The following is a 288,358-nucleotide window of genomic DNA, read 5'->3' on the forward strand; positions in this document are numbered from 1 at the left end:
TGTACTTAGTTTGTTTTTTAATTCTAACATAATGATCCACAGGTGTCACAGATTATAACTATATAGCAGATAAAAGCACCATAGGTCAGCTTTAATGCGTTGCCCTAGAATGTTCCACTATAAGGCATTAAACTTACAGAAAAATGCATGTTGTTCAAGGTATTTTACAGCAATAAAAACACAAGTTATTATTGCTACAGAGACAAATTCATTATCATATTCCAGGTAAAAAACAATAACATCTCCATAGAGACAAGCAGCTAACAAACCCTTTAGCAGAAAAGTTACGCAGTGCACCTGTAGCTAATTCAAAATACCTGCTAACACAATCAAATCAGGACAAATGTTTTTTTATTCGAGTTAATTACACTTGTATTAATAACTCATTTATTTCCAAACAAATCAACCGCTCTATCTTTGCAAAACCACCGACCCGTCTCCAAACCGCAAACGTGTTCATGTCTGTTAGCACGTTTAGCTAGCTCACATTCCCTCTTTCAGTCGACATGATTAAATCCATTTGTTCAAACTAGGTCGTGTTTAGAAGTGCGGGTTGGTGGTGCCATGTCCGCGGGTGCCCGTGTAACCCGATCCAAACCAAATGCACAAATAAAAGGCCGTTATTAGAAGGCCGTGACTCAATTAGGCCTTTAAAGCCCAGAACCGCAAATAAATCAGGCGCTGATCAATGTCCTGGATAATTAAAAGCCGAGCGATGGCCTTCTGTGTTTGGCCCGTGTCAATAGAACGATCATTTATGCCCAGCGCAGACGTACAGCTCCAGTCGATGTTTACAACCGCTTCGATTTTCCACAGCAAATAGTTTGAGAGCGGGCTAAAGCGCTCAGTGGTGAGATGGACGTGCGTCTGGATGTGCTGGGGCTATGGCAATAATTAAAGGTACAGTATGGAACTTTCTGGAGGTGGCACTACATCCCAGAACCCAACCCGTGCATCGGAACAGTCTCCATGGAGATATGTGTGATAATAATAATGCATTGGGTTTATATAGTGCCTTTAAAGTGCTGTACGGTGCATTCAGTGATGGTAAGATACTATTGTAGTCACAGCTGCCCTGGGACAGGCTGACAGAGGTGAGGCTGCCAGTCTGCACCACCAACACACGATGCATTTTTAACATTTCCAAAGAAACAACGCCCTCCTCCAGGTCAAATAAGAGTCAGGTTTGTGGAGATGCAAGCACGCTCACAGTAAATATGTTTTTCCATGTTATTTTAGTGCAATAAACACAACCAAAATTACATACAAAAAAAAGTATATATATATATTTCCTAAAAAAGTGACATACTATGGTTTTAATTGTCTTTATTTCATTTATGTTTTTGTTTTTTTGTTGTTGTTGTTTTTTGATCAGACAGAAAATAACAAGACCACAGTATGTTAATAGCTCGAAACAAAAGATACAGAAAGTTAAACTGACTAAAGACACATTATGTAACTTTTCTGGTGTAAGGTCCACCACCTGCTCATCTCCATAGACATGTTATCGCTTTGTCTATAATTTTTCGCATTATGACATTATTTGAACTTACCTATCTCCATGGAGACAAGCAGCTGACTCCACCGGGACAAGTTACAGGTCGGGTCTGTGAAGAGGTGATTACATTCACAGTAAGTAATTTTCTTTTTTTTTTGTTTGGTTAAATGTATTTTTGCACAATAAAAACATCTGAAATTAGTAAAGCTGAGATACAGTAGCGAACAGAAGCTTTAATGCTATACTGTGAGACATTCAAGGCAAAGTCATAACGTTACCATGGAGACCGCCAGAATTTAGCCATGTTGCCTGAAGCGTGTGCTACTATTGTGTCTCTGGGCAAGGCACTTTACCAACACTACCCATTTCAGTCACTCTAATTGCACAGGGAAGAGCATCTGGTTTAAAATGAATTAATCGTCATTTTTTTATTCTTTGTAATTTGAGTATTTTATGTTTTATGTGTTAAACGATATCTTTATTAGCTAGTTTTGTAACTGCAATATTAACCAATCTCTACATTTACACAAGTTTTCAACACATCCCAGCACGCAACAAAAAGTACTCCCACTACATCTGAATATGAAGTACACAGTAGTACTATCCACCATGATGAAATACTTCCATTCCATCAAAAGTACATTTCGCAGCAGCATCCCCCGGACACTATCGGATATCATTATTTTCTCCTCACCTCGGGCTGTTTACGCCATTTTACGCTGATGAAATAAGTTAGCTTACATTGGCAAGCCCGGGTCTCTTTGTAAAGCCATTTCCCCAGCTGAGGACGGAGGCCGAGAAGGGACAAATTTCAGACAGGTACAAAGGCCCAAAGCTCAAAAGTACAGATCTGAAGAGGTGAAGAGGGACAATTCGAGTCTCAAGGCTGCGGCGTACAAGAGAATGCAACATGTAATTTGAGATTGTGTAATGTAATAATTGTGAATTGAAATGGCAGAGTGGTTAACGCGGGAGAGATAGCAGAATTTTTTGCGTATGACGTATCACGTCGTATCATCGTTTGGGGGTTTTTTGGTAGTTTTTAAATTTGAGTCGTTGTTTTATGCACCAGATGTCCTTCCCGTGTCAACTTTTCTTGGTATTAGTGTTGTCACGATACTTAAACTTCAAACTCCATTTCGATACTAAGGAATAGACTTGATACTCAATACCGATTCTAATACCACAATGATAATACAACGTCATTTTCAACATAAAAGGTCCTATATTAGCTTTAAGCCATGTTAAAATGTTGTTACCTCCTCAAAAACACACCTGGAGTTCTGTTTTATGTCATTCACACACGTTTGAGTAAAGCTTTATAAGCCGTCTGTTACATCTTTAAAGCTCAAAATGCTCTGTTCCACCTTGTGATGTCATGAAGTGGTAGTTTTCAAGTTAACATCTACATTTTACCTTTAGTTCAGTAGAGATTGGCAATTCCAGGGCTGAAATCATCCAAATGTATCTAGTGAAGGTGTATGGAGTTTAAAAACACACCAGAAAAGTTACATAGTGCACCTTTAAGCTTTGATTACATTTCTATAGCGACGTGTTTTGTCATGAAATACACTTAAACTGCCATTCAGGGTTTTTTTTTCTACATTTTATAAACATACAGAACACATCAAATATATGAAGCAAGATATATGGAATTAAGTAGCAAAGAAAAAAGTGAAATAGCTCAACTAAATATTTATTATAATTTATTTTCTAATCCTCAAAGTATCCACCCTTTGCTTTGTTGACGGCTGCAAACTCTTGGTCTTCTCTCATGTAAATAATCATGAAAATAAAGAAGAAACCTAAATGAAAAAGTGTGTCCAAACTGTTGCCTGGCAGTGTATATATTTAAAGTGTTAAAAGTCTGCAACAAAACTTAAACCTGTAATAATGACAAGCCACAGACATAAGTAATGACGCTGACGTGGACTTAAAGGGGGGCCATAAATCACACAGGTATCACAATGTAGCACCTCCTTTGGCCTCTGTCCCGCGGGATGCCCAGGTCAGACGGAGACTCTGGACTCTCTCACTGCCATGTAAATCATACGAGCCCCCATCCCGACACAGAGCCCCCCTCTCCTTCACCCCCCCGGTCCAGAGCCCAGAGCAGCAGCCCCTCCAGCCCCCTCCAGAGTGCTCCTCCTCAGAAGTGTTAATGCACACCAGACATGACAGCAGCAGCAGACAGCCTCACAGGAAGAGCCTTAAGACCACTCACCCCACACAGTACTTCCCAGGGTCTTCCCAAGTACTGTATTTAATATGTGTGAGTTTAGGTAGACTGCTACAAGTATCACATCAATATCTCCTTTATATTAAAGGACAAATACAATGCACTGGTTAAATTTTTAATGGGCTTTGCTTTGCCATTTCATGTTGTTTGAGAACTTAAAATAATGGACCATTTTCCTACAGACACACTCACACCTACTTTCAGCAGAAGGAATTATTGAAAAAAGACAAAAAACTAGGGTTAGCAACCTTTTACCAGTGATGAACATGTTTACAACATCAGAAATGCTCAGATTTTGATTTATGGACTTAAAAACTGCACAGGAGACCACCTGACATAACAATCCATATTCAAAATGTTTTTGAGTTCTCAGAGGGAGGAGACTTACTGAACAGGATTCATGAAATATTCATGAATGAAGCTAAATACAACTATAGGTGTGTTTTAACCTGGCACTCACCAGATTGATGTCCCATGTTTAGGGCTGGAGATAGGAACCAATGATCAGTGCATTCAAACAAATATTTCATGTTGATCAAAGCGTCACAAAAGTGGATCAATCCCAAAAATGTACATTCAGTTAAATCACCCACAAAGTGCTTCCCTCTGCATGTTTTTTCTTTTCTTTTTTTTTTTAGTATTTCTACTAAACAGGGTGAAGTAGGTCTGTCTGCATCGCCATGTTTGTTTTGGTTCATTTGGTGCTAGTTTCCGCTGCCCTGTGATTGGTCAGTCTTCGCACCACTAATGTTGTGGGACCTATCACATGCAAACATTTCAGCTGGACAGATTCTCAAAAGTTTGTGAACTCACAAAAATCACAAGAATTTGTCTTGCTGGCAACATTAGGTATGTTTTGGATGAGGGAGCAAAGTTATAACATGGTAAAAGCTACTTTTACATAATATGTGTCCTTTAAACAGACGTGTGGGGCGTCCAGCCTGTGTCTTCCTATGCACAGACTATTTCACAGTCCTGACCATGGTCCTACATCATGGATCTGGAGAAGGGCCCCTAGGTGCTGCGGTGTGATTTCCCATTGCTACTGGAAGGTTTTCTAAGTGGCATTGAACGATGAGTCAAATGTCGAGGTTATTGCATGCAATATATTTAGAAAAATATCAAGCCATTTGTCGCCATGAGCCGCCATCGGACTTACTCTGCGCTCAAATTGTGTGCACTACACATGGGTCTATTAGCATAGCATTCTTTTAGCAAAGAATTTCCCCTTGAGGATCAATAAAAGTAATTCTGATTCCAATTCATGTATCCCAAGGCGTGCAATATTTAGTTTTCTCATTGTTCATTGCTATTGTGATCAGCAGAGGGAGTTCAAACGCCTCAGCACCTCACAGGAAACAGAGGTGAATTTTATAAAGTACATTTTTCACACGTAAACATTATTTTAAGTTACAAAATGTGAAATGTTTATCCCAAGGTGACCAAAAGCATCATGTGAAATTCCCACTATAACCCGTTCCCAAACTCACGGACAGACACAACTTGCAGTCTGGCCTTGAGAGGACCCTCGCGGACACTTCCCAGGATCCCAGGAGCTGCTGATGGAATGCTGCCATTCGCCTGACCCCGCGGTCCGACTCGGGAAGGGGGAAGTCCGGAGACAGGTAGATATATGACCACGCTGTTATTGTGCATTGGAGATCCTGCCATTATCTCCGCACTCTCAACCTCCTCCCGCGCCGTTTTAATCTGGGGGATTTTTTTTCTGGGAGTGTGAGCTAGCTGACGACGCACTTAGCTAACCTCTCCCTGACCCATCTCTGCCATTTAATTGTTTTATTTTTTTGTTTTTTTTGTTTATTGGACTTAGACGACATATACAAGCTGCAGGATTCCCCCATTTGGAAGAGGAAAAAGAAAGTCCTGTACAGATTCCAGGGCTGGGGTCAGGTTACGTTTTAATGTCTGTCGGTCTGGTTTGGGGGAAGAGGGGGGATGATGGAGAAAGGGGGAGTACGGGGTGGGAGGAAGTATTTGGGTGAGTACATGAGAGGAGGAGGGGTAAGGGTAAGTAGGAGGCTCCTTATGTCTAGAGTCTATTCAGCGTATCATGTAAACTGCAAAAGAGGAGAGACTGGAAGGAGTTGTACGGGATTAATTTAGCTGAAAACTTATAAAACTTAATTGGAAAACCGGGAGTATTCATTATAAAAAGCTGTTGTGTTGTTTATTTGATTCTAACAGAGTGGTTTTGTGTATCTTCAAGACCGATTCGCCGATTTCGACCGATTCAAAACACAACTCCAGGTCTGTTTTTAAGGTGGTACATGAACTATAACATGTCTTAAAGCTCATAAAAGTACATTTTGTGTAATACAGGCTCTTTAAATCCATACATCTTGGCTGAACTATACGCTTTCAGTTCTGTAATCCACTCCATTCTCCGCGCACCTGCAACCCAACCAGAATTAGCATACGAAAACTGCCAACTGCACTTGTAACTCAAACCCTGATCTTTTAACTTTGTCTTATCTCTGCTGTCCTCACGGTTATTGCAAATACTTCTGGACACAAGGTTGATAGACAGGATAAACAGTGCAATGTCTGATAGGGGCGGCTTTCGGACAAAAAGACTCAAATTTCTAGATTGCTGCAGATTGGATCCAGATTAGGCTGCGACGGAGCGCTGAGGTGAGGGATAATGAGATTCCCGGGAGTATGTTTGGATTAGGTGATTACAGGGCCCGCCTCCCCCCTGGCGCTGGTTCACACATGCTTCGGTAGAGTCCGCACACATATACAAGGAGCAGAGGGCCATCGCAAAGGAAGTCAAAGGAAATGGGGAGAGCGGGAGAAAGGAAAAGTTGCTCTTCCTGACTGTGGTAATCCAGAGAAGTTGAATTCTGTGTTGATGTAGTGTAGAACAGTTTGGAGACATATACAAAATAGACTTTTAAGGTGACGTATTACAGGCAAAACTTTTTTGGGGGGGGACTTTTAATAGCTCGTACAGACGGATTTGTTTATATATAATTCTTAGCCTGATTTATTTACTTTTGACAGCAACATTGAAGGATGGGTCAAATGCAGAGGGCGAATTTCACTATGGGGACAATAAAGGCTAACTCTAAAGGTCCTATATTACACAAAACTGCCTCTTGTGAGCTTTAAGTCATGTTATAATATTGTTACCTCCTCAAAAACAGACCTGGAGTTGTGTTTTGTTTCATTCACATATGTCTGAGTATTCTTTTATTATTAGTCTGTTTACGTCTCCAAAGCTCAAAATGCTCTGTTCCACCTTGTGATGTCATGAAGTGGTAGCGGTCAAGTTAACAGCTCCTTTTGACCTTTAGTGCAGTAGAAGCTGGCAATTCCCAGGCTGAAATCATCCAATTGATTCTAGTGAAGGTGCATGTAGTTTAAAAACACAGTGGAGCACTTCCTGTATTACCACATGATGACATCAACAAAGTCCAAAACATCATGGAGTGGAGTGTGACTTCACTTTGCCAATACAAGATCTTTGTTGCCAATACAGTACACTGATCACATTCAGCAAGCAAACAGCACAGAAATAACCATATACTCTGTGGTATCGTTAGTTTACCTGCAAATATTTTTAGGTATAAGTACATTTTCAATTGATACTTTTACTTTACTATTTCAAGTATAGTCTACTCCTACCGTATTTGAATTATTGTGTAGAAATTTAGGGTAATACCTATAAATCTAACATAAATTTTTTTTTTTTTCTTCTTCTCCAAAAGAAGGTCATTAGAATAGTTAACCAAGCAGACCATCTCACACCAACAAATCCTATTTTTATTAAGTTAAAATTATTTGATCTTGTTGATTTGAGCACAGCTGTAAAGATGTATGAGGCAAATAATCATAAGCACAAGCACCCCCCGTGTTTACAGATGTTATCCGAACAGAGAGAGTCAATAACATCTCAGACAAACAGGTATATTCAAAAAAATGAAGACTAGAACCAATAAAAAATGTCATTGTATTTCTGTTCGAGGGGTTAATGTGTGGAATAATCTTGATGGTAAATTAAAAGGCTCCTGGACAATAGAAGCATTTAAAAAAGAGAGGTATAAAACATTACTTTTTGAAAATTACACGACTCAGGAATGATTCATGTGAACTGTCGTGGTTTGTAGTTTTTCTTTTGTTGACATGTTGAGTTATATGTTGCTGAACTGATGCTGCTTTTCTTGGAATTTTTGTGCGTTGTTATTAAATAGGGTTAGGCATTATAAGTCATTTTTACTTCGGACTAAACCCTTTCAGTCACGATAGAGATGTTATGTACAACCTTATACAAATTGAAAAATGTTTGATTTTGACCAAATAAAATACTTACATACAAGTACTGTAAGGCCTGGTTTAGATCTTATTTAAACCAGTCCTGGTATAATCCTGAGTTATAATACTAGTTTATATATTCAGCACAATTCTTAAAAATAGATTTAACTTTCATTTGGACCTTATTTAGGCCTGGTTCAGATCCGGTTTAGATCAGTTTTAGTCTTGGTTTATATTGCCGGCACAATTCTTCAAGACAGTATAGATTTCACTTTTTCATTAGTTCTCCGAAATCTTTTACTTTCTTTAAATTTCAAGCTCCATTTTGATACTAAAGAATAGACTCGATGCTCAATACCGATTCTGATACCATGATTATAATATAAAACACTATTTAGACAATACAACGTGATTTCCAACATTAAATAGTAGTACTTTCTTTTCTATTCCCATGTGGCCTTATGTGTAATCCCTCAGTCATCCAGTAGGTTCCATAGTGGTCCATGGGCGTATACTAGTCTATGTGTCTTATACTTGTACTGATACAGCTCAAGATCATTCTAAAACTATTCAAGAAAGGTGTATTTTCTGACTTTTTTACTATCGATACCTGCTCAAATGAGTTTCTAGTTTCAGTTACTAGTTTTAGTATCGATTAGTGTCTGGTTTTCAATACTTCTGACAACCCTACTTTCTTACAATTTACTTTTAATGAAGTCAAATGATCATGTTACATAAATTTGCTTGACTAGCCTACATATATTTGCTCTTGTATTCGTACTTCTTCCTCCACAACTGCCTCCAACCCGCCTCGCGATCTCAAACTCCCTCCTTGACACATCACAGCAATATTTAGGCCAACATTTGACGCCTTAGAAATGCAAATACCTGAAAGACAATACCGCACGCCTTTACCCGTCCTCCAGAATCCCTTTCCCTCCTTCTCTCCCATTCACCCCCTCGACGAAGACTCTTTGAATTTACATAAAACATTAAGCCGAAACAAAATGATTCCACCTGACAAGTCGCAGTCAACGCATCGCCGGTGGTAAGCTAAGTCTTCCAATCTTCCGTAGACTCTTTCACGGATTTCTTTGTCTCAACTGACACCAATAATCCCTTTTTGTTCCGCGATTTTCCATTCTCCCCGTTTTTTTTTTCCCACCCACAAATTCACTAACTCGCCCTTAATACGAGCTTGCTCCCCTGCACCTTGAAGATAGCGCTGGTGTGACAGTCGCTAGCTAGGCGGTAGGTTGAGGTTTTTTTCTTTTTGTTTCGTTTGAATTTGCAACGCTGTGATTTCGCATTACGGAAGCTAAGTGTTTGCCTTGTAATGCAATTAAACGCGCGTGTAAGCCGCCCCCGCGCTGCCCCCGTGCCATTGTGCAACGCGTTTAATTCGCTTCAACGCGCCTCTTTTGTGCGATCTAACCCGAGGTGCAAACGGAGAATTCAAGTGCGAGGACTTAAAACAATATGGCTTCCAAAGGTTGTAGACGTTGTAGCTGAAGGAGATTTGCGCGTATCTTTTATGAGCGACCCCCCTGGTAGGTATGGTAATTTTTGTGAATATTTTGCGAGACGATAAGGAGTGACAGCGACGTAGGAAAACCAAAGATCTCGTATGTGACAGGAGGTGTCAAGAGCAACGCGGGTGATGGCTTCTGAAAGGGCTATGTACATAAACGCAGAGGATGGCAGAGGAGAAGCTGACAGCACATCCAAAAAAAAACTAAAGTTAATTATGCATGTGCAGTGAATGACTAAACCGACAAAAAGTTTCAACGTATGTCAATATATAGGCCGTGTAAATGCCCAGGGTGAGAAAAACTGTAACACGTGATGATGGGTCTAAGGAAGGAAACTTAAGTGCGTTAGTAAGTTATTTTTTTATTTGCCTTTACTATACTATTTATGCCAAACCAACTTTTTAGAGCTTTTTACCATTTTATAACATTGTTCCATCATCCAAACTCGCCTGAAGAGATTTTTAGATGTCATCCATGCATGTTTGGGTAATTTAGTGATCTCTTCCGGCCCTATTCAAGCCCTCCTTTTGGCCTACGTCACCCATGCAACAATTCTCCATAAATATACAAAAGCATGATACAAAACAATACACTATAACGTCACAAACCTGATGCGATGTGCAGTGGTTTCATCAGCGGGATGCAATGAAACCAGTGATAGTGTTCTGAAGGGGGAATGACTTAGCACAGGGAGCAAATGGGAGGGGGGACTCAGAGCATCAAAAACTAAACTGAAACTTATAAAACTTGTTACTAGGTTGTCTTCGGCGAATATATAGCATTTTCAAAACGTAATGTAAAACGTAGTGTTTACTGTTAATACCACATAGAAGTGTATAACTGTAACACTGTCTCTTTAAATTCAGAAAATATATAGGATTTGCATCATTTTCATTAGTTTAAAAGTGGGCCAAGACTTTTTTTTTTTTTTAATTTAACCTCTGCTTATCCAGGTAAAATTGATTGATAAATACATATACAACGGCAACCTGGTTTGTCTCTATGTTTAGGAAATACCTTGTTCATTGCACTCACTGTATCTCATAGCTGTTGTTTCTCTTGACAAGCTTCATGATTCCACTACAAAAGGTAAGGCTAAGCGTGGGGAAGTTGGCTCAATGTGGACAAAGTAGGAGGCAGACGTACATAAAAAGGTGCTTTTTACCAGACAGAAATGTATTTAAAAGACGACATGGATGGTTGGACGCCACAGTAATTTAAGAAAATGGTATAAACTGTTCACACGAAAACAGACCATGAATAACTTAAATTAAATCTGCCAAACTACCACACGCACACAACTACACTGAAGTCCCTGCGGAAAGCCTGACTTGTCCTGCTTATCCCACCTCCTCCAGGTAAACACCATTTACTTCACAGGTGCTGCAGGTACAACTTCAGCAGGATCTCATACTACACTGTGGAGTTATGAGGGCCTGAATCTCCCTAACTCAAAAAGTGATTAAAATAAAACTATAAACACTTAACACTTTAAAGACTGAGCACACTATGGACCAGTATAGCTCGCCTAGAGTTTTATAATTTTTTCCCCCGTAAAAGTCATGTTAAAGGAAGTATCAGAATGTACTGCATTTTTTCACACGACTACCTCTATTTTACACATCCATCCGTATTTTTTCTTTGACTCATCGAATAAATCCCCGTGGCATCTGCGCTCTCATTCGCCACCTTCAAGGGACAACGACAACGGAGCAGATTACCTTAATGACGGTAAAATATTTAAATAGCCCCATGCCTCTGCTTTGAGACGCCGTTTGAATTTACAGGAGAGCGCAATTGGTTTTGGAGTTACGCTAATGGAAAGTCCGCAACCGCAGTCTACCGGCGTCGATAGCATCCACCTCTGTAGGGTTAAACATTGAAACAAATACATAAAATATTGAAATTAAAAAAAAGAAACCCAGTTCTCCCCTGGTGCAGCCCACGACCACGCTCAAGGCTTTAAAAATGGCTGACATAGGACTTAGGACACGCCCCCTCCGTGTCTGAACCATGTGGAGAGTCAGATAAGAATGGCTGCATATGTGTTGTATCTGAATAGATTACATGTAACCAAATAAAATCTCTTTAAAGTGACAGGCGTAAGTGTGGTGTTTAAATTAAAGGTAGAGTAAAAGACTAAACTAAACAAACCTGAGATAGTTATGTTTAGTGTTCAATTGAAGAAAAATGATTGAAAATGAAGAAATGTGTCAATACAAACAAAATTAAGGTGATATTGACTGGACAAAGGCCCACTTTGTCACACTAAGGTACACTTTATTGTCTCCGTAGGGAAATTCGTCCTCTGCATTTGACCCATCCTTCAATACCCATCAGGAGCAGTGAGTCCCCATCTCCAGATCTTGAGTTAGTCTTGGTCAGGACTATCTTAGCTGGAGGATTTGACATATTGCGCATGTTTTGGGTTGATGGGGGAAACCGGAGTGCCTGGAGGAAACCCGCCCAGACACGGGGAGAACATGCAAACTCTGCACAAAAGGGCACAGGCGAACAGAGAGTCAAACCCAGAAGAGAGCGCTCTATGACCTTGCCAACGTAAGAATGCATTAGAGTGATTATGGCGACAAATTTGATGTTTGTCGCGCGTTGGAAAAGCTGTTGGCAAAGAATGAATGCCACGTCTCCATCAGAGTGCCCCCTGCAGCCGCGGAGGAATGAATAATGGATTCCTCTAAAGGGCTTGGAGGTTTGTCGTAACTGATTAATTATGATTCTGAACTACATTTAAACTAAAGCTATGGTAGACTTTGTTGCGCCTGTTGGAGAATATGTCCTCTACGTTTAACCCACCTTTCAAGAATACCTACAGGGAGAACTTTCGAAGTCTGGGAACCCTTTTGCAGTTTGAGACCACCACCAACATTGTACTTTAATCTAAAACTCCTCAAGGTGCATCAGAATTGTTCAAAGGAAGACTTTTCACATTTTTAAGAAGAGATTTTGGCATTCTTCAAATTATTTCTTTAAGCGTCTATACAAGATTTCTGTCTGCGTGGCAAGATTACAAAAGCACGACACACGGTTTTAAAGTGTTTTATCATCCGAGAGTTAGGAAGTGCGCTGTTAGCTTGCTAGTCGTTGCCAGCAAAACTCCACTCTGGCCTCTGAAAGTTGTGAAAAGCGCTTATAAACCCGCAATGCATAAGGTAAGTGAGGAATAACTTTGGACTACTGCAAATTGTTTCTTGTTTTTAAGATGGAACAAATCACGTGCAACACTTTTTAAAGAACTAAAAAAAAACACTCTAGTTATATTCTTTGTGGTTATTATTTAAATCAAGTGTAAGTCATTGAAACGCACTAAACCAGGTGTCCACTCCATTCTTCTGAGCGTTAGTCCGAGTAAATCAGGCAGGTTTGTCGGATCGACTCAAGCCTCGAGAAAAGCTCTAAAACTTTCTCAAAGAGCCAGCTGGCCCATTGTTTAGGCTCCACCAGCTGTGTCTATTTTCATAACCCGTTCTCCCTTTGTCCCGCTACACCTCCCATAAACGTACACAGGCAGGAAGGCAAGTCTGTATATGAACTCAGCCAGTGAACTTTTAGCCTCCACTGGGCTGTTCACGAGAGAGTGTTAATGTGGTACGGGTGGTTTTATTGTAACCCCCCAGAAAGTAAATGAACAACGATAGTAAGTAATAAGAGTTTTGGCTTGTAAAGTTTAAGTTTATTCCAGGATTTTTTCCGTGCTGTGACGAGTAGGTGAGTTTCCAGGAGTGTCAACAGAATATTAGGGGCCCCGGGCAAGATATGTCAAATGGGCCCCCTAAAAAAAACCCAAAAAAACAACAAACCCTTTTAGGCAGAATGTTGTTTTGTGTCATTATGTGAAATGTCAAAATCTGTATACTTGTATATCTGTGTGTATATATGTGGATTTTGCGCGTTTTGCTAAAGGTATAATGTTTGTAGGATTTGTTGAAATATAATCTTATGGACTAATGCGGACTCTACTCTTGACAGTAGCTCAATTGGTAGAGCGTTCGTTCATTGAGCCGACATAAAAAATGACTGGTTCTGTAAAAATGTATTCCTGTAAATCGAGGATATATAAAAACTAGCTACTACTTGGAGCTAAAGGTCTACGTTGTTCCCTTTTTGTTAGCAACCCGCACAAACATTTCCAAACATAGGTTAGATTTTTTTTTTTTTCTCTCTCAACCCCTTTTTGGTTCTGAAAGTAAATTTAGACTAGACTTTTTTTTTTTTTTTCTTTTAATTACTATATTCAAAGTTTAAAGGCACAGTGGAGGCTGACCATGTGGTAACTAATATCCCCAATGTGATTATTTTCAGTCCAAAAATTAAAATACTCTGAAATGTTTTATAACTTTGCAATTTATGACAACTCCGTAATAATTTAAAATACAATTATAGGTCTTACGGTCATTAGTTGCCACGTTTCTAATTAGCCCCAAGCTAGCTTTCAGACTCGTAATATTCCATCTTTTCAAACTTCATATGGAAGAAATGAATAGGAATTTTTCTTGAACATATCCTCGCTACGGCCCTGGAGTCCGTCAGGGAATCGAAGAACGAATTTGGACTGCGGCTAACGTTTTTAACTCAAATCGCTTTGTCTGTCACGATTTGAAGCTGCAGAGTCTTTGGGTACTTTCAAAAACGGCAGAAAACCCTCCACGGACTTGACTACACCGGCGTACTAAATCAGCATTTTGTTCTGATAATCATGTTTTAAAAGATATCAGAATGAGAATAACCAAACCCATCTTTGCCTGCGGTCCTTCGTATGAACTGTAGACGGGTTTTTGTGTAATTTTATTGAGTTGTAGCGTTTTTTTACACTCATCAAACTGGCTTGTCTGTACCGAGGGAGCTGGATGCACTTGTAGCCCGAGGTTTCAGATTTTCTATGGGGTTTTTTCTCCTTAATTCTCTGCCAGATGTAATAAAGCCGATGTATCTTATCGCGGATTCTATCACTGATGGATGTAGCTGCGTGTGCGGAGCAGCAAAAAGTACGTCTCCAAGGAGTTTTCATGATAATCTTTGGGCGATGATGGGATAGAACAGTGGGAGCAAGGAGGGTTTCACACAAGTTCAAAGGTTGACAGTTTGATGCCTGTTTTTGCTAACATACATACTGCCATTGTGTCCTTCGGCAAGACACTCCACACCATGCTTTGCCCTCGAAACAATTTTGGTTTTGATAATAATGAGAATGTTTTTAGAATAGTTGAAGCTAAAATGGCAAGGAGGTTTTTACACAAGTTTTAAGTGGTCTTGGTTTAAGTTTATATTGGTGTAAATAGCTAAAATACCCTTTATGTATAGCACTTTAAAGGTTCACTACTTAACTTTTAATAAGTCTGGATTCTTATATTTTGGCAATAATTTTGAATGTTGTTGTTATTATTTTTGATGATTGAAGGAGTGTTTTTAGATTTCTTTTTTTTAAACTAAGATGGAAAAGAGGTTTTTTACCTGTTAAAAAGTCGCCAGTTTGACGCCTATTAGCATACATGCTGACTTTGTGTCCTTGAGCAAGATTAAATACTAAAATAAACTAAAAACAATGGATTACATATAGTGATTTAACAGTAATTACTTCTAATAATAGTCAAGTACACCTTCATTTTTTCTTGGGTGACAGTAGTTCAGTTTGTCGAGTGTTTGTCCACTCATCTGAAGGTTGGTGGTTCAAATCCCGCTCCAAAGATTGATGTCCATGAGCAAGACACTTAACCCATCTCGCCCCCGGTGTCTGTGTACAAAGGTGTATGAATGTGTATGTAAAAGGGTGAGTGGTTCCTTGATGTAAAGAGCTTGAAGGTGGAAAAGCTCTATATAAAAATGATACCATACATCATTTACGTATAGTACTTTAAAAGGTGTACTACGGAACTTTTCAGGAGTTTTAATGTTAATATTTTGACAGTTATTTCGAGTATCATGGCTCGTATTTTCGTTGATAGAAGATTGTTTTAGAGTAACTGAAGATAACACACTGCCATTGTGTCTTTAAACAAGATACTTCACACTATGCCTCTTCTCCAAAATGTGCTATGCGTGTATTATTGCTAATATTTTGACAATTATTTTGAAGGCCGTGGCTTGTATTTTTGATGATTTTTTTTTTTAGATGAGGTTTTCGTGCCAGTTCAAAGGTTGACAGTTTGACACCTGTTGTTGTTAACATACTGCCATTGTGTCCTTGGGAGAAATACTTCACACCATGCCTTGCCTCCAAAATATGTGTACAATGATGATGAAAGCATGTAAGTGTATACTGGTGTAAATGGATAAATACATCCTTTATTTATAGCACTTTAAATGTTCACACATGTAACTTTTTCTATTTTTGATGATTGGAGGAGTGTTTTTGTTTGGTCTTTAGGCAAAATACTTCATACCGTGTCTTGCGTCCAAAATCTGTGGATAAATATCTGTTACGTATAGTATATTAAAGGTGCACTGCGTAACTTTTCTGCTGATAGATCTACCGCAATGAACAGTTCCACAATACGGCATCAATCATCATTTTTTATCGCTCCAACTGTGTGAGCGGGGTCGCGTCTCCGCAGACATGACCTGTTTCTTCGTGCTATCATCGCCGTGTCTCTATGGAGTTAGTTTAAAGTTGTACTGTGGAATATTTCAAGCTAAGTAATAACATTTCCCTGGAGACAAGCAGTTTACTTGGTAGAGCTTTAAATGACAACGGAAGTGTATGAATATTTTACAAACCTTGGATGTGGTGGTAGACTGATTGTCTTCTCATCAGAGGGAAACTTAGGTGTACAGTTGTTGTGTCCTTGGGCAAGACTCTTCAAAGACATTGCCTGTGTGTAAGTAGAGGGAGATTGTGCTCTTGGTCATTTGGGTTGCCAATTTCAGTGTCTAAATCCAGTTGGTTTAAGACTGAAAGGGCTCTCTCTGATCAATGGTCACTATCTAATCATGAATCAGTGCTAGTGCAGCCTCTGCAGCTCAGTGAGTAAATTCTAGAGGTTCTGAGCTTTAACATGAGGCCTGTCCATAAACTGGGAATGAGAAAAACTTGGATGTGTTCTCTATTTGCAGGTTAAGGATCTGGCAACACAGGTTCAGTTATAATTTTAATACCGTTTTTAAACCAGTAAAAGTGGAGACTACATACCCTCCCTTTAAAATCCCTAAATTCAACAAATGCTAACTTTTAAATTGCAACTAAATAGAGACATTTGAAGTCATAGATGGAAGAAATTGACATAGGCATATGGAGCGTTTTGTCTTTCACTCCAACTTAGCGCAGACACACTTTAAATCGTCGGCACACTCCAGCTCCGTGAATCACTTTTGACAAATAGCTCATTGTAATTCCCTGAGGAACATGCCCCTCAGCTCCACTCTGTGCGTTTAGCTAACGTCTTCTTTACCTCCGACTGTTTGAGACACAGAGTTTAACGTTGATGATTCGTGACTTTGAAATTTATTTTTGTCTCTGGGAAAAGGGAAGAAAACTTAGGGAACTTTCACCTCGGCGCCTCCCAAGTGCACACAAGTCAGGCTGCAGAAATTCCAAGGTCTGAGGAGATGACATGACCTACAAACACAAGAGTGGAGAAGGGAGGGATGTATAGGCTTTTAACTGTTGGATTGTGCTACAAAAGAACCATGAACTACATAATTGCTTTGTTGCAAATGAGTATCTGTTTATTAAATAGGGTTGGATATAGCAACATGCGTTTTCCCTGAGATACAGAATATACACTTCTCCAATACTTTACAAAGATGTGAGTCCGGTCACCAGTCAATCTCAACCAAGTACAGATGGGCGTGACTGACAGGTAAACAAATATGGCTGCTTAGGGGAAAAAAACATAGAAAACTTCTGCTGAATCTATGAGCAAAGTTTTAAACTAAGAGAAGTTCGATTTTATTCACAATGATGGATGACCAATGACTTGTTTCATTTCACATGTCACTGAAATAAAGAATACAATACCTGTTAGGCAAAGAACCCAAGAGCAGATGCAGTCAATGGTGCTAAAAGATCTTGCAGGTAGAGTTTGTCAGGAAGCAGGACCTGGATCACAACAAGAAGATCTGGAGCAAAAGGGAAAACTCAGGTAAGTCTTAACAAAAGATCATCAAGTTCCAGGTAAGTATCAGAGTGAACTGACTGTACTAAGTGTAGCTAGGTTTACGATGGAGATGTTTGGAGAGCCTTTAGAAGCCATTTGATTGCCGAGATGACACAGCTGGGCCGGGTCTGATGAGGCTCCCACACACCTGTCCTCACTCTGAGAACAGGTAGAGGAGGAGTAGCAGGAGGAGAGGCTTGAGCTGCTGGAGGAGCTGCTATGACTGAATCTGATTGGATGGCTGATATCCATTTATATAAAAGTCTCTGGAAATATGGACAGCAGTGACTCAGTTGATGTTTTTTCGAATCGAACTGTATCTAGTAAAGCGCTATATACAGTGACCATGTGACCATTTACTTTCACTGCCCTCGAATAGACGGACAGTTAGTGCATCATTCACAGATGGAGTAACTCTAAGCAATAAAATAAAATTCCATATAGAACATAATGTCAATATTGCATTGATTTGCACTTGCACTAAGCTACTTCACTGCCTGTATGCACACACTTAATAACACTCATAGAAGCATGGACTGTATAAGGAAGTGGACTGAGTGAGTGTGATGTCACCTACAGAGTTCGGCTCCAGTCAAATGAAGCTCATCGAGGCTAGAGCCGTTATATGGGCGAATTTGGAGGTGAGTTCCAAATTTGGAATTCCGACTGCGAGTATCATAGCAACCAAAGAGCCAATCTGAAGCGAGGCAGTTGAGGGTAGGCAAGGCAAGGCAAGGCCGCTATAGGGTTTATGTTCATATCTTTAGTTACGGACACAGTAGTGAACTAGAAGTACCAGGATCATGTAGAGTGTGTTAATATGAACATTTTAAGACCAAAATGATGAGTCTGACAGCAGCAGTTACAGAAAGAAGGACGACAGTTTTGTAATGTAAAGTGAATTGGAGCCAGAGTCGATGGAGCCTGAAGAGCAGCCCATGATCACTTTCTATTTGGAACACAGCGGCTAGCAGGTTAGCTATGTCCATTTATATATACAGCCTATGAATAGTAGAAATCATAATGTGGAGGCACTCATGCAAGTTCTCAATTGTCACATTTTTGGACAAACCACGCCAACACGTTCACATTTTACACACATGAGTCCATGCGTTCTTGCCCTGCCACATATTTTTTTACACAGGCTAACACTCAGTTCTTTCGCCCGCTGGCTCTGATGCCCTACCACGCAGAAGTAATCACCAACTGTAGCTTCTAATAATCACAGTCTGTGCTTGGATTGGCTCTGAAATATGGAAATGAAACTGTCCCCACCCCGATGCCGCACCAATGACAACAACCGCTCCAACAACAAGACACCGTGAACACCAAATGTAATTACCAGATCGGTGGTTTCAGATGGCATCACAACATTGTAGAGTATAGTTTAAAAAGAGCTGGAGACAGGTTAGAATTCTATAGTGGATTTTCCTGTTTAACTGTCAGATTGCAGAGTTGTTGACCTGGTTTATGGTTAATGTCTCTGTAATTACTGGGCCTATCCACATGAAACAGAGTGGAGCCAATCTCAACCCCATAATAATGAGGTTCAACATTTGTGAATCATAATTATAATCGTGGCCAAACCTCATTGTCAAAGCCTGATCTCGTCAGATCTCAGAAACTAAGCTGGGCCGGGTCTGGTTAATACTTGGATGAGAGACCACTGAGAATACCAGATGCCACAGTGGGGCAGCAGTGGCTAAATCTGTTATTGTGTCCTTAGGCAAGACACTTCACCCACATAGCCAAGTATGAATGTGTGCGCGAATGTTAATGTTGGTGAAAGGGGTTGACGGTGGCTTACAACCACCGAGTGTAGAGTGACTGAAAAATGCATGAATGTGACTTTGAGCGTCTGGAAACATGCTATATAAGAATAATGCATTACTTGGATATTTCTTTCATAAACAGTTAATTTCTCATAGAGTTATGTAGGCCTCTGCCCTCCATCTGAAATAATGGCATCATCACATTCTAGATACTGATGATGTCTTCAACAGTCCCTGGGGATGTGATGCTAACTGTAGGCACTCCTCTGTCTGAAGCTGTGTCTTTAGTCAGAGCTTTGTTTTAACACAGTCTGACCAAATAGAGCTGGAACTGGTGAGCTGATTTGTCCTGTTAAAGTCTCATTTTTCATTTAGTCACTCATAGATTCCTGAAAATGTGTTGTTTAAATCCATTTTGTAATATTTCTTCAGTTCTCATCTTAAAATGTATCTTACTGGATCAGAATCTCATTTTTTCTCTCTAAATTGTATATATTTTTACACTAATTAACGCTGAATTGACACAAGAATCAACACTGAAGCAGAGCAGGCGACGCAAAAAACATATTTGGCAGTTAATTTTTTCATAATTTGAAAGGGGAAACATATTCACACTCTCAGTTTGAACCATTTTAAACACATTTGAGCCTTGCTTGTTTCTCTCTGTGATTAGTTTGTGGATAAAATGAGTTCTCACATCGGTTTCTGTTATATAAATATATAGTAAAAGAGCTGGTCTTTTGAACGGCTCTTTGAAATAAACAAATCCAAATGATCCAGTTTCCATAAAAGAGCCAAAAGTCCACTATAGAATATGTGCATAGACTGTGTAAAGAAGTGGACTAAGTGAGTGTGACGTCACCCATAGCGTTTGGCTCCAGTCAAACGAAGCTCATCAAGGCTAGAGCAGTTATAGGGGCAAATTTGGAGCTGAGTTGTCTGTTATTAATGTCCATATCTTGAGTTACAGACACAACAGCGAAATAAAAATACCAGAATCACGTATAGCGGGTTAATATGGACATTTTAAAACCAAAATGACAAGCCAGACAGCAGCAGTTACAGAGAGAAAGGGCAACAGTTTTCCAATGGAAAGTGAAGTGGAGCCAGAGTGGATGGAGCCGGAAGCACGCCGATGCTAACTCCCTATTTGGAACGAGGCGGCTACCAGGTTAGCTATGTCCATTTATATATACAGTCTATGAATATGTTGTAATGATTCCCCTCTACAGAACAGCATGCAGTTTCCTTGAGCTAGGGGTTTAAAATATCTAATAACACTCTTCCTACAGTGCTCCCTAAAGGAAAGGAAAGCACAATTGTAACAAGACTTATTTCAAATTTGAGGGAACCCGCATATACGCACACGTTTTGGTTAACTCCACTGTACTATAACGCTGAAATGGCGTTGTGGTCATGATGGCGCCCTCGTAGACTAAGTTAATATCAAACATGGAGCTGGATCTCAATAGCCCTCGAGATTATATGAGGTTGCATTGTGTCGGTAATACTTTGATATTGCAAGCCATTCATCTTCCAGTCCTGACAGATTCATAACATAAAACATACAGTAATTAATTTTGTTGGATGCGCCGGAGAAGGAAGTAAAGATGGAAGGAAGGAGGGAGGAGATGGAGTGATGGGGAAAGGGGGGTGGTTGGAGAAAGATTGAATTGATTAGAAGAAAGTGCAGAATCTGGGAGAGGAGTGGAGAGGGTGGGACTGGTGTTGATACGAGGGAGATGAAGAGGAATGGGGACGGGAACAAGTGATTTTTGCTGGTTTTTTTATGTGGAGGTTGGGTTGTCGTGATGTCCGTGGGTTTCGGAATGATGGAAAAGTAGCAAAAGCGGGGCCGTTGCCATAGTGACGAACAATTTAAACCAAAACATGATATCGTAAGAATGGGGAAAGATCTCAAAATATCACATGTAACAGGAAGCTGGAACCCAAGGAAAATTTGTTCAGTATATGGTGAAATATTACAGATAATTGCAATATACTATGTCATTCATAAAATGTAGTAAAAATAGGAAGTAGTCCGGATTGACCAGAGAAAATAAAATATATACAGTATTTAAAACCAAAAAAGGGAAACCTATAAGACAGTTGCTCAGTTGGTAGAGTGTTTGTCCACTGATCTGAAGGTTGGTGGTTCGAATCCCACTCTCGACATAAACATCATCGGTAGATCGGTCAAATCCACTGACCCACAGGTTGGCGGTGCGATTCCAGCTCCCACAGATGAATGCTGACGTGTTCTCAGGCAAGATGCTTAACTCACCTTGCCTTGAAAGTGGAAAAGCGCTATATAAAAATCTAAGGATTGACCATATATATTAATAAATAATTTTTAAAAATCAAAATTTCTAAAATAAATAAACAAAGATAAATAAATTCTACATTATTACCTTACGACATTTATTACATTACTCCTACATTTTAATATTGAGTGCTTATTTTTATTTTCTCATGCGCCGCAATTATAGAGTGTATAAAGAAGTGGATGAAGTAAATGTGACGTCACCCAAAAAAAAGTGTTCAGTTGCAGTCAAATGAAGCTCATCAAGGTTAGTTATAGCGGCAGTTCCCACCACGAGTATCATAGCAACCATAGAGCCAATCCAGAGCCAGGCTGTTGAAGTTAACGCCCCATTTCGCCCGTACCGCCGGTTTATTTGGAACACAGCGGCTAGCAGGTTAGCTGTGTCCACTTATATATACAGTCTATGGTCGCAGTTGACTTCTACAGATTTTAAATTTTACATAGATAACTCTTTCTTCCGGTGGTCAGTGATGTGTTTCTTTAATACAAATAATTCTCCTTTTGGCTAAATCGTATTACATCTGATTCCTCAAAACCATATTATTTAACACCACCCATCTAACTCCAATGTCCACGGTACATTCCTGGACTCCTCTCTCAGGCCAAAACCAGGGGACCGATACTGTAACTAATTCCCTCCAAGCTCCAGCTCTCTCTATATGGCTAATGTCTCGGATGCACCGCTCCCCCTCCCCCCACGCACAGGTGTTTCCCATTGGCCATACCGTCCGTCTCACCCCCCGAACGCCGACATTGTTTTAAGGTCCAGACCAGCGGGCCGGCCTGGCTGTTTGTGTGCGGCACTGCGGTGGTACAGAGGAGGACCGTGACTGACGATCCTCTGCGTCTCCGGGGAACACATGTGCTTTTCACATCAGCACCGGCGACCAGAGGAGGCCAGGGGAAGTCCGACTGGGTTACTATGTGAAAGCCCCATTCAGAGCGGCACCAGAAAGTACATGCTCCATTGTGATGGCAAGTTATTCAAGTTTATTTTGTTTATTTTAAGTCGCGTGAGTGAATACATAGAAAAAACATGCACAATGTAACTTTTCTGCTTGTGTCCATGGAGATGTTATTGTCGCGCCTGGAATGTCCCACAGCATTAAATGTATCTATCCTGCATTTATTCAATTGTATTTTTCTTTGTTTTTTAAGAATACCTTGAAAAACATTCTTACCATCTACAGATAAAACCAAGAACTTGACTTGGTGGCATCACTGTCTGTCTCCATTGAGAAAGACAAGCATAATGCCATACTGTGAAACATTTCAGGTATATCAATTACATCTCCATGGAGACATAGACATGGCAAGATATCTACCAGAAAAGTCACATAGTGCACCTGTAACACATCTGCATGTAAAAGTGTATGGTTTACGTCAGAGCATGCAGTTAAATTCAACTGGTGATAATATTATAATTATCAAAACCTTAGTAAGTACATATTGGACAAGCCCCTATTTATTACGCATCATGACATAATTAGAAATGACCGCATTATATTACTCAGTAGAGATATTTTTGATTATATCAGCTTTTATAAATCTCTTGCACAATATACTTTGATAACAAACACAGAAGTACCAAATAATATCCAAAATTAAGTTTCCTGTCTAAACAAACTACAGTCATATATATACATATACATTTAAAGGTGCTTTTACACTGACAACCTTTGGTTAGGACATTCAGACTTACCTGTTTAGTCCAAAGTCCAGGTGTGAATGCTCCCGTGGACCGTGGGCTGCACCATCGGTCGGTTTGGGAAAAAGTGGCAGTCTCGGTCCAGACCAAGGTGTGAACACAAAGCACTTTTGGACCAAATCCAGGAAGTGACACATTCGTTCACACATAGATGAGCAAATGTGAGTAAGACAGAGCCCAAATGTGAAGAGAAAAGGAACGAGGAGACGAGCTTACATAAACTACAGTAAAGCTGCGTATTGTGCTGCTTTGACACAGCGGAGAGCTGCACTGACCTGTCTTGGTTTCATCAAGTGTCAAATTAGCAAAGTTAGGTTTCCAGACAAAACAACTACAAAGCACTCTGCCAAAAATACAGCCTGCTGCTTTTTTGAGTAAAAGATAAGCCTTATTTGGCCTTAAATCATCAAATGCGCCCACACCTGCATATTATAAGGCCATTAAAGGAGTGTCTTCAAAATGTGAAAAACACAACTCACCGTCTGAAGTCATCCTCAGTTAATCCTCACTTACCTTATGCATTCTGAACAGCCTAATTATTCACCACAATGAGTTTATAAGCACTTTTCACAACTCTCAGAGACCAGGGCTGCGTTTGGCCGTCACAATAATGCTAAAAACAACCTGCTGCTAACAGTGGACGATAAAACGCTTCATAATTAGACGCAGCCAGCACACAGAAGTCTCATTTTCACCCTGTGCTGCTTATACAATGTATCTGTACTGGGGCAAGACAAATTTTCTCAAATACATGGGAAAAAAATCGACTACAACACCTTTATTATCATCTTTAGCCCTTGATTCTCATTTTGTTCATACATCTGTAGAGAAAATTGAGTTGAACACCTTTGCACTACGACGGCACCAAATTGTCCAAATGACGAAACAATAGTCGCTTTCCAAACCCCACACCGCGCACCGCTTGTATCTGTAGCTGGTAGCGTTAGCCGCGCGCTCTCATCTCGATAATTGAATGTAAGTGTACCCCGCGGTGGAGCAATCTTCATTTCATCCGCTTTACGTCCTTTATTTCATTAAACTGTCTCCTTGTCCGTCAGCTCCGGTCCTGTTCTGGCTCAGATAAGCGCTGCGGTTCATCATAATTGCAAATGTTTGGTCACCTCGTACAGAGCTGCGAGCGTCTTGTATTTCGCAGATGAAATAGCTTGTCAAGCGTACGAATAGGGCCCGGTGACAGTAATTTCGCTAACGTTCTTACATTAGCGGCGAATCTACGCTGAAGGGGTGTTTCAAAGCTGTTGTGACTTGACCTGCTTTGTTCCAGGTGTGGTAAGGTCAGGTAGAGTACCCAACTGTTGGACTGAAGTTAGAGTAACGCTACTTCAAAATAATATTAATAGAGTGGAAGTGCAAAGTAAAGTATTTGGGGAAAGTACTACTCAAGGAAAAATAACTGTCTGGACGTAACATCTGGTTTAGAATTTAAACTTAATGTATTTGAAGGACACATTATACAAAATACTAGTAGTTATCAGGGTCAGCTCCAGCTTTCAAGGGGCCCTAAGCTGAATTTGTCTCTTGGGCCCTTGGTGATTCACATTTTACAACATTATGACTCTGCTCTCATCACCTTGACCAACTGTATTTGTATTTATATGACCAACATCAGACTGAAAACATCCAAAATGTCACATCTATTAAAGTCAACAGAACATTACTCAAACATATAAGGGGGTCAACAATTTTAGACAAGTTTTAATGTGTTCAAATTGGCTAAAGTATAAAGCAGGCATGTCCAAACTATGGCCCAGGATCCAAAAGCAGCCCTCAGATCAATGTTTCTTGGCCCCCAGACTTCTGCGTGAATTGGCCCATATTACCTTAACAGTACTTTTTACTGCAAGTTTTTGCCCATATCAAATATTTAGTGTGTTCTATTGAGAATCTAAGCCAGATTAACAGTTTGGTGGCTCAATGTTATTAAAATTTGTACATTTATAACAGGTTTTTCACTGTACTGACCACCAGTCTATGGCGCTCAATTGCCCCTCTGCTTTGTCTATTTTTATATGTCGCTCTTGATGTGAAAAAGTTTGGGCACCTCTGATATAAAGGGTCCTTGCAGCGGAGTAAACACATAGTTGCCCTCACCTATTCCTGGCTCAAAAATACAGATTTTATGTGTTAAATAATACTGGTATTTTCAAACGATAGACACAAAAAAACAAGACAAACTAAATCATATCTGAAGGAGCGGTACAAGAAACACAAATGTTCAAATCATTTCATATTGTCGACATAAAGCTTTTGTCACTTGTCGACACAGTGGGAAGAGGAGCCAAAACTTGACCAGTACTGTAACTACAAGAAAAAATGTACTCAAGTAGGAGTAAACGTTTGCTGCTAGAAAAGTACAACTTCTTTAAAAATTTTCTAGTAAATGTAACTGAATACTACCCACCTCTGTATATAATTCTGTTTTTTATAGCAGAATCATTTTGTAGATGTTATGATGATGTAGAATGAATTAAGGAAGTCGTTATCATCTCCCTATAGAGAAATTCATGTTTGACACCAAAACAGGCAATAGATAAATTAGCCTACTAATCAATACTAAAACTGGTATCGAAACTAGATACTCATTTGAACAAGTATCGACACTAAAACAGTCACATTCACAGGACAGAAATGAACCTTTTCTGAATAGCTTTAGAACAATCTTGCGCTGTATCAGAACAAATATAAAACCACACAGATTAGTATATCGACTGTTCCTTAGTATCCAAATCGAGTTTGACATTTTTGCATCATGACACCGCAGTAGATGGTCCATTTGAACCAGCCACCCTCTAGTTCATGGGGCAAATATGCAACCTATTTCCACAGCGTTGCCTTTTTGCCCTACTATTTTATACTTCCTTGTCTCCGCAGACATCTCAACTTCACTCCTTCCAAATTTCTTGTGAAGTGTCTTGCTCAGAGACAATTTGACAATCTGAAAGGTTTAAACCAGCTACCTTCCAGTTCATCGGCATCAGCTGAGTGACGTCACCCATAGCGTCCGGATCAGTTAGCAGTTATGGAGCGAATTTGGAGCATTATTATAGTAACCAAAGAGCCAATGAGGAGCAAGATTGTTGAAGATAACGCCTTTTCCTGCCTACATAGCTGACTAGGCAAAGGGTAGGCTCTTGGAAATGAGTCTATCAATCAACTTGTTGCTAACACGAGCGGGAACGACCTCGGGGAAAGCAGGCATCGGATTGGTCTGTTATTAACGTTCATATCTTGACTTACAGATGAAATAGCAAAATAAAAACACCAGGATCACGAACAGCGGATTAAAACGTACATTTTAATACCAAAATGGCAAGTCTGACAGTTGCAGAGTTTCAATAGAAAGTGGTGAATTGGAGCCCATGGTCACTTCCCCTTTGGAACGCGGAGGGTAGCGGGTTAACTATGTCCACCTGTATACACCGTACACAGTCTACGCCGAACACGCAACCTATTTCCACCCTTTCTTGCTCTACCGTTTTACTCTTGAGTTTCTTTGTCTCCGCAGGCTTTCCAACTTCTACCCAACACTTTTAAAGAGGCCCACACATTTGAGTGACAAGCCTGCTCTTACCAACTTTTAATTACGTTTTTAATCCCCATTCACTACTCTTAAGTTTCAATTTTCCCTCCCACGCCGGCTTGTATTTACTGTAAGCACGTTAATGTATGCACAAAATCTGACAACAAAAGTGCCCTCCCCTCTCCCACTCACCACGTCGGACCTGACAACCCTAATTCCAGCCAACGTGATTGACTTATGACGGCTCTAGCGCTCCCAACCGGTCTTTAAGCTTTCAACAAATGCCAAAAGTTAGCTGTGACAAAAGTGGCTAGGGATCAAGGCGTGAAAGAACAAGAAGCCAGGAAACTCAACCTCCCACTACACGGCACTACTTTTTTCTTTTATTCCCCCCCCTTTGGCACTTTTAATGGCATAAAATTACGGTTCTACAAAGGTTTAAAACACAATAGGTTGACAGGCGTGATATGGCCACCTACCCTGTTCGTAGGGGACTGAACTTGGATGGTGGGCCGCGCTTGTCAAATGTAACTTTCTATGGCGTTATCAGCTGACAACTGTGGCGTTCAAACTGACAGAGGAGGAAAAAATATAAAATAAGTATGGTTGGAGCGGTGCCGATATTTATGAAGTAATGGATGTTATAGAGTAGGTGTACTTGGAGCGATGGGGTATGTTGGAGACTGGTGTTGGAAAATGTTGTTGTATTGTATGGATAAAGTCGTGGTGGTTTGGGGTTAGGCCAGTGTCAAAACTTAAAGAGGCAGTATGTAAGTTTTCTGGTGGAGGGTCTTTCACCAAATCTAACCTTGCTAGCATATGCCTCCGTCCTGAGGGGCCAGAGAACCCACGTGAACTTCTCCTGATGCCATATTGACTATTTATCTCCCCTCATCTCCACTGTCTGTTATTTCAGTCACTGCGGGTCTGATTTGAGGAGTGGGGCGACTGTGTTTTCCCTCGTGTGCTAACGGTAAAATGCTATTCACCAAAATGCAAACAAAAAACATTTATTTGGGATGTTAAGAGCAAGGAGCGGTTAAGGTGAGACAAGGATGTGAGGAAGTCTGAACGGAGAACGCAACGGCAAATTTTAAACTGTAAAAAGTTCGTAAACTGGGCCCAGACCAGTGGTGACTCAGACCAATCATAGAGCAGCATAGAGGGTTAGGTAGAGGTCAAAGGTGAAGCGCCGAAACCAAAGTAAAACAAAGATGGCAAAGCTGACAGACGTACATTTGTATATTTATGCGGAAATTCAGACTATTAATTATTTTTATATATATTTGCATTTGTACTTTTTATTATTACCTTTTTTTTTTCTTTTTGTGTATTTAATATTTCAAGACAATATGTCAAGACTTTAGCCACGATCTGCTTTTGCTTCCTGACAGTGTCCCACAGACAAAATGAAGACTTTACCAAACCCACCAAATGTATATACTTGGGCATATTTGTTTGTATTTATTATTGTTTTTGATTACATTAAAGAGGAGGTATTTTACTTCTATGGGGCATTAACGGCTAACGCTTAACATATTTAGCTCATCATGTTACCTATTATTGTTTTGAAAATGTTATATTTGCAGAAAACAACATATTCACTTTTGTTTTGTAAGTCTCCTCTCCTTTTGCTCTCTGTGCTAAGTCACTCCATCTTCAGAGCACTATCACAACACAGTCAGCGTGCATCCTGCTAATGAAACTACTCCACATCACATCAGGTTTGTGAAGTTGCTGTGTAGTTTGCTAAATTACTGAAACATGGATGACATCTAAAACCTCCTCAGGCATGGTTTTAATCAGGAAACAATGTTATAACATGGTAGAAAGCTTTTTTTTCTTTTCTTTGCATAATACTCTCTTTTAAATGTATTTAGATCACCACTTGATGCTAACAGAACCCCGACCAGAACCGTTCCCATAACACCTGCACACTAACGTTCTCTGCGTTTCTATATCTGGCCTGTTATAATGTTGCTATACTTTCGAGAGCTATCACAGTGAATAATAAGAGTGAAAGTAGCCGCGGAGCTGTCTGTACGGTGGCTCATTAGGGACAGTGATGGATGGGCTATGCTAGCTCCGTCCTGGCCGCTAAAGCTCCTGCTAGCATTATTAGTGTTTGTGTGTTTATCAAGTGACACTTAATTACAGGTGCAAGCTAGCCCAACACATACATTAACGAGGCATGGCCCATAGAGGAGAATGGTCCGTGCCCAAACATCCTTCATGGTAATTATTATGGGATGGCGGAAACCCTGAGCTCATTATAAGTGAAAGGTGCCATGGAAAATGTTTGGAGATTTGGAAATAAATGCTGTTTATTAGCGATAAGTGCGGATGGAAATTTGAGCACTCAACTTTCTTGGTTGTCTAGTTATGTAGCATGTGTGTTGTTGATATTATTCTACCTATTCTTTTATTAAATTGGAGTTAGAGCTGCAAAACAGACACATTGCAATTTCACAATCAGGTGTACTCTGATTGGAGCGTTCGCTTAAGTTTTGTGGAAAATTTTTGTTCAGTTTTTAGGGCTGCATAACATAAGAAAAAGATGTAGTATTTGATAATTATGTTTTGCATTGTGACAACGACATTGCAATATTTTTAATGCACATGACTTCGTATACTAGTCAAACTGGGTCAAAAACTTAATTATTATTATTATTAATAATTATTGTTTTTTGTGGAGTTCCCCAGGGGTCAATCCTGGGAGCCCTTTTGTTCAATCTCTACATGCTGCTGTTAGGCCAGGTAATACGCAGCGATAATGTGTCCTACCGAAACTATACAAATGACACTCAGATCTATGTCTCACTGCAGCAGGTGAATATGGACCAGTGGATTCACTCTACCACTGCATCAACAGATCAGTGTGTGGATGCAAAACAACTTTCTCCAGCTAAACTCAGACAAGACTGCAGTCATAGTCTTTGGCCCATAGAAACAAAGAGAACACATCACCAGTCACCTCCAGTTTTTCACTCAAAAACCTTCAAATGAAGCTAGATGTCAATAGATAATAATGGGCTTAAACTTTAGCAGCCACATCAAATCAATAGCATCTACAGCTTTTTATCATCTAAAAACATCAAAACCTTGAAGAGACTTATCCATGCGTTTGTCTCCAGTAGGTTACACTACTGTAACGGCCTGCTCACTGGCCTCTCCAAACGAGCGCTAAAACAGCTGCAGAACGTCCAGAACACTGCTGCTCGGGTCCTGACTAGAGCCAGGAAGTACGAGCACATAAGTCCTGTGCTCAGGTCTCTGCACTGGCTCCTGTGGCTCAGAGAATAGACTTTAAAGCAGCTCTGGTTGTGAGCAAGTCTCTCCATGGCCTAGCACCAAAGTACATCTCCCACATGTTTTATGCAGCTACAATCTGAAACAGTCTTCCTGAAGATGTAGACAACGTACTGTGGCAATGTTTAAATCCAGGCTTGAAACAGTTCTGTTTAGCTGTAAATATGACTGAAAGGTTTTTACATCCCGCACTCTTCTTTTTAAATGTGTTTGTATTGTGATTTTAATGTCTTTCTTATTCTGTACAATACTTTGAATTACTTTGCGTACCAATTGTGCTATACAAATAAACTTGTCTTGCCTTGCCATTTTCTACACACCCAACAAAAAGTTGCACTCTGTAGCTTTTTTTCTGTCTGTACAGTATGTTGCCCCTCCCTTGACTTCTGGTGTTAAAACAATAACTCACTGTCACCACTTTGAGAAATCTGTTGTGAGTGAGGGTGTGTGTGTGTGTTTTGATCCGTAATGCAAAGTCAACACAGCCACCAGGTGACACTACCCAGACCTTGGACTACGGCTGAGGCTCTGAACCAACCCAGGTCTCCATGGTGACAAGCTTTCAAGATGGTGGAAATGGGTTGGATCTATTCATAACACAGTTGCTTGGAAAAACATTGACCATTCTTCATCACCAAAAGTGTGTGTCTGGTTAAATTCACACCAGTTATATTCTTGCTACCTTTTTTGTAGCTATGTCGTGGGAGATTGGGTTAAGGTGAGACACTACAGACAAATAATTTTTAAGGTTCTGGATCACTTTACTCAAAATGTATATATTCTTTCACTTGGAAATTGCCAAATATACACCTTAAGATATCCCAGACACTCTACATGGCTATGATATTTCCTGCATTATTCATTCACTCCACGCTCAGCTCAAAACTGAAGAAGCGGCTTGGATGACCAGCAAAACGTCTTCACTCCTACAACTTTATGTCCAGTTGACAGATTTTATATTTTTCGTTTGCAACACGGTACAATGTTATTGAGGTGATAGAAATGCTTGGATTTGCAGTGTGAAAAGTACTGCCTATGATCATTTGAGCCCAATTGGTTCTGTGTACAGCAACAGCGCCCGGCAACCTCACTGTTAGCGTCACTACTTCCTGTCCAGTTGTATCGTTATGAGATTTTTGCAGCGTCACGTCAAAATGAATAAATATTTAAAGATAAGGCAGTTAACAGGGAGCTGTAAGTGGATAAAATGAATAATACTTCACCGGAGGACACAAGATGCATGTTTGTGTCTCAATGCTAATGCTAATGCTAATGCAAATTTTGAGGCATAATAAATGTTAAAACAAAGTCACAAATTGAAGTATTCTACATAATCAAATACCTGTGTAGTCTTTATTTTAATTAATTTGAATTTTAATAGGTTGTTTATGTTATGTTTTCTGATTTTAATAAAAAGCGACTGTTAGCTTTAAGACACAGTGAGCTAGCTAGCGGACGGCGGCCAGAGGGTCAACAAAAACTCACCTCAGGGCCATAGTTTGGACTCCCCTGCTCTAGCACAAACACAAGCTTTGTTATAAGGCGAGCTATGTGAAATGACAGGGGTCGAAGTTCAACGTGTCACTTACCAGCTCATATCTTCGCTAATAGATTGAAAGTATATATTTTTATGATCGATTATATGTGTGTTTTCAGCGTTTTTTGTCATACCTGAACTTCTGTTATGACCTATTAAAACACGAGATCGGAAGTAAAGCGCGTACTTTCGATTCCTGCGTTTGTTGAACGGCTCAGTTGACTTTACTTTACGCGAAGAATAGACTTAACCCTCGCACTGCCTCACCTTAGTTTGACCCGCAGGAGCAGCCTTTGTGAGCAGAGAGCTTGGAGCTAACCCACATTTGAATGTTATTTCACTTCTGAACTGACGTGGTTGGGTTGACAGACGAAAATGGTTCAAGACTGTACTTCAAATTCAGGTGACACGCAGCACCGGTATGAAGTAGGAAGTGTCTTGCCCAAAAGCACAATGGCAGAATATTATCTCTGTATGTAGCTTTCACTTACCTTTGAGTGGCTTAGATTGGCTTACAGGAATATATGTGTGTACACCATATAGACTGTATATATAAATGGACATAGCTAACCCGCTACGTTCCAAACAGGAAGTGATCATGGGCAAGCTTCCGGCTCCACTGACTCTGACTCCAATTCACTTTACATTGGAAAACTGTGGCACCTCTCTGTGTAACTGTTGCTGTCAGACTCCTCATTTTGGTCTTAAAATGTTCGTCTCAACCCGCTCTACATGCTCCTGGTGTTTTTTATTTCGCTATTGTGTCTGTAAGTCAAGATGTGAACATTAATAACAGACAAATCAAGCGCTTTCTTAGTCCACTTCTTTATACAGTACTCATTTAAACTTTTTTTTCTGTAATATTATGATTACTTAACACAATCTATTCTTACCTACATTTTTGACATTTTTCATTTTTGCCAGTGACCCACCTCTACATGAATAACAGTTTGATGTGTCTGTCCAAGTGTGTCCAAGTGTGTCCAAGTGTGTCCAAGTGTCCCTGCCCTTCGGCCGTTTGTTTACCCGGGCCGGCCCAAGTTATCACTCCAATTAGGTCCATGATAACACACAAGACAACGTGGTAAATGAGACTGAAGCAAGCGTAATCAGAGAAGAAGGCAAACGCATATACAGGCTTTTCAATGGATGTCCAACAGGGTATTCATTGTTAACACGTTTAGACCATGTTTCCTTTTATTGTTTTGAAAATGCTATATTTACCAAAAACAACATATCAACATGTTTTTAAGCTTCATTTTTGTTTTCCCCCTCCCTTTGCTCTCCACACTAAGTCACTCCCCCTTCAGAGCATTGTCACACCACAATCAGTGTGCATCCCGCTAATGAAACAACTGCACATTGCATCGGGTTTGTGAAGTTGTAGTGTATTTTTTGTGTCATATTTTTGTATATTTATGCAGAATTGTTGTGTGGGAGTAAAAGTGATGTAGGGAGTGTTAAAATATGGCCTGGGAGAGATCACAAGATTACTCAAACATGCATGGATGACATCTAAAAACTCTTCAGGTCTTTTTTTGATGAGAGAACAACATTATAAATAGAAAGCTCCAAAAAGTCTATTTTGCAGGACTAAAATATTTCTTGCCTTTTCTTCATTTTGGTTTCAGCCAGTACAAATAGAAAATGCATTGTTTTTTGTTGAATGTGAATAATCAAAATAAAAAATTGTTAATGTTGAAATGTTGTTCCTTTAGCTATATTTTTCCATATTATGGCATTAAACGTGTCTATCTCCACTTTGTGTTTCCATGGAATCATGCAGGTGACGTGCCAAATCCAGAAAGTGACATACTGCATCTTTAGGGAATAAATAAATAAAAAATAGAAAAAAAAAAAATTAAATTAAAAAAATAAATAATAATAATAATAATAATAATAATAATAATAATAATAATAATAATAATAATAATAATAATAATAATAATAATAATACACATGCTGCCCATGTCCAACCAGGAAGTAAAATTGTAAACTTCACCAAAATTGTCAAACTACCAAAAATTAGGTAAAATTCCTGATTAAATCTTAAATATAATAAGATTAACTATATTTTAATTACATTTTTCACTTTAAGTAAATGTTTTAGGCACTACTTTTTACTTTTGTACTATTATTGTAAATCACTTCTCTTACCTGCCCACAACATCCACCTTCCCTCCCTCATCCCCCCGACCCTGCTCACGACTAACGCTATGCTAACACGCTACACGCTAACACCTCCTCCCCGCTAGCACCCACCTCTCCTCTGCATATCGACCCTCCTGCCGTCTGAGCTGTTTGCTCGGGGCCTGTCCAAATAATCACACTTACATTTGACCACTATTATGCACCCGGGGGCCCGTCTTCAAACCCTCAGATAACATTCTCCCCTCCGCGCGGTCGGCCCCTGGCCCCCCTCCCCAAACAATGGCGTATTGACACGAGGGCCCTTGCCTTTACAATGACCACAGAACATGAGCGTTCCTATTTTTGTTGACTCGCCCTGGCCCTCCATTGAAAAGCCCGATGTGGACACAGTCATGCACTATTGCAGCTCTATGTGGTGTGATACAGCCAGGTGGGAAGTACTCAGTTACTTTTACTCAATTAACTCAAGTCATGTTTTAAATATAATTGTACTTTGCAGCGGAGTTTTTCAATATCGTATTTGTGGTTTTATTTTCTAATGCAACTCATAATTGTTTTATTAGTAGTAATAGTAGTAGTAGTAGTATATTTTACATGGACTTATATATTTGTTTTTTGTTTCTTTGTTTGCTTTTTTGTGTTTGTATTATCTTTTAAACAGGCCATCCATGAAAAAGAGAGTCTAAAAAGTACTCAAACTATCATTATTACAATTATTTGCATTATACGTTGAGATTTTGACATGTTATTGACATGTGTCAAACTCAAGGCCCGTGGGCCAAATGTGGACCTCCACATCATTTTATGTGGCCCTCGACAGGGTAAATTAAAAGGTATGATGGTCTTAAAATGTCATTTTATCAGTAGATACGCACTTACACAGCCATATTTTTATAAAAGCTATAAAAGTAGTTCAGTTTATTTTATATCTGGACCTTTGAGGCCAGCCATTTTGCTGTGGCCCTCAGTGAAAATGTGTTTGACATCCCTGGAATAAAGGTTGAATTTATTTATTTTTTCATTTTGATTTAAAGTTACAGTATGCAACTTTCTGGAGGTGGCACGTCACCTGCATGATTCCATGGAAATAGAAAGTTAAACCGTCTCCATGGAGGTAGTTTTATGTTCAGGAAGTTGCCGTGAGCGCCGGCATCGTCATTGGGGTTGTGTTATTTTGCATGAGGCTGCGGAGCTTGAGAGTAAATAAGTTCTATTGTCATTACAGCACAACAAAACTAACCCTTTTCTTAAACTGACAATTTAAACGAAGTTAAGTTTAAAGTGCAGTTTAATCGCATTTACAGCAAAAGTGGGCGGAGCTGAATATGGTCAATACTGTGACAGATTATAGCCAAAGGAACGACATTTCCATGGAAACAAGCAGGAGGAGGCCCTTTTCCAGGTCAAGTAAGAGCCAGGTTTGTGGAGATGCAAGCACGCTCACAGTAAGGACACACATTTTTCAGTGTAATTAAAAAAAACCAACAACAAAAACATGCTTTTATTTTGGTCTATGTTTTTGGCTAATGAGTTACGTACTGTTCGATAACAAATATGATGCTAAAAGGTCACTCTTTACAATAACTGCACCTTAATTATCCTTAATAAAACATGAACAACATTTAATTAATGTTGAACACATAATTTTTCTTTTTATTTGAGTCACCTCTTGTTACAATTTTACTTCTTGAAGTAGTTTCCAGACACGATGCTTTTACTCCTACTTGAGTAATATATTTGACATTGGAGCACTACTCTTATTCAAGTAATATATAGTACAGTGTAACAGTACTCTTACTTGAGTTTTATGTCGACAAAATGAAATGATTTGAACATTTGTGTTTCTTGCAGCTCCTTCAGATATGATTTAGTTTGTCTCATTTTTATGTGTGTTTGAAAATACCAGATTTTGTGCACTACTTTGTACTTCTACTTGAGTAATATACTTTCAGGTGACACTAGAGTACTCTTATCCAAGTACAATTTTTAGCCACGCCTGAATAAAACTGACTTCTGTATTTGTTGATGCGAACACAAGAGAGGCGGACCAGAGAGGAGAGGGGGGATTCAGGTACAGTTTATAGATTTCCAGTATCAACCACTAGGGGACAGTAGTAAGTCACAAACCACTTTGCTTTGAATGTGCATGCTGAATTTATATAGTATGTGTGCAAGTTGCAATGTGCTGGAACAATAGACTTTCTTTGTTGCATTCTGGGATAATAAAAGAAATCAAAAAATACATACTATATATATTTATTTTTTTTTTAAGATCTCGACAAGGCCCCTCCGATGCATAAGAACAGCGTGGCATTTCTATAATATATAATGTAAAGCAATGGAACAAAATGGAGGAGATAAGATGTGCGTGTGTGTATTCCCCTATGGAGTTTTTTGTTTGTTTTGTTTACTAAAGGTAAATTCTGCTTACTCAAAATAATAGTTTGCAAATTATGTGTTTTGTTCATTTCGCAAAACATAGGTATATAAAGTAAAGATGAAGAGGTCGACATTACAGGCTCCAAAAATAATGTGTTGCTGTTACTTATGTTTAAAATGTATTTTCTGGTCTCCTTTGGGATTAACTCAAACCAGGTCCATAAAACAGTTTTTGTGGACTTGGATTTTTATATGAAAAAAATGTGGTAATTTTCACTTGATTCACAAAATTGAGAAGATAGAATGTGTACTTTTTTATTTATTTATTTATTTATTTATTGGTAAATCCTGCTTACTCAAAATATGTGTTTTTACATTAAGGTTCTTTTGTTTTGTTTTGTAAATCCTGCTTATTTAAAAAATGTGTTTTAAATTCTTATTATAATTTTTTTATTTATTTATTTTTATTTTTTTGTAAATCCTGCTTACTCAAAAAAATGTGTTTTTAAATTAAGTTTGTTTTTTTTTGTTTTTTACGAAATAGGTGTTTTAAGTAAAGATGAAGAGGTACACTTTCCAAGTTTTTAAAATGATTTAAGGGTTTGAGTCATTTTATAGAATTACAAGTCAGGCTACAATGTAATATGATGCTATGACATATATTAAAAATGATAACACGTGTACATACTTCTTAATAAGAAACAAAAGTGATGTAAAAAAAAACATATGAAGATTGATAATATGGCTAACGGCGCTTGGCTCATATGTTAAAAAGAGGTCATTTGTTTCATAAGTGACATTACATACTGCTATAAGGAAACAACTGGATGTTTGTTTCTCGCCATGGCAACCAAGTATGTGCATAAATAAAAAACATTACCCTCCCTCCTTCACTACCACACACCCATCCTTCCATTTTTGTTTCATTTTTCTCGATCGAGCAATTAAACACAAAACAAAAACAATATTGCGTGGCGGCACAGGCGTCTGTACAGTAGTTATGGTCTTCGTTAGCCTCGGCGTGCTAGCTCATGAATTAGTTAGCGCTGTTAATTGCACGTTTATTACTTGTGAGGCCATAGAGAGACGCACTAAACGGTAAAAGAAGAAGGGATGAGATGGAGGGAAAAGCAATAGGCTGCGGTAGAGTTGTGTATTAAAAATCAGCCTAGTGTAACCGGGGTTTTTTTTTTGTTTTTGTTTTGTTTGGATAGGCTAGTTGTTTATCGAAGGCTAGTGCAAGGATATATAAACACATTTAAACTCAGTCAAAGGAGAAAATGTTTAGTAAATATCTCTGAGAACAAAAGAAAGAAAGTGTTTTGAAAAATAAACTGGAGAATTTGGAGGGAAAATTGATACACAAACAAGAGAATTAAAACAGAGTAACCAATGTCAACAAAACAAAGGTGTTACGATTTATAAAACAATGTAAATAAATAAATACAAGTTTACATTTATAAACAAGCTAAGTAACATTTAAAACAAACAAACAAAAAACATAAACAAGAAAAGTGTTACAATGTACAAACAAGCTGGAATAAGTAACATTATATAACAACATAGTAATCAAAAGATGCAAATAAATTAATATAAGTTTACATTTATAAACAAGCTCAGTAACATTAAAATAAATAAATAAACAAACAAAAAAGTGTTACAATTTATAAACAAGCTAAGTAACATAAAAAATAAATGAATAAATAATAATAATAATAATAATAAATACATACATAAATAAACAAACAAAAGTGTTACAATTTATAAACAAGCTGGAACAAGTAACATTTTAAAACAACAAAGTAACCAAAAGTGTAAAATAAATAAAAGTTTAAATGTATAAACAAGCTAAGTAACATTTTAAAACAAAGTAAACCAAAAAAATGTAAACAAAAAAGTGTTACAATTTACAAACAAGCCGAAACAAGTAACATTTTAAAACAAAACAAAAAAACAGGATTAAATAAATAAACAAAAATGAACAATATTCCTATTTATAACATAAAACAAATCAATGTTGCCTTTATTCAGTAACCGGTTCAAATGTACAATTTTAAACACCCTTCTTGTTTAGTAAAATATACACAAACAAATAAAAAAATAACAACGTAAACATTTTAATTTTGAAAATACAATGTCTGAATTGCTGCAGCCTTTTTTTTTTTTTTGTGCATAATTTGAGAGTGCATGTTCGAGCCGTTTTTCTGGCTGACGTACTGCCAAAACAAAATGAATATATAAATGCACCAAAAATAAATATATAAATAAAATAAGCCTAGTGCTGTGTCTTGTATATGTTTCATTATGTAGTTACATTTGATTGACAGTTTGCTGGGCCTGTCACCGCCGTGCTCCTCTCCTCCCTCCCTCTCTCCGTCTCTCCCTCCCTCTCTCCCTCTCTCCTCCCTCCTAATAACAATAATAGCAATAATAACCGCGACTGCAATATTGTTTATGTTTTTGTATCTCCGTGTCTCGCTCGCCCATTTTCCTTTCTTCGCCGTTAGCCGCCTAGCGCATCCTAGCTTGAATTATTGACCTTTATCTCGCCACTTTTCCTCGACAGCCCTCCGCGGTTATTGACAATACAAACACATGGGACGACGCATAACCTTTCATTTAGCCTCTCCCTCTCTTCCCTCTCTTCTCTCCTCTCTCTCTCCTTTCTATCTCTCTCTCGTTTTGTCCTCTCCACCCCTTCGCAGCTCGGTGCCATTTATTTAAATCAAAACTGGGGCAGGGCCAGACAATACCGCCGCTCAGTTCTGCCATTTTTCTTTCAGTCACACACACACACACACACACAAAAAGAAAAAATAAATAAATAAATAAAAAAAAAATCACAAGATAATATTATTACAAATGATACAAACGATACAATGGTGCTGTTCTGCCCCGGATACGGAGATATTTCAAGTATTCAATATGGTTTTGACACGCTGACATTAGCCGAGAGTGTTGTTTCGCTATTTGTTTGCGCGTAACGCCGATTCGACCGTAAATCTTGTAATTCTAAGATGATTGCTTTGTTTTTCATGCCGTTTAGAATCACGTGCGAAGAGATGTGCAAATAAAAGCTCATTCTGAAGGCGCAGAACTAGCTTGTTTTACATGGTATGCAATGGTCCAAAGTTAATCCTCACTTATGCATTCTGAGTGTTCTAATTACTCACGCTGATGAGTTTTGAAGTCTATATTTTGCGTGTTGTCTTTGACTTTAAAAGCGTTATTTGACTGGCAGATTTTAGGTAAAACGAACTGTTTTATCAAAGCAAATTTTTCATGATTAAATTTTAAAAATGCAAATATTTGGGTGTACAAGTCACTATGGAACTTTTCTGGTGTTGAAGACGGTTGTTTCCTTGCTTAAAATGTTCCACTGTATGGCATTTCACTTATCAATCTCTATCTCCAAGAAGGCGATGCCACTAGCCCAAGGTAGAAGTCAGGTCTGTGGAGAGGTGACCCCGCTCATAGTATGATAGAATGATATTTCGTACTTAAACCGTCAGGCTAGGCTATATAACGTTGCTTGTTGCCGTGGTGACGTTATGCCTGCAAATTTTAACATAGCTCACAAGAAGTTGATTTCAGCAGGGCAAGTCACAAGTCAGCTCTGTGAAGAGACGAAACACGGGCGAATAAAAGCTACATTTTAAGATGCTGTACCTGAATTTTACCGTCTTTAAAAATGTGAAAAACAGAACAGTTAATCCTCACTTACACATTCCGACCATCCTAGTTACTCACGGCGATGAGTTTTGAAGCGCTTTTCACTCTAACAACAGCTAATGAGCTAATGACAACTAGCATGCAAACGCTAGTGCAATCGCACTTCCTGATTATCGGGCAAGAGGAGGTTTTATAATTAGATGCAGAGTGTACACAGTGGACTTATTTTGACCTCAAGAGCTGCTTATACAATATACAATGGAAAAGTTATATAACATTTTCTCGTATATAAAAATAGCGGACATAAAATACAGTTTAGCGTCCGAGCTAGCTTACCAAGCCAGCTAGCTAATACATTTCCCCTGTTTCTAAACTCAATGCAAATGTATATTATTGTGACTATGAATAATAATTGTATGAGTGGCTGAGTTTATGTTATATACTGTACCTATACTCATTTTTATTCAGGTATTTTGTTTGAGAAATGTTCAAAATATTTAATTTTTACTACTAATACTACTAGTACTTTTTGTAATTTTCCAAAAAGTTTAAAAACAAAACAAAAACTGCTGCTTCACTCAAGTCAAACTACTATAAACAGTATCTGGGGCGACAGTCGCTCAGTTGGTAGAAGGTCGTTGGTTCGAATCCCGTTCTCGACGTAAACATCATTGGCTGAGCGTTCAGATCCACTGACCCTCGGGTTGGCGGTGCGATTCCAGCTCCCACAGATAAACGCTGTCGTTGTGTCCTTGGGCAAGACACTTAACTCACCCATCTTGCCCCCTGGTGTCTGCGTGCACCGGTGTATGAATGTGCGTGTGGTTCCTCGATGGAAAAACACGACAATCTCACGAGAACCTGTCATTTGTAGCTCGATAGGCCCGGGTTTTGAATCGCCCAAAGTCCTCAAAATGGCGTCTATAACAGGAAACCGAAACACATGACTTTAGACCAGGGGTGTCAAACTCAATTTAATCGGGGGCCACATCAGCAAAATGGGCCAGATGTGACTGTAAAACTGTATAAATGTAACTGAATTTAATGTAAAATAAATGTAACAGTTTTGTTTACTTATTACTTGACTACAAACATTGCACATGCGTTTAGATGTAAAAAATATGACTGTAACTGTGAATCTCCTGATAAACTGACATTTTAAGACAGTCATACATTTTAATTTACCTTGTCGCGGGCCACATAAAATGGCATGGTGGGCCGCATTTGGCCCCTGGGCCTTGAGTTTGACACATGTGCTTTAGACGATCCATCCATTTTCTTCCACTTATCTGGGACCAGCAGTCTAAGCAGGGATTCCCAGACTTCCCTCAGCCCAGACACTTCCGCCAGCTCCTCCGATGGGACCCCAAGGCACGATTCTGCATTGTTAGGCGTATAATTATGTATTTGGTGTCCAGAATTGTGCACGCAAAAGTAGTAAAAAACAGAAGGAAAGAAGGAAAAAGTCAATTTGAAGCGAGCACTATTCATTTTAAACACACTTATAGCCTATTAAATACATTACAGTAGCATTACAAACGAATATATGTAGAACAAAACCAGTCTCGCAGATGGACCACCCCTGCTTCTACGTTACCGTTAAACCAACGCTATGGAGCCATATTCGGCATTAATCATCACGAAACAAAGACATCAAGCTATATTTGATAATGAGAAAAATGCCTCCAGGATATGACAGGCAGGAGGGGCGGGAGAGCGCAAAGCTAGCTCCCGAATTCTACCAGCTAGTGTTTTTTTTTCCCATTTTTTCCCCTAACCCTCTTCTTTTCACACTCCTGCACCACCGGCCGAGTTAAAAACCCATTAAAAATCGTCTCTTTTTTTTTTTTTTTTTTCAAATTTCATGACAAGATAATTAGAATTCGGCGGAGAGAGCCAGGGCTTTGGTAAAATTGTGTTTCATTTCAAACTTGACTGCCTACCGCCTCCAGACAATTATTAATGTGAAGAGGGTCCACTCCAAATGACCAAAATTTCAGATGCAAAATATGAAGAAAATTACAAATCTGTCATGTGTAATTTGCGTGTTGTCTTTGACTTTAAAAGCATCATTTGACTTTATCGCATAAAAGTATAAGTACTGTTTTATCCAAGCAAATATCAGAAGTAAATCGCACTTTTGAAAAAATATTATTTCAGATATTTGGGCATACAAGTCAGAATTATATTTTTGTACTTACCAATGGTTAGGCTAGGCTATATAACTTTGCTTGTTGCCGTGGTGATGTTATGGCGTTGCGTAGAATATTTGGCAAAATTGGTTAAATTGAACACGAGCGGCAAGTTACGCGTCAGCTCTGTGGAGAGGCGAGCCTGTTTACAGTAAGAATGCAGTGTTTGCAAGGTGTTTATTATAAAAATGCAAGCTAATGCTGTAATGCGGGACATTCCAGATGAAACTGTAACAAATCTATGGAGGTAAATAGGTTAAGGAAAAGTTACGTAGTGGGTTTTTAACAATTACAAAGCAAATCAGTAAATATAACAATATTGTATTTATCTATCTGATACTTTTTGCTTTTACTTCAATACATTTTTGAACCAGACGGAAAAGTAAAAATACTTTTCATATGATTTGAGGGGTTATTTTTATATTTTTTGACTAAAGTTTCAAGTTCAAGTTTCGGCTTTGAGCAAACAAAAATAAATACACAAAATTCATAAGAAAATGTTATAAATTGTAATGTATCTTTTTTTTAATCAATATTGTCTGTACTTGTCTGTATGTATTTGTGTGAAATAATTTTACTTTTTATTCTTAAAGTACATTTTCAAACAGGTAAAATACTTTTACTTAAGTAGATTGTTTCATGTGATATTTCTACTTTCACTTGAGTAACTTTTTTACCTCTGTATCTGTATTTTTACTTTTACTTGAGTAACATTTTGCCTCTGTATCTGTACTTTTACTTTTACTTGAGTAACTTTTTGTCTTCGTATCTGTACTGTACTACATCCAGCACTGGTAACATAAAATATTGATTTTGAAGAATACAAATCAAAATTAGGTCGTCCAGTGATGTTTATTAATCAAATAAATCCATCATTCAATAGAATTTATTTAAAACATCTCCAACACAAAACACTTTCAGGTGCTGTATTTGGCCTGACTAAAATGGCGTTCCCAGTGTGTCCGGAAAACACGTCCACATCCTTCCACCGTTCCAGACCGTGCCGAACTGTACCGAATTGTGCCGAAGCGTGCCGAGTGGAGCAGCAGAGCGGGGAGCACCGGGGGCCTGCCTATAGCGCTCCTGACGATGATTAATGACCCTGCTGCAGTCTTTGTCTCCACACACACCCGCGGAGCCTTCAAAAGAACAGAGCATAATGTTATCAGACACACACACACACACATACACACACACGAGCGGGGCGAGCGTGCACGTGTTTGTGAATGAAACGTGCACACATGTTTCGTACACATTTGATTTGAATTATACTGGTGTTATGGTATTTCCTCTTTGAAAAACACTTCCTGTATGATGCAGCTTGGGTCGATTAGCAAATGGAGAGCACATTATCACACATTAGATTATAGGCTCAGGGTAACTACTTCCATTTTTGTATGCTACTTTTTATCAATGTCCTTTTGTCTATACTTCATCAATAGTTTACCATAATACAATATAAATAAGAGAAGCAAAAATTCTAATTGTAGGTCAAACTAGTTAAAGGGGCAGTATTTAACTTTTCTTTGCTTAAAATGTTCTAGTAATAGCATTTAACTTCAAGAAGGTTACGCTACTAGGCTAAGTTACAGGTCAAGTCTGTGGAGAGGTGATCCCGCTCAATTGTTGTTCAAGTTTTGCTTTATTTTTGTGTGTGTGTGGGGGTTTTTTTAGCAATAAAACACCTCTAAATGAATAAATGCAATGTAGTTGGTAAGTTGTCACATTTTTATACAGCGCTTTTCCACTTTCAAGGCACTCAAAGCGCTTTACACCAAGGAACCACTCACGCATTCATACGCCAGTGTACACAGACACTGGGGAGGCGAGGTAGGTTGAGTGTCTCGCCCAATGACACAACAACAGCATTTATCGGTGGGAGCTGGAATCGCACCACCAACCTGTGGGTCAGTCGATCTGACCGCTCTAACAATAATGTTTATGTCAAGAGCAGGATTTGAACCACCAACCTTTGGCTCAGAGAACAAGAACTCTTCCCACTCTTTCCACTCTTCCCCAACATTCCAGACAAAGCATTAACATCTCCATGAAAACAGGTGTTGGACCCATACATAGCACCCTAAAATAATTTCTCATAGTTCAAATATAATGTTTTTTTTTGTTTATTTATTTATTTTGAATATGTATATAGATATAATTGCAATATTTTTTTTGTTCCAGTGCCTGTTACAAAATGGCGTCAATAATTTGAAACTTTAAATCATCAAATATTCCCACAAATACATTTTTGACACCAACACTTTAATTTCATTTTAAAGGTGTTGTACACAAATTTTTTCCATGTATTTGAGCAAAATGTGTCCTAGTCCTGAGTACAGATATACTGTATCAGCAGCTCTCGAGGTCAACATAAGCCCACTTTGTACTAAACTTATAACGTTTTTTGTTGTTAGCGCTACTGTGATGGTAAAGCTGAAAAGTGCTTATAAACTCATCATGGTGAATAATTAGGATGTTCCGAATGCATAAGGTAAGTGAGGAATAACTGTCTACCACTGCAAACCATTTAAAATGAACTAATCCTGTTTTTTCCCAGTTTAAGACAGTAAAAATATACATGTACTGCACCTTTAATAGATGCAACAAATGGTTTGAAAGAATTTTACTGGGATTTTTATCTTTTTTTGTCAGTTATTCAAATTTGGGAGGAAAAAATGAAAGTATATTCCCATAGACCTCACTGAGCTGTGTGCCGGTGCCAAGACCACCACTGTCTAATTAAATTCATTAAGGCTAATAAAAGTGGCGGTGGGAGCAGCTTTGGAGCAGACTCTGAACACATGCGTCCTGTCTCACATGTGAAAATATGGACACGGGCTGAGCAGGCTGGCCAGTCCTGCTGTTAGGAGCGCTACACTGCACAACATGCTAGCACTAGACAATATGCAAACACTAAACAATACAGTAGCCCTACACAACGCGCCGACACAACACGGTAACGTTCCACAACATGCTAACATTCCACATGCTTAGATTGCACAACACGATAACAAAACGCACTTACACAGCATGCTGATACTCAACAATATGCTAACACAGTAAAACATGCCAACACTACACAACACATTAACACTATACATGCTAAGGAATCACAACACGCTAACACAAAATGCTAACACAACATGCTAATACTCAACAACACACTATCATTACACGACACACTAACACTCCGCAACACACTACTACTTCACAACACGCTAACACTGTACATGCTAACACTCCACAACACACTAATACTACCCAACATGTATTCACAACACATGCTAACATTCCAAAACAAGTCAACATTTTACAACATGCTAACACTGCACAACACGCTACTTCTACCGAACATGCTGACACAACACGCTAACACTCCAAAACATGCTAACACAACACATCATGCTAACACTCCAAAACATGCTAACACCCAAAAAACATCCAACACTGCACAACATGCTAACACTCCAAAACATGCTAACACAACACAACATGCTAACACTCCAAAACAAGCTAAAATTCCACAGCATGCTAACAATGTAAAATACGGTAACACTGCAACATGTCAACACAAAACACTAACACACTACAACATGCTACCAGTTAACAACTTGCTAACACTCAGTTGCGATAAATTTGTAGAAATACCTAATTTTATAAAAGTCTCATCTTTTTGCATAGCCCTGGTTCCTCTGGGTGAGGAGCAGCATCTCTACTCCAAGCTCGACTCATAACTCTATGGAAGCAACCAGCACTCTTCTCGCTTCACTTCATAACTTCTTTCTTTCCATCTCTTCCCCATTTCTCTCACTCTTTCCAGCTCTCTCTCTCATCTCTGTCATTCTTTCCATCTCTCCCTATCTCTCTCACTCTATCCATCTGTCACTATTTCCATCGCTTCCCATCTGCCCCCGTCTTTCTCACTCTTTTCATCTCACTCACGCTTTCCATCTCTCCCATTCTTTCTCTCTCACATTTTCCATCTCTCATCTCCCTCACTCTTTGCATCTCTCCCCATTTCTCTCACTCTTTCCATCTCTTCCCATTTCTCTCTCACTCTTTCCATCCCTCCCATCGCTCTCACTCTTTCCATCTCCCCCATCTCACTCACTCTTTCTCTCTCTCACTATTTCCATTGCTCCCCATGTCTCACTCTTTCCATCTCCCCCATCGCTCTCACTCTTTCCATCTCTCCCCTATCTTTCTCACTCTTTCCATCTCTCCCCATCTCTCTCACTCTTTCCATCTCTCTGACTCTTTCCATCTCTCCCCATCTCTCTCACTCTTTCCATCTCTCTAACTCTTTCCATCTCTCTGACTCTTTCCATCTCTCCCCATCTCTCTCACTCTTTCCATCTCTCTGACCCTTTTTATCTCTCTGCTATCTTTCTCACTCTTTCCATCTTTCACCATCTCACTCACTCTTTCCATCTCTCCCCATCTCTATCACTCTTTCCATCTCTCACTCTTCCCATCTCTCCCCTATCTTTCTCACTCTTTCCATCTCTCCCCATCTCTCTCACTCACCCCAATCTCTCACTCTTTCCATCTCCTCATCTTTCTCTTACTCTTTCCATCTCTCCCCCTTTCTCCTTTTCCTCCTCTTTCTCTATCTCTATCTCCCTCTCCTCCTTCATGTCCTCTCTTTGTCTCTCCTCTCTCTCCTCTCTTTCGTCTCCCTCTGTGTTCTCTCTTTCTTCCTCTCTCCATCCCTCTCTCCTCCCCTCTCTCCATGGCTCTGATCTCATACACCATCACGTTACATTGATCCTTTTATAACCTTCCGCCCCCTCCTCTTCCTCCTCTTCCTCCTCTCTGAGTAAACCGCCCCTCCCTGACCTCACGCTAGCTCCCCTTTTTGTAGCAATCAGACCTCGGACTTCCTCGCCGCTCCGATCTTATCTGAACCACACCCCTCCTCCTCCAGACCTCCTCCATCCCCCTCTCCGCCTCGCGCCTTTGTAGACCCCCAGCCATGCACGACCCTCGCGAGTTCATCTCCCATCATCATCATCGCCATCCTCCGCTGGCCCCACACAAAGTGCCGTGTGCAGGGAGGTGACCGGGGTCAGTCTGGACAACGCACGGGCTCGAGTTGGGGGCCCGGGGGTGGGGGGGGTGGGGGCGAGGGGGTCAGAGGTCAAAGGTGAGAGAGAGCATCAGATGAAAGTGCAACGAAAGCAAGGCCAAGGTCCCCGGTGTAGAATGAGTGTTTAACCTTAACTTGTATGTCCTGTATAGAAAAGGTGAGTTATTTTTGAATTTTCTGACAAGTTTGAGCAATTGCAGTTAAATTACCTTAAAAAAAAAAAAAAACTCTGAACCTGTGTTGAAAGTTTCTTAACCTGCAGATAGAGACATTCAAGTTTTTATCATTTCATTCAACTATAGACTGCATATATAAATGGACATAGCTAACCTGCTAGCCGCCGCGGTTCCAATAGGACGTGATCATGGACGCGCTTCCGGCTCCGTCGACTCTGGCTTCTACTCAGTTTCTATTGAAAAACTGTGGCCCCTCTCTCTGTATCTTCTGCTGCCAGGCTTGTCATTTAGGTCTTAAATTGACCCTTGCTCTCTCTGGATTGGCTCTTTGGTTGCTATGATACTCACAGTCAGAATTCCAAATATGGACCTCGACTTCAAATTCGCCCCAATAACCGCTCTAGCCTCGATGAGCTTCATTTGACTGGAGCCAAACGCTATGGTTGACGTCACACTTCGTAAGTCCACCTCTTTATACAGTTTATGGTTTAAACTAATTGGATTTGAGCATTGAAACTGGCAAATGAGAGACGAATGATAGGCTCATTTTGCTTTCTGATTGGATAAATGTCTTGAGGACCAAAACACCAGATTATAACTTGGAGCGTGATTTCCGGTGTTTTGTAATCAAGAATTATTTTCAGTAGAAGCAATATTTGATTAGAACATGTTTTGTAAATCATATGTGTGGATGTTTTTTGGAATTTAAAATCAAAACACTACAAACAGTTCTTTAAACATTTGAGAAAACAGAAATATTTGCTAAAAAAGGCAAGGTAAGGTACACTTTATCGTCCCCTGAGAGAAATTGGTCCTCCGCGTTTGACCCATTCTTCGTTCTTCTGCTGCTGAGACAATCTTTCAAGAGCAGTGGCATCTCCAGGCTCGATCAGCTGGAGGTCGCTGAGAGTCCAAACTGGGACCTTCAAGAATACAGGAGCAGTTACTAACGGGGACTGACCAACGACCAACCTTATTTGCAATATTAAAACTTAAAGTAGACCTTTTCTGCCATCTTAAATTCGTTTCCTTTATAATAACCCTCTGAAGTTGTATTTAGAGTGATTCATGCATGTTTGAATCATCTTTATTCTTCTGTATTCAAGACGCCATTGCTCCAATCATCTCCCGTTTTCACCTAGACTGGTACACGCCCACTGGGACGTACTTACTTTATCTATTTTTTTTTTTTTTTTTTTAAATCAATGATACACCAACAAATGAACCACTCGCCCCCTCATAAACCAGTGTACCCAAGGACACAACATTCATCTGTGGGAGCTGGAATCGCACCGCCAACCTTTAGGTCAATGGATCTGACCGCTCAACTGATGATGTTTATGTCGAGTGCGGGATTTGAACTGCCAACCTTCGGATCAGCGGATAAACGTTCCACTAACTGAGCTACTGTCGCCCCTCAAGTTCATGCGACATTAAGTGCAATAAATTCAAAATCCAGAAAGAAGTAAAAACAGAACTAGAAATCGGATTTTCCAGTCTATACGTGGAACAATAAAACGTAAAATACATGTTTGATCTAAAGCTTCTCATTTAGTCGCACCACGGCCTGTCCTTTCATTCAACATCACACTGTTCCTGTTCCTCCCACATCTCTGCTCTCATTACACAGACCTGTCCTGGGGGCCATTTAAACAGGCTCCATCAGGGGCTCCAGGGGCCCGAGGTGTTGATGAGAGAGAGAGGGATGGAGAGAGGGAGGGAGAGAGACAGAGAAGGAGAGAGAGAGGGAGCAGGTGGGAGAGAGACAGTTAGGGAGACAGAGAGACAGAGTAGGGAGCAGGAGGGAGAGGGGGAGGGAGGGAGGGAGAGAGGGGGCAGAAGAAGCAGGAGGGAGAGGGAGAAAGAGAGAGAGCGGGGGAGCAGAAGGAGCAGGAGGGAGAGAGAGAGAAAGAGAGAGAGAGCGGAGGGGCAGAAGGAGCAGGAGGGCAAGGGGGGGGGTGGGAATGAGAGAGGGGGAGAAAGGGGGGAGGGAGACAGAAGGAGGGAAGAGGGATGGAGAGAGCGAGAGAGAAAGAGAGAAGGGGGAGGTGGGGGTGAGCGAGAGAAAGAGAGAGACGGAGGGGGGGAGAGAGAGAGAGGGTGGGTGGGTGAGGGGGGTGAGGGAGAGAGCAAGGGAGGGAGAGAGACAAGCAGGGGAGAGAGACGGAGAGAGAGGGGGGACAGTGAGAGAGAGAGAAAGAGAGGGAGAGGGAGAGAGTGAAGGGGGAGAGGTGGGGAGGGGGGTGAGGGACAGAAGAAGTGAGAGAGAGAGAGAGAGAGAGAGAGAGAGAGAGAGAGAAAGAGAGGAGCTGGGAAGTAGATTCCTTCAGGTTGTGAGAATTAATTAAGGAGAGCCCAGACCAGAGCAGTCCCGGGGCGTAAGAGAAGAGAGAGGAGAGAGATAGAGCAGACAATATGGATGACTTTATTATGAATATAGAGACTGGAGTAAAAGTCTGGCCTCTAGTATTGGGTTACGTTTTGGTCAATGTAAGTTATGTGAATGAATGTATTACTAATAGGCTTAAATGATTTTATGTTAATAAAAACTGGCAGATAACAAACTCACAGATGTCACATTTCTGCAGAGCTTAATAAAGAAAGTGTGAGACCTTCAACAGAACAGGTCCATCTGGGCAATGGCAGTGACTAATAATAGTAAAATAATAATAAAGTCCAGAAAAGGAACAAAACACACACACACACACAACACAAAACATAAATAAACATATAAAATAATAATAATAATAATAATAATACATACATACATACATACATACGTACATACATACATACATGCATACAATTAAATACAAACAACTGTACGAAATATTGTGCCATTTTCAGTAAAAGAAGAAGAAATACATGTTGTGCTTTGTCTATTGTGCCCCATGAGATATTAGAAACAAATTCCCGCCTGCTCCTTTCCTATGGACATGTTCACACCATTTAAAAAAAAAAAAAGTGTGCCAAAATGGCCATGCATGCTTTTATCTGGATCATACTTTACTAAATTCTTATAAAGACAATACATCTTTTTCTGATTCTTATTAGTGCATACACGTAAACAGGCTAATGTTTACTCTTGTTCCATTTTTTTTCTCCTTTTGGCACAGTTTTTGAAAGTTGAACAAGGGCATAACTGGTCACATCGTTTGGTAAATTTCATATCAGTTCACACACTTGTGAACACATGGTCATATACCAGTAATTCACTTTGTTTTTTCAATACAACAGGTCTGTTCTCATATGGTAAACTGGTCCAACCTAAAGCAAAGGATTTCACACGTGTCAAACAGGAAGAAGGACCCCGGCAGAGAGACTGTATAGACTACATACAGATATACACACTGTGGGGTGTGTAAATGTCTTCTTTGATTTTCAAGAACACATATCATACTGCAAAAGTAGAGTTGATGTATTTGCTATTCCAATATCTTTCAATTTTCTTAAGCATAAATATTTTGAACAAATACTGCAGCTTTCCAGCCCCAAATTAATCCATGTAAAGTTTGAACCAGTGCCTCTGTGTGGCCCCTGAGAGCAGGACTAAGGTCTCTGAGCTGCTCTGTCACATGAATGAAAGAGGACAGACAAACATATGACCAAAGTCTGACCGTTTTTAAATTTGGTACAATTTGCTTTTGGGAGATGATTCATCAGTTTTCAATGCAAAACTTTTGTTTAGGAAAATAAAAATTCTGTGTAGGGTTTTTGTTTGAGCTGTTCTGTAAATATCAATTTTCAATAGATAAATGTGAAAAAGCGATTTAACACAACATATGTGATGTCACTGAGAATGATTTATAGGCTATATATATATATATATATATATATATATATATATATATATATATATATATATATATATATATATATATATATATATATATATATATATATATATATATATATATATATATATATATATATATATATATATATATATATTCTGTGTTATATCATATACATGTATAGCTCGTAGGCCACTTTTGCCTCTAAATGTGACTAAACTGCACTTTCTTCATGGTGGCACCCATTCATTTTTAATGGAGAATTTGAGAAAAGTTTTGTCGTTAAAATATGATGTAAATGAGGTTAATTTCTATTAAACATGTGCACCAACAAGTCAACACTGCACCAACTGGAATAAGGTGAATATTTATATTCTAACTTTATCAACACTAATCATAGATTATCTAACCTATTTCTTTATGGCTTTTATTGACAGTAGAAAGATTAAGAATAAATTGTTTAGCAGTATAAATGCCAGTTTTGATTTGTGCCATTATCTTACCTCTCTCATAAAATTCCCTGGTTTGTAAAATAAACACTGCAAATTACAGTTTTTACAAACTATGTTTCTATTGTATTTATGCTCATGTATTTATTTTTGATATAGTTAATCAGATATATTGGTCTTTCTTTTGCAGAATAATTTGATAATCCAGTGTTTATAGATCGTTTTGGTATCATTATATCATCTTTTGAAGTTAATTTTAGTCTGGCTTCCTTCTTCTAGTCCTACGTCACTCTCCCCTTCCCCTGTCAGCCAATCAGTGTTGCGTATATTCACCTCTTCCGGGTTATCACCCAATCAGCGCGCTCATATTACCTAAGCCAGCCTTTCTTCAACTTCCTAGCGGGAAGAGCAGAGCAGTCCACTCCGGAGGTAAACAAACGCTATATTTCAGTTATTTTCACCCTCATTGCATTTTAACTGACTCCACCATACGTTTGTCATATGCCAGATATTATAGATCGCAATTTTGACCGCGGGTTTGTTTTAATTCCGAGTAAAAATCGCTAAATGCTAACGGAAACTAGCTAAACTGTGTTGTTGTTGACAGCTGTTGCTAGTGTTATGCACGTGTAGTGATGATCATATGGCACATGTGAAATGGTTGTGTCTGTGCAGATCCGGATACAGCAGATCTATGCAAAATGAAGCTATCCAGAGCGGAATATAATGAAATAGCGAAGTTCACAGAGAAGCTGAGACCCACACGTCAATGTCTGAGGATGCTCAAAGAGAGATTCCCCAGGTAAGGCTTTGACTGTACTGTTAAAGGAGCACTGTGGAACTTTTCATAAATGTAGTCTGTGGGTTGTTTGTAGTTATTCCTGTTAGTAAAATACAGTGCAATGCAGTAAGATGCAAGGGGAGCTAGTATTCATGTATAAATAATATAGTTTTATTAATACATTCTGAAAGGAAAATTTACTAATGTTCACTATTTGTATGTGCAGCCAACTTTATAAAAACTCATAAACAAACATAGTGCAACTAAATCTTGACATTTTAATTTTTACAGTAGGCCTACTATATCTGTAACATGTTTTGACATGAGCAAAGATGGGTAATTCTCAGTTGCACTTAGTATTATTATTATTGAAGTAACAGTACTCTTACTTGAGACTTGAGTAAAAGCTTTTCATTCCTCTTCCCACTGTGAGTAAGTCTACAAGTGACAAAAGCTTTATGTTGACAATATGAAATGATTTGAACTTTTGTGTTTCTTGCACCACTCTTTCAAATATGATTTAGTTTTGGTCTATTTTTATAGTATCCTTCAGGTAAAATACCAGATTTTGTGACTTATGCAATATTAATATAAAGTAACTGTATTATTAATTGAGTACTATTAGTGTAAATACTTTAAAATGCATAATATTTATACTATTAGTTGGTTGTTTTTTTTTTATTATACACTGTGACTAGCACAAAATATTAACAGAAATAAAAAAACAGAGATAAACACATCTGTTAGTCTCTTTAATGTTTAGGGTCAAAATCTCACTAAGTACCTACAGCTACACACCAGTATGAATTTTTTTTCCCCCTGTCCATCATCTCTTTTAAAGGAGACCTTCTGCAAAATTGACTTTTTACAGTGTTTAACTATGTTATAATTGCTTCCCCTCCTCGAAGTTCAGTTCTTTACCCTTTCAAAGTTGAATTTAGTGTGATTCATGAAAAAAAAATCTGCTGCTTGCTTGTGAGATGCGCTGTTGTCCAGTGTAAGGGCTGATGGCATATGGCACTATATTGTAATGATGTTTACGTCGATGTAGACTTGTTTCTTGTATTAAGTTGTTGTGATTTAAAATGACCAAAATATAACATAATGGTCTATGGGTGTTATAGATTTGAACTATACAGTAGACAAAAACACAGTAGGTCTTCTTTAAGCATTGTGAGTAGCTGTGATGTCATTTGAAATTCAGCAATAACAGATTTTTCACCTCATGTTGTTGTGAATCTTGTAATCATATCCACTTTAATCTCTTTTTTCATCCTCTTCTAACCAGTGGTGGAAGGTAACAAAGTACAAGAAGTAAAGTACTGTGCTTTAATTAAGTACAGATACCTAAAATTTTTAGTAGTACATTTTACCGTGGACATGTTTTACTTTTACTTCACAACATTTGAGAGCAGTATCTGTACTTTCTACTCCACTACATTTTTGAACTGGACTGAATAGTAAAATTACTTTCAGATGATTTTAGGGGTTATTTTTACCATGTTTGTGGTAAAATTCTGACTAAAGTTTTTGAGTTTGTTTGAGCAAACAAAAATAACACATAAAATTTATAAGAAAAATTAAGAAATAAGTTCTTATTGCTGCTGTTGACCAAAATAGGCATTTTGTAATCAATATCACTGCACTTTATTAAATTCACAACGCTTGTACGAAATACTTAACTTTTTGCTCTTAAAGTACATTTTTAAACGGTACTTAAATACTTTTATTTGCATTGCTTTTTTCATGTGATATTTTACTTTTACTTGAGTAACTTCTTATTTCTGTATCTGTACTTTTACTTAAGTAATACAATTGAGTACTGTCCTTCTGTCAGTACGAGTAGTAACTGGAGTATTGATGATGTTTAACAAGAAATCTACAAAATGGAAACCCACAAATGTTCGTTCTGATCATTCTTAGTGACAGCCTCTACTTTCCTGCTGCTGTATTTATTTATCAAATCCACCGTATTAATAATATAGATTTAGTTAGCCTCTCAACCCTCCCAAGTGCCGACCTTTATAATCTTAAACTGTCATTTGAACTATAGTAATGGTTCACTATGTAACTTTGCCTAGAATGTTCCACAGCATGGGATTAGACTTCTCTATCAAGCAGGTGGCTCGATCAGGCCAAGTTGCAGGTCAGATCTGTTGGGAGGCGAGTAATAATGCATGTATTTCGAGGTATGTCTTTAGCCTTTAACTCATCTGTAATTGAATAAATGTAAGATGGATAGATTTATCTTCTTATTTTTGTATTTTATAGGGACTAATATACGGATTAATTAAGATCTGTAATTGCAATGTACATAAAATAAATGGGACATATTATTGCAAATATGCTAATTTCAATCTGTAGATAAGTAACATATTCTTATTTTTTTTAAATACATAACACAGTACAATAAGAAGCTTGAGTTAAAAAAGTTTAATGCCATATTATATATATATATTTATAAATCGCATTTCAGAACGTGTTTTTACAGATCTAAACTACAGGGTTAGCAGTTTAAAAAAAACCCAACATAATAACAATGTTGTTTTTGGAGGAAATTATAGTACTTCAAAAACTGCAGCCTTTGCGATATGTTAATTGCAATTTCAATTTGATATAGATTAATCTCACAGCCCTACTGGTGGCGTACCCTTCCCCAGTAAAGTTACATAGTTGACCTTTAATTAACTCTGCAGAAGTTAATTGTATCAATACTACAGTCGATGCACTTTCTGACCACACATTCTGAACTGAAAGGTTAAAGCAGACCTATTCTGCAAAATTGACTTTTCAGAGCTTTTAACCACGTTATAGCTTCCCCTCAGCATTTACTCACCTGAAGTTGTATTCGGAGTGATTCGTGTATGTTTGAGCGATCTTTAATCTAAGCCTGTCATGACAATCACTATATCGACTTATCTTTCAATATATGAAAGTTGGAACAATATTTTTTGGGGGTCAATATTTTTATTTTTATTGAGCAGTAACTTTGAATTAATAACTTCTATGACTCATTACACGTGCAAACTAAAGTACTAAAGTGCTCATGATTTTTTAACAATACTGTAGATTTAGAACAGTTTTGGTTCAAATCTGCTGTTGGCTTTTTGTGTCAGTGGCGTAAATTAGTTTCAGTATTATCATTTATGGTCTATATTGACTTCAGCGATATATCGAACTTCAAAATCTGTTATTGTGACAGGCCTACTTTAAGCGGTAAACGCCCACTGCTCTGTACTTTGTTCTCCAGTTTTATTTTCTTAATCGGTGACTCACGTAAAATTCGGCAGCGCTGCGTAGTCATTTTGGTACAAATGGAAAAAAAAAATCCGTGGTACACAATACAAGCTACAAGATATACACCAGAGGAGCCGAAAGCTACACGGCTCTTTGTTGTAATGACATTTACGCTAGCTACAACTGGGTATGACTTGTTTCTTTTTATTAAGTAATCTTAGATGAACATTGCGATTTAAAATGTGCAAATTATAACATTATGATCCACAGGTGTCCTAGATTAGAACTATACAGTTGTCCCTCACTATATCGTGGTTCACCTTTCACGGTCTCGCTGTTTGACAGATTTTTTTTTGTGCAATTTTGCATGCTTTTTTTCAGATTGGCTAAGGGACTATAGACCATTGTCCATCAATCTCCTCATTGCCGTGTCTCCTGTACAGTACAGAATGTGTTCAGACAAATGTACATAAATGTTGCATCACAGTGTGACTCTGAAGTGCTGTATGTTTGCAAGTTTTCTCCCAGCCAAAACCCACAATGTCGATGAAACGTTCTGCACCGACAAAGGCACCGACGAAGGTTTGAACTTTGAGAGAATTTGAACAAGAGAGAAATGTGAGAAAAGTGTGTAAAGTGTGTGGTGAGGGGTTTTACAGCTGCAAGACATATTTAATAATAATAAAAAATAAAGTTGATTACTTCGCGGATTTTGCCTATTGCAGGATATTTTTAGAACTTAACCCCCGTGATAAACGAGCACTGTATTGCACACAAGCACAATAGGTCTTCTGTCTCCTTGACACCGCAGGCTCTGACTATATTGACTGTAACATGTGTAGTCCCCCGTGGCCCTGGACATAGGCAGGTCCTGCAGAGAGAGAGGTCACTCACAAAGTCGCATGTATTTGGGGTTTCCTCTCTCCATTGTGCCCTAATCACCCATCTACAAGAGGCTGCAGGTCCCAGGGGCCAGAGTCACGGCCTGGGGTAAAGGCTTTGGATGACGTGAAAGGTTTGAACTGGTGTTGTCACGATACTGAAATTTCAAACTTCAGTATTTCGATACCATGATGATGATGATAAACTTTTTATTATCATTTCAATATTAAATGGTAGTGTGTTCTTTTATTTTCCCATGTGGCCTTATATCTGTGTAATCCCTCACTCGTCCAGTAGGTTCCATACTGGTCCATGGGTGTGTACTAGTCTATGTGTCTTATACTTGTTCTGATACAGCTCAAAATCATTCCAAAGCTTTTCAGGAAAGGCTAATTTCTGTCCTACGAATTTCACTTTTCAGTATTGATACCTGCTGAAGGGAGTATCGAGTTTTTTTATGTTTTGTTTTTGTAGTGCTTGGTATTTGAATTTTGATATTTTGACAACCGTAGTTTGAACAGTCACTACATTTACCGGATAACTGGCCTAAACCAATTTAACTAGTATACGCACATGGACCACTATGGAATCTACCTTGACGACTGAGGGATTACACAGATATAAGGCCACATGGGAATATGAAAGAAAGAACTGCCATTTAATGTGGAAAATCACATTCTATTGTCTAAATAAAGAGTGCTTTTAGTATCACAGTGGTATCGGTATTGAGTATCGAGTGTGTTCCTTAGACTTGAAATCGAGTTTGAAATTTTTGTATCGTGACAGCACTACATGTGACAAACTGAAAAAAGCCAACTTACTACCAAAAACCACATATTTGCAGAATGAAGGCGTATCGCAGTACAAAACCAACACAAATGAACAAACTCTGAGATTTCAGACAGTGCACATGGCTCTGAGACGTGCCTCTGGTGAGTTCATAATGAAACACAAACATGGCCGGGTTACGCGCTCTCCCTTCCTCTCTCCTGGACTCCTGTTTAGTCTCGCTGCTTATTGTTATGATTTCCCTCCTTCATAACGGACCCACTCCCTCCCTCTCTCTATTATTCTGTCTTTCTTTCTGTCTCTTCCCAATTTTTTTTTAATTTTTAATCTCTTTTCTTTCTCACTGTTCTGTCTCTCTTTTTACCTCTTTTTTTCTCTTTTCTCCCTTTCTCTCTCACCTGTCTCTTCCACTCTTTCTCTTGTTCTGTCTCCAACCTTCTCTTTTTACCTCTTTTTTTCTCTTTTCTCCCCCTCTCTCTCACCTGTCTCTTCCACTCTTTCTCTCTATCCCCCACTTTTTGTCCCCCCACTTTGTCTCCCTCTCTCCCCCATTCTGTGTCTCTCTCTCCCCACTCTTTGTCTCCCTCTCTCGCTCTCTCTCTGTCTCTCTCCCCACTCTGTCTCTGTCTCTCTTCCCCACTCTGTCTCTGTCTCTCTTCCCCACTCTGTGTTTCTCTCTCTCCCCCACTCTGTGACTCTCTCTGTCCCCCACTCTGTGACTCTCTCTGTCCCCCACTCTGTGACTCTCTCTGTCCCCCACTCTCTGTCTCTCTCTTTCTCCCCCACTCTCTGTCTCTCTCCTACCCCCCCTCGCTCCCTCCCCCACTCTCTGTCTCCTTCTTTCTCCCCTCACTCTGTATCTCCCCCCCCACACTTTGTCTCCCTCTCTCTCCCCCACTCTGTCTCTCTCCCCCACACTTTCTCTCTCTCTCTCTCTATCTGCCTACTCTTTCTTTCTCTCCCCCTGTCACTCTCTGTCTCTCTCTTTCTCTCGTACTCCGTCTGTCTCCATCTCACTCCCTCTCTCTCTGCCTCCCTTCCCTCCTCCCTCTGCCTCCCCATCCCTCTCTCTACACTCCTGCCTCTCGTCACCCCCCTCCTCCCTCCCCCCTCCAGCTCTGACAGGCCGTGTTTGCACAGCCAGCCAAATGATTGGGCCTGTCCAATCAGCTGAGCCGGGCCACGGGAGCCCTGGCCATTGGACTGGCAGGAAATCAGGCTCTTAAGACATAACACATCGACCAGGCCATCCATCATCTGTTAGCACGCCGCCGCTGCACTGGGACACCCCCCTGCACTAGAGGTCCAGCCCTCCTCAGGTCCCCCCGGCTCGGAGCGCGTGGGAGTGCCGCCACTGTACGTAAATATAGGCACGGGGCTGGGTGGTTGGTGGGGGGGGGGGTGAGGAGTGGGAGAGAAGAAGGGAGGAGAGTGTGGGAGAGTGTGGGAGAGTGTGGGAGAGTGTGGGAGAGTGTGGGAGAGTGTGGGAGAGTGTGGAAGAGTGTGGAAGAGTGTGGAAGAGTGTGGGAGAGTGTGGGAGAGTGTGGGAGAGTGTGGGAGAGTGTGGGAGAGTGTGGGAGAGTGTGGAAGAGTGTGGGAGAGTGTGGAAGAGTGTGGAAGAGTGTGGAAGAGTGTGGAAGAGTGTGGAAGAGTGTGGAAGAGTGTGGAAGAGTGTGGAAGAGTGTGGAAGAGTGTGGAAGAGTGTGGAAGAGTGTGGAAGAGTGTGGAAGAGTGTGGAAGAGTGTGGAAGAGTGTGGAAGAGTGTGGAAGAGTGTGGAAGAGTGTGGAAGAGTGTGGAAGAGTGTGGAAGAGTGTGGAAGAGTGTGGAAGAGTGTGGAAGAGTGTGGAAGAGTGTGGGAGAGTGTGGAAGAGTGTGGAAGAGTGTGGAAGAGTGTGGAAGAGTGTGGGAGAGTGTGGGAGAGTGTGGGAGAGTGTGGGAGAGTGTGGGAGAGTGTGGGAGAGTGTGGGAGAGTAAGATGCGGGCTGAAGAGAGGGAAGGAGGTGGGAGGAGAGGGAAGGGGAGGAGAGGAGAGGGAAGGGGAGGAGAGGAGATGGGAGGAGATGGGAGAAGATGGAAGACTAGTTTAGTTTACTACAAAAAGACAAAATATACAGTAAAAACATTTGGCAAATACATTGTGTAAATGGGACGCTCCTGAAGCATTCTTAGTATTTTAAATGCTATGTGCTCCATTTCCAGACACATGGGATTTGGAAAATTGAAGAGTTTATAACATTTAGAAGTCATGAGCTGAACAGGGGTTTGATTCATTGTATTTTTCTAGAAACTCTCTCATCACTACAAGATGGTTCCGGGTTCAATCCCCTGTTTGCCCGAGCCTTTCTGTGTAGAATTTGCATGTTCTCTCTGTGTCTGTGTGTTTTCTTAGGGCACTCCAGTTTCCTCCATCAACCCAACACATGCACAATATGTCCAGTCCTCCAGCTAAGGCAGTTCTCTAGACCTGCTCTGGAGATGGGTCTCCTAAAAAAGTAAAAGGCCACATAATATAATTGCAACTAGTGAAGAGCACTGATTTTTATTGTCTGGAAAAATAAAATCAAATGTATCCCCCACTTTCTTAACATGTCCGAGCATCCTAAGTATACCACTGCCAACAAGAACTAGCATGCTAACGGCACACCCACAGGGGACTTTGAATTTTGTTATCGTGACTGGCTGCTGCTTTTACAGTATACAGTTGAAACCCGAAGTTTACATGCACTATATAAAAAGACGCATACTAATGAAATGTATGTAAACCTCTGACTTTGAAGATAAGTAATGAAAAATTGTCAAAAAAAAAAATCCTTCTCTAATTATTCTGGCATTTAGCAAATAGAAAGAATTTTGGTAATCCTATTTAACCTAAAACAGGAAAAGTGTAGTCTGATTTCATGTCACACAATGAGAAAAAAAAGCATATGTGTCTTTTTTATATAATGTATGTAAATGTCTGGTTTCAGCTGTATCAGTGTTGGGGCAAAACAAATGTAACTTTACTTTTTAAGAGAAACTTGCTTACAGCCACTTTTAGTTTCAATATTATCTTTTATCGTCTATATTTGCTTCAAATTTTGTTATTGTGACTATGTCTATGTGGAATTTAATGACCTATTTTTAATGTATTTATTTAGCAAATTTTAAATCCTTTCATTTCTCAATAATACCACTCTGAAATTATTTTAATAAAACGGATTAAATTGGCACGCTCAAGCCACTTATCACACACTACCCATTTACTTCCCAATGAATACATGAGCTGTGTAATGGCCCCCAAATGGAGCCTCATGATTGGCTCATTCACAGTCATTGCTTTTGATTGGTGCTTAAATGGGTGTAAAATGTAAACTTTGACCAAAATGAAAGCCGGGGGTCCATATCGAGACCGATTTCCATGGTCGGTCTGTTTAGGTCTTTTTGTGTCTGTGGAAGTGTGGCATTTTGGGCAGGGCTAAGGGGGTGAAGGGGCGGGGCTAGGGGGATGGTCCCGTACAGGCAGCAGACAGGGACCACGGGACGGCCATGCGGAGCCCCTCATCTGGAACGGCTGGCTGCATAACACAGATGTTGGGAGTCATCTGTCAGTCCGGGCCCCTCCCTCCTCCAGCGGGACAGGCCTGCTCCTCTCCGGAGGGGGAGAATTGGACATGGTGCTGTCAGTTTTCCCCATTACCCACTCAAAAAAAGTCACAATAGAGAAACATTCAAATATCAGCTCTCCATCTTATAGTGTCCTGTCTTGAGGTAGGGTTTGAACTTCCTTTACCAACAACAAATGCTTGAGGTACTGTTGCCAAAAGTATCGCAAATTAGATACTAATCGAAAAACTAAATGTTGTATCGAAAATAGATACTCATTTGGGCAAGTATCGGTACTAAAAACGTCACATTCTCAGGACAGAAATGAACTTTTCCTGAAGAGCTGCAACAGAAATATAAGCTCATTCTAAAGCTAAAGACCACATAGACTTTTATACGCCCATGGACCACTGTGGAACCTACTTGAATGACTGAGGAATTACACAGATAAAAGGCCACATGGGAATATAAAATAAAGTATAACCATTTAATGCTGAAAATCACATTCTCCTCTCTGATGAAAGGGTGTCTTTAGTATTGAAATTAAGTTTGAAATTTTTCTATTGTGCCAAGCCTACTTTGAAGTTGAAATGGAGGCGGTGGATCTTGGTACACTTTGAGTTTCTTTTAATCTAAGTAAACTATATCAAGTTTAAAACAGGACAAAAGTGTAGATTTTAGTTTTGATGGAGTTCGAGGTTTAGTCCTTTGTTAGACTTTCGTCATCCGAAGTTCTGTTGGACAAAAATGCCTGATTACTACGCACCAGGCATATTTGGATAACTTTGTTTTAACGTGTCATAGTGTTGTCAAACTCAATTTCAATACTAAGGAACAGCCTCAATACTCAATACTGATTCTGATACCACAGTGATAATAAAAACACTCTTTATTTAGACAATGCAATGTGATTTCAACATTAAATGGTAATACTTTCTTTTATATTACCATGTGGCCTTCATTTCTGTCCTCTGAATGGGACCTTTTTCAATTTCGATACTTTGTTGAAATGAGTATCTAGTTTCGATGCTCATTTTAACAAGTATCAAAGGTAGACACTCATTTGAACGAGTATCTAGTTTTAGTATCAATTAGTATGTGATTTGGACAACCCTATCCATCCCTAATAACTAATAATTGTATCGTTATAGCTATTGTGCCCAAATCCTCCATCTCTGTTTCTCTGTTTTGTTGTTTGTTGGAGGGCACCAGGGTGACTCTAGTGCCATCAGGTCCTCCTCTCTGCACTTATTAGAATTGGAAATGATAGCTGCCCCTCTCTCCCTCTTTTTTTTTTCTAAGACCTTGAATCCTCCATGGGACCCCCGGTACCCTCCACCCTCTGTCCCTGGAGGGGTCTTTGGGGAGGGGAGGGTGGCAGCGTGCGGTGTCCTGCTGCCGTCCCATGAATGAATTTGGTTGTAATGACTGGAAAATGGCACAAAGCAGCCCACTCGACGTATGGCCCGGGCAGGGGTGGGAGGGGTGCGCGAGAGGGGCAGATGCCACTGTTTGGGGAATGGGGTCGTAAAGTGCGGAAAGACCCTCCTCTCCAAAAATAATGAGCCAACTGAATCAAAAACTGGCTTGTTTAAGTTTGGATTAGGCATGGGACGATATTTAAATTCAGTGTCACAGTTGTCATGGCCAAAATAATTGCAATTCACGATTATATAATTAGTTGCTGACGGTTTAAAATGTTATAAATATGAATAATTATAATTTTAATCTCTTGAATAATTTCAATGTTGAAAGAACTGTTATGGAATTTTACTTTGTCATCAGTGAAAACAACTACGATCTAGCAGAGAATATTCTGGATGAGCAGGGCCGTCAACTGAAATTTGGGGGCCCAGGGCAAGAAGTCTCACATGGGCCCCACTCTAATACAAATTAATAGAAGGAGAGTCCAGTTCTGGGCCCCTAAACCCCGTAACAACAGACCCTTGTGTCCCCCCCGTCAACTCCCCTGTGGATAAGTTTTTTTTTTTTTTTTCCCTGCACATTCTGGTTGTACAACGGTGATTATCTTTGTTGCCGATTATATAAAATGTCCCATGAACGATTATTGTCGACCCTTTTTATCACGATAAACAATATTATTTATTGTTCCATCCTTAGTTTGGATGATGATCGGAGGGAGTTCGCCAACTGATGGATAGGTTGGAAAAATAAAGACAGAGGTACTGAGAAAATATGCAATCAAATTATCAAGATTTGCAGTTTGAAAGTACTACAGGATCCAGGATACCACAGGCGTCCAGGAGGCATCCTGAGCAGATGCTCAGGATGCCTCCTGGACGCCTCCCTAGGGAGGTGTTCTGGGCATGTCCCACCGGGAGGAGGCCCCGGGGAAGACCCAGGACACGCTGGAGGGACTATGTCTCTCAGCTGGCCTGGGAACGCCTTGGGATTCCACCGGAGGAGCTGGAGGACGTGTCTAGGGTGAGAGAAGTTTGGGAGTCCCTGCTTAGACTGCTGCCCCCGCGACCCGGCCCCGGATAAGCGGAAGAAAATGGATGGATGGATGGATGTACTACAGGATATAAAGCCCTGTACCTGTTTTTTTCCCCCTATGCATTTGATCAAAATGTCTCACACCAGTACAGATTTAGTTTATAAGCATCAAATAATGTCAAAATTCGTTCACTAAGTTCTGTCTGCGTCAAACTATAAAACCGTTTATTGTTTGATAATCTGGAAGTGCACATTTGCATGCTAGTCTCTGAAACTTGTGAAAAGCGCTTATAAACTCATCATGGTGAGTAAGTTGTTGCATTCACGTGACATCATAGTATTCGAGACAGCCTGTAGTTTGACATTGGATTGGATGACGAATTTTCTAGCTTAATTTGCTCTTTAAGTGACGACAGCGATTTCTTTTGGGTTGAATAATGGCACTACTTTCTGAAGTCACAAAGGACTTCAAACTGAAAGATTAATATGACAAGTTTGTGGAGTCAATCCCAAACAAATAAGACTCAAAATGTGTTGATGATAAGTAAGTCTCTTGAGTTGCATGGGTCCCACCCGCGATATTAAATAACCTCATCAGTTTCTAGAACTTGAACGTGAAGCCTGTAGTCAACAAAAGACATGTCCTGATCAGTTGGGTAAAAAGAGGGCGTGGTAAAAGCTCTCCACACTATTACGTATCTCAGTGTATCTGACCCAAACTGCACTCACAAGACCTGCACCTACACCTGCGCGGGAGCAACTCAGGCCTGTCGACAGAAATTTGAAGGCCTGGGGTGAGAAACGTCACATAGGCCCCCATGTAATATAACTTAATAGGATGAAGGTCCAATTCTGGGGCCCAGGACAACAAATCCTCTATCCTCTATCTAACTATTTATGCAGAAAAAAATCCTAGGAATCAGTATATTTATATGAGTTTAATCTGACTTTTTACATCAAAATACCAAATCTTCAGCTTACTCACTCACGTCTCCTTTCTGCTGTTGTCCTGTATAAATCCTTATCTAAATAAAATCACTCTTTGACTAATACAAATTTTGATAAACTAAAATGCCATCGACCGATTAATCAATTCAGCAACTACTACAGCCCTAATGAACACAGCCTATTCTAATCCTACTATCGGAAATTATGAACACAGATATTGTTTAAAGCATTTATTTCCTCTCCTGCGCAAAATCATGCTGTAGTTGTTTCCTCTTCTCATTCACCCCCTCGACGTTGTTTTTTGCCGTGATTCGTGCATGTTTGTGCAGTCCTTTTTTCACCGGTACACGCCCCTTGCTCTGTACTTACTCATCAAGAAAATAAAATTGGAGAACGAAGTGGTACGCGCAGGATTCGGCAGTGTCACATACTACGGCTCTTTGTTGTGATGACGTTTAAGGCGACGTCAGCTCCGATTATTTTGTTAAGTTTTCGATGAATACTGCAATTTTAAACGTGCAAATTGTAACATAATGATCCATGGGTGTCAGAGATTATAACTATAGACCAGACGCAAGCACAGTATTAAACAAAATAGATTCTTGTGTTTTCTTTCATTCACACATGGCTTGAAGCTCACAAGTCCAGGTATGTTTTGTGATGAGGAAACATTATAACATAGATCAGAAAATAGTGTAATAGGGCCCGTGTCATAGATTATAACCATAAAGCAGACACAAACACAATAGGCCTTCTTGAAACCTCAGCTTACCCCCAGACACCCACATCTCCACACACCTACTCCCCGAACGCTTTTCCGGCCTCATCAGCGGCACAAGGGCGGGCCGCAATCTGGCTCCTCTCCTCCTCCGCTCCCCTGCTCCTCCTCCTCTCTGCTCTGGGAATATGAATGTTGATTAAGCATGCGTTCAGCCCTTTGAAACCAGGAACAAGTGTCAGAATAATAGATGTTGAGCAAATGTCAAGCAGTTGTTAATTTCTCTGTTATCGCGGGTTTATCTAGCGTGATCCCGGGCGGCCATTGATATGCTGATTTCTTGGCTCCTGACACCGGGGTTGTGACGGCGGCGCTGCGGAGGAGGGCAAGGCCGCGCTGGGGAATGGGCTCATTGATTATTTATTGTGCCTCTGCTGTTTGGGTGCATGTGTGTTTTTTAACAAGCTGGTTTAAGCGGAGGATTTGGTGGCTCCTAGGGTGTGCGACATGGCTAATCTCTGTGTGAAATGTGTCCGTCCATAAAGAACTCATTACAGGCTTGAGTGAGCTTCCCTGAGTGGCGATTTGGCTAATACGTAAGGTGGGATTTGGGCTGAAGAGTTGCGCTTGTTTTGGCAATGGCGTGCAGTTGAAAGCCGTTTTTGTTGGGGGTTTTTTGCTTTAGAGAACAAAGATGGTCATTTTTTCTTTAAGTCTGACTGCTGTGATATCGAGCTATGCAAGCAAATTTTACCTTTTTAATATCTCAGCATGTATGCAGAGTAAAGATGTATGTTTATACAGTGTTTAAAGCTCCCAATATGCAGAGCTACAAATGAAATCCCAAATGTTACTATATTTTTGTGTAGAAATCATAGGCTGTATAAAGAAGTGGACTAAGTGAATGTGAGCCAATCCGGAGCGAAGCTGTTGATGGTAACGCCTCTTCCTGGCCACACCACTGGTTTAGCATGGGATGCGCACTTAGCAACGCTCTCAATCACACCTGTTGCTAATGCTAGCGGGAGTGACCTCGGAGAAAGAAGACACCTCTTTTGTCCGTTATTAATGTTCATATCTTGATTTACAGGCACAGTAGCAAAATAACAATACCAGGATCACGTAGAGCGAGTTAATAACAACATTTTAAGACCAAAATGATGAGTCTGATAGCAGCATGTTAGCTATGTCTGTGGTAGCAAGGAACATTATAACATGGATAAAAGCTTTTTTTTGACCGCCCTGTTGAAGCTGATTAAATTTTGAATAAAGCAAATATTATTTTGTATTTTCTACTATCTATTATGCCTAAATTTAGTCTAGCATAACAATGTGCAGTATGTTGTACCCGCTTAACAGTGAGTGGGTTAGTTACTCTGTGTGAACAATAGACTGTATATATAAATGGACATACTGTAGCTAATCTGATAGCCGCTGAGTTCCAAATAGGTGGAGTTCCAAATAGGCGCACTTCCAGCTCCATAGACTCTGGCTCCACTTCACTTTCTATTGAAAAACTCTTTGTAATTGCTGCTGTCAGACTCTTCATTTTGGTCTTAAATGTTTGTGTTAACCTGCTCTACATTATCCTGTTTTTTGTTTTGATATTTTGTTCATAAATCAAGACATGAGCAGATAAATCAGGTGCCGTCTTTTCCCAAGGTCACTCCTGCTAGTGTTGGCAATAGGTTTGATTGACAGCATTGCAAACCGTCCAGTGGTGCGGGAAAGGGTGTTACTTTCAACAGTCCCACTCCAAATACGGAACTCCATATTGGCCCATATACCTGCTACCCTCGATGAGCTTCATGTGACTGGAGCCAAACACTATGGGTGACATCACACTCACTTAGTCCACTTCTTTATACAGTCTATGGTGTGGACTAGAAGGTCATTTGAGGTCAAATATGAAACGTGGTTTCCTTGTCTCCTAAATGTTTGGAATCACTCATACATTTTTTAGATTTATTTTGATTCTCATTGCACTACCAAACACACTGGGATTTGGGAACTGCAATGAAAACTATATTAACAGCATCTGTCTTGAGGCAAACGCACTGCGCATTACGTTTCTTCTTGACAAACCATAACGATCGATGATCATATTACTTCTGAAGTGTGTCCACGTGCCTTAATGTGAGTCGCTTCTCAGCAAAACCGCCAGTCTGCTGAAAATGCTACAATCCTGGAAGTGGCAATAGTGTTAGCCTGAGTCCAGTCTCTGTCTGTGTACACCTCCTCTCTCCTCAGGGCTGCTCGGAGAACAACTAACACAAAGTGGCAGCTCGGGGAGGCTACAGTGGAAGACCTGACCTGCTCCTCCTCCTCTGGTGAGAAGGTGCAGAGCTGAATGAAGACTTGGCAGATGCATAGGGCTGGCCAATTAATCGAAAGGTCGAGAGATTTACAATTAGACATGATTGATTCACAATGATATAGTTGGGATTTTTGAATGGGGAGGTCTATAGCCAATCGTTTCAGTAAAAGCATGTGGTTTAGAGCAGAAGGAAGACTTTGGAGGAAGAAATGGAACTTTTTTTTGTCTTAAATAGCACCGATGAGAAAAGTATGTACTGTTCAGTTCATGAACTCAATATTTCAGTTAAATCTTTATTAAGAACACAGAATATCTGGTTCATAGTAAAACAAACCCCACAAACACCAATGTCTCCACAAATCTTTTTTTGCAATCATAATGTGACTTTTCAGAGCATTTTACTTCTTGTCATGTTCAAAGCCATACTGGGAGCTGATATTCAGAAGCTGCTATAGGCCTGGACTGTAAGGGCATAGATGGACCAGATCATCTGCACACATTAGACTTCTAAACAGATAATCTCCAACAAAACATCCAGTTTTACATTCATGAAGCTGCAGAGATGGGCCATTAACATAGATATTAAGCAAAAGTGGAGACAAGACTCCACCCTGAGAAACTCCATTGCTGAAATTGCCCCATTTCACCTGGATGGACTGACAGGAGCACCAGAACATAAGTATTCTAGTAAGGCACCCTGGAACACCTTGGTTTTTGAATTGGTTGTTGAACAGTTTTCAATGGTTAATGATCAAACTGTTCAGAATGTAGTGAGCCCTTGGGAATTATATGTATCCAATATCTACTTTGATGCAAAGATTCAATACACATGGCACTTTTAATTTTGTTTTTAAAGGATGAAGTAAAAATTAAATTGAAAATCTAGAGTAAATACCATCATTTCCTCCACAAAAAACAAAATCTCCTATCTCAAACTACCAACCCTATAGTTTAGACCTTCACAAACATCTGAAATGCGATTATTGTGTTAGTTTGTCATTTCAGTCTTTTTGTCAATTCTTCGGGCCGTGTTTAAAAAGTGAACTTTGAAGAGAATCTTATTATTAAAACATAAATCGCAATCACTATTAGCTATTTTTCCCAAATGGTTCAGCCCTATTAGCAGAGAGGAGGTGCTGATTTCATGCTGACTTCACAAGCTAATGTCGGCCTATAAGAAGAACATGAATAATAGATGCAATCAATGAGATGATTAGGAAGCTCAGGGATGACTACTTCCTCCTGATATCTCTGATGTTCTCCAGGCAGGTACTATAGATTGTGTGAGCTCTTCAGGAAGCAGCATATTACGTTTGTTGCATATAGAGGTCAGAAGTGCACATCCACTGCGTTAAAAAGTTTAAGTTGATGCTTTGGATTAGGGCTGCATGTATCTGCAAGCAATTGTCTTTCTCAAGGCCTGCAGTTTTTAACAATCGCTTTCATTATCACCAAGGAATTAATTCATAGCAACGTACCGTAAACTATAAGCAGTGAACACACTCCAAAATAGAGGTTAAAATTTTGACAGAAAAGAGTTATGTACAAAGTCTTATTACACCGATGTAGGCTAATAATACTAGTCAAAGATTTCACACATTAGTAAAGTAGGCTACTGTACTCTCTTTATTTATAGGCTTGCTCTGAACTACATAGGAATAAACAGTGTGGGAATCCCAGTATTGTGATTCTCTAGTGAAGAGTCCTTTTACTGTTATAACAGTTTTCATTTTTATTTCCTGGGAAGTAAAAACATAACCATATTTGCACTACAGGGTATTAATTTATCTTATGAAATGCTCTAGAATCCAGTGAATTGCATAGGTTGTGTTCAAAATGTCCCCCCAGACCCCTTTTTGTCCCATATTGACACTTGTGTGTTAATATCAACTATAGTGTAAATACAGACTTATTCTCGAGGCGTGTTTTTATAAAATTAGCACTTTTCAGTCAAAAATCTAATCGCAGTAAAGTGCAATAATAACCACATCAGTTTGAGCACAGAGGGCATTTGGTTAGGTGCTGTGGGTGGGTGGTTAGACTGTCAACTTTTTCACTATGTCCCTGTTTGCAGTCCTGCTAAACTGTGTTTAAAAAAAAAAAAAAAAAGAGAAGTTCGGTATCAGGATGAGATTGGTATCACAAATTGCAAATAGTAAAAAATCGGGATATGATTGGGAGCCAAAAAAACTGGACATCCCTAGTCATGCAACAAATGGTTGTATATCCCAGGTATCATTTAGTTCTTTTGTTTATCTGTGAACTTAAGTTTATCTGTAACTTTAAATAAATAAATTTGTGGCTCTTTTTAAAAAAATGTAATAATGGTCTCGGCAAATGTTGGTTATTGCTCAGTATGTCAAAACATTTTAATCTTCTCAAAAAAATCATTGTACCATCTCTAGAGGGAACAGTCCTTTCTGACAGTCAAACAGTGTTTGAGTTGGAGCTGGAAGTGCACTCATGTTTACTTCCTATTTTGAACCCGGTGGCTAGCAGGTTACCCATGTCCATTTTTATACATAGTTTATCGTTTGTACGCCCACTTTGAAACTTTTGACCTAAAGGCTATTAGACAGGACAGGAGGGAAAACACCGAAGGACGGAATTTCAGAAAAAAAACTCAGCTTATTTTCTACACAAATGTAAAATGGTCAAACGTATCTATTTTGACAGTATTTCCTCAATGCCGCTGTACACTTTGCATTCCACTGTCTATGCATGAATGGAATGAATTACCCAGAAACGCCTTGTACCTTTTAAATAGCGCTGGACGTTCGGTCAGTGTAATGGCATTTCTGTCCCTGACCAGTGGACCCTCTAGTTTACGCACACATCATTTTGAATACTCGCTGAGACTACACAGGGACATTCACGACTGCCATGGCACAAAAACACAGGCCTGTCATGTAATGGGACTAACCTGTTCTGTCATCCTCCCAGTGACACACAGACTTGGCCTTCACAGGGAATCACAATTAGACGGTTGAATACTGGCTCTCTCGGCTCCTCTGCTTGCATTGGGGGTGGCTACAGGCAACCCAGAAGAAGACGGCAAATATGAAGATTGTAATGGTGAAAAAAAAGCATAGGAAGGTTGGTTAATGGTATGATTCTTGTCTAAGGGGAGAGCAGTTCTATACCGTGATGTGGATTTTTAGTATCCATGCAGGCAATAGGTTCATAGTGGTAGGGTTCTCAAAAGATGAAAAATCAGATGCTAAATGATACCAAAACTAGTATCGAAACTGGATACTCTTTTGAGCAGGTATCAGTATTAAAAAAACACATTCACCTGACAGAAATGAACCTTTCCTGAACAGCTTTAGAACAATATTGAGCTGACCACATAGACTAGTGATATACAAAAGAAAGTACTACAGTTTAATATTGAAAATGACCATATGAGTGTATTTTTTTTATTTTTTATTTTATTTACATCATGGTATCAGAATCTGTTGAGTGCTTTATTGAGTCTATTCCTTCATTATCGAATTATAGTTTGAAATTTTAGCATAGTGACAACACAACATAGTAGAGAATAGGTTTGAATGGACTATAATAATCAGTTTATGTTGTTATTATGTTGCCTACCTTTGACGTCACAATCTGGGGAAGATTGAAACACAGTGATTTCTGAGGCTCAGAGCAAAAGGACCTCGTGAACAGGATTAATGAATCAAGACTCCAGGTATGTTTTTGATGAGGGAACTATTATCAGATTTGTATTTTTATAAAGTACATGTAGTAACAGTTGTGCAGAATAATCGCACAAAAGGCTTGCCAGGGCCAGAAAACTGCATTTCTTCTCATCATGGAAAAAAAGATTTGACATATAACACTATAACACAGCAGCTAGCAGGTTAGCTATGTCCATTTATGTACAAATAGGAAGTGAGCATGTACGCTCTTCCAGCTCGAATTTACTTTGGACTGTAAAACTGTCACCCCTCATTCTGACCATAACCCGCTCTACATGATCCTGATGTTTTTATTTCACTATTTTGTTAGGGAAGCAAGATATGAACAATAATAACAGACCAATCAGGTACGTTTCTTCCCTGAGGCTGCTCCTGCTAGCGTTAGCAACCGATAACTGATTGATTGACAGCGCTCCTTGCCAAACCAGAGGTGCAGGTGGGAATGGAAGTTACCTTCAACAGTCTCGCTCCAGGTTAGCTCTTTGGTTGCTATGATACTTGTTGGAATTCCAAATATGAAACTCCAAATTCGCCCCTGTAACCGATCCTCGATTGGCTTCATTTGACTGGGGCCGAATGCTATGGCTGACGTCATACTCCCTTAGTCCACTTCTTTAGCAAAACAGAAACGTACATCTCCTTACTGCATGAGCTTAACGTACGTTTCTAAAGCATACTGACTAAAGTGTGCTATTTTCAAAACATACTGACTAAAATGTGCTATCATTACCGTAATCGCACATCATTAAATACTCCAGATAATTTCTCGGCAATGGAAAAATTACCGTAAAGTCAAACTCATTTCTTTCGTAGTGCGCCGATTGAGCAAGTATTTGTCTGAATCTGCGTGACAATGTTTGTTTCTTATCACTTGTCAAAATACATCACGGCTCCGCATTAACCCAGTCATTTTTTTCCCATTTGTTTTGCCGCTGCCGACGCTAGGCTAAGCTGTGCGAAACAGATGTTAGCATTTAGCGTATCAGCATGCGTAATTAGCTGGATTTGCATATCCAGCAAGTCTAATTGTTTTGTTTTTAATGCTGAAAATTATCGATCTGCGCAAGTCGACGCTCTAGCCGAATACTTCCGCAGATAAATGCCCTTTTATCAATTAAAAATGACACCAAGTAAATTGATAGCTGAGCGACAACTAAAAGACTAAATGGAATGCCGCGTACAATTAAGAAATATGTCCCGTATCTATATTATTCATGACTTCATTCTTTTGAAAATAGCATTAGCATTAGTATGAAATCTGCGCTAGCGTCAATTAGCCAGCCGCATGCCCTGAAGAGACGCGTGCTTTGCAACACGGCGGCGCACGCGGATCCACCAAATGCTAAAGGCGGCGTAGCATCTGATACCAGGACCATTAGCCAGGTGGCATTCATTAGCCAAATTACAGCCATTGCTCATAATTAATTATTTGTAAATAGGAAGATTCTGAATCTAATTGATAGCTTGATTTCCCTCATCTCCCGTTAATTAGGCTGATGGGAATATTTTGCTCAACTGTTTTTTTCCTTTGAGATGATTCTGTAGCCACATAGACAAGGTGAGAAGGTGAATTATTTAAGTTTGAGATTGAGTTTTTAATATGCAAATTACTTTTCAGTCTAGGTGAGTTACAGCAAGAAGTTACTTTGTTGTAAATGTTGGTAACTGTTAATAATATGCATTCAGAGGAAATATGTTCTATTCTATCAACTGGACAAAAAGATGAGTGAGTGAATATTTTTCTTTTACTACGGTGCATATGTGGATGACAGAGGGATTACACCGATGTGATACTAGAACTAGTATCAGAAACAGATACCAATGTGCAAATACCAGTACTGACAAAATCACATAAAAAGGACATTTGGATTTTTCCTACATAGTTTTAGATTGACCATGATCTATATTAGAACTAGTCTAGGGTTCTAGGGTTGTCAGAAGAAAAATCAGATACATTCTAAAACTAGTATTGAAGTATAAGACCACACAGACTAGTATACACCCATGGACCACAACAGAACCTACCTGGACGACTAAGTGATTACACAGATATAAGGCCATATGGGAATATAAAAATCATTGTGGTATCAGAATCAGTATTGAGTATCTAGCCTATTCTTTAGGATCAAAATGTTAGTATTGTGATAACACTAGAGCTAGTACAAGAGAAAGTCCTGCAGTGTTTAAACTGTGGAATCTGAATCGGTTTTAACTATCAATCCTGTTCCTCAGTACTGAAATCAAGTTAGAAATGTCATTATGTGGGATTTTGCTTTTGTGGTAATAGATGTTTATGTTGATCTCAACAAGCTGAAAGAAATACCGGCACTGTATACACACAGTTTTTTTAACTGTTATCTGTCCAATATTATATCAGTATTGGCACTGATGGTGTTTATCCCAAAGCAACATATTTAGCTTCCACTGCTTATATCAGAATCATCATAAATATCAGATCAAATGCTGTGTGTTTAGTAGACTACAAAGAGCCTGACCTGACCTGAACCTGACCCACTGAAGCTTCAAGCTGTAGCACATCATGATGAGTGGAGTTTGAATTTGAACTCAGTCTGCTGCACTATTTTAGGCAAATGGAGACGTGACTGCTGTGCTCTGTGCTAAAGGCGCTAATTAGCCCGAGAGTGAATGATCCCTAAACCATTCTAGTGTCTCCCAACCTTCTGTTTGCCCATGCTCCAAATGAGATCCAACAGGGCGAGACACTGCAGGTGAATAGGAAAACATCTTTAATTTAGAGATATCGAAACTTTTTCTGTAGTTTACTTGCATAAATGTAAGAACAAAATGTATTACAAGTTGTGTAGTATGTGATGTTTTCATATAATAAAAATAAGGCATTTTATGTGTAAAAACAGCCAAACTTGACAATTTTTGGGACTTTGGGTCAAAACAAGGTTTAAGCCAGGTTTAAACTTCTTGCTTCTTTTTGTTGTCATGTTAGAAACTAAAAAATATACAGAGGGGATTTTGGATATCTTTAGTATTTCAGTAAACGGATTTGATGGAAAATGTGCCTAAAATTTCAAATTTTGCCTAATATTTTTGGAGTTAAAACGTTAATAAATCAAACTTGCAATTAGATATCAAAATCCTTTCTACGTTTCGTAAAACTATGGTTAAGCATGTTCTCAAAATGCATGTTGATTAAATTAAATATGAAAACATCTTTCAGTGCAGAGTGGAGCATTTTGTTTCCACATGAAAGCTGACATGCTACAAGGTCAAACTGACCAAAAAACAAAACATTGAAAAAAATGACCTTTCTTACTGCTTAAGGGAAGACATTACAGACAAAACTGTAAGAAGTGAGGGTCGTTAAACTACTAACTAACCAGCTTTCAAAAGAATATTAAAGGGCCCATATTACGCTATATTCTGACCTATGTTAAAATATTGTTTCCTCATCACAGACATACCTGGAGTTTGTTTTTATTTTTTCATCACAAGGTGGAACAGAGCATTTTGAGGTTTGTAGATAGACTAATAATAAACGTTTGCTCAAACATGTGTGAATGAAACAAAACACAACTCTGGTTATGTTTTTGAGGAGGTAACGACATAATAACGTGGCCTTTTTAAAATGTCATCGTATTGGACTTAAATCTGAAATCATCTCCAGAGTACTAGTCTTACTTTCTGCTGTTAAACATTTTGAACTGTAGTGAACACAGCTGGAATTATACTGGACCCAGAAGTAGACAATACATCACCACTTAATTGTCCCACTGAAATTCTAGCTAACATTCCCTACCCCATAACTGTTCACCCATGTTTTCTGTTGTGTTTGCAAGCCGATCTTTATTGGTGAAAAAATTATGTTGCACTTAAAAAACGCTCTACAAGTCTGTTTGTTACTGTCTTAAAAAACTTAAAGAAAGAGAATTAGTTCATTTTAAACGATTTGCAGTGGTCTAAAGTTATTCCTCACTTACCTTATGCATTATGACCATCCTAATTATTCACGAAGATGAGTTTATAAGCACTTTTCACAAATGTCAGAGACCAGAGCGGAGTTTTGCTATCACGATCCAGCTAATACTAGTAGGCTAATGTGCACTCCCTGATGATCAGAGAATAGACACAGTACACAGCGGACATATTTTGACCTCAGAAGCTGATTATACATATATCTGTACTGGGGCAAGACACATTTTGCTCAAATACATCAAAAAAACTCAAGTACAAGGTCTTTTAATATAATGTTCCCTAAATCATGCTAAATATTGAAACGCTAGCTAACATTCCCTTTCCACTCAATCACCGCACATATTTCTAAATTTGCCTTTTTCTCCTTTTAAAATATGTAGCGGCCCTCTCCTTAAACCTCTCCTCCTCCCCCTCTCCCCTCGGGTTATTCTTGTAATTGTTTCTACCTCTTCTTTTGCCAAAACCAATAGCGTTAATGCAGCGAATGGAGTGCTAACATGACTTACTGTTAGCTTACGGAGCAGACACTATGTAATGGCCATTGTAGGGCTGGCCTTTGCTTCATGTGGAGTGGGAAGTGATGGTACGGGGCCCCGGAGAGTACAGTCGGGATGTGCATTAATGTAAAGACTGCAATAACTTACCGCTAATGTCTGTTCAATGGAAAATGGAACATGCAGTGTTAGCCTAGCATCGCGCTCTGGAGTCAGACGCTGGTTTAGTTGGCATAGACTTTTTGGTGCTTTTCAATTTTTTTTCTTGAAAGAGAGAATGTGAAGTTAAATTTCAACACATTTGGCAAATTGTGAGAGTTGATATTATTTAGCGAGTTATGATAGAGGAAATAAATAGAATAGTAAGTGCAGTTAACTTGTGTTAGCAAAATGATTAAACCACGTTTCACTTAATTGTAATGGTGGTAGGCGAATGCAATAGTGACAAAAAAACCCAACAACAAACCAAATAAATACATATAAAGATTTTTTTTTTCTTTGTTCTAAACCTAGAGTTCAAGAGTTCTCCCAAAAAACATAGGTAATTGACTAAAATCACAGTATGTAACATTTTAGTCAAAGATAGACAAAAGATAAAATAAAAGCAAGCTGTTCTCCAATTTGGTTACACTGAAAAACATGTGTCTTTACTGTGGGTGGGCTTGCATCTCCACAAACCTGACTCTTATTTGGCCTGGAGGAGGGCTTCTTCTTCTTGGGTCCATGGAAATGTTGTTCCTTTGGTTATAATCTTCCACATTATGGCATAAAACGTATCTATCTCCAGTATGTTAACTTTCTATTACCATGAAATCATACAGGGGACGTGTACATTACCTGCCAGCTCCAGAAAGTTCCATACTGTTAGGCCTGTCATGATAATTACTATATCGACTTATCATTCAATATGTGAAAGCTGGAACAATATTGTGTACTTTTTCTTTGCACTACTGGGAAATTTTGGGTGTTTTTTTTGGCTAATGATAAGATTCAAACCTGTAAATAGTTTGCATCTGTCATGAGTCATGGACGTTTTTAGTTCAACCAAGTACTAAAGTGTTTTCACTCCACTATTTATTTATCACAGTGTGTGGTAGGTTTCACTTTCGTTTTTGATGCTCCGAGGCCCCCTCCCCCTGTTTGCTCTCCGTGCTGAGGCACTCCCCCTTCAAAGCATTCCGCTAATGAAAGTACTGCACATCAGATCAGAAGTTGCTGTGTACAGTTTTATATCATGTTGTATATTTATGGAGAATTGTCAAGATGGAGCGGGGGCAACGTAGGCTTGTGGGCGGAGCATTTGACAGAATCTTACAGGTAACCATAAGGAGGGTTTGAATAGGGCCCAGGAGAGATCGCTAAACTAGTGAAACATGTATGAATGATATCTAAAACCAGGCATTTTTGCGTTTTTGATGAGGGAACAAAGTTATAACATGGTAGAAAGCTAAAAAAAAAATAAAAAAAAAATCGTTTAACCATGAAAATCCCTTGCACTTCCTCTGACTCGATGACAGCCGCGAGTGTTTCTGTTCGAACAAGTGCACACCGAGTCCTTATTGTTTCTGAAACCGATATGTTTTGCTTGATATTAGGAGCAGTTTGGGCGCCTTTAAAGTTAACAGGCTTTCGATTTAGCAATTAAGCAGTAATCATGCTCATTATAGTGAGTAATCCATTTAAAACCTAACAGATGTGTCTTCCAGCGGGGAGCGAGTTGGTCCCAGGGCGTTCAGGGATGTTCAGGTGCAGAGCTGGGTTCGGTTTCCGCGGTAACTGTCCACATGTTGACAGTTGAGGGTTTAATGGTCCACCTAATTGCGGTGGTCCCTGTTTCATCCCGAGTGGAGACTGGAGTTGTTGCTAAGAGGGGCAGGCGAAGTACATGTTGTCGGTCACATTAAAGTGTGTGAGACAGGTTAGACTACTCATTTACTACTAAAACATAAAGTGGTTTTAATGTTGTTTTTTATAGTTTTGACTTGGTTTGGTGGGATAGAACCTGTGGTCAATATTTATCGTAGTTTTACATCAGTTAAGTGGCAGTTTGTGGGAAAAAAAAGTTGAGAAGGAAAGTGCAAAAATACAGGAAGTAATTCTGAGGTCTAAAATGGAATACCTCAACCTGGGTCAACATGCAAAATGCAGGAACGTTTTATATGCAGTTTAAACCTTCATTTTTGGGTTTAAAAAAGAAGAAGGAAAAATGGTGTCTTAGTCCATAAGTTCCCACACTTTTGAGGCCGGGACCCCCAAAATACAATTGTGGCTAGTATCAATTTTAACCTGAAAAACGTGTATATTGCTCTTTTAATAGTTCATTATGCTAGTAGACTGAATTTCCCCAAATTATACTGTACTGCCAGTTTTTAAAGTTGTCACAATACTAAAATTTCAAACTCGACACTAAGGAATTGACTTGGTAATTTTAAAAAAATAAAATCATAATACTTTCTTTTACATTTCCATGTGGCCTTATATCTGTGTAATCCCTCAGACTAGTATACGCCCATGGACCACTATGACTTGTATCAGATTTTTGGATGCTTTTGATACTTTTGACTATTTAAAATACAGCATTAAAAGTATATCTGGAAATCATCTAGCCCAGAGGCGTCAAACATGTTTTCACCAGGGGCCAGCAAAATGGCTGACCTCAAAGGGCCAGTTGTAAAATAAATCTAACTACTTTTTTAACTTGTTCATTAACAGTTTTTGTATTTATTACGTATTCAAGTTTCAAATATTACATATCCATTTGCCTAGATGTAAAAATATATCTGTGTAACTGTGTATCTCCTGATAAAATGACATTTTAAGACCATCAAACCTTTTAATTTATCCTGTCGAGGGCCACATAAGATGATGTGGAGGGCCACATTTGACCTGGGGGTCTTGAGTTTGACACATGTGATCTAGCCCATACTTCTGGAACAAGTATTTTATTTGACCAACATTGCTGTACTGAGATTGTGAAGGATTTATGTAGACTACAGCAGAACGTAGAGAGGATAGAGTGAGGGGAATGCCTTAGTAGGCCTGTCACGATAACAAGTTTTGATGGTCGATATATTGATGAAGTAAATATACGATAAATCATAATATTGAAACAAATTTATGCTGCTGACCCAAGAACCTAAGAGCAGATTTAAACCACAAAAAGTATTGTTAAAAAATCATGAGCTGCAATAAATAAACAGCAGAATGAAACACTTTAGTACTTAGTTTGCATCTGTCATAGAAGTTATAAAACTTATTGCACTGCCAAAAAATAACCAGAAAATTTTGCGGTAGTGCAAAGAAAATATCCACACGATAAATATTGACACAAATAAATACTGTTCCAGCTTTCATATATTGAACGATAAGTACATCAGTGGAGCTGGAGGAAGCGTCTGGGGTGAGTCCTTTCTTAGATTACTGCCAAGTCCTATCATACACACGAAATACTCTCGAACTTTAGTCAACCAATCGATGCAGAGAATGTCTTTAATCGATCATGAATTTCTTCGCCAATTTTCTCTCAATATTACACAGTCGCTTTTCAGCCTAGTAGTAAAAAAACAAACAAAAAACTAAAATTGAATGAAATTGCATGAGCCTCCAATACAACGCTAGAGTATACACTGCCACACGTGTTCACCGCTGGCATATTGTTTATATTATTTGCAGCCCCATGTACAGTATCGCCCAATTAGCGCCATATCTGTCACCGCTTTAAATATCTCCCAGTTCGGATCATACCTTGGGGGCCTCTCGTCTCTTCCCCCTCTTCTACCCTCCTCTCCTCCCCCCTCTGCTCTCCGCCAGGTGTTTGACATTGACTGGGCCGGCAGATGAATGCGTCTCTGGACAGCCCGTGGAATCGAGCGCTTCGGTTGCTAGCTTGGGGAGTTGCTAGCTTCCCTCCGCGGGTGAAGTTTTCCCATTTTCAAAGCCCTGTCCGTCAGTTGCGGTGGGAGGGCTCGGGAGTATAGGTCCATATGCCCGCGCTGACAGTTAGGCAGGAAAAACGCGATGTCGGACGTGCACGGCTACACCGCTCGCCACAATGCTATGCGAGCTAGCTAGCAGGCTTCACCTCAGCAACATGTCAACAGCGATAGTTTGGAAAAGAATGCTGTTTTTTTTCATAACGGTGATTGGGAAGGATCAGTTGTTGTTTTGTAGAAGTTTCTAAGTTTCAGATGACGTCGCAACATTCTAAAGGCCAGTTTCATTGAAGTTGGGCTGGAAAAATAGTGTTAATATGAGTATTTGGAAGTTTAGGTGTACAGTGGTCCCTCGTTTATCGCAGTTATTACATTCTAAAAATAAAAATAAGTAGATTAAGTAGTCCGCTTTATTTTTTGCAATTATTATATGTTTTGCAGCTGTAAAACCCCTCACCACACAGTTTATACACTTTTCTCAGACAGGCATTAACATTTTCTCACATTTCTCTTTTGTTTAATTAATCAATAGTGACACACATGTATTTCACAGTTCCTCTGACCGTGCCTCTTTGAGATTGATTGACAATGGTCTACAGTCACTTAGCCAATCGGGACGCAGAACACAATGCATGTTCAAACGCTGTAAAAAAGCATGTTTGCACCAAAAAAAAAAAATCCACAAAACAGTGAGACCACGAAAGGTGAACGAGGGACCACTGTAGTTAGGATACTGTACGTGGTCCATAATTCAAATCTGGTTAAACATTTATGCAACCTAATTTCACAGTTGCTGCTTTGGAGATATTGGAATCGAGTCTTTTGGAATATCGATAATATTCCAAAGGTTGTTTTGAAGATATGAAAAAAATGAATATCACATACATAGTTTATAATAGAAAAAAAAATTACAAAAAGAGCTGATTTAACTAACTAGATGTATCCTGCACTCACAGTTTTAAAAAAGGTATTACAATCCCAACTGAACCTGTGTGTCCAGAGCCTTAACCTGCAGATAGAGACACATACAAGTTTTCTCATTCTCAGTTTATGGACAGGCCTTATGTGAAAAATCAGAACCTCCAGAATTCACTCACTGAGCTGTAGAGGCTGCACTAGCACTGATTCATGATTGGCTGCAGGTGCTGGGGTTTAGGTAGTGGCCATTCAGATCAGAGAGAGGCATTTTAAGTTTAAACCAACTGGATTTCAGCTTTGAAACTGGCAACACAAATGAGAGACTCGCCTGATTGATTGTTTTCAGTAAAAGCTGTATTTGATTTGAACACATTTCCTTGCATCTGGGGACACGGGTCAAGTTTATGAAATGTGTATACACTTTTTTCATATAAGTGGAGATGGTTTAATGTGGATTTTTTGAGCCAATAGCAAAATATCTTATCAGCCACAACAGCACGCCAGATATCAAATATTGGTTGAGAGACTGTAGCTTCAAAAAGACATACCTGATGCAAAATGTCAGCCATTTTTTTCAATATCGGTCGATACTGATATATCGCCCATCCCTACACATCTACTGTAATCTTTCAAACTCTCAAACTATAATTTGAAAGCAGAATGGTGTAATCACTTTCAAATAAAAGCCATTACTTTAATTACATCAGTTAATACATGTCACTTGTACTTCTCTACCTTGCACTGCTTGTCTAAAACTACCAACTCTGACACTTCATCTCCTTTTAAACAGACAGGGGGCTTTACAGGTGAACGCAAACACGCACGAGACATCGGCTTATATTTTCCTCATTTCTCATCCATCACAGTCTCTCCATCACCACCCCCCTCCTCCCTCTCTCCTCCCACCCCCACTTTCCCCCCACTCCCACCCAGACCGCCGCGGTACCCTTCGCCGGAGCCATTCATCTGGAACAACTTTGCCACACTTGTTCGCCGTGTTCTTTTCGATTACAGGGCATCTGGCTACCTCGCTTTGAAGCCCTCCCCGCTCTCCTCTCTCCTCTCCTCCCTCTATCCTCTCCTCCCTATTGTCTGCGCGTACACCGCTCTTTTGGTAATTAACTTTGTCCTCCTTTTATTTGTTCCAGTCACTCGCAGTCCACTCTCCTGAGCGTCTTCTCCCTCCAGTACCAGGTTTGGAACTTTGCTGTCCTTTTGTGCGGCTTTGACAGCTGCCTAATTGAATGATGAATGTCCCTTTATTTCTTTGTAATTGAACTGCCAGCGCTCCGATTGGTTGTGAGGAGTAGGACCCCACCCCTCCTCCCTCCCCCGCCCACCTACCCACCACCTCTCCTCGGTGTAGATATATATATATATATATATAAGCCCCTCCCTCCCAGAGTCTCACGCAAAAGGCCATACACTATAAAAAAAAAAGGCGTGTTGCTGATGAGTTAAATTGATGCGATAATTGGTCAGACTAATCAAAAATTCAAAGTATCAAAAATCAGGTACTAATCGATGCTAAAAGTAGTATCGAAACTAAATACTTGTTCGACTTTTTGAGTACTGATACCTACTCACATTCATAGGACAGAAATGAACGTTTTCTCAATAGCTTTAGAATGATCTTGAGCTGTGTCAGAACAAATGTACCTGGACGACTGAGGTATTACATAGATATATAAAAGAAAGTACTATAAGTAAATTATTTTGTTGAGTTTTTTTGGATTGTCATCGTGGTATCAGAATCGGTATTGAGAATCGACTCTCTTGCTTAGTACCTGCTTGTCTTCATGGAGATGCTCCTTGTTCTACCAGAAACGATCCACAGTTTGGCATTAAACTTATCAATCTCCATGGAGACGAGCAGCTGATGCCACCCAGCAAAGTTGCAATTAAGATCTGCGGAGAGGTCGACCCCACTTATTATTTATGGACAATAAAAACACCTGTAATTGAATAAATGGAAGATGGATAGAGTTTAAGGCCGGACTGTGGAACATTCCAAGTAGGTAAATACTGCACTGCTACTACTATTAATGTACAGGTGCACATTTTATTTTTAATTTGGGATGTTTTGGCAAGTAAAATGACAATCCAGTCAACTTTATAATAATGTTTTGGTCTTGAAACTAGTTGAAAATATAAAAATAAATATTATGACAAAATAAGATGGCTGGTTCTTGCTTTTTATAGAATGTGCCACAATATAACATTAAACTTTTAACTATCTCAAGCAGGTGACGCCATTAGACAGACAAAAATTTCAACTATAGAAACAACCATATTTGACTTGGGACGCGTAGGCAGGTAGATTGACGTGAATTATAATGGGCAGTGCGGCGGCGCAACGGTTAGCACTCTCACCTCAGAGCAAGAACGTCATAGGTTTGACTCCCGGGTGGTGTGTGGCCTGTCTGTCCGGAGTTTGCATGCTCTGCCCATGTCTGTGTAGGTTTCTATGTTTTTAAAGGTCCTATACTACGCAAAATTGACTCTTGTGAGCTTTAAGCCAATTTATAATGCTGTTACGTCCTCAAAAACATACCTAGAATTGTGCTTTGTTTCATTCGCACATATTTGAGTAATCCTTTTTTATTAGTCTGTCTACATCTCCAAAGCTCAAAATGCTCTGTTCCACCTTGTGATGTCATGAAGTGGTAGTTTTCAAAATAACAGCTACCTTTTACCTTTAGTCCAGCAGACATTGGCAATCTCATCCAAATGATGCTAATGAAAGTGTATGGAGTTTAAAACCACAGTGGAGCATTTCCTGTATCACCACATGACATCACAAAGTGGAACTGAAGAACAACTAAACAATCTAATTATGCAGGATTTGTGTGTTAAACATGTGTGAATGAAACAAAACAAAACTCCAGGTGTGCTTTTTTTGATAAGGAAACAACATTATAACACAGATCAGAAGATGGCGTAATATGGGCCCTTAAAAAAAAAAAGTTGTCTTTAACTCAGAACTACTCAAATGAATCATATTTAACTCCCGCGCATGCCCCTGGTTTTACAGTGCAGCCTCTTGCCCGGGCGCGGGTGGATGTGTGCCAAATCCTCCCCACCCATCTGTCTTGTAACATCTCGGCCCTGCTTATTTGGTGGACCTGTAATAAATTATGCTAAACCATTATTATTCTGACAATAATAATTTCCCCGTGTAGCGCGCCGCCGTGTGCTAAATGTTTGCTGACTCTTACTGTCACTGCCTCTCCTCTGTCTGACAGCGGACGATGATGAATGGGCGAGCCGAGCCACTGGCAGAAGGAGAGTGAGGCAAAATGGAGCCATTCATCATCGGGCCGACAGCTGCCACTCACGCGCCCCCTCTCCCCGGAATTACATTTTTTTTTTTTTTTTGTCGCGTGTAGTAGGTTTTAAATAAGTCATGTTTTTTTAAAAGTCCAACAATCTTATCCCCTTTCCCGGTAGCTTTCGGCGAAGATGGTAATTGAATGAATGGAAATGTCAGAGCAAAGGAGGAATGCGGGATAGGGTCAAGGCGAGATGGAGAAGGGGGGAAATGGGTACACGGTTTGAAGGGAGGGTGGAGGGAGGAGTGGGGGGGGTGGAGGTGTTGAACATGGATGCCTCAACGCACTTTGACCCTCACAGAAGTTACTGAAATTAAATGAGTTTGACCCAAGATCTCTGCTGCGCTGGTGGTTCAAATACAATATATAATAGAGAGCCGGTTCCCAAACTGGGGTACGGGTACGCTCTCAGGTACGCCGAATGACCTTGTATGCAAAGGAGTAAAAAAAAAAAAAAACGTGACCTGATTTACATTTTTTAACAAGAATATAGAATAAAAAATAGCTGTTGCCATTTGAAAATATTTGGGTAACATAGAAGCAGACAAGGAGAGGCGTTCAACTGCATGAGGTAAGAAAAGGCCAGGAAAATATTACATGTTTGTTTGGATTCGCTCATTTTAGATCAGCTGCGACAACAAACTGGAAGCTGTCCACTGCAGACTAGCACGTGTTTTATTGTTTAACCTGTCTGAAAATCAAATACTCCACATAAATGAGTTGTCGCTTATCTTTTATTTGCGAAAGCGTGGTTATATATAGTATATCATAAAACATTTTTAGAAGCTACAGTTTTGATCAGCTACAATGTTTCAGTTCAAATGCTAAATTACTAGACTCGCCTGAACATCTCTTCGCCCTTTTTTCCCTCAAGAGTGACAAAACGTGTATTAAACATGTACTCTGAGTTCATATTTTACTCTTCAGTTTGGGAACCACTAATGTGTATGTGCAGTACCTACTACTGTAAATGATAAGGAAGCACTTCAAAAGGCTAAATTAAATTCACATACTGTTTTACAATGTCTGATTTTTTTTGTTGCTGTCATATTTTATCAGAAGCGAATCAAAAGGACGATCTTCAGACACCACACACCAGAAGCTATTGAAACGTACTACAAAAGGTACAGTTTTGTGATGCGTGTTTTATTGACAAAGTATTCACTAATGCAGTCCATATTTAGTGTTAATATACAAGGTTGTTTTGGTTTTTCACAGTTACTATCCACCAACTTTCACTACCAATGCAACTTCACACAATATTTCATGCCATCGCCACTTATGATTACATTTTTTTAACATTTACCATATTGCAACTTAAAGACGCAGTATGTCACTTTTTAGCACAAACTTTATAAAGAAGTGGACTAAGTGTGTGTGACATCACCTGTAGCGTTCGTCTCCAGTCAAATGAAGCTCATCGAGGCTAGCAGTTATAGCGGTGAATTTTGGAGCTCCATATTTGGAATTTTGACCATGAGTATAATGGCAACCAAAGCGCCAATCCGGAGTGAGACTGTTGAAGGTATTGGCCCTTCACACTGCCACCGCTGGTTTAGCAGGAGCGGGCGCTTAGCAATGCTGTCAATCAAACCTGTTTCTAATGCTAGCGGGTGTGACCTCGGGAGAAAGAAAGCACCTGATTTGTTTGCGCCCATGAGCACTTCCTATTTGCCCCCCCCCTCCTCCACTTCCTGCTTGTTTTCCATTTTCATTGGCTATAATTTTGCACAGTATGGCATAAAATGTATCACCTCCAGAAAGTTACATACTGTACCTTTAATTATATTCTACAACAGTAAACTAACATCAAAGCTTCAAAGATGATTTCATAGCCCTGTGTAACTGCATTTTATTTATTCTTGTCTTAGGCAGGCTTCAAACACGCCTGTCAACCTAAAGACTGGTCTCTATAGACTAGTACAATGCTAAAGATAATATTGAAACTAATTTGAAGAAGTCCTGACTTTGAAGAAATTCTTGGAGAAAAAAAAACACTCTTTTTAGAAAATGTATATTGATTATTAGTGTAATTGTCAACATCATTGCAATATCAAAATTGGTATCAAGCCTTTTCCTTATATCAAAATCAAGTTTAAACTTCTTGTATGCTGACATTACAGGGTATGATTGCGCTTAATCCAATGAAACGGAATGAAACCATGCTTTAGGGAACATTATCTTCGTTTTCATATCATAACTATCCTTTATCTCTTTATTACCACATGGCTATGAAAAACATAAGGCTTTTTAATCCACTTAGAACCACAAACCTCATCTGATCTGGCAACCATCTGAACCAGGGGGTTGCACTTGGACTTGACACAAAGGGGGGAGAGCCGTTTTGGGGTTAATTTAACTCTCACGTACTTGTCTGGCCCGGAGGAAATTCGAGTCCCTCCAAGCAGTGCCGTGTTAACCGCAGCCGGCCCCATGCAGCCGACCCCACGCAGCCGGCCTCATGCAGCCGGCCCCACGCAGCCTGCCATATGCCACCGGGGGCCAAGTCACCAGGGACATGACAAGTCTGTGCCTGCCCGCTCCACTCCTCTGCTTTTGTTCATGTTTGTTCATTAGGGCTGAACAGTTTTTGGGAAAATGTCTGATTGCGATTCTGATTGGGTTCGCAATTTAGATTCAATGGACCCATATTACTCTATGTTCTGATCTATGTTATAATGTTTCCTCATCATAAACAGACCTGGAGTTGTGTTTTGTTTCATTCACATATTTAACACTGTGTATTCAGGCTGAGTTCTTCTCTCAAACAGAAAACACTCTGTTCCACCTTGTGATGTCATGTGGTAATACAGGAAGTGCTCCACTGTGTTTATAAACTCCATACACCTTCACTAGAATCAGCCCTGGAGTTGCCCATCTCAGGCAGCTGCTAATTTAAAAACTACTACTACATGACATCACAAAGTGGAACAGAGCATTTTGAGCTTTGGAGATGTAGACAGACTGGTAATAAAGGGGTTACTCAAAATGTGCAAATGAAACAAAACACCACTCCAGATATGTTTTTGAAGAGATAGTAACATTATAAAATAGCTTTAATGAAGAATTGTGTTCAAGTTTGCATTTTAACACTTAAATAGAAGACTTAAGTACGAACCTTTAAATGTACACTATGCAACTTTCTGGAGGTCACATACTTAGGAACATTCCCTGTGGAGATGGATAAGTTTTATGCCATACTGTGGAAAATTATAACCCTTTCCATGCAAACAAGCAGGAAAAGGACTTCTCGGAAAATAAAGAGTCTTGTGAGTTTGTGGAAATTAAGTTTTCTCAGTGCAATAAACACAACCCAAGTGAAAGAAAAACATGCTTTTACTGTAGTGTATTTTTTTGGCTAAAAAGTTGCATACAGTGGCTTTAAACTAACACAGGAATCCCATGTATTTCAAAACCCGTTTGTACAGATCTAAACTACAGAGTTAAGGGTTTGTACAGAATAAACAACAATATATTCTGTTACTTTAAGGTTCTATATTATGCAAAATTGACTCTTTTGAGCATTAAGTCATGTTTAATGTTGCTACCTCAAAAACATACCTGGAGCTGTGTTGTTTCACTCACACATGCCTTCCATATTAGTCTGTCTACATCTCCAAAGCTCAAAATGCTCTGTTCCACCTTGTGATGTCATGATTGTGCATTGTTGCAGGTATCAGACTGAAGCCCAGACTCACCCCGCTGACCCTGTGCTGCTGGACATGGCCAACGAGGTAAATATAGATGATGAGGTTTACTTGAGACTTTAAAATAGTTCAAGACATGAAGTTAAAACATTTTATTCTAAATTTAAGTTAAAATAATTGTGAAGAAAAAGTAATCACAACAGATAGATATTTGTATGTTTTTGCTCTAGCCCAAAAGCTTAAAATGTAATTAGAAAAAAAAATTGATAGTCAAAAAAAAATCCAAAAGGAAAAAAGTAATATGGGAGGAATTCTGTAACAGTTTCATGCACTTTATGCCCTTTAAGCGCTGAAAAGAGCTTTTATTAACTCTACTACTGTGTATTATATGTGGAGCATTTGGCATGATTCTTCATTTAAATATAAAATGGAAAATCCCACTTTTACACTAAATACATTCTCAGCTCTCCAAATAGAGCAGCACAATTTATCAAGGTTCAGTCGTTTCCAAAGGTCAATGATCAGGTTGGGTCTTTTTATTGGAGAGGTCTGCAGCCAATACTCAAAAAAACAAAACAAAAAAAAACAGGTGGTTTAGAGATCAGACTTTGGAGAAAGGAATGATACTTTTTTAATGGAAGTTTGCGTTAAACCTCTTCTGCAAAATGTACTTTTCAGAGCTTTTAACCATGTTCTAGTTGTTTTCCCTGACCATTTGCTCACCTGAAGTTGTTTTTGGAGTGATTTGTGCATGTTTGAGCAATCTTTAATCGCTTATTTTTAACACACTATTTTGCCGATCTACCCTTGTTTTCACCACCACCGGTACACGCCTACTGTGACGTACTTCATTCTCCAATTACATTTTGTTAATTGGTGATACACGTAGGAAGTTAGCAAACTTGTTTCTTTTGTTAAGTCGTTTTACATCAATATTACGATTCAAAATGTGCAAATTCTAACACGATCCACGGGTGTCATAGATCATAGCTGTATAGCAGATGCAAGCACAATAGGTCTTCTTAATAATAGTTGTTTTTAATGAGAAAAATAAAAATTGAAAATAATGATTGAACAACACAAGATTTTAGATTTTTTTTTTTTTTTTTTTTTTTTCATATCATTTGTCATATCGCCCATCCTACCCTAAAATATAAGTTGCTAAAAATACACCCTCGCCAGCTTAGAAGCCTCTTGACTTGTCTGTTAGCGATTATCACAATTGGTCAAATGGTCAAATGGGCCGGCCCATTATCAATTATAGAACGTAATTGTGGCCCGCCTCCCTTAGCAGATGTGAAAACAGTTTTGCCGTTTGACTGTGGCACTTTGGCCGAATTGTAGCTTGAGCTGAGGGGACCCGATTGGTGGACAGGTGACCACGGGTTAAGTCCTCTTTCATCAAACTCACCACCTGTTGACATTCAGAGGTTAATGGAGGAATTCTATACTCGGGCAATAACTATTTCTATTTTAAACATGATATTTATTATAATTAAGCAAATAGAAATGTGTTTTTTTAGCTGACATTTAAAGGCACGCTATGGAACTTTATAAGGGAGAGTCCGCCACCTGTCTACCTCCTTGGATATGTTATAGCTTTGCCTGGGATGTTTCACAGTATGGCATTAACATATATTACATTTATTCAATTACAGGTGTGTTTATCGCTCCGTACTGTGGGCCAGGTTGTCTCGCCACAGATCTGACCTGTAACTTGGTCTGTTGCTTGTCTCCATGGAGATCGATGAGTACAATCTAGTCAAATCAATGGAGACGAGCAGGTGATGGACTCTCTCTATCACTATTCTTGTTGAAAGGTGTAATATGTAACTTTTCTGATAAAGAAGATAAAGAAGATTCTATACCTCCATTGCGTCACAACCATTTTCATCGGCTCTTTAAACAAGTTTTTGAATTGGTTGGTCTTAAAGAGAGGATATTCTGCTTTCTACCATGCTATAACGTTGTTCCCTCATCAAAAACATGCCCGAAGAGGTTTTATATATCATCCATGCATGTTTGATTAAATTAGCGATCTCTCCCGGACCCTATTCAAACCCTCCTTATGGTTAGCTGTAAGATTTTGCTCATAAAACTGCATCACCCATTCTACCCATTCTACAACAAATCTACATAAATATATGAAAATATGATACAAAACTGTCCACAACAACTTGACAAACCTGATGTGATGTGCCGCAGTTTCATTAGCGGGATGCAGCTGATTGTGTTGTCATAGTGCTCTGAAGGGGGAGTGACTTTGCACAGGGAGCAAAGGGAGGGGAGACTCAGAGTGTCAAAAATGAAAGAGAAACCTATTAAACACGTCAACATATTGTTTTGGCAAATATAGCATTTTCAAACATGGCGATCTAAATATGTTATGCATTTGCAGTTAATATTTCATAGAAGTAAAAGTCAGGAATGCCATTAAATACAATATAAAAATAAGTTAAAAGTTTAAAGAAGACATATTGTGCTTGTGTGTTTAAAATCGATGACACCCGAGGATCATTATGTTAGAATTTGGAAAATTTAAAATCACAAAATTGATCTAAAACTCCTTAATAAAAGAAACAAGTACACTGACTTCGAGGTTGGACAATTGCAGAGCCCAATGGAAGTCGATTCCCGCCTGCCCCTTCCTGGTGAGTTGCCGTAAGCGTAAGCACAACGAAGCGCCGCTGTTAGCCCTCATATGACTAGCTACAGATCATGCTAGCAACGACATCTTGAATACAGGTGAATAAAGATTACTCAAACATGCACGAATCACTCTAAATACAACTTCAGAGCGTCAATGAGCTCTAAAAAGTTGATTTCATATAATAGATCTCCTTTTAACAACTGCTCATTTGAATGCCCAGGATCTATGGAACATCTGACACGTCACAAAATTATTATTGATTGAACAAAGCAAAAACAAAACACAAAAACAGTTAGTACAAGTATAATTAGCTTTTTAGTTGCGCTAATGTTATAGTGGCATGTCCAAAAGGCGTTAGATATAGCGTTGGTAGAAGGTTTTTTTTTTTTTTGATAATTAGGTTTCAGCCATTAAGTTGCGGCGACCCCATTTTACCGCTTTAAAATATTCTTTTTAATTTGAATAATCTATAACATAACCTTTTGAAGACCTTTCCCTGTGTGAGCCCAGACCAGTCCCTGTGCCCTAGCCTCGCCTCACCTCACCGCTAACTGCCACTCTACGCTCATTTTAATTGACACATGATTTTTCCAGTGTGGGGATTATATTGGGCTGTGCGATAACTGTCTATGGAGCGTTTAACAGTGTTTTAATACGCTACTTAACATTTAAACCGCGCGCTCGCCGTCTCTCTGTGTCTAATTGATGTAGTTTCGTCCCTTTATGAGACACTATATCTGCAGCTGAAGGAACGATTAGGTATGATGGAGACCGCTTCACCTCCACGCGTTTCCGAGCCTGGCATTTGGGTGTTATAGTATGAAAAACTATTTGTGATTTTAAAGAAGGGTGTTATGCAAAATCGGTTTATTATTTATTTTTAAAGCTTTCTTCCATGTTATAACGTTGTTCCCTCATTAACAACAGGCCTGAAGAGGTTTTAAATGTCATCCATTCATGTTTCAGTAATTTAGCGATCACTCCAGCGCCCTATTCCAACGATTCTGTACAAAGCTCCACCCACAAACCTACATCAACGACGCGCCCACTTGGGATGGAACGATAAACAATAATATCGTGATAAAAATGGATGGATAATAATCATTCGTGGGCCATTTTACATAATCGTGATAATTGCCAGCAAAGTTAATCACCCTTATATTTCCAGAATGTGCAGACAAAAACAAATTCTCCTTGATGATTTCTTCTGGATTGTATTGTCTGTATTGTTGTTTTCACAGTTCTATAACAATTTAAATATGGAACCTATTCTATAATATTGAAATTATAATTATTCATTTCCATATCAAATTAAAACCCTCAGCAACTTTAGTAATTGTCGTGATACTATTATCATTTATCGTAATTATTTTGGTCATGATAATCGTGACACCAAATTTCAATATCGTCCCATGCCTAGCCCCCACACGATAAATAAATCCGCTCACTTGTTGTAGTTCTAGCTAAGATAGTTTTTATTCAAATGAAGCTCATCGAGGCTAGCAGTTGCTTATTACCAATGCAGACCGCGAGTATCATAGCAACCAAAGAGCCAATCTGGAGCGAGTTTGTTGACGGTAATGCCCCTTCCCAAGGCGCTTAGCAAACCTGTTACTAATGCTAGCGGGTGTGACCTTGGGGAAAGAAGGTGCCTGATTTGTCTGCGAAATAGAAATACCAGGATCATGTAGAGCGGGTTAATATGAACATTTTAAGACCTCCTTGTGTCTCCTGATCTTCCTTTGCCTCATGGTGAAAGCACAGTCACGTTCAAGCACACTGACAGCTACGAAAGACGAAGCAGAATCTAATGCCTCTGGTCTCTTTGGTCTCACCCCGGTTCTTCAGTTTTCGTGTCAATTGTGAAACTCCACAGCAGGCACGAGCAAGTTCCTGCTTCAAGTTTACAGTCTCCCTCACTGATGTATTGTAGAGCTAACGGATCTCCATGTAAGCAATGAGGTGACGTTGTAGCTTACGTTCTGTATCTTGGAGAGTCTGTGTAGCCTCTTAGAGTTTGGCCTGGTGGTTCAGTTTTTCTCTCAGCTCTGACACTTGACAGTTGGCACATGCGAGTTCCTGCTTCAGGTCGAGTTTGTCCCTCACAGATGCATTGTAGAGGGATCTCTTTGTAAGCAATGATCTGATGTAGCAACTTGTCTTCTGTATTTTGGAGAGTCCTTTGAGCTTTTTCGAGGTCAGTGTTTTTGGTTGATCAGTCTCTTCTGGGTCTTCAGTCTCTCCTGGTCCTGGGTTTTCAGTCTCAGTTGTTGGGACTTATTGGGTCCTGCTCATCAACTTGAGCTTTCACTGTGGCCAACTGTGTCTAACCTGAACCTTTAGGCTCTCCTCGGGGTGAGAAGGTGGCTCCTGAACCTCTAGGCTGTTGTGGAATTTGGAATTTTAGCATGTTAGCGATGCTTTTTCTCATGAAAGAGCTCAAAACACATCTAAAATAGTGAGTTAAAAGCAAGAACAAATATGAGCCCAGAGTCCTGATCTCACTGTGAACAAATATTGAATACATTAAGTGCTGTACTGTCATGTCTCCTAAAGGCCCTTCGGTCTGTGTGTGGTTATAATTATACACTATGTCTCTATTAGGTGAGCCGTCTGTGCACCTCACAGCAGACAGGTCCAGATGAGGCTGTTACATAGAAAACAAATCCTCCCAGTGAGATGCTTGGGAAAGGTCACTCTGATCATTGTGTGAGTAATTTTTCTTCAGCCTTTCAAATGCTCCCAGGCTGAGATGTGTCCAGCCCCATCGTTGCTGCAAAACTGGCAATGTGTGTCAATATACGTTGTTTTCCTAAGTATGAACTAGTGTGAACAAGGAATGCAATGCCAAGGTTCTCCAACTGACCAAAATGTATGTATTTTTTTGTTCATATTTATGTATAGGTATGCACATTCAGCTGTATTTTAGTTTCAATACAACTGAAAAAGGTGAGAGTGACTAATTGAAAAACTGTTTTCTAATGCTAGCTAACTTGTGATTGTAATTTTATGTGTGAGAACTTGTTTAACAGCACAAATCAGCTCACCTGTTGTAGTTCCAACTAACTAGATTCTTTATGATTGTGTCAGATTAAAGTAAATCTAACTTGAGTAACAGCTTCAGACGGAGCAGTGTGTATAGTTAGCATCACACCCCCAGGGAATGTTGATGACATCAGCTGCAAAGTATCAATATACACACTACTGTATAATGCACTGTATAATTCTAACCACAGAGCGTCCCACTGGGCTCATAACAAAAGAATCTAGGCAATAATTATTTGAGTGCTTCCCTTGTTTCCGCCTCCGTGAGCTTTAGCCACACGTTAGCTAGCGAGACGCGCGGATATGTGACTGCGGATGGACTCGTGATTAATATGAAAATTAGGATGATGCAAGTACCTTAACTAATCAGGTGGTCCTTATTCAGGCCGGCCCCGCGCTGGTAATGTCGCCATTTTTCATGTGTCAACCCAACGCGCTTCCTGGATCCTACTCCAGAGCTCATTATCCCGAGGTGCTAATGAAGTGTGCGGGCCCCATGTGTACGGGAAAACCTGGACTGTTGTGTTCAATGTCTGGGTCTTATATTATGCAAAATTGACTCTTGTGAGCTTTAATTCATGTTATTATGTTGTTGACAGTCAAAAACATAGCTGGAGTCATGTTTTGTTTCACCCATGTTTGCATAACCCTTTATTAATAGTCTGTCTACATCTCCAAAGCTCAAAATGCTCTGTTCCAACTTATGATGTCATGAAGTGGTAGTTTTCAAGTGAACAGCTACCTTTTATCTTGGTTCAGTACAGATTGGAGATTCCAGGGTTGGAATCATCTACATGATTCTAGTGAAGGTGTATAGAGTTTAAAAACACAGTGGAGGACTTCCTGTATCACCACATGACATCACAAGGTGGAACAGAGTGTTTTCTGAGAGAAGAACTCAGCCTAAATATGGAGGGTTTTTGTGTTAAACATGCGTGAATGAAACAAAACACAACTCCAGGTCTGTTTGTGATGAACATAGATTAGAAAGTAGCGTAATATTATTTATTATTTATTATTTGTCTTATTTCACATCTTTATAGCATGGCTGTGGGAGTGGCTTAATGACAGTTGGCAGTTAAATGGCAGTCAGCATATTATTTTGTACTCTTGGGCAATTAACTTCAGATTCATGCATGTTTGCTTAATCATGTTTTGTCCCATTTGAGGCTTGAGTCCTCTGAAAATTTCAGTTTTTACCTCTCCCGTGTCCCCGCCCATTGTTCCCTACACAGCCATTTTTCAACAATAATAAAAAAAAAAATAAGGCAAAACAAGTTTATTTGTCTAGCACAATTTGTACACACAAGTGCTTTACAGAATAAGAAGGATTAAAATCACAATACAACAAATCCAAACATAAATAATCATCAGAAAATTAACATTAAAAGAGAAGAGTGCAGAATAAAAACCTTTCAGTCGTATGCACAGCTTAATAGAACCGTCAAAGTAGAGGCCTGTCTCACATCTTCAGGAAGACTGTTCCAGGTTTTAGCTGCATTACAAATGTAATAATAATAATAAACAAATAAACAAATACAAATTAAATCTGCTTGCTATAATGACATGGAACTTTGTGAACTGCAATAATAAAAACTGAGAGGCTCTACAATGTAAAAATGATCTATACATGGTATGGCTTAATACTAAAAACCTGAAAAAAAGCATAGTGCACCTTTAAGAAGCACAGCATCAACTAAATGAACAAAACATATCAATATTGTTTTGTGCCTTAAACATCAGGGCGGAAATCAGGAAGTGCTGCTGTGTTTTTAAATTTAAAGGGCCCATATTACACAATTTTTAAATCTATGTTATAATGTTGTTTCCTCATCACAAACAGACCTGGAGTTGTGTTTTGTTTCATGTTTAACACACAAACCCTGCAACAGAAACACTTTTTCACCTTCTGATGACATGTGGTGATACAGGAACTGTGTTTTTAAACTTTAAACACCTTCACTAAAATCATTTGGATGATTTCAGCCCTGGAATTACCAATCTCTACTGACCTAAATTTAAAAGGAAGCTGTTAACATGAAAACTACCACTTGATGACATCACAAAGTGGAACACAGCATTTTAAGGTTTGGCGATGTGGACAGAGTAAAAATATAGGGTTACTCAAACGTGTGAATGAAACAAAAACACAACTCTAGGTATGTTTCTGACGAGGTAACAACGTCACTTAAACCTCACGAGAGTCACTTTTGCGTAATATAGGACCTTTTAAGCTAATATAAGTAACCCGGCACAAAATGTTCTTATCCATACGGCTTTAGGCAGGATAGAACCATAAATGTTATATTCATAATTCATAATTTTCAAAGACCCAGTTTTACCTTTAGCCAGTGTCTCACATACACCTGTAATTACCCAATACATCAGAACACACAGAGCCATGATCCGCTCTAAACTCTACAGCTGTCTGCATAAAGAGCAGATTAAAACAGGGCTAGCAGACACCAGCTCCTCCCGGCCGCTCATTATCAAACCTCACACTCCTGCTGCCCGGATCATTTCTCCTCTTGTTAGCATAATTGGGGAGCGGGAGCGAGTTTGCCGTTAGCCTATAGTGTGGAGAGCGCTTTTCATCTCTATGTCATTCGCCATTCCTCTGTCTAAACAACGGCTCTGTCCCCGAAGCGGAATAATATTGCATTAGGAGCAGCCGGTAAAAAAAAAAAGGCCAAACGTGTCTATAATCATTAAGGCAGCGCCGAGTTTATGTCTTCATTAGCGGGAGATAGCGTTTTGCGTTAGCGTGCAGCTCCGGGCTTTTCTTCATGTCGTAGTGCCGCCTCCTCACACTTCGTCTTCTTTATAAATAGGAATTTTCACTTGTTTTAATAAATCTGTTCCCAAATGTAGGAAGTGGAAATGGGAAAACGTGTGCTGTCACTCAGAGGGTTAAAGATTAGCATTAGTATTAGCATTATGTTGTTATTCGAGATCATTTTTGGTTTGAGAAATGTGTAGTGAAACGTTTTCTCAATTTTTGCAATTTTCAGTTATAATGTAAAATGCAAATAGGCTAAGTATGTATGATATGTAAGTGCGCACATATAAACCAAACTGTTTATGGAAACGGCTTATGAAAAAATATATATTACACAAAATGGAGTATGTGAGCTTTAAGCCATGTTATAATGTTGTTATCTCCTCAAAAACATACCTGGATTTGTTTTATTTCATTCACACATGTTTGAGTAACCCTTTTATTATTAGTCTGTTGACATATCCAAAGCTCAAAATGCTCTGTTCCACCTTGTGATGTCATTAAGTGGTAGTTTTCAAGTTGACAGCTACTTTTTACGTACTACTTTAGTTCAGTAGATCTTTACATTTATAAATCTGAAATCATCCAAATGATTCTAGTGAAGATGTATACATTTTAAAAAACAAGGTAGGGCACTTCCTGTATTACCACATGACATCACAAGGTGGAACAGAGTGTTTTCCGTTTGAGAGAAGAACAAAATATGCAGGGTTTGTGCGTTTTAAAATATCTGCGAATGAAAGAAAACTCCAGGTATGTTTTTGATGAGGAAACGACATTAAAATCTTAGTATTTCTTTCAATTGTAAGTTAATAATTATTTCAAGTTTGGCTGAAAATGTGAATAAATTATATATTTTTAAAGTTGTAGTAAAAACATCAACATATTTTTGCATTGAGACTTGTAAGAACTGAATGGAGAGTTAACTAATTCAACTACCACCCTACTATACATGTTTTATACTAAGACTTGCCACTTCAGCCTCTTATTTGATCCAACTCTCTCCCTCTCTATGTCCAGGTGGATCTGTCTCCTGCTCTGATGGCTCGTCTCATCCTGGACAGGTTCCTCCAGGACTCGAACAGCGGGACACGTCAGTAACACCGCTCACTCGTCTGTCACTCCTCACCCTCTCCTCACCCTCTCTATGCCTCTTCACAAAAGTCTAGAATCCTTATACTTCGTCAATGGCTTCTCTGTCAGCACAAATGAACTAAGGTCAGCTCATTTTTTTCACAATAGCTTGAGAAAGTGGTGCCCGTATTTACAGATGCACCGATCCAGCGATTTAATTTCCGATACTGATTCCGATACTATAGATTTAAGTATATGCCGATACCCGATATCAACCAATACCAGCAGAGAGACTGAAAATATTTCCTTTTATATTAAATTAAATGAGACAAAACCGATGCAAATGTGTTACGTGGCTGTTGTGGATCCCTACAGACACTCACAAAACTGTTCTGAAGCCCTGATCCAAAGGTTAGCGGTTCGAATCCGGCTCTCAGCATGTACATCGTTGGTTTAGTGGTCAGATCCACTGACCAAACGACTGAAATATGAACTGATAAACTAATACAAGAATCACATTTCAGTATGTTTCTACAGATCTAAACAGCCAATCAGCTTGAAGTATTTGTTTAAGCATCCCGTTTGCTTTCAGCGGGAGCCGTTACACATGATCAATCTACCGTTAGCCAGGTTAGTCACTGATACCATGTTCTAGTTGTTTCCCTTCTCATTTACCCTCTCGAAGTTGTATTTAGCGTGTTGCGTGTTTGAGTAATCCTTATTCTCCTGTATTCAAGATGTCATTGCGCCGATCTATCCCTGTTTTCACTGTCACCGGTGCACACCTGCTGCTCTGCACTTACTTCGTTTTCCAATTTTATTTTCTTAAACGGTGATATGCGTAGGATTTGGCAGTGTCACGTACTCATTTTGGTATAAATGAAAAAGAATCGCTAGTTGTTCGCTACTGGGATGTGTAGCTATCCATCGTAGGAGGAGCCGACAGCTGCATGACTTTTTTTTTTACGTCAGCTCCCATTGGGCACCGCTGTTTTCCAACGTGGAAGTCATTTTACTCTTTAGTCGTTTTAGATGGATTGCGGTTTAAAATGTTCAAATTCTAACATAATGATCCACGGGTGTCATAAATTATAATAGCAGACACAAGCATAATAGATCTGTTTTTAATAAAAGTTCACTTCAAACTTCAATATTTTTGGGTTATTGTTTGGTTATTTCAAATTCCAGAAAGCGAACACAACCTACTGTTTCTGTTTGAACTCCATTTTCACTATTTGCTGGGACCAGCTTTGCATATTCCCCAAGCCTGACACGAGACACATTTTAGTCGTTACCTCGTCCCAAAGCACAGGACTGGCAATTAAGCCCACGGAGGAGCAGCCACCTCTCTGTTTCCCTCTCTCTCTCATTCCCTCTCTCCCTCTTTCCCTCTCAGCTGCAGCCTGGATCAATGCGAGCTCACCTCATCAGGGTTATTTATACCAGGACCTGATTTCTCCTTCATCCCCCAGTGCATCTGAGCAACCCTCTATCTCCTCCTCTTCCTCTTCCCATTTCTACAGCTTCACCGGTCCACTGAGATAGATAAGAGTCTGCAAAGAAAGTAAACAGTTATTGGGAGTAGACTTTACAAATTCCTATAAATGTGTTTTAAAGAGGGGGTATTACTTTTCTTTGGGGTATTCATTGCTAACACATAACATCATGAGATCGCCATGTTGCCTTTGTTCGTTTTGAAAGTGCTATATTGGTAGAAAACAATGTATCAAGATGTTTTATAAGTTTCACTTTTGTTTTTGACACTCCTCCCACCCTCTCTGCGCTAAGTCACTCCCCCTTCAGAGTGACCTGCTTAAACTATTGTACATTGCATCAGGTTTGAGAAGTGTGATGCGAGCTTGCAGGCTGAGCAGTGGACAGGATCGTACTGCTAACCGTAAGGAGGGTTCGAATTGGGCCCGGGAGAGATCGCTAGATTGTTCAAACATGTAAATAACATATAAAACCTCTTCAGACATGTTTTTGATGAGGGAACAACTTTATAACATGGCAGAAAGCTCTAAAAAAGTCGAAGTATCTGCATCAGTTAATCTAAAAAAAAATTGAGCGGTGGTTCTATTTGTGTCCTTGGGCAAAGCACTTCACCCACCTTGTACGAAAGTGTCTGTATGACTTGGATGGTTATCTGTAACAGTGTTGGCAAAGATTAGTAGCCACGTTTTTGCCAGGAAGCCCCAGATAGTGCTTTTTCAAGAAATTCCACACACATTAAAATATCTATCTTGCTTGAAAATACTTTGAACAACATGCATTCTACTTGTGCAGTCTCTCCTATCCAGAGATCTCCCTTGTAACTTGGCCCTGCAGCGTCACCTGCTCGTCTCCATGGCGGTAGATGAGTTTAATGTCATACTGTGGAAAATTTCGGACAAAGCTATAACATCTCCATGGAGACAAGAATGTGTGGGACCCTCCACAGTTGCTCTAAAAAGCCGCTTTTCTGATTTGTTAGGGTTGTCAAAAGTATCAAAAAGATAAGATACTAATCAATATTAAAACTAATATCAAAACTAGATACTAATTTGAGCTGATTTTATGATACCGATAAATGATTTTTAGATTTCAAAATCCATAGCGACGTCCAAAATTCTGCTTAAGTTGAAGTAACAATTACAAATGAACTTTTAATAACAAAATGTACTTATCTGAGATGTAAAATCATGTGTAAATGTTTGGTTATTTTTTGGCGATATGATAAAATTTAAGCCGTAAAAGTTTAAATTTATTACTTCTATTACAGATGCAAACTAAGTACTAAAGTGTTTCATTCTGCTGTTTATTTATTTCAGCTCATGATAGATTTAAAATAGTTTTTGTGGTATAAATCTGCTCTTGGGTTATTGTGTCAGTGGCATAAATTAGTTTCAATATTATCATTTATTGTCTATATTTACTTGAATATATCACATTTCGAAATTTGTGCATTAGCCTGTTCTTTAAGAGTACACAGACAATGGTATAGAGTATCGATACTGAGCGCTATAGAAGAACCGGCATCAATATCGTATTATGGAGTCTATTCCGAAATATCGAAATCGAGTTTAAAACTGCATCACGACAACACTGTTCTTCATAATGAAATGTAATAACTCAATGCGGGTTATTAGTATGTGATCTGATTTCTCCCCAGTGATAGACCCAACGATGCATCCATATGTAGTCCACACTCTCCGAAGAACCCGCTCTACACCAGACGGACGTGCTCGCAATTTAATCACAAAGCCTTAAAGTGGATGTGTGTTATTTTCAACTTGAGCACAGCACAGTCATTTGTCAAAGTCAGGGATGTGATTGCATTGGACCTGCCGTTATCCAGCGCCTGTCAAAACACTCGCCTGCCGCCCGTGTACAACAGACAATCCATCCCCCCGCGCCGGCACTCGCTCGCAGATAATCGTACGCCGCGTTCCCCCATCTCCATAGCGCGCCCGTGTTTTATTATGGCGCACAATGGGAGCCGGGATGATAACATTTTCGCTATTGTCTCGTCTCAAAACACTGTTGTCAGTATTCAAAGCTTACTGTCTGGAAGAGATGAGAGAGAGTGGTTTTAGTGTTGGAATATTGATGAGGTACAGAGAGGATTTTGGGGTGCTTTTAATTGCATTAGCCTGTGTATTTGGGGCTTGGTGTGTGTATTTGTACAAGTAGGCCCGTCACGATCATTACTATATCGACAATATTTAACGTGTGTACTTTTTCTTTGCACTACTGGAACATTTGTGTTTTTCGTGGTGGAAAATTGTATTAATAACTTAATTAATAACTCATGACAGATGCAAACTAAAGTACTTTCTGCTGTTTATTTATTGCACATGTGTCAAACTCAAGGCCCAGGGGTGAAATCTGGCCCGCCATGTCATTTTATGTGGCCGCGACGAGGTAAATTAAAATGTATGACTGTCTTAAAACGTCAGTCTATCGGTAAATAGGCAGTTACACAGTCTTTTTTTTTTTTTAATCTATGCAAATTGGCCCTTGGTGAAATTAAGTTTGACACCCCTAATTTATTGAAGCTCATGTTTTTTAATAATACTATACATTTAGAATCGTTTTTGTGGTTTAAATCTGCTCTTGGTTTATTGTGTCAGTGGCATAAATAAATCCCAATATTATCGTTTATCACGTATCTTGACTTCAGCGATATATCAAACTTCAGACATATGTACAAGTACGGTAACTATGATTAGTGATAGCTGCTGTTTGTAAGTATCTTATCCTCAACCTCAACCTTTTAACCATAATTTTTGCCAAGTTGGAACATAAAAACATGCCATGAATATTTCAATTAACTGATCGTCTATTTCTCAACCTGATGACTTCAACTCTCTACGTAAGAAACTGAAAAACTTTGAAGGTGAATACGCCCTCACCAGACTCTTTCTAATTATTTCAGCAACACTTCACTTTAACGCATCTATCTGTAGTCCTGTCCTGATAATCACTATATTGACTACACTGACTTATCGTTCAGTATATGAAACATGGAACTATAATGTTTGGGGGTCAATATTTATCGTGCTACATTTTCTTTGCTCTACTGTGGAATTTGTGGTTATTTTTTTTGCAAAATGATAAGATTTAAGCTGTAAAATGTTGAAACACTAGTACTTTGCTTGTATCCATAATGAGTCATAGAAGTTATTTATTATTCCACTGTTTATTCATTGCAGCTCATGTTTGTTTTTTTTAACAATATTGCATTTTTAGAATAGTTTTTGGGGGTTATTCTGCTTCAGGGTGATTGTTTCATTGTCATAAATTAGTTTCAATATGATCGTTTATCATCTATATGTGTTATCGTGACAGTGTCATCTGTGTGTTAGCATCATGTTGACGATACCTTTGCTGCAGTGTTTTTTCATTGAAGTTTATTTTGTACCGCCGCATCTGATCCGTCCTGCATTGCTGTTTGTTGACAACCTTTCAGGAGCATAGAGGAGAGGTGGGCGATATGAGAAAATAAATTCTAAAAAGCCAGATCGTGATTAGAGATGAACCGATATGGGTTTTTTCATGGCTGATGCCGATACCAATTGTTTAATACAAAGAGATAGTTTATCATCCATCAGTTGCTCTGTATTCTAACATGTTTATATATATAGTTTTATGTGTATTTTGTAGGCAGCAGATTGACCAAAACAAAATATCGACATCTGCTGGAGATTTAAGGCCGATAGCCGATATGCTAAAAAGTCCAAATACCGGTCCAGTGTGTCTGCCAACCAATATGTATCAGTCTATCTCTAATCATGATTGCATGTTATCATTCATGTAAGCCTTGTATCTTATAATGCCTTGGAACAGGTAACTAAGATCATCTGTTCTTCTGAGCGTTCCGACTTCACTGCAATTGGTTAAAATCCACCTGTCACTCACCCAGCAACAGGAGGAGTGAGTGGGAAATGTGTATTTATTTGAACTGTACTCAAGATTTTACCAGAAAGCCATATAGTCGCGGGAATGAGATCACGATTAGATTTTTCTCACCGTATCGTCCACCGTGTCAGCCTCTACAGAATGTTTTAGGCCCGACTGTTGTTAGTAGAGAGAGGAAGAGTGTCCACCGAGTCCACATTAACTGGCACTGCAGTGTTGTCCAAAAGTACTGATTAAAGGGCCCATATTACGCTATTTTATGATCTGTTATAATGTTCTTTCCTCATCAAAAACATATCTGGAGTTGTGTTTTGTTTCATTCTTACATGTTTAACACACAAACCCTGCATATTTAGACTGAGTTCTTCTCTCAAACAGAAAACACTGTTCCACCATGTGATGTCATGAAGCGGTAGTTATCAAGTTAACAGCTACCATTTGAGTTTAAAAACAGACTAATAATGCAGTGTTACTCAAGCATGTGTGAATAAAACTAAACACAACTTTCCGGTAGGTTTTTGATACGTTAACAACATTATAACGCGACTTAAAACTCAAAACAATTGAGTAAGAAGAATCCAACAACTTGTACTTAGGGGCATAGTTTACATAGCACACCAGTTCCTCCATTGCATCTGGCTTTATGTGCGACCAGTGTTTGTCTTCTCCCTTGCATCTTCCCGTGACCTCCTTGGCCTTCTCCGGATAAATTGCTACCCACACGATGCGCGCGGTCAAATCCTGCACTCTCCCTCGGCGTATATTAGACCAGAGTAATGCCTTTCCATTATGAAACAATGCAAGGATAATTGTCTTTGCCGGCAATTAGCTAACAGGTTGGTTCAGCGCTATTGGCAGCCGTATCCGTCATGGCCGCCCCCCCCCACAACCGCCCACAGCCGCCGCCGCCGCCCCACCACACCACACCACACCACTGCGCTCCCGTGTATGTGTGGGTGTGTGTATTTGTGTTGCATTGTCGTACTCGAGAGAGAAGGGCAAAGCTAAGATCAATAGGCTTCTATATAAGGGACATTACCCCCAACTGGCTGAGTGGATCGCCTTAGCCTAGCGTGTTTTTTTTTGTTTTTTTTTTCTTTCTTCCACCTTCCCTCCGCATTTAAGAGACATCGAAATGGGCCCATTGGGATGCCGGAATATATGTACAATCGCTAGCGCTGGATCAATAGGCGGTTTTAAATTGTTTTTCCTGTGCCTTACCTTGTTTTGTTTTCGTCGCGCAAGCTAGCACTGCTAACGCCAAAGCAGCCATTCCGAGTGACCTCCGGCTGGGGCGAGGTGGTATTGGAGAGCGCATCAGTCAAGTCTATCTGATGGGAGGTGTAAATAAATCAATGGAGTCAAAGCGCGTTTATCATGTATTGAATATGAAATCAGCGGCCATAATGGGTTTTGTCTAGTGCGTTCGGGCAAGGTCATACCGGCAGTAGGGGGCGTCGTGATGTAAAATTTGAGTGTTATGATCGTTGAGAATAAGCAATTTCACAACCATTTACGATTATTAACTTCATGACCAAGCATATGGAAGGTTTTCATGTTTTTCTAATAGTTTGGTGGGTCAATATTTATTATAGTTTCACATCAGATAAGATGGCAGTTTGTGGAAAAAAAAGATGTCAGTTTGTGGAAAAAAGTTTAAGAAAAGTACAATACAATATAAAAAAGTAGCTTTGAGTTCTAAAACAGAATCCCTCTACCTAGTGTTGTCCCCTGATCTGAAGGTTGGCGGTTCGAATCTCACCCTCGACATGGACATCATTGGTAGATTGTGCGATTCCTGCTCCCACAGATCAATGCTGAATGCTGTTGTTGTGTCATTGGGCAAGACACGTAACCCACCTCGCTCCAGTGTGTGCGTACAGTGATGTATGAATGTGTGTGTGTTGATCGGTGAGTGGTTCCTTGATGTAAAGTGCTTTGTGTACCTTGAAGGTGGAAAAGCGCTATATAAAAATCTGACCATTTACCAATTTACACAAAGAATACATTTTATGAGTTATTTAAATTCAAACTATGCTCCAAAAGTACTCATATTTGTTTCATTTACGCATATTTGAGGAGGTTCGGAACAAATAAACGCTCCTCCGTGTTTTTAAAGTCCATACACATTAACTGGACCTGTTCGCATCGTTTCCGCACATTCATTTCCTTAAATATGTTCTTATATTTATCGTATTTAAGCGCCTTTGCACGTGTGTCGTATTTGTACTCTCGTTTTAATGTTTTGTTTCTAATGTGGTTTTAGTTCTTTTAGCCTGCACTGTGCACTGTTGTCACTTTTCCAGATGAAGATGTGTATGTGTCAATGAGCTGACTGGCTGCCAAACAAAATTGACTTAGTAACCTTGACCTTTGAACCTAAATATGTAGCAAGGTCATCTAACTGTTTTTATTCAGATTGTTGTCTCTGTAGGATATTTGACCACAATAACCACCCCTCAGAACAACCTTTCAAGAAACGATGAGTGACCAGAGCCGGGTATTTAGTTGAGTAGGAGTATGTAGCTTGAGGATTAGCATATAGCATCATTTGGGTTTATGCGGAAAAGAGTAAACCCCTGCAGACGTGGAGACTCCAGAAACACCTGACACAACCTGGGATTCAAACCTTAGACCTTTTGGCTATGTGGCGAGAATGCTATTCTTTCAATCCTAATGCTTCTACATTTTTTTTTACAATAACTTTTCTCTTAGCTGATGCACGACCTTAATAGGGCTTTCCGAGCATCCTAATTATTCACAGCTCAGAGTTTATAAACGCTTTTCTCAACTTTCCGACATCAGAGCAGAGTTTTGCCGTAATGGTAAAGCTAACACCAACTAAAATGCTAACTACTCGCTTCCTAATTACTTGACAATGAAACGCTTTATAATTCGATCCAGACAGCACGCAGAGGACTTATTTTGACCTTTAGAGTTGCTTATACGATATGTCTGTACTGGGACATATATAGAGATATTTTGTATACAGGGGGAAAAATATAAAGTACAAAGTCAAGTCAAACTAATATAGGTTGGCGTCTTCTAAACCTGAAATGGTTACAGCTTTTCTAAAATCCCTCCTTGTGTCCCTGTCATGCTAGCATTTGTCCATCTTTCTCCCTATAGCCTCCCCTGACAGCACCTGATGCGCCTCTAGATTTAGACATACTTTTTTGTGTAGGCAATTTTGTTGCTATTTGACCTTTTCCATTTTCCCAAGGCCCGGCCCCGGATTGGATTGCCGCTCTGTGTTTTGTAACTATGCGGATCCTCGAGATTTATTGTCACATTCTTTTACTTTCCGCGCCATGTATGCTAGCTGCCGTTTTGATGTTAACACCCGGAGAATGGTCTACCTTTGACAGAATTCATAATGCTTTGGCCGTACCTCAGATCACGTTTGTTGATAAACGAAGATAGTTTTATAGAATCTCGGCTTCCACTTGCTATGCTATTGCTGTGCTCTCCGTCTGTCAGTATGCTAGCCCCACTTAGCTTTAGTGCTAGCTTGGGCAAGTGTTTATGGGTTATTCAAAAGTTAGCGCCACTGACTTAAAAAGTACAATTTGTGACTTTGATGAAAAATATTTACTTTTATTATCTAGCCCTAGCCACCAGAAAAGTTACATAGCGGATTTTTATGACTAATCACAACTAGTTCTTTGGTCAATCTCCATAGCCGCTTTTTGCAACTAGGCAACCGGTGTGCCAAAATTACTATGATGGCCACATATAGTAGCTTTTAATATAAATAAAAAATGAAATATTACAATAAAAACAAAAAAAAAATTATTAATTAAATAAAAATACAAAAAATAAAATAAAAACAAAATAAATTAAATAAAAATACAAAATAAATAAAATAAAAACAAAATAAATAAATAAAAATACTAAATAAATAAATAATAGTTAATAAAAAAATAAAAAAAATTCTGTTGACCACACACCTACCCAACCCATTCTGTTATTTTGTCATCACTTAGCTTTTATTACGAGTGTACTTGAACCTCTCTTTGTACTTCAACAGCCTCGCGATCTGAAGTGGAAATTCCGCCTTTGTTCATCGCTCCCGAACGCATCGCCCCTTCCCCTCGCCTCCCAAGTGCTCCTCCAGTCTAGTGTGTATACAAAGGCTCCTTCACGTAATGAGCACTATAGGGCACTTTATTAGCTAGGGTTTAGGGGAAGGGCAGGTCTAAAGCAACAGCGCGAACGGCACTTCACTTGACAAGTATACTAATTACTCCTCTCCACCAGTCAGCCTCTGCCACAGTCTAATGGCCTGACCCGGGGTTTAAAGCGCTCTGGATGGTAGCGTCTTCTCCACAGAGCTGGTATTACCGGCACACACACACACCAAGGCTCATCTCGCCGGCTATCAGGGAGAATCAGGTAGACGGGCCATCAGTTCTGCCCCAGTAACCTCCTCCTCCGCTGGGACTGCAACCAACCGCGAGCCACCCCTCCTCCTTCTACCACGCACGGAGATAGGACTTCATATAATCAAATAGCACCTACACAGCAGTATGGAGAGGTTATATGGTGGAATCAGCCCTTTTTGCAGCTGCTAGTGTGGCTTGTATGGTTAATGCCTTGTAACCTTAGCCTAGAGACTTTTGGTGTTTCAGTTTCTTATACAGGTGCCATTTTGAGGACTTTTAACTGTCCAAAAAAAAAAAAAAAGATTTATGTTTTGCTTGGAATTGTTAATTAGTATGGTAACGGTGCTAATTTTTATCATTGTGAAACCCATCGTAAGGGTCTCCATTTCATCATCATTTCATTAGCTGCAACTATTAGATACAACAACTGCAAAAATATAGTTAACTATTATTTTTAACTCTACTAGTTTAAATTACTCGAAGTGTGTTTTATGAGCTTTTTTGTAATTTTTGTCAATGAAAAACTCAGCGATTGCTATTTCTTTTTTTTTTTTTCTTCTATAGTAGCCTTACTTCTGGGGACATATTGACGTAAACGTAATGCATGCGTACGGAAAATATGTTTTATGCCTTTGAATGCTTGGTTAAGATGTCTGACTCCCTCTACTGGCAGAAGTGAGAAGTGAAGCATTTTCAACTATCGAATTAGCAACATGGCTGATACAATACATATGACCAAGATTCAACAATTTAACCATGTCTTTGTTATAATATATTAAATAGGAGTAATATACATATTTATATATATAGTACAAATTAAACAAAAAAAATGTTCTTTCGCTATTTTTTTGACTATAGCATGTCAACTTCTATCACTATGACACTTTTTGAACATCATGATGATAGAATTTTACCGTGACGATCTAAATCTGGTAATTTTGATTTGGAATATTTCATGACATTAACAAAATCAGTTCGTACCCTGACAACAACATCAGGGTTAAAAATAGCCTATACACCACTTGTCTATTCCTCACCCATCTCCCCACACGTTTCTCTCTTCCCAGTACAGGAGGATAAATTTAAACCGAGTAAATTGGAAAATCAAATGAGAAGAGGAGCTGGAGGCAGCCGGCGAGATTTGCGGAGCCGTCGACCTGCGTCAGAGGGCCCCATCCATCATGTCCCACAAGTAGTCAATTCCTGTAGTATCTGTAAATGTTTTCAGATATTAGCCAATTTATATGCTCCGAGATTCATCATGGAAAATCAGCTTTAGCGCCGCACATTATCAGGGCTCGTGTCTCCCCTTGGTCCATGAAGTTTGATGAACGAGCTCTCCTCCCTGGACCACTGCCTCGCGAGTAAGGGGGGGGGAGAGAGGGAGAGAGATAGGGGGCGCTGAGGGGTAAGGAAAAAGACAGTCCTACCCTCCCTCCCTCTCCATCTCCCGCTACACACACACACACACGCAATGGATTTTTTGGTGTTTTTAATTAATAAACAAACTTGCACGGGAGCTCATCAGCGTCTGGAGCAATATCGGGCGTCATCAGTTATTCTTTATTACGTTCCTCCCTCTACAAAATGTTACGCTATAATGATTTTTTTTTTTTTTTTTCTCTGCATTTTTCTGTTTTGGAGATAATGGCTTTTTCACCCTCTTGGAGATAGCACAGCAAATGAGACAAGTGAAAAACAAAAATTCAAAGGGGGATGTTGCTGTCTTGTTTAGTTCTTTGTGTGGAAAAAAGGACCTGTTGTTCTGATTCCGGGCTGCGAGATTAATCGAAATCAATCAAAACTGCAATTTGAACAGACGCAATTGGCTAATCGCTAAAGCTGTACCAAAGTACCATCATTTCCTCTACAAACTACAACATATCATGCATAATTCTACGTAAAAACTGCTAGGCCTGTTGTCTAAGTCTGTTCTGAAATGTTATTCTTGTATTAGTTTGTCAGTTCATATTTCAGCCTTTTTCAATTCTCCTGGATGTGTTTTAAAATGTGAAATTTTAACCAAATTCTTTTATTAAAACACAATATTAATCGCAAAGCTTGTCAGAAAAATTACAATTGCATATTTTTCCCAAATCGTTCGCCCCTTCTGTTTTGTTTTTTTAGAGGAGTCATAATCTGCTCAGTTTAGTCTGTAGTTTTAGTCCTGGTTTAGTTTGGATGTTTACACATTTTTATTTATTTTTTTCACTAATAACCGCTTAAGTTTCTAAATTTTTAAACCAATAAAATCAGTAATATTGATATTGCTTTTGGGGACATGTTGATGTATTGTATGGAAAAAAATATATATCTTAATGCTTTTGAATGCTTGATTAAGATGTGTGACTCCCTCTACTGGCAGAAGTGAGGAATTAAGCATTTTCAACTATCAAACTATTAGCAGCATGGCTATTACAATACATATGACCAATATTCAACAATTCAACAATTTCTTTGTTCTAATTTATTAAGTATGAGCAAAATATATACATGTATTTTTTGCAAGAAAGACTGTAGTGTGTCAACTCCTATGACACTATTTGAACATCATAACATAATTTTATTAAGTCTGGAAATTTAGATTTTGAATATTCAACATTCAACAGTTATGAAATATTGCATTTTATTCAGTTTCTATACCAAACTAAAAACATCACATAACTGAATTTCAAAATCACTATGTAGCAAGTGAAAAGACAAATCCTTTTCTGTGTTTATAAAGTTTACACGACATTGTTCAACCTAACTTTAAATGTTAGCCTTTTAGCATAAATGTCCAAGTCATTTTTCAAGGTTTTTGAGAAAATACAAAAATATAAGTTTTGCCTTTACAGTAAAGCTAACAACAACTAGCATGCTTACATGCACTTCCTTATTATCAGACAATATAAAGCTTTTTAATGGGCTCTGCACACAATAGCACTCAGCGACCTCACTGTTGGCATCACTACTACTTGTCCAGTTTTGTCTCTGAGGTTTGAATAAATAAATATTTAAAGATCAAACAGTGACGGGGAGCTGCGGGTGGATGACACAACACAAATAAAATTAAGACTTCACCGGAGAACTATTCTGTGTTTAGAAAGAGAGATGTTTGTGTCTCAATGCTAATGCTAATGCTAATTTTGAGGCATAATAAATATAAAAACAATACCACCAAATGAGGTATTCTGCATTATAGAAATATTTGGGTAATCTTTATTTTAATTAATTTGAATTGGCTTTGACACAGTGAGCTAGCAAGCGTGCTACCGTACACAGTCTATTACACAGTACACAGTGGACTTGTTTGACCTCAAGAGCTGCTTTTTTCTTTTTTACCCATTACTTTGCTTATTTACCTTATTTATATTGCCTGATATAGATAAAACAACTAAATAATTTTAACATGAAGATGGATATTCCTAATTTTATCTGGAACATGAGCAACAATTCACTTCTGGTAGCAATTTAAGGGCCATGTACCTGATTTTCTTACTTAAAAACTTGAAAAACAGAACTTGTTAATTTTAAACATTTGCAGCATTTGTCTTTCGAACATCCCAATTATTCGTTCAAATTTCAAAGGAATTCATTTATAAGCTCTTTTTGCAACTTTCAGATACCAGTGCGGAGTTTTGCAGTGATGTAAAGCTAACAACAACTAGCATGCACAGTCACACTTCCTGATTAGTGTGACAATTAAATGCTTGCTACATCTAAATAAGAAAGCGACGTCTGCTAGCAAAAACCATATCGCTTAAACATGCTAATACATCTAAATAAGAAAGCGATGTCTGCTAGCAAAAAACGTATCGCATAAACACGCTAACTCTCATGTTGTCTCCCGTTAGCCGCGCTAGCTTGCCCTCCCCGTGAGCCCGCCTTGCATCGAAGCTCATCAGTGTCAAGCCCAATAACATTTGTCATCCATTACTCTTTATTAAGGCCCTCCCACTCCCGGCGTCTCTACATAACGAGCCGTGTATGTTTTCCTCACCCACTCCGAATATAGCGCTTACAAATGAGACAATAAAAAAAAATCAAGGCCGCGACGACGCTACCTCGCTAGCTTTGTTTTTGAAATGCGGCTTGTTTACACTTGCGTCTTTCCCGGGCGAATCCCCAGCGGAGGCGTCGTACGTTTATTATTCTTCCTTCCTTCTATCTCTCTCTTTTTGTGTGTGTGTGCGCGTCTCCTCTGTTCTTTCCGCCCTGTGATAGTCTGGATTTACACCAAGCCGGGACAATTATAGTAAATTTGGCAAATGTTTACAAGGTGCAAAGTCGCGACGCTGCCTGGGGCTTTGTTCTTACTGCAACATTAATGCCGTGCTCGTTTTTTTATGAGGGCTTGCTTTAAGAAGACAATAGTGCGGTGTGCATTCACTGAGGAAAGGAGGAAGGAGAGGGGAAAGGAGAGAGGAGGTGTCATGGAGGAAGCGAGGATGAACACTGCAAAAACGGGACCGTCTGTCATCGCTAAATTACTCGAATCCACTGATCAATCCCAATTTGTTGTTGTTGTCGAGTAGGGTGGGCCGATACGGACAACTGATATTTGGTCTGCTGATGTGGCCGATAACCGATATTTGCAGATATCGATATTTAGCTTTTAAAATTGATACCAAACCCCACAAATCTTACCTTAAAGCAATCATATAATGCGAAATTGACTTTTAGAGCTTTTAGCCATGTTATAGTTGTTTCCCCATCTGATTGACCTTCTCAAAGTTGTTGTTTTTTTTTGTTTTTTTTTTATTCGTGCATGTTTGAGCAATCTTTAATGGCTTATTTTCAAGACGCCATATTGCCGATAAATCCCCCTTTTCACCGCCACTGGTACACGCCCCCTGCTCTGTATGTTGTTCTCCAATTTAATTTTTTTAATCAATGATACGTGTAGGATTTAGTAGCGTCATGTAAACATTTTGGTACAAATGAGTTATTTGCTGGTGTGATCTGGAGCTACCCATTGGGCTCTTTGGTGCCCAATGGGAGCTGATGTCGCCGTAAACATCACAACAAAGTTTTCTAACGTGAACTTGTTTTTTGTTCAATAGTGCAATTTAAAAAGTGCGAATTATAACATGACGATCCACGGGTGTCAGATTATAACTATACAGCAGACACAAGCACAATATGTCTTCTTTAAGTTGAAGTCAAGATCACAAATGAACTTTTCACTATTTATCTGTGATATAATTTGTGACATGATTTTGTAAACATATGGACATAACACTCTTCGATTTCCATTTTCATGCAATAGTCTGTTCAAAAAGGGCAAACAGAAAATGAGGCAGCGGGAAAAATATCGGCACTGAATATCGATATTGGCCAATACAGGTCTGCCGACACTTATATTGGAACCGGTATATCGCCCATTCCTATATTGTCAAGTAATGATTATTTTAGCAGTAGAGTAGTCAGTTACTTCTGTTGTACATTGACACAGTTTTAGTTGCATTACAAACCTAATACAGGTTTAAATGTGGTGACTGAAGGCTTCTAAATAGATAATATTGACAACACGGGTCTCATTTATGAAATGTCTGAACTACACAGATGCTAAAACACAGTTATGATTATAAAAGTACGACTACTACAATTATCACGATTAGTTAATAAAAAAGCCATTGTAGCCCTATTCACTAAGATTAATTTACTTGATGAACCTTGATAGTTTGACCTATTTTAAAGGCTGATATTATTCTATTTTCTGATCTATGTTTTAATGTTGTGTCCTCATCATAAACAGACCTGGAGTTGTTTTGTTTCATTCACACATGTTCTTACCTCATTGGCAAATTACATTATTCACAAAGTTTAAGGTGCACTTTGTAGCTTTTTTGATGAAAGATTTGCCACCTGTTTGTCTAAAATAATTATCTATAATGTTTCGATTTTTTTTTTCCAGCTGTTTGTGCTCAAAAGAATGCATAGGAAGAGTGGGCTTGCCTCCCCACAGATATGACTTGTAACCTGACCTCGTGGCATCACCTTCTCACTTCTGTGTAAATAGATTATTGTTCAATGCTATACCGTGGAACATTCAAGGCAAAGGAATAACCTCTCCAAGAACACGAGCAGAGTGTTGACCCACTACCTGAAGTGGATCTTATTCTATCCTGTGTCAAACAATTCAATCTAGATTAAAGGGCTTATATTATGGCCACATTTTTATATAGCGATTTTCCAGCGTCTTGCTAAAGGACACAATGACGGCATTCATCTGTGCGAGCCAGAATTGCACCGCCAACTGAACAAAGCTCAGCTGAACAAACGATGGAACAAACATTTTCAGAAAGAGTGATAACTTATGCTTATTCTAGTGTCTTACGATCTACAACAGTTCAACTTAGGTTACAAATAGCTATTAACTACCACTGCATGACATCACAAGGTGGAACAGAGCATTTTGAGCTTTGGAGATGTAGACAGACCAATAATACAGGACTACTCAAACATGTGTGACTGTAACAGAACACAACTCCAGGTTTGTTTTTGAGGAGGTAACTGCATTATCACATGGCTAAAAGCTTACAAGAGTTCATTTTTTTGCAGTGCATGGAAAAAAGCAGGAAGGCGGGGGCGTAGTTAATAAATGTATGCTGATGTAGAAGGCTGGATGGGTGCGGTGGAGGAGAGGAAGAGGAGGAGGAGGAGGAAGAGGGGGGGAGAGGGAGAGGAGAAGACGCTTGTTGTTATTTACTGCTCTGTTTGTGGATCCCGCGGCCTGGCAAATGGCATTATACGGCTCCTGTGATGAATGAGCATTAGGCTAAACTCATTTTAAAAGCATCCTGATTTATTAGCGCGCCGGCCTTCCATTTTCATCAGGTCAGTGCGTTGGGCTTGGGAGACTCCACAATGTCATGCTCCAAGGTCACCCACGGAGGTCACGGCCAGTTTTAACCCCATCGCTCAAAATGGAACCCAAAGGAAGAGGGGAGGAAGGGGAGTTTCCACGGGTCTTCCAAAACCGTAGACTTGGATTGGTGCGGAAAACTCGATATATATATTTTGGATAAGTGCGCTTGAAGTTTTGAGGTTCATCAACAGAAATTGGCAGCAAGAAATTTCACACGGGACCCTCTCTAATATAAATTAATAGGAAGAAGGTGCATTTCTGGGCCCCTTAGAGCCTCGAGTCCGGGACAACAGACGCCTTTGTCCATCCCTTGACGACTCCGCTGTTCGCAAGAATCGATACTAAAAAAAGTCACATTCACAGGACGTAAATGAACCTTTCCTGAATAACTTTAGATTGATTTTGAACTGTATCAGAGCAAGTATAAGACACATAAACTAGTATACACCCAGGGACCACTATGGAACCTACTGGACGACTGAGGGATTACACAGATATAAGGCCACATGGGGATATAAAAGAAAGTACTACCGTTTAATGTTGAAAATCACATTCTAATGTCTAAAGAAAGAGTATTTTTTTAGAGCGTTCGATAATAAACTAAGGAATCATAACACAAACCCTTACGCTGTATTTACAATATTCATATTTTTGGCGTCTGTAGAGCGTCCAAGCTAGCATTTGTCACGGCGTGGTGAACTTCGTCGGTTTCATTCATGGGTCCAATTTTAAAAGAATGCAGTTTACTGGTACGATGAATCGGTTTCAGTGTTCACCATTGTGGTCCATGGGCGTATACCAGTCTGTGTGTCTTATACTTGTTCTGATACAGCTCAAGATCATTCCAAAGTTATTCAGGAAAGGTTCATTTCTTCGATACTAGTTTTAATATCGACTAGTATCTGATTTTCGATTCTTTTGACAACCCAAGACTTACTACGACATACAATAATGACCCCAGCACGACCAAACATCTTAAGATAACCAGCTTGAGAATCCAAAACGCAGTGGTCAGCCTGCAATTACGAATGCCAGAGAGACAAGAGCCTTAATGTCCTACTCTTGCCTTGGGGTTAGCTTTATTACACGCCGCTGTTTGCAGGAGCAGCGTCAAATCTATAAAGGCACCATTAGGAGGGGGGCGAAAAAATCTATCAAAACGCCATTACAGTGGAATAAGTTGCCAATACTGCTGATGTGGTTGCGGCCGCTTTGATTTTCCTTCAGATTATTAGGCACGGGAGCCCGGTAGTGACTTTGTTAAGCCAACGCGCCGTCGTACGTCTCGCGGCTTCATAAAGTTTGCTGCCTCATATTTCCCTGCGTATCGATTACCCATTATCATTTGTCACGGGGTGTCCTAACTCAAGGGGAAAATATAAGCGTCTTTCTTCGGAGAGCTTCGGAGAGTATGGATCTGCGTGTTGGAGGTAGCAATCTGTGAGAAAAATGAGCGGAGGGATGGAGGTAAAAAGGACCGGGGAGTCGGAGCGCTCGGCACGGGGGGTGAGGGGTGGTGAGGAGACAAGGTAATATACGGAAAGTGCTGGGGAATGGTATGAGTAGAATATATGTTTTGGTGGAAAAATGGTTGAAGAAATAAAATGGGAAGCGAAATGGAAAGTAAAAAGATAAATCTGTTACCTGTATGTTTTTGGACATGCCTTTTGGTTCACATTTTAAAGATTTACTGTGTAACTTTTCTGGTTGCAGGTATGCCGCCTGCTTGTCTCCATGGAGATGTCGTCGCTTTGCCTGTAATGTTTCAACAGTATTCCATTAAACCGCTCGCAGTGAGAATACACGTCTTTCAGCTAGTTTTTTTGCAGTTAAAAACACAATTGTGGGGGAAAAAATGCCTGAGATATAGTTTAATGCCATACTGTGGAACATTCCTCGGCGACAAGCTGGCATACCCTCCACCAGAAAAGTTACATAGTGCACCTTTACAAAACACAACTCCAGGTATTCGGACATTTTAAATCGCAATATTCATCTAAAACGACTTGATAAATGAATCGAATCCACAGACTTTTGCGTTAGAAAAGTGAGGTGTCCAATGGGAGCTGACGTCGCCGTAAACGACTACGCAACGCTGCCGAATCCTACACATATCACTGATTTAAGAAAATAAAATTGGAGAACAAAGTGGGTACAGAGCAGTGAGCGTGTACTGATGGAGGCGAAAACGGGAATTGTTTGGCAAAATGGCGAAAATAAGCGATTAAAGATGGCGCAAACATGCACAAATCACTCCAAATACAACTCCGGGTGAGCAAATGATGAGGTCTGCTTTAAAAATAAATAAGTAAATCAAAAATATATGTCTGTCTGACTTAGGGACGGCAAAACATGTGCAATTAAAACCATTTACAACTATTTTATACTAGGGAGGCAAATTGGTCAATGCTCATTCACGTTGTACCACATAAACATACAAGACACATATTGATTCAAAATGGCCGCCAACAGTTAGATTGTTAGTTTATGCAATCTTACTCAAACATATTCTTTACCAGTGTTTTCACAGTAACCAAAGCACATCTGCCACTCCACACAACACACATGAGAGCTTACCTTATCTTGAACATTGTAAAAATAGGTGAAGGAAGGGCATATTGATAAACTGTTCTTGGCTCATATCCTTCCTTAAAATCTAAAAAAAACAAACAAAAAAAAAACAAAATGTCTGCCACAATTCACAAATGAGATTACGTAGATTTGAGATGTCTATTTTGATTATTTTATCAGTAGCAGACTTCCTGGGAAAGTACCTGACTACACTGGTGACTTCTGTACTCACAAATCACACATGTTTTTAGAATGTCAAAAATCTTGCTTTAAACGTCTGAGCAACTACAACTTACTTTAATTCTACAACTACTATAACAAATACTACTTTTGCTATTACTATTACTACTACTACTACTACAACAATTACTACATCTACTAATATAGCTAATTTTGCTAGTACTTTTGCTTCTACTACTTTTATGTATGTACTACTAAAACTACTGCATCAAATACTACTCCAATTACTACTACTACTATTTTTTTTAATTTTTTTTTTGTGAAGCACTTTGGTCAGCTGAAGTTGTTTCAAATATCCTATATAAATTATCTTGAATTAAATTACTACTACTAGTACTACTAATACTACTACTACTATCTCTATTACTACTGCTACTACTACTACTATCTCTATTATTACTACTACTACTATCTCTATTACTACTATTACTATCTCTATTACTACTATTACTATCTCTATTACTACTACTACTACTACTACTACTACTACTACTACTACTACTACTACTACTACTACTATCTCTCTATTACTACTACTACTACTATCTCTATTACTACTGCTACTATCTCTATTACTACTGCTACTATCTCTATTACTACTGCTACTATCTCTATTACTACTACTACTATCTCTATTACTACTACTACTATCTCTATTACTACTACTACTATCTCTATTACTACTACTACTATCTCTATTACTACTACTACTATCTCTCTATTAATACTACTACTACTACTACTACTACTATCTCTATTACTACTGCTACTATCTCTATTACTACTGCTACTATCTCTATTACTACTACTACTATCTCTATTACTACTACTACTACTACTATCTCTATTACTACTACTACTATCTCTATTACTACTACTACTACTATCTCTCTATTAATACTACTACTACTACTACTACTACTACTACTACTACTACTACTACTACTACTATCTCTATTACTACTACTACTACTACTACTACTACTACTACTACTATCTCTATTACTACTACTACTACTTTCACTATTGCAATTACTTCTACCTCTTCTATTTCTACTAATCCTGCTCTACTAGACCCTTATTACTACTTCACTAAAGTACCAGTACAACTACAACCACTGTTTCTGCTTCTACTAGAGGTTTAAATATTTGCAGTGAGACAAATCCATATTTGTCTCAATACACTTATGGTACTATTCATTATTTTTGTCCTATGGAATATTTCAGCTGGTACTTCCATTATTATTACGTATATTTGCCTAGAAGTGCAAATATTCATAACATATATCCTCAACTTACAATAAACCTATAAACGACAAAACACTTGACACATTTAGCTATTTTCGAGTTTAGCATTACAACATGCTTAGCTAATCACACAGCGTTAGCATAGAGGCTCGTCCGGGCTTGAAATGTGAATAGAAACATTCCATTGTACGAGATGCCGTGGACTGTCAGAAACACGCCTGTATATATCACAAAAATGACTCATCGCGGCCATTTCGTCACACAATGATACAATCCATTTAATCCCAACCTTTTTAACAGATGATTTAAGGATTTTAGTCAGCGCGTTCGTACATAGAAATCCATCTGTGTGATTTATAATGTTAGTGGAGCTGGGATGGAGATGAGAGATGCAGAGTGGTACACTTTGCTAACACAGATAAACTACATGGAGGGAATGGACTGAAACATGAGTGTATAGAGATTGTGTAGAGATGCCACTGTATTCAATGAGGGGTAGAAATACAGCGCGAGTTCCGTAGGGATTGGGTTCCATCATAGACTTTATAAGCTTTTCGTCCATAGTTATAGATTCTACGCTAAGGGTTTTTACAATGATCTACGCGTGTACACATAGTAGAGTGATTAATAAATGAACTGTATGTAACCTGCACTCCTGCTCCTTTCAAAAGGTACTGCAATCCCAATTTAACCTGGTTGTCCAGAGCCTTAATCTGCAGATAGCGAAGACATACACGTTTTTCTTATTTTCTTTACATAGACAGGTCATGCTTTGTATCTAGGGACACGGATAGGTCACGATTTACGGAAATTAAACTCACGCATAGGCCTGTCGTAATAACAATAACACATTTTGAAGTTCAGTGTATCGCTGAAGTAAATATCGACGATACTATGATAATATTGAATCTAATTTATGCCATTGACACAGTAACCCAACAGCAGATTTAAACCACAAAAGCGACTCTAAATGTACAGTATTATTAAAAAATCATGAGCTGGAATAAATAAACAGTAGAATGAAATACTTAAGTAGTTAGTTTGCATCTGGAATGAGACATAGAAGTTATTTATTCAAATTTTTATGGCTCAAATCTTATCATATAGCCACGAAAGTAACAAATAATAACACGAAATTACAGGAAATACACTTTCTAAATATTGACCGCAAAAAATAGTGTCCAATATGTGAAACCTGGAACAGTAAGTCGATATAGTGATAATCGTGACAAGACTAATTATACATACTGTCCGTTTAAACATCTTGAGTTAATATTTTGTTGTTGTTTGTTTTGTTTTGTTTTTTTCTGCAGCCTCCAAATCGGTTCTGAACAGCATGCTGAAGGAGCCATCTTTGATTCCAGACCAAACGTTGGCCAAGAATATTTACCAAGTAAGTCAGCTATCATTATCCAGTTAATTATTTAAAAACAATGTGAAGATATGTGGAGTTTTACACCAGAAATACTAGAAATTTAATAACCTCTGTGCACAGGGGCATGCTGGTTAGCTCACAGCGTCTCAATGCTAATGCTAACTTTTATTCAAACATAAAAGAAAGAAACAATTACAATTTAAAGTAAAGATAAGTAAAGACTATCTGATTTGTTTTTGTATCTAGATTACTTCAGTTTCTGCCTCAAAAAAGCCACAAAATTAGCATTAGCGTTAGCATTAATACAGCTTTCACCTCATTTGCAAAGTATTTAACATGTTTTCCGTGAATTCCACCCACATCTCGCTGTTCACTGCCTGATCTGTGAGTACTTATTGATTTTAGCGCGACTCTGCAAAAACACCATATATACCAGATATAATTGAACGGGAAGCAATCGTGACGCTAACGTTGAGCTAGCCATTCGCCGTTTTGCACTGAAAGTTTCCATTATATTATTCCCCGCAAACACTGAACGCATTTTATACATTTTGCATTCTTTCTTACAATTCCCACATGCCCAGCCAGTGTTTTGAGATGTGTTTTGTTTGACAGTAGGCAAGACCACCACACCCCAAACACTCCCCCCTTTCCAATGTGCGATTCTATGGTCATGCCTGCCAATCTACCCATGTCTCCTGTGTCCTCCCTCCCTCTTTCTCTGCCCCCTTCCTTCACCCACCATCATACTCCCCCCCCCGCTCTTTCTCTTTTCCAGTGCACAATAAACGACTGCTGTTATGGGCCGCTGGTAGACTGCATCAAACAGTATCCTTCCACCATAAAAAGTAACGCCTGGAAATTGACGAGGAGCTATACCGAAAGGGGCGTGCGTGTCTGGATGCACCTGACATAAAAGTTCTGCTCCACGGAGGATCCCGGGCTCGTCGGGGGTACGGGGGAGCGATGGAGGTGACAGAGGGGAGAGGGTAAACGCATGGGCAGGCAGTGGAGCGGATGCAATGTTATACAAGTGATACAAGGAAAGATTTGCATATATTTTGCTCAATTTTATTTTTAAAAAGGAGATATGTAACTTTTCTATTCGTGGAAGTGTTCCCGTGGTGATGGTATCGGTGTTTAACTGACTCTGTAGCTCAGTGAGTGAATTCTGGAGGCTCTGAGCTTTCACATGAGGCCTGTCCATAAACCGAGAATGAGAAAAATGTGTTCCATGTGTCCTTTAGGGTTGTCAAAAGTATTAAAAATCAGATACTAACCGATACTAAAACTAGTATCAGAATTACTACTCATTTCAGCAAGCATCAATACTAAAAAGTACACATTCACAAGACAGAAATTAACCTTTCCTGAATAGCTTTAGAATGACCTTGAGCTGTAGCCATAAACTGTATGTATAAATGGACATAGCTAACCTGCTAGCATTCCGAATAGGAAGTGAACATGGGCAAACTTCCGGCTCCATCGACTCCGACTCCAGTTCACTTTAGAGTAAAATATTGTCATCCCTCTCTCTGTAAACTGCTGCAGTGAGCCTCATCATTTTGCTCTTAAAATGTTCGTATCGAAACGCTCTACATGATCCCGGTATTTTTATTTCGCTATTGTCGCTAAGATATGAACATTAATAACAGACAAATCATGCGCCTTCTTTCCCCGAGGTCACTCCCGCTAGCGTTAGCAACAGGTTTGATTGACAGCGTTGCTAAGCTCCCGCTCTCTGCTAAGAAAAATACGGAACTTGATCCAAAACTCGCCACTATAACTGCTCTAGCCTCGATGAAAAAACCTTTTAACTAAGATTCCAGGCTGCCCTTAACGCCCGGCGACTTCCACGCTGAACTGTAGTCCTTCATTGACTTTTCCGCTGAGATCACATGACTTCTGCGTCTGCTCCGACAGCTGTGATGTGAGGGGCTGCGATCGGGAGGCTGACCCTTATTTAAGCCCCCGTGCGTCATAACACTGCGCACTCCCATTGTCCACCTCTCATCTGCATGTATGGGGCTGAGGGCTCTGTGTTCGGGCCCAGTCAAGCCTGTCCTCTCCTGCCCTCCCTCCCTCCCTCCTTCCCTCTTCCACCCATCCCTCCATCCTCCTCCTCAACCCCACCCCCCTGAGTCCACCACAGACTTCATTAAACCCTCCCCATTACTTACATGCTCCTGCCAACTAAGCAACACATTAATTACAAGCCTTTTTAGCCGTACGGCATAACATAATGGTATGATGCAAATGACAACGTATTACGGCAGCGTTTTTCTTCTGTACCGTTCCGTGCATTTACCCAAGTTGGCATTTACTCAATTGGTCTAATTTATTTAATGGACTTCATGTTTAGTTTTTTCTACACTACAAAAAGTACTGACTTAGAATGTAGGTTGTATCAAAGTAAATAGTGTAAAATCCAATCAATTTAAAATGGTTAGAATGACTTAAAAAACAATCAGTGTTAAAGTATTTCCTGGAAAATGAGCCAGATAACATAAGATTTCATTCATTTCTTCCACGTTTAACTTTGATTTTTTTTAAATATTTTATCAATGAAATAAATTAATACAAATAAAAAATACTCAAATATTATTAAATGGGATTTTACATTTTCTATGGGGTACTAATTGCTAACACGTTACATATATGGATCAAAATGTTTCCTTTTATTGTTTTGAAAATTCTATATTTGCTAAAAAAACAACATTAAAGGTCCTATATTACACAAAAATTGACTCTTGTGAGGTTTAAAATGTTGTTACCTCATCAAAAACATACCTGGAGTTGTGTTTTGTTTTATTCACACATGTCTGAGTAATCCTTTATTATCAGTCTGTCTACATCTCCAAAGCTCAAAACCCTCTGTTCCACCTTGTGATGTCATGAAGTAGTAGTTTTCAAGTCAACAGCTATCATTTACCTTAAGCTCGGTAGAGTTTGGCAATTCCAAGTCTGAAACAATCCAAATTATTCTAGTGAAGGTGTATGGAGTTTAAAAACACTGTGGAGCACTTCCTGTATTACCACATGACATCACAAGGTGGAACAGAGTGTTTCTTTCTTTGTGTGTTAAACATGTGAAAATAAAACATGAAGGAAATGGCGTAATATGGGCCCTTTCAAATATTTATTAAGTTTCAGTTTAGGTTTGGTCTTCCCCTCCCTTTTCTCTCCTCGCTAAGTCACTCCTTCTTCAGAGCGCTATAATGACGCAACCAGCGCTTATCCCACTAATGAAACTACTGCACATCGCGTCAGGTTTGTGAAGTTGTAGTGTATTGCAGTGATTTTGCATCTTGCTCCTGTTTCATGGACAAACACTACAACAATAAGAGTTAAAAGGCAACAGGCCACGACCTCCGATGCACAGATCAGTAATGAAAATATCGCAAATTTTCTACGCAAAAAAACGCCGTGCCCCAGTGGTCAGGCGTGGTACTGCACCTTGTTGTATTAATGCTAGATTACAGCCCTGCCTTCATAACCAGGATCTTAACACGCATGTCTCGCTAATGCTCATCACTCCTATATATTCTAGATAAATTGTGTCTCATTCTGAACTACTATTCTTTATAAATGGACCACGACTACTTTGTATACTTCCTTGACTCCCACGTCTCAGTGCGATTGGCCAGGAGCACGAAGTTCTGCTGAGGGACAAGCTGAAGGAGAGGAACATGTCTTTTTTAGGTAAGACCCACTGCATCTACACTGTTAGTTTTTATGTTCTAAAAGACACAAGATTGCTTAGAATTTAGATTAAAATTCTAATCGAAAGAAGAGGAGGAACGACAATGGAATTTACAATACAAGTGTACCCTAGCCTTACTACATGGGCACAGTGTCAGTGTTGCTAACTGGTAATGTTCTTTCAATATCTTTAATTATTTTTGCTGGTGGACAAAAAAAATAGAACTGGGTGAATTTAACTTGACCAAATTCCCAGATATTTTCATCAACAACTAAAAAATAAAACAGAAACAAAGTGATTAGTGTTCGATGCAAACAAAAATCTTTATACTTGATAACAATGCCAACAAAAAAACAACATTAATAGAATCTTCAACACATCATACTGCTGGATTTCAGAACATTCTATAGGCCAATCATATTTAATACAGATGGGGACAGTTAAAATTAATATTCCCAAAATACAGATTCTGCATTTCTTCTTCTGCACAGATGTAATGCAGATTTATTACAAAAACATTAGACATTGTGGCAGAGTTCTTTGTTATAATTTGGTGTTTTGGTTCCCAAGATAAAGCAGAATGAGCCTCATGCGAGTTTCTCATTTGGGTTGCCAGTTTCAATGTGGAAATCCAGTTAGTTTAAACCTAAAAGGACTTTGATCTGAATCATCATTATCTAAACCCCAGCACATACAGCCAATCATGAATCAGTGCTAGTGTTGCACTGTCCATAAACTGAGAAGGAGAAAAACTTGTATGTGTCCTCTATCTGTAGGTTAAGGCTCTGGCAACACGGGTTCAGTTGTGATTTTAGTACCTTTTTAAACCAGTAATAGCGCAGGTTACACACAGTTCCTTTAAACATATCTTCATTCCCCCAAAGCAAAAGTTATATCCACCATTTAGCAGTTTGTTCATCGTTTTGTCTTAGTTTTCAGTAAATCAAGGTGGGCTGTCCAGGTGTGAAATTGCACCCCCTCCCATCTTCTTCCATCTCACCCCATCCCCTCGCAGTGTCCCGGGCCGGTGAGCGATGAGGGATAAAAGTCATTCCCCCTGTCATTAGGCCAGTATTCTTTATATGGGTTCTATATGGGCTGTGCTGCTGACCTTTTGTTGGGGGCCAGTTCTCAAACAGCCAGAGTTCGGGGGGCACGGGGACCACTGGGGCGGGCTCACCACACCTGATAAATGGATTGGAAATAAGCTAGCCAACAGCGGTGACGGGCCATTAATTTTAATCAAAAGTGGTGTAAAAAAAAGGCGATCAAGGCCACCTGACAACGTGGACAGGCCAGTAGGCAGGGACAGAGACGGCTCAGGGGGCACAGGGGGATGTCCAGATGTCATTGGAGCTGGAATATATGGTTTAGCTGTCAAAAACAAACACAAAATAAACATTAAAAGTAAATTTGTTTTGGAGCATAGACGTGAATTAAATGGAGAAATACTTAAAAATAGACTTTAAAATATACTTTAAAAATATACTTTAAAAATATACTTAAAAATATACTTAAAAATATACTTTAAAAATATACTTAAAATTATACTTAAAAATATACTTAAACTTATACTTAAAAATATACTTTAAAAATATACTTAAAAATATATATACTTAAAATTCTACTTTAAAAATATGCTTTAAAAATATACTTTAAAATATACTTAAAAATATACTTTAAAAATATACTTAAACTTATACTTAAAAATATACTTTAAAAATATACTTAAAATTATATATACTTAAAATTCTACTTTAAAAATATACTTTAAAAATATACTTAAAATTATACTTAAAAATATACTTTAAAAATATACTTAAACTTATACTTAAAAATATACTTTAAAAATATACTTTAAGATATATATACACCTAAAATTCTACTTTAAAAATATGCTTTAAAAATATACTTAAAAATTACTTGAAAAATTTTACTTTAAAAATATAATCAGGGTTAAGCATGATTATTAACAGTTTACATCGGTCCAAAGTTCCTTATTATGCTGATACATTCCTAGCATCCTAATTATTCACTGTGATGAGTTTATAAGAGCTTTTTGCATCTTTCAGAGGCCAAAGCGGAGTGTGCTAACTGCATCTTTTATTACTTACTGGGTGTCGAACAATAAAAATACATAAACTTAGATGGAGAGGTTATACTGAGATCTCATTTTGATGCCAGCAGCTGTTTTTAGAATATATATGTACTAGGGCAAGACAAATTTTACTTTACTTGATTAGATTTTTATTTTTTTTAATAGTCCCTTTTCATCTCTCAATATCAATTCATTTGCATAATGTTCAGCCCTGTTTGGAGGGATAGTTTTCAATTCAAGATTATATGGATTAAAATTAAAATATATATTATCCAAACCCCATGTCCATGTTATTTTTTTTTTTAATTTTGTTTTAATATATTGAAATCAGTCACATGGGAGGAGCTCGGAGTAGAGCCGCTCCTGCTACACGTCCAGAGGAGTTGGAGGACATGTCTGGGGAGGGGGAAATCTGGGAGTCCCTGCTTAGACTGCTGCCCCCACGGCCCTGCCTCGGATAAGCAGAAGAAATTGGATGGATGAAATCAAATAAAAATTGCAATATGAATAGATGCAATTGTTAAATCAAAGATTGCAATTATTTAGGTATAGATTCCCACCGTATACAACAAAGTAGCATGTCTTTTTATTTTAAAACCTGCTAACCCTTTAGTTTTTGGACCTCTACAAGACTCCCGTTCATTTGAGAACATTAGTTTATCAGTTCATATTTCAATCTCCTCACCAATGTTAATGCTCCTGTTTACACTTTTTAAACATCATTCTATCGCAATTACAAGACTTTTCCCCCCATTTTTTAAATGGCCTGTGCCACATTTTTTCATGTATTTGAGCAAAATTTATCAGATATATTGCTGTTCTCGAGGTCAAAATAAATCAACTGTAAGGAAGTGCGCTACTAGCATGCTAGTTATTGTTCGCATTACCTCTGTGCCCTTTGAAATTTGTACTTATAAACTCACCATTGTGGATAATTAGGATCCCCAGAATGCATAATATAATTGTGAATTAACTTTGGACCACTGCAAACATCTTAAAATGAACTAGTTCTGTTTTTCACATTTTTAAGACTGTAAAAACCAGGTACAGCTCCTTTTAATATACTTTTTATAGCTCCCTGTGTGCCTAACCCGTCCTAATCACCCCAAAGTGGATGAACACGACATTGAATCCACGTTAAACGACCCCCATTTCACTTATACGCATTTAATAGAAATATACTGCCTGTAAAACTCTGCGATACCATTACTACCAACATTTCCGGAAGCATTGCCAGCAGCTACATTAAATTTCATAGATAGGATTCCCTCTCTCCCCTCTCTCCCTCCTGACCTCTCCTGCCTCCCCTCCATCCTCTCCTCCGATTCCCTTCTTCCACGCTCCATTAGCCGAGCTTGGCTGAAGACAAAGAGGCCGGGCCCCTGCTAGCCGAACGACCTGGTCAGCCTGCCGATGTAATGGAGAAATCGGGATCGCTGGCGGGGATAATGGCCGCCTCGGAGTCAAGGACAACGACGGCCAATGGATCGCTCGCCGGGGTCAGGCTAGCATAGGCGCTAACACCCACCCCGCGCTAGCCCCCTTGTTAGATGTTTTATAAAGCCGGGGTAAATGGTGAGAGGGCTCTGTAAGCACCTCTTTACGGGCGTAGTGCAGTGGCAGCAGATCTGAGCTGGGGTAGTTAATGGTTTTTACGGTGTGTTTTCTGGCCTGACTCGGTGGAAGGTTGAGTGTTAAAAGTTAGTGCCCTGTAAGGAGGTATATGGGGGCGTTAATGGGGTTTTTGTAGGAGAATGCAATCACAGTTTGAACCTGCGGCCAGAGGGGAGATTGGGAAGTTTATAATCTTAACGCTTACGACAAATGAACCAATTCTTTTTTTTTCCTAAAGGATCGGATGAGGTTTAAGTGTGCATTTAAGTCTGGACTACACTACCAGTCAAAAGTTTGGACACACTTTTTCATTTTGTGTTAAAGTGCTTTTCACAAATTTAAGAGTCCAAAGCGGTAATGCTAACGACAGCTAGCAGGCTAACCGCGAACTTCTTCACAACTGACTTACCGTATATTGATCTCGAGAGCAACAAAGCAAACGATGGATACTTAAAATATAAAAACATGTCTTTGCTACATAATTCCATACATCTTGCTTCTAATATTTGATGTCGTTTGATGGCATAAAGAAAAAAAAGCATTGAACGAGATGTTTCCAAACTTTATGACCGGTAGTTTAGACCAGGACTAAACCAGGACTAGCACAGGACCAAACCAAGTCTACATCAGGACTAAACTGAGCTCAAACAAGGACCAAACAAGGGCAAGTGTGAACGTATCCTAAGATCCAGATTTACCAAATAAATCTCATTTTACAAAGGTGCAATGAACTACTATGTTGGCTATTAGAAAGTTGGTGCTGGATTATCTTAACTTGTTACTAAACATAAACAAATACTGACCTTTACCATAACCGCTTCCCTAATCCAAAACTTTCTACTATTTATACCGTCTAGTATCAACCCTTGGAGAAACCTTAGGCTGTATAACTGTAGCTAATGAGAACCCTAATGCCACTTTTGTCAATTTCAAAATAATTTCCCGAGGTACTGAATTAACACTGTTATACTGCAACTGGTAAACTGTGAGCTGTAGTTTGTATAATTTCTTAATGCAAAATGTCGGTATTTTTTGCTCATTGGTGTAATCAGCGTCTGTAAGTTCACAATTACTAAATGAGTGTACACATACAAGTCAGTACTATAAATGTTGTCAGTGAATGTGTATATGCTGTATATGTATTTCTTTCACAATATTGTTTTTTTTCCAATAGATGAAACGCAGCTGAGGACCATGGGCTATGACAAAACACCAGACATTATCCTGGAAGTTCCTGTTGGTCAGTAATTTACAACTTATTTTAGTGTTAAGCTACGTTTTTGAATTGTATTTTATAATCAAAAACATAGACTGTGATGTGATAGTATTGTCCATTTAAAGGGCCCTTATTACGCTATGTTATAATTTTGTTTCCTCATCACAAACATACCTGGAGTTGTGTTTTGTTTCATTCACACATGTTTAACTTACAAACCATGAATATTTAGGCTGAGTTCTCAAACAGAAAACACTCTGTTCCACCTTGTGATGTCATGTGGTGATACAGGAAGTGCTCCACTGTGTTTTTAAACTCCTTACACCTTCACTAGAATCATTTGGATCATGTCAGCCCTGGAATTGCTTGAAAACTACCACTACATGACATCACAAGGTGGAACAGAGCATTTTGAGCTTTGGAGATGTAGAAAAACTAATAATCAAGGGTGACTCAAACATTTGTGAATGAAAGAAAACACAACTCGGGGCATGTGTTTCAGGAGGTGACAGCATTATAACATGGCTTAAAGCTTACAAGAGTCAATTTTGTGTAATATAGGACCTTTTAAGCCAAACCTAGATATGCTTCTGTTATAGGGCCAATGCCAATGGTACAACACATAAATGCTATTTCTTTATCAATAGCTTACTGTTAACTTATTGTGTATTCATGTAAATGACCATGAGTGCATGTGAAATGGTTGAAGTCATGTTAAAGTCATGATGACATCATGGATAAATCATGAGGAACTAACATTTACTTATATACATAACTGTATGATGAAGTGGACTAAGGGAGTGTGACGTCACCCATAGCGTTCTGCTCCAGTCAAATAAAGCACATCGAAGGTAGGGGCGAATTTGGAGCCGAGCTCCATATCTGGAATTCTGACTGCGAGTTACTTTCCATTTCTGTCTATGTTGTGATGAAGGCCACCTTCCTCGTTAGTATAGTGGTGAGTATCCCCGCCTGTCACGCGGGAGACCGGGGTTCAATTCCCCGACGGGGAGGAAACATGTTTTTGATCTTCTGATATAGTATTTCAATAGTTGTTCAAATGAATTCATAGTGATATTTTTTTGTGACTCAAATCAAGGGTTAGAATGATGGTTCGTAGGTTTTGTTGACAACAGTGGCGAGTTAGCTACGTCCATTTATGTATACAGTCTATGGTTTGTCATCATGTTTTGTATTTGTATGTTCTTACAGCTGTCGATGGCCATATTGTGCACTGGATTGAAAGCAAGGCGTCATTTGGAGATGACTACAGCCACCGGACCTACCTCAACGAGCAGTTCTGGAGCTACTGGAACAGGTGGGTCTGCCTCAGCCCTGCTCCTGACCGCGGTACACTGGATTGTTTTTGCATGGAAACAGATCAGATATGGTTACATGGACATTTCCTCCTGCATAGTTTCACAGCCCTCACATGCTTGGATCACACTCTTGTGGCTCACACTGAATGGCCTATAGTGCTATATTGTTTTTGCAAAGTCCACACATTGTTTTGGGGGAAGTTGGGAAAATAACTGAGCCAGGGAATTTGTGCTCATGAGAATAGTGTAGAATGAGAAGCTGGCATCAGACCGTACACTAAAGTTTTGTAATGAGCTGATGTTTTGTGTTTAGTTCAGAGTTGACACCTTTTGTTGTTCTTATAACTGTTTATGTGTTGTTGTTAATGTAGCTGCTTTTACATGTGACACTTGGTTGCAATGCCGACAAGTTGATGTGAAGGCTCTATTGGTCAGCTACCTTTTACATTTTAAATAATTTCAGACCTGGAATTCCTAAATCTCTACTAAACAAATGATTCCAGTGGAGGTACAGAAGATTAAATCACAGTGAAGCACTTCCTGTATTGCCACATGACATCACAAGGTGGAACAGAGTGTTTTCTGTTTGAGAAAAGAACACATCTTAAATATACAGGGTTTGTGTGTTAAACATGTGTGAATGAAACAAAACACAACTCCAGTTATGTTTGTTATGAGGAAACAACATTATAACAGAGATCAGAAAACACCATAAAATGGACCCTTTAAATTATTCCTCACTTTCCAAACACAATCTGAGCATCATAATTATTCAAGTGCTTTTAACAACTTGCATAGACCACAGCGGCGTTTTACCATCACAGCAATGCTAACAACAACTACCATGTTAACAGTGCACTTCCTGGCTGTTAGACGACAAAACACGTAATAATTAGATGGTAGAGTGTACACAGCAGTCTCTTTTTACAATATAGCTGCGTTGGGGTAATTCCAGTTTTTCTCGTCAGGTACAGGCCCTTTAAAATAATTATAACGCTGTATTTTAAAATGAGGTTTGTACCAGTTAACCCTATGGTTGGTGATAAGATGCCTGACCCACTAGACCACTGTTGTGTATTATAACATTTGCGCAATTCTTGCCTTTTCTCCATTTCATTCATCCCTCTTGTCTCACACATACTCCTGTCTCTTACATTGCACATCCGCATATCAGATTTCACCCGCTCTGATTGGACAGCGGGGGTGTGTGTGTCTGGCTTTCGCGTCGGGCCCTCGGGTGCTCTTGTTGGGTGGGTGGTATTGGGTGCAGCGGCCTGTCGCACTGCGTTAGGGTGTAGTCCCACTTTGGGTCTAGACCGTGTCAAGCTGTGGATAAACCCAACCAAAGCTGTCAGGCCCTCCCCTCGCGCCACTCCATAGACTTTAATTGACATTTACAGCTGACATTTTCATATGACCCATCTGCCTCTTATTGTTTGTCATCCGAGATAGGAGAGATAATTTGTGAATGCTAATGGAGGTTTGATGGATGAAGAGCGGCGGTGAAAATACATACAATAAAATAAATGGAATATTGAATTTTCCTTTGCATCCTGTTAAAAAAAATAAGTAAATAAAAATAATAATTTGAGCCCTGGAATTGCCAATCTCTACTAAACTGCAGGTAAAAGGTTGTGTTCTCCAGGTATGTGTTTGAGGAGGTAACAGTCATAACATGATTTAAAGCCCCAAATAATCCATTTTGTGTAACATAGCACCTTTAAACAGTTCAGATTTCCATTAAAGCTCTTGAACAGTTTTAAGATATGAACTTGAAAAATGAAACTGAAAAATCTCAGTTGTATATTTTTATATTTTCAGGCTTGACCTTGGGGCAGTGACTTTCTCCATTAGCCCAAAGACTAGTTATTCAGATTGTCCTGGTTTGATTCCTGTTTAGTCTTATACAGTTGGTATATCATAATTTGCTGTACGATCTGTACTGTAATGGAGTAATCAGAGAGTAACGTTGTTGCGTAACGCTTGTCCTGCAAGGTGAGCAAAGGCACCTTCCTCGTTAGTATAGTGGTGAGTATCCCCGCCTGTCACGCGGGAGACCGGGGTTCAATTCCCCGACGGGGAGGAGATATGTTTTTTATCTTCTGATGTGTTATTTCAATAGTTGTTCAGATAAGTTCTTTGTGATGTTTTTGTGATTATTAATTCTATTTAGTGTACTTTTTGTTTTTCATAAGTGGCACCATGCAGTATATGATTCATTTCCTCTTTGTAGGCAGTGTACTTTCAGTTTCTGTCTGCGTCGCTGTTTATAGCACCTTCCTCGTTAGTATAGTGGTGAGTATCCCCGCCTGTCACGCGGGAGACCGGGGTTCAATTCCCCGACGGGGAGGAAATTTGTTTTGTCCTCCTGGTGTAGAGTTACAGTGGTCAACAGATAGTGTCTTAAAAAGACCTTGTAAGTGTGTAAGGCTTCACCCAATCACAGCTAGTATCCATAGCATTTTTTCAGGTCAGAGGTGGAATCAGAGAAAAGTCTGTATATAATAGTAATAATTGTTTCAAGGCAAGTTTATTTGAACAGCACGAATCATACACAAAGTAATTCAAAGTGCTTTACAGAATAAGAAAGACTTTAAAATGACAATACAAAAAAAAATAAAAATCATAAAAACAGTGCACTTTGGATATGTTTTCTCTAGCGATAGGCCAATACATCAGACCGATATTTGACCTTTTTTAGCGAATCGGTCTCAAATTTCCAGCACAGGCCGATATTTTGCTTTTGCCCTCCTGCTACATAAAGAGTCCACATAAAGCTGTACTTGAACACTTCAGTGCATAGAGATAACTGTACAAAACGTGACTACACAGCTCTGAAATGTGTATGGTAAAAAACAGCAATGGGTGAGTTTGTAGTAAATTTAGGGAATCGCGGGAAAATTATCAAAAGCAGCCATCATTTCCTAGAGATTCTAAATAATCGGTATCGGCATCATCCATGGAAAAACACGCCGATCTCTGCTTCACTCTACAACACTTGTTAATCTCGTATAACAGTGATTGGGTGACATCATGGCTCTCTCACTCCTCATTAGCGACTATGGACTCATACTCTCAGTTTATAGTTTTAGACAGACTGCTGTTTAGGCTGTTTGTCCGTTCTCTCGTTCTTCATCCTCCCTTTCACCCCACCACTCCATCCCTCCATCTCGGTGTAACCCAAGCATGCTGCAGTGTTTGGACGTATTTCATTGGTCCTGATTGACGTTCTCACTGATTTGCTTATTTTTCATGGAGCTCCTTCGCTACAGCTTGTGTTAATTTGCCTTTATGCTCTAATGATGTATGGAAAGTGCTATGGGACATTTTTTATTTGTGATTTGGAAAAGCTGAACGAATATGTACACAAATATAACCACTTTGCCTTAAAGTTATTTGTAAAAAAAAAAAAAAAAAAAAAAAAAAAAAAAATGATCAGGATTTAAACTAAAGTACAGATTTATATGGGACAACAGCAGAAAGGAAAAGTGAGTGAGTTAGTTACTATTTTGGGGTATTTTAGGTAGAACTCATGATTCACAAGTTTAATCTGTGTTTATAAATACATTGTTTGCTAGTGCTTTTTTCTGTATAAATAGTTGTTTTTGTAGGTGTAGCCTTGTGAGTGCAGTTTGGGTCAGATACATAGAGATAGGTAATAGTTTTGAGAGCTTTTGCCACGCCCCCTTTTTAGTCGCCTAATTGATCTGCAGGACATCTCCTATTTGTATGTCCATCCTCAGACTTAAATCAAAACAAGGAAAACAACAGTGATAGACAGTATGCTAATAGACAGTATGCTAATAGGTGAGAGAGCACTCATTAGGGGCCTGAACGATTATGCAAAATATGAAGCAGGTACAGTTCACACTTGATGTAGTTCAGTAGACCTATCCAACAAACAGAAACTGTAAACAATAGGTGTGGTAGTTTCAGTGTAGTTCATAGATATAAGGCAGTGTCCACCAGCAATCTGACCCGACCTGAAGAAGCGACTTGTCCAGTTACAGAATTCCATTTTTCTTTTTCCATCAAAAGGTGGGGTTAGGCGGTGGTTGCCATGCTTAAGGTTTTTAGGCACCTTCCTCGTTAGTATAGTGGTGAGTATCCCCGCCTGTCACGCGGGAGACCGGGGTTCAATTCCCCGACGGGGAGGAAATGTTTATTTTTAACCTCCCTGCGTACTCTTACTGTGGTCAACTTGTACGATCATGTTAAGAAAAAAAAACATGTGTAGATTGATCAAATTGGCATTAATCGGTATTACTGAAAAATCCTGTACAGTCTGATTTTTTTTTCACCTCCCCATCACTGTCTACCCACATGTCATTACCAATTTGTCCTCAGTATCACATGTCTTTTTCACCAGTGTATTTGACTCTTTTACCTTGATGTCATTATCTTTGCCCCACCCCAGCTTGAACTATTCTAAAACATTTATAAATCTATAGATAAACTAAAATGTAAACAATGTATTTCTAAATATAATAAAAAAAATTTGGGGGTTGTTTTGCTGCAGGAGGAACTGGTGCACTTCACAAATAGATGGCATCATGAGGAAAGATTATGTGGAAATACTTGAAGCAACATCTCAACACATCAGCCAGGAAGTAAAAGCTTGGGCACGAATGGGTCTTCCAAATGGACAATGACCCGAAGTGTACTGCCAAAATGGTTACAAAGAGGCTTAAAGATAACAAAGTAAATTTTTTGAAATGCCATCAGAAAGCCCTGATCTCAGTTCTATCGAAAATTTATGGGCAGCCTCCAAACCTGGCTCGGTTACACTGTCAGGAGGAATGGGCTGAAATTCCTGCTTTCATTATCCTAGCATGTGGGAAATAGGTCAATAAGGATTACCAAAAATATTTCTAATACAGGAAAAGTTTAGTCTAATTTCATGATAGACAGTGAGAAAAAAATGGGATAAAGAGAAATCACTTTTTTTTTCAAAGAAACCATTGCCTTGCTTTGAGGCTCTATTGCCATTTTTATTTGGAAAAGCTCCCTAGTGGATCTATTTTCCCCTTCCATTCTTCTACGCACCACTTGTCTCGTCACTGTATTAAAACCATACTGTTAACGCATGACCCCGGCGTTGTGTCATCTCCCATTTTCTCATTAAAATTCCTGCCGAGACAATGGACACCAGAACTCCCTCCACCCCTCACCCCCCTCTGGAGTAGGCCTACATCAGCTGTGGGCTTCGCAAACCGCACGACGTGTCAGAGTTGAAAATGTTAGCGCTCTTAATGGGAGCCCGAAAAGGTTAGATCTGATAAAAAGCTGTCAGACGTCCACCAAAAAATGATTTATGACCACATAATAGGACAGTACGGCTCATTTCTCCGCACTGTGAAATGGGGGTTAGGACTTTTGGGTTGCCCGTTATACATCATCTGGCTTGACCACTCGCAAATTCACTGAAGACGCACACATTGTTTCCTATTGCGTGTGGCGCTGTTGTTTTTGTAGCATCGGGATGGCCTCCAGATATTATTTTCTATCTAATATGTGGCGCTTTGTTGTAGGAGAGATGCTATGCTATTTCAAGTGTTAATAGCTTGCAGTTGTAATGATGGCGCCTTCCATGTCTGGAGTCATTTTGCTGTTATAAGTTTGTTAAAATGAAGCTAGCCCCTGTCACAGTGACACATTTTAGACTGTGATTTTTTTCTATAGAGAGAGATTGCTGTATGCTACGGACATAATAACAATAAACCAGCATAATCCCACTAAACTATTCTGTATAGTATAATTACTTTTATAGTATAATTAATTTCCACTTTCAGTTGTAACTGTATCTGAATCAGTTTCATACTGCGTACATTTACTAGTTAACCGCTTTACATGTAATTTGGTGTTCTTCTTTGAACTGAGGTAGGCTAAAAAATGATGACTTTTAAATGATGATCATCAAATATTTAATATTTAGTGACTGTTATTGGTCTGCTAGTACATGTACAGCCTTAAAGCTTTCTGGTTTGCAATTGGGGGTATTTGGCTGGTCACATCAGACTTTTGAAGTCATAAAGAAGAACCTGCTTCTCCACTTTTCCTGTGTCTGAGAGCTGCTCCCTGCTGTGAGCTTTAAAAGAGTGGGGATGGGCGGACATTCTCATGTTAATGAAAGGCCAGTCCGTGTGGACTTGTGAAAACATGTTGTTATGCAAACAGACTTTAAGTAAACACAACTTTTAGATGTGTGGGAAATAAACAGTAAAGCCTAGCAGCTAGCATACACCGTACAGTTTCAAACAGCTAGCATACACTGTAGGCTACAGTCAATCAGCTAGCTCTAGTCTGTGCTCTGATGGTGTGTAGCCACTGCTACGAACTGCTTTCAAAGTCCAAAGTGTAAACCTCATGTAATGTTTGCCCTGCTTCCTTATCTCGTGTCTATGTAGCGCTTTAAGGCACCTTCCTCGTTAGTATAGTGGTGAGTATCCCCGCCTGTCACGCGGGAGACCGGGGTTCAATTCCCCGACGGGGAGGAAATCTTTATGATACAGTGCATGTTCCAAAAAATGGACAAAAGTCTGATAGACTGGATTACTATGGGTCTGTGTGACTGCCACATTAAAGTTGTCTTTATACACCGGATATGATGTTAGGAAGACAAAAATAGAATAGTGACGATGTGTTCCCTGATATATATATGCTGTTTTGCACAGTCTCCTCCTATCATTTACTGCTTGTGTGTTTATGCTATTGTGCCACAATCACATGGCACCTTCCTCGTTAGTATAGTGGTGAGTATCCCCGCCTGTCACGCGGGAGACCGGGGTTCAATTCCCCGACGGGGAGATGATGTGTTTTTGACCCCTGGTATAGTAGTTTAACCAACCGCCCTTAACCAATGCTCACAAGTAGAAATGACTCCAGTGGGCCCAGAAATACATGAAGACTAATTAGGCCCGAGCCCCTACAGGGCGTAGGGCCTATTGCTTCCGCAACGATGAGTGCGAAGCACTCATCGTTGCAGACTGTCTTCACGAAGTTGCGCGCGAAGCGCGCAACTTCGTGGCAGCACCGCGACCTTGCACAGACTCCTGTGTCCTAGCAACCCATGCCGTAGGCATGGGACATGCATATTTGTTCTTGCTAGCATGTCAGCGTCAACATTGAGTCAATGGGCGAAGCCCATTGACTCAATGTTGACGCTGACGCAGCGCGAAGCGCTCATGTTCCCAAACACACTCCTGACATCGAGCCCTATCCAAGCCCCCATGCCGCAGGCATGGGCCATACTTATAACTGCTAAAATGAATGGAAGTCAATGGGAGGTCAATGGCGGACCCCGACGTCATGGCGAATGACGAGCGCGTTAGCGCTCGTCATTCGCCATTGACCCCACGGTGACGTGGGGAAGGTCGAGAGCTTTCAAAAAACGTATAATATGTGTTTCTAATGTTATCGGATATATTGTTTTTGCTAAAAATATTATTATTTTTTTTATTCTTCTTCTGCTCTTTGAGCAGTAATTTCACCCCCTGAACATATTCAAAAACTCACCAAATTTTGCCCAAAATTCAGGTCTGCTGAAAAATTTATTTTTTTATGTGGTGCATCATTGGGCATAAAAAAATGGCGCGACAGCGCCCCCTGCAAAAGTCAAAATACATTGCGTCAATGGGAGACGTCCCGACGTCAACTTTGCCATAGAGCCACGAAATTCGGTACACGCATTCCTCAAGTGATGCCAAAAAAAAAAGATTATTATGGCCACGCCCTCTGACGCACCGGAAGTCGGCCATCTTGGATTGAAAATTCCAAAATGCAAAGTCAGCGTTTTTGCTGACGTCGCATTTTCGTCAACTCCTCTGAAGGCACTTCACCTGCAGGGCTGAAATTCACTGTACATCATCTAGACAAGTGGGGCATCAAAAGTTATCCAATTTATGATGAACCCTTTTACGGTTTCCGTGCGGCGAAGCCGCAAAATTCCATCGGAATTTTTGCGATTTTCAAAAGTCAAAATTTGCTCCCGTTTGCGCATGCAAAGTCCGATTTCGCTCAAATTCGAATCAGTTGTAAAACTTTCGGACCTAAAGCTACTCATTATCACAGAAAGTAAATTGGCGCGATAGCGCCTCCTACAGAACATCTAATACATTTCTATGGAGGGCCGAAAATTTAGTTTTCCCAAATGTTACCAAATTTGACACAAAATTCCATTGGGTCATCCCAATCAATAAAGTCAATCAGACCTATGCCGTCTTTTGCACCGTGTTGCCATGGCGATGCGCCAAACTGCCAATGTTATCCTAATGGGAATCCTCCCAATTTTTCCCATTCATGGGAAAAATATTACTTTCATGGAATAATGTGAAATTTGGCACCATGACTCTTCATGTCATCCTGATCAAAAAAGTCAATCAGACCCAAGTCATATTTTTCACTGTGTTACCATGGCGATGCGCGAAAGCGCCCATGTTATCCTAATGGGAAAATTTCCAAATTTTCGTACATTTCAAAGTCTTATAACGACTTATTACCGTCAACGACGAACATACAATTTTCCACAGTGATTCTTCAGGTCATCCCCGTCAAAAAAGTCCGGGGGGCCAAGTTTGTATTTTGCACGGTGTTGCCATGGCGATGCCTGGAAACCACATGTTTTTGCATTTTGTGCATCAGCACTTCCAATGTGTTTTGACTTGTTTGGTGACAAGTGCAGCCCAAAGCCGCAATAAAAAAGGGACAAGTGGCGCGTTAGCGCCACCCACAGGGAGTGCGGGGCCGGCCTAGTGTGAAGCACGGCCCGCGAGGGCCGTTCGATGCCGCTTGCGGCTTTAATTTTATTTTCAGTCTTCTTCACTGATGAGTGCCATGCAACCCTGGATGGTCCAGATGGATGAAGTGGTGGATGGTTGGTGGACGGCCACCATGTCCCAACAAGGCTGCTACGTCAGCAAGGACGTGGCGGAGTCATGTTTTGTGCTGGAATCATGAGGAGAGAGCTGGTCAGCCCTTTAACGTGTGAAAATGTAACTTGACCTGTTCAAGATGTTTTGATTGAAATAGTTTTTGATTTCAGTAATATGCTAATGCTTCTATTTGAAAAATAAACAAATGACCATTTTCACTTTTTTTTACAACAATAACATGGTTTGTACAACAATAACTCTGTTGTGCATAATAATTTGGAACAGTGTATTTAAAGTTTTTATTTTTGAAAAAATACTGTTATCATTGGGAGGTTTGTTCAATAGCATTCAAATTGTGCTCTCAAGGTTGATGACTTGAAAATTATGATGACTGTCATTTATATTAAGAATTTGCCTAAATCAGAGAAAAAATATCATTTGCATAATAATTTTGAAGGGAGTGTAGAATGTTATGTCATCTGAAACACAGCATCCCTACACTTTCTCCAGTATAACCCAGTCCAGCCCAGCTCAGCTTGTGTTTATACTTTAGCAGAGCCCATGTGGAGCAGGAGCATGGCCTATTGTTTCCTGTGTTTGACGTCCTCCCAGTGAATATTCCACAGCAGAGGGATCACTGCAAACACAATGGAGGCTCCTTTAGGGCCCTTACTGTTTATTTTAGGGGCTCTGCTCTGATTCTTTAATAATTCTATGATTTTAAAGGTGCACTTTTGCAGTCTAATCTGCTCTCTGCACGTGATTTAGACATTGGATCAAAAATTGACTTTTTGGACCTTTCTACCATGTTATAACAGTGTTCTCTCATCAAAAACAGGATGAGAGAAACATGACATCAAATATACAAAATTATATACTAAAACTTCACAAACCTGATGCAATGTGCAGTAGTGTCACTGAAGGGGGGATCAAAGATACGGGAAGCAAAGAAACTTTTTTCTGATACAGCTCAAGATCATTCTAAAGCTATTCATATATTTGTATATTTGTACTGTGAATGAGACATTTTTAGTATGTTGCTCAAATGGATTTATTTGATTGGGACAGTGCATGTAATGGATAGGCATGATACAACATGAATGTAAACACACTGGATTATAGTAAAAAAAAAAAAAAAAAGTATCACTACTTGGGTTATTTTAAAACTCCTTGAGCCAGACACTTAACCCGCCTCGCCCCCAGTGTCTGCGTACATTGGTGTGAATGTAGGCAGTTTACTTTCACTTTCTGTCTACTATTACTGTTGGGCACCTTCCTCGTTAGTATAGTGGTGAGTATCCCCGCCTGTCACGCGGGAGACCGGGGTTCAATTCCCCGACGGGGAGGAGTTGTTTTTTGACCCCTCCCCTTTCACCACTTGTATTGGCTAGCATTCTATTTAGACAATAGAATGTAATTTAGAATGTAATTTTCAACATTAAATGGTAGTACTTTCTTTTATATTTAACATTTTATATCACACATTCATATTTCTTTTCCTTATTTATTTATTTTTTTGGTTTTAATCAGGAAACAGCAACATTACCAGAAATAAGGTTTAGTGAGAAAAAACATACTCCTACTGGACTCATGTTAAAACTCTTACAGTTACAGCAAGTTCTACTCCGCTTCATATTGTACCTCTGCTTAAACCTCTGTCTTCCCATCTCTTCACGTCACCTCATCCGTGTGCATTATCTCCATGTGTCATTTAGCATCTAACCGCTGTATGCTTAAATGAGGCTGGGGAGGGAAGCTAACCTAAGCCACGCTACACCCCAAATGCTAAACTCCCAACTATGTGCGGCCTTACCCTGACACCGCGACGCAGAGAAGACAGCCCCAGTCAAATGAGGTGCTAGCATGTCATCTTGAGGAATTCCTGTTTTGCCATGGAACTTGTTTTAAAAGAGGAGAGGATTTTTTTTTTTGCCAGTGTTCGTCCCCTATGTCATGAGCTATACGGGTTTTTCTCCCTCATTTTCTCAGCCTGGATGCTAAGTGACCTAAGGCAGCGTTTTGTAAAGATATGGGTGATAAGACATGTGCAGACCTCAAATGTTAAAGTATAGGTTTAAAGTTTTTATGTGAAGTAAAAAAAAATTGATCAGTGTTCAGCAGTGAGGTGAACAATGACCCAAACAAACCCTTTTTCGTTTTGGTAGATCTGTCATGTTGTTTTTGCAGATTTTTACGCCAGATGCCCTTTCTGTCATAATAACGGCACAATGCGTGTGATTTATTGCTTACCCTGTGGTGTAATGTCTAGGGATGGGAATCGAGAACCATCAGAATTGTATGTCTCCTCCCCTTAATTTTATTTTTTACCATTTTTGCATTTTTGTCTCTCCATATTTTCATTAGGCTATGTATTTCATGTCACCGAAAAAGAATGAAAGCCACTGTATACAATAACTACCTATATATACATTTATACATTTAATCTGAGCTTTATTTCAATACAATCTGACCAGAAAGAACACATTTTTCAGATGCTCTTAAAACTTTTTCGGCTGTCTTTGTTATTACGTACATTTCGTTTATAATGTTATATTCATCCTTTACCTCGGTCTAAGTTCGTGAACTTGAATGAGTTTTAAAAGACTTCTCTGCTCGTCCTCACTGTCACTATGATTTACGCTCTTCGCCTTATATAAATAGCAGCTTTCCTTACTCTATGGACAGGCTCGAAACTGCGCCCCCATTTTTACACTGGTGGCCAAAAATATATTGCATCCGTCCTGTTCAGGCTACTGTTCAAATAAATGGGAAAAGTGTTGGGATTTAAGTTTAACTATTCGTGGCTGCTGTGCGGGAGACCAGGGTTCAATTCCCTGACGGTGACGAAACATAGCTTTATGACCTTCTTATCTATCATTTCAACAGCTGCAGTTCTCCGGTAACACAGATTTCATGAAAAATAGTGCATGATACTTTTGGGCTACAGTATTTATGGAAAATTAATGCTTTGTGAATGTTTTATGTAACTACTATGCAACCTGTCCTGGTAAGTCTCAAAAGAAAATCTAATTCAGTCAACTGGACAAACATTTTTATGAGTGAATACATTTGGTCACTCACCCAAAAGGCTTTAGTTCTGCCTTATATCTGTGAGAAGGGAGAAGGTAACTACACTGAAACTACCACAGCCTAGTTGTTTACAGTAACGAGTATCTGTTATAAGATATGGTGAACTGAGGTGTGAATTGCTGTTTAATAAACCACACCGTTCAGTATAGTCAGTTCCTCTTTGTAAACAGTTTACTTTACACCTCTGACTATGTAGAGCTGAAGTGCACCTTCCTCGTTAGTATAGTGGTGAGTATCCCCGCCTGTCACGCGGGAGACCGGGGTTCAATTCCCCGACGGGGAGGAAACATGTTTTTGACCCCCCCCCCTCCTTCAATACACCACTGGTATTGACTGGCTGATGTTATTTTTCTCTATAAAAAGTATTTACTAATTGGACTAGTACCTGAATCAATACATGTCTAAGTTATGTAAGTAAATTATGCTTACTTAAATATTCTTTATGGTAATGGTGAACTACCTTAACTTGGTTTGGGTCTGAGGTTGGATTTGTAAATGGGTCACAGGTTGTGCCTTAGATGCCCATTTTTGTTTCAAGATGGATAGTCTTTCCCTTCCCGTTCTGGTAAGATAAATTACTTACAGATAAAATGTGCTAATATCCATTTTGAATACATCTCCCACCTTTTGTCATTAGGCAAACAAGAGGTTACAGCAACCCAAAACCACTGAGTTATAGCGTTTGATTTGATGCCCTTACACAGCTGCATACAGTCATATCCGTGCTGTCTGGCTTTGTAACCTTTGTGCATTGGACACAGAAGAGCTGCCTTAGCTAGCACTGTCCTCCCTCGTCTAAGGAGACCGGCGGACCATGTGACCCATCCAGGAAGTGAATGCAGCCAAATAAAGGAGTAGAGAAAGTCTCAAGTCCACTGCCAACAACCTGGGACTAGTCTGCTCCTCTGTCTCTCTGTCAGCTAATATAATACTGACATTTAGTTGAAGAATTGCTTAAAATGAGTCAAGTTTTCCTGTGTGAATCGCCTGGCTGGAGGTGGAATCCGTATTTGTGTTCTGCATGTGCAACTTCATGACATAGCAAGTGTTTAAGAGCTTTTGGACGGAATGGGGATTTTCTGTCCCAAAGCTGTCTCGGAATTTGATGCAGAAACCACGAATGTTCATAAGCAATATTTTGAGGACTTTTTCCCCATTCAAAAGATATCGTATGTTGTTTTAAATGATTAATTGTTATGGCAACAGTCATAATATTTTATCATTTGGAAAACCAATAGATCGAGCATGTATGTTTTTGGTCACACTAAACCCGGTGAAAAAGGCGTTTGGCTGGTCTATAAAATGAAATATCTCTAGACATTTGCTGTTTCCTTAAAAGGGAGCAGGAGTGAAACAAGCAATATTGGCATCCCATTTACACGTCTGAAGATACTACACTTTTTACCATGTATGATAAATGTTTAAATTGTTAGCTATACTCCTGTACAAAAAGCCAAAAGCATCAAACCTAGTTCACTGACAATGGCAGCACATCTTTTCTGGTTCTGACAAATGCTTTGATTAGAGTTTTTGTCCAGAAAAGGTTTTCAAACCCTGTATCTAGTGTCTGTATAGAGGTGTTGGGCACCTTCCTCGTTAGTATAGTGGTGAGTATCCCCGCCTGTCACGCGGGAGACCGGGGTTCAATTCCCCGACGGGGAGGAAGTATGCTTTTCACCCTCTGGTGTCCTTTTACAACAGCTGCAGTGGTCACTTCATGCAATAATTCAATTGCAACACAAAACGGTAATCTTTTGAACATCTTGTACGATTTGTAGTATTCCAGCTCAAATTTGTGTCTCAAAACTATCCTGCATGGTCTGTCGGGACCCAAGCAAAATATCACAGGGGGGCCTTCAACCAGAGTTCACCACACACACAAATATATCCAACACTGACAAAAATAAAGAACTGTCTAACTAATAGTTAGGCTAATCAACTAATCAAAACTAATCAAAAAAATACTGGAGATGTATTGTTTCATTCTCGCTGGTCTCATTAATCTATAAATCCAAACTCATTTTCTCTGACCACTCAAAAATACACAGTTTAGGTTTTGCCCAGATTGCTGCGTCAAAGGTAAAAATTCGGACTTCTTTGCCGTATTTGTTCTGTGATCAAATTGTATTCATAATGAACGCATGGCTCTATTAGCATAGCATTCATGTTGCCTAAGGGCTTTCCTGTTTATTTTGCACAGTTTAGACTATCAACTTTCAAAAAACTGCCACTGTATTGAGCCAGTATGGACTTGCTCTCTGGAGGCCTCTAGTGGTCAAAGGGCCTCAAACTTTTGCTTGGATGTTGTTTGGTTGAATATAGATATTTATGGCAGTTTTAGTTGGGGATGGGCCAATATGGATTTTTTATTTTTTTTGCCAATATTCAATATTTGGCCTGCTGCTGTAGCTGGATACGCGATATTTGCCGATACCGATGCTTACCTTTTAAAATCCACAGCAAGACCCACAAGTTGAAGTAAAGATTACAAATTAGCTTTTCATTTTTCAGTTCAAAAAGACAAATCTGATGAACTTGAGCACACAGAAAATGTATCGAGGATCTGTATTGAGTCTCGATATAATAAAAATCGATCAATATCAGCTGATACCGATACTGGAACTGATATATCGCCTATCCCTAGTTTTATTACAGTGTATTTTCCCCCAAAACAAATCCTCATATCCCCATATTGCACCATCTCAAGGTCTCCCCAAACTCCAAACTATCCCAGTGTTATTCCCCTCCTTCCCTATGACCTCTTCCATCTCCGGCTTGCGTTAGCTTCGACCATAGAATATTTATCCCCGCGCGAGTGGGTTAGACAAAGCGTCATATTTGTATTTGCTGCGAGGAGCTGTGTGGGCAGATAATGCAGGTCCACAGAGGGCCATCAGTCACCTGGGCGGGCTGCAGGCTGCTGATAAGTGTTTCCTCAAAGATAACCCAGACACAGGGCTGTTTATAGGTCCACTGTCCCTCAGCTAACCTTGTGGTGTCTTTAGCACAGACCGATCCCTCCATTTTTTTCCTCTTTTTTTTTGTTGTTGTATTTTTTTCTTTCTATCCCGTCCGCAACATCACCTTGCCCCAGACTTCCTCTCTCAAGCTTATTTCTTTCTGAAATGCAGACACTTTTTTGGACACAACGGTCACAGGTTTTTTTTTAAAAGATCAATCTATGGTTCAGAATTATTGAACGTATGTCATGCACGCAAATATTCCCACACATCTTTTTATATTGTTGTAACATTTTAATAATGTTATTGCTACATGACTTTTCAGAGGTTTGGGCCATGTTCTGATTGTTCCCCTTCTCATTTACCTTCTCGATGTTGTATTTCAAGAGATTCATGCATGTTTGAGTAATCTTTGTAGTCCTGTAAGACGTTGCTCTGAGCCAGTCCTTTTTTCATTTGCTCACCGTGTTACCAATTTTATTTTCTTAATCAGTGATACATGTAGTATTCGTCTGTGTAATGTAGTTATTACAAATGAATAACAATCTGCTGCTGGTTAGTGTGATATGCAGATATCCATAGAAGGGGCCGGCAGCATGTGGTCCTTTGCTGTGATGACGTTTATGGCTACGTACCACAAAGGGGTAGGCGAGAATCGATTCTAATACCTCATTGGGCACTGCAATTTTCCAACCTGGAAGTCAGTGGACTTGTTTCTTTTCTGAAGTTACTTTAGATGAATATTGCAATTTAAAATGTCCAAATTATAACCGTAATGATGGGTGTCATAAATTATAACTATAGTAAACACAAGCACATTATGTCTGCTTTAATTTATTACTTCATTGTTTATGCATTAGTTTGTCAGTAGTTTATGATTACATCATAACCTTTCATGCAATTCCAGATCATGAATTCACAGGAATTAACATGATTTATTTATCTTGAATACCACATGAGTTATGTCACCCAATGAACTCATTAGTAACGATCCTAAGGTATCATTTGGGCCAATTCTCATGGATGCCTCATGGCCAAGAAAAACTGGGCAAGACAAGGCAAGACAAGTTTATTTGTATAGCACAATTGTTACACAAAGTAATTCAAAGTCCTTTACAGAATAAGAAAGACATTAGAATCACAATACAATAAATCGAAACATAGATAATCATCATAAAATTAACATTAAAAGAGTCTGCTAAAAGAGTAGTTTATAGTCTTACACCTTTGCTTGGAATTATATATTATATTTTATCCTTTTGCAGCCTTTTCATATGTTTTATTATCATTTTGTCTATGATAGATATGTTTTATATACAGTATTTTAATTTTGAATATCTTTCTAAACTATTTTAATTAGCTTGTTGGCAGGATCACGCACCTTTACCTGTCACCATACTGTTAAATATTCTTCTTTAAATTTGCCCTTGAAAATATTTGCTTAGGATTATACCTTTGGATTTAGTTTTTGTTGGGTATTTTTTCTTCTTGTCGTTCTCCTTGTAGCTGGTGGCAGTCTTTGTGATCGATGCCGCTGTGAGTGAAGTGGACTCCCACACGAGCGACCATTCATTTGACTGAACTCTGCTTCATATTTCACTGTTCATTCTCTCGGATGGGTTGTCTCCAGAAATGTTGAAAGAGATACAAGTTTTCCCCCCACTGGCCTGGCACTGGTTAAAAGGCATTTTAGGGACCCTCTCTGCCCCCTCCTCCGTCCTGAATCTTTGTTCCCGGGATCTGGTTTGGATTTCGCGTCTCCCTGCGCTCTGATTGCCTGATAGCTTAAACATCTCGGCGCGTTTCAGAGTGTGGGTAATCCAAGACACATGAGCGAACCGCTGTCCCAAGTCCTGACCTCCTGAATTCGCTTGTCGATTGTGCCGGTTTAAGTACAGTTTGGGGAAACGGGGACGAAGAAACTTGACATTTCAGGGTTTTAAATCATGTTATAATTGTTGCACCTCAAAAATCCAACAGTGTTTTTGTGTGTTTAATTATCTTCACCTTTAAAGGCCATGTACCTGATTTTTTTAGCCAAATTAGTCTTGCTCCAGTACAGATATATTGCATAAGCAGCTCTTGAGGTTAAAATATGTCCACCACATGCTAATTACACACAAATTATAAAGAGTCTTATTGTCCGCAAATCAGGAAGCGAGCGTTAGCATGCTCTAGTTGTTCTTTGCATTACCATGACTGCGAAACTCCACACTCAAAGGTTGTGTAAAGTGCTTATAAACTCATCCCTGTGAAAAAATTTGAAATCTCAGAATGCATAAGGTAAATGAGAAATAACGTTGGACCACTGCGAACTGTATGGCATTAAACAATAATTATAAATGCTCAAAAATACATTGGAAACACAGATCTGACCTGTATTCGGTTTTTCATTTTGATAGGAGTCAATTTTCTTTTGCTACCTGGATGTCTGAGAGATTACACAGATGTTTATGGTAAGAACTGCTGCAAAAACAAATTGTAAAGTTCCAAATAAGGTTATAAAGTGATATTTTTGCAGTTTTGGGGGAAATTTGGGAATAATTTCATATTTGTGAGATTCTTAAAACTCATCTAATACATATAAAGGTACATTTTCATCATCTGTTTAATGTTTTTGCGATACTCACCTATTGTAAATCGCTCATTGCCGTTCCAAAAATGTTTATTAATTTTAAACTAAAAGGACACCTCTTATCTTAATGATTCCCAAAGCACACAGCTCTACTCTAAACACCCTTATAATCTGTTTTGCCATATCTACAAGTGTTCCTTTGTATGATAAATGTGGCCGCTCATAGTGAGGCTTAGCTGTAGATATGAGCCTAATTCTGATTCAGTCTTTGTGCAGATGTAACGTTTCATTGCAGGAGCTCTGATACCTGATCCTTCCTGTGAGCGTGAAGGAGATAACCTGAACAAGGGAGATATTAACTGTACAGAGGAGGAAGAGGATAGCAGTGTGTTTGTATCTTGTAGGACTATTGTAAAATTAATGCAAATAAATAAATCAAACGTGGATTTTTTTTTTATTAATTTTGCAAAAGTATCAACTTGTTCTGGAGTCTTGCAAGACATTTTTTGTCAAGTGTATTTTACAATCCTTACACTGACGTTTGATCGCTGTGGAAAAATACGGCATTAGCATTGTTAGCATGTTTTGCAAAAGCTAATGGAGGCAGACCAGGTCAAAGCTTAGGAGTTACAAGTGCACAAAATAATTTATGTTTGGGGACAGGATGTTTTTAAAGTCTGTAAACATTACAGAGAGCCCTTTTGGTTTGTTGCCAGATGTATTGTCAAATGGGTGTTGCAGAGTTACTATATAAAGTTTAAGTGTATATATATATGTGTGTGTGTCTTTGTTTTTAATCAATGTTGAATTATTGTACTGGAAAATTGCGCGAAAAGCAAAGGTTTCTCCATAGAGACAAGCGAGTGGCAGATCCTCAACCAGAAGAGTTATGTAGTCCACTTTTGTGCCGTTGCAAATTTCACAGTAAAATGCCATGATTCTCTCCTTGTTCCCCCTCACTGCCTTCCCTCCCGTGATCCCAGTGCTTTTAAAGGACCCCCTCCTCTCCCCACAGTGAACGGGGCAGAGCGGGATTGAGCCATCTCCCCACAGCGCCCTGATTTAAACTGACCCAAAGTGACCAGGGTCCCATCCGCTGTCCAACCTGACACTCCAAATTCTCCTCTCCTCCGCATACAAGCCAAGTGAAAAGCATTAACTCTTTTGGAGACTTGGTTTGCAGGACTTTGCAGACTTTCTCCCGGCCTCGGTGATGAGAAGCGGATCAGACACGTTTACATTGGGTTTATTTTCACTTGCGGTTTCTTTGTCAAGGCCAAGCTGGGACTCAGGATAAGTTAAAGCACAAAGTTGGGAATGACTGTCCAAACTGTCACAGCCGAAGTTGATTCTAAGACTGCTAAACTTGTTTACTAGTTCAGATTGGGCCTGTTCTTTCATGCACAACATTCACAGAGAACCCCTAATCAAACTGAAATCGCCTTTGCCCCAAAACCTGGAAGAGTGAAGTGCGATATATTGCTAAAGTAAATAAAGACGATAAACAGTAATATCGTAACAATAGATTAGAATTACTCACAAAAACTCACGAAAAACTGTTTGTATCTATCATGGAAGATCAGAATTCAACTTTGTATACCTCAAATCTTATCATACTGCAAAAAAACAACCAAACATTTCCCACTACTATAAAGACAAAGTACACATAATAAATATTGACTGCCAAAAATTATTGTTGTAATTATGATTTATTGAGCGATAACGATGTAGGCCAGTGGTTTGATTAGGCCTAGTCAGTTTCCTGTGAGCCCGTTTCCTCATCACAAACATCCCTTGAGTTGTGTTTTGTTTCATTCACACATGTTTAACACACAAATCTTCCATATTTAGGCCGAGTTCTTCTCTCAAACAGAAAAAAAACTACTACTTCATGACATCACAAGCTGGAACAGAGCATTTTGATTCATAATTAAGGGTTTCCCAATCATGCGTGAATGAAACAAAACACCACTCGAGGTAACAACTTTTTAACATGACTTAAAGCTTAGAAGAGTGAATAATATTTTGCTGGTTCTTTCTTATTCTGTGCAGTTGAATGCCTCTCCTAGTCTGCACCTAATGTAATCGGCCTGTTCTTTCACATGTAGCAGGTACCCAAAGCTTCATCATGTGTCATTGGGGTTTGGAAGAACTACAACACCTCAATGGTAGTTTACATGCATTTTATATATGGTTTTAAATTGGATAGGGTTTTCCTGGCATGTAAACATAGTGAACGTTTACAGCACGTTTTGTAATATAAAGTATATAACCATTACCTCACGTTTAATTGCACATGTTTATCTTTCTCAAAAAACTCACAAACCAAATATTAAAGCAAAAATGAATGATGTTTTATCTTCACGGTTGTATTGGATTTCAGCGAGACAAACTTGTTCCTGTTCCAATTCGATGTAGCAGGACTCATTTGAATTGACTTGTAAAATGGCGGCAAGTGGCTGTGCTATAACTTTTGACATAAAATCGGTACCTGTCAAATTTTGGCGTTAAACTAAATTGGAGTCATCAGATTTGTGTATGAGTACATCTGACATTTTCATATCTGGCACTAAATACGAACTTTGAAGTGATTCTAAAGTGAACTGTTTGAAGATGGCGTTCAGCAGCACTTAGGCAAAGCAAGTATATTTGGAAGTAACTGTTCCAGGTTTTAGCTGCATAAAACTGAAACGCTGATTCCCCATGTTTAGTCCTGACTCTGGAGGCCGGTCCCTGAAGTCCTCAGAGTGTGAGATGGTTCATGTGGCACTAACATCGGACATGTAATTTGGTACTAAGCCATGAAGAGACTTGTGGACAAACAGAGCTGTTTTCTGAGACACAGGAGTCAGTGCAGAGACCTGAGCACAGCCCTCCAGCCCAAATAAGAGCCAGGTTTGTGGAGATGCAAGCCTGCTCACAGTAAGGATGCTATGTTTGTCTATTTGTTGGCTTAAAAGTGACTTATTCAAGCTTTAAACTATGTAATCCCTTTGAAGATCTGTTTCTTCCTACTTTAAATCTATCTTAAGCTAATTTTCAAACATGCTAAGTCTGCTTTAAATCCAGCTCTGTTTCAGACAGGTTTTAGTCCCGGTCTCGCTTAAACTCACAAAGACTTTTCTGTCATGGCATTCGGTGTGTAAAGTTTAAAAATCAAAGTTCAATTACATTACTGGCTCCATCTCCCTATTTGGTCCGGATCTCTTTCAACAGACCCGTGTTTTTTCAGCCGACGACCATTTTAGCTCCTCCAAACCCACTCTTCACTGTCTACCATCCTCCTCCTCTTCCTCCCATTTTCACTCATGGTCTGCATTAAAACCACTATAAATCACCTACATCATAATCACTAACCATTTAAGCTTTCGACCGCTACGTTTGAAACAAAACACTCACATCGGACTTTGAACTTGGCGTACTTTTTCTCCCTTTTGTAATGTTTTGCTTTCAAATTGCCGAAAAGGGTTCATGGGAACTCCACTCCGAGGTTACCTGCACCCCTCTCTGTATCTCAATGGAAAACGAAAAAAAACCCAAAACATTACGACAGCAAGAATGTTTTCGTAGCTAGGTGAAATATCGCTAACCCTGTCAGACGCCATTTGGAAAGAGGAGGCCTACATATTTTAATCAGCGTTTCGTACAGAGAGAGACAGGGGTCGGCTAATTGTGGCGTTTGATGTCATGTTAGCTTGGCGGGTTGGGTTTGATGGGGTCTGGCTGAAAAATCCCCTCTAGACGTACTTTATCACGAGCGGCTAAGTGAAAAACTGCTCGGAGGTCTTAGGCTTCTCAATGCTGGTTTCCTGTCGGCCCCGCGTTCAACTTCAACCTCCACCTCTCTGAATATGCATCACAACCGAGCCGGAGTTTAGGGACAGACCAGTGCCGGAATCAGCTATTTGTGATCTATTTGTGGTTAGGGAGGAGGAGTGACGTCAAGGGTTTGAGAACATAAGGTCCTATGACAACATAAGGTCACAGACTTCAAAGGAGGTTTCTTGTGTGTACATTAAAGCCTCAGTATGTAGCTTTTACTTTACTTTTTTCATTTTGGTTGAGTTAATTTCACTGAAAAAAGTGTTCTTACTGTGAGCGGGCTTGCATCTCCACAAATCTGACTCTTATTTGACCCGAAGAGGGGATCCTCCTGGTAGCTTCTATGGAAATTGTTGTTCCCTTGGCTGTAATTTTCCACAGTATGTCCTAAAGTTCATCTATCTCCATGAAGAATGTGGTTTTAACTTTCTGTTGCCATGGAATCATCCAGGTGATGTGCCTCCAGAAAGTTACATAAGATAGCTTTAAGATGTTAGTTTCACCTTGTTGTCACAGCTGTTATGGCCGATTTACTACCCGGATCTATTTACATTTACATTTAAACTAAATGTAGAACAGAAAGGACAAGATCACGGATATAAGCCGTCGAAATGAGTTTCCTCTGCAGGGTGGTTGGGCGCTCTCTTAGAGATAGGGTAAGGAGCTTGGTCACATGGGAGGAGCTCGGAGTAGAGCCGCTGCTCCTCCACGTTGAGAGGCGCCAGCTCAGAAGGTTCAGGCATCTCTTCCGGATGCCTCTTGGACGCCTCCCTGGGGAGGTGTTCCGGGCGGCAGAGAGGAGACCCAGGACACATTGGAGGGACTATGTCTCTCGGCTGGCCTGGGAACGCCTTGGGGTCCCACCGGAGGAGCTGGAGGAAGTGTCTGGGGTGAGGGAAGTCTGGGAGTCCCTGCATAGACTGCTGCCCCTGTGACCCAGCCCTGGGTAAGCGGAAGAAAATGGATGGATGGATAGATTTTAATTAAAGTCAACTCAGATACATTTAATCCACTTTACATTAGATCACATTTAACTTTGTTTTAAAATCCAAAACTTGTAAAAGAAAAAAAACAAATTAAATTTGTTAAAATTGCTTGAACTTGAACATTTTGAGTAAATTTGAGAACATTTTGACTTGTCTTCTGTATCATTCACTATGTAACTTTTAGTGTGCAGGTCTACCACCAGCTTGTTTCCAGTTTGGTTTCCAGTTGTGCATTTATTCAACCTCTACTAGAGCTGCAATAACTAAAATTACACTCACAGTTTTAATTGACACAATTAGCAAATCACAAAGACTACAGTTTTTGAAGTGCCATCGTTTCCTCTACAAACAACAAAATCTCCTGTCTTATTCTGCATAAAAACTGCTAACCCTGTAGTTCAGATCTGTACTAACACGTTCTGAAATGTGATTCTTGTATTAGTTTGTCAGTTCATACTTCAGTCTTTTTGTCAATTCCCCTGGACATGTTTAAAATACGATCTTTGAACAGAATCCCATTATTAAAACATAAATCGCAAATCTAAGTGCAATGCTTGTCAGAAAAATCACTATTAGATAGTAGCCCTAACCTCCACCTTTCCACCACTGGTGATCTATTTGCGGTTCGGGAAGAAAAATTGCGTTGGTGGTTTGAGAACATAAGGTCCCATTCACAGACTTCAAAGCAGGTTTCATGTGGTATAGACTGTCCATTAAGATATTATTATTTTACAGTGTGCAGTTTGTCATAGTCAGATCTGCAAAATACATTTGAACCAGGAGAAAATGAATGCTCCTCTTTCATGACAAGCCAGTATGTAAATGAGCTGGATGGACAAACTCTGGGCAGGTAGAGACGCCATAGAAGCAATGATGATATAGTGTGGTGTACTGATACTTTACAGTGACCTCGTGCCGGGGGTTCTGCATATATGTCTATGGTGAAATGTTCAGCAGTTACCATGATGCCACAACGCACACATTAGCAAACATTAGCCTGTGATCAATATGAGCGTGCACGGTCCTGTTTGGGTATGTGATGTTTTAAAAAATGGTGAGAGTGAGTAACTGAAAAACTGCTAATGCTAGCTAGCTTGCGAGTGTAATGTTACTTGAGAGGGATTTATTTAACAGCACAAATCAGTTCACCTGTTGTAGTTCCAGCTAAATTTGTGCTTTATGGTCAGATGGTGTTAAAACAAAGCTTAGATTAAGGTTTAACTTGAGTAACAGAGCTTCAGACATAGCAGTGCTGCATGTTAGCTTTGCACCCCCCTGCAACTTCCCCCAGAGAATTTTGATGAAATGTATCAATAGTGCAAGGCTGAGAGACAGTGTTAGTAAAGAGGAGGAGATGAAGAGGTTGAAGAGGCTATTGGTTCTGCTGCTGTGGTGGTGACAGGAGGGTCAAAAAGGGCAGAGAAAGGCCATCTACTATATACAAATGCCTTGAGAGATGATTGGTTGACACGTAAAGGTAGCGGACTGTGATTGGCTAATAGTTACAGACAGATGCTAACGAGGAAGGACAAATAAACTTCCAATTATTGCCAGCAGGGGGTGTAAAACTCCTGTTCTAGGGGGTTAAATGGAAAGTGAAACTGTTGAAAGAACACATTTACCATTTATAACTTTGTTTAAAGGTGCACTATGCAACTTTTCTTGTGGAAGATCTGTCACATGCTTGTTACCATGGAGATGTTATTGCTTTTCCACTGCATGGCATTAAACACTGTGCATGGCATTATCTATTTTCATGGACACAAGAAGGTGACACCACATCAAGTAATAGGTTGTATCTATGGAAAGCTGACCCCATTTCCAGGGAATTGCTAGACTTTGATGTATGGAGTTTAAAAACAGAGTAGAATACTTCCTGTACTACTACTTGATGGCATCACAAGGGGCGTTTTTTGTTTTTTTTTCTGTTTGCCAGAACTCAGCCTAAATCTGCAGGGTGTGTGTGTTAAACTTGTGTCAATGAAACAAAACACAACTCCAGGTATGTTTGTGATGAGGGAAGATTATAACATAGATACAATTAGCGTGATATAGGCGCTTTAATGAATATAGTCGCACAGCCCCCCGGTCTCCTCTTAGCTGTAGCCCGGTGGGTGAGGGAGGGGCTGGAAGGGGATATACACAGTAAATTGTGTTTGACAGAGTAGGGTTTGTGGGTTTGTCGCGGCTTGTCTTTGGCTGTTCCTCGTACTTCCTCGTACTTCCTCCTGCCTTAGATAAGCTGGGGAGGTGGGCCATACCAAGGTGAGTGCGGTGTGTGTGGAGAGGGGGGGGGAGTGCTGATTTAGGAGCAAAACTCTGCGACAGGGGGCATGTGGAGTGGAGACATCCATCATTCAGACCCGAGTCCTGCCCTTAGCTTTAGTGCAGTGTTTTGAGTGAGCATGGGTGGAGTGGTGAATATGCAAATGTGTAAAATAAAAATGTTGGAATTTATTTGTAATTCATTTGAAATGTGAGTTCAAATGTTTGATTTATTTCCCATGTAAACATATTCAAATATAAACTTCTTTTTTTTTAATTTACAGTGTATTAAAAGTAAAGGAAGAATGGGATACATGGGATATATACTTTAATGTGAATGATGTACACTTCATATTTATTTAAAAAATTCAAAAGTGCAGTAAATAGCAAAAAATAAAAAAAACATTTAAAAAAAAAAAGAAAAATGAATTAAAATTGCATTGAATTTTAACAATTTCATATTGATTTAAAGCAGATCTGTTTTGCAAAATCAACATTTCATAGCTTTGGTGTGATTGGTGCATGTTTGAACATCTTTAATCATCTATTTTAAAGGCTCCACTGTTCTGTACTTACTTCATTCTCCAATTTTCATTTATTTAATCGGTGATATACTTAGGATTCTGCAGCACTGCGTAGTCATTTTGATACAAATGGAAAAAAAAATCTGCTACTCACGAGGATGATGTGCAGCTATCAGAGGTGAAGATGTTTACGCCTACATCAGCTCCTATTGGGCACCTCAGTTTTCTAACTCAGAAGTCAGCGGATTTGTTTCTTTTGTTAAGATGAATATTGTAAGGATTTAAAATGTCCAAATTTTAACATAATGATCCACGGGTGTCATAGATTATAGCTATATAGCAGACTCCAGCACAGTAGGCCTTTAAATCAATTTTGACTCTCTAGTTTCTTATAAAAAGGTGCAACCGTAGCTTTTCTAGTTGATGGTCTCCATGGAAATACTGTATCTTCACTTGGAACTTTCGACAGTATGGCATTAAACTTGTGTATCAAGCATTTACATTTAGTTTTTAAATCAAAAAGTACCTTGACAAAAACATGCATGTGACTTGCCTCCCCACAGACAATAACGTAACCTGCACCTGATTGTCTCCATGGAGATTTAAGTATATTAAGGAAAAGTTTAACATCATACTGTGGAACATTTCAGGCAGCACAACAAATATTTTTTTACTGTATGCATTTTCACTTAAGATCGGGAAAGCTTCTCCAAACCCTCTTCTTGGACCAACCTTTCAAATAATATTTTTCATAATAATTCTCTCATTTGAATGAAATTTCCCTTACCTACACCACTAGACCATCACAAGCATGTCTTTATATCCATCTAAATTATGTCTGTTTGCGTCTTTCCATCCACGCTGAGTCCACTCCACCTTCCTCCGTTTATTTTTCTCCACATCTCTGCTCTGCTTTCCCCTTGATTTAAAATTCAAGATGGCGGCTCGGCTGGGGTAAATAAATTAGCCGTCACAACCGCGGCGTATGAGAGCCTTCCTCTTCTCCGCGCCCCCACAGAGAAGTATTTATGACCGTTAATGCCGTCCGAGGCCTTTTGTGGCAAGACTTTTGTGAATCTTGGCTCCGCTGGCTTGTTTTTGCTGGCCACCGTAGCTCCAGCTCATACGTTCAAATATGCTGTGTGTCATGCGTTGATTTAAGGAGGAGATATTTCATAGCAGGGCTGTAGCAAAAACTAGCGGAGAGGCTAAAGTGTTGCGGATTCTTCGGGAATGACAATGTTTTTATAAGTGAGGGGAAGTTGGAAGTTGATACGTGGATGTATTGCATAATGGCTAAGAAGTTTTCAGAATACGCTTTTGCACATTTGTGGTCGAGGGGGGGTTTCTGCTGGCCGCTCGCCTGGGGTCCTGAATATACACTTAGTCAGTACTTTACGATGAGTAGGTCCGCGGTAGGCATGGGACAATGGCGAAATTTGGTATCGTGATTATCAACGCCGAAGTAACTGCAATTAACAATTATATCAAGGTAATTATTAAAGTCGCCGACAGTTTAAAAATGTTACGGATATATGATTAATTATAATTTTTATGTTATGAAAAGTGAGTTAACCAAAGAGACCGAAGTGCGTCACATAAAAGTCAACACAAAACAAATATACAGATAACACGATACTTAGGAACAGAACAATAAAACTCCCAAGATATCCTGTCTAGCTTGTATTAAATGCCAGGGAGAAGAGGTGGATTTCGGTCTAGTTTATAGACTGTGTAAAGAAGTGGAGTAAGCCAGTGTGACGTCACCCATAGTGTTCGGCTCCAGTCAAATGAAGCTCATCGAGGGTAGCAGGTATAGGGGCCAATTTGTAGTCGAGTTCCATGTTTGGATTTTTGGAGTGCGAGTGTTATAGCAACCAAAGAGCCAATGTGGAGCGAAGCTGTTGAAGATAATGTCCCTCCCTGCCCTGATTTGTCTGTTATTAATGTCCATATCTTGAGTTGATGACACAATGGCGAAATAAAAATACCAGGATCATGTAGAACAGAGGACTGAAAAAACATCTAGCTCTAAACTGTTAATCTGAGGTGAGAGAAATTTGATTTTGTTCAAAATGATGGGTAACCAATGGGTAACCAATTTGACCTAATAGTTGTCAAAAAAATCCAATATGGGATACTAATCGATACTAAAACTAAAATTGAAACTAGATAGTCCTTTGAGCAGTTGTTAATACTAAAAAAAAGTCACATAGGACAGAAATGAACCTTTCCTGAATATCTTTAGAATGATCTTGAGCTGAATCAGAACAAGTATAAGACACAGACTGGACCACTATGGAACCTACTGGACGACTGAGGGATTACACAGATATAAAGCCACATGGGAATATAAGAAAGTATTAGGCTTTAATATTGAAAATAACATTCTATTGTCTAAATAAAAAGTGTCTTTTATTATCATTGTGGTATCAGTATTTCAGTATCAAGTCTATTCCTTGGTATTGAAATCGAGCTTGAAATTTTAGTATCATGACGACACTAATTACCAGTGAGCTCTTTTGTTGTCACTGAAATAAACAAATCTGATTGGATGGTACTGTCAGAATCTGGCTGGAGACGCAACAGCAGGAGTGGTGACCAGACTGATGTCACTCAGTCTAGACTTGATGACAGCGCTGATGATAAGTAATGTTAACCAATGGAATATGTAGGCCTGTAACCATAACACATTAGTAGATAGATATATAGATATGATGCTCCTGAAAATATCACGATACAAGGTAATACTGAAGGGATTTTATAACACTAACACAATAACCCAAAACAGGATAATCCCAGTAAACATTTGTCTTAGTGGACTATTCTCCTTATTCCAGTGCATAATCATCGGGGTTGTATTATTGTCCATGAGTCTGTCGATTTTGAAAGAAAATCAGTGCCACCACAAAGAAAGCACAGTTCAGTTACATTTACGGCAAAAGTGGGCAGGGCCAAATATGGTCAGTATTGTAATAAAATGTTTCCAAATAAATAAATACAACCAAACACTTTGTAGTTAGTTCTAGTATCTATAATGAGTCATAGATGCTCAAAAAATAAGAAAAAAATGCCCCACTATTGCAAAGAAAACGTACACATGCTAATTATGGAGTCTGAAAAAATCTTGTTTTATCCGTCATATCTTAGCAGTAAGTCAATGTAAGTTATTATCTTCACAGGCCTACCAGGAAGTGTTTCATTTCTATAACCAGACTCATTTTAATAACTTGGATAAAGCTTCATATCTCAATCAAATCTTTGTGTTATAATTTCACCCAAATGTTTTTACTGTACTGCTTTGTTTTCGATGTCAGTATGAGTCTTTCCACCTGTTCTTAATGTTGTATCCATGCTTGTGTATTCTTGCTTGTCTTTAAAACTTGTGATGGAAACACATCTAAAAATAACATGCCAAATTTAGTTAGCAGAAAACATTAGCATTTCTTTCGTTATTTTGAGACCGCACAACTGCAGCGCATGGCTAAAGGCTAAAGTCAGTCTTTCAGAGGTGGGTAGTACTCAGTTATAGTTAAATTGTGCTTTTCTGAGTACTTTTTTAGCAGCTACTTTTACTCCTACTTTTTAATCGAAGTAACAGTAGTCTTACTTGAGTAAAATGGTGCGCTCACTTATAGCACCAGGGAAACTAGCATACTGTGTGCATATTCAGAGGGCTCACTTGAAGCACGTTGCCATGGAAATACATTTGGCGATCAGCTGATGACATCGCACACGGTTCATGGTGCGGTGTTTGGGGTAAAAGATGCGGCGTGTATGCCTATATGAACATGATCCATCCAAAAGCAAAGTAAACAGGAGTGAATCTTGTGCGTACTGAGGTTGTTCCACAGAGCGTATGTGAAAACGACTTAAGTCTACAAGTGACAAAAGCTTTATGTCGACAATATGAAATGATTTGAACATTTGTGTTTCTTGGATTGCTCCTTCAGATATGATTTAGTTTCTTTTTTTCGTTTTTGTTTCTATAATTTGAAAATACCCGATGTTAATGTTTTGTTCTTCAAATTACATTATCCTCAAATTAGAAATCAGATGTTACTTTTTAACATTCTAGGCCACGCAATAATGATCTTTTTTTGTGGTGTATGCATTTATATGACTATGAATATGTTATTAATTTTGTATTCTTTCCAGAGGTGTGTAGAGTAGCCAAAAAATGCAAGTACGAGTAATGTAACTTCAAAATAATATCATTCAAGTAGAAGTACAAAGTAGTGGTTCAAGAAATTAGTTTAGCTAAGAGTGAAAAAATGTTTTGGAAAACTACAACTCTATGTAAGAGTAACTGTCGGAACATAACATCTGATTTATAATTTGGACAAAACATGAAATGCTGCACAAAATCAAGTTTTCAAAGCCTAGACACAAAAATGAGACAAATGAAATCATATCTGAAGGAGCAGTACAAGAAACACAAATGTTCAAATCGTTTCATAGTTTTGTCACTTGCAGACTTACTCACAGTGGGAAGAACCAAAACTTTTGTTCAAGAGTACTGTTACTTCAATAAAAAACATTACTCTAGTGGGAGCAAAAGGATGCTGCTAGAAAAGTACTCTGAAAAGTACAATTTTTTTAAAAAGTTACTCAAGAAAATGTAATTAAATACTACCAACTTCGGATCCTTCCCTGTGTCTAAAAATTGTAAACACACCTAAAAATAACATGCCAAATTTAGTTACCAGAAAACATTTATATTTCTCTTGACATTTTGAGGCCGCACAACTTAAGTGCATGGCTAAAGGCTAAAGTCAATCTCTTCTTTATGCTACGCTAGCTCCTCTGCTGCAGCCGCGCGGATAGCTTAAGCCGCTAATTACGCTTCAGTCTCTTAATCAAAACCATGTCAGCTTGTCTGAGGACCCGGATTTGCGGTCGGATTTCTTTTCCTAAACACTCGGCTAGCTTAAAACATTTTATGCTTCTCTCCTCAAATTAAAGTTCCCCCTCGCAATCCCTCGGAAAACGTGTCACATCCCATTAAACAAATTTGGATACGCTAAATTAGCATCGGGGAGCGCGCTTACGTCGGCGAATACGTTGACTTTTATGTGCGGAGTTGCGAGAGGGGGAGAAACGGAGGGAGCTAGCTTAACTCCCCAAAAAGTTGTCTTGAATTTTCTGTGCGAGCGTGGTGATGTGTTTTTGCAATTCAAATATTTGTCGGTCGGCTCTACCCCCACCGAACGCCGCGGCTTTGAAGAAGTGGAGTTCTATCAGCATCGATGACAGCGTGACAGTGCAAGAGGCAGTGCCCGAGCATTTCTAACGGCATATTTAAATATTTAAAGCCAAATCTGAAATCAAAAATGTATGCTAATGCGGTTATGTTTTGCATGCTGATATGTTTTTCGGTCTTGCTAACCATCAGCGCGAGTATTCAGGTGGTAGAGCCAGTACGTGCCGAGATTAGCATAAATCATTAGACTTCATATACATATTGTAAAGAAATATTTGCGAGGTCTGCGAGTGTACATGGAAGTTGTTGGTGATGGTATATTTTTGGTCTAAAGCGTGCATACTTGATTTCGATACTAAGGAACAGACTCGATGCTCGATACCGAGTCAGTTACAACAGTGATAAAAACTCTTTATTTAGACAATAGAATGTGATTTCCAACATTAAATGGTACTACTTTTCTTTTATAGTCCCTCAGTCGTCCAGTAGGTTCCACAGTGGTCCATGGGTGTACACTAGTCTATGTGTCTTATACTTGTGAAAGATACAGCTCAAGATCATTCTAAAGATATTCAGGAAAGGTTTTATAATATCGATACCTGCTCAAATGAGTATCTAGCTTTGATACTAGTTTTGGTATCAATTAGTATCTCATTTTCGATACTTTTGACAACCTTACCCAGAAGACAAGATATGTTGTTGTTGTACAAATGAAATAATGTTACCGTTTCTCATTCATATTGCAGTGTAAATATGTTATTCATAGTACCCTTATTATATTTTATAGTGATACTGTTCATCTGTTCTGTACGTATTTAAAGGTGCACTATGTAACATTTTTCGTGGAGGGTCTGCTACCTGTTTGAAAAGGGAAATTTGTCTAGAATATTCCACCGTATAGATTAAATTCAGATCTGTGTAGTTGTGCCTATTCACAAAAGAATTTATTGTATTTTTGAGCAATGGAAACACTCATAATGAATGAATGCTACATGGATATGTTTAATGTCGTACCATGGAACATTCCAGGCAAAGCAGTAACATCTCCATGGAGACAAGTCAGAAGCAGACCCTCCTCCAGAAAAGTTGCGCAGTTCACCTTTAAAGGAGAAACACTTGAGCAAGGCTGGATATTTCTATTTGAATGTTTCTTTGTTAAAAATGTACATATATATTATTATGCTGAATCAGTTTTGTTTAGCTTTCTACCGTGTTATAATGTAGACGTTTTTAGATGTCATCCATGCATGTCTACGTAATTTAGCGATCTCGTCAAATGTTAGCTGTAAAACTGTGCAATGCTGAACCTACAAACCTACGTAACCCACACCCCCGCATGACAATTCTCCATAAATATACAAAAGCAGGATACAAAACTGCACGCGGATTGTGTTGCGATAGCGCTCTGAAGGGGGAGTGACTTAACACGGGGAGCTTCGGAACGTCAACAAAGAAAATTAAACCTATAAAACATGTTAATACATTGTTTTCAGTGAATATAGCATTTTTAAAACAATAAAATGTAACATGGTGAGATAAATATGTTATGTGTTATCAGTTAATACCCCACAGAAGTAAAATACCTCCTCTTTAAAGACTTTCTCCAGTTTTGTCCCTGCAGCTGTTCACTTACTTTCTTCATTTGAGCCAAAGACACCTACTACAATGCTTGTCAAACATAAGGTATAACAAAGTTGTATCTCACCATTAGCATTTTAAAGAGAGAAAAATAACTTCTTTTACTACAATGTTAGTTGTAAAACCCAGTGTCAGCTCGCAGCAAGGGAGTTGGATGAAGCTCCGTGTATAATCAAAGCACTATATATGGGCCTGTGGTTGGAGTATACACAATGTAAACAAATCACGTTTTCCTCAACAATAACAAAAAGACAAATTGTACTAGAGCTGTAGGCCTTTAGTAGTCTTATCAATGAATCCGTCTTGAGATGTATATGGGACAACAGCAGAAAGGACAAGTTACAGAGTGAGTGAGCTGAAGATTTGGTATTGTTTGGTATTTATATGTAAAAAATGAGATTAAACTCACGATTCACAAGCTTCATCTTTATATAAATAGTATTGTAGTAATAGTGTAGTCTTGCGAGTGCAGTTTGGGAAATAGTTTTGAGAGCTTTTGCCCCACCACCCTTTTTAGTTGATTAATCGATGGGCAGGAATTCACACAAAAATGAATAAAGAGGTGGTCTGTGGTTGCCATGGTCGTGGTTGGCTGCTCTTGTGGCTGACTGGCTGGCACACTGAACAGTTTTTACACTTTCAAAATTTTTTCCTTACATTTTTTTCTTAACATTTTGGAATTTTGAGCACTTGTGCAGTTCAAAGGACGGAAATTAAAGACTTTTGCATTGTGTGATTTGAGACGTTTGTACTGTATTTCTTGTATCTGTGGCACTGGATCTGATGACCCTACCTTTTGTTACTACTACAGTGTCGTTAGCTCCTCCCTTCAGACAGAGATAAGGCAGTGTCCACCAGTAATCTGACCAGAACTGAAGAAGCGGCTTGGATGAGCAGCGAAACGTCTTCACTCTAAAACTTTTTGTCCAGTTGACAGATTTAAATGTTTCTTTTACTGTCGTTTATTATTGTGTTTTACTGCTCAATGTGCTTAAATTGCTCCTCAAGACAAATATTGCAATTGTTGTTTTGGAGATAAGTAACATTAGAATAGCAAGTGTATCAAAAAGAGATAGAAACATCAAGTGTAATCACCCAAACCAGTGATATTTCTTTGTGGTTTCTGGTCCATTCACATTTGGAGCGATACCTGAACCTTAACTAAGACATTTTTAAGCAAATTTTAGCACATGCCATTAGCTTTACCGCTGTGACGCTAAAGCTAATGCGTTGTTAAAATATCATTTGCATATTGAATTGAGGTATTGCAAAGAAATATCGTGAAGTAAAAGTTAGCTGCCGCATAAAGCTAACAACAGCAACTAGCATGCTAACGTGCACTTCCTGATTATCGGACAATAAAAATGCTTTCTAATTAGATGCAGACACAGCTGACTTATTTTAATCTCAGATAAACCTGCGCGCCCTAAAATAAAAAAAAATAAAAAAACAAAAAAACAACAACTAGTATGCTAACCACACACTTCCTGGTTCAGTAAGTAAATATATGGCTGTAGTTAATACTTTTATATATAGCAGACCTACTTAAGGTTTACCCTCTTGTACATCAAATTAATTGTCATGTGTGAAAAACCTTTGCTATGCGCACCCTATAATTAAAAAATAATAGCATGCTGACCGCACACTTCCTGGTTCAATAAGCAAATATAAGGCTGTAAAAAGTGTAGTTAATACTTTTATATATAGCAGACCTCCTTAAGGTTTACTGTCTTGTGCGTCAAATGAATTGTCATGTGTGAAGAACCTTTGCTACGTGCATCCTATGATTCCAATACGACAATAGCATGCTAATTGCTCACTTCCTGGTTCACGGACAGTCAGATGCTTTATAATTAGCTTCAAACAGCACACAGCAGACTTATTTTGACCCCAAGAGCTGCTGATACAATATATCTGTACTGGGGAAAGACACATTTTGCTCAAATACATGGGGAAAAAGTAACTGCTTAATTAAAGTATTTGTTCATTATGAAGTAAGTACAAAGCTGTAACGAGTGTTGTTAATACTTTTATATATAACAAGGCTATTGACCCCGTCCGCACCGTAACGCAGAAGTAGTTTTCTTTCTAAAGAATATAGCAGTCCTCCTTAAGGTATACCCTCTTGTACCAGTTAATGAATTGTCATGTGTGAAGAACCCTCGCTCCACGCACCCTATAATTCCACCCTCTTTCTCCTCACCTCTTCTGTTTTTTTTTCTTCCTAAATGGCAATTAATCTCATTTTTGGTGCACTCTCCCTCCCTCGGCTGCGGGCGGGAGCGACGCGTCCTGTTTTGTTCCTATTTGGCTTAGTTCCTGCGCATAGTCATTAAGGGTCCAATTAGCGTCAGGCCCTAGCTGAAGAGTGCTCATTTTTATTGGGGAGCTGACAGTCGGAGGCGCGGGTGCTGCAGTGTAATATGCGTTAATTGCCCCGTAACTCTGGTAATTACAAGTTCTCCAAACCTCTCGGTAAACTGTCATGCCCAGACACGATGCCTTTGAAATGGATTACTCATAAGGGGGGACTGGTCGGTTTTCCAATGGGAGCGCGCCGGGGTTGGCAGAAAGTCTAAAAAAAAAAAAATTGCTGCCTGAACAAATAGTTGCCAACAGCGATTTCCTATTACAACTTCTAAGTGATGGGTCTTACCGCCATTTTTTCCCCTCCTTTCCAGCAATTTTTCGTGCAGATGGTATTTCAACTAGACCCATCACGATAACACATTTTGAAGTACGATATGTGCCATGCCCCTTTTTTAGGAATCAACCAAAAAAAATTCTTCTTCGAAAGGCCTAAATTGTACATTAGTTTAAACATTTTGCTCAAAAACAAATACAGAGCTACAGAGTTACATATAAGAAGACGATTAACCCCATCCGCAACCACAACTTCTAAGCGATGGGTCTTGCCGTCATTGCGTTTTTCTTCACCTTTTTAGCTATTTTTCGTGCAGCTTTTGCCACGCCCCCTTTTTAGTCGACTAATCCATCCGCACGATTACAGAGTTACACATAAGAAGACGATTAACCCCATAACGCACAAGTCCTCCAGCTCTCCAGTGAATGTAGTAGATCTTTGAAATGGATTACTAGGTCGGTTTTCCAATGGGAGCGCACGAGAGTTGCCACAAAGACAAAAAAAAAATAAAATAAAAAATCATTCTCTGAACTAATAGTTGCCAACAGTGATTTCCTATTACAACTTCTACATGATGGGTTTGCCGCCATTTTTTCCCCTCCTTTTTAGCTATTTTTTGTGGAGATGGTATGTCAACAAAGCGCGTCATGATAACACATTTTGAAGTACGATATATGGGTGAACAAAATACACATGATAAACAAGAATATGCAATGCCGTTATCATGTGTAGTATTTTGAATGAGTGACAGTATATCCATGAAACACTTAAGCCTCTACTGCTCAAATCGTCAGAAAAGTAGAAAAAAATAAGAAGTTTTCTACTACTACAAAGAAAAAGTAGCCATGATAAATACTGACCCCCATAAATAATTGTTCCATCTGTCGTGTATTGAACCATAAGTAGATACTGTAATTATCGTGACAGCCATATTTGATCGTTATAAAGAAATCCGGCTGGAATTAGACCTGAGTGTATCTAAAGTTTACATTTTGACCTTATGGAAATGGCTCAATATCAGAAATTTTTTAATTGTCAACACATAAAAAATATTACTACTACTACTACTACTACTACTACTACTACTACTACTACTACTACTAATAATAATAATAATAATAATAATAATAATAATAATAATAATAATAATAAAATAAATAAAATAATAATAAATAAATATAAATAATAATAAATAAATAAATAAAAATAATAATAAATAAAGAAAAACAGCCCCCGATAATAATAATAATAATAATAATAATAATAATAATAATAATACATTTTATTTATATAGCGCTTTTCAAGATACTCAAAATCACTTCACAATACATACAAGAATAAAATATCACAAAATTTACAACATAAAAATGGATAGTGGATATGGATAGTGATGTTCATCCATAGGTTTATAATGTTGACCATGATTATCAATCCCATTCACATAATTACATATTTAATTATATATTTAAAATGAGTGTCTGAATATAAAGTAAGATAAATGCTACGTCCTCACCCCTACCACACTCCACCTCTGTGTGTCTGTTGTGTTATTGTAAATATAGATTTTTTACTTCCTGCTCCAGTATTTTTTTCATAATTAACACAAAAATAACATGAAAAACAAGTTTACAAAAAAAAAAAAAAATGTCCACACAAAACTGTTGCACTTTTTAGATATTATATTTACCTTACACATTCCGTGCATCGTAATTATTCACCGCTGTGACGGTAAAGCTAATGACAACTAGCATACTAACACTTACTTCCTGATTATAGAACAATAAAATACTTTCTGATGCAGACGGTACACAGCTGACTTATTTTGACCTGCTTATACAACATATCTGTACTTTGGACGAGACTAATTTTGCTCAAATAAATGGAAAAACACTGGTAGAAACACTGTCCTAGTTATGATACCAGTGTTATTATCGATTAGTATCTGAGTACATAAGTTGAGTTTGTATTTGAAGTAGCGTGTACCACAGACTACAAACAAGTATTGTAAAAAAAAACATCTGAAAAGCATCATACACTAATATTCCGAGTGGCTTGTGTCTTTCAGTGTTTGAATTTGCTGATCTAAATGACACAAAAGCAATGTTTGACCGAGTAATTGAAATATCTTTATTAATATATTTACTATTCCACCATTTTCGGGAAACACTGCTTTTAATCAAACTTATCATTATCTTTTTCTAATGATTTTTTATTTTTTTGTGTAGCATTTAGTATGTGGACGTAACCATAAGATTAGATTTATAATATGAGCTGAATAAAACAAAGACAAAACTATACTTGTCATTGTGTTGTATGTGGCGTCTCTTGTTAGCTTAACTGTCACGCATAAATAAATACATAAATAACAAAATGTATGACCACACACTAAAATCTGACAATAAATTACAAACAAAATGGAAACCAAGACCTATTTTCTTCCTTGTTTCTTATCGTGGGGCTTTGCTAACCTTTTGTCCACCACAACAAGGCAGGGCCGGTGCGGAGCTCTTGTTCAAATATTGATGCTAGCGTTGCGCGGGCCGGCTGTTAGCAAACTGTTGAACCTCTCTTATGACCATTACACCGGTACACCGCCTGCGTTCTGTGAAGAAAGCAGTCGATAGCCAGAGCAAATATCCAAATTTGACAAAGGGACAAAAGCTTGGGGCATGTCGAGTGGGTGTCGCCTTCGTACGCGATAAGATATACTACAATTTCCCTTCCTCTTAGGAGTTGGCCTGTTTAGTCACGCTAGAAACAATATTTAGATTTCACCACTTGGCTTTGTAAATTCGCTGGAGTGTGCCTTGCTCTCCGTGCGTACCCGCCCCTCCTTCTCCTCCTCCTCCTCCTCCTCTTGCCGCTTTTATGTCATTGCAAATTTACTCCACTCGGAACAAAAAGTGAATTTGAAGAGCGGGAGGAAAGAGGAGAGAAAGGTTAGCGCCGCAAACATTTCAATGCTAGCACGTAGCTCGCACACACTGCTAGCTTCACAAAAAGGTTTTATCTCCCTTATAGCACCTGCTCGAGGCAATCTGGAGCGCTTCCACCTAAATGAATCTTGTCACGGCCTTTCACGTCCTCACCCGGCGACGCGGTAATGGAAGGAGATAGCGCAATTTGAAGCGACCAGGTTAGCGGCTAGCGGCATTAGCGCTGTTCTAAGAATGGACACACCCCATCCTTCGCTGGAAAAGAAAAAACAAAACAAAAGCTAACTCAAGCGTCGCAATGATTTACCCATTACCATTCGCGTTAATAGCCCTCCAGGATCTGTTTGCGTTGCTATGGCGCTTACCGAATTGTTTATGACACCCCTAATCGGGCTAATTGAAGACATTAAGATTACCTGTCAGCCGTGGGTAGCAGACGCGGCATCCGACTGACGATTTTTGACACATGAGGGCCCCCGTAGCATTGGTCATGATGGGGCGAGCGGGCAGTAATAGGGGCAGTTCTAATTTGGTGTGGACAGCGATCGGACGCGCTCGCGGTGAGGTGGGGCGGGGTAAGTGAGGGATAATGGTGATTTGGGGGATAGCTGTGTGTGGTACAGAGGGTAATGGACTAGCCTTTAACTGAGGTGAAAGTGCGGAGGAGGTCCAGGAGTGTTTAAGGACAGAGGGAGTGGAGGTGAAGAAAGAAATTTTGGGGTGAAAGGGAATTGTGATTAGGGAAGAGATTTGGGTTTTCAAATCTGAAATCGGTCCACTGTAGATACTCACACAATACTCGATACCGATTACGTTACCAAAATTCCTTCACGCTTCCTCCCTTGCTCTTTACACCCCTCGCTTCACTTCCCCTCCCTCCTCTCCTCTCTCTTACTCCTTCCTTGCCCCTCTTTCCTAGGTTTCTTCATCCTCTCTCCCTTCTTCCTCTCTCCCTCTCCCCTCTCTCTCTTCCTTCTGTCGTCACTTCCTCCCTCCCTCCTTCCTTGCCTCTCTCCCCTCTTTCCTAGCTTTTTTCATCCTCTCTCCCTTCTTCCTCTCTCCCTCTCCCCTCTCTCTCTTCCTTCTGTCGTCACTTCCTCCCTCCCTCCTTCCTTGCCTCTCTCCCCTCTTTCCTAGCTTTCTTCATCCTCTCTCCCTTCTTCCACTCTCCCTCTCTCCCCTCTCTCTTCCTCCTTCTGTCATCACTTCCTCCCTCCTTCCTTCCTTGCCCCTCTCCCCTTTTTTCTTAGCTTTCTCCATCCTCTCTCCCTTTTTCATCCCTCCCTCATTTCCTATCACCCCCTCTCCCCTCTCTCTTCCCCCTCTGTCGTCGCTTCCTCCCTCCTCTCTCTTACCTTCCTCCATTTTCTCTCCTTCATTCCCCTCCCTCCTCTCTGCTCTCTCCCTACTTCCTTGCCCCTCTCCCCTCTTTCGTAGCTTTCTCCATCCTCCCTCCTCTCTTTCCTAGCTTTCTCTCTCTCCCCCTTCTTCCTTTCTCCCCTCTCTCCCTTCACCCTTTGTCCTCGCTTCCTCCCTCCTCTCTCTTACCTAACTCCATCTTCTCTCCTTCACTTCCCCTCCCTCCTCCCCCCTCTCTCCCTCCTTCCTTGCACCTCTCCCCTCTTTCCTAGCTTTCTCCATCCTCTCTCCCTTCTTCCTCCCTCCCTCTTTTTCCTTAAAACTGTTCGGGGAAGCTCAAATTTTCTCCTCTAATGTGATTTTTTTGAGTATTTAGTTTCGATACAAGTTGTTTTTTTGTTTTTTTTTTACCACACACCTTTAAGAGAGTTGTTCTGTGCAGCTATCTCTTTGCATTTAAGTGTTAATATAAAGTTTTATGTGTATTTTTTAGGCAGCAGACTGACCAAAACAAGACATCAGCCTGTGGAGGAGATTTAAGTCCGCTAGCCGATGTGCTAAAAAGTCCAAATATATCAGTCTATCTCTAGTTTTCGTATCACTTAGTATCTGATTTTTGATACTTTTGACAGCCCTGTTCCTCAGACCTCTGTATTTGCAGTACTTGTGCATATATCTGTATTCCTCTCCTCTGTGTGCAGGGCATCTTCTCCGTGACACATCCGCGCTGTCAGCCTGAGAGCTCTGTTTGTTTGTTCAGCTCCGATCGGGGTTAAACTGTCAGCTTGACAAGTGGAGACCCTCTGCCCTACCTCCTAGTCCCTCCTCTCTCCTCCCTCCTCCCTCCTCTCTCCTCGCTCTCTCCCTTCATTGTCCTTGCTCCCTTTTCTCTCCTCCCCTTTTCCTACGCTCTCCTTGCTCCCTCCCTTCTCTCTCTTACCTCCCTCCATCTTCTCTCCTTCCCTCCTCTCTCCTTGCTCCTCTCCCCTCTCTTCTCACTCAGCCTTCCTTACTCTTTCCTCCTTCACTGCTTTACTCTCCCCTTTCTTCACTCCACTTCCCTCCTTCACTCTGCCTCCTTCCTTACTCCTCTCTGTCCTAGCTTTCTCCATCCTCTCTCCTTCTTTCTATCACTCCCCTCCCTCCTCTCTCTTACCTCCCTCCATCTTCTCTCCTTCACCTCCCCTCCCTCCTCTCTCCTTGCTCCTCTCCCCTCTCTTCTCACTCAACCTTCCTTACTCTTTCCTCCCTCACTCCCTTGCTCTCCCCTCTCTTCCCCTTTCTTCACTCCACTCCCCTCCTTCACTCTGCCTCCTTCCTTACTCCTCTCTGTCCTAGCTTTCTCCATCCTCTCTCCCTCTTTCTATCACTCCCCTCCCTCCTCTTTCCTCCCTCCTCTCTCTTACCTCCCTCCATCTTCTCTCCTTCACCTCCCCTCCCTCCTCTCTCCTTGCTCCTCTCCCCTCTCTCCTCACTCAGCCTTCCTTACTCTTTCCTCCCTCACTCCCTTGCTCTCTCCTCTCCCCTTTCTTCACTCCACTCCCCTCCTTCACTCTGCCTCCTTCCTTACTCCTCTCTGTCCTAGCTTTCTCCATCCTCTCTCCCTCTTTCTATCACTCCCCTCCCTCCTCTTTCCTCTCTCTCTCACTTACCTCCCTCATCTTCTCTCCTTCACCTCCTCTCCCCTCTCTTCTCACTCAGCCTTCCTTACTCTTTCCTCCTTCACTGCCTTACTCTCCCCTTTCTTCACTCCACTTCCCTCCTTCACTCTGCCTCCTTCCTTACTCCTCTCTGTCCTAGCTTTCTCCATCCTCTCTCCCTCTTTCTATCACTCCCCTCCCTCCTCTTTCCTCTCTCTCTCACTTACCTCCCTCATCTTCTCTCCTTCACCTCCTCTCCCCTCTCTTCTCACTCAGCCTTCCTTACTCTTTCCTCCTTCACTGCCTTACTCTCCCCTTTCTTCACTCCACTCCCCTCCTTCACTCTGCCTCCTTCCTTACTCCTCTCTGTCCTAGCTTTCTCCATCCTCTCTCCTTCTTTCTATCACTCCCCTCCCTCCTCTCTCTTACCTCCCTCCATCTTCTCTCCTTCACCTCCCCTCCCTCCTCTCTCCTTGCTCCTCTCCCCTCTCTTCTCACTCAACCTTCCTTACTCTTTCCTCCCTCACTCCCTTGCTCTCCCCTCTCTTCCCCTTTCTTCACTCCACTTCCCTCCTTCACTCTGCCTCCTTCCTTACTCCTCTCTGTCCTAGCTTTCTCCATCCTCTCTCCTTTTTTCTATCACTCCCCTCCCTCCTCTTTCCTCCCTCCTCTCTCTTACCTCCCTCCATCTTCTCTCCTTCACCTCCCCTCCCTCCTCTCTCCTTGCTCCTCTCCCCTCTCTCCTCACTCAACCTTCCTTACTCTTTCCTCCCTCACTCCCTTGCTCTCTCCTCTCCCCTTTCTTCACTCCACTCCCCTCCTTCACTCTGCCTCCTTCCTTACTCCTCTCTGTCCTAGCTTTCTCCATCCTCTCTCCCTCTTTCTATCACTCCCCTCCCTCCTCTGTCCTCTCTCTCTCACTTACCTCCCTCCATCTTCTCTCCTTCACTTCCTCTTCAACTTTCCTTAGTCTCTCCCTACCTCGCACCCTCCCTTCCTCTCTCTCTCTCCCTTGTTCCTTCACTCCATCTCCCCCCTTCCTCCTCTCTTCCCTCCCTCCTTACCCACCTTGATCCCCAAACCAGTGAAAATCAATAGCAGATTGCCTGAGGATCTCAGTGCAGTTCGGCGCGGGCTTGACCCCTGGATGCCCTCCCACTCCGCGGCTTTCATTACACGTAGGGCACTATTTAACTTCCACTCTGATCCCTCGCCTAATTTGTGTCGATATGTCTGCCCCTCCCTCCTTTAGTTTGTCTACCCCCAAGTGCGCTGCAGACGAGTAGCATTCTTTCATTCAATCTGAGTGACCACAAAGAGGACAACCAACAAAAGGATTTACTATTGTAACCAGAGAAGCCAATGCGCTCAAGTGTCTTGCTCAGGGACACAAAAGCAGTATGCAGATTTGAACCAGTGACCCTCTGGTTGATGGTTAAAGGTCCTATATTACACAAAATTGACTCTTGTTAGCTTTAAGTCATGTTAAAATCTTGTTACTTCCTCAAAAACATACCTGGAGTTTTGTTTAATTCACACATTTAACACCCAAACCCTGCGTATTTAGTTTTTCTCTCAAACAGAAAGCATCGTGATGTCGTATGGTAATAGAGGAAGTGCTCCACTGTGTTTTTAAACGCCATACACCTTCACTACATCACATGGATGATTTCAGCTCTGGAATTGCCCATCTCTACTGAACTAAAGGTAAAACGTAGATGTTAACTTGAAAACTACCACTTCATGACATCACAAGGTGGAACAGAGCATTTTGAGCTTTGGAGATGTAGACAGACTAATAATTCAGGGTCACTCAAACATGTGTGAATAAAATAAAACACAACCCCAGCTATGTTTTTGATGAGGTAACAGCATTATAACATGACGAAAAGAGTCAATTTTGTCTTTATATAGGACTTTTAAAGAACAATATTTACCAAAGTTTAAGTGGATTTTGCAGTTTGTCTACGCATAGATTTACGCACATAGCATTACCATTTTTTTTTAAGCTTTTCTGTAGTTACTTTAAATGCGCATAGGACTCTCCAAAGCCCAGAGTTGACTGGTATCTCTCCTCCCTGATTCAGCGCCGCATGTGAGGCCTGAGCCTAATAAAAGCCACATTCTCAGCGTGTGCACAGAAGCTCCCAGCGGTGGCCTGCTCTGTGGCTCATTGTTGTGTTTGCACAGCACATGTTTCAAAACTACAATGAAATTAGATTTGCACCCAGATCAGGAGGGAAAACACTGGATATCCTGTGTTAGCTACAGGGCTAATACAGCTAATGCGCTCAGCAGTGGGCCTGTTAGCCGCACTTAGCCTCTGATCCTGTGGTTTCAAACTCGGGGACTGTCTCACGGATCAGCTATCGGCGTGCAGAAATACAACACGGTAATTCATAGGCAATTTAAATTAGCTGCAAAATAAAGGAGCCGTACCTCATTTTTACTGTCTTAACAATGTGAAAAACTGAAGTAGTTAATTTTAAAGTGGTCTAAAGTTATTCCTCACTTATCTTATAGAGACACGAGGCGAGTTTATTCGTATAGCACAATTCGTACACAACATACGTAATTCAAAGCGCTTTACAGAAAAAGAAAGACATTAAAATCACAGTACAAACAAATCAAACACACAAACAATCATTGCAAAGTCTACAGAGCAACCTAATTATTCACAGTGATGAGTTTTTAAGCACTTTCCACAACTTTTTAGGGGGCAAAGTTGTGTTTTTTCCGTCACAATCATGCTAACACCAACTAACATGCTAACGAGCACTTATCTAATTAGTAGGGATGGGCGATATCAACAAATTATTTTATATCCCAGGTAAATAAATTGTGTTATTATTTTTACAAAAGTGAAAGTTTAATTAGTGAGCTTTACTTGAGCTTTACATTTGTGGGATTTCCTATGGGTTTTAAAAGTGAAGTATTGGCGAATATCCGTTATCGGGGACAGCAGCAGGCCAAATATCGAATATCGGTACCGGCTCAAAAAAAAAAAAAAAAATCCACATCGGCTCATCCCTGTTAATTAGTTGCAGACAGTGCACAGCAGACTTATTTTGACCTCAACAGCTGCTTATGCAATATATCTGAACTGTGCTAAGGAAACGTTTTGAAAAAAATTTATTCCTTTTGTAATGTGACCTATAATCATATTCATCTATTCACCAAATAATGCTGAACCCCTACTCAAAAATATAAAATTTTAAATCACAAAGGCAGGTGATTTGAATACTACCTGGTGGACTGCAGTACTGTTTTGAGCGTGGTGTAGCATGAAGCGTCCAGCGTGGAGCGGGTCTGGGAGCAGGTCTGGGTGCCTGCTCCTCTGCTTACTCGGCACTCTGTTTACATTCCTGGGGGTAATTTTAGCCCCTGGGGGTGGCACGCTGGGGGTGGGGGGGTGGAGGGAGAGTGTTTGGGGCCTGTCAGAAAGGTGGGGGCAGAGCAGCAGGGGAGCCGAGGAGCTAAAAGACCAGGATGTGGGTGGTAAAGTAAGGTGCAAAGGCTGAGACAAAAACGGCACATTTAGATTGTGTACATACACACCACATATGAAAATTGATTTGAGTAATTAATAATAATGCCTTTGATTATTGTAGCATTTTTGGGCACTCAAAGATTGCTGCTATATAGAAAATCCTCTTAAAGGGTTGGTTTGGTGCTTTTCTTGCTCTAGTTTTGTCCCAGTTTACTCCCAATTTTAGTATGGTGTGTGAGTACACCAAAAGAGGCTTAAATAAATGTTAGTTTACGGGAAGGGAAGGGTGAACGCTATGGGTGACATCACACTCCCTTATGGTATTCATGTAAGCATAGGACTGTCCAAAAAAAAGAAAATAAGTTTAAAATCTCAGGTGTAATCAGCTCTGTGGTAGCTAACGACCACAAGCCCAGTGATTGTATTGAAAAACAGTCTCTGAAACTTTATAAACCGTTAAGTTATTAACACATTTTGCCAAATCTTGTGTTTTGAATGTGCTTATTAGACTTAAAACAAACATCAGTATTAATTAGCACACCGCTGGTTAGCCTCACGATGCCTTTGAACTCTTAAAATTTGAATTTTCTGAAAAAGCATATGGAAAAAATGTATGGAATATTTACTTCCAGATTAGAGTTGGCTGTCACTGTTCATTTACGAGACCAAAACCAAGTTTGAATTCAATCTCTGTCAATGATTCTAGCTATTCTGTTATGTCTTTCCGTCAAATTACTAGATTCATTTCAATAAGGATGGAATACTTTGCCCATTCATTTGTAATGCTTTGGGACTATTTTCTTAGTTATTATAGTAAGTAGATCACCATCGCTAATGTCCCAAAACCCCCAGTAACATGACCCGGCCGAGGCTATGGGAACCAGGCCTGACTTATGGAGTGTTGGGGCGCTCACTCATGTTAATTTATCATCTCCTGTGTCCGCTCTCAAACTGCTGTGCCGTGGGGCAGCTGTGCGGTGGGGCGGCGGCTGTGTGGTCAGGCGGCTGTGGTTCCTGTAGGTGCGTGGGGTGGTTGTGTGGTGACTAGTAGTGCTGTGCGGTGGGGCTGTCTGGTCCCGTAGGTGTGGTTGTGTTGGGTGGCTGTGCAGGGTGGTTATGTAGTGGGGCGGCGGTATGAGGGGCCTGGGGTGCGGTGGGTCATTGTATGGGTTGGCTGTGTGGGGCGGTTGCCTCTCTGGTCTGGGTGATGACATGTTGATTTAAAGTCTGTAACACGATTGCACTTCCAAAAGGTGCTGACTTAGACAGAAGTCAGGCCCCTCTCCCTCTCTCCCTCTCTCTCTCTGTGCCAGGGAGGGACACAAACATTCACACTCGCACTTCCACAGAGCACTTTGAACGATAGTGTTGGGGGTGTTAGACTGCAGCACACACACTGCACGATGGAAGTGCAAGTGCATGAGCATCTAATCTGTAGTGATGAGAATACATCGGTCTATACACACAACAGACATTTAGGCTTTTTTAAAATGTGCACAGTATTTTCTGTGCATTAGACACTGACCCAACTGCACGAAACCACGACTTAGTTCAGGACTTGGTTTAGTCCTGGTTTTGTCCTGGTTTAGACTTGATGTAATCCTGGTTGTCCTGGTTTAGACCTGGTGTAATCCTACTTTAATCCTGGTTTAGTCCTGGTGTAGTCTTGGTTTAGACCTGGTCTAGTTTTGGTCTAGTCCTGGTTTAAACCTAGTATAGTTCTGCTGTAGTTCTGCTGTAGTCCTGCTGCAGTCCTGCTTTAGTCCTACTTTAGTCCTGCTTTAGTCCTACTTTAGTCCTGGTTTAGTCCTGGTTTAGTCCTGGTGTAGTCCTGCTTTAGTCCTGCTTTAGTCCTACTTTAGTCCTGGTTTAGTCCTGGTGTGGTCCTGGTTTAGTCCTGGTGTAGTCCTGGTTTAGTCCTGGTTTAGTCCTGGTGTAGTCCTGGTTTAGTCCTGGTGTAGTCCTGGTTTACTCCTGGTTTAGTCCTGGTTTACTCCTGGTTTACTCCTGGTTTAGTCCTGGTTTAGTCCTGGTTTAGTCCTGGTTTAGTCCTGGTGTAGTCCTGGTGTAGTCCTGGTTTAGTCCTGGTTTAGTCCTGGTTTAGTCCTATTTTAGTCCTGGTTTAGTCCTGGTTTAGTCCTGCTTTACTCCTGGTTTAGTCCTACTTTAGTTCTGGTTTAGTCCTGGTTTAGTCCTGGTTTAGTCCTGGTGTAGTCCTGGTTTAGTCCTGGTGTAGTCCTGGTTTAGTCCTGGTGTAGTCCTGGTTTAGTCCTGGTTTAGTCCTGGTTTACTCCTGGTTTACTCCTGGTTTAGTCCTACTTTAGTTCTGGTTTAGTCCTGGTTTAGTCCTGGTTTAGTCCTGGTTTAGTCCTGGTTTAGTCCTGGTTTACTCCTGGTTTAGTCCTGGTTTACTCCTGGTTTAGTCCTGGTTTACTCCTGGTTTAGTCCTGGTTTACTCCTGGTGTAGTCCTGGTTTAGTCCTGGTTTAGTCCTGGTGTAGTCCTGGTGTAGTCCTGGTTTACTCCTGGTTTAGTCCTGGTTTACTCCTGGTTTAGTCCTGGTTTACTCCTGGTTTAGTCCTGGTTTAGTCCTGGTTTAGTCCTGGTGTAGTCCTGGTTTAGTACTGGTTTAGTCCTGGTTTACTCCTGGTTTAGTCCTGGTTTAGTCCTGGTGTAGTCCTGGTTTAGTCCTGGTGTAGTCCTGGTTTAGTCCTGGTTTACTCCTGGTTTAGTCCTGGTTTACTCCTGGTTTAGTCCTGGTTTACTCCTGGTGTAGTCCTGGTTTACTCCTGGTTTACTCCTGGTTTAGTCCTGGTGTAGTCCTGGTTTACTCCTGGTTTAGTCCTGGTTTAGTCCTGATTTAGTCCTGGTTTAGTCCTGGTTTAGTCCTGGTGTAGTCCTGGTTTAGTCCTGGTTTAGTCCTGGTTTAGTCCTGGTGTAGTCCTGGTTTAGTCCTGGTTTAGCCCTGGTCTAGACCCCTGCCGTACACCCGGTGCATTAGCCTGGAGCCCTGGTGTCTCTGCTCGCGGCCTGGCCACAGATACGGTTACAGGCCAAACTGTTGTTGATTATCCCCATAGCCCCGTGATGGTGGGGGGTCATCCCAAATTGAAAACACATTAGCAGGCCTGGGTTAAGGGCAGGATTACGTGGACACAAAATGGCCGCCCCTGCGCTCTGGTTGCGTTGGGCTTCCCCAGAGACAGGTGGCAATTATGGGGCCGGGGCTCCTGGAGATCACAATAACAGGTTAAAGGAGCATGTATCCCCCTGACGATACCCCGGGACAGGACGCCGTTGGAGGGAGGGGGGGGTGGGGCTTCCTGTCTCCCAGTGCGACGCCACCACCCGGGGGACGCGGTCTGGTCATGGAGTCAGATTAGCGCTGAGGCTAGTGTTTGGCTTTGGAAGAGAACAAAGTATACAGGTAGTTGTTTATGTTACATTTAACAGGAACATGCTGCTTAACTATTTCTACGATCTAGTCACTAATAAAAAAGATCAGGTTCAACATTTGTGCATTTACCTTTTGGATATTTCATGACATTTTAATGTAATCAACAGAACCCTGGATTTTGACTCCCTCACTTGGGAGTTTGACATCATTACTTTCTAGGATCTGAAACCACAATACATCCATGTTAATGTAATTGGAAGGTTGAGTGTTGACTAAACCAGGACTAAACCAGGACTAAACCAGGACTAAACCAGGACTAAACCAGGACTAAATCAGGACTAAACCAGGGCTAAACCAGGACTAAACCAGGACTAAACCAGGACTAAACCAGGGCTAAACCAGGACTAAACCAGGACTAAACCAGGACTAAACCAGGACTACACCAGGACTACACCAGGACTAAATCAGGACTAAACCAGGACTACACCAGGACTACACCAGGACTAAACCAGGACTAAACCAGGACTAAACAGGACTAAACCAGGACTACACCAGGACTAAACCAGGACTAAACCAGGACTACACCAGGACTACACCAGGACTACACCAGGACTAAACCAGGACTAAACCAGGACTAAACAGGACTAAACCAGGACTAAACCAGGACTAAACCAGGACTACACCGGGACTAAACCGGGACTAAACCAGGACTAAATCAGGACTAAACCAGGACTAAACCAAGACTAAACCAAGACTAAACCAAGACTAAACCAGGACTAAACCAGGACTAAACCAGGACAACACCAGGACTACACCAGGACTAAACCAGGACTACACCAGGACTAAACCAGGACTAAACCAGGACTAAACCAGGACTAAACCAGAACTGGATCCAAACTCAGTCAGGACTAGACCAGGTACTAAACCAGGACTAAACCAGGACTAAACAGGACTAAACCAGGACTAAACCAGGACTAAATCAGGACTAAATCAGGACTAAACCAGGACTAAACCAGGACTAAACCAGGACTAAACCAGGACTAAACAGGACTAAACCAGGACTAAACCAGGACTAAATCAGGACTAAATCAGGACTAAACCAGGACTAAACCAGGACTAAACCAGAACTGGATCCAAACTCAGTCAGGACTAGACCAGGTACTAAACCAAGACTATACGAGTACAATGTTACCAAATGGCTCTTATCACATTCTACAATCTGAAAACCACCACTACATGCACGTTTAAGCATTTCCCTGCATTTGAAGCGTGAGTGCTCTGAAAATGCCTGTTTTCACCTACATCCTGTCCCCGCCCACAGCCCTGCACTTACTTGCTGTAAAGTAAAAAAAATGTCATATAGTCCCTTTACAAATATAAAAACCAATAAAGGAAAATCTTCTGCATATTATCATTTTGTTGAACAGATTCTAACCACTTTACCTTGAGTTAGGAGTTGGGCGTTTCTACCCATCTTATCTCATCTGGGCTATTGTCTTATTGTGTCTAGTGCTTCTTCAGTTCTGACAGGGTTCTGTAAGTCACTTCTTTATATCACTCTAGTTGTTTGTCATTCGCTGAGCAGACTGAACTACCCTAAGGAGTGAACTGTCACAAAGGCATATTTTGCAGGATGATTTAAGCGTCTAATGGGTGATCTAACTCCTATTAGCATACTCCAAATACCACTATTGGTTTCTTTGTTTGGGTTTGGTTAAAAATCACAATTTGAATGGATGCAATTAGCAGATCTCAAACACTGCCATTTTTGGAGTACCATCATTTGCTCCACAATCAATCTCAATTTGTTTTATTCGGCATAAAAAAAAACTACTAACCCCGTAGTTTAGTTCTGTACAAACATGTTCTGAAATGTGATTCTTGTGTTAGTTTGTTTGATTTTTTGTCATTTCTTCTTCTGGTGTTTAAAACGTGAACTGTGAATAGAATCTTACCATCACAACACGAATACCAAATCAAATCGCAAATTATTTTAATATTTAGTTTTATTTGAAAGTTGAAAGTTGAAAGAATTCCTTTTCATTTGTGACTGAACGTACCTGGACGAGTGAGTGATTACACAGACGTATTGTAAGTGCTGAAGTGCTCGCTCATGTCTCGGGGCTCTGACGGGCCCGGCTCCTCGGCGTGGACTCATCGGCCTAATAGAATTAAATAATATGATCATTAGCTGTTAATGAAGCTCCGCTCAGAGTGTCATAACTGAGCAGAGCGAGCCATTCCAGTGATGTACAGTGTCGTTACAGACTGAGAGAAGAGAGGGAGGAGAGACGGAAGAGGAGAGGGAGACGGGAAGAGGACAGCAGGTGAACAGTGATGTACAGTGTCGTTACAGAGTGGGAGAAGAGAGGGAGGACAGACGGAAGAGAGAGGAAGAGTAAAGCAGGTGGACAGTGATGTACAGTGTCGTTACAGAGTGGGAGAAGAGAGGGAGGACAGACGGAAGAGAGAGGAAGAGTAAAGCAGGTGAACAGTGATGTAGAGTGTCGTTACAGACTGAGAGAAGAGAGGGAGGACAGACGGAAGAGGAGAGCAGGTGGACAGTGATGTACAGTGTCGTTACAGAGTGGGAGAAGAGAGGGAGGACAGACGGAAGAGAGAGGAAGAAGAGAGGGAGGAGAGACGGAAGAGAGAGGAAGAGTAATGCAGGTGAACAGTGATGTACAGTGTCGTTACAGAGTGGGAGAAGAGAGGGAGGACAGACGGAAGAGAGAGGAAGAAGAGAGCAGGTGAACAGTGATGTACAGTGTCGTTACAGAGTGGGAGAAGAGAGGGAGGAGAGACGGACGAAAGAGGAAGAAGAGAGGGAGAGTGAGAGAGAAGGAGGAAGAGGAGAGCAGGTGAACAGTGATGTACAGTGTCGTTACAGAGTGGGAGAAGAGAGGGAGGACAGACGGAAGAGAGAGGAAGAACAGAGCAGGTGAACAGTGATGCACAGTGTCGTTACAGAGTGGGAGAAGAGAGGGAGGAGAGACGGAAGAGGAGAGGGAGACGGGAAGAGGACAGCAGGTGGATAGTGATGTACAGTGTCGTTATAGAGTGGGAGAAGAGAGGGAGGAGAGACGGACGAAAGAGGAAGAAGAGAGGGAGGAGAGACGGAAGAGAGAGGAAGAGTAATGCAGGTGAACAGTGATGTACAGTGTCGTTACAGAGTGGGAGAAGAGAGGGAGGAGAGACGGACGAAAGAGGAAGAAGAGAGGGAGAGCGAGAGAGAAGGAGGAAGAGGAGAGCAGGTGAACAGTGATGTACATTGTCACTACACAGTGGAAGAAAAGAGGGAGGAGAGACAGAAGATAGAGAAAGAGGAGAAGGAGAGACGGAAGAGAGAGGAAGAGGAGAGTAGGTGAAGGTGAAGGAGGAGAGACAAAAGGGGAGAGAGAGGAAGAGGAGAGCAGGTGAACAATGATGTGCAGTGTTGCTACAGATTGGGAGAAGAGAGGGAATAGAGATGGAGGAGAGGAGGGAGGGAGAGAGGAAGAGGAGCGCTGAACAGTGATGTACAGCGTTGTTACAGATTGAAAGAAGAGAGGGAGGAAAGATGGACGAGAGGGAGAGGAATAAGAGAGCTAAAGAGGGATTTACAGTGTTGTTACAGACTGAGAGAAGAGAGGGAGGATAGGAAAGAGAAGAGGATAGGGTAGAGGAGGGAAGAGGGAGGAGGTAGAGAGAGGGAGGAAAGAGAAGAGAGGGAGGAGAGTGAGGAAGAGGAGACCTGAACAGTGATGTACAGTGTCATTACAGACTGAAGGAGTGCAGAGGAGACGGGGAGAGAGTGACGAGAGCGGGGGAACTGTGAGGTACGGTGTTGTTACAGATTGAGAGAAGAGAGGGAGAGAGAGGAAAGAGAAGAGGGATAGGAGAGGGAGGAGGTAAAGAGAGTGAGGAAACAGAAGAGAGAGCAGAACAGCGATGTACAGTGTCATTACAGACTGAAGGAGTGCAGAGGAGACAGGGAGAAGGAGAAAGAGGTGAACCGATGGAGAGAGTTAATACATTGTTTTTAGCGAATATAGCATTTTCAAAACAATAAAAGGTAACATGGTGATCTAAATATGTTATATGTTAGCAGTTAATACCCCATGAAAGTAAAAATACCCCTTCTTTAAGTTAATCTAGCCGAATCCTCCTTCATCTGTTTAAAAATAGCCTGTTTACTGGGTGTAGCCGTGGCTTAGCAGTGTATGAGATTTGTATATCTAGTGTAAATACAGTGAGTAACATTTGACAGGTCACCAGGAGGGCATGGAATCACTATTTAAATATTGGCCTTCATTACTCCTTATGTATAGCAATAATTGTGTGCATTATTCATTCACTCGCTACCAGTTCTGTAGCCACATCTGCCCCGGGGTAGACTCACGCTGCCAATCTGCGCCTCGACTCTGACTCCTCCCATCACAAACCACATACATTTATCGGCATGTTGAGTTAAGTATCTTGCCCAAGAACACAGTAATACTTTGCATTGGTCACAGTTATCTAACCAATGATCTTTTGGTTAGTTGGCGAACGCTCTAACCACTGGAGCGCATATGTGACTTGTTTTTATGTTTTTCAAATGATTTCTTGGTTTGGTGGGATAGTACCTGTGGTTAATGTTTATCATAGTTTTACATCAGTTCAGTGGCAGTTTGTGGGGAAAAATGAGCAGAAAAGTCCAAAAATACAGGAAGTAGTGGTGAGTTGTATAACAGAATCCCTCTGGCTGTGTCATCAACACTGAAAACTCCATCGAAAAGTCAAGACAATTTTCACACAAGGAAGGCATTTTTCTGAGTCTAACCTAAGTCTAATAACCGGTGCAATTTAGATCATTTTTCTGCTACCCATCTCCAACCAGGAAGTAAAATAATAAACTTCACTTTATACTTTTCACCTAAGTAAGTATTTATTATTTACTGTAGGGTCAACTTTGGCAAATGATAAATGTAGTTTTTCAATGAAACTGTAACAACACTGCACATCACTGATCACCTCTTTTTTTCCCTCGTCCTTTCCCTCGCTTTCCTCCTCTCCTCCATTTCTTCTCTCAGTCTGTCAAGTGCAGACATTTCGCTGCTCATTCAAGCCGCTTCTTCAGTTCTGGTCAGATTACTGGTGGATGCTGCTTTTTAATCTGTCTGCAGGAAGGACTACTTCCAACTACACGGAAACTAGCACATCGATTTGTTTATAGTTTCTGTTTGTTAGCTCGGTCTATTTCGTAATCGTTCAGACCCCAAATGGGTTCTTTCTTTAAAAATATGACTCGGGCATAGTTCACACTTGAGCTGTGTCCAAATGTCCACACTAGTCTCTACTTGGGGCAGTATTTGGAGGTCATAACATTTTTAGTGCTGTCCAAATGTCCAGTTGGTGAAGAAGTAGTGCACTCAAAATTTCCCACACTGCACCTTGAAAATTACTGGGCATAGTGGTCCCTATACTATGCATTATGGGAGTCAGAAAAACAACAGTGGACAAAGACAGGTCTTTAACTGGACACTGAAGCAGATAGAAGCGCTGGTTTATCACATTGTTGATCCTGATTATGAATAAAACACTATTAAGTAAACCATTGATGTGTAAAGCTACTAGCGTTAGCCACGTACCTTAGCTTGAGTTGTTAACAGAGCGATAATTTCCACAACTCAGACAAAAAATTTAAATCTAGTCCATTTATGTGACATCGAGATTGACAAAAACGTGTATGGTTTTTATTAGTCCATAAATATTTGTGTGCCAGTCGAATCTGACCGATAAAACTTGATTTCTGTCGGAAGTCATGTGACCAGAAAGTAGTGAACTGTGTGTCCAAACCGCTCTGTGAATGAGGCACCATAGAGTCTGTTAAAGAGTGCGGGGCTACGGAGTGAATGAGGGTTTAGGAGCTAGCGTGGACATTCGGACACAGCCTTAGTGTACTTCGATAGACCGAGCCAACAAACAGGAACTGTAAAGAACCAGGTGTGTTAGTTTCAGTGTAGTTAGCTCCTCCCTTCAGATAGATATAAGGCAGTGTCCACCAGGAATCTGACCAGAACCGAAGAAGCGACTTGGATGAGCAGCCAAACGTCTTCACTCTAAAACCTTTGTCCAGTTGACAGATTTGAATTTTTCTTTTGCTATGGGTCATACCTGGATGACCGAAGGATTACACAGACGTCTATGGGGTCAACTGTCTACTTTGGAACAGACATATTTTTGACTTTATCTTTCCTACCACATTTAAACCACCTTCCGATTAATTCCAGCACTGGAGCCTGCCTCTAATAAAAACAGTCTACTTACAGTTATTGGTACATTGTTTTGTCAGTACTTAAAGGCCAAAACTCTCTTGTTATGTTTTGGAGTTCATTGAAAGCAGATCGAGGGCCGTCTGAGCGCGTTGGAGCGTGACAACAAGATCTAAGTCCAGACAAACCAAAACGTCATTCAAGTGGCTGTTGTCCTCCAGCTGAAGTATGTGTGGTGAATGTGGTTAAGGCTACGCTCAGTTAAACTTCGCTCTGATTAGGACCCCATCTTGTTGTTGAACGATGCTGGATGATGTTGATAGAAGTCCTAAGTGAGACCAAATGCTGCTTTTCAATAACTACGTCTGAAAATCTTGCTTTAGACCTTCTGGTGTGGAACTGCAGTTATTTAGGAGAATATTGGCGCGAGCAGAGTGGAGCTTCATTTCACACAGGTATTAGCATTAGCATGAAGAACGCTAGATTACACAGTTTGCCCATTTTTCCGACCTGGAGGTGATATTTCCCAGGCCCTAGTGCAGAGTGTGGGCTGGTGGCCATTTGTCCTTAGGAGAACCGGCTGCATTACTTCTCGTGCCAGACGGGGGCGCTGTGCGTAAAGCTCTGTGCGCTCCACATGCTTTAGTTTTACTTTTCTTCATTTTGTTAAAGTGCGCATTAGATCATGGGCACATCATTAAAGGTCCTATATTATGCAAAATGGACTCTTCTGAGTTTTTAGCCATGTTAGAATGTTATTTCTTCATTAAAAACATACCTGGAGTTGTTTAGTTTTTTTCCATTCCCAGTCTGTAGTCTACATCTCCAAAGCTCAAAATGTCTTCTTACACTTTGTGATGTCATGAACCAGTAGTTTTCAAGGTAACAGCTACCTTTTACCTTTAGTTCAGTAGAGGAGTGTATGGAGTGTATGGAGTTTAAAAACACAGTGGAGCACTTCCTGTATCGCCACATGACATCACAAGGTGGAACAGAGTGTTTTCTGTTTGAGAGACGAACACAACCTAAATATGCAGGTTTGTGTGTTAAACATGTGTGAAAGAAACAAAACACAACTCCAGGTCTGTTTGTGATGAGGAAACAACATTATAACATAGATCAGAAAATAGCGTAATGTCGGCCCTTTAAAATATCAGCACTGGTCACGATCCTCCGCTCCCTCGACGGTACACGGACATTCATCTGCTATGTGTAAATATAAAACTCAGTCAAGTCTTGAGTCTCACAAGAAATTGGCTTATGACATTAGCTTAATGAGCAAACTGGCAAAGGGTTCTCGTTTCCATCCGTCGTCTTGAATGGCACTCTGGGATTGACGTATTTGACCAGTATAAATTGCAGTAAACAAACTCACTTTACAAATTATAATCCTCTGTTTTTTTAAGTCATCACCTTCAACTAAAAATATTAAAACTCTTGCGACCATTTTGTCTTATTTCACTGTTTTTTCAGAATCCACGTTTCCAGACCGTGTTGTATCTCTGCACCAGTGCCGGTCCCTGCTAATCCCCAGCTCCTCATTTGTTCCCGTTAGGCTCATTATCAACAGGCTCATTGATAGAGCTGTGGTGATAAGGCTGCAGTGAAGGTGAGAAGGTGGCAGAGGTGATAGGAGTTAGGAGGCGACCCGGGGTTAGCCTAAGTGATAATGTGTTAGCTCCAGATAAACACCGCAGAGCCCCAAACTGCCCCTAAAACGTACTACTATTACTACTACAACTGCTACTGCTGCTGCTACTACTACAACTACTACTACAGCGAACTACTTTTACACGAGTTAAACACTTGCTCGCGTTCCTGTGGTAACTTGTAAGCGCCTGTAATTGTTAGCTACAGTAAATTACCACTTGTACACACTTAACTTGACCTAGCTAACCTTTCTGCCACACTCCTACCAGATTTGCGTCACCCGCCATTGACACAGCACATAAAACTTAGTGGAGGAGGGTTTTTTTTGTTTTTTTATTGCCCTCTCTTCCACCTTAATTACAGCACCTTTAAGAGACTCATTTGGACTGTATATGTTAAGACAGACCCATTCTGCAAAATCCACTTTTCAGAGCTTTTAAGCATGTTATAGTCATTTCCTTCAGTGATACGCGTAGAATTTGGCAGCAACACATATTCAGTTTGGTACAAATGAAAAAAAATAAATAAATCTGCATCTTGCTAGCGTGATCAGAGTCGCCGTTGGCTCTTTGTTGTGATGATGTTCTCGCCGACGTCAGCTCCCATTGGACACTGCAGTTTTCTAACGCAGAAGTAAGCGGACTTGTTTCTTTTATGAAGTCGTTTTAGATCAACATTGCGATTTAAATTGTGAAAATTATAACACAATGATCCACGAGTGTTATAGATTAGAACTATATACCAGACACAAGCCCGATATGTCTTCTTTAAAGGAGAGGTGCCGGGACAGGACTGTGTAATGTTAGTGTTGTTATTCATGAGTTTAGAGCAAGTAGTAATTCACCTCCTAGTTAGATATATAATTGAATAACAGTACATGATAATATTATATAGATTTGATATATTGTTAGATTTGAGGTTGTAGTTAGCCTGAAACCGTTACCCAATATAATAAATGTATAGTCGGGTTGGGTATATGTTATTGTCCTTGTAGTAGAGTAATTTGTTCTGTGCATTTGATCAAGCCTTCAACCTTGGAGTTGCATTTCGCTTCATTCACTCTTGTTACATTAATCCTGTTTATGAGGTCGTTTGGCTGTGAGCCTCAGAAATCACTTTGTTTAAAATTTCCACAGATTGTCATGTCAAAGGTAAAAGTCACTTGCACATTTTCTAAGTCTTGTTCTGCGCATTTATGTCGCATATATTAGTATGCCGGACATGTTGCTTAAATGGCCTTTTTTTCCCCACTGCCAGTAGAGGTTTTCTCAATGCGCAAATATATATTTTTTGAATGCATAGAAAGTTATAAATGTTGATTTTGAATGATATGTCTGATTTTTTTCCCCATGTCTTTGAGCAAATGTTGTCTTGCCCAAGTACAGATATGTTGTAGAAGCAGCTCTCGAGGTCAAAATAAGTCTGCTGTCTGATGTTAGGTGTTTGCATCTACTTGGAAAGCCTTTTATTGTCTGATAATCAAGAAATGCGCGTTAGCATGCTAGTTGTTTTTTTAGCTTTACCGTCACAGCAAAACTTTACACTGGTCTCTGAAAGTTGTGAAAAGCTCTTATAAACTCATCGCTGTGAATAATTAGGATGTTCTCAATGGATAAGGTAAGTGAGGAGTAACTTTGGAGCACGGCCTCGTTCTGATTTTCTTCTGAAGTTTTTAAGGCGGGAAAAGGTACAGCTCCTTTAAAGTATCGTTATAATCTCTGACACCTGTGGATCAGTATTAATTTGCACATTTTAAATCACAATATTCATCTGAAGTGACTTAATAAAAGAAACACATTCGCTATGGTCTTGAAAATAAGTGATTAAAGATTGCAAATCACTCCAAATTCAGCTTCGAAACAACAATACCAGCTCTGAAAAGTATGGGACCTTTCACTGTACTGCAAGTTATTTTTACTACTTGCGATGTGAAAAAGCCACGACCTCCTGTCTGAACCCATTATCCACTCTGCTCTATCAATAAAACCAAACCTCAACTTTCTTTCCTCATACTTTCATTTTTTTCCGCGCTACATTCCCCCCCTCGCGGAGTCATTTGAAACATCCGCGCGGTGATGCCTGGGACAGCCTAAGCCTTCACCTGTGACTGAACCGTGCCTCGGAGCTGTTCCACAATGGCCCCTTTTGTTCCCCGCGTCCATACATCACCGCTAAGCTAGCACGGCTAACCCACAACCAAACATTCACTAGCAGTCGCTCTCTCGCCCTACCGCACACAGGTGTCCGGTCCAGCTATACGTCTGCGGGGAGGGACATGTGACGGGGAGGTCAAGTAGGATATATGTCTTGAAATGAACTGGAGCGTTGCCTACGAGAAAAGTTGAGTTGATTTTTGTGCAGTGTGGAGTTAATTGTACAATACGCAAAGGTGTGTCTGAAATTCACGGTTTAAAATAAGCAAAAGTTGGTGGTATTTGTTCAGCAGTGATCACAAATTTCTATTAAAGGGCCAGTACCTGTTTCAGAACCATGAGTGAAGAACATGTTTTTAAGAATGAACAGTTAAATGTCCAAATGTCCACACTATTCTCTACTTACGAAACTACTTAGGGGTCAATTTTAGTGGTGTCTGAATGACCAAGGGGTGAAAAAGTAGTGCACTCAAAATTTCTCATTATGCACTTTGAAAAGTAGTGGGCATCAGTGGTCACTAGACTGGTCAAGATAGACCACAATGCATTGCGTGAATTGGAAAAACAACAGCAGGCAGTAACAGGTCTTTAACTGGACACAACACGACTAAATGAAGCAGATCGAAACGCCGGTTTATCGCACTGTTGATCCTGATTATGAATAAACCGTTGCTGTATAAAGTTGCTAGCGTTATACCTTAGCGCGAGCTGTTAAAAGAACGAGAATTTCCACATCTTATACAAAAAAAATGTAAATATTCAGTTTGTTTAGGTGAGATCCATCTAGACAAAAACATGATTGATATTATAAGTTCATAAATACTTGTGCCAGTCCAATATGATCATTATTCAGGTTTGATCAGAGTTTAGCCTTTAGACGTTTTTTCCACCCAGACGGCAGAGTCACATGACCTGAAAGTAGCGAGTCGCGTGTCCGAACTGCTCTGTGAATCAGTCCTCTATAGGGATAATCATTGGCGCTTGTTTCCAAATGGTTCTCATCCAGCAAGGTCTCTGATTGGGTAAAAGTGTTTGTCCCTGGCAGTTGCGTCTATTTACTTATTTTTTCCCAAACTTTTCCACTGTTCTGTATTGGACAAAAGATGTTACCTTGAATTTGGAAAAAAAAAGTCAACTACAGGCTTTGTAAATTAGCCAGATTTAGAATAGAGTTATATGAAACATTACTTCTGTCCGTCTCAATCTTCTGTTCTCCTCTGTCTCTCTCTGTCTCTATCCTTACTACTCTCTTCCGTCTAGCCATCTACCTCCTCTCTTTTTCTTTGCATCTCTCTTTTTCTTCTTCTTGCCCTTTCTTTCCTGTTAATGTCACGCTCCAACTCGCTTTTCCTCCATCTTTTACCCCTCTGTCTTATCTCTTATTCCTCAATACTTTCCTTTTCCTCCGTCCCGCTCTCCATATCACTCCCTCTCTCTAACCCCTCTTTCTTTCTGTCTCTCCTCCTCTCTTTTTCTTTGCATCTCTCTTCACTCTTACTCTTGCCCTTTCTTTCCTGTTAATGTCACGCTCCAACTCGCTTTTCCTCCATCTTTTACCCCTCTGACTCTCTCCGTCTTATCTCTTATTCCTCAGTACTTTCCTTTTCCTCCGTCCCGCTCTCCATATCTCTCCCTCTCTCTAACCCCTCTTTCTTTCTGTCTCTCCCCCTCTCTTCCCTTTCCTCCCTCTCTCTCTCTTTCTCTCTCTGGCTGACACCTGCTTACCTGCTCTGAACTCCAGCGCTAGCGTCCCCTCATTAGCGCTAACGATAGCTCTCCAGGCCCGGGCTTGTCGAGCGCCCCCTCTCCTCCCCTCCCTCCCCCCTCCCTCCCTCCCTCCCCTGAAAGACATGTTCAAATTAGGCAGATTTCACAACTCATTTCACCACACGTTACATCCTCAGGTGTTTATTGGGAAATGGCACACTCCGAGGTAGCGGGCACCACCCAGCCAGGTTAAAATGGGCCGTCCCACTTTATAACCTGTAATTTAATCTTAAAGAGGGGCTATTATGCTGAATCAACGTTTGGAGCTGTCTACCCTGTTATAACATTTTTCCCTTATTAAAAGCGTTCCTGAATTGTTTGATTCATTCAGGCATGTTTGAGTAATCCTGCGGTCTCTTCCCGGCACTATTCCAGCCCTTCTTTCGGTTAGGTATACGAGAATATAGCATTGTCAGCATTAAAAATATATTAAGGTTAAGTTAACCTCCTTAGACCTGGTGTCCTCATCTGTGGACAACACATTTTGGGTTATTTAAGCCACAGTGCAAATTTTTAGAAGAACAGCAACAAGAACATGTTAAATTTTGAATATTTCTAAGAGATTAGAATATTTATTTATTTATGTTTATTTTTTATTATTATTTTTTATTTTCTTTTTGTTTTATTATTATTTTTTTGGATTTTAATTTTGTTTTTATTTATTTATTTTATTTTTTATTTTATTTTTTTTGTTTAAAGGCACATGTCTTCCTGCACCTGTCAGCAGCACAAATGAGACACATTGTTCCTAGACGCACAATTGTTTCTCATTTTGTTTTTTACACAAAATGTCTGTGTTCAAGCACTTAATAGTTTTTGCAAATAAAGTCCTGCAAGAGCTCGGGTCTCAGGAGGTTAAAGTACACGCTTTATTGTCCCCGTAGGGAAATTTGTCTTCACCGCAGTGCAGTCCTCAGGAAGTCACCTCCAGATCTTGTGCTAGTCTTGGTCAGGACTTAAACTGGAGTATTTGACCTGTTGCGTAGGTTTTGGGTTGATGGGGGGGGGGGGGGCGTAGTCCGTGGAAGAAACCCTCCCAGACACGGAGAGAACATGCAAATTCTACACAGGAAGAACCAAGTGAATCTAGAGCCCTGAACCTTCTTGCTGTGAAGCGATCATGTAATTGCTTAACATTCTTCCAGACTTCACTGCAAAGTATAAATTGTCCATTCCAGTCTCCTCCAGTCTAGTTTAATCCAGTCTAATCTGGCTACGCTTCTGTTGTAGGGAGTATTATACCTCTGATAACATAGGTCAAGATAACAAGGACTGAGCTGGCAGTGTGGGGCTGGTCCGGTACAGAAACGTAATCTCTCTATCAGCAATAATGGATCAACAACTAAATGAACTTTGAAAACACAGAGGAGTACTTTTGGATTACTTTGTTTTTAAACGTGTGTAAAGTTTGAGTGAAGTTGCATAGTACAGGACTTTAAAGTATTTCAATGTCCTGGTACTTTTGCAGTATCTCTCGCTCAAACCTAGTCCCCGTCCTCCTCCCTGTTGTTTTTTCTTTTTCCCAACCCTCTATCTGTCTTTCTCTTCCTCCACCTCTCTCTCTCCCTCTCAACCACGCTCTCCCTCTCTGTCCTCATCTCTCACTTACTCTCACTTCCTCTATCCTTCATTCTCGCCCTTACTCCCTCTCTCTCTCCCTCCATCCCTGATTATCTTTCTCTCTCCATCCTCTTTCTTTCTCCTCTTTCTCTCACTCTCTCTTCCCTCCCTCCCTATTCTCACTCTCTCGCGCACCCTCTGCACCTCTTCCTCCATCCCCCCTCTGTCTCTCTTGCTCTCTCTCCCTGTCCATCCTCGCCCCTCTCTTTCTTTCTCCTCTTTCTCTCACTCACTCATCCGTCACTCCCTATTCTCCCTCTCTCGCACACACCTCTCTAGCCTCTCTTCCTCCATCCTTCTCTCTTCCTCCTATTTCCTCTTTCTTTATCTTCTTTCTCTCACTCTCTCTTCCCTTGTGTGCGAGAGAGGGAGAACCCTATTCCATTCCTCTGTCTCACTCTCTCTCCCCCTCTTCCCTCTTTCTTTCTCCTTTCCATCACTCTCCATTCCCTCCTTTTTCTCCCTCTCTTCCTCCATCCCTCCCTCTGTCTCACTCTCTCTCCCCCTCTTCCCTCTTTCTTTCTCCTTTCCATCCCTCTCCATTCCCTCCTTATTCTCCCTCTCTTCCTCCATCCCTCCCTCTGTCCCACTCTCTCTCCCCCTCTTCCCTCTCTTTGTTTCTCCTTTGTCTCACTCTCTTCTCCCTCTCTCTTCCTCCATCCCTCCCTCTGTCCCACTCTCTCTCCCCCTCTTCCCTCTCTTTGTTTCTCCTTTGTCTCACTCCATTCCCTCTCTCTTCTCCCTCTCTCTTCCTCCATCCCTCCCTCTGTCTCACTCTCTCCCCCTCTTCCCTCTTTCTTTCTCCTTTCCGTCACTCTCTATTCCCTCCTTATTCTCCCTCTCTTCCTCCATCTCTCCCTCTGTCTCACTCTCTCTCCCCCTCTTCCCTCTTTCTTTCTCCTTTCCATCACTCTCCATTCCCTCCTTTTTCTCCCTCTCTTCCTCCATCCCTCCCTCTGTCTCACTCTCTCTCCCCCTCTTCCCTCTTTCTTTCTCCTTTCCATCCCTCTCCATTCCCTCCTTATTCTCCCTCTCTTCCTCCATCCCTCCCTCTGTCCCACTCTCTCTCCCCCTCTTCCCTCTCTTTGTTTCTCCTTTGTCTCACTCTCTTCTCCCTCTCTCTTCCTCCATCCCTCCCTCTGTCCCACTCTCTCTCCCCCTCTTCCCTCTCTTTGTTTCTCCTTTGTCTCACTCCATTCCCTCTCTCTTCTCCCTCTCTCTTCCTCCATCCCTCCCTCTGTCTCACTCTCTCCCCCTCTTCCCTCTCTTTGTTTCTCCTTTGTCTCACTCCATTCTCCCTCTCTCTTCCTCCATCCCCCCCTCTGTCCCACTCTCTCTCCCCCTCTTCCCTCTCTTTGTTTCTCCATTCCCTCTCTCTCTTCTCCCTCTCTCCACCCCCCCTCTCTCCATCCCTCTTCTCTTTCTTCTCATCATCGTCCCTGTAGCATTGCCTTGTATTCATTCCACGCTCTGTTCCGACTTCCATTTATTTTCTTTACTGCTCAGAGAGACCTTGGTGACACGGATCCCTTGTGTTTAAAAGTTAGCTTGTTTCAATTTGTGCTCGGCCTCCTCTGAGTCACCCATGACAAGACGTATCGCTCGCCAAAACGTATCTGCTGATGTACAATCTTAACCTGTTCCCCCTTTCCTGCCTCGCTAGCCAAAAGTAGTTTTTTTTTTTTTGCACAGCGCTCGTACAGTGGACCATACTCCTCTTTCACAATGTAAATGTTTAGGTCTAAGTTCCATAACAATTCCATATTAAGAGTTTGAGAGGCAAGTGCTGGAATGGAGTCAGAAGCCGTCTGACACTGCGTTGAACTTTGCATCTGTGCGCTGTTGCTATGCTAGGTCTGTTGAAGCTAGCATACCGAACCGTAAATCAGATAAGTTATAAATTGCATGACAAGGTAAGGAAGCATCTAGAACTAAAAATAAATACAAAAGATAAAATTGGAGTGTTTGAGGTGTTGCTATGCTAGGTTGTTAGCGTTAATCTGTTGATGCTAGCATGCAGAGCCGTAAATTTGAGAAATTAGAAATTGCATGAGAAGGTAAGGAAGCAACTAAAGCTAAAAATAAGTTTAAAAAATAAACTTGGAGTGTTTTAGATGTTGCTATGCTAGGTCTGTTAGCGTTAATCTGTTAATGCTAGCATGCAGAGCCGTAAATTTGAGAAATTAGAAATTGCATGAGAAGGTAAGGAAGCATCTAGAACTAAAAATAAATACAAAAAAATTAAATTGAAGTGTTTGAGATGTTGCTATGCTAGGTCTGTTGCTAGCATGCAGAACTCTAAATCTGAGAAGTTATAAATTGCATGACAAGGTAAGGAAGTATCTAAAGCTAAAAATAAATACAAAAAATAAACTTGGGAGTGTTTGAGATGTTGCTATGCTAGGTCTGTTAGCGTTTGTTGATGCTAGCATGCAGAACCGTAAATCTGAGAAGTTATAAATTGCATGACAAAGTAAGGAAGCATTTAGAGCTAAAAATAAATACAAAAAATAAAACTGGAGTGTTAGAGATGTTGCTATGCTAGGTCTGTTACGTTAGTCTATTGATGCTAGCATGCAGAACCATAAATCAGAGTTATAAAATGCAGGACAAGGCAAGGAGGCATGTAAAGGTAAAAATAATTTCAAAAGAAACGGTGTGAAAAACTATGAGTTTATGTAAAACTTGCATGTTTAAGATGCTATGCTACATCTGTTAGCTTGTTGACACTAACATACAGAACCGTAAATTATCACAATGCGTTGAATCTGCATGTGTAAGATGTTGCTATGCTAGGTTAGTCACCATTAGCAGTTGTAAGGAGGGATGTAGAGCTAAAATAAAAAATAAAAAAAACTTCGAGTGAGAATCTATGTGACACTGCACTGCACTTGCATGTTTAAGATGTTGCAATGCTTGGTATGTTAGCATTAGCCTGTTCATGCTAGCATACAGAATCATAAATCAGATAAGTTATAAATTGTAGGACAAAGTAAGGAGTCATGTAGAACTAAAAATAAACGTAAAAATAACTTTGAGTGTGAAGCTGTGACATTGCGTTGAACTTGCATGTCTAAGCTGTTGCTAAGCTAGATACGATGCTAGCTTGCGGAACCATAAATCAGATACGCCGTAAAACGCAGACCCAGGTAAGGAGGCATGTAGAGCCTTTAAAAGTTGGAAAAAAAGAAATAAAATTGGACTTACAGGCAACATATTATGCACGTGTTGGCTGAAGAACATTAACTGCCTTAAGGTCTCACGTCTGTACGGTGGAAACATGTTAAAAAAGTGTCAGAACACCTCATTCTGTCACTTGTGTCAAATAATTTATGTGTTTGATATGACTAAAGCTGAAGTAACTGGATTATCTGGATGGGAGATCGCTGGGAATACCAAGTGTCAGCAGTGGGTCTAGTAGTGGCTCAACTGTTGCTGTGTCCTTTGGCAAAGCACTTCGCCCACGTTGCTTTGTATGAATGTGATGTGTGTGTGAGTGTCAGAGGTGCCGATGGTGCAGATTGGCAGCCTCACTTCTGTCAGTCTGCCCCATATCATTTCTGTATTTTACTTAAGTACATTTTACAGTGGGTACTTTTTACTTTTACTTGACTACATTTGAGAGCAGGTATCTGTACTTTCTACTCCACCGCATTTTTGAACGGGACGGAAAAAGCAAAAAGTACTTTTCATATGATTTGAGGGGTTATTTTTACCACGTTCGTTGAAACAAGTAAAGTTTTCGAGTTCAATCTTCGGCTTTAAGCAAACGAAAATAAATACACAAAATTCACAAGAAACATTTGTATTAATATCATTACATTTAACACTTTTAACAACAGAACGACACTTTACTTTTTCTCCTAAAGTACATTTTTAAACAGGTACTTAAACACTTTCACTTAATGAGATTTTTTCATGTGATACTTTAACTTTTTCTTGAGCAACTTTACTTTTGCTTAAATAACAATATTGAGTACTTCATCCACCACTGGCATCTTCCAAGTCATCTCACGCCCCTCCCCTCATGCGTCGTGACCCCCGAGGTCGGAAACCACTGCTCTAAAAGTCCTTTCTTCAGCCTACATGTTTTATCTTCTTGTAGCTCTTTTGCATATGAACGGCCTCTTCCAAAATCTGTAAAATACAAGTCAACAATAACCAGCTCATATCTGCGCAGTCTTAAAGTCTTCATTTTACAGTGTATCCCTCCGCCTTCAGACTGTGAGTTCATAAATCAGAATATGGCTAACCGTAAAGAGCCCACACTTCTCCACCACGCTGCAAACTGCACCGTGGGGCCCGAGCGTCTGCGTTTTAATTGAAATGATTGATCACAGGTACCGATTCTGCACTCCTTCGCTCCAGGCTGCTCTATCCTCCTCGTCTCCGCGGCCCCTGGCTCCCTTCCTGCTTCCATCTCCAGGGGCCCCTACGCTGTTAACTGTCTGTGAATATACAGTGGTACCTGGAACATGGGCCCCCCTGCTCTCTCCTCACTCCCCCCGTCTCCGCCCCGGTCTGCTGTAGCGTTCGAGGGCCCCAACTTTGGCTGTGACATGTCTTTATGCACGGCAGGTAATGTTCAAAGAATACTTAGGATCTATATGGGGCGTAAAGGGGCCCCGGGGTAGTTCTGTGAGGGACTGTAAAATAGCCAGGATAGGATGATTTATAGTTTTTTTGTGAGAGGTAAGGGTGAAATCATGTACTCGCTCCAGTCCAAGTGACCCCTCGCTAAACATCTTGGTGATTACAGTTGGGGCAATGTTAAAATACGTGCGAAGTTCGATGAGCGAAGTTTGTCGAAGAGGACTGAACGATTTGGGAAAAGGATCGAATTTGATTTGATTTTGATTAGATATGCGATTTTGGAGCGTTCTACCGTGACATAAACATCAAAAACAAGTGCTTTTATATGTCATCCATGCACGTTTGAGTTATTTGGCGTTCTCTCCTGGGCCGTATTGAAACCCTTCGTACGGTTAGCTGTTCGATTCTGCCCAAAACTCAGTCCAATTTTCCATAAATACACAAAAGCATGATACAAAACTATACACTACAACTTCACAAACCTGACGCAATTTGCAGTAGTTTCATTAGAGCAGGGGTGTCCAAACTTTTCTCATTAAGGACATATAAAAACACAGACAAAGCTGAGGGCCATAGACTGGTCACCAATACAGTGAATACTTCAAATCTGTGTTTATTACGTTACATTAAGTTAAACCCACCACTAGATCTTCATTCATTTACATTCCCAATGGGACACATAAAGTATTTGATATGAGCAGTAAGTAGATTTTCAGAAATGTACTGTAAAAAGTACTGTTTAAGGTAATATGGGCCAATTCACCTGGAAGCTTGAGGGCCAAGAAAAACTGGTCTGAAGGCCGCATTTTGCCCCCGGGCCACAGTTTGGGCATGCCTGCATTAGAGAGATTCACACTGATTGTAATGTGATAGCGCTCTGAAGGTAGAGTGACTTAGCATGGAGAGCAAGTGGGCATCAGAGAGTCAGAGCGTCGAAAACGAAAGTGAAACTTACTAAATATGTGAATACAGCATTTTTAAAACGATAAAAGGAAACCTGATGATCTAAATATGTTATGTTTTAGCAGTTAATAAATCTGATTTAATAATAGGATTCTGTTCAAAGTTCACATTTTAAACAAGACCGAAATATGAACTGAGAAACTATTACAAGAATCACATTTCAGAACATGTTTGCACAGATCGAAACTACAGGGTTAGCAGTTTTTATGCAGATTGAGATATGAGAGTTTGTTGTTTGTGGTGGAAATAATGGTATTTCAAAAAGCTGCAGGTTAAAGTCAGGTTAAGTTCTACTAAATCACTTGGTTTTAACACATAAAAGAACATATTTTTCCCCAAGAACTAAATATAAGATTTAAATTTATTGCTTTAAACGAAGTAGGCTGTAAATTCTACTCAAAAATGTTTCCGTTCTTGTCTGTCATGGAAAAGTCATAAATTTGATGACAACTTTTAAAAGAGCAGTGAAAAATTGTGTGAAATTTTGAGTTTGCATTTCAACAAGACCTAACTGTGTCACCAGATACGAGGTAAACATGTTCAAATCAAATACAACTTTTACAGCAAGAGGCCAGGACTAAACCAGGACTAAATTGAGACTAAACCAGGACTAAACTGAGACTAAACCAGGACTAAAGCAGGAGGCCAATCCTTGAGGTCCTCAGAGCGAGATGGTTCATATGGGAGATGTTCTTTGGTGCTGGTCCATGGAGAAACTTGTACTTGAGCTGCTTTAAAGTCTATTCTCTGAGCCACAGGAGCCAGTGCAGAGACCTGAGCACAGGACGCGTGTGTGAAGTACTTCCTGGTTCTCATCAGGACTTGAGCAGCAGCGTTCTGGATGTTCTGCAGCTGTGTTAAGGCTCGTTTGAAGAGGCCAGTGAGCAGGACGTTACAGTCGTCTAAGCTCCTGGAGACAAACGCACGGACGAGTCTCTCTAAGTCTGGTTTTGACAGTTTACCTTTGATGGCTCTTCCAACACAGGTTCATCAGTGATACTATTTTTTAAAACCGTAAGAGCACAGGCCACATCCAGCTCCTTTAGCTCAGTTTGAGGGTTGCGTCTTTACCATTGTGTGAGTTTGCGGCGCGTACCTCAGTGCCGTGATGTTATCTAACACTGGGCCGGCTCGGGCCTTTTGTTGTTTCTCCACGGCTCATTGTAGCGGTGCCATTGTAAGTGATCGCATTTGTATCGGCTCGTCTCGGATCCTTATCTCTGGCCTCTCTGTTTGATTCTATGGGGTTTCCTGGCCCACGATCAAAGGGCCATCTCAACTGTACCGCCAACTTCAAGCCCCGCCCACATATTCCTGTTATGTTTGTCAAAGATTATGTTAGGCATTATTTAACTATTTCTGCTTTTCACTTCTTTTTTGTTTTGACTGTCCTTTCTGTGTGGAGTTTGTTCTCCCCGGTCTGGGTTGGTTAGTACCTGATTAGCATAGCACTATACCTAGATGCACACTATGGTAATGAGGTACTGCTGACTATAAACTCAGCTCATAACCTGGAGACGGGGCCCTTTGCTCCTGACAGGTTGCCCCAGTGGCTTTAGAGGTAATATAAATGCTGATATTTTCATGCTGTCCGTGATCTAATGCTCATCTTAAATAAATGTGAGAGACAAAAGGAAAGCATGCCGTAGAGCGCGAACAGAGTCTCCCGATCCCGTACTGGTATCGGTATCGGCGGCTAATCTACGGCTTTTTAGAGTATTGGCTTAGATCGGGTTTAGTGAATAGATCAGGACAGTATTAGAGAGTGTTTGTTTTACCTCTGGGATGTTTTCACGGAGCGTTAAGAGTGAAATTGAAACTTGAGCTCCAGACTGCCACCAAACGCTCATATTTTGCCCTTATTTTTAGCGTCTGTGGTAGTGTTTTTTTCAAGCACTCGAACATGTGCAGCCGATTTTTTTTTTATATTTATGTGAGGTATGTACGATTGCAGAGAAGTAAATGCTGTACTTGTTTTAAAAGTATTTATTTGAGTAATAACTAAGACAAGTCGCACCGCTCTACCCTCATCTCTCCTCCTCCTGTTCTGACGCAACTGAGCAGAACCTGAGCTCAGGACACTCAGGTTGGGTCTGTGTAGGGTCTGTGTAGGGTCTGTGCAGGGTGGTGTAGGGTCTGTGTAGGGTCTGTGCAGGGTCTGTGCAGGGTCTGTGTAGGGTCTGTGTAGGGTCTGTGTAGGGTCTGTGCAGGGTCTGTGCAGGGTCTGTGTAGGGTCTGTGTAGGGTCTGTGTAGGGTCTGTGCAGGGTGGTGTAGGGTCTGTGTAGGGTCTGTGCAGGGTCTGTGCAGGGTCTGTGCAGGGTCTGCATAGGGTCTGTGTAGAGTCTGTGCAGGGTCTGTGTAGGGTCTGCGTAGGGTCTGTGTAGAGTCTGTGTGGGGTCTATGTAGGGTCTATAGGGTCTGTGTGGGGTCTCTGTGTTGGGTCTGCGTGGGGTCTGTGTAGGGCCTGTGTGGGGTCTATGTAGGGTCTATAGGGTCTGTGTGGGGTCTCTGTGTAGGGTCTGCATAGGGTCTGTGTAGGGCCTGTGTGGGGTCTGTGTAGGGTCTATAGGGTCTATGTAGGGTCTATAGGGTCTGTGTGGGGTCTCTGTGTTGGGTCTGCGTGGGGTCTGTGTAGGGTCTGTGTAGGGGTCGGTGTAGGGTCTGCGTGGGGTCTGTGTAGGGTCTGTGTAGGGGTCGGTGTAGGGTCTGCGTGGGGTCTGTGTGGGGCCTGTGGGGGCCTTGCTATGGATTTTAAATGTGAAACATCTGTATCTGCAAATATCGGTTAACAGTCACAACAGCAGGTCAAATATTAGATCAGTATCGGCTCAAAAAACCCCATATCTATTAGACGTTAGGATCAGGAGCCAGAATTGTGAGGTGTCGTGATTGGATTTGATTTAGAACATCACTCTTTCTCACATACAACTTTTATTTTGTTTCTGCCTCCGTAGGTTCGGTCCGGGTTTGGTTATTTACTGGTACGGTTTCATCGCCGAGCTCGACTGCCAGCGCGATCGGGGCATCATGCTTAAAGAGTGCTTCCCCGAGGACATCGTCACCCTGTACCAAGCGGGTCAAACGCACGCCCATGCCCAGCCCAGAGGTGAACCCGGGTCCAGCCAGCCCAGTCCTCAGTGAAGGATGAGGGGATGAATAGGAGGAAGGAGAGAGGAGGGGAAGAGGAACACTTAAGTCGGCACCGCGCAAATCCGGAAGCAATTTGGATTTCCTGACGCGAGACGTACACGGAGACATACACAGAGACATGGAGAAGGGACAGCGGCCAAAAGATCAGATTGAACTTCCAGTGAACCGGGCTCTCCGTCTGACCCTTAGCACCGGATTGTACTGGTTTGGAGGGAAATGTAAGATGAAATGTTCATGTTAGCTAAGGGAATACAAACTATAGTATAAACATGTTTTGTTATGGTTCCTACAAGGTTTTTTAGGCTACACGAGATGATCAAAACATGCCACGTTTAATAACTAAGAAAGACTTTTTTTTTGCTGTTTAATAACTAAGAAAGACTTTTTTTTGCTGTTTCAGGCCATAGTTTTGATAAAGCAAAATCAGTCAAACCAAAGTCTTGAAATTTTGAATCTAGACGCTTTCTTTTATTCAATCATATGGTGTTTTGTTGCTAAAAAAAACACTGAAAAAACGTATTTCTTACAGTGAGATCTAATCTGTAAGTCGGCGAAACAAGGGATGCACACGTTTTCATTCCCGATACCAATTTCAGTGTTGTAGCTTTAAGTCCCACAAGTGACCACAGAGCAACTTTGTGTAAATAAAACTTTAACTTTCTGGTTCATCTATGACCAGTACATAGTCTTATTACATCTGTTTGTACGTCCACTGAGGATATCGGCTGAACCTCTCCTTGTGATAAACAGCCGTGATCCAAAATGTCCTCCATTGTTAGCTCGTGTCCACGTCGCACACATGTTTTTAGTGTTTTTGGCTCTGCACGTTTCCATGAATTCAAAGGCGACTCGTCCTGTTCACGTCAGGTGTCTCTGGGCTGTGTGCGTGTTCTTTACAAATGAGTGTGAACACGTTTTGTCTTGTCAAAAGTCTATTGTTATGAAACTGTAATGCAGCCAATCATTTTTCGAAATTGCGTTTTTACAAAATTTGTGTTTTGGAGATTTGCTATTATGAAATAAAACATTGCAACTTGTTTCTGTGTTTTAGAGTTTATTAAGTTGAGCGGATATTAGTCACAAGATGGGTTTAGTCTAGTAATATGTCTATGAAACGGTAACACAACCAATGATTTTTATGAAATTGCCTTTTTTTAAAATCTGTCTCTTGAAGATTTGATTTAATAAAGTAAAATACTATAATAATGTTTTAAGTAAATGCTAAAATTTCTATGTATCCACACCACCAGTTAAAAGATTGGACACAATTTTATTTATGTTTCTTCTTTATTTCCATGATTATTTACATTGTGGATTCTCACTGAAGGCATCAAAACTATGAGTGCAGACTTGGAATATAGTAAACAAAAATAAACTCAAAATAACTACTTTTTAGATTTTTTAAATGTAAAAACCCTTTGCTTTGAACCCTGCTTTGCACTTTTGGCATTTCTTGACCCTGACACGGCACAGCTGCGACCTAAGCTGAACCATTTCAGGAGATGTCATCATGAAGTTCACTAAGGGGGTGGATACTTTTGAGTATTTGAATATAAACTATAAAACATATTTAGTAGAGTTATTTCACTTTTTTCTTTGCTGCATAATTCCATATATCTTGCTTCATATATTTGATGTCTTCTCTAAGAATATAAAATGTAAAAAGTAGCAAACAAAGAAAAAAATATGAATGAGTAGGTGCGTCCAAACTTTTGACTGGTAGTTTATGTAAATCAATATATAGATACATACATCAAAATTAAAGTAAAGTGTCAGAAAACAGATTTTGAATGTCACTACTGCACCTGCAAAACGTACTAAAAGTTGAATGTGATCGTAATTGTTGCACATAAAATGTATTGTACAACACTATACTGACACTTTGGAGCTGACGTCATCAACATTCCCTGAGGCCGTGATGCTAACTGAAAGTACTACTCTGTCTGAGGCTTGCTGGACTTTAACCTGAGCTTTATTTTAACACAATCTGACCAGAAAGAACTGGTTTAGCTGGAACTATGACAAGTCCCTCTCAAGTAACATTACGCTCACAAGCTAGCTAGCATTAGCCAACCGTTTTTCAGTTTGTCACGCTCACCTTTTTGTGTAAAATCAAACGTAAACAGGACCATGAACGCTCCAATGATCACAGGCTTCGGAAAATATGCTGTTTAAATCCATTTTGGTTTTTTTGTTGTTGTTTTTTTTTTGTTTTCAGACAGTTTTTGACAGTGTGCGTTGTGTCACCATGGTAACTGCTCAACATTCCACTATAGAGATACATGTAAAACACCCCCAGCATGATGTTACTGCAGTGTGTCAGTACAGTATGAGACGCTATGTGCCAATCAGAAGTGAAAGTGATAGTAGGAGGCCTAGTGGTAGTAAAATGTAACTACATTCATGGTGATACATATTCTCGATCTCAAATTTGACCTAAATCGAAATGACACGTTCCACTTTCGTATCGTTTGAACCCATCCTTTGGTTTCATCAGATATAAAGTAAAACTAAACATATATTTTCATCCACGTCATAGTCCATCTCAAACCTTACTCCGCTCGCTAACATGCAGAACTCTCGATGTCTTTCTTTAGTTCGGTCTGTCTGTGGCCCCTGGATGGCCCCTGGGTGAGCGTTCCTTATCACTCCCGGGGCCCTGGCCTGCGTCGCCCCCTCCCCTCCTCCTCTCTGCTCCGATAAGAACAGCTGGAAGTGTCTAACCTGCGTCCTGCTCTGATCCCCGCTCCACCTTCTGTCACTTTCAATGTAAAATAATAAAACTCATGTAATGTTCTCACAATCCAAATGAACTTGTGGAAAAAATGAGTTTATAAATATTTCTTGGATAAAGTTTTTATGTGGATGGTCCCTGGAGTTTTTGGGGTTTTTTTTGTTGTTTTTTTTTACATTTATTTCCTTGCTAAATCTTGTTTAAAGGGACTATGTCAGATTTGTACGATTTTAAAGAACCTGTACCCAATTTTTCCCGTGTATTTGTTTTGCCCCGTTACAGATAAATTGTATGAGCAGCTTTTGAGGTGAAAATAAGACTGTTGCGTGCTTAGTGCTTATAAAGTCATCGTGGTGAATAATTAGGATGTTCTGAAGGCATAAGGTAAGTGAGGAGTAACTTTGGACCACTGCAAACTGGTTCAAATGGACTAGTTTAGGTTTTTTTAGACGGTAAAACTGAGATACAGCACCTTTAAATTTCATAAACATGACCTGCCTCCAAAATACGCGGAAAACATGTTCAAATATAAAATAAAAATAGCATCAAATATGAATCCCGATGTTGTGAAAACGGAGTCTCTTCCCAGCCCGAGTGACTGAACCGGCGACCTCAGGTGTCAAAGGCATGTCATGAATCCACTGACTACGGACATTGATTTCAAGTAGTGAAGAACACGGCATGCTGGGTAATAAAACTGGTAATAGTCAGGGGACGTGTTCAGAGCGGGATTCGAACTCCGGTCTTCTGAGCTTAAGTCCAGTTTCTTGAATGAAAGTCTAAGCAATGTCGCCCAAACAGCACGGAAACCCAACACTTTATACATAGTAATAATAAACCGAGGAGGGCGGCATACATCCTGGCTTTCTTGAGTAATATTTCTATTGAAGTAACAGTACTCTTACTTGAGTAAAAGTTGTGGTTCCTCATCTCATTGCGAGTAAATCTACAAGTGACAAAAACTTCATATTGACAATGTGAAACAATTTGAACATTTGTGTTTCTTGCACCTCTCCTTCAGACATAATTTCGTTTTTAATCAAATTTTTGTGTTTCTGTCCATTGAAAATACCAGATTACATGCATTACTTCATGTTTTGTCCTTTGAATTACATAAACTTCAATTTATAAACTAGTTACTCTTTAAGTTACTCTTACTTGTGTAGCAGTTTTCCCAAATACATTTTTACACTTGGACTACAACTTTGTACTTCTACTTGAGTAACGATACTATTTTGAAGTATTTTGAAGTATCGTTACTCCCACGTTGAATTGTCTATATATACATAGTTCATAAAGGTGAGACTCGGTTTACTCAATTCTAAATAACCCCATAAAACTCGACAGAAAATTGCTAGATCAGTTCCTGTAGCGCTCTTCCTGCCATTGTTTTCCAAAATGGCCGCCGCACAAAGAGAAGGGTCAGCTACTATAAATTAGCTTATGCACAATGTAAGCTAAATGTGTGCCACTTCAAAGGCGCGGGACCAGACAGTATTTCAATGGAGTAAATATAGAAAAGTCAAACACGGGATGATATTTAAGAGCGGAGACGGAGGTGTTTGGGTTGAACCTGTCACTGCTCCTGTCACTGCTCCTGTCACAACACAAAGCCTAAAGAACAGCAGCGGAGAGACGCCATAGGGGCACGAACGAACGAACGCGTCTTTTTGAAGAGATAAAAATACAATGTCAATGTATGTTGTCAAAAATAAGAAATAAAAATAAAAAAAATATGTCAAACATATTTTAAAATAAATCACTGTCTAAGCATTGTTTACAAGAGAATGTACAGTAATATAACCTACAATACCAATACTTGTATTATTGCTATTGCTACTACTACTACTTTAGTAGTAGTAGCAATAGTGTAGTAGTGGTAGTAGTACTAGCAGTAGTAGTAGTAAAAGTTGTGGTAGTAGTAATTAGTAGTAATTGTAGTAGTATTAGTTTAGTTTATTAAAACTTTCCTGTTGGAGAGTCCACTACATTCTTGTCCCCATGGAGACATTATCACTTTGCCTGGAATATTCCACAGTATGGCATTACACATCTACCTATCTCCATGGGGAATAGTAATGGTAGTAGTACTAGTGTTTGTAGAAGTAGTGGTAGTAATAGTAATAATAATACTAGCAGCAGTAGTACAGTAGTAGTAGTAGTAATTGTGATAGTAGTAGTACTAGTAGTGGTAGTATTAGCAGCAGTAGTCGTAGTAGTAGTAGTGGTTGTAGTGGTAGTAATAATAGTAGTGGCAGTAGTAGTAGTGTTGATGGTGGTAGTAGTAGTATTAGTGGTGGTGGTAATAGTTGTGGTAATTGTAGTAGTAGAAGTAATAATAGTAGTAGCAGCAGTACAGTAGTAGTAATAATAATAATAATAGTAGTGACCGTAGGAGTAGTGTTGGTGGTGGTTTTAGTAGTAGTAGTAGCGATAGTAGTAGTGGTAGTGATAGGTTTTAGTAGTAGTAGTAGTAGTAGTAGTAGTAGTAGTAGTAGTAGTAGTAGTAGTAGTAGTAGTAGTAGTAGTAGTAGTAGTAGTAGTAGTAGTAGTAGTAGTAGTAGTAGTAGTAGTAGTAGTAGTAGTAGGTAATAAAAACACAAAACTCCATTTTATTCTATTTTCACCCACTGGAAGCCATATTTAACTTCTCCCCTGTCAGCTCTTATCCCCCACTCTCTTGTCAGATGTAGTAGTAGCAGTACTATAGTAGTATAGTAGCAGTAGTAGTTGTGGTACTCGTAGCAGGTTACAATAATACAAAACTGTCTCATATTTTCACCCACTGAAGGCCGTGTTCGCTCCTGTCAGCTCTTATCCTCTCTGTCCTGTCACATGTGGAGCTCGGTGGGGTCCTCTCGAGCATCTCAAAGGTCTCGGGCTCATGTTTGTATCCACGGGGGGGACAGCTCCGCCTGGGCCGGCCAAAGGTTAGCCCTCCCCCCTCCTCCTCCTCCACCCTACCCACCACAGTACAGGGCATCAGGAGCACGACAGGAGCGACCCACAGAGCCAGGGTCCTACAGCAGGAGTGGGGAGCAGGGGACAGAGGACAGGTGAAGGACAACGGGACGATTATAGAGGACTTTGGGTGACTTTGGTTCTTTTGTTTTTTCTATAGTTGAGGCCCATTTGTCTCACTTCAAATCGTATGTCATTTCCTGCTATCCAGAATACACAGGTGGATTAGCCAATCAGAGACATGCATGATGTTCATATCCAAACAAATATGGCAGAGATGATATTACTTTGCCTCGAATGTACTGCAGTATGGTACAAGCTTGCCTCTCCACAGATCTGACCCGTAACTTGGCCTGGTGCTGTCAGCTGTCTCCATGAAGATAGAAAAGGTTAATGACACAGGAAATATATAGGTGTAAATTAGAATAGTACAGTTATACCTTTGAAATATCTTGCTCTATAAATGTGTCATTATTTCACCCGTTGTGCTGAACTTTGGAATAATAAAATACAAATCTGCCAAAACCAAATTACTCATTTACATCTTATAAAAGTGACTTAATTCAAACATGAACCAAACTGATATAAACTAATATTTGCAAAAACATATACCCTGATTCTAATTGTCTGTGTAATCCCTCGGTCGTCCAGGTCTGATCCATAGTAAAATTCAAAAGTAAAATCTGTCAAATGGACAAAATTTGTAGGAGTGAAGACATTTCGCTGCCCATTGAAGTCACTTCTTCAGTTCTGGTCAGATCACTGCTGGACACGGCCTTATATCTGTCTGAAGGGAGGAGCTACTGTTCACAGTTTCTGTTTGTAGACTTGGTCTGTTGAGCTTCACTAAGGGCGAATGTGCCTGAGTCATACTTCATATATTCATTCAGATCTTAATCTCTCTCACATCTATAATTCCATCATCAGACCCAAAGCAAACAAAGGAAACAAGGAAAGCAATACAGCTAGCCAGGATGCTAATAGGCGAAAAAGCACCCATTAAGAGCTGAATATATATAGTTAGCTACAGATTTTACTTTTGGCTTTTACCTAACTCTAATTCTAAGTTCTAAACAAAATGTAAGTGCCCCAAACGACTATGTCACTGTCTCACCTGAGTTGTCACCTTTTTCCAGATCTGTCCACAGCAGCACATTAGCTAGCTCGCTGTGTTTCAAAGCTAACAGTAACTTTTATTAAAATATTAAAATTCAAATTAATTACAATATAGACTATTCAATTGTTGTATATGTAGAATACTTCAATTTGTGGTACTGTTTTAATATTTATTATGCCCCAAAATTAGCATTAGCATTAGCATTGAGACACAAACATCTCTCTCTGTAAACCTCCAAACACTCCAAAGTGTTCATTTTATTTGTGTAGTGTTTAACAAGTTGTGTAAGTAACAGCATTTTTAGACAAGCAGAAAAGTTACATACTGCATCTTTAAAACTACCATTACGTCGCCCAGAACTTTCACTATTTGTGGTTTGACATGAGCATTTGAAGCTTTGGTCAAATCCAGTTTTAGTGATTGTCCGCACTGACCACACCTGTCACATATATAGCCTTCTTACTATGACATAACCTCAGTGGGCGGGGCTTTGTACCTCACCGGTGGCTTGTCTCCACGGTAACCACTGCTGCTGCTGTTATTATGGGATGAGCGCGTACGCCACAGGCCTTTTGATCGTCTATCTGCAGCCAGACTCAAACCAGAGCGCAGGCCACAGTTATAATATTCCACCGTTGCCATTAGCGACATAATATTTTTGGTCATGGGGAATGAATCAGATAAAGTTGTTGGGAATATCGCTCTAGTGTGGTAGGGCGATTAGCAAGATAAACAAAACAAATAAACTAAAAGTACAGGCGAACTAAAGTCTCATCGCGTAACCTTTTAGCTAAAAAATTGATTAATATAGCGCTTTCCCACCTTCAATTCACTCAAAACGCTTTACAACGAGGAACCATCGCATCGCCAACCTGTGAGTCAATGGATCTGACCAGTCAACCATCTGGGATTTGAACCACCAACCTTTAGATCAGTGGACAAACGCTCTACAAACTGAGTTAATGTCGCCCCGTAGTCAATGTTTTTCCTGTTTTCATGCCTCGGTAATGACACAATAAACATCAACCATTAGCATAGCATACTTTTGATATTTTCCCCAATTTCCCAATAATTCCCTAGTTTTCCAAATGAAGTTACTCTCCCAACTCAAATCCCTCTGTATTGTATTTACATCTTGGGTTCACGACCAGGTCCCGACTTAATGAGAAGGTTTGAGGTTGCGGGTTAGAACCACTGTGACCCTGTGATGTCCTCGCCGTACATGATCTTATCTGTAATATTTGATGGAATTTGCTTGCAAGGATTATATAAGTGCCCAATGAGAGCACCAGATGTTTTTTCATGAGCCTTGTTACAACACAATACAAAGAAAACAAACAAAATGAAGAACTTTCGAACAATTTTCTCAGCGCTACTTCCTGTATTTTTACACTTTTTCCCCACAAACTGCCACTTAACCGATGTAAAACTATGATACTTTTTGCAGTGAACAGAAGCGGCTGAAGAGGCTGCTCGTTTCGCTGCTGCGGCGCGGTGCTTCCTGTTTCTCGCGTAGTCCCTCCCCCTCCCCTCCTCGGGCCTTTAACCGCGCACAGCCTGAAACCCGAGTCCGCACGTCTTCACTGCGGCACATGCGACTGCTCAGAATGTCGGACTGTTGCCGTTGGCGACATAATATTTTTGGGAAGCACTGTAGGAACGAGCGTTTATCATTGGGAATTATGGTCGGAAAGAGAGGGACTATTTTCTTAGCGCACTATTATCACATCAGCAGTCATTCCTCTCAAACAGATCTGCAGTCTGACTGTGCTTATGTAAAAGACACTGGAGAGGTTTCCGGGACAGTGTGGTCTTCAGGATTTGGCTGTGGAGCGAAGGGATACGGAGCGAAGGGATACAAAAAAAAAACGAAGCTGAATCACACATTTAAAGTTCGTAAGACAGGTTGGAGTACTCATTTCACTAAAGCGTAATTAACATAATATAAAAAAAAATATATAACCGTGGAGTTGTCAGCACCTCCGATGGATAACTGCGCGTTGGGAAGTTGCAGTTTTTTTCCGTTTTTTCCCTTTTGTATCGAAATAACACAACTTTTCCACAGAAAAAAAAGACAAATACGAAACAAATTAAAACTAAATTGGAGAACGACATAATTACAAGGCTGTGGTGTTTCAAAAAAGCTGCTACTACTTTCACAACTGAGTGCAGAGCTAATCAGAACCCAGGTGCATCATGGGAATCCAAACAATTAATTTGCGTTCATTCATCCATCCATTTTTTTTCCGTCTGTTTATCCAGAGCTGGGCCGCGGGGGCAAAGGTTTTAAGCAGGGATTCCCAGACTTACGTCACCCTCAGACACTTTGACGTGGAGGAGCAGCGTCTCTACTCTGAGCTCCTCCCGTGTGACTTTGCATTTGTAATTAGTTTTTTTTTTTTTTTTTGTGACAATAAACAAATCGTATCAGCCTCACATAAAGACATTTCTGTGCCAATCTTTAGCTGTTTTGAGTTGTTTTTAATCAGTTGTCTGTTTAGTCTTTGCGGATCAGCAGAAATTCATCTCGTAGTAACTTTTTTGGCACTTTATTACATAAGTTCCACGTTTAATAATAAATATGGCAGAGCTGTCTGAACCAAAGCAAAGGATCATGGTCAACGTAGTTTCCTATTTTCATGCTAACAGTACAATACATTTGAACCATTAGCATTAGCGTAGCATCATTTTGATATTGTCCCAATCCCCAATACCTCCCCTAGTTTTCCAAATGAATTTACTCTCCCAACTGAAATCCCTCTCTGTTGTGCTTTGGGTTCACAGCCAGGTCCCGCCTCAATGAGACCGTTTGAGGTTGTGGGTTAGATTCCACTGATCACTTGAACCCCTGGCCCTGTGTGTGGACTGTGATGTGCTGTTCTCTGAGGACAGGGACAGAAACCCAACCCCGACCATTCAGCTGTTCAGTACACTACTTTTCACTGTCCCGCTCTGGGTAAGTCCTCACAGATAGAACAGAGGGCTCTGATTGGGCGATGAGACGGAGACGAGGGCGCTGATTGGTCGATTGGGTGCTGCAGGTCCTCCCCGCCGGTGCTCTGGGACACCCGGGCTGGAGATAAGATGTGGTTCCTGTCACTGGAGGCAGATGAAAGAACCTGAACTATAGTATTTGTTATTGTTGGATTAAACATTTTGTAAAAAGTTACGTAATGGCAAATACATCAACTTCCCTGTTCTATGATTTACATTCTTCTCATTTTAGAGGTACTAGTTTACATTTTACTCCCATGGCAACGGAGTACTTGGCTGCTCTTGTGGCTGGCTGGCACCCTATGGAGTTTTTGAAGCCTTTTGTCTTTTTGAGCTCAGTTTTTAATGTCGTATCATGGGATTTTAACCAACTAAGTGGTGCAGCATGTTTAGTTTTAAGGGCAGAAGTTAGTGGCTGTTGGATTGTGCGAAATGTTTGTTTTTCTCGTATCCATGGCGACAGTGCAAGAAGCTAAGGATGCTAGCTATGGACCGTCGAGGTGCTACCGACAGATACTTTTTACACCGAATGTGGCAAAGGAAATACAAAGAGGGAAGAGGCCGTTTCACCACGAACCGAAACAGCCGAGTGGAGTAAAAGTGTGAACCAAGATGGAGACGCAAGCGGCGTTTGTGGCGGACTCTATCGACACAGTTTATTTAGTCTGATGCTTTGATTCTCCAGAACTACAGCTACTAGACTCTGACCTTACATTACTTTTATTACATCTACTATTGTTCTGAACTGTGGTGTAATTTTGAAAACAATACATGTCAAAGCTGCTAATTATACTTAATATACTAATTATACTTAATCAACTTTTTATTATCATTATATTGTTTTATTGTCCCTTACACTGGACGTTCCTCTTCTCCTTGGTCTAAACCCCTTTGTTGGTTTTAACTCTCATTCGCGATATGTCGTCTACATCAGAGTAATAACGCCAATTTGAATCTCCATCTTCTCCCGTTACTGTCATGATTTACTGCCCCAAACCTCCAGGGGGCGCTAATTAAATCTTAAAGTGGATCAAATAAAGCTGCGTGTGGCTGCAGGCGTGACTAAACTCACGTTAGGTTTTTATTGTCGTGGTTAGATTCTCCTCTTCTCCTCCTCTCCTCTTCTCCTCCCCTGCTCATCTCCTCTTCGCCTCCTCCTCTCCTCATCTCCTCTTCGCCTCCCCTCCTCTTCTCCTTCTCTCCTCTTCCCTTACTTTCCTCCTGTTCTCTGTCCCTCCTCGTCTCCTCTTCTTCTCCTCTCTTCTTCCTCTCCCACTGACCTCTTTCCTGCCTCATCTCCTCTTCTTTTTCTCTCCTCTTCTCTTCCTCTTCTCCTTCCCTCCTCTTCTCCTCTCCTCCTCTCCTCTTCTGCTCCTCCCCTCCACCTGTCCTTTCTTCCTCTTCTCCTCTCCTCTTCTGCTCCTCCCCTCCTCCTGTCCTCTCTTCCTCTTCACCTCTCCTCCTCCTGTCCTCTCCTCCTCTTTTCCTCTCCTCTTCTGCTCCTCCTGTCCTCTCCTCCTCTTCTCCTCCCCTCCTCCTCCTCCTCTTCCTCTCCTCCTCCTCCTCCTCCTCCAGGCCTAATTAAGACTCAGACTGAAGTAGGACTTAAACAGGGTCTACACCAGAACTAAACCTGGACTAACTCCTCTTCTCCTCTCCTCTTCTGCTCCTCTCCTCCTCTTCCTCTCTTCCTCTCCTCCTCCTCCTCTCACAGAGTCTACACCAGAACTAAACCTGGACTAACGTGCCTTTATGACTTTGATGAACATTTATCTCAGTATCGTGTCAATTATTAATATTGGATTTTTCTCCACATTCTTAAAGGAATACTATGCAACTTTTCTGGGGAGGGTCCGCCATCCGTTTGCCTCCAGGGAGATGTTGTTGCTATGGTCGAAATGCTCCACAGTATGACATTAAACATATCCATCTTGCATTTACTTCATTGCTGTTTTATTGGTAAAACATATAGAAAAACACATATTGTTACTGTGAGTGGGATCACCTCTCCGCAGACCTGACCTGTAAACTGGTCTGGTGGCTTGAGCATATTATCTCTGTGGTGAAAGGTAATTTTAATGTCAAATTGTGGAATATTCTCTATGAAGATAAACAGGTGGTAGTTTAAATCTAGTCTAAACCAGGTCTAAACCAGATCCAAACCAGGTCTAAACTAATCTATAGAAGTACTATTATGTTTGACCCTCATAATTATAAAAGTCCCTTGGAACTGAACCAGGACTATGCAAACTAAACCTGGACCTATAAAAGAAGAACTCAGCCAAACTTTCAATGGGTTTAAATGGACAATACCAGGTCCAAACTTAGTCTAAACCAGGTCTAAACCAGGTCTAGATGGTTCTAATCTATAGAAGTACCACAGTATTATGTTTAACCTCCATAATTTAAAAAGTCCCTTGGAACTGAACCAGAACTATGCAGATTAAACTAAGACCTGTGAGTAAAAGATTTAAATGGATTTAAATGGACTAAACCAGGTCCAAACTTAGTCTAAACTGGGACTAAATTAGGTCCGAACCAGTATCACGCCAGGAGGGTCTAAGCCAAAGTTGAAGTAGATGATGATTCAACCCTGGAACTTAACTAGGACCTGAGTAACAGAAGTACTGAACCAGAATTTACATGGGTTTCAATGGTCCAAACCAAGTCTAAACCAGGACTAAATCAGGTCTAAACTAGGGCCATTCTAATCCATAGAAGTACCATTATACTGTACCACGAACCTCCATAATTTGAAAAGTCCCGTGGTACTGAACCAGGAGTTTATAGACTAAACTAGGACCTACAGCTACGAGTAAAAGGACTAAACCAGAACTCCTATGGGCTTAAATGGACTATACCAGGTCCAAACCAGGACTACACCAGGACCATGCAAGGTGGATCTAACCCAGGGCTGATATAGGACACAGCGGACCTCAAAAAGCCCCATAGATGCTCCTGTCCTGTCTTCTCCTCTTCTCCTCCTCTTCTCCTCCTCTCCCTCCGCGCGCGTTCACAGCAGCACCCTCGGCGGCGCGCGCTGATCTGACTAATTATCATTCTTACATCATTAAGATTTATTTTGGAAAGCTGCCGCGCGCGCCTGTGAGGAGAGGGAGGGGAGGGGGCGGGCAGCGCGGGGGTTATGTCACTCACTTTTAAGCGAGACAAGCGAGTCGAGTCTGGGAAAATATACTGTCCAAAAAAAAAAAAAAAAAAAAAAAAAAAAAAAAGGGAATTTGTTATTAATATGCATGATACTCGAGTAGATTTTTAAAACAATAAGAGAATTAAACGAGTAGTACTGGGTAACGTAATGACACATATATTTATAACTGATTTACGCACGAGATATAGGCCTAACCACGTGACAAGAAGACGAATACTTTGAAAAAATATGGTTTTACGCAAATATGATCAATTAGCGGATTTAATTATGGTAATATTGAACCGGTCACAGCTTTTTTTTAATATTTAGGAACGAGATTTTTCACTCAGCACTTCACAGTATCAGTTATAAGGTTGTATTCTAAGTAAAAAATACTGTTACGGAAAGTGTTATAACCCATTTTCAAGTACGCACGTCATAAATCTCGCTAAAATAATACATTGATTGCGTCCTGTCCGTAATTGTTCCGTATCATCCCCAGGCCCAACGTGGAGATGCTTCCATCCAAGAGAAAGAAGCCAGAAAGCGCATGCTCCGTGGACTACTGAGAGGAAACCCTTAAGCAAAAACGATAAATAGATAATGGAGAGATGATGGCGCTGCGTTTTGGAGACATGGAACGCGCGCGTAACTGTTTGGTTTTACGCACGGGGGAGAGAAAGCTTTGCGTCGCTCCTCTCCCGAGTATGTTTTGTTGGTGATTAAAACCAACGCGGAGAGAAGACACGAGGATGCGTCTCTGCTCTAGAGGAGTAACACTTTAGTCGTGTTAATATTAAAATGTGATGGATCATATTTTATTTGATACGAAGTTGTTTGGAGCGAGTGAAGGAACAAGGCCACAACGCGTAACTGGAGAGGGGATAAATTGAAATGATTGACAGCGTGGCACTTAAGGCTGAAATAGAGCAGCTAGAGTTATTCTTATGACATAAATAACGTAACGAAAAGATAACTGAGTTGTATTCTATTCAAAATGTCTTCTAAATGATTTAAGGCTGTAATACTTTTCCTTGTATTCATTCTAACCCACTAATTAATATATATTTTGTGTATTTGTAAAAATTAGAAAATACTTTAAAAAATAATGACTATTTTTTTATTTATTTTTATTATTGTTTATTTATTTTTTATTTATTCCAAAAATATCAAATGTGCAGATACATTTTTTCTGTATACATTTTGATTGGGATTTGGGTAATAGTGCTGATTTATCCAGAATTATATTTCACAAAACTGTCTAAAATGAATAATTTTGTAACACTTTTATATATTTTTTGATTGAATAACTGTCAAATCTGCTGGTGTAAATTTTGACAAATGATTTATGACAACGCGAGGATCACGTGTGCCTAGGCTATATTTCGCTTAATATATGTATAATATATAGTTCCATTCACTAAAAATTTCAACTGTAAACATATTTAATAGGTTTGTTTATTTGTACGTGTAATTTACGTGATTTTCCCCTGCGCGCGTGTCACGTGGAGCTCACGAGGCCCTCAGGTAAATTCCACAGTCTTTAGAAAAACCTCTCTTTTGTGTCGCCATCTTTTATCTCGTGCGCAAAAAGGCATTCTTTGGCACAAAAACCGGTCTCCGACAGAAATGCCCTCTCCTCTCTCTCTCCCTCCTTCCCCGCGCCGTGCACTGGCCACACTGTACGCGCAATAAATCACGCGACCTGACATCCGAAAAATCGTCTAATACTAAAACGTCTTATGCCTCCGTGCGTCATGGATAAAAACGTAGACGCGTAAAACCTTTAAGTGCCTATGACAGGTTTTCACGTTTTTCTAATTATGACTTGCTTTGGTGGGATAGTACCTGTGGTAAATATTTATCATAGTTTTACATCAGTGAAGTGGCAGTTTGTGGAAAACGGGAAGAGAAAAAAAAAAAGATTTTAAATGGAGCAGGCCTTGCCTCTACCTATGTCGCCATTACCCAAAATTCCATCCAAAATGCGAGGACAGTTTACGCACAAGGAAGGCATTTCTAACGGTTTAAACATTGATTTAACAAAACAGAGGTGTTGTAATTCACTTTTATTAGCCTAATCATAACTACTGTGCAATTTAGACAAGTTTTGGCTCTTGTTAACATTATGGTTGCTAGGTAACAGTTAAGGAATTACCTCTAGATACATAGATAACTGCTGCTCGTGTCCAACCAGGAAGTAAAAGGATAAACTTCAGCTCGGTTTTTAGTCAAATCTGAAATATAATCACGTTAACTACGTTTTTGGGGAATCGAATCTGCCATATTCACTTGAACCGAGCCTGTCCACGTTGGTTATACTGTACGTACTTCTATTTCTTAAATTAAACTTCCATGCGCCCTCGTCTCCTCTCCTGGAGTCGTTGGCATTGTGCTGGTTTTGGAAAGGCACCGCGCGGCCCGTCGCTTGTGCTCCGTGCGCGCTTTTCTCTGGCCCAGGCCGTAATAAAGCATTCTCCGCGGGCTTTATTGATCAGTCAGTCTGAGCTAATGTAATTATCCTCATCAATAGGGGGCTGCGGGGAGAATCATTATGCGGCTGACGTTGATAAATGACCGGCCAAATGCAGCCTCCTTTCTCCCAGGGACCCCCGCCCGCCCCCGACCGACGCACGCGCAGGCACACATACATACACACACGCACGCACACGCACAGGCCCACATCACCATAGAAACACCTTATGGCGCGAAGGAACGGCGCGGAAAAGTGCTGAAATGTTGGAAAAATAAGACAAGGACAACAGTTTTACGCACGGGAAGACGCATGGATACATAGTGAGTGTTTGGTGTGATCATACAGGGCCACAGCGCATAGAATAAATGATAATCACACTGATATTTTTGATGCAGAAAACAATATTGGAGAAGGTCTAAGGTTTTGGGGGGTTAGAATTGAACTAGCAAATGTTAGGATGTTGTAGTCTCCGCGTTAAACTCTTTTGTAACTAATAAGGTTCCATATGGCGCGAAGCAAACGCAAGTGGGAACCAAAATCTAAACGAGGACAGCATTTTTACGCACGGACAGGCGCATGGATACACACAACCACACACACACACACACACACTCAACATATACCCGGAGAGAGCCGGTTTTTGGAGACAGCCAGCTGCGCGCGGGGAAGAAGGACAGCGTGCGTGTGCTCGTGCGCGCGCCCGCTAAAAAGAAATATATTTATACATTTAAACTTTTTCCCTGTAGCCAGCGCGTGCACTTCTAAAAATATACGCCAGCGTGTCACATTGTAGCCAGGCAGATGCGCGCGACGCACACTGTAAAACATGAACAAACACGAGCCTGGTGTTTGTTTACTGGCTTTGAGTAGTTTTTACGTCACGATTATTATTATTATTATCATCATCCTCATCATCATCATCATCATCATCATTATTATTATTATTATTATTTTTTATTTTTTTTTTATTTATTATTTTTTTTTTCTTTATTATTTTGATAGATTTTTGATTCACATTTTAAGCAAACCTATAACCAGTGGAATAAGGTTGTCCGTCCAGTCTGTCCCTGCGCCATTTTCTTGTCTTTACGCGTGTACCAACAATTACTTTGAAACAGTCAGTACATGATAATTACGAAATACCTTCAAATGTGGCTCAACTTACGTAGAAATTTTACGCAAATCCTCAAAAATCTAATTAAATTCAAACTCTCCATTTCATTGTGGCTCATGTAGCCGTTTCTCTTCTGTTTTTGCAGTGTCCACGCGCGCGTCGCCATGTTTATAACCCGGAGTGTTCCTTGTTTGTGTGTACGTGTGTGGACTTTTTTAATATGAGCTCGAGAGAAGAGCTCAGTACACGCTGGGAATACACACATATATATATATATACACACACACACACAAACACACACATACACACGCGCGTTTTATTTTCTGGAGCAGGCAAAGCGGGTGAGGGAGGGGGAGGCGAGGGGAGGGAAGGCAGACCCGGGCCGTGGCTGCGTGTGACAGCGGAGAGATGGAGGGGAGGAGTTGTTTAGCCTGGCTGGATCATCCATCATCCCTGTCACGGCGAATCGGCAAAAAAAAGAGGGGGGGAGGCAGCCGAGGCAATCTACCTTCTGTCTCATCGGGGGGAGGGAGGGGAGAGGAGAGGAAAGGGGGAAGAGGAGGGGTGGGCGCGCGGGTGAGAAGAAAAGACCAGAGAGAGAAAGAGAGAGCGAGAGAGAAAGGGGGGAAAGAAACTATTAATATTAAAATCCTCTCCAACCACGGTAATCCACGCTTGCATCTTTACGCACAAAACGAGACCCGTCTTCCTCTTCCGTTTGGCGAAGAATAGACCGTAAAAAAAAACAAAATCGCACTATGAGATCTTAACACGAGTAAAAAAAAAAAAATTAAAAAAAAACCCGAAGAAGACGCAGTGTTAACCCATATACGAGGAAGTTATTACGCGCACAGGGCCCGGTCTGCAGCATAGGCCCAACACGTGTGGCGCATTTGTGGATGTAATGTGATCAACAAACAGCGTGCGTAAAAGGCGCACACATGTCCAAGCTCATTTGGCACAGGGACCCGGAGTGGCGTGATGGGCTTTTAAAGTGGTAAATAAATAAAAGCGAATGTATAAAAATATGGATATAAAACGCTTACTGAAAAACTCGAAATGGAAGCGTAAAGATTTGTGCGTAATTGTCACGTTGATAAAACGTTTGCGTGACCGCGTTCAGCCACTGGGAATCACGCTGCTCGTTAATCACTGTCACTTTTTTCTCCTCGTTTTTGCAGCAAGAAAATATTTACGAAAAAGGCCCAGTCCGTGGAAATACGTCACGTTTTGTTTTAAAAATGACTTTTCTAGAGCGATAATCTTACCCGAGTTAAAGTGTGGCCAATTTAAAAAAAAAACTGGACAACTAATTAATAATTGAGCAGAGTGGATGTAAATATTTGAGCATTTTACTAATAAAAAGTAAATCTGGCAGTGGAGAGGCTTACTGTAATTTTAAAATGGCACTTCTAGAAAAAAAAAAAAAAAGTATAAAATAAAATTAAAATATATATATATGTTGATTTACAAAAGCAGAAAAAAAGTGTAAATAAAAAAATGAATTAAAAGTAGTCTTCTTCTTCTTCTTCTTCTTCTTCTTCTTCTTCTTATTATTATTATTATTATTATTATTATTATTATTATTATTATTATTATTATTATTATTATTCATGTCAATATTTTCCTGCTTGTATTTATTTACTTTTGTTTACTCTACAGCGAGCTATAAGGCCAAACTCTGCTTAAAACCCAAAACCGTGTGTGAGGCGGAATGCGCGCAGCTCTCGGGTTTGTTGTCATTTCTATTTACGTCCGGCGCGAGGAAAAATGACCGCGGGGCAAACACGACCGCGAAGACCCGGAGAGGGAGGCACAAACGGGGGGTGGAAGCCGAGAAAGAGACGGTGGAAAGGCTGTGGAGGCCCGAGCCGAGCGCAGTACCCAGACGCACCGACAGGCGGAGCTCCACAATGCTGAATAATATGTCCGGAGCTCCCAGGCTGCAGAATGTTTAGAGACAGAGAGTGTGCGGGGCTCTTATCCTGTTTACCTTTTACACTTGTACATATAGAGACAGATAGATAGATGGATAGATGGATGGATAAATAGATGGATAGATAGTTGTAGGCTATATATAAAACTACCCTCTCCCTCATAGAAGTTGTCAAAATGAATTTCCAGAAAAAATAAATAAATACATAAATAATAATAAAAATAAAATTAATAATAATAATAATAATAATAATAATAATAATAATAATAATAATAATAATAATAATAATAATAATAAATAAACCCAAAAAAGTTCTTCATGTAAACACATCTACCAACTGAAATTAATTATGAAATATGTCAGTAAACCCGATATATAAATGAGTAGCTGAAGGTAACGAAGTACAAGTAGTAAAGTCCTGTGCTTAAAAATATTTTTTTGGTATCTGTTGTACATTTTACAGTGGATACTTTTTACTTTTACTGCATTTGAGAGCAGTATCTGTACTTTCTACTCCACTACATTTTTGAACTGGACTGGAAAGTAAGAAGTACTTGAATACTTGATTTGAGGGGTTATTTTTACCATATTCAGGGTAACATCCTGACAAAATGTTTGGAGCTAAAGGTTCAGCTTTGAGCAAACAAAAATACACAAAATTCATAAGAAAAATGAAGAAATTGATTTGTATTGCTGCTGCGGACCATGTGTATATGTAACATTTTGATTCAGTATCACTAACAACACTTATGTGTAATACTTGGACTTTATACTCTTAAAGTACATTTTTAAACAGATACTTTAATACTTTACTTAAGTAGATTTTTCCATGTGATACTTTTACTTTTACTCGAGTAACTTTTTCCGTTTGTATCTGTACTTTTTGAGTACTTCATTCATCACTGTCAAATTAAATATCTGATATATGTTTTTTTTTTTTACACTAAACAAGACTCACATGTTTTATTATTTCACTTCCTCTTCAGGTTTTATGAAGATTTAATTTTCTTTTCTTTCTTTTTTTTTTTTTAAAGTCCTAGTGTGTTGTGGAGTTGACACGTCTTGAAATCTGTCTGCCTTCCTCTGCCTTCGTTTGCATGTGACAGCTAATTAGCATGTTTTTGTGAGTGGCTAAATAAACTGCCACAGGGAGATCTCTTTCAGACACAATTAGAGACTACTACTGTAACGAAGGAATGGTGCGTTTAAGAGCAGTCCCTACAAATGATCGGTTTTATAATAATGTTCCAATTTAACAAGCCCTAATTAGGTTCAGATCAAATAGGAGTCTGCTTTATGAAAGTGTCAATCAAAAGTTATGAAAATTATGCACCAAAACCAAAATTCAGTTTCATTTCTGAAAACATAACATTTGAAAATGCTATTTATTTAAATTTTTTATAACCTGGAATAATATATATTTTGGGAGGGGAATCAGAAATTGGTCTTAAAGTAGTTGGAAATATTCGTAAAAAGTAGTAGTAATTAGTACTTCGATATGCTGATGTCATGCTTTTTGATACATTTTGTTGAAAACTACAAAACTTGTTTTTTCATAAGACACTTTTTCACACAAAAACCTACAACTAATTAAAAAAACACAAAATATGTATAAGTTATAATAGTACTTAGACTGTAACTTGTACTTAAAATGTTCATATATAATGTTTTTTTACATTTTGTGAAAAAGTATGAAACTTGTTGCTTTTTCAAAAAACATTTTTTACACCAAAATCTGAAAATCTGAAATATTTGTAATAAGTAGTAATAGTAATTAGACTGTGAAATGTGTTTTTGTATATTTTGTGAAAAACTACAAAACGTCCTTTTTCAGAAGACGATTTTTCATTATAAAATCTGACAAATAGAAATAGTAATAGTAAATACTAAATAGTAAATACTAATAATAAATACTAAATACTAATTAAAAATAGTAGTAATAGTAAAATGTACTTCAAAATGTTCAAATCATGTTTTTGTACATAATTTACGAAAAACTACTAAACTTATATTTTCAGAAACACAAAAATCTAAGAAGTGAATATTTGTAACAAGTAGTAGTAGTAATTCGACTCTGAGATGTACTTCTAAATGTTCATGTGGTATTTTTTGATAAACTTTGTGAAAAACTAGGAAAACTGCATTTTCAAAACACACGAAATCTTAAAAAAATTCCATATTTTTAATACGTAGTAGTAGCAATAAGCCTCTGAGATGTACTTCAGCGTCTTCTTTTCATGTTTTAGACCAATTTTGTCCAAACCTACAACCCTCGCATTCACAGAAGACACAAAAATCCCAAAATTCCATATTTGCATTGACTTCAAAATACTGATGTCAAGTTTTGGACCAATTTCGTGCAAAACTACTACTATCCAGAACACACTTTTCCACACAAAACTCTCCCAAAAATCCAAAAATGAGATATTTATTACAGCATTTGTGACTGAACACCTTTGAAACATTACGTCACACTCCTCATACAAGTATTTCATGTACTTTCGACAAAGCTCGGGGGGAGACGGCATCTTATCATCTAGTGAGGGACACGTGCTGAAAAAGGAAGGAATTCATGGACAGACAATATCAATGCCACAGCAGATCTGAAACTAGCAAAAAACATTCTTTTCATTGAGGTAAACACAGAATATCTAACATGAAACAAGTAATAGACTCAACTCTGTACGAAGTTTGATACAATAATCTCTCAGCTTTTTCCCGACAAAAGCGTTGAGTTCATAATTTAAGTTTTTTTTTCCCAAGATTTTTTTAAGTTTTTGGTGCATCCGACAACCGACGGCTTCTCCAGTGCCCTTAGGATCAACAGTGTCAATATATAAAGTCCGTATGGCCACTTAGGTTGATCCTCGCCAAAAAAAAACAAAAAAAATTAAAATTACGATTCGAGAAGCGCTAGTTGGATAGTTCCACTTTTTTTCCTTCCTTCAACGGGCTCCGGCCAACGAGAGTCCAGAGGGTACAAAAACAATAAAATTAACCTGTATAAAAACCAACACGATCCAGTGCTTGGGTGTTTTCAAAGATTTTCGAAAAAAAACAAAACAAAAAGGGAAACATTCATTCGTGAAAAAGAAAGAAATCGATCGAATTTTCAAACTTTAAATTTCGGGTGTGATTTGTTGTCCTTTTAGCAGCCATGTTCCCGCCGTGTCCTACGTTTTGCGTCGGATCGGGAGGATCTGATTGCCCCTCTCTGTGTTTCGGAAACGTAATTTTTTTCCCATGATGCTGTGCTGCGAGACCGCTGTTCTCCTCCACATCCGGAGTGCACACAGTGAATGAGAGACCGAGAGAGAAGAGATTCTAAAAACTAGCTTTATAAACAAACTTAGTGACCAACCCAAAAAATGCACAAGTTTTAACTTAGTATCTATACTTTATACTACAGTAGTTATATTCTTGGAGTCTTTCTGTCCTTTTTTCCAGAGTGGATTGATTTCCAACGTTCCCAAACAGGTGCGGAAGCGAAACAAGTTTGTCTGCTATTGTCTGTAAGTTTTTTCGTTTTTTCCGCACCAATGTTTTACCAAAAAATCCCAAGTCTTTACAAAGTGTCAGCTTGGTCCACGTTTGTTTTTGGATCAAAGTAACAAACTTGACAAGTAAAAAAGAAAAAAACGTCACAGCTCGTTTTGGAATTTCGAAGAGCGTCAAATTCTGGTCTTACAAAGAGCAAAAAAATCACGTTTTTGTTTTTTTCGTAGTAGCTGCTTGTCTTGTGGGGCAGGGTTTTTTAAGTCCGGCGAGTCCCTTGTCCGAATATCACTGGGCGTGGATGTCCAAGCTCTGCCCGCCGGCGCTCGGGTCCATGGGGGACATCAGGGGGATCCTCTGGGTGGGCATGTCCGGGTGGTGCGGAGGCGGGTGGAGGTGGGCGGTTGCTCCTCCGTGCATCAGCATGGCGGCGTGGGGGTGGTGGGGGTGGTGGGGGTGGTGGTGGTGCGGAGGGGGCGGAGCGGGGTGCCCGGGCAGATAGGAGGCCGCCACGGGGTGATGGGGGTGGTGGGGCAGGGGCGGCCCGTGGTGCAGGTGCGACGGGTGAGAGGGCGTCATCGGGTGGGGGTGGTGAGGAGGGTGGTGGTGGGTGAAGGAGGGTGCCATGCTCATGCCCATAGGAGCGCCGTGAGGGCCAAAGTTACCCGGGACGCCTTGCAGACCTGGACACATGAAAGATAAACAAGAGATTAGATTTTACGACGATGCTGGTTGATACTAAAACTAATATCAAAACTGGATACTCATTTGAGCAGGTATCAATACTAAAAAATCACTTTTCCTGAACAGCTTTAGAATGATCTTGAGCCGTATCAGAACAAGTATAAGACACATAGACGAGTATAAACCCATGGACCACTATGAACCTACTGAGGGAACACACGTTTTGTTCCGGTGTGACTAAAATCGTTTTGTTGAAAATGCTGTTTCGGCCAACCTAGCCAAACGCATCTATTCAATCAAAATTCTTCCATTATGTAACAAAAAATTCATTAAACAAGTAGGTGTTTAAACTCACTTTACAGAGTATGAAAAATATAAACAACCTTTTTTTTTTTTGGTTTGTTTTATCTTTTATTTTAGAGCAATTTAACGCAACATTTCCAGTCCAATCCAATCAGTTTGGCTAATTCCTAAAAAAAAAAAAAAACATTTGCCACTTTCCAAACTTTTTTCTTAAACCCAAACAGATCCAACTCCAGCTCCGACACTGTCAACACTGTATTTCTATCACAAATTAGCTCACACCCGTACGACCGCTTGACAGGCCGATGCAATGGACGGTGAATTCAATTTCAAATAGCTGATCGCATTTTACGAGGCCGCTCTGTGCCCGCACCTCTTTAGCCCGGCGGAGCAAAGACACACTCCATTGCTCTGAGGCTATTTTGGGCCATGGTGAGAGCTTTACAATGCCCAGTAGCGTTGTGGTCACATCTCAGGTTTAGAAAATGATCCCTACATCCACAGACAGATAGCACTAAGGCGAGGATGCAATGGATGGATACAAGGACGCAAGGGTGCAAGGATACAAGAGAGGATACAGGTCTAATGCAGATTTGGACCAGGACTAAACCACGACTTATGAAACAGGACTAAACTACAACTATGTCACAACAAAAATGAGGCTAAAGGCAGGTTAATCAGGACTGAAGCAGAACTCAACAAGAACCTAACCAGGGCTAAATCAGAACTAAAAAATATGACTAAACCAAGACCGAATACTACGATGGTCTAAACCCAAGTCAACCAGGACTTAACGAGAACTAAAAACATGACTAAACCAGAACTGAACCTTGAATAAAACTTGGACTCAATCAGGACTGAACCATGGCTTAACCAGCACTAAATCAGGACTAAAAATATGAATATACTAAGACTAAATTCTAAGACGAAACGTGGACTAAACCCCAAGTGAACCAGGACTAAACCAGAACTGAACCTGGACTAAAACTAGGACTCAGTCAGGGTTACACCAGGACTGAACCAGGATCTAACCAGCACTAAATCAGAACGAAATACTATGAAGAAACATGTACTAAACCCGAGTGAACCAGATCTAAACCTTGAGAACTGAACCAGGGTTAAAAATCTGGACTAAAACCTGGAAGCAAACCAGGGCTGAACCAGGTTTTAACAACACCAAGACTAACCCAAGTCTAACCCCAACGAAACAATAACTTGAATTGCAAAATACAATGCAGGAAACACTGTAATAAAGAATGATCAAAACATCTATATCAGGACTAAAATAGGTCTAAGCCAGGCTAAAACGCTCGTGAACACGATCCCCCTCCGCATCTGAAAACCGAACCCAAGACAGCACGCTATCGACGTCTAGAATACGCTAATTCTTTTACAAGGAGTACCGCCAATTCCCCAGTCCCCTGTCCTCTCAAGAGGGCCCAGCCACTACCGACATATTTGATTTAGATTCCCCTTAAAGAAGCGCCTAAATAATTGAGCACTAGGCTAGCTGTAACATCATAGCGCTGGGGATTAGCGGCTAGCATTCACTCTGAGATTTAAGCCAAACAAAGTAAGGCGTTTTATGGATGTTGTCACAGTCCAGTCACCTGAAGTGGAGTCGCATTCTGAATTTGTCATTAAAATACCGGCTCGTATCGACTTTCTGCGGTGTAACGGTTACTTGGGTTTCTCTTGTGGGCTTTTAGCGTTGTGGCTTGCATGGCGTTTAATAACATTCCGAGTATGGCGTTTTAGATGTGAATATTGGTTGGTACGTGGAGGTATTTAAAATCAGCTGTCACTAATGAAACCATGTAAGCTAATAGGCTAAATATATTCGTAAGTGATTGTATTAATTTCTAAATGAAGAGAGTGTTAGCTAGTAATGCTAACATAGTGCCAGTGGACATATGGAGCAGATCAAGTATGACCTAGCAACATTATGGTATTCCAATCCACCCACTGCAACAAATAGGTCTACTTTACAATATGACGATTATGTAGCCTAGCTCAAAATAAATCCTATAATAAGAACATAAAATAAAATTACTTGGATGAATACTAGTTGGAAAGTGAAAGTGATTAAAGTCCGGCGTCACGGAAATAGCGTATGAAACCGTGTAAGCGAATAGGCTAAATATTTTCATGAGTGATTGTATTGACTTTTAACTGAAGAAACCAAAGCTGCTAGCTAGTAATGCTAATAACAACAAAACATGGTGCCAGTGGACATATGGAGCAGATCAAGTATGACCTAGCCCTAATATGCCGTTTCAATCCACCCATTGCATAAATTGGCTTACTTTACGCCGTGACGATTATGTAGCCCAAATATGCCATATAATGAGAGTAAAACGATCAAATAAAAATATAAAATAAAATAACTTGAATGAATACTGGTTGGAAAGGGAAAGTATTTAAAATCCGCTGTCACAGAACTAGCAAATGAAACCACGTAAGCGAACAGGCTAAAGATTTTCATAGGTGATTGTATTGACTTCTAATTGAAGAAACCAAAATTGCTAGCTAGTAATGCTAACAACAACAAAACATGGTGCCGGTGGACATATGGAGCAGATCAAGTATGACCTAGCAACATTACACTGTCATCGAATAGGCTAAATATTTTCACAAGTGATTGTATTGACCTACTCAAGAAACCAACGTTGCTAGCTAGTAATGCTAACAACAGTAAAACACGGTGCGAAGTGGTTATGAGGCAGAAGTATGACCTAGCAACACTGCAAAACATTATGTAGCTCGAATATACAAAGTAAAATTGTCAAATTAAATGATAAAATAAAAGCACTAGCATAAACATTAGCCATAAAGACAGGCGACCCAATTGAATCTTTGTTGGCTAGTGACTAAAACTTTCAAGTGGGACCAAATGTCACTTGTAAACATCACTCAGAATCGAAATTACTAGCTAGGAATGCTATTTAGCCACATTTTCAGTCAGAAAACACTTTTGTATTTTCAACTCCGGACGTTGCTAATAGGCTAAATTCTTATCGTCAACCAAATTGCCTTGTGTTCTTCCGTGCTCTACCAAGTGTACATTTCACAACCTTAGTGTCAACAGCTATCTCTTAACTGTGCGCTTTGAAGCCAAGAGGGAACGCCAGTAAAAAAAGGAGCAGGAACGCAACCGGAGAGCGTCAGAGGATGAAAGACCGACCAGCGGAAAGGGAAAGCCGGGTGTGTCCCCTCGGATGGGCCCTGTGCTTCCCTGGAGCTCTGGGTTTTGAAAAGGCTTCGCTATCGGCCACTGTGCTCCAAACTAGAACTGGCCCATGGGGAGGGACCTAGGGGGACATGAGGGGTCCCAGAGGAGAAGTGCTGGTGGTGGGGTGAGGCGCTACCCTGCAGAGGTGGATAGTACTCAGTTACACTTACGCAGTTACATTTACTCAAGTAACTTTGGAAAGAAATTGCACTTTTTTTTAGCAGCATACTTTTATTTCTACTTGACTAATATTTTTATTGAAGTAGCAGAACTAAAGTTTTGGTTACTCTTTTCCCCGTAGTGGAAAGTAAACAAATTCCTATCCAAATATCTAGTAGATTCCCAGTAGATTTTTGAGGTATTTGTACTTTCTTTCTTTCACTGAGTACTGTACAAGTCATTGTTTTTGTCTGTGCTGCTTTTAAAACTGCTAAAAAGTAACTGGAAATTAGTACTCTAGAATTACTACTGCTGGTATTTTGACGCTGTACTTGTACTTGTAATTGTGTGCATTATTAGCCACGTAACTGTACTTTTACTTGAGTACAAATTTTCAGTACTTTAACTACATAAACGTCAAATTATACTTCAGTTACTTCTTGAGTCGTAGTTTTTTCACTATTATTTCACTATTATTGAGTAATTTCTTGGACCACTACTGTGTACTTCTACTTGAGTAATATCATTTTGGAGTAACGCTACTCTTACTTGAGTACAGTTTTTGACGGCTCCTCCCACCCCTGCTACCTAGGTCCCAGTCCAGGCTTGTAACATGAAGCCCGGGGGTATTGGGAGCAGTAATAGGAGGGGAGAGGTCACTGGAAGGTCATCGGGCATGCTCACTAGGCGCATTCCTCCACCTTAGTACACCGCAATTAAGGAATGACACCGCAGGGCCTAGCGAGGGGCGGAGAGAGAGAGTGAAGAGAGGAGAGAAAGAGAGAGGGAAGGAAGGCCCACGCTAAGATTAATGACCGGGATCATTGGTTGAAAGCAGGACCATTTTCTAAGGGGATGTTTATACTGCTACGCTGCATCGTAAATTTGAGGATTTTTCTGGCGTTTTGGCCGTTTCTTAGCTGACGACTCCAGAATGTAAACATTTTGGAGCTCTCAATGCTTTTAGTGTAAACTGGGTTGCGAAATTTTTGCTAGCCAAGTTGAGCTTTGTCCATAACTGCCCAGTCACACACAAATGGCTAGAGCTTATCGACAATTTGAACCACGGAGGCCTGAATTATTTAATCTAATTTATAAATGACGCAATTTTCCAGTTGCAAGTTTGGCCTGAAGGAACTGTACGTAGCCTGTACTTTTAATGTTTCAAAAAGGTACTACAATACTACAAAGGTACTACAATCCCAACTGAACCTATGTTGCCAGAGTCTTAACCTGCAGATAGAGACACTCAGTTTACGGACAGGCCAGTCCTTTTAGTTTAAATCAAACCCATGTGACGCTCATTCTGCTTTCTGTCCATATCCAGTGTTTTAAGAAAAAAAAAAAAATCAACATTACAATCACTATATTTGATTTAGACATGTTTACCTCGTATCCATGGACACGGTTAGGTCATGTTTATGGAATTCAAAATCAAAATCTTACATACAGTTGATTTGACACTAGCTCTTTCCCTGCAGGTCACGTAGCACTAGCCTTAGCGTAGTATATTCAAATGTAACCAAATCAAATCTCATATATATTGAATCAAAATTGGTTTTGCATGCAGTGCCAGCATTGCTCATTGAACAAATTTGTTTATTTTAGCATGGCTCATAGCAAAAAAGTTCTGAGTTCAATTCCTGGGTTTGCATGTCTTCGTTATGTTTGAAAGCATTTTATCCAAGTACTCAGTCATTCAAACTCACACACACGCTTGGCTAATCCTTTAGATAGGAACTCTTGGCTGTAAACTTCGCTCAAGTTCTCGAGTAGGGTCTCTGGAGTAGGGTCTCTGGAGTAGGGTCTCTGGAGTAGGGTCTCTGGAGTAGGGTCCCTTGCCAAATACAAGGACAATATGTATTTATTGATATTCTTGGTGAAGATATTTTCCAAAATCATGTTCACTTTAACTTTTTGGAGGAGGCACATCACTTGAATGATTCCATGGAAAGAGAAAGTTAAACCCGTACTTCAGAACATGGAAATAGTTACATTTTATGCCGTACTGGGGAATATTTAAGGCAAAGGAACAACATGTCCATGTAAACAAATACAAATAAGAGTTAGGTCTGTGAAGATGCAAGCCCGCTCACAGTAAGGATGCAATAAAATGTGGTGCTATAAACAACCAAAAAATAATATCTATACATTTGAAATCCATTGTAGTGTTTTGTTTTGTTTTTTCCCAAAATTTCCATCCATATCCAACCACATGTCTGTCTATATTAGCCACTAATCGCCCGTCTCTGAAATCTCCACATTGTTGCCCATGAACTAAATCCATCATGACTCCACCTCTATATAACTTCTCTATACATTTAATCCTGTTATAAGACCCGGCAGATGTTGTTGGACATTGTAATCTGCTAATCTCCAATCTTGTAATCCCATTCCATACAGTCGACATGCCCCCCCCCTTCTCTTTTATTAACCAGAGTGCTAAAACCAACCAAGACAATAACCTAACCCTGTCTCGGCTTTGATGATGTCATAATTTTAGATGGAGGGCAGTGGTTTATGTAACTCTATGTAAGAGCCACTGATTTGGAATGAAATCTCCAAATTTATGATCCACAACTGTTGAACATTATCATTATACGGGATTGGCTCCACAAACTTGTCATGTTAATATGAGCTGAAAAAACTTAAAGACATGGCAACAATCACGTCTTTGGGGTTGAAAAATGGCTCTATTTTCTGGAGCTTTTGTGAACAAATAGTTACATTTTTCATACTGGAACTTTGTGCCAGTTTTTGTTTCATGCGGTTGGTACGTCTAGATCAACATATCGATATAACGAATCGATATTTGCACTTTTTAGCGGGCTTAAATCTCCAAAATAGGTTTATATTTGGTTTGGCGGACCTACTACCTAAAGAATATACAAAAGACTAAATGGTAAATGGTCAAATGTTTTATCTTTTAATCTTTTCCACCTCCACTCCTGGGGCAAGGTGGGCTAAGTGTCTTGCCCAACGACAGCATTCATCCGTGGGAGCTGGAGTCACACCACCAACCTGTAGGTCAGTGGATCTGACCGCTCAAACAATGACGTTTATGTTGAGAGTGGGATTTGAACCGCCAACCTTCAGATCAGTGGACAATGCTCTCTTAAAGGTTTGTGCTAAAAGGGCTATGGGTGATGGTTTGTAGTACATTTAATCCGCTCCACATATGGGCCCCAAAATATCGGTAGAGTTTATCGTTCTCGACTCTCGACAATCAACCGTTAAAAACCCATATCGGTCGATCTCGTGTGGCCCAGTAATCACAGAGAGATTAACCATAAACCAGATCGATATATCAGCCAAATGATATTTACACTTTTTAGCTTATTGGATATCGGTTTTAAATCTCCAGCATAGGTCGATATTTATTTGGCTAACCTGCTGCCTAAAGGATACACAGGTCTTTTAAAGGTTTGTGGAGAAAAAAGGGTCGAAAACTGAATCAGCCCTGCATATCGGCCCAAAAAAATTGCTTATCGACCATTAAAAAAACACATATCGGTCAATCTCTTGTGGCTAGCCCAGTAATTACAGAGATATTAACCAAAAACCAGGTCAACAAATGTGCAATCTGACAGTTAAACAGCTAATTTCACCATAAATTCTGACCTGTCTCCAGCTCTGCTTAAACTATAGGGACTCTACAATGTGAACGTAACCTCGTCTGTTCTGCTACAGCTCTCCTGCTCATCGGCTGTCTATAATTAAGTACTAGATATACCATATTGTGGGCCTGTGTAATCAAATCAGGAGCAGATAATATTCTTCTGTATTAAGCTATTAATGTAATTGGTCATGAAGCATAAAGTGCGTTGCGCAATTAAGTCGTCCCAGAATTATATGGCTCTATATTAAGAATTAGCCAACCTGAGCAAATGTTGTCTCTACGCGGGGCTGTTTTAGGGAACATTGCTTCCGGATTTTTTCTATTTTTTCCCATCCCTTTTTACGTCGCTATTAAGGAAGACAGAAGGGGCGAGCAACGTAAGGCACGAACATAGGGAGAGAGAAAGCGAGAGGGGTGAAATAATGTCTTGCTACCGCTCCAATTGCTTCCGTGACCCTTCGGAAATTCCCGGCGACCATTTACATATAAAGGGATCTTTTAATCAAGGTAAGTGTTATTATATTGTGGCTCATTGGGCATAGTAGTTTAGGTGTTAAATGAACGCACGCCGGGTTGTCATACGTCTTGATTTTTCAAAATGTCAGCAGTGTGGCTCCATACAAGTGCCCGGGTTTAATCAGGCTCTGGCCATTTAGCCGTAAACGCGTGTAGGGCCATAACCGGGAGTGCAGTTACATGCAAGAAGAGGAATTAGGTATCCGGGAATATGGAAGTGGAAAATGCATGAATGTTATAGTCCAGCTGGGAATATGAATATTTTTTTACAGTTCAGAATATGTCAAACGAATAGGGAAAAAATATTAAAGGTATTGCGGTTAAATTCGCGATTTATGGTTAAAAAAGTAGGATTCTGTGTGACACTCCTGTTAACACTCCTGGTGAGTAAACAACTCCAGGAGTGTTAACAGTTGAGAGAAATATGAATTGATAAACTAATACAAGAATCCCATGTATTTCAGAACAGAGGTCTAAACTACAGGTACAAGAAGACAGGATATTTGGGTGTGGACATTCTATTAGCTAAATATTTGCAACCTTTTCGATTTGATAATTACAATTACACTCAACTCAAATTGCGATTTTGCTTCTACTGCACCCGTACCATGCTAATTACTTAACACATTACATAATTAGGCCTATTTAGTGATGGAAAAGTGAACTATATGTTGTCAAATACTACTACATGTGTCATTGATTAGCTTAATTTAGCAATCAGCAATGACCGTGGCTAGCATATTGTGCTTCAAACAACTCAGGTTCATGCTAGCTTGTTTGCGCAACAGAAATGCCACACGAATGTCACAAATCAGTTTAATTTCAGACAAAGTTGGGAGGGAGGGTGGATGGAACGCAGCTAGCTACCACCTAGCGTTAGCATGAAGTATCTAACTCTATGCCTACTCGATGTTATAGCAATGTTTACAGATAGTGTAATGGTGCTTTTTTTATCACCGGTTTACTCTGAACAATTCACGCACGCATCAGAAAAATTCAGTTTCTCCTACCCCCTATCCCCGCCCACTTCCCTATACTAACTTGTAATGATGAAGTATGTTATAGGCTATTTTATTAACAGTACTAAGCCATATACAAAGCCGTATCTGATTCTACATATTAATGAGTGCACAAGAAGCTTATTTTAACTGCTGGAATTTCAACAACCTTATAAATCTCCCGTCTCTCTTCTCTCTTGTGTCTTTGGTCATGGTAGTCACTCTTAAATCGTCTCCGTCTAGTACAAAATAATCAAAACATACCCCCATACCCCCCTCCGTGAATAGACACCTCCCTCCCCCTCCCTGGTGCGTATATCTCTCTGCAGACCCGTAATGTACTGCCGTGTTCCCGTCTTTGCATATAAGATAATTTGGGCATCCATCTTGACTCGGGACAGATTTATCTCACTCCGAGGACAGTTTCACGTCTCCTTCTTTAGCGCTTCAATGGAGCCTGCTTAATTCCTCTGCCGGCAGCCCCCCATTCCCTGGAGATGTTATTTTTTCCCTAAATGTCCGACGGAGAGTGATGCCGACGTTGTTGTGATAAATAAATTAAAGATTTTTTTTTTTTTTTTTTGCTAGGTTGGGTCCTGTTTTACAGTTTTACAGTTCTATGGCGCCACAAGTCCGACGCTTTTTGTCCCGAGGCGATTTATTCCCTCTTGTGAAGTATTCTGGGTATTCGGTAACTACTGGACCAATGCTAAGAAAGTGAGAGGTAGACAGGAGCAACGCTGCAAAGGCTAACGCTATTTGATTAAAAAAAAAACAAAAAAAACGGACATATTGCGAGAAAAAAATTACAAACATGAATTTCTTAGTAAAAAAGCAAAATACAGCCAACTTGATATTTGATAATTGATAAACACTGCCATCTCAATTCTTGCCAGCTCAGTTCCAGTATCTTGTCATCATCAGAGGTATAATACTCCCTACAATAAAAGCATAGCCAGTCTGTTTTATTACGTTACGTTTCAACATTTCATACTTACGTAACTTAAAGGTCCTATATTACGCAAAATTGACTCTTGTGAGCTTTAACCCATATTATAATGCTGTTACCTCCTCAAACACACACCTGGAGTTGTGTTATATTTCATCGACACATGTTTGAGTAATCCTTTCATTATTATTCTGGCTACATCTTCAAAGGTCAAAATGCTCTGTTCCACCTTGTGATGTCATGAAGCGTTAGTTTTCATGATGGCAGCTAACTTTTAGCTTTTGTTTAATAAAGATTGGCAATTCCAGGGCTGAAATCATCCAAATGATTCTAGTGAACGTGTAGGGAGTTTAAGAACATAATAGAGCACTTCCTGTTTTACCACATGACATCACAAGGTGGAACAGAGTGTTTTCTGTTTGAGAGAAGAACTCAGCCTAAATATGCAGGGTTTGTGTGTTAAACATGTGTGAATGAAACAAAACACAACTTTGGTTATGCTTTTTTGATAAGGAAACAACATTATTACATAGATCATAAAAAGCATAAGCCATAATTTTTAAAAAATGTAAAAAAAAACATTTCAAAAGGCAAAATTTGGACTAAACAAGTTCAATTTTATTTTTGATTTCACAACAAATTTTGATTTTAGACACACAAAAAAAAAAAATCACAAAAAAGACTATTCCTTTAAACTGAATTGTGACTGCTTCATTTTCATAGTAACTATCGCTCTAAGCTGATGTGCAGATACATTAAACTAACTAAAGTTGACTTCCCACAACATTGTCCAATCAAAACTGTGCAAATGTACTCAAGTGTGAACATTGACCTAATGCAATTACTTATCGTTGCATTTTTGAAGAATTCCTCTGCGCTCAAATATCTCCAGGCAAGACTTTATACCACAAGAGAAACAAGCCGAAACATTGCGGTGTTTAGTCAATTGGCTCTTTATTTATGCTAAAGGGGCCCCATAGCAACGTGATGATATATAAGAGTCGACATGGATACTGGACACGGGACCTTAAATTCAAAAGGGGTTGGATATATATATTATTACTATGCCGAAATATAACAAAGGCATTCACATAACTTAAAATGTATATTCTCAGACCTCAAACTGTAGTACTTTGTCAAGACTGTAAAATATAAATATAACAGCACATTCAAATGAAAAGGTACAGTATGAAACTTTCCGGAGGTAGCACGACACGGCATAGACAGCTAAAGCCATACTTTGGAACATTCTCCAAAGAGATAGATGACTTTTTTATATTCTATACTGTGGAATATTGTAGCCAAAGGAACAACATTTCCATGGAAACAAGCAGGAGGAGGCCAAATACGAAGCAGGTCTGTGAAGATGCAGATCTGCTCAGAGTAACTCGCATCGAGGTAGAAAAATACAAAACAAAACACGCTTCTACTTTAGTCTACTTTTCTTTTGTTTTTTATTTTTTATTTTTTTGGGGGGGGGGTGTCCCATCTCCAGCATCCCATCTCCACCGCAGCAGCAGAACCACCAGCCCCTTCAGCCTCTTAACATCTCACATATCTTCCTCAATTTAATAATCTGAATAGGTTGCGTTCACGTGGAATTCGATAACGTGTCGGATGAAGGGCAGGGGACTATATAACTCTATGGGAGATTCGTTGTGTTGACAGAAATCTACAAACGTCTGATCCACAAATGTTGAACCTGATTATTATTCGTTTGGGCTTGGCTCCACAAACCTGTCATGTTAATCATATGGCATAAAGTTGAAAGAGATTACAGAGATATTAACCAGGTCAACAAATCTGTAATCTGACAGTTAAACAGCGAATTCCATCATAGAATTGTCTCACTTTAAACTACAGGGATGCTACAACGCAACTTTGTAACTGGACAACGCTAAGATGTTTTGATGTTTTTAAGTGAAATGAAATTATGCAAGGAAAAAAAATATAAACCCACAACCCAACAAGTGTAAAAAAAAAAAAAAACACAAGAAAAGAACCCAATACTTACTTCCCCCTTTGCCTTTTTTTGCTTTACATGACGGGAGGGGTTACATGTAGTGCCATTGCCCATCCATTCCCATATTCATCCCCATTCCACTCATAGGCCCTGGAAAGAGGAGAGAAACGAAAGAGAAAGAAGTCAGCAAAGAAAAAAGCAGAGAAAAACGAGAGGAGATAGTTTATTTGTGATAGATTCCACCCAGATGTGTCAGGTTAAGAAGAACAACAAGCAGGACAGGCAGCGGAGCGCTCAGGGGACCGGCCAGGCTAAGGACGTGTTAATGCGCGGATTAGCGGCTAACAAGGGAGGCTAATGCTAAAGCTAAACAAGGTGATAAGTGGTGTGCGAGTGTGTGCAGGGTCAAGGGGGTGGCTAGCTAGGTCAAGAAAATGTTAGCGATGTTAGCGTGTTACTCATGCAAAAATGTATGTTCATATGTTTTAATACCTTATAATGGTAACATATTTTCAGCACCTTCAAATATTTTATACTGCAGGTATTGTAAAAAATAAAATAAAATAAAAAAGTACATTTTCTGTCAGATGCTCTTCCCATATGTGTCAATGGCATCCTGATCCTAATTTTTCATATTCAGTTTAAACTTGGAAAAGTATTGTCCTAATATTTCAATATAACGTATAACTTCATATATTGTATTGTTGGCTGTATTAAATAATAAGTGGGCGATATAACAATATTGAATTCAGTCATGTAGTACAGTATACGATATGCCAATGTGGAGAAATGTTTATTATTATGTTTTGCAGTTCCACTTTTCCGATCTCCTCCCATTGGTCACTTTGTGCTATAAGAGGTGGATATAACCAGTCACAGTAAAGTGTGAACTCTCAGAAAAAAGCAAAAAAGCCAAATCAGAATCAAATCTTGCCTAGTGCAACATTGCAAAGGGGAATTTAATTCTGTCAGCTGGACAAAAGTTTTGGAGTGAATACGTTTCAGTGCCCATCCCAGAGGTCTGACAGAGTTCTGGTAATGCAGTATATTTGTCTGAAGGGAGGAGGTAACTACACTAAAACTTAAACATCCTAGTTATTTATAATAAGAAGTATCTGCTATTATAAGTCCATTGAACTATCCTAAGGTGTGAGCTGTCACCTGAGTTAGCCAATGTCTTTGCAAATCTGACATAACCTAAAAAACTACAATATAAATGTTCTGCCACATACTTGTTAATAACTGTGCAGTCCATTGAACTATCTTAGGTGTGAACTATCATATTCGTGTTTTTGTGAATAGATTGTAACCTCTAAAAACATGCAATATAATCTTTTCATCATATTATAATCAATCCATGTTCATATCATTTTAATCGTTAGTCTGATGTTGCCACATGCTTGTTAATAACTGTGCCATCCACTGAACTATACTAAGGTGTAAACTGTCACCTGAGTCATACTTTTGCAAATCATTCCTAAGAAATAGCAATATGAAATCTTTTCCATATTGTAATTCATACATTTCAGTATCATTCTCATAGTTAGTCTGATGGTGCCCGTGCTTGTTAATACAGTAACTGTGCCAAACTGTTCCATTCCAAACCATCTCCACTTCCACATTGGGGAACCAAAACTTACCGGCCGGTCGGATCCCCATGTGCTGCTGCCCGTCCAGCACGAAACTGCCCATGGGCTGGCCCTCGGGACTGTACGCCGCTCCCTGGCTCACTGAAGGATCAAGAAGAAAACCTGATTGTAGTCAAAACGTGGACATCAACACGGGAAGAAGGGGGGCCGTGGGGAGGGGGAGGGAGGGGAGGAGAGAAAAACACCAGACAATCAGCATATTGTCCCAGCTCTATAGCCCCAGACATACTGTTAGACATTGTTGGTCATGTTTGCACTGATTGACGCGTGGCATGCTAAGACACGGGCTCCTCCGGCATGCGGTCGCTAGCTAGCACAGTCGCTGTCATTCAAAAGGCGCGCACAGTAAAAGCATTGTTCAGCTAAGCGCAGACAAAAGCATGCGGTTTGACAGGACGGAGAAGCCCGTTTTTGGCCAATCAGAGGAAGGAGGCTACAGGCCAACATGCAAAGAGCAGTGTTGTTACAGTGGGATTGGTTTAACCCTTGTGTTGTTGCATGAGGTCAAAATGAATATGTGGATATGCTACTTAGTGTAAATGATGGTTTTGATTAGAAATGTCTTGCCACTGGGGGACAATTTAGAACTTCCAATTATTGAGAGCAGCATGTGGGGCCACTTGTGTATGTGTGTGTGTGTGGGGTGTGTGTGTGTGTGTGTGTGTGTGTGTGTGTGTGTGTGTGTGTATGTATGTATGTATGTATGTATGTATGTATGTATGTATGTATGTATGTATGTATGTATGTATATATATATATATATATATATATATATATATATATATATATATATATATATATATATATATATATATATATATATATATATATATATATATATAAAATTAAAGATCAATAATATAAATTATTAATGTTTAATTAATTTAATTTAAACAATTATATTAATACACTGAAATACATAAAGGGTTGGTATGAATTGGGTCCAATTTTTTTTTCTTTTGTTAATCTTTTTTTCTTTCTGTTAATCCTACTCCATAGCATCCATATTCATTTTTAACCTTTCCATCACAATGCCAGTTAGCACAATTATTGAACAACAAGGGCTGAATACACAGCAATCCCTCATTCACATTCACTAGCATTCAGTGTTCTCAATGAACGACTGCTTATCTCCCCCGATAAAAACAACATCTCATACATGCACTGCTCCTGTCATGTGTTGTAACCTAACAGCCTTATCAGGAATTATCGTGTTGCTTCAGATTAGCAGTAGCATTAGCGGTAGCTGTTAGTCATGCTCTTTTTTTCTTTTTTTTTCCTCCAAATTTTTTCAGAATTCTCACTCCATACAGGGATGGCACAAAGGGAGAGTCGCCCACGCTTGTAACTGCATTTCATTTTCAATTTGTTTGTTTAATTATGTTACCTCCCGCTGGATGTGTATGGAGAAGCTAATCATAGAAACCACATTCTATATGCAACATGGAAAAATTGACTTTTATTTCATAATGCTTTTTTGTTTTACTTTTTTTTTTTAAATACATTTTCAAAAAAAGGATTTTCTGTAAAATGTGTAATTCTGCACTGACAAAATATTCATATTCAATGAACATTCATTCATCGACATTTTTTTGAGAATTTTTGCTCCATCTGGTCCAGAATACAAATATTGTTTTAAAAATCTATCAATTTGGCCAAATGTAACAAAATTCAAAATTGTATTATTAAAAAAAATAATAATAAAAAATCATAAACTGTGCATTTATTCAAAGTCTATTTTTGTCTTACCTGCTCGATTCGACTGGTCAATCATGGGCTGTACTATTCTTCTCCTGGCATTGATGAACCTGGAAGACACAAAAGAAGAGAGAAAGTTAATGACTTTGCATTACACCAAGTTAATCTTTCTGGATCCCCCTCCATAAAGTATTTTATCCAGGGCCCCCAAAAAGCTATCAACGCCCCTGCAACAAAAGAACGATTGTCTGTCAACTTGGGAATACCTGGATATTTTTAATGTGCCTTATGATCTATTCCTGCCCCCTTTTAATAAAGCTTTTGATTACATTGGGTTGCTACGGACACCGGGGAGACATTCCTCAAGTATTAAATGCGGCAAAGGTACAGAACGCTAGCAAGATAGTATTTTATCATCAAAGCAAGTGCGCGGTGGAAGTATCAGAAGTGACACAGCTATGTAGAGAATGAATGAGTTTTGATTTGCAAGACAAAAATGAACTCTGCGGTGATTGGCTGAGAACAAATCAATCACTCCGTTTTGACCATTCTATGAGCGTAAAATGCAAAAGTTGTATAGTGCTGATGAAGTGGTAGAAAGGTTGTGGGTTTGACGCCAACATAGAATCAAAGTAAGACGTATAAGACTATGAGCCCCATCCAAGGCCCAAATTTGTGAGTACCTTTAACCCCTAACTCGGACACGTTAGCAGTAGAGAAATTAATATAGGTTTAAAGGTGTACTATGTAACTTTTCTGGAATTGTGGTCCACTGTCTGATCGTCTCCATCGCTTCCACACAACGGCATTAAACTTATCATGCCTTGAAAAACTCACATTCTTACTTTGACCATCCACAGATTCGACCTGTAACTTGGCCTGGTGGAGCTAACGGCCAGTATCCATGGTGACAGATGTGCTTAATGCCATACTACGTAACATACGACCTGAATAGTTACAAACTGTATAGTGCAATTGTGTTTCTATAATTACCCAGACAAAAATGATCAGCCATTACAACAAAACAACAGATTGGGGAAAGCCTTTCCTTAGCAATGTAATACTTTTGTGTCGATACTTTTTCTTAATTTCTTTTTCAGATTTGTTTAGATCTTGGTTTGTTCTCTCCTATTGATGCCCTATGGTAATCCATCGACATTTTTAACAATGCTCCTATGATATCTTAGTATAGAAAGTATTTAATAAGCGAATACATGTGTGGTTGTTTTTAAAAAGAATTGTATTTAAAGTTTCCCCATGTGTCTCGTCCCTTTATAGATATATTGTATAAGCAGCTCTTGAGGTCAAAGTATGTCAGCTGTGTTCTGTCTGCATTTAATCATAAAGCAATTTATTGTCTGATAGTTGTCCAGTTGTTAGCATTACTGTCACGGCAAATCTCCGCTCTGGTCTTTTCATGAAAAGCACTTATAAACTTATCATTGTGAGTAATTTGCATAAGTTAAGCGAGAAATATCTTTGGACCACTGCAAACTTTTTTAAAAATGAACTCTTTTTCACGTTTTTAAGTCAGTAAATATCATATACAGCGCCTTATAATGGCATGCGCACTGTACTCAAAATCATATTTGGCAAGTCTTTTCACTGATCACTTGATCACGACCATTCCACCTCCATCTTCATATCACCCAATGGAATCTGAACGTCAGCTTTGAGTTACAAATGACTCCTTTCATTCCAGGCTCGACTCCCACTCCCACCTTCCCCTCTGGCTGGGACCCCCGCTCTGCTCCTGGTGCATTGTAGGGGCTCCACACTCCCCACACTCCCCTCTCCAGCTGTCAAGAAATGAGGACCAGGCGTGGGGCTACTCGGTGCCTTTCACGAGGTATTGTTATGTCAGCGAGCCCATCAATTAGGCTGTCTGAAGTTTTATCACCAGAGCCAGCTCCACAAAGCCTCCCCTGGCCGCCCCATTGGTCCAGTGGCTGTGGCAAAGGAGAGCCATGGGTCAGCTGGAGGTGACCAAGATGAGAGGAGAATGAGACTTAAGACTACAGATTTTGGTCACTCTTGAAGAGACCTTGAATCAAATGGATTTATTGCTACACTTGTCAAATGATAGGACAGTATCTCTAAATCTGAAACTATTTGTCTAATGTATTATACCCCACGACTGACAAGATATTCGTATTAATCTGATGGTTTGAGCCCAGTTTGGTCCAAATGTAGACTTGGTTTGGTCTTCTTATAGTACTGGTTTCAGAAGTTAGGCTCAGTTTGGTCCCAACTTGTATGTGGTCTAATGTGAGTGAGTGCACTCTTAGTATATCACAATAATAATAATTTGAACTGAAACTGGGAAAAAAACTTTAATTAAACGGTTTGATAGCCTCAGCTACAAATATTATGATAGACCCTTCAGAAATAACTGTATGTTGTAGTCAAAATTGTAACAGGTACTAGTAAAAAAGGCACCAGGCTATGGGTAGAATGCATGGACCTGTAACATGTACTAACAGCTCGTGGAAAACAAAATTGTGATGTATCCCATGACAACAGTGTCTCCAAAAATTGTTTCTCAAAGTGGGTGCCTTGTAAATAATTATTCATACCCCGATATGCCAATTTGTATAATGGGGTACCAGTGGCAAATCTGTTGTGAAAGACTCCGACTTTGCCTAGTATGAATGTGGCGTGTGTGAGCATTTGTTCTGGTGGGAGGGGACGATGGCACAGATTGGCATCCTTTCTTGGTTCAGTCTGCCCCAGAGCAACTATGGCTATAATTAAAGTGTACCAGCACTGAGTACGGAGTGAACAAATAATGCAATAATGCAAACTGTAAAGTGACTCCGAAGCGTCTGGAAAAGCGATATATGAGACTAAAGCATTATTAATTTCAAACCCCTTCGATATGACAGCACATTGACTAAAAACTTAAAATCGTACGTCTTGATGAAGCCTTCCCAGTTCAAAATGTGACTAAATTGTGTGAGCCATATAAGTTCAAAGTTCAACTGTCCATCTTTACAGTATCAGCAAAAAAATCTAGCATGTCCCATCACCAATCAAGTCCACCTTTTCTTGACCTCTCTTGCATTCTCTCCGTCCCTCTTTCGTTCCTTTCACGTACTAAACATGTAGCGTGGACTTAGTGCTACAGGTACTGCCATGTGGTTGAGATTACTCCTCGGTTTCAAATCACGTCAGACCTGTCCAGCACGGAGCCCACCGCCTCTCGTAACGTACGGTCGGCGGCGGCAACCATCAGTGGGACTAGCGCAACCTGGTCATTAGCCTCTCCTGGACCTGGAACCAATTTGGTTCTCCTAATCCCCCATGAAGCCCCGATACCTGCCCTTACCTTCTGCAATGAACTTAAACGGCTGTAATCTCGGCTAGCTCAAAGTCACATGGTTAAACGTACAAAATGCTCAGTTGGAGAAAGAAAAAAAATGGAGGAGGAGAGAGGCGCGGTGCTCATTTGCTAGGGGGCATCCAGAGGGCACGAGGCAGGGGTGCACGCTAGGCCCCTTAAAGTTCATATGACAGTTTTTCACGTTTTTCTAATTATGACTTGGTTTGGTGGGATAGTACCTGTGGTAAATATTTATCATAGTTTTACATCAGTTAAGGGTCAGTTTGTGAAAAAATAAAGTTTTAAAAAATGAAAGAAGTAGCGTTGAGGCCTAAAACAGAACCTGTGTCATCAGCAAGGAAAATTCCATCCTAAATGTAGGGACGATTTACACAGAAAGGACACATTTTCCTGACAGTTTAAACATTAATTTCACAAAACAGAGGTGTTGCCATTTCTATTTACTAGTCTAATCATAACTATTGCGTAATTTACATAGGTTTTTGCCATTGTTTACATTCTGGTTGCTAGGTAACACTTACGGGATTACCGCTACACATGTTTTACCCACTGCCCATGTCCAACCAGGAAGTAAAATTTTAAACTTCATCAGAAAAAAAAATGTAAATAAGAAAACAAATAATAGACTAAACTAGGTAAGATTTTTGGTTAAAAAAATATGTTAATTACCTTTTAGTGAAATGAGTAATCTATCATGTCATATTCACTTCAACTTCAGAGCATAAAACTTACAAAAAGAGAACAAAATGGGCTAGGCTAATGTTAGAACTGATGTTAGCAAACCGTCTTTTGAATAATATCTGTAAAAGGGAAAGCGCATCAAATGTAGCTGGACAAGCAAACTGAGACATTCCTACTTCTGCCAAAGAACAGCTCGCTCCAAATCATAACCACATGCATCTGTGCCCATTCTGATCCATAAACACATCATATTAGGAATGTTACTCCCAGGTGTCAAATCTGCCCACACAATTCCTACTGGAGAAATACTGTACTGTAGTTTGGAGTGTCAGAATGCAACTGGAATATACAAGTGCAAATGGACTAATAAATCCTAGTAATTAAAAATGAGTTACCGAGAAAAATATGCTAGATACATTCTAATTAATACATGCATCTTATCTGTCTTAATGAAAAACAGAAGTAGCTCATTTTAAACTGCAGTAGTCTAAAGTTATTCTTCACCTACTTTATGCATTCTGATTATTCTAATTATTCACCACAATGACTTTATAAGCAGTTTGCCCAACTTTCAGAAACCAGGAGTTTTAGCGTCACGGTAACTATGCACTTCCTGATTCTCAGACAATAGAACACTTCATTTTTAGATGCAGACAGTACACAGTGGACTTGTTTTGACCGTTGAGGTACTTATACAATATATACAACTTATACAACAAGCAGCACATGCCCTTTAATTATCATTTGGAACCTTTAATTGGCTTTAATACTGCATACCATGTTTGACAATACAAATATTTCACTAAAACACAGTAGTATTTCAAATAGTTATGCAGTTTCTTTAAGTAATTACAACATGACTTTCCAGCATCCATAAATGAAAATGAAAGCCAATTGTAGCGCCCTTTACCGTTAGCCTTCTTCTACTTCTACTATCATCTGTTTATGTGCACCCAAACACGTTTCCATGGCACCCGAATGCACAGTGGGGCGGGGTCACCCATTAGCCCCTCCCTCCTGTGGCCTTAGAGCTCCTTTATCAGCCTGAGCAAAGCCAATTGAGATTATCAGAGGCCGGGCCCGATAACACTGTTTTCCCTGGACCCCTGAGCTGCTAATGGAGTGTGCTTAGACCAATCCTCCAGAGATGGACTTGGGATGGATAGATAGATGGATGGATGATGTGAAGATGCAATGCCCTGGAGGGGAGAAGCCTAAAGTTGACCACCGAGACCTCCACAATTCCCAACCACTTGCTAAAACACGTGCGCTAGCTGTAAATCCACACATAGGCAAGCCACAAGTGTCGTTGCTAGCTTGTCCGTAGGCTAGCCAGAACATAGCGCGCTCGCAGGGGACAAGGAAAAAAAAATCCAAGGCGCAAAAGGGTTTTATTATCAACATCTGGTGGTGGAGTTTATTGCGGACCGGCCTCTGCGCAGTGTTAGCAGGCGCGCACAGTTAGCGGGGCTAGAACACAGCATGGGAACTCCACGCTGTCTTCAAACAAATAATTAAAGGCGAGGTTAGCGGGTCGCGCCGAGGTCATTCCTTGGGATACTGGCTCAGAATGTGTACATTAGGCCACGCAGGAGAGGGAGGGGGTTGGCGAGGGGGGGTAGGAGGTGGGGGGCTGCCATTTAAAACGGGGCATGTATGTTTTTTAAATGTCTTGGGGTCTGATGAATTGGTATTTTTTGTTTTTGTTACTTTCAATCAAATGAAACGTAAACTATATGTAAAGTAAAGGTGCGCTCACATTTGCACATAGACAACACCAAAATTAGGAATTAAACTTGGACTAAAACTGGACTAAACCTGAACTAAACCAGGACTAAACCAGGACCAAACAAGTACAAGTGTTTGGTATGAAAAAAGTTCAATACAAATATAAGCAATCTATCCAGACATTTTTATCAAAGTTTGGCCAGACCTATGACAAGCAGGCTAACTGAGAAATAATTATAAAAAATATATAAAAAACTAGGCAGGTGTAGTAAAATATATAATGAAAAATGAATTATTAGGAAGAGGTCATTTTGAGCATTGAAATGATCAAAAATAACTAAGCAGAGCGGTGGAACAAGCCACTTTTAGTTCTCAAGAAAGACATTCATAGCTTGCCTAAACATGCTTAAATGAACCAAATCATGACTCGATGTTGGAAGGAATAGTATATTTTTTAAGTTTTCCGTGTATTTACGCAAAATGTGTCTTGCCCCAGTGCAGACATATTGTTTAAGCAGCTCTTGTCTGAATCTAATCTGTCTGAGAGTTATGAAAAGCTCTTATAAACTCATCATGGTGAATAATTAGGATGTTCTGAAGGCATAAGGTAAGTGAGGAATAACTGTGGACCACTGCAAAACCGTTGAAAATGAACTAGTTCCTTTTTAAACGTTTTAAGTCAAAATTAGACACGGTGGCATTAAGTTCATAATATTGGACCTCTTATGTGGCCGCGTTAGAAACCATTTCAAACTGCGTATCAAAAAATGGCAACTATGTTTTGGAGCGCGGGTGCGAATGCGTATGCACATAACTGTCAATATTGTCCATGTCAACGCATTTTTGACACCAGCCTGCCAATTGGCCGACAGGGGAACTTTTACTAACACGACCCCAGGTACACGCTACACGCATGTTCAAACTTCAAACTGTGGTAAATCACATGACGGACTGCTAGTACATTATGCTAGCTTAAGTCGTAACTCATAAGGTTTGTTAGCTAACCACTGCCATATTCACTTACAGGCTGAAGACTCAATGGTTTTGCAGTAAACTACGTCTTTTTCACGTTCGGCGAAGGTGACTGAATGACATTACAGATATACAGTAGAAAATAGATGGACTGGTTCAAAACGAGTACGTGTGTGCAATATTTTCGGACATGTCTGCGACGAGTCAACAAGATTTAGAGCGATGTTCAGCTGCTGCAGAAGGTACATGCGAGAACTATTTTGGGCCCAAGGGATCAGAGGTTGCAGAAAACACAACAGGTCGACAGTAAAATATTTATTTTTTGAAGTTTTTTATGCTATAGCTTCATGAATGTTAAAGAAAAGTATTTAAATGTTTGCAAAGCTAGTCATCTGTGAAGTGTATCTGAGATCAAGATGTTTCAGCTGTTATCTGGAAGCTATTATTGATCCGAATACTAGTCTGAGAAGTTAGTTATTTTGCAATTTAGAAATTTCATGGCTGTAACAATTGCAATAAGTGGCAATGTCTTGGTTCACCTTCTCAAAAATGTAACTTAAATGTACAAATAAGTAAAATAAATGTTGGCTTTTGCGTTACTGAAAAAACCTGCATTTAACCCATCCTCCAACCTCTCCTGATGTACGTTTTTGGTTAGAAGCAGCTTAACATCAATGCTCCTTTTGCACCGCAGATCCCCTTCACACCTTTAGCATACATTCACAGCAGGGTGAAATGACAAAAATCTTAGAATATATTAAGTCACCTGTTAACAACATGTAGGAGAGTTAAAAACAAAACAACAGATAAGACAAGTTTTGCTCACCAAGACCTAAAGGCAGGTGGTGGGCGTTCGGTTCAAAAGGGGCAGTTAAACTACATGTTTTTTTTTACTTAAAATGTCGCCATTTCATTAACATCAAAGAATGTGAAGCTAGTTGGAGAGGTAACTAAGCTAACAAAGCCAGTAGTTCTACAAGTTGCCCGTGAAGGACCAGCGCGGCGTCCCCGGTCCTTCATACGTGCTTGGACACATAAGAGAAGGCCAGCTGAGGTGTTAAATAGCCTGGCTAGCTTACAATGTTATGCTATACCTAGCGAGTGTGAGCGCAGGGGGTTCAGGGGGAAGGCCTGGTTAGCGCGAGGAGAGGTGCTTCTAAATGAGGGCTTACGTAACACTGCTACATGCCCCATAGAGCTGTGTGAGGGAGAAGAGCGTATGCTAGCTTATGCTCTTCGGGACAAGTTGTGTTATGGTAAAAATGCCATTGTACCATAAGTAAATCTAATACAACAAGTTTATATGTTTTTAAGAAGTTTATAAATTGACTATTGGATTGTATTTATTTTAGTTTTTAAAATTCAAACTGTAAATGCTATTTATCTATTAAGTGCAAATGTGTTGATTTGGAAATTCATTTTAAAAGAGTTTTTTGTGTAAAGGTACAGTGTGTAACTTTCTGGAGACGGCACATCACTTGCATGAGTCCATGTAACCTTTTCCATGGAGACAGATGCGTAGAATTTTATATCCAAACACTATTTCCATGGAGACAAGGAAGAGGCCCTCCTACAGGCTGAATAAGAGTCAGGTTTGTGGAGATGCAAGCCCACTCAGAGTAAGGCTCCATATTTTTCAATGTTTTTCAGTGCAATAAAAAATGTACAAATCTTACATACTATAGCTTTAAAATTGTAAATACATGCACAGTGTATAATCTAGTAATTGTACACACTGTTATAGAGTACTAGTAAAACACTGTTAATGTTACTAGAAATTTTTGAAACAGACATAATTATAGTCAAAGTATTTCTTGTATATATTTCACGTTTTGGGCAAACAAATGTACATTCATTTATAACTATTGTTATTTAAAGATTCAGTTTTAACAAAGATGTCCGATAATTGTCAAATCAATTGTCAAAACACGTAGCCTAGCTTAGGTTAACACTAGAAATCGCTGCTGAACTAATCTCCACGCTGCTGTTGAAATTTGCCATGGGCCTTGTTTCTGGTTAACTGGCTTACACAGACACACCTAACTGACTCGTGGTGTCAGCATTTCTGCTCTGGGAAGTCGTCATACCAAACCACCCTAGCCTGGAGCCCGGCCAAGACAGCGCAAGGGGGCGGGGCATAATAAGCCCCCACGAACCGGTTTAACCAATCGCTGGAGACGCAGGGAAGTGAGAGAGCCAATCAGGAGTAGGGTCATTTGGCAAGTTTGTGAAAGCTTGTGAAAGAGATGAGGAGGAAATGAGGAAATTAAATTATATATATATATATATATATATATATATATATATATATATATATATATATATATATATATATATATATATATATATATATATATATATATATATATTACTGTGAGCAGGCTTGCATTTCCACAAACCTGATTCCTGAGAACCTGAGAAGGGCCTACTTCTGATTGTTTCCATGGAGATGTTGTTCCTTTGGCTGTAATATTCCACAGTATGGCATAAAATCTATCTATCTCTATGGAGAAGTGCGTTTACATTTCCATTGAATCTGCCACCTCCACAAAGTTATATACTTTACCTTTAAAGTACTATAGTCAAACATAGGCCTTCCATCAAGTAAAGTATTGTTCTTAAGTAGAATTTTGAGGTATCTGTACTTTACATTTACTTACTAGATACTTTTTACTTTTACTTCACTACATTTGAGAGCAGGTAATTTTTCCATGTGGTACCTTTACTTGAGTAACTTATTACCTCTGTATCTGTACTTTTACTTAAGTAACAACATTACGTACTTCATCCATCACTGTTCCTGGTTGCACTTTGAGACATTTCCTCCTGAATGTAACCGAACGCCATGTTTTTGATCAGGAAGTCCATGCAAATCAAGCCAACGGGAGGTGGTGTTTTAGTGTAAGCAAATACTCATTACAGCCGGTGGGACACGTGGGGCGCACAGGGGCTAGCACCCAACCCGTGTAGTGTCAACAATGTGATTCAATAAGCCCCACACGCTCCACTGGCTCCCAAAACACAATCACCGCCCGGGACTCAAGAACTCTGCAGGAATCTCTCCATTTAAGCCAAAAATCAAAGAAAGAAAGTCTGAAACAACCATTTTGGGCAATGATTTTGAGTGTTTTGGCCTGGTATATTCAGGTGAAGTTGCCAGGTGGAAGTCAAAAAACAGTAAGAAGACATACTGTGCTTGTGACTGACACCCGAGGATCATTATGTTATATTTTGGACATTTTAAATTGCAATATTTAACAAAAAGTAGCGCATCTGCTTACGTCCAGGTTGGAAAACTGTATAGTCGGGTCAGATCTATGTAAGGGCAATCCCGCTCAGAGTAAGTAATTCATGTTTTAGATATTTTGACCAATACAAAGAAAGAAAGTAAGAAAGTCTGAAACAACAATTGTGAACATTTTTTAGTGTTTTGAACTGGCTCTATATTCAGGTGCGGTTGCCAGGTGTAAGTACAAAAACAGTAAGAAGACATTGTACTTGCGACTTCTGTAACAATGGATCATGATGTTATATTTTGGACATTTTAAAACATATTCTTGGTGTGATGCAGGTGTTTGTTTAAAGGTTCCACACTATGCAATTTTCTGATCTGTGTTATAATGTTTCCTCATCACAAACAGACCTGGAGTTCTGTTTTGTTTCATTCACACATGTTTAACTCACAAACTCTGCATATTTAGGCTGTGTTCTTCTCTCAAACAGAAAACACTCTGTTCTTGTGATGTCATGTGGTAATACAGGAAGTGCTCCACTGTGTTTTTAAACTCCAATCACCTTCACTAGAATCATTTGGATGATTTCAGCCCTGGAATTGCTGATCTCTACTGAACTAAAGATTAAAAGTAGCTGTTAACTTCAAAACAACATTATAACATGACTAAAAAGCTCACAAGAGTCAATTTTGTGTAATATAGGACCTTTAAAACACTAGATAATCATAATGCCATACAGTGGAACAATCTCTTCTCCATAGAGACAAAGCAGGTGACTCAGGTAGTACACAGTGCACCTTTAAATACAGGATTGCTTTAAAAGTCAAATATTTGCGCAAGAAGGAGTTTGGATTTACATTAAACTGAGTGTAATTTGTGAGTTCAGAATCATTATTGTGGCAAGTGGCTCTCAGTTAACGCTCAGCTGTTAAACCATCATCAGAATTGCACAGCAGTCTCCCACTGACAGAGGAGAGAGGGAGAGATGGAGAGATGGAGAGAAAGAGCGAGAGAGGGAGGGCAGAGCGAGCATGCCGCAGTACTATTGATTTATTTTAATTAGCTGCTCGTTAAATCGTGCGAGTTTGCGACGCATACATCACTCTCTGTTTGATTCTCCAAACCTTAATGACTTCTGGGCTCCCTGGGTTTCGCAAAAGGAATTATTGTCAGGCTATGTTTTTTTTTTTTTTTCTTTTTCTTGTCACAGTATCAACTTTTCGATCTTAAAACTCAAAAGTAAAATGTAAAATTGTGAAAAATGCTGAGTAAATTAGCTACTTAAAGGGCCCATACCTTATATTTTCCCATGTATTTGATCAAACTTTGTCTTAAAATTTGCCAGTACAGACCTATCGTATAAGGAACGCTAAAGTATTTTATCATCCAAAAATCAGGAAGTGCATGCTGGTTGTTGTTAGCTGTCCAAGAACAAGGAAGTGCACGTTTACATGCTAGTTGTTAGATAGAATTCCGCTCATCTGGCCTCTGAAAGTTGTGAAAAGCACTTGTAAACTCATCGCTGTGAATAACTAGGATGGTCAGAGTGCATAAGGTAAGTGAGAAAAAACTTTGGATTTTTATACAGTAAAATACAGAAATTGTTGCTAAGTGTGATAAACTGTTCGCTATGAATTAAGTCTACATCTATTTATTTTATATATTTTTTTATTTTATGTTCAAAATACACTCAAAAATAGTTACGAAAAAGCCTAAAACAAGCAAATAAACTGACAAAATTATATTATAAAATTAATTATTCACAAAAAAATATTTCAAACTATATTTCATCTTCTCAATATTTTAACAAGAATTTTTTTTTTTAAACTGGTTTGCGCACCCCCTATTGAGAAGCAGAGTTTTGGATGGGTGGATGGGGGGATTAAGGGAGGGTAGGTGCTATAGTGGGGTACCGTAAAAGGCCAATGAACGCTGCAATAAAACGGTAAAGAAAAACAGGTCAGAGAAAGTCCATGGAGGAGAGGTAGAGAAAGAGAGAGAGAACAGAGGTAAAAGTATGTAAACACAAGCCCGCTCTCTCTCCCTCTCTCCCTCTTTTGCTCCCTCGTTCCCACATCTGCACTAAATCAAACTCGCTGAGGTAATGTGCGCTGGGCATATGTCGGTCGAACGCTGTTTCAACTTAAGGCTCGGAAAACGGCGCGGAGGAGGAGATCGGATGAGCTTCCGTGATTCTATCTTCTATCTTCTTTCTTTTTTTGGAAGTTACGGAAAAGTGTGGGAAAAAAAGGAATGTTCCAAGCGGTTTGGGGTTTTCCGATGGGATTTGGTTGGCCCAGCGAAGGGTGCGTTCACACTTGTCCTGGTTTGAGCCCGATTAAAACCGTAATGCAGGCTTGGACTCGGCACCGTTCTAGCTCTGGTGTAGTTTTAGACTAGTTTGGGTTTTGTTTTGTTTGTTTATTTATTCTTAAAAATTCATTCATTGTCAATAAAAAACACAACTAGATAGATGTTACTGTATTAGCGATCAGTGTATGTTTAAAATGTCCAAAATGTCACAATCAAAATGAGCACTAACTTTGAATAGTAATAATTTTAATAAGGATGGATCACAAATATATTTCACGATTGTGGTTTGGCAGCACAAAATTATTTTTAAATTACGAAATTTAGACACAAAATGGAAACTGAGAATTTGTTTTGTCTAAAATGTTGAGTTCATGACGCGTACATATCCCTAAATAAATCTTTTTTAAAAAAAGAAAAGAAATGAAATTATGCAACTAAAAAATAAAAAATACAAAAAATAAAAATAAATAAATAAATAACCCCAAAAACAATAAAACAAAACAATTCCATCATTTGAGCCATGAGCTAATATATATAAAAAAAGTAAAAATTAAATAACAAAATGTAGTGTAAAAAACAAAAAACAAACAAAAAGAACAACGATATTTTATTTGCAAACTATCTTAAAGTTCACATTCCTATACATTATTAATTATTATTTATTATTAATACTTTTACATTCAGTCCTGTCTTATTATTGATACAGCTTGTACGTATATATATATATATATATATATATATATATATATATATATATATATATATATATATATATATATATATATATATATATATATATATCCTCATCTAATAATAAGCCTAGTGACTTTACCACCGTCCACTATAACATCTCTTTACTCTCTCGCCTCACTCCATCCGCTGCCCCCTGTCACCCCTGGGTCCCTCTGAGTGCCCGTGGGTGCCTCCGCTCCCCCAACCTCACCCTCCCGCTGTGAGCCGCACCGGCCGCAGCTGCCCACTGTCCATCAAACACCTCCACATCCACGGTTAGGGCCAGGAAGAGTGCGCTTTCTGTCGGCGTTTGATCCGGCTAGCAGCAGCTGTGGTCCGCGCCTAGCCCCTACTTTGTTCCACCGTCTCCCCTCCGCGATCTGTCCTAGGGCACAACAACAGCCAAGCTAGCTCCGACCAGAGACCAGAGGAGAGGGGGGTTAACATGTGGAATCCGGGGGTAAAGAAAGAAAGAGAAAAAATTCAGGACAAGCTTTGACATCGGCAGCGGGGTTTTTCTCGGCCTCGGCTCCCCTCGCAGGCATCTCCTCTTTGACGCCTCTTCCAACCCCCCTGCCTTTTAAGAGATAGTTATTGTTCAAATCAGGGTGAATGGAGTGCCCGAGGCGTCAACACACCTGTACGAGAGCCGTATGCTAGCACGGCTGCGCGTCTAACCTGCCACAGCGCTACCTTACCGTTGCTAGTGAGAGGCTAAGTTTAAGGTATTTACAGGCAAATGCAGGGACGACGTCTAAACTCCAGTTCTTTCTTATCATATTAATTAAGCTAGAGTCCAACAAAGATTCTTGTTGATGCTTGTGATGTTCTGATATTTATTTATTTTTTTCAAACTGGAACATTTTTATAATAAAAAAAAAAAAACGTCCACATCCTCAGTTATTTTGCACTATCTGGCAACCCTAAGCAATGTTTTTTTTAAGCAATTATTTATGTCGTTTTCTCACATATAGCACACTTTCTTTTTGCTTTCCCGATATTTCTCTCCTTCTCTTCCTCTCCTGTGAAGCTAGCACCTGAGTTACTTTTAAATATGGGCAGCAGACACACGGATTAGAGCGGAGCGTATCCCTCCACCTCTCTCGTTAGCGGGCCCTTTTTTCTCTCGCCCTCTCAATCCCTCCCTTAAGACAACACCTTATTAACGTGCATAGGTGCGCTAAAGCTATTCCCTGCTAGCGCTCGGAGCTGTGGGAGCAACAGCTGTGCCTGGCCCTATTTGAAGAATCTCTCTTAAAAACATGCAGGGTATGTCAATATTAGCCTCCGCCGCGAGTAGCTTGGGCACACAGCAGATGACAGAGGTGCTATACTGCTAGCAAGTAGGCCGGTGGTTCAATTCCCAGACTATGTGATGTTATTCCCGTGTCTGGGTGGGGTTCACTAAGGTTGTCCAATTTCTCCTTTCAACTTTATCAAGATGGGTCAAATGTGAAGAACAAAGGGGGCAATGGAGTTGTTTTACAGTTTAAAAACAGAACAGGAGCATTTCTGACACGTTAACACACAAAAAGCTTCAAGTGCGATCATTTCTACCATTAGCAAGAAGTTCACTGGTTCAATTCCCAAACCATGTAGAGCCTTGCTAATTTGAGTTTGCCAGTAGTGTCAGCCATAAGGTTGCTGGTTTAATTCCTAAAGCTTTGCTAGGTAGAGTTTGCATGTGGGATTCACCAAGGTTGTGTGGTTTCCCCTTTCAACTTCACAAAGATGAGTCAAATGCAAAGAACAAAATAGAAAATAAAGTTGTTTTGCAGTTTTAAAACAGAGCAGGAGAATTTCTGACAGGTTAGCACTCAAAAAGCTTCAAGTGCGATCATTTCTACGATTAGCAAGACGGTCAATGGTTCAATTCCCAAACCATGTAGAGCCTTGCTAGGATGAGTTTGCACGTTCTTTTTGTGTCTCTGTGGGATTTGCCAAGGCAGTCCTGTATCAACTTTATGCTGATCCTCCAGCTAAGTATTTTTGAACATTATCAGCTCAAGATTGCAACCAACTGAATGATGAGTTAACTATAGAGGACAATGTTGACAGCTTACACTAGGGACTGTCTAAAATAGAGCAGAGACATGCTAGCACATAAAACAGTGCTAATGTCTCTAGTGTCAGCCATAAGGTTGCTGGTTCAATTCCTAAACCGTGTAAAGCTTTGCTAGGTAGAGTTTGCATGTGGGATGCACCAAGGTTGAGTTGTTTCCCCTTTCAACTTTATAGAGATGAGCCAAATGCAAAGAACAAAGAGGAAAATAAAGTAGTTTTACAGTTTTAAAACAGAACAGGAGCATTTCTGACAGGTTAGCACACACTTCATGCAGCTAAGTGCTCCTGATTATGCTTATGACAATGTTGACAATTAAGTATCCCTCGCTTACATTAGGGCCAGTCTAAAATAGAGCAGACCCATGCTGGCAGGCTAGCACACAAGGAGCTCCAAGCACTATCATTTTTAATACTCCTACTCGAGCGCTCCACAGATAAGTGGTGTGATCACAACATTAGCTTATATTCTCAAAACGGAAAGTACAGCCCCTTTTGCCCTGATGTAACCCACTCCTACACTGGCAGGCTAGCAGGGGGCATTAGTCTGTGTCTGTAGGGGAGGACAGGTCATATTTTTCAACTCTGTTCTCTCTGAGCTTTAGCACATACTGCACCATGGCACAAAAAAGTTGACATTCTTATCTCGCGGAGCTGTTGAATTTGCATGTTCTCCCCGTTTACCCTTCAACCTAAAACTTGCAGAATAGCGGGGTAGTCTTGCAGCGAGGTACTCCTGACCAACATCTCTGTCTAATCAAAACAAAGGGTCCCTGGATGGGTCAGGTTAGCAGAGCAAATTTTCCTTCAGGTTTGAATAGGGATTGAAGACAAGTTGGCAAAACAACAACAACATGATTATCTACACTCACCTGAAGGATTATTAGGAACACCATACTAATACGGTGTTTGACCCCCTTTCGCCTTCAGAACTGCCTTAATTCTACGTGGCATTGATTCAACAAGGTGCTGATTCATTCTTTAGAAATGTTGGCCCATATTGACAGGAGCATCTTGCAGTTGATGGAGATTTGTGGGATGCACATCCAGGGCACGAAGCTCCCGTTCCACCACATCCCAAAGATGCTCTATGGGGTTGAGATCTGGTGACTGTGGGGGCCATTGTAGTACAGTGAACTCATTGTCATGTTCAAGAAACCAATTTGAAATGATTGGAGCTTTATGACATGGTGCATTATCCTGCTGGAAGTAGCCATCAGAGGATGGGTACATGGTGGTCATGAAGGGATGGACATGGTCAGAAACAATGTTCAGGTAGCCCGTGGCATTTAAACGATGCCCAATTGGCACTAAGGGACCTAAAGTGTGCCAAGAAAACATCCCCCACACCATTACACCACCACCACCAGCCGGCACAGTGGTAACAAGGCATGATGGATCCATGTTCTCATTCTGAATGTCTCAACAGAAATCGAGACTCATCAGACCAGGCAACATTTTCCAGTCCAGTCCAATTTTGGTGAGCTCGTGCAAATTGTAGCCTCTTTTTCCTATTTGTAGTGGAGATGAGTGGTACCCGGTGGGGTCTTCTGCTGTTGTAGCCCATCCGCCTCAAGGTTGTACGTGTTGTGGCTTCACAAATGCTTTGCTGCATTCCTCGGTTGTAACGAGTGGTTATTTCAGTCAACATTGCTCTTCTATCAGCTTGAATCACTCGGCCCATTCTCCTCTGACCTCTAGCATCAACAAGGCATTTTCGCCCACAGGACTGCCGCATACTGGATGTTTTTCCCTTTTCACACCATTCTTTGTAAACCCTAGAAATGGTTGTGCGTGAAAATCCCAGTAACTGAGCAGATTGTGAAATACTCAGACCTGGCACCAACAACCATGCCACGCTCAAAATTGCTTAAATCACCTTTCTTTCCCATTCTGACATTCAGTTTGGAGTTCAGGAGATTGTCTTGACCAGGACCACACCCCTAAATGCATTGAAGCAAATGCCATGTGATTGGTTGATTAGATAATGGCATTAAGGAGAAATTGAACAGGTGTTCCTAATAATCCTTCCTCCTGTATATAAAGTATGATATTTGAACATAGAAAAACATAAATTGGCTATACATAGTGTCATTGTGTCCTTGGGCAAGACTCTTTCAATATACACAAAGAGCATCATAGCAACCAATGACACTGCCAATCAAACTTGTTGCTAATGCTAAAGGGAGTAACCTCGGGAAAAGAAGTTATTTATGTTCATATCTTCATTTATAGACAAAATAGTGAAATACCAGGGTCATGTAGAGCGAGTTAATATGAACATTTTAAGACCAAAATGACGAGCCTGACAGCAGCAGTTACAGAGAGAGGGGTGACAGTTTTTCAATAGAAAGTAAATTGGAGCCAGAGTCGATGGAGCTGGAAACGCGCCCGTGCTCACTTCCTATTTGGAACGCGACGGCTAGCGGGTTAGTTATGTCCATTTATATATGAACAGTAAACCACGCTAGACTTTTAACCCTCTCCTCACCACGTCGCCACTACACTCTCTCATCTAATGTCTTCAGACCTCTCTTGGCTCCACACTTGACTTCTTTCCACTCACTTTCATAATAACATCCATAGATACTGCAGCGCCACTCTCCCATGCACTCCCCTTATTGTCAGATATCAAACAGGGCAAAGTCTGTTGGATTACCGAGGGGAGCAGATATAATCACATGACAGAGGCGTGAGATTTCAAACACAAAATTGAGTGTCGATTGCCAGTGCGGCTACAGCGGGGTTTTGAGGAAATAAGGCCAATCGCTTTGCTCCATATCAAACGGTACGCTCCTCCCGCCCCTGTGATGCGGTAATAGGCTGTGCTCAAAAAGAGACAGAGGAGACAGAGAAAAGAGAGACGAGAGGGAGAGAGAGGAGAGGAGAGGGGTTCAGAGAGATATCCCATATGCGTTACACATGTACACACAATACTGTATATGCAGTAGCTCAAAGAACAGCAAGTACTAGCTAGCAATGACAAAAAGTAAATGTATTTAGGTGAAAACTATGTATGTAAAAATGTAATGAGTCAATAAAAACATATGCATGACATGACATAGAAAGAGAATATAAAAGTATTAAACTAGTGGAATTAGTCATATTAAAGGTTAACTGTGTGTTCTTCTCTGGTGCCATCTGCTCGTCTATATCAACATGATGTTTATTGGCCTGAAATATTCCACAATATGGCATTACACCTACACGACAAGGAGATCTGATCAGATACTTTGGAGAGGCAACCCCACTGGAAGTAACAATGCGTTTTTCAACTTATTTTTAAGCAGTAAAAGCACTTGTAATGAAATAAATAGATAGATAGATAAAAAGGAAGTAGAAAATGGAAAAATAGCACGTTACTTCAAGTTGCTTTGCATTGTACCAACTAAGTAAGTCAATGGAACTATATTTTTGGCTTGGCTTGAAAGTGCTAGCTTACACTGTTATATTAGCTTAATGTGTCTTTGCCACTAATTCCCCGCTTACACATGTGCCCCATCAGACATGAATGTAGGCCAGTGAAACGGCCCGGCAGTTTGGCCAATTAAAAGTGACACTAGAGCCGCTGTATAGACTGTCAGGCTTCCCCTAACGCCGCGGTTTAGGTGGCACTGCCCGCGGGATGCTTAAAAGCCAAAACCACGCTACTACGACAACTCTCGAGTAACCCCCTCTCCCCCTCAGTCCCCACCCTGTATTCTCCCATCGGGCGTCATCATTGCCCCCATCATTGCGTTTGCGGTGACTGAGTGAGCGATTCTGACCGTCAAATGTCTGGGCAAGAACATTATTGTGGTCGCTAACGGCTTCGGTCAAATGTTGTCAGCTCGGCTCCCCCATGAATTATTAATGGGAGATTCAATTGCACATAATTGTTCTGACAGATAATGTAGAGGTACTGTCTCACATGATACTACAAAACGTTATGAAATGTACCTTTACTTTGGTTAATTAGTTTATTTTATAAGTGTAGCATTGTTGAATTTGTAGATTTACTTGCATTTATAATACCTTTTTTCAAACAAATAAGATTGATTACTTTTTAAATTGGAAGAGACTCGATACTCAATACCGATTTCGATACCACAATGATAATAAAAAACACCAAATAATTCTCAACATTAAATGGTAGTACTTTTTGTGTACTGCGTAATCCCTCAGTCGTCCAGTAGGTTCCATAGTGGTCCATGGGTGTATACTAGTCTATGTGTCTTATACTTGTTCTGATACAGCTCAAGATCATTTGAAAGCTGTTCAGGAAAGGTTAATTTCTTGTGAATGTACCTTTTTTTTTACTATCGATACCTGCTCAAAGGAGTATCTAGTCTTGATACTAGCTTTAGTATCAATTAGTATCAGATTTTCAGCACTTTTGACAGCCCTATCTGCAAATGGTGGAAGCAGCAAAAGTTCTATTATAGCTCTATTATAGCAACTACTTTAAATACTTCATTACGTAGGATTCCCATTAAAGGTCCTATATTGTGCAAAATTGACTCCTGCGAACTTTTAGTCATGCCACCTGGAGTTGTGTTTTGTTTCATTCACACATGTTTGAGTAACCCAGCATTATTAGTCTGTCTACATCTCCAAATCTGAAAACATTCTGTTCCAACTTGTGATGTCATTAAGCTATTAAGCAACATAACAGTTTACTTTTACCTTTTGTTCAGTAGAGATTGGCAATTCCAGACTTGAATTTATCCAAATAATTCTAGTAAAGGCGTATGGAGTTAAACACACAGTGGCGCACTTCCTGTATTACCACATGACATCACAAGGTGGAACAAATGTTTGTTGTTTTTTTTTCATTTGGGAAAAGAACACAGCCTAAATTTGCAGGGTTTGTGTGTTAAACATGTGTGAATGAAAGAAAACACAACTCCAGGTACATTCGTGATGAGGAAACATTATAATGTAGATCAGAAAATGGTGTAATATGGGCCCTTTAAAATCAAAATTACTGTTGCTAATATCAGATTATTAGCATAAACCCGCCAAGTTCAGTTTGCAGCTAGCTGGAGCCATAGCTGGTGAGGGATATATAAATATAAATAGCAGTAGTTTGCAGAGGGAGCTTTGGCAGAGGAAGTGGACCATGGGGACCAGACAAGGCGACCCTCTCTCTCCCTGACTCTCTGATCTCCAAACCACACACTGAGACTGGCCTCTTTCACGAGTGACAAGTCCAAAACAACACACAGCCATCTCTCTGCATCTTTCACACTTCTCCCAATACGCTGACAATAGAGACGTTACAGGAACACTACCCATTTTTCCCCCCCATGCTGGTCTTCCTCCAGTACTGATATATCGTTTTGCTGGGTTTCACGTGACATATGGCAGCTAAAATTAATATTAAAATGTGAAATTATGTCTGTGTTTAGAAAATCCTAATACCAATTAGATATTTCATGGCAAATACAATGCAATCAATAGAGATAACGCTTGCCCCCATCTGGGAGTATGACATCATCACCACCAAAAGCAGTTCTTGAGGAAAGTGCTTATAAACTCATTGCAGTGACTAATTAAGAAGTGAGGAATAACTTTGGACCACTGCAAACTGTTTAAAATTAACTTGTTTTTAAGACAAAAACAGTCTGGTACTGCGCCTTTAAAGCAGTTCCCCGAGGGTTCACATTCAGAAATGCATTTTCTTTTTTCCTTAAAGCATATATTTTTTTTGGATTGGTCAAAAGAATATAACCAAAATACAATGTTGCTAGTGCTATCAGTCAATCTATGGGTTTCATCTTTTCAATGGGCAAAAGTCTTAAAATAGCAAATCAAAACATGTCAGTGTGTAATATTGACAACAGTTTCAGTTTCAAATGCATTTTTATAAGTTGGTCTAAACTCAAAACGAGATTTGTTTGGGATCCAGTACAAAAGTGTGTGTGTCTACATATTAACACACAATTTGGTCCACTTGATAGATTTATTTTTTTTTAACAATGAATACATAAAAAAATAAAAATAAATACATACAAAAATAAATAAAAATTAAATATAAAATATAATAAATAAAATAAAATTTCCTTTAAATTTTAAATGTAATGTAATGCAACATAAATTTTGTATTTCTTTCAAACTTAAAACGCTTGTATTGGTTAACCAACTATTAATATCCACACAGACAAAAGCAGTAACTCTCATGAACATACTTATAATTATTCCCTAATTACATATATATTTTTCTCTTAATGTCATTCCAGACCCACACTGTCCCATCCACTCTTTAACAAGTCCATGATAAATATCCCACATATCTTGCGGGGCTCCAGTCTCCTTTCGCCTTGAGGCACGCAAAACCCATTTCCTCTCACTGACTCCCAATTGAAACATCATTGTCCATAATGGGATGGATACATATTCATAAGGCTCGGAGCTAGGAACCCAAGATTAGGCTAATATACCGCTCATTGTTCCTCCTTTCTCTAAATCTTTGCATCTTGTTATGGGCATAATACAGTTAGCTAATAGCGGCTAATTCTTCCCGATAACTCCATCAAGGACGAGAAGATGTTTGCGCCTAGGGTAACGCTCCACTGGTTGCTTGTAATCTCTTCTAAATTACATTGAAACCTTCGGCAACGCTTCTAATTTTTTTTTTTTTTTTTTTTGGGTTCATTTTGGATTCCCCCGTGTACTCGGCTCCCCTCGCTGTGTTTTGGCACATACTCCGGCTGCTATCTCATCCATAACAGGTCTCAACTGGGCCAAAGAGTGGCTTAAACAAACAAAAGGAACATATTGATTTATAGGGGGTTCCATGATGGGCTTATTGGCCGGCACCTCCAAGCCTCCGTGGGGCGCCAAGCGATGAATCAAGTGCGGGGGGGCAGATGGGGAGAAGGGTAGACACAAAAGGCTAGTGTGCTTACAAGAGGATATTTTAAAGTAGCGTCAATAGCACGAAACAAAGCAGCGATTATAATGTAGTGCTTTATGAAATGAGTTTGTGAATGTTTAATACCGGATGCCCTCCCATAGCTAATATTCTCGCTGTGTTTAGTTCATTCACTCCCCTGAAAGATATTGTGAAAGGACAAAATCTTTTAAGGCAATGACATTTTTGTTTTTTTTATGAGAAAAAAAATCACAAACTGATTTTTCTTTATAGGTTTTTATGTCCCTTTTGAGCACCTGTAGCTAGACATCAAAAACATGGCAACTAGCAAAGTGGTTTAACACAATGCAATGTTCATTTTTTTTTCCCTTTAAGATAAAAAAATTGACTTAGAAAATCTTATAAATATAAAAATTTTGTTTGTCCATTTTAGGCACCCATATCTGGACATCAAAAGCTACAAAATTACAAAATGTTTTAAACCAGTGTAATTTTGATTTTTATTTATTTATTTTTATTTTTTTATAATAAAAGTAATAGCAACAATTTACTTTCTAACAGCAACTGAATTAAGTTTGTCCATTCTAGGCACCCATATGTGAACATGGAAATGACATATTGTTTTAAACCAATGCAATTTATATATATATTTTAATAATAAAAGTAATAGTGACAATTTGTTTAGAAAATCCTGAAAGTATCTGAATTTAGTTTGTCCATTCTAGGCACCCCTAATTTAACTGGACGTTGCCTTCACTTGTCACATTTGCATACTGACTTTCTAATATTGTTTTACCATCTATGAACGCAACTGAAACGCACTGAGTTCTGATTCACTAACAAAAGCTCGCATTCAACCGCTCCACCAACCATCCCCATTATGGCCACTCCTTCCATTCAAAACCTGGTCTGACGAGTTCAAAAGTTCACCCGCCTTTTTTTCCACCTCCAAAATGTTTACCCTCTACTTTGTGCTTTCTTTTCGAATTCTGATACCGCTATAAATCAAAAGCCCGGGTTTATTTTTCCCTTTCAAAAACAGAGCTATTTTTGTGCTTCAAGGCCTCAGGAACGCCAAAGGTCATTCGAAATATGACAACCTACCCTTGTTTACTCAAGCTTTTTCTCTTAAAGTGCACCTGACAGGTTAGAGCACTTTTTCACTGAAACATAGTTAACATAATAAGATTTAACATTCTACAAAAAAAGCAAATAGTTTTGTCTAGTTTGTTCATTGTGGTAAAGGTTATAGTTTTAGTTCCTGATTGGACACAGGCAGCAGATATGACAAACAGAGGTAAACCCAGATCTGTTACCTAGCGACTATAATGTCAAAGGTACAGTATGTAACTTTCTGGAGATGTCACCTGCAGGGTTCCGTAGTAATAGAAAGTTAAAGCCACACTTAAAAACATGCTCCGGTAGTTAGATACATTACACTGCGGCAGATTATAGTCAAAGGAACAACATTTCCATGGAAACAAGCAGAAGTATACCCTTGCCCAGGCCAAATAAGAGTCAGGTTTGTGGAGATGCAAGCCCACTCACAGTAAGGACATATGCTTTTTTTTTTTTTTTTTCAAGTTTTTCCATTCCAATAAACACAACCAAAGAAAGAAACGAACATGCTTTTATTTTAGTTTATTTTTGGGTTAAACGTTACGTACTGGGGCTTTAAAACTAATAATTCAATGTTTAATCTGTCAGAAAAATGCCTTCGTTCTGTGTAAATTCCCTGGATTTTTGGATGGAATTTGAAGTGATTAGTTCAGTCTGTTTTAAAACTCAGCGCTACTTCCTGTTATACTTTTCTCCAAATTTACTCAAATCAAGCTCAAACTTTCTTAACTCAAGTCATTTTAACTTCTGCTAGACTTTTGGCAGTGCAGGAGTTGCTGAGGGGAAGGGGGGATGGAGAGAATGCGTGTAGGAGAAGGGGATTTGGTGAACAACATGTCTGGACAGAAAAACAAAATACCTGCTAGGTTCAGTGGGGCTAAAGAGCTCAGGCTAAACATGGAACGCACTCTTTTGCCCCCAAGGCCAAAATTACCCCTCCACCTGGTCACCACTGTATCCTCTCTCACCCCAAGCTAAACAAAAAAACAAAAACACATTTTCAACTACATCTGGTGTCCTGGTGTTAAAATCTGGAGTTCAAAAGTTTGGAATCGCTTTATAATTCCCATGTTTTAATTGTCTTTACTAAAGCACAAATAAAAACTTAATTCATAATGAACAAATAGTTAATTACAAATAATTCAGACTTAGAAACTAGCTACTTAAAGGCACTGTACCAGATTTTTACCGTCTTTAAAAAAACATAAGAATTGTTTACAGTGGCCTTACCTTGTGCATTCTGACCATCCTAAATATTCACGCCGATGAGTTTATAAACACGACTTTCAGAGGCCAGATCGTTTTTTTTTTTTGTTTTTTTTTTATTTTTTTCAGTCATGATAATACTAACAACAACTAGCATGCTAACCACACACTTCCAGATTCATAGACAATAAAAAATGTCTGATAAATACGCAAACAGCACATAGCAGACTTGTTTTGACCTCAAGAGCTGCTTGTAGAATATATCTGTACTGGGACAAGACACATTTTGCTCAAATACATGAAAAGGAATCAGATGCAGAAGCCTGAATCATTTTTTTAATTAACTGTTTGTGCTTTACTAAGGCTAATTAAGGTGTAGTAATCATAAAGTGTTACCAAAACTTCTAGATAGTCTTGTCCGAGTCAGCTCACCTTCTAAGGACGAACGGTAGGTCTATCTGTGTCAGTCTAATCCCAATCCCAAACCAGACTAGGACAGACGGGATGGATTACAAAGGAGAACATGAGAACGTAAGACTGTTAGGGACTGTCCATTTGGTCAGGAGTACCTAGCTGGAGAATTAGTCTATGGACTTTAAAATGTACACAGTGTTAAAGGTTAGCAGGGGTAACTAGTGCAACCTGAGAGTATCCCATCCGAACACAAAAGAATATGCAAACTGACAAAAATACTCCACACAATATATAAAATCAAGTCAGCACCTACTTTCTATAACATTTCTATAACACAACTATGCAGCGATGCTATATTTATTAAAACATTCTTGCTGTGAAGTCATATTAAGAGCGAAAACACTACTAATTTAATCTTGATATGAGCTATTTAAGCATCTTTCTACCAAATGAACCTAGTTACCGAGAAATACCTGAGTAGGTTAATTCGCTGTATTTGACACATTGTATAAAACGGCTTTAACCATAACCTTTAGGTGTATAGTTTAGTCGAGAACCCGCCCAAAACTTCCCTTCCCGGGTCCATGTCGGTTGGTAAATCAGTTTGCTGGTCAAGTAAAATCCGCTCAAATCAAGTAAAATGTTCTTAAAAATCCCGTACCTGATTTCAAACCATGAGTCAGAAACATGTTTTAGTTTCAATGTTTAGCCCCGCCCATTTAGCCCTTTCTATGATACATTCTGTGATATAGCACCATGACACATAAAACTACTGCCTGGAGATATAGTGTCATGCGGTTGTTTCCTTATAGTTCTCATATCTCTGTCTACTATTTGCATTTTTTGTCACTTTTGATAATCTTAGGCAGTTTGTTTCCCATGATTCTTAGTAACAATGTGTCTGATTGGATAAAAAAAAACAATCAACTCTATCAGTAGCTTCTGTTTCAGTTATTATCCCCCCAAAAATGCTACGTAAAGTTAACAGATTATAATTTGCTATCTTTTAAAAAATCATTTAGTCGCTTTTACCAAACCAATTAAAATCAGGCACTGCTCCTCTCATCTGAGTTTGAATTTGCCTGGATCTTACTTTTTGCAGTATTCCAGTTTAGACTCTCTGGAGAGGCAAGTAGTCTCTTAGATAAATGGGAACGCATAAACAGTGACTTGACTATAGACTTTTGCATTTTATCTTTCACCGGTTTCGCCTTTTATGAGCCTCTATAACGGGAGGGAAGGGAGCGTGTGGAGAGAGTATATATATCGGAATGAAAGCGAAGCAATACGGATAGCGCCGGTTGGAGGAAGCTAGGTCGCAAATCTTAGCGCTTTTCTGGTAGGTGACACCTTCGCTCATTAGCAAACAATACCACCGTGAAATTGGTTTAATGACAAAGTAATAAAATTGCTATTCCTCTCACACAAACATGGCCCGAGGCGCGATGTGTAAATTCCAAACAGGGAGCTTAAAGGCGCTGTACCTGATTATTTTTACAGCTTTAAAACCATGAATACAGATCTAGTTTATTTGAAATGTTTTGCAGTGGTCCACAGTCACTCTTCAGTTACCTTATGTATTCCAAGCATCCTAATTATTTACGGCGATGAGTTTATAAGTGCTTTTCATAACTTTCACAGGCCAGAGTGGAGTTTTGCCATCACGGTAAAGCTAACAACTACCAACTAGGATTCTAACAGCGCACTTCTCTTTTTTATAATTTGATGCAGACAGTACAGCAGACTTATTTTGATCTTATTGCCAATGCTCACAAAAACGAACCATGGATGTATAATAAGAACACTTCTGAGCAAATAGCATGCTAACACATACTTCCTGATAATAAAATGCTTTCTAATTAGATGCGGACAGTACAGTACCAGAGTTATTTTGACGTCAAGAGCTGCTTATATAATATATCTGTAATGGGAGAAGAAACATTTTCCTCAAATACATGGAAAAATTGGTCACAGACAAGGTTGGCCTCGCATCCCGCACTTTTTCGCAACCCTTTCCGAAGTTTTTTTTTTTTTCCCGCTTTCTTCCAATGAAATAAATTAACCTACTTCGCCTGGCTTTTTCTCCGGTGGATTCTATCTCTCCCCATTCCGGTTCTCGCCCCTGAAGAGTGGAAGAATCTTAAAATAAAAGGAATTGGAGTAAGGCTCACCCGTGCAGAGCGACTTCATTTCCAAAGCCCTTGTTATTAAACGACCCACCAATAAAACCAAGGCATAAAGAGCCAAAAGGAGCGGGTACAGAGCGCTACCCCCTCCCTCCCTCCATCATCTCTCCTCTGCAGGATCGTTCACCCCGCCTGGCTTCTTTCTTCAGAGTATTGTGTAAGAGTAGAGTACTATATAATCCACAGAAGTGAACACATCAGAGAATTTTAGTGAACAACTTGGCAAAAAATGAATCGAGCAAGTGATATGTTCTTGACTACAATTACCACAAACTTAAACAAACTCGATATAATGTTGGTTGCAGATTAAATTTCTAAAAGTATACTAGGTAACTTTTCCGGTAAGGGTCTGTCACCTGCTTGTCTCCATGGAGTTGTTGCAATTTACAGTCACCGCTGCAAAGATCTGACCTGTAACTTGGTAACATTGGTGGCTCATGTTTTTCTCCATGGAAATAGATATGTTTAATGCCATGCTGCGTAAGAATGTAGGCAGAAAAATAACATCTCCATGGAGACAAGCAGGTGGCGAATACCCAACCGGAAAAGTTACCATCCTGATCTGTGCAGAGATCATGTTTACTGGAAAAAAGAAACTAGAAACTCATTTGATTTTTGGACCGAATTCAAGACACTTCAGAACTTCTTACTTTGCTGGTCGATATTTTCTTGAAAAAGTAAAAACTAGCAAAAATAATTAAGTTTTAAAACAGTCAGACTCCAGTAATTTTAAGAATAACTAGATTTTTATATTTTTTTTGCAATGTGGCCAAGACCAATTCATTACATAACACAACAAACAATTTTACCCCATAAAAAACCCCTTACATTTATCAGAGCCAATAGTTACAAGCACAGCAGCTGGTTTTGATCGGGTGGGCAGCGTTCCGATCCGGGCTGTAATGGGGGTAATGGGGTTGGTGATGGGGCAGAGGGGGGGGTAGCCGTGCCATGTTAACCCCCTGCCCCGATGTGCCCCCGGTGGCTGCTAAAGTGTGAGTGGGCCCTGTTAATGGTAGCGGCGTTTTCACACATACATGTACAGGGAGAGGGGAGGACATAAACACTGCTGCGCATTAGCATCAGCTGTTTAAGACTCCCCCCGCTAAGCTAACCCAGCGGCGGTACCTTTGGCTAACGTGCAGTTATATTTAGCGTGATTTACAAAGAGCTGTCAATTGTTGAACGCAAATGCCAGATGATTTGAGATGGATTTCACCTATAAATTTTAAGTAATTTGAGTAAAATTTTTTTGAAAACTTGTGATTAATACAGATTATGTACCACAAGATCATTAACTTTCACAAAAATCCCATTTACGTTAAAACACAAATTTGACTAATACGCTAAAATGATGCACTATGTAACTTTCCTGGTGAGGATCTGCCACCTGCATGTCTCCATGGAGATGTACCTTCTTTGCATGGAATGTTCCACAGTATGGCATTCAACATACATCTTGCTTTTTCATGTATTGCTGAAACAATCCCTTGACTTATTCCCTTGCATTCGTATGAGCAAGTTTGCCTCTCCATGGATCTAACTTGTAACTTGGCCTAGTGGTGTCACATGCTTGTCTCCATGGAAATTGACCAATTTAATACCATATTGCAGAACATCCATCCATCCATCCATTTTCGTCCGCTTATCCGGGGCCGGGTCGCAGGGGCAGCAGTCTAAGCAGGGACTCCCAGACTTCCCTCACCCCAGACACGTCCTCCAGCTCCTCCGGTGGGACCCCAAGGCGTTCCCAGGCCAGCCGAGAGACATAGTCCCTCCGGCGTGTCCTGGGTATTCCCCGGGGCCTCCTCCCGGTGGGACATGCCTAGAACACCTCCCTAGGGAGACGTCCAGGAGGCATCCTGAGCAGATGCCCGACCCACCTCAACTGGTTCCTCTCAACGTGTAGGAGCAGCGGCTCTACTCCGAGCTCCTCCCGTGTGACCGAGCTCCTCACCCTATCCCTAAGGGTGCGCCCGGCCACTCTGCGGAGGAAACCCATTTCGGCCCCTTGTATCCGCAACCTTGTCCTTTCGGTCATTACCCAGAGCTCATGACCATAGGTGAGGGTAGGAACGTAGATTGACCGGTAAATCAAGAGCTTTGCCTTTGGGCTCAGCTCCTTCTTTACCACAACGGACCGATACAGCGACCGCATCACTGCAGACGCTGCACCGATCCACCTGTCAATCTCACGCTCCATCCTTCCCTCACTCGTGAACAAGACCCCGAGATACTTGAACTCCTCCACTTGAGGCAAAGACTCATCACCCACCCGGAGAGGGCAAACCACCTTTTTCCGGTCGAGAACCATGGCCTCGGATTTGGAGGAGCTGATTCTCATCCCAGCCGCTTCACACTCGGCTGCAAATCGCCCCAGTGCCTGCTGCAGGTCCTGGCTCGAAGAAGCCATCAGGACAACATCATCTGCAAACAGCAGAGATGAAATCCTGTGTCCTATTGCAGAACATTCTAGGCAAAATAATATCATCTCCATGGAAAAACGAGCAGGTGATGGAGCCTCAACCAGAAAAGTTACACAGTGCCCCTTTAACGTAGGTGATATTTGAGCTAAGATTTTTATAAATTTTTTCTTGCTTTAACGTCGCTGCAAAACTCTACTCTGGTGTATGAAAGTTGAGAAAAAATGCCATCATGGTGAATAACTAGCGCCTTTAACTATTCGCTGCCTTAGATCACACATAAACCCTGTTACAAATGATAAAATCTTAAGATATGTAAAATTGTTCTGTTTCTAATGACTCCATGATAAATATGTACATAATTACATTACCAAAACCACTCCTAGGGCAACAGCGGGCCCACTCTTTCCCCACTCTGCCAATAATGAAAATATGTTTGCGCAAATTTGCCTTTCCCTTCAAAACCGATAAAATGGGATTATTATTACCACCGCACGGGGGTTAGCATGCCAGATCCAATGAAGCTAACGCGAGCGGGGGTACTCGGGGAGGGGGGGGTGGCACTTGGGATCTGACAACAGAGTCAATTCTGCTAATTAACTGCCAATTAGCGCTCCCTAAATGAGAGGGATCATGATGCTAGTGTTGGCAGCGCCCTCATGCTAGCTAGCTTACATGCACTCTGGCTGCCTATACCCTCACTGATGATGGACGGTATATTTAGAAAAACAGGGGCAGGAGACGGTCTCTGCGGAACGTCCCTGGTCATGGCCAAAAAAAGGTTTAGCATTAGCATTTGGGTCAAAGTTGGACAGATAAGCGACTGGAGCTAAGGCAAAAACATGGTGGCCAACATATCCACGAATTTTGAAGGACTTTTGGTGATACTGGGTGGCATTGTACTAAAAATGATGAATTGACTATATTTACCACTTTAAGAGTTATTTTCTAATGTACGGTAGCCATAATGGGTCAAAAATCTAAATGATTCTAGTACTCATAAAAGTGACATTACATATAGATGTCCTATGAAACTAATACAGAAGCCTCAGAGGATAAGAACTCAAAAAAAGTGAATGTTGATAAAAAAAATATGTGTTGTCAAATTTGTTAAATCTCAATCTACGGAAACCTCAAAGTGTCAAATTTTGTGCCAACGTGTTTTTCAAAAGCCAAATTCCAAATAACAGTAGTTTAACTATGCAACCTATGAGATGCTATTGTTTTGCCTGGAAAAGTTCCACTATATAGCATTAAACTTGTCAATCTACACAATGAACATGACACCACCAGGCCAAGTTACAGGTCAGATCTGTGGAGAGGCAACCCTAATCGCAGTTTGAATGCATGTTTTTGAAGGAATATTTGAATAGTAAAAACTACTGTATTAAATAAATGCAAGATAGCTCAGTTTAATGCTATACTGTGAAACATTTCAGGCAAAACTATAACATCTCCATGGCAACAAGTAGGTGGCACACTCTCAAAAAGTTACACCGTATAACTTTAATAGATCAAAACTCAAACTTATCACTTCCAATCAGGACACTGTTAGTCATACTTCTATATTAGGCCATATATTGTTGCAGACAACATATGCAACGCTTTTACAATAAGATATTAAGAGAATTCAATCAAAACGTTATAATAAACTGGATCTCATAATACAGATATGAGTATTTAACAGCATAAACAAGCCGTATTCCGTTTCAGCACAGACCTAGCTGCTTGGAGAGAGCCAAACAGACTAATGAGAAAGACCCCAAAAGCCTCTGTTATAGCTTCATAAACCCACTTATAAAGAATATGAAAAACTCTGCTGGGTCCGCTCCATTGCTTTCTTTTTACATTTGGAAAATATTAGTTATTATTTTTGCATTTCATAATGGGCTCGCCAGCCAAACCTCGGATCATAAAAATCATAAAAGGCATTCTCAGTCTCGTATTGGACTGACGAAGCAGGCTGGAAAAGTGAATTGGCTTTGTTCTGTTCTCATTTGCCCAGATACAAATACAAGTAATTTTTAGGACTAGCGCTAGCATGTAAACCTGTACAGATGCTAGCTATGTATGTAGGGTAATGCGAAATGAGCAGTGGTAGAAGTACTCAGTTCTGTTACTTAAGTAAATATAGAGATACATGAGAATAATCTACTAAAGTATTGAAGTACACGTTTAAAAATGTACTTTAAGAGCAAAAAGTACAAATATTTCTTAGTATAGGAAAGTGTTTTTGTACTTTCTGTGGTGTAGTGTTACTGAGGGGGTTGAGAAGTCATTCAGCATCCAAGATAAAAACTAGATCAGATAATATCCAGGATGTCCAGGTACTGATGCAGTAAGGAACATTTGCTAGCTGAATTTCAATAATGATGAGCAGTGATTTTTGTTTGAATCCATGCCTTGGTATAATTTTCTTTCCCCCATCTCGGCGTGAACTTGTTTAACAATCAAATATAGACAAAGTAAAATATAAACAATGTATTTATTATAGTCAGTATTTAGTATTGATCCGCCCATCACTACTTTTTGAAAATGTACTGCCCAGTAGATACCGCTGATTCTACATGAACAAAACAATAAAATACAGAATAGACAGGTTTTGATTTCCGTATTCACATGATTTTAATCAGTAATACTCATAAAAAGTGTCTATGTAAACATTTGCGCGCGGTAACAGCTAACAACTAACCAATAAATGAGGCGTATACAGCAACACAGCTTGACGTTTATTTGAAAAATCTATAATGACAATGTAATGATCCACCGATAATGGCTTAAATAGGCTGAATACGCAGTCCTCTATTACAGGGGTGTGGTATTAAAAACATTTAACTTTAGCTAGCTATTAATGCTAATGTTTAAGAGGCTAAACTCGCTTATTTTTTATACAGTTATTCAAATAAAGATTAGCAAGTCAATCAAAATGTGCTTCCTATTACATTCGAATGCTAGGCTAGTCTACTTCAACTCAACTTGTCTGACTAAATTGTTAGCATACACCGCGTTAGCCTACTCGGGTCAAACTTGAACCTCAAAAGCCGTACTCAAACACACAACACGGTATTATAAACAAACAGGTGCCGCTCAGTATAACCAACGTCTATTAGCACGAGTGGAGTTTGTCCCGTCATAAGATAAACCTAGCTAGCTGTGCCCCGAGTCGCTGTTTGGAGTGCGTAGCGCGGGTACAGCTAGCTTGGCGCCGCGGTCTGTCGGATTTCCTCTTCTTATCGCGTTGACCTGTGCTCTGTCAGGGTTCAAAGGCCGTCCGCGATCCCGCCCCCGTGTCTTAATAACTCACTCATTGTATTCCTTTCTGCTGCTAATTAGATGCCCTCCCCCCGCGGGTGTGTCTGTCCCCTCAGGGCTAGAAAAGCAAGGCACTCCAGTAAAAATAGACAGTGGTTATTGTTATTAGCGCTAGAGTGGCACAGCAGTCAGTTGTCAGCGCATGCCGAGAGCGGACGGCCATCTCTCTTTCTCTCTGTCTATATCTCTCTCTCTCTGACCGGCTGGTTGCGGTGAGGAAATAATGAGGAGCCCATTTCCGTTTTTAGAAGCCGTTTTTAGAAAGACACGCTACCCAAATGCATGAGGCCAGAATATGATCCCTCTCAGTTATTTTTGGCCTGCAAATGAACTGAGGTGCTTTGATATTTAGACCGTGTTGCTGTAACTGAATCTTTGTTTACACTAGAAGACATCAGAATCAGAAGTCGTAGAAGTTTATCGCCATCGTCATCGTGAACACAATTTCAAATCTAGAAAAACGCGTCGCCGTTATGGTGCGACATAAAACAATGAGTGATAATAGTAAGAATAAAACTAATTTCAATCTACGGCAGGGTTATCAAAAGTATTGGAAATCAGATACTAATGGAGTATACATCCATGGACCACTATGGAACAGGTCACACGGTAATATAAAAGAAAGTACTACGATTTATCTTTGAAAATTGCATTCTATTGTCTATATACATAACTTTTTTGCTGTCCTCAAGGTATCGGAATTGGTATTGAGTACTGAGTCTGTTCCTCAGTATCGACATCGATTTTGAAATTTGAGTATCGTGACAACACTATTTTACGGAAGCCTCAACAGATCAAAAAATCAGATTTATTTTAGATTTTTTGCTAACTCAAACTAGCACTTTTTAATGGCAAATTTCTAACAACAAAGTAACAGAGAGACATTGACTGACACCAAACAAAACAGCAATGGTAAATGTTAGCATGCTAGTATGGTCACTGAGCAATTCAACTAAAGTTGTAAAGTTTCAACTAAAACCTGGTAAACAAAGTGCATGACTACTACAAACTACTGTGAGTAATTGGGCGTTAGCCGGTCACTCAAAATCAAAATGTGCCACCGCTTAGCATATAACACTGCGCATGCTACATGGGAAAAAAAAACAACAAAACAGACTAGCTAAACGACGAATCCAGTGTCCAGAAAACCTCCTTGTATCATCGCTGGGGAAATGTACAAGTTATTAGAGACTTGGAAGTTAGCAAGTCTCCAAAACCATAACCCAAAGTTACCTAGCATGTATTTGATCGACAATGCTAATCTTAACGGGGAGCACTGCACTGTATGTTGTCAGTCAGTGTCTGGTATAAGCACTTTGCATGCTCCTCTGCCCGTGCACAGTGGTAAATAATGGCAGAGTGGTTGGCGTGTGGGTTTATGAAAGCTAGCGTGCTGAGCCTGGCGCTGGGCTGGAAGAGGATTCAGTCAGGCCCCATTTAGCCTGGGCGGATAGCAGACACCAGGGGCTGCAGAGGCCGGCAAACGCAAGTGTCTGTGTAATGTAGAAGGAAGCTCGGAAAAAGACTGAAGCAGCAATATCACCTCAATGAAATAATCAAAGCCATTAGAATGTTAAATAAGAAATTGTGTACATTTTGAATCACACATGCATGTTAACACAGTTTTCTTGACGTAGGTCATCTAATAATGCGAATATTTGTAAAGTAACACATATAAAAACACATATAAGTCCACCCCGCTCCCATTGTATGAATAAACAGCGTCTTTGAGTTTGATGAAAAGCTCAATCATTATTATTATTTTATTATTAAATCAAGATGACTTTAAGAAACTATTTGACCAAACAAATGTCTAAAGTAGTATTTTTGATGTAAGGCTTGAACTGGCTATGTCCAACAATAAACGATGAACCAGACTTTCCACAGCAAGATGAGATAACCTCAAAAACCGCATTAAAGAACCAGGGGTTAGCTAGTTATTGTTAGCTTTACTGTCAAGGCTAAAGTCTGCCCTGGTCTGCACTGGAGAGTTATGAAAAGTGCTTATAAACTCATCAGGGTGAATAATTAGGATGCTCGGAACGTATGAGGTAAGTGAGAAGACCACTGCAAATCTTCTAAAATTAATTAGTTGTGTTTTCACGTTTTAAAAAAATCAGAAGAAGCTATCAATTATCGTCCAGCGTATGAGACTAACCAAAAACCTTACAATACATTAAGATAATTATAAAAAAAAACGTAACGCTGACTAGCATGCACATGAAATCCCGAGCACTTAAACCAGGGTGTATGTTTAGTTTATGAATCCATGCCATTATCTGCGTTATCTTTGCGCTGTGACTTTTACACTATCTCCCTTGTCAGCTGCAGATTACACTGTCTACTGTTATGTTAGTGGCAGACACCTGAGCTGATGTTTTTACGACGCATGGATCACACGTGTACCCCGGCCCTCACCTCGCTGCCGTAATCTTAAACAAATGTAATTACGCTAGCGACCACTCCCCGGTACAGTTAGCGTGACGCCAGTTGTCTCGCGCATTAGCAAACAAACTACCTAATGGACAACTAATAGTGTCTGAGCACATAGGACATCTCTGTGATAAAGAACAATAAGACGTAGGCGCTTTTAACTGAGGAATAAGCCCCGCCCCCTGGTCTAATGTGGGCGGGTACAGACAGCGGACTTTACCCTTCTGCTTTTTGATTTTAGTTTAAGATAGCAATTAGCAAGACTACACCAGGTCATACTATTGGCTAGTTATTGTTAGCAACTTATCATCGTTATTAAATACACGCTGGCTGCACGTGATTTTCATCCATGTAGCGAAAATTTAACTAGCCCCAGTTTAGAAAAATTGTAAAAGCAGCTGTTAGGGTCAAAATGAGGCTGCTGCGTGCTGTCAGAATCGAATTTAAAGCGCTTTTTTTGTCCGAGAAACAGGAAGCGCACTGTTAGCGTGGTAGGTGTTATAGCAGGCTAGCATACCAATTCACCAGCAACTCAACACGCAAGAGGGTCCTACTGAAGAACACAATAACACTTAACCCGTTACAGTCGAACCTCTTGCTAGCGTCTGAGCTAATGTCAATATCAAGTTTGCTTATTTGACGCAAGGAAATCCTCAAATGCAAACTCTCACCCAGCGATAGTGGTCAATATGTTGAGTTCACACTTTGCTAATTTTAAATATCAAGTAGATCTAATTGAAAAAAAGGGATATTTCTGAACCTTAGCGAGTCATTTTACAGTCCGTTTATATTCGTCTGATATTACAAATAGTATGAATTGACAAACTTTCTGAATATTGTTATGGGATTACTCCAAAAAAATCTAGATATTCATTTCTGTCTACATTTCCCAGCCCTACTCAGACGTGCTCAAGTTAAAGCTTTCAAACCACATTGTTCCTCACTTGTAAGCCCAGGTGAGCTGCAGGTAAGCTGTGGAGTCCGCTCAGTTGAGGTCGGAGGCGGGCTGGCGGGTTGGCGGTCGATGGGGCGGGCCAATGCACCGTCCATTGACTGTGACACAGGGACCCTTGTGCCCCGGGCGAGCTGCGATTGTGCCGGTGGACAAAGGCCTGATTCAGCATGTCCTTCCCTCTGGGCAGTGCTGGGGAAACCGTAGACGAACGCAAGCAAGTAAACCCCCCTCCCATACCTCCTCCTGCACTCATCCTCTGATCCTCTCCCTCTATCCATCGCTCGTTCACTACCAGGGTTGCCAGATTTTCAGAGAGCAACAAGCGACTAATCCTTTGAAAAAACGGCCAAAGTAAGCGACCCATGCTCCACGCAAATATAACCAACTCGGTTACATTTTACTCAAATGCATTTACTTGAGTAACTTTTTAGAGAAACTGTACTTTTAAGGATACTTTTACTTCTACTTGAGTAATACATTTGATTGAAGTAACAGTACTCTTGCGTGAGTAAAAGTTTTAGTTCCTCTTCCCACCATCTACAAGTGACAAAAGATTCTTGACGATATGAAATGATTTGAACATTTGTGTTTCTTGCGCTGCTCCTTCAGATAAATCAGGTATTACATCCTGACTTAAGCAATAATTTACCTGTTACTGTTTTGAGTAATTTCTTTGACCACTTTGTACTTCTACTTGAATAATATCAGTTTGAAGTAACATTAATCTTACGTGAGTACAACTGTTGGCGACTCTACTCACCTCTGTCTTTTACTGGGTCTGTTATTGTGAAGGAGACTGGAAAAAATTCTAAAAATCACCTATTTTATAACTCAGGAACAAGCCCAAAAACACACAACCTGTGACTCTCAAAATTTGCAAGCGACCTTCCCCAAAAAAGAGGCCCAGAGTTGCTATAAAGAAGAGAACTTGGCAACTCGGCTCCCTCCCTCTATCCATCCATCCCTCGTTCACTACCCTATCTCCCACTCTTTACATTTCAACTATGCTACGCGCGGCATCAAAGGGAGCTGCCGAACAATGCCAAAGGGAGGCCAGCCGGTCAGGAATTTGAAGAGCTCTTTCGGGGTTTTCATAGAGTCAAGTCTGCCATGTGCCTCTGGATAATCTTAGCTGGGGCCAGTAGAGGACAAGTAAATCAACTTCCAACACACTGCTAATTCTGGATGGACAAACAGACAAGGCTACCGACAATAAAACATGTCTAGGTATGTACTGTTACTGGGTACATTTACACGCTCAGGTAACTAGAACAACACCAACCAGACAAGACAACCAGAACGTTAGCAAAACCGTTATGGAACTGAAAATTATGAAGGTACAAGCTGCCAATGGAGGAGCATAACAATGTAAAGCTACGATAAAATTAGCTGTATATAGTTAAGCTTTAAGAGTTTTTATATCTTCACATATACTAGTATAGCAGTAACAACTTCATAGTAACAAAACCCAGTGGTGGATGAAGTACAGATACAGACGCAAAAACAGTTGCAAAACGAATCAGTTTGCTCAAATCTGAAGCTTGAACTCGACAACTTTAGTCAGGATGTTACTACAAACATGGTCAAAACAACCCCTCAAATCATGTGAAAAGTACTTTTTACTTTTGAGTCCAGTAAAAAAATGAGTAGAAAAAAAGAAAGTAGAAAGTACAGATACGTGCTCTCAAATGTAGTGAAGTAAAAGTAATAAGTATCCACGTAACTACAGTACGCTGCTACTTGTACTTTACTTTACGTTACTTTCCACAACTGAATACGCCATGCCTTAATAAAACATGAACAAATTCACTATTTAATGAAGGGGTTAGGGTTAGACGTTAGCATTAGAGTAGGCTAATTAAGTAAGCTTGAACAATTCTTAATGAACTCTTTGTGCATTATGAATTAAGTCTTTGTTCATGGTTTGTTAAGGCTATCCAACGTGTATTTGTTATAAAATGTTACCACATAGCATTGCAAAACCCCTTTTTTATGCTAACTATTACCACCTGCGAATTTTGGCTCTTCTTTAAAATATGAACAAAGACACTAGATAAAAACACACACAATGCTAGTAGGATGTCAGCTCTTTTGGGGTTTTCCATACACTCAGTTGTGTCATGCGCCTCTTGATGGAACCAGTCAATGAGGGACAGATCTCTTTCATCTGATTGGCCAGAGCGGACTTCCTGTCTCGTCTCCGCTGGCGTAAAAGAGCCAATAACGCGGAATCCTGTGCCAAATGAGATGACAAGTCCCCAGAGACAGGCCAGCGAGCGTCTGTGATGTCTTCATTTGAGTAAAGTGCTTTTGGCATGTTGGTCTTAATGAGGGCTGTGGTATTACAGTGTAGTCCCGTGTACAGTGGATACATTTCTGCTGAAAGAACATGTTTGTGGTGGCTCATATCATGGGATTTAGATTTGGCTGAAAGATTGAGAAAGTGAGATGAAAAAAGCCAACAAATACTTGGAATAGTAATCTCGATTCAAGTATTTTTTTCAAGTCTAGACTGAAATACTGAAATACTGACAGCCATATAGAAAAGTGGAACGTACTTAATAAAAAAATCTAAACTAGTCAAAGTACAGTACATATTTATTTCTTTTTTAAGTTAGTAAGTTTTTGCAGTCCACAATTCTAGGCTGTATCCCTTAGCGTTGTATTTGAGCATTTAATCGTTTAAAATGGAAGACAAAATGAACGTTTACCAAGTGCATCCCAAGTGTTACTTAATATGGGAATTTTTTATACTTCTAATTTGAAAAAGTAAAATCTCTAGGGCGGTTAAAATAAACCTAAATCGTATTTTTCCACAGAGTAAATGGAAAAAAATAAAATAAAATAAAAAATTACTAACATGTATTAAATGAAAACAGGGTGGTATTGCTAATCTCGTGCACAAAGCTAAAAACATTAGTTGTACTTATACACTTTTTGAACAACAAATTTGTTTCAGTTTGTCTACACACAATGCAACCTAACACTACACAAACTCCAACAAACATCTATCTATACAACTCCCATGTTAGACCACTATTTTAGCATTAATCACCATGACACAGGCAAGGCGAGTCAATTTTCTGCTTTGCTAGGTAAGGTGCGTGGTATCCGTCGAAGAAAAAAAAAACAGCCAGTCTTGGGAGGAGGCTAATCTTTGGTTACTGTTGTAATTGAAATGCTATCCACACTGTAGGGTGCATTAAAGCCGCGATAACGCCCGTTCCTGTGGCCAATTTAAGTAGCTCGCCTTGGCTAGCAGCGAACGCGAGGTGGGGGTTTGACTGGGTCGGGTGAACACTGGTGCGAAGGTGGGGGGGGTAGATAGATAAGCGAATGACAAACTCGGCTAATTCTCCAGGCATGTTTCTCATTGTGATTCGCAAAGAAGAAAAAATTAGGTAGAGAAAAAATGAATCACAGACCCAAAAAATCAATTGACCCTCGGGTGGCTTGTCAGGCTTTGCGAGCGTGATAAACCTAAAAGCTCCGTTAATGTCGGCCTGCCTGCGCTCGGCAGATAGGGCACTTTGTAAATGAACCCGCTTTGATAAATATATTAAGGGAAAAGCCGCGAATAAAAGGCTGCCGACTTGTCATTTGTAAATAGCACCCCCGCTACATGGAATTAAAATGATAAAATAGGCTCGCCATATAATTAAGTTTGTGTAAAACCTGAAATCCGTGCAAATACCTTCCTGCCATTTTGAAAGGGAGCTGTCACTTCAATTAATCTGAACATCACGACGCTGCGACAAAATTAAGCCGCCGCGATAAAAAACCTGGGCTAGTATTTCGATAAGTAATTCCTGTATCATTTCTTCGCTTCTGTGATCATTTTATTTAATCCCACCACCCCCAGTTATACGCTAAGCCATGTACAAAGGGGTCTGCTGGCCAGGCCACCGAAAACCTTAATCCAACATATTGTCGCTCCTATAAAACCAGCGAGGGGGTGGCAGCCATTTTTTACGTTTTTTTTTGTTGGTTTTGATTTTGGGTTCGATGATCTTTCGCCTGTAAAAATATCCACAAAGACCACAAGGGATAACAGCGGAACATCCTCCTCCTAGCTAGCTTACATGTAATAGCGTTACAAAGAGTGTCTATGGTGCGGGGATGGCGAAACGGTTTTGCGAGCATTAGGTGTCTTGGCAAAATGAAAATGAAAATGCAATGCTGGTGGTGGAGATAGGGAAAGCGGGAAAAAATAAGGAATATCGGCGCAAGCTAAAATTCAGAAATCTGAACTTTGTGTAGTTTGAACTGCTTCAGGTAAGTCTACTAACTAAATCTACTGTATGTCATTTCATTCAAATTCATACATTTTTATATAGATTTGACCAAATTGAAGGAATATTTGTGTTTTTTTCTTGTAAATATCTCGTATGAGGTCAACCAACGTAAGACCAACTATGACTTTTGCTACTACTGCACTTCAGAACTCAAGTAATTTTAACTTGTAGATATTCCTTGTAGTTTTGAGGGCATCTTGACTTACCAGTTGTTTACTTGTAAGATGGTGAGGCCCGTGTCTTGAGCTAGCTGCTTCTTCTGCTCTTCAGAAGGGTAAGGGTGCTGCGAGGAGGAGAGAAACCACACGCAAATGAGCTTGTTTAACATAGATTAACATAAATACATGCATTGAAGAAACCAAACCCAAGTGCCCCTTACATACGCACACACACACACACACACGCCCCGAGTCAAGTTGCTACTATAGTCTGTATATGCTTGTTGTTTGGTGTAACCCAAGACTGCACCCGTTGCTGACCTCCACCCAACCTTGAACATTATAGACATTGGGAAAACCTACACGTGTCCACCCACTCAGCTACATAGAGCTCCTATTCAGGCGCTAAAGCTGTCAGAGCAGGCCAAACAGGTTCATCAAAACTGTCAACACGGATCACCCCATTGGCTTGTCCCCATTCCTGCCCACACACCTAGAATAAAGCAGAGAAACATACTCTAAAGTGAGTCTACGCAAACAGTTAAGGAGATAATGGACATCCTCGTCTAATGCCACGAGAAGAGAGGGAGTGGATGCAGATTAGCAAGAAATCATGACGTATTTATAACCTTGACTGTAACTGTAAGACATATTAATGGTGTTTTATCATCTTAACGAAAAAAAAAATGGTCAAAAGTTGTATTTCTGCAACATCAAAAGTTAAGTTTGAAGTGTGGAATAGTACAAACTTACAAAGGAGAGTAGAAATTGTATAGAGTAAGTATGTGTATTCCACAGTTATATCTAATGGTGTCAAAAGTATACAAAGATACTAAAACTAGTAACAGACCTAGATACTCATTTGAGCAAGTATCGACAAGACCACATGACTGAGGGATTGCACAGATGTGAGGCCAGATGGGAATATAAAAGAAAGTACTACCGTTTAATGTTGAAAATGGCATTCTATTGTCTAAAGAAAGAGCGTTTTTTATCATTGTGGTGTCAGAATCGGTATTGAGCATCGAGTCTATTCATAAGTATAAAATCCACTTCGAAATTCCCCCCAAAAAAATCATATCTAAAATCCAATCTATGTTGATCATGTTACTTTATTACCCAAAATATCATATCCATTGTACGGACCAATATATCCTTTCTAGGGATTTTGTATTTTGAATATAATATTGGTTGATTTGGAGTGATTTTTTTACATGTCAAAAACACAAAACCAACTAGCATCCCAAATCCAAGAATGTCTGTTTTTAGTTTTTAGTTTACCAACCCAAATAGACCGAGAACGGCCCTCGATGTTGTTCCTCATTTGTACATCATAATATAACCAGTGTAAGAAGACAAGCCTTTTATAATGCCATTTCATGAGAACGAGTGGGCGCTGATTTGCAAGAAACCACATTCATCTCCCCTTCACCGTCTGACATGTGTCTTGATGGTGCCTTTTTCAGCTTAGCCAAACCCCTTCTTATAGACTTAAAGGAAACAGCAGAAACAAAACAAGCTCGAACGAAACGCCAAGAATTTTACCTGAAAATGTAATTCTGCAACAAGGGGGGGATGCAATGACACTATTTCTGTCAAGTCCAATCTGGAGGAACCCGGGATGATATAAATGCCTAGACCTTGGGCTTGGCGTGCTCCCCCTGGGCTAGCTATGAAGCATGACAAAACAACAGTGATCGCTGGTGACAGATGTCTTTAAGGGCTAGATTAGGAGCCGGAGCGCACGCAAAGCAAATAAATGAGATGCTATGTGTTGCCATTCAGTAGCTCAGACAACGGGAGAGCATTACAACCCATACAGTATATTGGGACAACAGAAATCAGCTATATTTAGGCACTGTCAAATCTTGTCAGCGTTGATTCTCTTGTCAAGTTGTTACAGTTTGGGTTCAAAAGCAGCGGAAATGGCGCTGTTGTTCGAACGTGATTGGGAATATTTGCATTTCAGAAAAGGATATCCAGGATTGACAATATAAAGACGCAAGTCACATTTCGGTAACTTTACAGGAGTGGAAAAAACATTCATCAAAATTATATCAAAAATATTGCATTTGTACACAACTTTCTTTGTTCAGTTCACAATAACTAGGATGTCGAGGCTATTGTTAGAGCAGCTTTTGTGAGAATAAAAAGTAGATTGTTACGCGTGATCGAACATAGCATTTTGTCAAGAAGTTCAGTCACTTTTATCAGTTCGTTAATGTAACCTTAAAACAGCTAAAAAATATTTAAAAAGTATGCATCAGTGTCATCGTTACAACTTTTACCGCTAGCAAGAAAAGACATTTTAAGACATTTTTTTTTATTAGGAATTACATTTTTTTCGTTTTTTAAAGAATTTCCAAAGTCAAAATCACATGTTAGTAGACCGCTACATTAAATAACATGTTTCAAAATTGCAAAGAATATTGTAAAGCTTTTAATTCCCGAACCCTACACTAATAATAATAATACCTCTATAATGTCCCTAACTTGTAAAACACCATATATCCAACCGACAATATACGACTGTTCCACAAATCAAACACGCACAAGTCGAACACGGAGCGAATTAAATTTTACCTTGAAATCCTAATGTCATACTAATGAAGCCGTGCGCGGGTGTATATCAGCAGCGGCAGCCTCTCCTCTCCGCTCGTCTAGTCCCTTTTAATTAAAGGTGAGGTGAAAAAAACTGTCTGGAGGAATGTCTTCAATTAATAACAAACAAGGCTAAGATTGGACAAATAATGAGGCCCCCGGTCTGAGAAAAGGATTAATCTGATTTGTACTTGTGTATAGGGGCCCCTTTAATATGCTAAAATCATTAACAAAGGAAAGACGATAATGCGCGCTTGGAAATACATTTTTTGATTGCCTGGTGCTGACATTTCCTTGGCGAGGGAAGACGCGGACGTTTTTTTCTTCTTTGTGTATATGCTATGCTAGCGTACAGTAGTGTAATAACATGCGTATGGTCATTAGCAGCAGACTGTAAAACTAGCCGTATAGGACAATTCGGGCATAGAAATCTATCAGTGATGTTTTTATTTGTGGGGAAAACACGCTAATCCTAATAACAGGCGCTGTATCAGATTTTGACGGTCTTAAAAACGTGAAAAACAGTAGTTCATCGACGGTTTGCAGTGGTTTAAAGTTATTTCTTCCTTACCTTATGCATTCTGAGCATCCTAATTATTCTCAGCGTGTTTAGAAGTTCTTTTCATAACTCTAAGCAACCGGTTTTGCAGCAACAGTAAAGCTAACAGCGACAACCATGCTAATGCGCACTTCCTAATTATCAATAAAATGCTTTATAATTGAACGGAGACAGCACACGGTGATGTATTTTGACCTCAAGAGTTTTTTTTTGCTCAAATAACAGGGTAAAAATGAGTACAGGGTCTATAACAGTGATACAAAAGCTGAAGAAAGCAATACGATTTAAACTCTTAAGATAAATACATGTAAAAATATTGAACCCAGCAGCGAGGTGGAGAGGTGAGCACTAAAGATGCACGAGGCTGAGAATTGTGGTTGGCCAGTGTTAGCCTAACCCCAAGCCATCCATTAAGGACAAGGCAGGGTCATCAAGATAACCTCAACCCTCCAAACCTCCGACGACACGGGGACCACAACAAGCAATCTCAAACCAGGCAAAATGTTTGACTTTCCCCAAAATCCGACCTCATTTCCCCTGCAATAATCTACACTTAAAATGACTTGATTTCTGAATTTGAACAGTTTTGACAAGATTATAGTCAAGATTATAATACACTACTCGGTGGATTCCATACCCTTATTTAGAGAGCAATTTTCCTATTAAATAAAATTACTTAGTTTGAAAAAATCGGGTTTAAGTTTGTTCCAATGGTTGCGTGGCGAGCCAAAACCACACGCTTTATACAATACTTACGCTAGTAGGGCATGGTCCATTTGTGTCAAAACAAACATGGTGGTGCAGAATCAACGAGCTAAGAACTAAACTCTCGTATGCATTTGAGGAAAAAGAAGTTATAGGTTTTGTTCTGAATGATACAAAACTGTAATTGGACCGTTCCAGGTTTAGTCTTTATTTTGTGGTCTTCTCTCTGATACGACTGAAGCCCGATATGTGACAGAACATGTGAGACAAATGTAGCGGTGCAGATGATGCGGTGCGGGTGGGCTAACTGGGGATCGCTAACATGTCAATTAACCTATTTAGCATGTTTTGAGTAATCTCTTTCAAAATTTCACACGCAAATCAATACCAAACTCATCAAACCCTCTCAAATTCTGCAATCTTTATCTCAAAGTCTTCTCTCTGGTATGACCGAAGCCCGATACGTGAGTGAACACGCGAGACAAATGTGGCGGTGCAGATGATGCGGCGCGGGTGGGCTGACTGGGGATTGGAAATGGGACTGGGTCATTTACATTGTATTAAGGCTTCCTCGGCCTCTCAGGACCCTGGACGGTCATCAATCGCCCACTGTCAGCCGTGTAGCCGCGCGCCTTGGCTCGGTGATAAATACGGCAGCCAGCGGCACGGCTCGTCCGGCACCGCGGCACATAATGGATGATCTGAACAAACAAGAAAGATGTCTCATCAAGCAGAGTGGGGACGTTAAAGGGCCCCGCGTGCGCACACAAAAGCCCTGAGTAAGGAGATTTGGCCTGACCGTATAGACACCGCGGTGAAAAATCCCATTGCCATCGGCTCATAGCCCCTCCAGTACTGGCTCAGTCCCTTATTTGTGTCAGATTAGGTGTAACCCTCAGACCTCTCTATACCTGCTTATGAGGAGCTGGGTATTCTGGGAAACAATGGGGGAAATGTGGCACGGGTCCAGGTCAAGATTGTAGATAGTAGCTGCTGTTTTGGTTGTGGATTAGAATTAGATCGAGGTAGACCAGATTTGTTATATTACGTGAAATAGACTCTTGTGAGCTTTTTAGCCATGTTGGAATGTTGTTACCTCCTTAAAAAACATACTCAGAGTTGAGTTTTGTTTCATTCACATGTTTTTTAGTCTGTCTACATCTCCAAAGCTCAAAATGCTCTGTTCCACCTTGTGATGTCATGAAGCTGTAGCTAACATCTACATCTAACATCTTTTACCTTTTGTTCAGTAGAGATTGGCAATTCCACATCTGAAATTATCTAAATTATTCTAGTGAAGGCAAAAAAAACTATAGCTACTGCCAATGAAGTTAGTTAACTGTGTAGTGAAGGGACATGATCATAATGACATTACGTTTGGGATTACCACCTGATGACATCATGCAGTGGGACCAAGAACTGGATTGGATTCAGATAACATCACAACATTCTACAGTTTCCTATAGTTTAAACTGAGCTGGGGACAGATCAGAATTCTCTGGTCGAATTTGCTGTTTAACTGATTGCAGAATCTCGTTTATGGTTAATATCTTTGTAATTACTGGGCCTGTCCACATGAAACAAAAGATTGGCATGAAGTTCAACCTCTTCTCTAAATATACAAAAGCTAAATTCATTTTTCACAGTAGCTTCAGGAAGTGGTGCCATTATTCAACTCCAAAGACATGATTGTTGTCAGTTGAAAGGACTTTAAACTATAAGATTGTGAAGCCAAGTTCTACCAAAAAAACCCCCGATAAGGCTCAGAAATTTGGATATTTCTTCCAAAAAAAAAAAGTGAATAGGAATTATATAGTCCCCTGCACCACATCTGAAACTATGACATCACCAAATTCTATAACGTGAACCAAAAACTCGAGCCCCACGCACCTGTAACACCCCCTCCTCCAGTTTCTCGCCTTTTGTTGACCCGCTCACTGGCACTCACCACAGTTTTATGGCTGTCACCCGGGCCACCCACACTTTATGTTGTGGCTGACGCGTGAAACACCAATACCCCACTATGCGAAGCGACAAAAAGAAAGAAAGAACCCAAGAACGCAGGGTGTGGACTGGCTTCAGCACACATGCATTTGTCATGGGCTTAGCGGTTACACGGCCTCCCTGGCTATGAAACGTGAGAGTGGCTGTTTAGACCTCTGAGTGACCTCTTCATGTTAATTGCTGCGGTTGGAAAATGCCAGTAAATCAACAGCTAAAAGCGCATTGCAAAGAAAAGGGATATTACTTTGTTTGTTGGTGTGTTTAATCTGATTTGAGGAAGTAGGTTTTGATGATCTGATTTCAGAATATTGATATATCTGTCATTGTAACTTCAAAGCATGTTTCAAGCAAAAATATTTAACAGCTACCTTTTACCATAAAAAAATAAAATCCCATTCTGTACTAACTAATATATGTCATTAACTCATCTAACTGTCTCAAACAAACTACTCCTTTCCACTCTGTAAAAACTCAAATTTAGAATTAAAACTACTTATTAGCTTAAAGTAGAATAAAAAGTTCTAAATAAAAGGTATTTATTTCCTGCTTTAAAGATTTTCCAGGTTTCTGTAATGTATATTTTATTAATATTTCAAGTCAAATCAAGAGTACTATTTTGCAGAAATTTTTACTCATGTTGATTTATTTTTTTAATTTTGTTTAAATTTCTAAACACATTCAGCATTTCAGAATGGGGGGTAGGTAATGCGTCTTTAGCCTTAGCCTCAGGAGACAGCCAGGACTTGCGCGCTAAATGGACGAAACCCAAACACGAGCAGATCAAACATGTTATTGATAATCCCCTCCCAGCCAGCGCTCGGACGCTCGATACGGTCAGTTACAAACACCAAGGCCAATATCCTTAAAAGAGCACTGACCGCAAAGCATAAAAACAAGGCAGTCTATAAATAATTACAGGCTCAGATGAGACACAGAGGTTGCAAATGGAAGCAGTTTGGTGAATTGCGCCAAAACGTGCTAATGGATGACACAAGTGTAGACTAAAAATTGAAAAAAAAAGAAAAGAAAAGACATATTTTAACTTTTCATCATACTTGGAATACAATGCCTATTAGATTCCATATGATAAGATCCAATTACACTATATCACAGATTTTTTTAAATTTATTTACTGTATTTTTTGTGCCTTAGTAAATTATAAACACTAATTCACTGTAGCATTTTTTTAGATTTTAATTTTTTTTTTTCCATATTTACAGGTATTTTATTATTATTATTATTATTATTATTATTATTATTATTATTATTATTAGTAGTAGTAGTAGTAATATTTTTGTAAAGTTAATATTTATACTTTTTTTTTATGTTAAGTTTCAACCCATAACTGATTTAACCCATAACTGACATTGCCACAACTCTATCTACAATCAAGATACGTAGCACTTTTGTCACGTGAAAATTGAAGTGATTTTTAAATACTGTTTGCAGCTTACATTTTTAACTTGAGTTGACAATTGGTGGGCCCCACTTAAAGTATATTGTGACTGGGGCCTTGAAACATAACAGCAAACACGCGGCCAGGTGGATCCCATTCTGTCACTCAACCTATATAAGCTAACGTACAGGTCGCCAGCTAGCTAAATGACTTCTTAGATATTGTCCTATATGCAACGTCTCCTTTGGTTACCTTCTCCATGGTTTACTTAAAGGTCCTATATTACGTGAAAATGACTCTTGCGACCTCTAAGCCATGTTATAATGTTGTTATGTCATCAAAAACATATCCAGAGTTGTGTTTTTCATTCAGAGTCACCATTTTTATTAGTCTGTCTTCATCTCCAAAGCTCAAAATGATCCACTCCACCTTGTGATGTCATGAAGAGGGACCTTTTGTTCAGCAGAGACTGGAACTTCCGGGGCTGAAAATTATCCAAATGAATCTAGTGAAGGTGTATGGGGTTTAAAAACAAGAAACAGTGGAGCACTTCCTGTATTACCACATGACATCACAAGGTGGAACGGAGTGTTTTCTGTTTGAGAGAAGAACTCAGTCTAAATATGCAGAGTTTTTTTGTGGATTGTTGTTTCAGTGGCATAAATTAACTTCCATATTATCGTTTATCGTCTATATTTACTTCGGCAATAAATCACACTTCAGAATGTGCTATCGTGCCAGTTTAATGCCGTACTGATTAACATTCCGGGTAAACAATACCATCTCAAGTGGCAGATCTCCCACCAGAAAAGTTACGCAGTACGTCGTTTATCATGTATCTGTTAGCATCCTGTCGACAATAGCCACGCTGCTGGTTTGTCATTCCAAAGCGCTTTACTTCTTACTGTTATCAGACAAAGACACATACGCCCAATCCAAGCGTTCCAACGGGAAGTGATTTCGCAAGTTCCCATATGCATGAATATTTGTGAATGAAATATCACTACGAATAGGTTACAGACTAAATCACAATATCGCAATGTTTAAAGCTCCTTGGTAATCTTGGTATTTCCCCACCACACACCCACACACACCCGCACACACACGCACACACACAATAAGCCCATCCACTCTCACTTTTCACTCTACATGGCCTCATTCGCCGTCCAACGCGCCATATTTCACATTCATACTCTCCTGACACCTATTTGCTGGCGTCGACAAATCCCGCAGCCCGATCATTATCCAGGCAATCCCCCCCCCCCCCGCCCGTCCGCCCCGTCGCCCGCTGCCCCCGCCTAACCTGCCCGTGCTAGCCCCTCTCGCCGGTGGACCCTCGTTGATGGATGACATCATCAGTGCGAGACGTGAGTTATGAGGCCGGGTCGTAAGGTCGCGGCGGCTTGCAAACCTATTCCATGCTAATGACTCCCAGGAAATCGCGGGGCACATCGACTGTTTACCCCCCCCCCCCCCGTTGCCATGGCGACATCCAAGGCCGCAGTTATGGTCATTGGTGCCTTTTTATTGAGTCCATATATTTAGGTTATCGCACAGTTTGCATCTTATTATCATTATTATCAATATTTTAGGTGTTTGGTTGAGTCCTTTTTTTCAATATGAGTTGGCGCAAACAAGCAAACAAGTTACACCGTCATCCGTTAGGGTTTTATGTCAGATGCCCATCCTTCTGCACATACTGTTACTTGAGTGGGGACTGTGTGTTAAGTGTCTTTCCCAGAGACTCAAAAACATTGCAAGATTTGTACTGCTGATCTTCTGGTTGATGGACGAACCCTTAACTCACTGTAACTCGCGTGAAAACTGTTACAAAGTCTCTCGCCCAGTACTACATTGAGGTTACATCGAACTGGTAACCTCCCCGTTACTGCTTTCGCGCTTAACTCACTGCACCACTGCTTCCCTAATCCCAATCATACATATTTTCCAAGTTTCAAAATATCGGCAGCATTGATTGTTTCTTTTATTGTCACTATTCGTCAACCTTCCAATTGATTTGCGATCTCATTTGCTCGTAATCAAAGCGACCGGAGCTTAGTACCTGTCAAAACTGCAATCGCAATCAAATATAGGGGTGACGTTTTCATATAGAATGTACAGCGAACGCGCCGGAGATTGGCACATTTTAAATATCAACCCGCAGCTGCTAATAATGTGCCAATTGGCGTCTGTGACAATTGACAACGAGACTGAATGCATATTACGGCGAGATCAAAAAGATACGCTAAGTTGCCATGGTCCATCAAATGTGTTTACGACGATTTGGGAGCGCGGTTTCTGACAGATCGAGATACGCAAGTAATTAATGCGAGACTTCATGTGGACTGACAACTGACAATTGGAGATAGGAAAGTTTGAAAATGTTACAAAGATGAATGAGAGGATGTTAAGAGATTGTGAAAATGGCCGCGAGTTATGTAAGTCGTGCTGCACCAACGGGATTAGGTTTGGAATGTTTGTTTGGGAAATTGCTGCGGAAAGGATCTTTAATTAATGTGCCAATATAAATGTTTTGGAAATTTCTCCCGCTCTTCAAAGGTCATAAAAATTCAAAAACTCTAAATCTTAAATATATATTACTAGTTGACACAAATGTATGATAAAAAATAAATTTATATTGGCTTGTTTCCATGGAAATGCTGTTCGTTTGGCTGCAATCTTAAAACTTATGTAAATGGTCACTTTTTTATACAGCGCTTTTCCACTTTCAAGGCACTTTACATCACCCATTCACACACACATGTTCAAACACCTGTGTACGCAGACACTGGGACGAGATTGGTTAAGTGTCTTGCCCAAGGACACAACAACAGCATTCATCTGTGGAAGCTGGAATCGCACCGCCAACCCGTGGGTCGTGGATTTGACCGCTCAATCGATGATGTTTATGTCAAGAGCGAGATTCGAACCATCAACCTCCGGATCAGTGGACGCTGAGCTACTGCCGCCCCATGTAAGCATAAATCGTATCTTTGAATGTTTCGAAGTATGGCTTTAACTTTATATTTCCTGTGAATGGTGACGTACCACCTCCAGAAAGTTACACACTGTATTTTTTTTTTAAATGTAGATTTCCCATCGACTCCCCTTGTGTGTTATAACTCAACGATTTTTCCCAAGGTTTCCCAATTTAAATTTCACAACATTAACCCAATTTTCAGTAATTTTTCCAAACTTTGTAACTGCCTAAAGCCAATTTAGAAGTCTACATATAGTATAATATAAAAGTACCACAGTGAGAGTTTGACATACAAGTCTCAAAGCACAAATGAAAACCACTTTTTTAGTTTTAAGTTCAGGCTCGATCTCTCCGCCGTACTCACTCGTTCCTGACAACAGTTTACTAACACTCAAGAATCTCACCTGACCCCCCTCTCTTTTTCTTTCACTCCTGCTCTTCTCCCTCTCTACCCGCATACGATCGCTCAGATACGGCAACGCAACTTATAAACAACTCCCATGGCGGCGGGCCTTCAATCTCTCGCCTCATGCCAAATCGCTGATAACAGACGAAAAAAGAAAACGAGTTACAACCCTTCCTCGGCCTCATCCGCATACGATCCGTTCCTCGCTCTCCGCTCTCAATGGACAATAAAAAAGTGATTACTGCTCATACAAGGCGTTCTGTTTCAGCTCAGGGCAGATATTACGGAGCAAAGTGGGAGCCCTTAAGTTAATCGGCGTGCCTTTTATAACTGGTAGGCTAGTAGGTTAGTTGGCAACGCTTCTATATCGCTAGCGCCGTTGCCCTCCCTTGCAACAATCTTTGGCACAGATCCTGAATTCTACTTTCCGAAGACGAGCCCGGAGCAGCTTGTGCGTTCAACAAATATGAGTTTATTGTCATCTTTTGATTTTATGCCAGATGCTCTTACTCCCACAGCCAACTCTGTCTGTACTCAGTGAGGTTTGAACTAGTAATCTCATGGTTGAAGGGTGAGCGCTTAACCCAAACTTACTACCGTTACGCTGATGTGCGGTGTAACTTTTCTTTGCCACTTGCTTGATTCCAGTGTACGAAAAGTCCACAGTATGGTATTAAACATATATACAAAGATAAGCAAGTTATGCCACACTAGTCAGATCTGTGGAGTGGCATTTTCAAGGTGTTATTGACAGTAAAGACACCTGAGATCCTAAATACTATATAGACCAGTTTAATGCCATACTGTAAAACATTTTAGGCATTACCACGAGAGAAGCAAAACCCTGTACCAGAAAAGTTACATATTACACCTTTAGTTTGAATAGTTTTACGGTCATGGCAAAATTGTTTTTTCTTAGAGACGTCTGTTTATTTTAATTTGATCGAAATCTTATTTTCAATCAGCGTGACTGAAGCATGATAACGCTGACAGCCCCAAAATAAATA

The 288,358-nt window shown here is 39.9% G+C and overlaps 2 protein-coding genes and 9 non-coding genes across 18 annotated transcripts in view; 10 read left to right on the forward strand and 1 right to left on the reverse strand.

Annotated features, from left to right (window-relative positions):
- The first annotated feature begins 52,142 nt into the window (after window positions 1–52,142).
- Window positions 52,143–198,805, forward strand: cdin1 (CDAN1 interacting nuclease 1). Of its 2 annotated transcripts, XM_033988288.2 has the most exons (12): window positions 52,143–52,179; window positions 52,426–52,552; window positions 81,604–81,649; window positions 84,847–84,911; window positions 87,461–87,521; window positions 96,929–97,001; window positions 118,993–119,072; window positions 119,833–119,882; window positions 122,689–122,756; window positions 127,644–127,709; window positions 128,898–129,003; window positions 198,340–198,805. In XM_033988288.2, the coding sequence occupies exons 2-12, from the start codon at window positions 52,452–52,454 to the stop codon at window positions 198,524–198,526; spliced, it is 903 nt and encodes a 300-aa protein (XP_033844179.1). In that variant the 5' UTR covers window positions 52,143–52,179; window positions 52,426–52,451; the 3' UTR covers window positions 198,527–198,805. The 2 variants fall into 2 exon arrangements, with proteins under 2 accessions (XP_033844179.1, XP_055086964.1); XM_055230989.1 differs by lacking the exons at window positions 81,604–81,649; window positions 84,847–84,911.
- On the forward strand, window positions 128,627–128,698 carry trnad-guc (transfer RNA aspartic acid (anticodon GUC)). Its single transcript has one exon. It is a non-coding gene; the product is annotated as a tRNA-Asp (tRNA).
- On the forward strand, window positions 131,016–131,087 carry trnad-guc (transfer RNA aspartic acid (anticodon GUC)). The gene has a single exon. It is a non-coding gene; the product is annotated as a tRNA-Asp (tRNA).
- Window positions 131,283–131,354, forward strand: trnad-guc (transfer RNA aspartic acid (anticodon GUC)). The gene has a single exon. It is a non-coding gene; the product is annotated as a tRNA-Asp (tRNA).
- On the forward strand, window positions 133,088–133,159 carry trnad-guc (transfer RNA aspartic acid (anticodon GUC)). The gene has a single exon. It is a non-coding gene; the product is annotated as a tRNA-Asp (tRNA).
- trnad-guc (transfer RNA aspartic acid (anticodon GUC)) lies at window positions 135,427–135,498 on the forward strand. The gene has a single exon. It is a non-coding gene; the product is annotated as a tRNA-Asp (tRNA).
- Window positions 135,740–135,811, forward strand: trnad-guc (transfer RNA aspartic acid (anticodon GUC)). The gene has a single exon. It is a non-coding gene; the product is annotated as a tRNA-Asp (tRNA).
- Window positions 139,149–139,220, forward strand: trnad-guc (transfer RNA aspartic acid (anticodon GUC)). Its single transcript has one exon. It is a non-coding gene; the product is annotated as a tRNA-Asp (tRNA).
- trnad-guc (transfer RNA aspartic acid (anticodon GUC)) lies at window positions 141,176–141,247 on the forward strand. Its single transcript has one exon. It is a non-coding gene; the product is annotated as a tRNA-Asp (tRNA).
- Window positions 142,555–142,626, forward strand: trnad-guc (transfer RNA aspartic acid (anticodon GUC)). The gene has a single exon. It is a non-coding gene; the product is annotated as a tRNA-Asp (tRNA).
- A 20,622-nt stretch (window positions 198,806–219,427) lies between the features above and the next one.
- The window catches only part of meis2a (Meis homeobox 2a), a 168,632-nt gene continuing 99,701 nt past the window's right edge, over window positions 219,428–288,358 (reverse strand). For 4 of the 7 annotated variants that reach the window (XM_033988128.2, XM_033988127.2, XM_055230984.1 and 1 more), the window contains 5 exons: window positions 276,749–276,825; window positions 236,332–236,390; window positions 234,574–234,684; window positions 232,985–233,083; window positions 221,106–221,193 (listed from right to left, as the gene is read on the reverse strand). In XM_033988128.2, coding sequence (XP_033844019.1) covers window positions 233,025–233,083; window positions 234,574–234,684; window positions 236,332–236,390; window positions 276,749–276,825 — 306 coding nt within the window. In that variant the 3' untranslated portion in view covers window positions 221,106–221,193; window positions 232,985–233,024. Of the gene's footprint in view, window positions 221,194–232,984; window positions 233,084–234,573; window positions 234,685–236,331; window positions 236,391–276,748; window positions 276,826–288,358 lie in introns of all 7 variants that reach the window. The other 3 variants (XM_033988129.2, XM_055230985.1, XM_033988130.2) reach the window with 3 other exon arrangements.

The sequence above is a fragment of the Periophthalmus magnuspinnatus genome, chromosome 22, assembly GCF_009829125.3.
Source record: "Periophthalmus magnuspinnatus isolate fPerMag1 chromosome 22, fPerMag1.2.pri, whole genome shotgun sequence".
Lineage (NCBI taxonomy): Eukaryota > Metazoa > Chordata > Actinopteri > Gobiiformes > Gobiidae > Periophthalmus > Periophthalmus magnuspinnatus.

Excerpts from the sequence above, each read along its gene's own strand:
- cdin1 (XM_033988288.2), top strand. The coding sequence starts at position 52,452 with ATGAAGCTATCCAGAGCGGAATATAATGAAATAGCGAAGTTCACAGAG. Across the intron at positions 84,912-87,460 it reads ATTGAAACGTACTACAAAAG|GTATCAGACTGAAGCCCAGA; the intron begins GTACAGTTTTGT and ends GCATTGTTGCAG. Across the intron at positions 127,710-128,897 it reads TATCCTGGAAGTTCCTGTTG|CTGTCGATGGCCATATTGTG; the intron begins GTCAGTAATTTA and ends ATGTTCTTACAG.